Source organism: Larus michahellis, chromosome 1 (genome assembly GCF_964199755.1).
Source record: "Larus michahellis chromosome 1, bLarMic1.1, whole genome shotgun sequence".
Classification (NCBI taxonomy): Eukaryota; Metazoa; Chordata; class Aves; order Charadriiformes; family Laridae; genus Larus; species Larus michahellis.
In genome coordinates this window covers 56,134,599-56,359,817 of record NC_133896.1, presented here as the reverse complement: position 1 = coordinate 56,359,817, position 225,219 = coordinate 56,134,599, and the positions used below count along the sequence as shown (strand labels likewise).

General features: G+C 48.1%; 1 protein-coding gene and 1 long non-coding RNA gene across 5 annotated transcripts; both read left to right on the top strand.

The window, feature by feature from the left end:
* Nucleotides 1–34,497: 34,497 nt before the first annotated feature.
* CACNA1I (calcium voltage-gated channel subunit alpha1 I) lies at nt 34,498–221,733 on the top strand. Of its 4 annotated transcripts, XM_074578472.1 has the most exons (38): nt 34,498–34,968; nt 35,151–35,169; nt 47,952–48,253; nt 121,996–122,107; nt 123,079–123,212; nt 140,334–140,431; nt 160,413–160,572; nt 162,803–163,118; nt 163,800–163,892; nt 169,908–170,214; nt 171,618–172,024; nt 179,912–180,063; nt 180,689–180,874; nt 181,556–181,673; nt 182,147–182,302; nt 182,748–182,838; nt 184,740–184,942; nt 186,123–186,539; nt 187,477–187,577; nt 188,621–188,744; nt 189,699–189,767; nt 190,728–190,912; nt 191,246–191,372; nt 192,470–192,595; nt 193,060–193,149; nt 194,940–195,132; nt 196,238–196,389; nt 197,981–198,090; nt 198,698–198,831; nt 199,585–199,655; nt 203,433–203,511; nt 204,090–204,211; nt 204,961–205,299; nt 205,923–206,069; nt 210,309–210,425; nt 210,811–210,979; nt 211,857–212,053; nt 213,941–221,733. In XM_074578472.1, exons 3-38 carry the CDS (start codon nt 47,973–47,975, stop codon nt 214,640–214,642), a joined length of 6,585 nt encoding a protein of 2,194 aa, XP_074434573.1. In that variant the 5' UTR covers nt 34,498–34,968; nt 35,151–35,169; nt 47,952–47,972; the 3' UTR covers nt 214,643–221,733. The 4 variants fall into 4 exon arrangements, with proteins under 4 accessions (XP_074434573.1, XP_074434582.1, XP_074434593.1 ...); XM_074578481.1 differs by lacking the exon at nt 34,498–34,968 and having other exon boundaries at nt 35,046–35,169; nt 210,814–210,979; XM_074578492.1 differs by lacking the exons at nt 34,498–34,968; nt 205,923–206,069 and having other exon boundaries at nt 35,046–35,169.
* On the top strand, nt 49,100–102,976 carry LOC141740216 (uncharacterized). The gene is made up of 3 exons (XR_012585917.1): nt 49,100–49,147; nt 100,645–100,805; nt 102,013–102,976. It is a non-coding gene; the product is annotated as an uncharacterized LOC141740216 (long non-coding RNA).
* Nucleotides 221,734–225,219: the final 3,486 nt, after the last annotated feature.

Sequence of the window (225,219 nt, the reverse complement as noted above, 5' to 3'; positions counted from 1 at the left end):
ACTCGTATACTCAGATTATCTTTATCTTGGTCAGAGTGAGATAAATGATAGCTGCCAGTGATCTTACCATGGGGGAAGCATTTCCAAAAATACCTCATCAGTCAAATGCTTTCTTTTAGCCCCTAAAATACAATTTACAGGTTCTTTGTAAGCTATTCATGATTACATATTGCATAGTATACTCTAGATAGCTTATTCTAGTGGTTAAACACTACATTTGCATCATTTAACTCTATTAGGATCACCTAATACATTGTTACACACGCTTAGTGTCAAATTGGTGTCACCTCATAAATGTCTTATGAAGGCATCTGATGCAAAAACATCTCTGTTACCAAGACCGCAAAACATGTTTAACAAATTAGTGTGGTGCGAGCTGCACTGATTTATTATCCTGTTGATGGAAAATAAATGCCCTTTTCTACCTCAAAAGTAAACCGTTACCAATACCATCCTATTTCTATTTCTGTTGTGCCAATTAATAAAGCTCTCAATTATGTAGGTCTCTCAGAAAATCTGACTCCCTTCTTATTAAACACCTTCAGTAGCAAGAAACGGTAATACAGGCAACACCTCCTTTGACCAGCAAGGTTGAGTGCAGACTCGCTCTGATTTTAGTCAGCAATTACCTGCAGAATAAAATTTAACGAGCGCATAGGGGTCACTTTCCTGAAGAGGGAAGGCAAGGTGCTTTCTTTAACTGCATTCACAGTCTCCTGCCTCAGAGCCCGGTCAGGCTGGTGGAGCTAGTTAGTGCACCAAGGGGTTAAATGGATAGTGGTGTGACGCATTCCCTGGGTTTGGATCTGTTACCAAAGATCACGGTCCAACATGGGCCGTGGATTTTTTAAGACTGTGTGAAATCATGTGCCTGTTATTAGTACGTTATATTTCTTCATCTCCTTTTAACAGGATCTGGCAGCTTTTCTCAGGGCACGATCATTAATGTTTCTCCTAACTGCGTTCCGACTTCAGCTGTTCTTGGTCTTGCCAGACACGGTGATAATAGCGTCTGCCATGTCTCTCTCTGGGTGACTTTGGTACAACTAATACCTGTCATACTGCTGCAGACACAGGTGTGGAGTCTTCCTTTGCTCTTTCACTTTAATAGAGAATTATGCTTACATCTTTTCCCTGCAGTGCTAAACAAGATCAGTTTATTGACATACTAGGAATGTATGATCATCTCTTAACATGAACTGGATTTTGCCTGTGTATTATATCACAGAATCACAGAATGGCAGGGGTTGGAAGGGACCTTCAGAGAACATCTAGTCCAACCCCCCTGCCAAAGTAGGTTCACCTAGAGCAGGTTGCACAGGAATGCGTCCAGGCAGGTTTTGAATATCTCCAGAGAAAGAGACTCCACCACCTCTCTGGGCAGCCTGTTCCAGTGCTCTGCCACCCTCAAAGTAAAGAAGTTTTTCCTTATGTTCACATGGAACTTCCAGTCTTCCAGTGTGTGTCCATTGCCCCATGTCCTGTCACTGGGCACCACTGAAAAGAGTTTGGCCCCATCCTGTTGACACCCACCCTTTAGATATTTATAAGCATTGATGACATCCCCTCTCAGTCTTCTCCAGGTAAACAGACCCAGGTCTCTCAGCCTTTCCTCATAAGAGAGGTGCCCCAGTCCCTTGCTCATCTTTGTAGCCCTCCGCTGGACTCTCTCCAGTAGTTCCCTGTCCTTCTTGAACTGGGGGGGCCCAGAACTGGACAAGGTGCTCCAGATGTGGCCTCACCAGGGCAGAGTAGAGGGGAAGGATGACCTCCCTCGACCTGCTGGCCATGCTGTTTTTAGTGCACCCCAGGATACCATTGGCCTTCTTGGCTACAAGGGCACATTGGTGGCTCATGGTCAACTTGTGGTCCATCAGAGCTGCCAGGTCCCTCTCTGCAGAGCTGCTTTACAGCAGGTCAAGCCTACACTTGCCCTTGTTGAACTTCGTTAGGTTCCTCTCCGCCCAACTCTCCAGCCTGCCCAGGTCTCGCTGAATGGTGGCACAGCCTTCTGGTGTGTCAGCCACTCCTCCCAGTTTTGTGTCATCATCAAACTTGCTGGGGGTACACTCTGTCCCCTCATCCAGGTCGTTGATGAATATGTTTAACAAGACCAGACCCAGTACTGACCACTGGAGAATGCCGCTAGCTACAGGCCTCCAACTGGACTCTGTGCCGCTGATGACAACCGTCTGAGCTCCACCATTCAGCCAGTTCTCCATCCGCCTCACTGTCCACTCATCCAACCCACACTTCCTAGGCTTACCTATGAGGAGGTTGTGGGAGACCGTGTCAAAACCCTTCCTGAAGGTGAGGTAGACAACGTCCACTGCACTCCCCTCATCTACCAGCCAGTCATGCCATCATAGAAGGCTATCAGATTGGTCAAGCATGATTTCCCCTTGGTGAATCCATACTGACCACTTCCGATAACCTTCTTTTCCACTACATGTACATATGTTACTTTAAACCTTTATATATGTAGAATTTAGGCATTTGGATCACATAATCTCTTCTCTTACATATCATAAACCATAAAACATCCTCTGCCGACCTTAGATTAAGTCAACTAACCTGTCTTTGATAAATCTGCCTTATGCTGAGCACGGCATATAAAATGCTGTATTTCTCTTTGCAGGAGCTTGCATGGATTTATCACTCTCACAGTGATGATATATTATATTTATATATTTCATCATGATATATACATTTAACTATCACTTTCTTTTACCTGAGTCACTGTTGAAAGCAGTTGAGCAGACCCTACAAATAGCTTTTTCCAGACTAGTATGTACTATTAAAAATTTAATGTTAGGAGACTTTGTGTCTATGTCAGTAAAAAAAATATATCAGTATTTCATTGTACTGTTTTAAGGCCTCTGCTCAAATTAAAATTTCATCCAAGAAAACTTCATCACTTTGTAATCCCTCAAAAATCAGTGCAGTTAGCTCTCTGAAGCGCTTTGGGGACAGAATGAATGTCAAATGGTGTTCATTTAAATGTATAACATCCAAATAAATTGCTATCTTAGAGCCTGAACAGTCTAACTTTGGATGGCAAAAACCACAGGCGCTGCATTTCAGATTGAGAATGTCTTTGTTTCTGAGAGTTAAGCTGTCTTTGAAAGCTTTCTGACGCTAATGTTCATATTTTATAGCTTGCTTTAAATCTCATGCCTCAGTGGGTACCCACGCGCTAGCTGGCTTTTCAATTACAAATAACGCAGCATACAGATCAGTTTAAGTTTTAAGTAACTTCCATATGTGAATATTATCAGTTCACTTTCTGCTTGCTTTCTTATGACATTGAAAAATGGAAATTTTCACTGTTTGAATACGTTGATAAAGTTTCTGGTTCATCTTGGAGTGACTATTCTTCTAGAATTATTCTCCTAGAATAACAATTCTAGGCTTTGGAAGATGTCTGAGGTTATTGTACATTTGGCCAGTATTCTGTACTACATGCTAACAAAGATGTTATTGATATTCATGGTTAATCATTGCTGTCTGGCAGTTCATAATAGCTGTTTGTTTAATAGCTCTTACTTTATGTTCCAGCTTCTGGATTCAGGGGGTTACGTGGGAGTCTTGGTCTGAGGAACGTTGTGAAGAATGTTAGAAAACAGAAGCTGAGGGCAGCATTAGAAGTAAAATGCAACAATCACAAGCATTTATTTAGTTTAGGGCTTTTTTTAAAAACAGTCTTATGATTTTGGGAAATGGGATACTGATGTTTGAGTACTTTGGCATTGTCCGCACCGACATTGTCTCTCCCAAAATAAATCAAACCAAATTTTCAAACTGATTTATAACATATTTTCACCTCGGCATGTTTATTCACGTGTGGCTTATGGAACTTGCTTTGCTTTAGACAGGTCCCGTATTCTGTATTTTCCCTCGATCAGCAGTATGCAAAGCTGCTGTCATTGATATTTAGCCGTGTTTGCCAACTCGAAGCTGTTTGTGTTGTGGTCACTGTTCCTACAAAGAACTGTGGATCACTGCCTGCCCTGTACCTCAAGTACAAGGCCATACCTTTGTCCTTTAACTGTGTGACATGCCTTTGAAAAGCGATTTGACTTTCTGGCCTACTGAATTTGAACAAGGGCTGGACAATTCTGTGATTCATACGCTTGCATGGATAAGTGTCTAGTTACTTTAGACCGACAGAAAATCTTTTATTCTGATTTTTTTAATACATTTTATTTTAATCCAGTGCAGATGCCTACCTCTTCCATGCACTTTTCAGCCTGTTCCAGGTCACCAAGAAGCTGGCTCTGCCTTGCACAGCTTCTACAGATAATATAGGCACAGGTTAAGATTAAATCAGCTTCCCACCATACTAGATGCTGCAGTAAGAAATGAACTCTGCCCCTGAACGAGAGTTATTTTCCTCCTATATAGGTGAGTTAAGGAGGCACAAAGATTACACAACTCGCAAAGTAGCTGAGATGGGATGAAGGCTCAAACTGGATCTTCTGAATGACGATGTGGAGGTTCAGCTAAAAACATACTTATTCTCCACTTGCTGGTTTTTGGCTCCAAATGGAAAGACAGCACGCACCAGTATCTTTGCTGAAGCTGTAAGAGCCCATGTTGCAGGGAGAGGTAGTATTTTTAAAAACATAAATGTCATATTTGGAAAAAACCCCAAACAAGTCCTTCTTCAGGGCTTAGAATACCAGAAGAAAGCCTTTTGCTAGTGATATTTTGCACATAATACAGAGTTGGTGTCACAACCTTTTTCTCGTCATAAATAATGGGGTTTTGCATCCAGACTCACAAAAATGCCTGAACTTCCAGTACCCTCACACTTTCTGTCTTTGACCAAAGGGAAAAATCTCTTCAGAGGAGCATCTGCTGCTCTTGCGTGCCTCCTAGAGTGCAGCAGGCAAACAGGTCTGTGGCTGGAGGGCAACGATTTTCCTCTCCCTTCCCCACCGCTATCCTTAAATGTCAGGAGAGGGAGAAAGTAGTAGAAGGATCCCAGGGCTCAGAGTGACAGACTTGTCCCTATTCCTTCTGCGGGTCATGGAGATGGTTCCTGGGTCTTCCTCCTGCCCTCCCCAACCTATTTCATTCTCACAGCATCAACTCTGGGAGAAAGTGGCAGAGCTTACTGCTGCCGTTTCCCCCAGTCTAGAAGGCCAAAAGCTATCCCGCTGTAGTTGCTTTTCTTTTCCCTAAAAACCTGGGAAAAGAGAATAAAGATCCATTGGTGGAAGAGGGATGGTCCTGAGTGAACGAAATGTAGGGGAGCTGTGGACCACGAACAGCTAAATGCAGGAGAAGGGGTGTAACAGATGGTGGACACAGGAAGGAGGCAAAGGCAGGACTGATACGGGGATTGGAGCGAGTACCAGTTTGCTCTATAGATTGCCAGTCTGAATGAAACGCATTGTAGGAAGGTGAGTAAAGCATGGACAACACCTGCTGCCCCCACGCTGGGGGTTATTGAAAAACTTGAGAGCTTTGGGCCCGTATCTTGCTTTTTGGGGCTCCGACTTGTTAATTTTTGTGGGTTTGTGTCACTGGCAGTGCTGGATCAGCACAGCTTCCAGGGGTTAAGAGCTGTTTGGTGGAAGGCCTTGAAAAATTTTCCAGGACATCTTCACTCGTTACTTTGGAAGCTTACAGTTGATGAAACATGCACCTCAGTTACCAGCACCTGAGCCTCCAAGCTTACCAGGAGCTTTGTTTTCCTTTCAAATAAGCTTCAAGCAGCTGGACTGTTACCTATTGACTTTAGGTTTTTTATTTTCTTCCCTTTGGATTTCAGCCTATCTTTTCTTTTCCCTTTTGTGCTTCTAGAGTTGGTCTGTCCCTTTTCAACGACAGACTGGCCTCCCTGGCTTGACGCTTGACCTTCTTTTATTTCACCTTTGGCTTTCAACTTAACTCTTTATTCCTCCCTTACATTGTTTGATTTGCTCTTTGTAGCTTTCTTTTGTGTTTTAGTTAGAACTATAGATATCCCATGCCAGAGTCTGAGAAATTCACCCATAAACGTATTCCCCTGCCAAATACACAGAAAGTGGACAGAAATTGAAATGGGGGTTTTGAGACAAGGTTCTGAGCGTAACGTTTGTTAACTAGAGGGATTTGTAAAAAAGGCAGTTGTGGTTCTCAGTTCTGGAAATATTGTGGCCTTTGACGAAATAAAGCCTTGTTTCTTGCAGGAAGGATGTATTTTATCCTGATTACAGTGGAAATCGTGTTTTCTCATGTAAAGAGCTTGGAAATACCCAGAGAAGAGGCTGTATTAGAGCTGAGAGCTTAAACATCCTCATGCTGTGCAGATGTGAAATTGGGGAATGTCAGTCATTGAAAGTGGTTGCTTTCAAAGCAGTGACAAAGAAGTGGAAGGCTCTGTGTTTTGTTCCCAGCCTCTCTGCTCCAGGGCCTTAAAATGTTTACAAGCCCCAGAGCTGGCTCTGGATGCAGCAAAGTTTAGCGAGTTACGCTTGTCACCAACCGTTAAGGGTTTGGAGACAGACAGGAGATGGGCTGGGGCTGTCAGGGGCTTTTGCTGCCTTTAGGCAGGGTCTTGTCAGGGGATGTCTCTGCTGCTTGGTGCAGAGCAGAGCTGGTGGAGCTGGGGGCAGCATTGCCTGCTGCTGCAGCTCCTGCCTGCTCCATCCTCCGCTGGCACCGCTCCCATCTCCCCGTGGCTAAAGGTGTGTCGTGTGCTCTCCTGTTCCCCAGTCCCATCAAGCCTGGGAGAGAGCCATTTGGAGACAGTAGGAAAAACAGGGGGAAGCGGAGGAGGGAAGGGATCATGAGGGTGTTGCAGGGCAGGGGACAGCCAGGCCACCAGCATGCATTGAAAGGGAGCGGGTCAGATCAGTTGATCCCCTCCCGACTTGTTTCTGATGTGGGAATTGAGAGCAAGGCAGCATCGTGGATTTAGCTGCAAGCAGCAGGGGGGCTGGATGCTTATTGCCACAATGCACACTTTGTGGTTTCCTAATGTGCGTGATTTTTTTTTTCCGGAATAGCTCAGAAGCCCACAGAATAGCATGTGAGACTTGCCCAGATCGAGGAGATGTTCTGTCCTGGAGCTGGCATGCTGCATTTCTCAGCGTGGTGCCAGACCTCTCTCCCTGCACTCTGCTTTTGTCATTTTCCCCCCTCCCTTATTTTTAATCTTTTCTTCCTTTGCTCTTTCTCTCTAATAGCTATATTTTGTCTTTCCCTGTCTATTGCATTTCCTTGACTGCTGTCTCTCTTTGTAGCCCTTGCTTCTCCAACCAGGATCTGCGATTTCTGGGGCTGTGGGAGGGTGACAGTTCAACCTGACCTTTTACCATTTGTTCTTGACTCCCAGGGTTGCGTCCCTCTAAATGATACAGCTGGCTCTCTCCTCTCTTATCTTCCTTTCTCTCCCGTTCTATCCAGCTCTCCTCAGCAGAATGTAGAAAAAACTCTTTTGGAAAACACTGAAAATCCACTGGTGTGTGCGTGGTGAACCCCCACTCTCTAAGGGTGCAGGGGCAGCCCTGGAGGTGCTGAGTACCAGGCACCCATATGCTCGTCACGTAAGTCCCCCTGCGCCAGGCTGCCATCTTCAGGGCAACATGTCCTGCTCTGCCTGAGTCTTCTGAAGCCCGGGGAACGCCAGCGGGAGAGGAGGCCAGGCTGCCGTTTGTGCGTGGTGCCACAAGGACTCTCCTCACTAGATGTCACTGTGAGGCTGGGTTTCGCCTGCCACAAACACGGCAGCCAGGAGAGATGGGTGCTGAGATGGGTGCTGAGCTTTAGGAAGGCCTTACCAGGAGCAGGGGCAGGGCACAGAAGAAGTTTGCAGGACAAGCGTGGAGTTGCTGTAGGTTTTACCCAGCCCTGGCAAGATTTGGGCACAGAACCAGCAAGGTGCAAGAGGGTTTTGGGGTGCAACTCCATACCACCACCTTTGAACACCCCAGCCTGTATCTGGTAGACACCAGGGCCACCTGATGACCTGATGATCAATTGTCCACCATAACTTTTGACTGAGTTGTGCTCATCTCCTGCCGGTCATGATGCTGGTTTGGCATCAAGTCTCTTGATAATGCTCAGCCCTGGATCACTGTTCACTGTCGCCATCTGCCATCACCCCTATGTAGCCCTGGCCGCAGCACACCTCCGTATGCTAAGTGGCCATGTCACTGTCTCGCTGGCAGGGCTACGGGGACAAGGACACTTGGGGAGGCACCGTGGTAGCCCCCAAAGCCAAGGTGGGAGCTGGGGGGCTGCGGTGAGTGGTGTAGAGAGGCTTGACAAGGGCTGGCCATTGCTCTCTACCAAGGAAGCCAGGTGACAAGCCAGCCATGTGGTCCCTGTTACTGAAGATGTGGGGCATGTCTGCAGGGTGGGAGCTGGCAGACCCAAGCGTCCGTGAGGAGTGTGTCTCACGCAAGGCCTCCCTGTGCAGTGAGTGAGGAGATCTTCTGTCCCACAGTGGGCATGCACATTTCTCGGCATGGTGGCAGATGCTTTTGTCATTTCTTTTAATTGCTTCATTTTTTAGGGCTTTTCTTGTTTACCTTTTTCTTTCCTTCCTTCCTTCACTCCCTCTCTCTTTTGACAGCTATATTTGGACTTGCATTGGTTATTTACCTGTCTCCTTGTCCTCTCTTTCTCCTTCTAGCCCCTGTTTCTCCAACCAGGGTCAGGAATTTCGGGGAGGATGACAGTTCAGCCTGACCTTTTATCTCTTCATCTTGACTCCCAGCACTTGAGTCCCTCTAAATTATATGGCTAGCTCTTTTCTTCTTTCTTATCTTCCTCCACTGTTTGTTCCTTAAACTTTATATTGTGAACTGGACCTTGCAATCATGTCTCCATCCTCTGAGGGGTTCATACTGTGCAGAACCTGTAAGTTGTATCCTAAGGGAGAGGAACTGGCTAATAAATGCCTCGTGAATCACCATATCTGTGGCATAGATGGTCTTTTGGAGAATTATGTGGGTTTATTTTTAAATTAAATCAACTGCAAGCCAGAAATAAAGGATCAAGGGTTATGTGGAAAGCCATCAGCTCTGGGAAAGTGTTTTGGTTTGGTTGTGCATAGGGATACAACCTCGTGTCTTACTGGGTACACCATGATTTCCATTGGTGTAAGAGCAGACCCCATGTATGTGTTAGCATCCATATGAGTTTCTACCTGGGTATACTCACATGAACGGACACAGCGCCGTGGGATGTATGGTGTGCGAGCTCCTCAGCACGGAGCCGCGCTGATTTTGTACAGCCGATTCACTGCGTGGGGTTTGGATGGCTCTAGGTAAACGTGCACGTTTTTGTGCACCCTGGGTATGTGCATTTACAGGTGCATGTGCCTCCGTGATAAAGAGGATGTGAACAAGATGGGATGTGAAGCCCCAGGATGTGCAACCTTTGGGGCTGGCCAAAGCGGTGGGGAGCCCCAGAGTCTCCTCCTCTGTGCTCACCTTGCTGTGCTCTTCCAGCCACGTGCCGCACTGGAGGCTGAATCCAGCCCCCCTTCATCGCGTGCCAAGGCGTATTAACATTCGCTCCGTCACAGCACAGCCCAATTAATATTTGATTCTGGCAAATGAAGGAGGGCAGAGAGATTAAAGGGGGTTGCCAGCTGGGGTGGTGGGAATGGCAAGGGGGAGGCATGCTCTTTTTTTGTGCAACCCAGGGGAGTGGGACTAGACTTTCCTGGCGGAGGAATCAGGATCTCCCCTCTGCAAGCAGTAGCTCTGAACAGTCTGCCCCGGAGCCCGTTGGACGCGAAGCTGGGCTGAGACCGGGCAGCTCTAGGGTTGGAATATGGAGCTTTTCACTGCTGTGTTTCTACTGAACGCTGTGTGTGATGGTGGAGGAGGAGCAGGAGGTTGCCTGAACCCTCTGGGGCCTAATTGTGCGGATCTAATGGAGTGAGCATGGCCGGTTAGCCAGTGCTGATAGGAAGCTGCGGCGCTTGAAGGGGTTTGCTGACCCCTTGGAAAGCTCTCTGCAGGGAAACAGGCACAGATCCAGGCCACAGAGGTCCAATGAAGCAACTTCTGTGTCGTCTACTCAGTGCATTTGCAGACAGCAGATCAGTGTTGGTGGTGCCCTGTCAGCGCTGCTCGGCAGGAACCGTGGCTTTGCTTCCACATCCCAGGCAGGTGGGATGAGGCAGATGGACTGAGGTGAATCCCGTGCCCTCCTCTTCTTCTCAGAGCTGCCTGTGGTCCCCCGAGGGCTGGGAGGCCCAGGGGGATTCAGCAGGATGGCTGCTTTCAGCCTCTCACAGATGTGATTGCCCCCTCCCAAGTAGGCATCATGTCACTTCCCAATTGAAAAGCCAAATGAAATTTCCAGGCGGTTTGCAGCATTTATGATTCACTTGTTTGCTTTTCTCCCTTTTTCTCCTTTTTTATTTTTTAATTTATTTTTTTTTCTCCTTTCTCTCTTCTGTCTCTATTCACTCCTGCCAGCTGCCTGCTTTGAATTTAGTTTGTATCAAGGGCAGGAGAAATTCATTTTCTGCTTTCCTACTTGGTGCAGAATGGGTTCTCCCCCCGCTCCATTCCCCTTCCCTGCCTGTTGCTGAAGTAGAGAGAGATGTCTTGGAAACATTTGCTGTTTAAAATCTCCTCCTGCCCTCTCATAACTACTTGGCCTCCCTGCTGACGGTGTGGGGACAGGTGCTAACACAGTACTCCTTTCCTGATCCAAGAGCTGGAGAATAAACTCTTGGGCATATTGCAGATAACCAAGCGAGAGCCCATCTCACTACAAACCTAGTTACAGGGGAAAAAAAAAAAAAGGAAAATAAATATTAGGACAGTTGGAGAGGGTTTTTCGTCGTCTCTGGGAAATGATCCCTGTTGCTGAGCCCCTGAGAGACGGCAGCATACAGAGCATTTCTGGGCCCAGTGTTGGGACACCAGATATGGCCTGACCCCGATTGGACCTGGGAAGGGAAGCGTGGCGTGGCAGGAGAGCAGTCAGGAGGTGATATGGTAATTTTTCAGTGGACATCTGTGAAATCTGTTGTTTCAATCTGGAAATCATGGTTTTGTGCTGTGGATGTAAAACTTCCCAGTCAGGCATTAAAGGCACTGAAAGCAACTTCCCAGCTCCCGCAGCCCAGCGATGTATAGGCTCTGCCCGTGTGCGTGTATGCGCAGCACTTGCTGGTAGAGCATATTTGTGAGATGTGGCGTTTATGTTACCTTTTAGCGAGGGAGAATCGTTTATCTCAGCATTCTAATTATGTCCCATTAAAATGCAAATTTGGGTTTATGCATTGAAATTGTCAGTACCATTGCCATGGCAACTGGAGCTTGAGGGTGGGGAATTGGAATAGGTGGGACCTGTGCATCTCTCTCTGAATCCCTCTCAAATACCTCCAGGTAATTGTAATCACAGTGCTCTTTCCCAGGAATCGTGGCATTTTCCCACTAGTGAATTTGGAGCACCACTGAAGTTCTTGGAGCTGTTACAACAGGGCGAGCTGTCGTGTGTGTATGTCACAGGGTAACTCCCAACAAAGTGGAAGAGCTAGTGCACAGGTCTTTCAGAAGGAGGTGAATCCTTCCCATTTTAGCCCCCCATGTCGTGCTTCTTTTGAGGCGCCTGGCTAGGATGGAGGAAGAGGAGGTCCCTAACGACTTCACAGACTTCTACCTGGAAGCTCTTAGATGCTGCCACACTTACTGGAAGATCTAAGTGACATCTGTGCTTTTAAAACCACTCACCTCCAGATAAACACCCAGTCAAGCTGTCTGCATTGGTGATGTCCTGCAGCAGTGAGTTCCCCTGGTCAATCATCCTTGGCACAGAGTGAGTAGAGTCTTCTCCATACCACCTTCCTGGGGTCCTGCTCCTTTCTCTGTTTGTTTTGCATGGCAAGATGGTGTGACTCTGTGTCTTCCTTTACCAAGGAAGTGTCTGTCCTTTACCAAGTACAGCTGGGACTCATGGAGCTTGTCTCCCTCCTGTTCAAGAATCATTTGGAGGGGTTTTAGGATGCTGGGTCCAAGCCAATGCTGAGAGAGACTGGGATATGCCTGAGTACTTTTTACAGGGGGAAAAATGTGCCTCTCTGTTTTGGCTGAAAATTTTGATGATAAATAAAGCGTGATGAGTTAATTCCCAAACCACACTGACACACTAGGCAGAGAAGATAGGACTAAGTCTGTTTTCTGGCTTCCCAGCCCTGTTCCGAGGTTCACAAAAGCATCTGATTCCTCATCCTGGTGTTGCCTGGGGGTTGTTTTTTCCTTGGGAATGTGATTTGCTAATAATAAAATCTAGATGCAGTCTTTTGAACCTGGTGGTCCAAACTGTGGTTTCTGTTGAATGTCATTGACTTGGATAGCCTAGAGGCTTTTTACCATCCATTTAACAGTGAAATAAAGAACAGAGGAGACATTCAGAGCAGGCTTCAGTTCGGCCTAGGGAGGTCCCAAGCAAGGAGAGCTAGAGTCAGTCATTGCTACCCCCGCCCCCAGTACAAGAGAGAGATTGGCAAACTGGAGTGAGTTTAGTGGAGGGCCATGGAAGATGATCAGGGGGCTGGAGCACATAACGTGAGGAAATGCTGGGAACGCTGGCTTTGTCTAGCTTGGAGGAGAGAAATTTAAGGGGGACCCGTTTTCCACTAAGAAGTAATGTGTGTGTGTGGGTGGGTGGGTGTTGTAGAGAAAATGGAGCTGGACTCTTCTCAGTGGTTTGCACCAAGGACAATAGGCAGCAGAGACGAGATGCAATGGGGGAATTCCAACTCTATACAAAGAAAAAAAAATAATCATGAGGGTAGTTCAGATGTGAGATGGTAGCTCAAGGATATTTTGGAGTCTGCATCCTTTGAGATACTCAAAACTCAAGCAGACGAGGCCCGGAGCAACCTGCTATGGCTTTGAAGTTAGCCCTGCTTTGAAGAAGGATTTGGACTGGAGGCCCCCAGAGATACCTTTCAACACCAGTTATTCTGTGGGCTCCCACTGGGGGCAGGTTCTGTGACGCACTGCGAGATGGGGAGCCCACACTGTTCTTTCCACCGGGATGAATCACAGCACAAGTGATCTGTGGGCTTCCTTTGCTGGAAAATGCGGGACCTTACTGTGGACCCTCAGTTTCTGCTTCGGGGGAGTTACATCTGTGCAGCAAGCACAAAAGTGGTGAGGATGGAGGCTGGGTAGAGATCTAGATCCCACGAAGACAAGGAATGTATCGCTTGCTACTTGCACACTAGGCAAGCAACTAACTTGAGGAGACTGGGTTCCCCAAGGGTGACATCTGACTGGGAATGAAGGATAGGACTAAAATAGGCCATTTTACATCTCAGGCTTTCTGAAAGAGCAGATTAAAAATATATGATAGAGAATGTCCTTCTCTTCCAAGTAGAGAAGACAGTGGAGGAAAAAAAAAAAGTGATATTTGAGTTTCTGGGTCTTATGTGACAAGGAAAGGCATGGAATTGGCTGGTACGTGAAAGAAGAGCAACGAAGAACTGGCTTTGGTGGGAAAGAAGCCATTTCACCATGTTCAATATTATCATCATTAAGCTGATCAGCTTCACCAGCAAGGAAGATACCGAGAATGAGAGAGCAAATATTGTAAGGGAAGGAGAGGAACACACATTCAAAATAGCCGTGTTCTGGAGAAAACTTGCCAATAAGTGCTTGCAGAGGGAGAGACAGAAGGTGAGACAGAGACCAGAAGAGAAAGCGGAGAAGAGAAAATGACAGGGTGGAGGAGAGTGGGAGAAAAGAAAATTTCTAGCATTTCTGTAGATCTCTCCGTCCTGCTCCCTCGCATACGCAGGCACCCTCTCGTCCCTTGGCTGCGCTGTGAGACTCTTAATTCCCCTTGCACCATTCTGGTGGCACTCTGTTTCCTCTGGGGATGAGCTGAGGGGCTTCAGCCCAGAACCTCTGCCCCACATCCCTGCCTATGATTCCCGGCTCCTGCCCTCCCCTCCACCTTCCCGTCCGAGTCTTCTTCTTTGGGACAGAGAGCTTGTGCCGCATCTTCTGTACGGCACATGAGGGTGCAAGAGGTTTCCTCTCACCGGGCTGAAGTTTTACTGACTGTGAAGATTTAACCCTGTGTCTGCTGATATGAAGGGACTTTCCAAGCTAAGGAGTAATGACCTGATTTCTGTTTCTCCTTCAGTTTGTCCTGTGTTCATCTTCAAATGGGTGAGACCGGAATAGAGCTAAAAAGGGCTCCAGGAGCTGAAATTGGGTACAGTTTTTGCCTCAAGGCTGTTGGTTCAATGTGATTAGGTACCATGGGCTGCAAGAGGTGCCTGAAAAGGCTGGAGTTGCTTACTCAAGACAAGACCAAGAAGAGGGAAGAGGATGGAATTCAGACAAGCAGGAGAAGATTGTGGAGAGAGAGATGATGTTTTCCTTGTGTCCACAATGGGGAAAAAGCGATAGGTTTAGGCTGCAGTGAGGGGTGTTTAGAGGAGACATCAGAAAAAGCTATGGGTGGTGAAGCACAAGTCTGGATTGTCTGGATGTGAGTGTGAGGTCTGAGTTGTTAGCCGTCACTGAGGCTTTGCTAACATCAGCGAAAGGTGGCTTCTGTCTCACTGATTTGGGGGAAGAGCAGGCAGACCAGCTGACCCAGTGTGGTCCCTTGTCACCACATACTTCTGTGGTGATGCGCTTGATGCTGTGTGAAAACAGCTACTAACCCTCATCCTTGCCTGATGGGTTGGCATTGCAAAATCTCCTATTGGAGCCTGCCTTTCTCAAATGAGGTCCTCTGGTGGCAACAACAGCGGAGGTGCTGAGACCTCTAGCATCTAGAGGCGTCAGAGCCAGGTGATGCTCTCCCCCAGCGTGGCATGTGCTGCATCCCTTCACCTGCAAGCCCAGGCTGCCTGTGCACCCCCACCCATTCAGACTGGTGGGGATGGCAACACACGCACCCTCCCGCAGACGTTCCCTTGTCCTCCCTTCCCCCAGCCTGCCAGAAACAAATCCCCACAGGCTGCTTTCCTCTCACACCCTTGGCTGTTTTAACATATCCTCGGGGAAGGTGTAAGACCGTCTGTGGCGATGAGATTGTGATCTTTCTCTTTCTTTTTTTATTTATTTTTTTTTTTTAATTGACAGTGGAGTTTCCCTTGCCATTTTCAGCAAATCTAAAAAAAAACCCCACAAACGCCTTCATCGAATATTCAGCATCTTCCCGGAGCGCGGCGGTAGCCAGCGGGGGCCGTGGGTACGCGCTTGCAGAGGGGATGACTCACGAGCCCCGTCTTGTTCTCAGGCCCCCAGGACTCCTCTGCTTCTCTCGCTTTCTCTCTGCCAGCAGCTTGTGCTGATGGGCCCGTGGCTGCCGACTCTTGACGGGGCTCTGGTCACAGCGGCACAGGTGGCCAGCGGGAGAGGGGAGGAAGAGGGCAGGAAAGAGGTGCCCTGCTCCTTGCAGGCTGCAGGGACGGGATGGGAGGGAAGGTTTTCACTGGAGTATGTGGATAATCAAAGAAGGATGCCTGGAGGCTTTACACATAACGCTGGGGATGGGCTAGGGGAGAAATCTGGCCGGGAGGTGTGTTGATTTGGGAGCCCCCGATTCAAAACCTCCTGTACGGATCCCCCCCAGCTGCCCCGGGCGTCCCCACAGTCCCCTCTTGGTTCAAGCTCTTTCCTGCTGGAACCTGAGCCAACGCCAGCTCATTTTCACACACCCTCCCCTGTCGCTCGATCATTGACTAAATTAAATTTCAATCACTTTTTTCGTATTAAAAAAACAGTGAAAACAGCGGTGTTTAATTGGCAGCAGTTACTTGGCTGGTTGCAGGAGGGAAGGGTGCGTGTGGGTGGTTTGGTGAGGAGGAGGGGGAGGAGGAGGCAGGGAAGGTGGCGAGTCCTAAGTAGCACGTTTGCGTGGCCACACGGGAGGGCACAGGAGCAGGTTGCTGGCTGGGTGCCTCACTGGGAGATGCGGGGTGGCATGCTCTGCTCCTTCCCAAAAAGAGAGGCTAAAAATACCGGCTGGTGGCCCCTCACCTTCAGGGTTTCCCACCAGCTGTCAGTCCTGGGGAGGAGGGCCATGCTGAAGGGTGAAAGTCATCTTGTTCAAGCGATCCACTATGGGTCCCTTTTGGTTGGACGTGAGCAGCTGGTTTTGATACCCTCATTCTGATGGGCTGCTGAGGGGTGCAGCTTGCTTGGTAGGAGACCTGGCACAGCCTGACCTTACCTCTCCAGGAGTGAGCTGGCAAGCTGAGGAAAGACAGTGAATATCTTCACTTGTGTGTCTGTTGGGCCTTTGGGGAGAAGAAGCATGTCTCCCTGAAGGTACACACCGTTTGGTTGCTGCCCTGCCCCTCAGAAGAGCAGGACGGGAGCTGTGCAGGCAGCAAAGCTGTCCTGCGTCCCCTGGGAACACCAGGAGCCCTGGCAAGAGCATCGCCTCTGCTCTCTGGTTTCTGCTGTTGCTCAATTTTGCTTTTTTCCCCCTCTATGCTCCTCACCGCTCATCTCCAGGAAATGCCACCTGTGACCTCAGCCATCATACCTGTGTCAGCCGTGCGGACCGGGAGCACCTGGGGCCCCTTTTCTGCTGGTGACATCTCCTGGGTGCACGCTGACAGGTAGTCAGGACTCATTGTCTCTCGAAGAAACCAGGAAAATAAGCTTGTGTTTGAATCCCAGGTGCAGAGAGGGTCTGCCTGTCACAGCCAATTCAGCTGCCTCTCTGCCTGGCAGTGTTATTTTCTATTCTACGGGCTCCTATTCACCTTGCTCTCTTTCCCTTTTGCTTGCTTTCGCCTTCGCTCCTCTCTTTCTCTCTCCCTCTCCTCCCTAAGCTGCCTCCCAGCAGAGATAGGCTATTAAGCCAACTGTGCTGAGGCTGCGAGATGTGCACGGGCATTAGGAACAAATGACATTGTTTGGGCACTTGCCTCCGTTGCAGCAGTAGGGTGGCACGAATCTCCACGAGCAGCATCATGCCAGAGAGCGCGTGTGTGCCGGGAGGGTGTGGGAACAACGCACATACAAGAGGTGTGATTACTCTTAACTCTTTCATGAGCTGTCCCTGTAATTTGCATCCTGCGAGCCAAGGTGGGAGTCTGTACTGCTTGAGCTGTCAACGTATGGACATACGAGTTTCTTACGTGGTCCGTGGGGCAAACAGCCACTCCACGTCGGTGTAAGTTACGTACAGACTGGTGGGAATGGAGTTGTGCAACAGGCAGTTGTATAAGAGTGAGGGCAGGTCCGTCCACAGCACAAATACTGTGCAAGCAGCTCTGGGCTCCCCCCACCTGCGGCTGAAATGTAAATGCAGATGCACTTGTGGAATCTTCTGGCATTATGGGAGCAGCGGTTGGAAGGGCTGGGAGCAGTGGTGCAGAGGCAGTGCTGTGGGTATGGCTGTGTCTGTCACAATGGTGAGGGCATGGGTGATTAGGGGACAGGGATATCTCTCTTATGAAGAAAGGCTGAGGGATTTGGGTGTCTTCAGTCTGGAAAAAAGATGACTGAGGGGGGACCTTATCAACGCTTATAAATACTTCAAGGGTGGGTGTCAGGAGGATGGGGCCAGGCTCTTTTCAGTGGTGCCCAGCGACAGCACAACAGGTAATGGGCACAAACTTGAGCATAGGAAGTTCCACCTAAACATGAGAAGGAACTTCTTTACTTTGAGGGTGGCAGAGCACTGGAACAGGCTGCCCAGAGAGGTGGTGGAGTCTCCATCTCTGGAGACATTCAAAATCTGCCTGGACGCGTTCCTGTGCAACCTGCTCTAGGTGAACCTGCTCTGGCAGGGGGGGTTGGACTGGATGATCTCCAGAGGTCCCTTCCAACCCTACCATTCTGTGATTCTGTGATGGGAAGTTTAGAAATGCTGGAATTCAGACAGCTTAGAGCAATCCCCTTTGAAGGGGGGGAAGGATGAGAGCGAGGTCTCGGTGTAGTCTTTTCCCCTTGAGAAGATTATTTTACTTTCATGGTGGCATTTTCTCAGGTGTCTGGGTTATGAAGAGTGTGCGGTGGCATCCTTCTGTGCAGTGGTTATAGTGGGGGCAATACATGAGAGGGGTGAAAGTCTGGACGTTGAGCAAACAAAACCTGGGCATCATCCTGGAGGAGGAAAATTGAGGAGAGAAACAGGTTATCAGAGGAGCAAACTCAAATGGATTTTATGAGTTCATTTTTATCTGAAGGAAATTAAATGTCTTTCCCAGATAGGCACTGATGACTTGGTCATGGCTGTGTTTAGAAACCATGTTGAGGTGGCCGTGGCTGTGTTGGCTTCTCATCACAGCGGTGCAGGGTGCTTGATACTGGGAGAGCTGGGGGGAGTGACATGGCTAGTGCTCAGCAACCTGTGCTGGTGGCAGGTAGGGCACCCACGGGCCTTAGCAGGGGGCAGGATCAGCTGAGGGGGAGTCATTCTTCATGCCCCGAAGGGTCAGTGCCTGCTTGGAGTCTGTCTCACTTTATGATGGTTTCCCTTACAGACTGGTTCCCCCTCACCGTGACTTGCCTGACTTTCAGGGATTTGCCCAGGAGTGGGTTAAATTTCCTCATTAATAACCAGACAGATAAAAATCACTGGAAAAGATAAATGAAATGCTGCTCTGACACATCTGATGCAGAGGGGGAGGCAAATCCTCCAGACTGGAAAGCCATCGTCTCCCAGGGGTTTTCAGATATCACATCCTCGATGGAAGCGAATAGGACATGCCCAGCTCCACGAGAGCATCTGGTGATGTAGCATGGAGGGAAGGTACAGGGACAGATTGGGGCCAGCAAGGTTTTTCTAGTTTTTATTTTGGGAGAGAGCTTCGTGAGAGGGAGGCGCTGTTTTAATCCTTGGGCTGAAGAATAAAGGGCAAGGGGCAGAGACAAGACCCACCAGCTGCACGCCTTCTAGGAGGGAGACTCGTTGAGTGACGAGCAGTGCAAGGGAAGAGTGAATCAGCCCTGCACGAAGGGGTGACGGACCCAGGCTTTGGAGAGATGAGCAGTGCCCACTGCCTGGATGCTCTGACTCTTCTTTAGTGTGGGCAGCACCTCTGGGGACATGGTTCCCCGTGATATAGCCTACAGTATCAAAAAAAAAAAAAAAAAAAAAAAGAGAAGGCGGCTAAGGAAGTATTTCAGATACCTCTTGCTGTTGTCAAGGCAGCTTTGTAGCAGGCAGCGGTGAGGAGAGGGAGCAGAGGCTGGGTGGCTGCTGCTGGGCAGAACATCCCAGCAGGAGATCACACGGAAAGGAGCAGCAGGCCGACATTTGGAGCAGGGGCTGCTGCTACAAGCTCCCGAATCTTCATTCTAACGCTCACCTTCTTTGCCAGTGGCAACTGGGCAGTCTGCGGCAGATCCCTCCTTTTTTTCCTGTGCCTCTACTCCAAACTTGTTCAGAAAAAAAAAAAAAAAGGAAGGAAGAAAAAGGTGTTGAGGGAGGGAGGATGTGGGAAAACTGCCTCGGAAAAATAACTTTGCCTTACTATGGGAAAAACTGTATGTTATTTTGTTGGAACAGATGCAGTTTAGAAGGAGGACTGTTAAGGAACACTTTGGGGAAATCTTTAATCCAGTAGCAGCATCCAAGAGAAATAGTGTAGGAGAAAAAGACCTGAGGGAGATGAAGATACGGTGATGCATTAGCAGATAAATAGCATGTAGCAGGCTCTGGGCACTTCCCCATAACTGTGCCCCGGGAATCATAGAATCATAGGGTTGGAAGGGACCTCTGGAGATCATCTAGTCCAACCCCCCCTGCCAGAGCAGGTTCACCTAGAGCAGGTTGCACAGGAACGCGTCCAGGCGGGTTTTGAATGTCTCCAGAGATGGAGACTCCACCACCTCTCTGGGCAGCCTATTCCAGTGCTCTCCCACCCTCAAAGTGAAGAAGTTCCTCCTCATGTTTAGGTGGAACTTCCTATGCTCAAGTCTGTGCCCATTACCTGTTGTGCTGTCGCTGGGCACCACTGAAAAGAGCCTGGCCCCATCCTCCTGACACCCACCCTTTAAGTATTGATAAGTGTTGATAAGATCTCCCCTCAGACGTCGTTTTTCCAGACTGAAGAGACCCAAATCCTTCAGCCTTTTTTCATGAGAGGTGTTCCAGTCCCCTAATCATCTTTGTAGCCCTTTGCTGCACCCTCTCCAGCAGTTCCCTGTCCTTCTTGAACCGGGGAGCCCAGAACTGGACACAGTACTCCAGATGCAGCCGCACCAGGGCAGAGTAGAAGGGGAGGATGACTTCCCTCGACATGCTTCCCTTGACTTGGGAAGGTCAGCTGGGTCTTCCCTTCGCCAGCTCCAGCTCTCCAGCAGAGGAAGAGAGGGATGCGCGGCTTGTCTCTCCCTGTCCTCTGCTCAGCAGAGGCTTTCCCTCAACCTGGCATACAGTTCTAATATCCAGAGCTTGTTCCTTTAAGCATTTACACCTCCAATAAGGCCACCAGTCCCACTGCCATGTGGAGCCATAAACAGGGATAAACAGTAATTAGTATGGTAAATAGCTTGGCCTTGTGTTTTCTGGTTACAGTATCATGGTAATTATTTCCGGCTCCCTGCCTGTGTACTCCTGCTGCCTGATTTTGTGCTCTGTACATCTTTGCCAGCCTGATTATCCCTGGATGCATTAAAATTGGCAATTGCTCTTTCCCGTCTCCCATCCACTCCTCCGGGGGGCAGGGGGACACAACTGGCCTAAGCCCATTACGCTGAGGTGATCGGGGATGTTTGAGGGGTGATGGGCAACATCAGGCAGGTCTCCGTCTTCTGGGGCTGGACCTTAGTGGGCAGGACGTGGGTCCGTGCTGAGTTAACATAGGACGGTGTTTTCAGGGAACCCGCCGCTGGTCACCGGAGCTTTGTAAAGTATGGCAAGAGAAATGGCTGGATGAAACAACTGGGCAGCTCCTACCCGTGTGTCCCACTGCTGAGGCTTTTTTTTCCACTCTCCCTTTTGGCTGCCTTGCTGCAGCAAACAAAACGAAGGGTCTGATTTCCATCTGGGGTTTGGCCCAGCAGGGACGGATGTGCACATGCACACGAGCAGACAAGGTCCTGCTCGCTGGGGAAGGACAGATCAAACATGCCTCATCTTGGTCTCCTGGCCAGCATCCCAAGCTCGGCTTTTCTTAAATGCAGTGTGGTTGCTTTGGCATCCGTGTACGCAGGCTGAATGGAGTTGAGAGCTTATTGGATTTGGGGTCCTGAGACCTTCCTACCAGCTGTGGAACCTGCTCCAACTTGTGAGCCAGGGCTCTCCTTTCTTTCTAAAGTTCCCCCAGTTAAAGGAGTCTCTGTTTTGCACAATGCTGTGCTTGCGTCTTGTCTCTGCTCTTCCCCAGAGCTCTGCACTTACTTTTTCCTTCTGAATGTCCCTCCTCAGTCACCCTCCTGCAGACTACAGCAGGTGAGTATGTCTCTCTTGCTTTATTTGCATCCAGCCCTTTCTGATACGTATGCACGCGGATTGGAGGCACTGGAGGCGGCTTCTGGAGCTGGGGTAATTCACTCCCCCCCTCCCAGTGGCCAGGATATTAGTGTGAGCAATTTGTCAGAACCCTCTCTCAGGTCCTGTTTTATTCACGGTTCCACCTATGAAATGTCACCCAAATGGTTGTGTTTTCCCAGTTATGTCTGAACTCTCCCCTCTTCTCCCCGTGGAGATACAGTGCCTTATAACCCCCTGTGTGCCTGGTGGGTTGGATTTTGCAGCACCGTAGGGTTCATTGGCAGATGCATTGGCTGCTCCTGATGTACACAGGCGTGTGCCTTGGCTGACCCAGTTTTTTATTTTGCTGGAGATATATGAGTGTTATTATTCACAGAGTGTTGCAAACACACGCTGGGCTCTGTGAGACTCTCAGGAAGACAAAATAAATGGGCATTGCTGGGGAAGGAATGGCCAGGGGAGAGACAGCTGCTGTTTCTCCCCGAAAAGCACCACAATAGCAACACTTGATTGTGGTTGTGGCCACAGGCATTTGGGATTAGACACCCAGAGAAAACAGGCCTTGGGATGTCACTGACTTCATATCCATCTCAGGATGGTCAATGCATGCATTTTTCCCAAGAGGTTTTTGCTGGCCTGGTTTTGAAGGCCTGAAGTGCAGGACATTCCCCTGCATCCTCAAGCAGTTTGTGATTGTATGCCTTGATCTCCTTATCAGTATATGTCCTGTACTGCAGTGTAAGCCTGTTATTACTTCTTCTGTCCACTGTGGACGCTAAGAATTGAGAACGCTTCTCCTTTTGTAGCAAACTTGTATGTATTTGAAGACTGTTATCATGCCCCTTCTGTAGTCTAAACAGCTTCATTTTGCTCAGTACCTTCCTGGTAGGTCATGCTTTCTGCATCTCTGATCATGGCGGCATCGTTCTCCTAACTATTTGGAGGAGTGCTGTGCTCTCCTCCCCCATCACTCTCAGACTGACGGAAGAAAACCTCTCCATCACCCCTGGAATCATAAGTCCTTACGGAGACGCACGCTATCCTTCACTCCTCAAATATGACTTTGACTACATGTCATTTTTCCAGACAACTGAAGTCATTCATCAGGTTTTCCTCGCAAGACTTAGATTGGAGTGCATTGCTGTTCGCTAAGGCAATTAATTCTAGCTGAATCTTGGCTTAGATGTGAGCCAAAAAGGTGTCTAAAGGAAAACTGATTTTTTGTGTGTCTCCTTTAGAAAGTCTCTGTAGTGTTGATCTAAGGGGCGGAGAACCTTTCAATTCGTTCCGCATAGCACCCATGCTGCTTGGAAAGCTATCTCTGCAGTGGAAACCAGCTCCACTGCTTGGGGAATTTTGCAGTCGGCAAGCAGATGAGATTTCCCTGGGCAGCTGCCTTTGAGACCAGCCTTCAGTTCCCCTCAGCCAGCACACCTGATTTTGTTTCCTCTATCCCAGGGTGCAAACAGTGCATGAAAGTGATTTACCAAGATTCTGCCAATCTCACCCTTCTCCAGTTTGTATACCCTGCATCTAGAGGATCAGGAAGTCTGTCTGTCATATGGGCTAGCAGAAGCTCATTCTCCTCTGGTTTCTCATTTGCTTGCAGCACCTGCGACCTCGTCTTTACCTTTAACCTTCGGATCCTCTTGCTGCCCTCTTAGAGAAACACAGAATCATAGAATGGTTTGGGTTGGAAGGGACCTTAAAGATCATCTAGTTCCAACCCCCCTGCCATGACCAGGTTGCTCAAAGCCCCATCCAGCCTGGTCTTGAACAATTCCAGGGATGGGGCCTCCACAACCTCTCTGGGCAACCTGTTCCAGTGTCTCATCACCCTCACAGTGAAGAATTTCTTCCTAATATCTAATCTAAATCTCCCCTCTTTCAGTTTAAAATCGTTGTCCCTTGTCCTATTGCTAGACGCCCTGATAAAGAGTCCCTCCCCAGCTTTCTTGTAGGCCCCCTTCAGGTACTGGAAGGCTGCTGTAAGGTCTCCCCGGAGCCTTCTCTTCTCCAGGCTGAACAACCCCAACTCTCAGCCTGTCCTCATGGGAGAGGTGTTCCAGCCCTCTGATCATCTTCGTAGCCTTCCTCTGGACCCATCTTTCTTATGCTGGGGGCTCCAGAGCTGAGCACAGTACTCCAGTACTTATGGCTGCAGGCTCTGCCTATCTGCCTTCTGCAACAGCTAAGAAGCTGCTTTGGTGTACCCCTGCCTCACCTCCGCCCCGAAAGAAGTCTTCTCCCCAGCCTTGGTCTCCTCTCCTCCTGGCTGCTGTAGCTGCCATTCACACTCTCTGCTTTCAAAATGTTTCCTTCCCTGCTTGCTTTTCCTTCTTCTGCTTTGCTTCCTTGCGGTCTCACCGCAGTGGCGGCGAGAGCCCTCGCTGGCACCCACATTTTGGGAGCTGCCTGCCCGCACCTCTTCACCTCTCCCGCTCCTGCTGAGCACAGCTGAAATGGCACCTGCCTTCTCCCCGCTTCCTCCCATCCCCTCCCTCCCTCCTTTCCCTCTTTGCCAAAAGTTCAACTCGCATGCAATGACACATGCCAGAAACACTAAGCACGTGCTTAAGACATATAATAAGCACTCGGCTCCTACAGGCTGCTCTTCAGCCTTGGGCTCCAACACGCTTCAGCAAAAAGGTGGAGATACTACCCGCTCTGCACGGAGGTGACCCACACAGGGCTGCCCAGCCTGCCTGCGCCTGGGCTGGCAGGAAAATAGAGGCAGCCTGATCCCTGCTTGATGCTCCTCCTCGAGTAGACAGTCCTGCCTGTCTCTGGATGCGTTTTCCTGAGAGACATCCCGCTGCCGGTGATGTACGTGCGTGTGGAAATGCGATGTGTGGGCACAGGCTGTCCATGTTTTGGGTGTTAATGCCTGCGCACGCGTGTAAGGCAGATGCGCAAGCACTGGAGGGCATTTGTAGACACGCACAGGCCTCCTGGCCCCGGTGTCTTTCACAGCAGCTGGGCTTTCTGCCTGGCTAGTTTTTCACACTCCTGTGACAGCCAAGGGAGGGGATGCGGAGAGTCACCAGGGGCTGGTGCCACCAGGGAGGCTGGGAGGGAGCAGGAGGTGGAGGCTGTGCCTGCTGTGCCGCAGCAGCTCGCCAGCTGATGGTGGCTCTATCCCAGCTCAGCGCCAGCCCCCGATGGCTCTGCCTTGGGCTTGGAGGATCCCGGTTTACTTGGAAGCCACACGTCTTAGACTCCTCCCAGGAGTTTGGTGTGGCAACCTTTTTGCCGGGGAGGATGGTGTTGTGCTGGCCTGATATGCAGATGCGAGGGACCACTTCTGAAATGCCCGTGGCCAACCTGGGGCAGCTGCCCAGCCGACATCGAGGCAGCTCCTCTTTGAAACGATGGTGACAAGGAGCCACGTGTCTTTTCTGCCCTCACACGGGCAGAGTATTTCGTGGGTCTCTTCTTGGTGTACGGTTGTGGGGACCTGTTTCACGTGGGTCTCTTCCTCCTCTTCATCTCCCAGTTGTAAATGCCTCCACCCAACCCACTAGCAGCTGCCTGCCCTGCACATTGCTGGGGCTGGCCCCACGTGTCCCAGCGGGCTGCATGCGGCGTAGGAACAGGAGACGGCTTTTCCCCTCAAAGCCTGTGCAACAGAGAGGGTAGGATGGGGTGACACAGAGCCTGCTCATGCTACAAGCTGGGGATGACCCACTGCTCTCCTTGCCCAGGCCTCCTGAGCAGCCCTCGTGCAGATACCATCTGGGTACCAGCAATGGTGTAGTTCTATCAGCAGGACAAACTGGTCCGGCCGAGCTCCATGTGTCCCTTTCAGCTCTGTCTGTCCGGTGTGGCTCCAGGTGCTCGGGCAGACCCTTCTCCTTGCTCCATCATCAACAAATGTAGAACTCTTCCCCTGCAGGTGTGGCGTGTGCCCAGCACCCCTTTCCCACCCTTCATTGGTGGTGGTGGGGGGGCTGGCAGGGGGTAGTTGTGCCCGCCCTGACGGCCGGGTCAGTGGTGTGGAGCCGTGGGAAGAGGCAGGCGCCTGGCATCAAATTCCCAGCCTGATGCGAAGTGATGGAGCAGAAAGAGTGAGCGACAGGGAGGGCGGGAGGCAGGATGGGAGTGATGGAAGAGCTGGGGGAGGGGAGAGGGAGACTGGTCTGTAGCCTGGGAACAGAACAGCAAACTGGCTTATTATTAGCCATAACCCCCGTCCCTTCCTAACCTTGCATCTGATAAACTGTTCTCTGATTCTTTTTTTTGTTGTTTCTTTTTTCTTTAATTCTCCCTCAGGCGCTGCTGTGGCTCAAATTTAGTCTCCAATATTTATATCTTTCTGTCTCTTCTGTTTTCTTTCTTATTTGGAAAATACACCCAAGAGGACTGTGGGACATGGGATGAGTTAGAAGCACAGGGGATGCCACATTGGATCAGCGGATCTAATCCGAGATCTTCCTTTCTGCCCATACTCCGCCTCCGCGGAAAATGAAACCGTCCATCCCAGTGAAAAATACAGCAGTGCGATGGGAGGTTTGGTGAGAAACCCCTTCCTCACCGCCCCGCCCCCCCCCCCAGTAATGCACGTCTTGATGTGTCAGATTTGGTTTCCCTTTGATGAGATTTGGTATCCAGGGGATCCCAGCTGGGTGCTGGTACAGGATGACCCACTGTGTCAGTGTTGAGCCGGGGTTAGGCAGACCTGGCTTCCCACCCCATCTGGGGGGTGATCTTGGATGAATCATCTCCCTTCTCTGGGCCTCAGTTTCCTCGCCTCTAAGATGAGAGCTAATTAGATCTGTTCCCTTCATCAAGTGCTTACATAACATCTCTACAGCTGAAAAATGCTGGAGGAGATGCCTTGTTTTCTACCTCAACAACTGAAGAGAAAAGTACATCAGCTGCCTCTAGACGTAGAAAAATCCTCACTGGTAGCATCAAGTACATGAAAAGGCACATTCCCCCTGATGAGGGGGAAATCAGTATGCACCGTGCTTCAGATAGAGCTGAAAGGAGACAAAGTTGGGGAGATAATCACCCCAAAGGCAAATGTTCCTCTCAGCTTATATCCTGGGGATTTGATCTTGTTTCGTCTTGCTCTGGGGCCCAGCATAAGAATCATTGGATGAAATCAATTTTCAGTTATGTACGAGGGCAGGTGAATCTCATGCCTTTCATGTTGTGCCAGTTTTTGCTTTTAATTCTGGAAAAAGGCATCATCTCAGCCACCCCATTACTGCAGTGGTGAGTCCCACAATAAAAAGCACGTTCTCCTTTTCATTCCTGTATTGTTTTTTGCCTTTACTCCACAAGCTTCTCTGCCACAGGGCTCAGTATGATGGGAAATGGTTGGATCCATCAGCATTTTAGGTGTCCTCTGTCATTTGCGCTGGGAGTTACCTACTGCCTTCCCCGGGCCTGTGCTGCTCTCAGCAAAAGCAGTGTCTGAGCCAAGGTTATGTCTTTCCTGAGCCATAGTAAATGTGAATGGGTCTCATTTTTTTGTCGATATTACTGCATATGGACTCCTGTCTCAGTCCTTTTCACTTCTGCTTTTGCTCCCTGGAAGCGAGACCTTGGACCCAGGACTTCTTGGCCCAGGCTACGTTGTGCAAACCCATCACGAGGTGGCACCACAAGATTGCCTTTGTTGTATTGTTTTTGTAAATCTCTCTCCATTTTTCTTAGTAGCCCCAGCCGTCCTCTTGCTTTTCAGCCCATTGCTGCTCTCTGGCACTCAGCTGACTGCAGACGCTTGTCTGGTTTTCCTCGGAGGCTCCCCTGGGTCCAAAGCCAGGCCAGACCATGGGTCAGGGCCAGCTGGGATGAAGCAGCTGTGCAGAACATGGCCCAGAGCCTCAAAGAGTTAAGGCCAAAGTGATGGATGGATGATGAGAGAGACTGTCCGTTATTTGCGATGCAGGTTTGCTCTCTTCTCTTTTTTAAGGTGCAATGAACATGCCTGAGAGGACACCCCAGTCCAGCCTGGGGTGCTCTTTAGCCCTTGCTGCCCTTTTCTTCGCTCCCTGGCATAGCTGCTGATCGGAGGATCCGTCTTGCCTGCCCTGCCTCTGCTCTGGGCTTCCTCCGGCTGTGTGAGTGCAGGCAGGGGCTGCCAGACAGAGCCAGGGAGCACAGCAGTGCCAAGAGGGTAATGGACCTCTTGGGGGCTGTTGACCTCAGCTTAGACAGAGCCTGTCCTTCTGCAACAGGCATTCTGCAAACACTCACACACTTGAGTTTAGCTTGCTTAGGCTCTTTCCAAACGAAGTGCTGGTCCTTCTTGCATGATCATAGAACCATAGAATGTATTTGGTTGGAGGGGATCTTTAAAGGTCATCTAGTCCAACCCCCCCTGCAGTAAGCAGGGTCATCTTCAACTAGATCAGATTGCTCAGAGCCTCATCAAGCCTGGCCTTGAATGTCTCCAGGGATGGGGCCTCCACCACCTCTCTGGGCAACCTGTTCCAGTGTCTCACCACCCTCATTGTAAAGATGACCTGTTCCGGTGTCTCACCACCCTCATGGTGATCAAGCTGCTGTATGCAGGCTCTCCATGGTTGTCCTTTGGCTGATCAGTGGAGTGAAGCAGGTCAGGGTGGCTTAGCTTTGGTGCTTGCCCACCAGCTGGGAAACCAACTTTCTGATACTTTGAGCGGAGATGAGAAGGCTTTGAGCAAGGTGACAAATAGGTACTGTATGAGACAGTCCCTTAGAGACAGGCATACCTCAATCTGCGTCTGAACCCAAGGGACACCTTGGGGAAGCGCAGATCCAGGTTTCACTGTTGGATCCTGCAGGCTCATACCTAGAGACAATTCATCCAGGGCATTTGAAGACAGTGCTCCTCTCCCCAGCAGACTGCTCAGCAAACTGCAATGGTGATCTTCCTTTCCTAGACTGAGCTGTAGGGTTAAATTGAATTCCATCTCATAGAGACCTCTCCCCCAAATACACTCCCCTTCATCACACTTTTCTCTCCACTCTTGTTTTTCATAACAAACCACCTTGTCCTAAATGGTCTTTGTCTCCCATCTAGAAGCCTGTCTGCCACCCTAGCTTGGAGCTGCCCTTTGCGGGCAGATTCCTTTTTCTCTTGCATTCTCTTTGTTTCTCTCCTGTGCTGGAGGGATTAATTTATATTTTCCCTTTTGACTCTTTCTGAGCTGTTCTCTTTTACTTGTCTTCTCCACTTGTCTCGACCTGTTCCGCATGAGGAGGGGTGAGGTGAGGGGGTATCACAGCTTGCAGTTGTTACAGATCCACGATAGCATTCGATGCAACCAGAAATGGTCTTTGTGTGCTCAACCATCTATTTCAGCTCTGCTACACCACTCTGGCCCTGCAAATAAGAAGCCCAGGCAGGTTTGTGCACGTGGATGTTGCTTCCCTGCAGCACTGTGTGCTGCTGCACTCCCTGTCTCAGCCCTTCTCCAGTGTTACACCTCTTGAGGGGCTTCTTTTCCAACGTGTAAGACGATGCTGTATTTATCAGGTGGTGGGGAGGGATGGCAGCACCCCGTGGAGAGGAGGAGGGGATATGTGGGCCGGGCCACCACTCTGTGGGCTCCCGGCCCGATGGGGCCCCAGCTGATGGGCAGGTTGTAGCCTGCATCTGGTACGTGATGGTTGTGGAAGGGGAGAGCGCCCGTGGCACCACCATGCCATAAATGTACAAGGTATGGGCGCAGGTGTGAGGGAGGGTGCTGTGGGGTGGCAGCTGTGTGAGTCCCCCTGCTCTGGCAGATCACAGGTGAAAAGAATTGTGGAGGTTTCATCCGGATGCCTTTTGCCGATGACAGAGTCCTCTTTCTGGCCACAGAAGTGGAGAATAGCCGGCGGTGACTGTCAGCTCTTCTGCAGGAGGCCCCTGATGCCCGGGTGCCACAGCTGGGGCCAGAGGCGTGTTGGCAGAGCGGCATCGTGCCCTGGGATGCTGGGCTGGATGAGGCAGGGATGCATCCTGCCAGCCCTGGGACACACGGGTGGGTGCCAGAGCAGAGCTCCGCACTGGAGCGATGGGACAAGGGACCCCTGGGAGGGAGCCGACATCCATCCCAAGAGCCACTGGGATCAGGAGGTGGCATAGATGTGATTGCCGGCACCGTGACTGGGAGTGCCAGGCCAGCTCTGAAATGCATCGGCAGATCCGTGTGAGGAGCTGTGCTTAAGAGCCACAACACTGAATCATTTCCCAGAAATCCCCTCTCAGTCTCACCATAAACACTGGGGAGAGTGGAAGGTGGGGAGACATGTGTTTCTTCAATTTCCTACAACAAAGCAAGCGTAAAGGGGATTAGGAAGGCAACGCTGGGGGAAAAGAGGGAGAGATTTAGAAGGGAAGGGAACATTAAGATTGAGAGGGATAAAATGCAGATTGAAGTTGTTGGGCTAGAACATAAGAAGTTCTCAGTCTATATATTTAGCTCAGTGAGGTATATAAACAGAAACCTACAGCCAGCTCAGCCACTTCTCCCCCAGTGGAGTGAGTCATCAGCCCTTGGATCTAAAGTTAGGTTCACGTCAGAGCTTACACTCTCTCTCTCTCTCTCATTTTATTTTTCTCTTTCTATTTTGAAGGGTGTGGGAAAAGCTGAGCACCGTCTCCTGGAAGCAGCAAACATAAACCTACAATGGCAACAGATGCCGGACCTGATCATGGCATCACAGAATTGTAGGGATTGGAAGGGACCTTCGGACATCATCTACTCCAACCCCAATGCCCTACCTGGGAGCGCTGTGAAAAAGCCTGCTTTGTGCCTGGCTGCTCCTCTTCCTTGCCGAGTGCCTGGGGATGAGCTCAGCCGACAGGCGGCCGTGGACCCAGCTCCGAGGCGTCTGTGCGCTGTGCAGACGAGCCGGAGGGCGGGCTGGGCTGCACGGCCGTTCCTGGGGGGCAACAGCAACAGGATTCGCAGCGGCGGTCAGTGTTTGGCTCGTGTGCCGCGCAGGATCTGCCGTCAGGGCTGGCAAGAGGGAGCGGGGCTGGGTCAGCCTGGCAGGAGGCAGGGTGATGCCCGTGAGACTTGGCTAGAGGATGCCTTTAAATCCAGCGTAGGTTGCTGCCTAGTGGGCTCAGCCCACAGCCGCCTGCAAACCTGCAGAGGAGAGGGCTGCATCTCCCAGAGCTACCCCTGCAGCCCCTCTGCTTTGATACCGCTCCCCCTTCCCTGCTTGTTCCCTCTCCCCCGGTCCCCTCTCTGAAGCAGTTCCAGTGAATCACATACTTTCCCCACCGCCCCTGCCCCCAGCCAGTGCTGCTGGCTCAGGTGGTGACAGGGATGATGTGGACTTTCCTATTCCTCTCAAAAATCACAGAGGGGACAAGGAGGGACCCTTGGAAATGGATGCATCTGTAGGACCAGCACATGCTATGCTCACATCTGGTGTGACCCACCCCCAGGTCACTCCCAAGAGAGCCCACACGTATCATTCAGGGCATGTGACAAAACTCTTTGAAAGCGCCTTGGGGGTTGAAGATGGAGCCCTGTGACTGTTGTGAGCTGCAAGAGGAGCAGCTGTTCATCTTCAGACCCTTCCCTTGAGGCTGGTGGAGAGGAGGGTCTGCTCGGGGAGGGCAGTGACTTCCCAGACCAAGGCTTGGTGATAACACTAGGACTGCCCCTGCGGGGGATGCCCATTGCGTACATACCAGCAAGCCCACAGAAATCATAGAATCATAGAATCTTCATGGTTGGAAAGAACCTTTGAGATCATTGAGTCCAACCAAACAACCTGCAATCTCAGCCACTAGAGCATGCCCTGAAGTGCCACATCTAGATGTTTCTTAAACACCTCTAGGGATGGTGACTCAACCACCCCGCTGGGCAGGCTGTTCCAGTGCCTGACCACTCTTTCAGTAAAGTAATTCCTCCTAATATCTAATCTAAACCTCCCCTGCCGCAGCTTCAGACCATTTCCTCTGGTCCTGTCATTATTCACTTGGGAGAAGAGGCCAACACCCACCTCTCTCCAACCTCCTTTCAGGTAGTTGTAGAGGGCAATGAGGTCTCCCCTCAGCCTCCTCTTCTCCAAGCTAAACATGCCCAGCTCCCTCAGCCTCTCCTCATATGCCCTGGTCTCCAGACCCCTCGCCAGCCTGGTAGCTCTCCTCTGGACATGCTCCAGCGCTTCAATGTCCCTCTTGTACAGCGGGGCCCAGAACTGAACACAGCACTCGAGGTGAGGCCTCACCAGTGCCGAGTACAGAGGCAATTGTTTTTATCAATTTGGAGGGTTTGTCTGAGTGAGAGTTCAAATGTCTCTGTATCCCCATGCTGTGGGTAGGCTGGAAGGCAAACAGACATGATCCTGGGATGTGGACATCAGTGATGACCCACGGATTATCCTGTGTGTGTATTTGTGAGCATCTTTCCTCCTGAGCCCCTCTGTGTGTACCCTTCATCTTCCTTTACCATTTCATTTCTTTCACCTCTCCTTGCTGCCCTGTTTCTCCCTCCTGTGTCACCCTCTCCCTCTCTCCCCTGCCCTCCTCCTCATTCTCTTTTTCTCATTTGATATTCATGCATGAATAAATTCAATTGCATTTTTTCCCTGTTCCCCCTGAAGGGGCTTGTTGGTGAATTGCAGGCATCTGAAATAATATAATACTCAGATTCATCATTTCGGGGACAGAATTGAAGCCGTCCTTCTCAGGAAGGAACAGCGGATGCTTTTTGTGAGGGGAGGGAGCGGTGAATGTCTTGTGGCTGGTGAAGAGGAAGCCAAGGGGATTAACCGTGGCAGCCCAGGGTGGACTTGCTGGCACAAGGGCACCAGAAGGTCAGCCAGCCTCTCCGGGGTGTGCAGGAATGGGGAAGGCATACCGAGGTGTGTGTGTAGGCGAGTGCCTATGGTCACTTGCATATTTGTATGTGTGGTCCTTGTGGTGTGCTTAGGGAAGAGTAACAACTCGTTACTTGGGGCTGCTGGGGTTTGGTTGAGGCAGAAGCTGTCTCAACGGGTTGCCGGCAGCCCAGCACCCAAGGGTTCACAGCAGTCGTCTAGAGATCTGCCCAGGCATCCTCCTCAGCTGACATCTGGGATGTTTATGTGGCTCTGGTATCACCCCAAACTCCGCTGTGGGTCTGGGGATGTGCCCAGAGCCATATCCCCATTGCACTAGGAAGTTGTGTGTCACAAAATCACATCCATCCTGTGCTTCAAGGGGCTTCCTGATGTGGGAGGGCACTTGCTGTTCTCCCTGTGCCTACACGGGAGCCCTCCAGCCCATGCAGGACAGTGGGACGCAGGGTAAGGACAACCTTCTTCGGTACCAAAGGTGACTGGAGGTAGTGTCCTGCACAGCTTCGGTACAAACAGGCTCTGACCACTGACAGGGAGAGGTATGGCCAGAACAAATATTTACCCTGGAATAAAATATCTTTCCAGCTTGAGTTTACCATGCGACCTCAGCCCTGGTCAGAAGCTATGAAAAAAGAAAGTCTGGACTTGCCAAGGAAGGGCTGGTTTTCATGAGGGTTGTTAATCAGGTAACTTTTGATGCTCACAACATTCCCGTCATTTATAACTCTGCTCCCTTTTCTATTTTTTTCAAAGCACTCCTGGTGCACCCTGAGGATCCTCTGAGGGCTGAGTTTGTCTTTCAGGAGAGGAAACAAGATTACACACTTTATAAAACACAACAGTGTTACACTAAAAGCGGGCAGTGGCCGTCGTCTTTGCTCCAAAGACTTTTAAGGGCCTCACGAGAGACCGCAGTGACACCAACTACCTCTCTCAGGCTCCGGGGAGCGTGGCTTACATGATGGAAATGGCTGGGGGCTCCGTGGCTTCTGCCCGATGCCCCTGGCACGGTGAATCCAAGCCACGCGGAGATGGACAGCAGAGGAAAGGCTTGGTAACGGGTGTTTTTCACCCTAGATGGTGAACACATGTGAGTTACCTTGAGGTCAAACCAGAGATGCTCTGGCTTTACTGGAAGGTGGGCTTGTGCCATTGCCTTCCCGCGGAGAGTTAACGACTGCGGGCCTGTTTCACAGTATGATTAAAGTGCTAGGTTTCCCAGCCATTTTTAGGTCAGATGTGTTAATTACCCTGACCCAGCTATTCTAGGCGTGAACGCAAATTCTGTGACAGGCGGCGCAGACTTCGTCTTGGTGGGGAAGGGCTGGAGAAGGCTTTGTGTAACCCTGTGAGGAAGTGGAGGAGCTTCTGGGCTGCTGCGTACGATGTCCCACACCCCAGCTGGGAGCTGTGTGTTTCTTAGCTGCTTATTTACAATGTGTGCCCATGGCAGATGTAAGAATATCTCTGTCTCTCCTAACATCCAGGGTTTTATTGGTCTGAACAGGCAAAACCCATGAAGAGCCTTGAGGACTGTGATGGCTTCACATAGCCTCTCTTTCCCAGACTGGGCTTGGGGATCCTCAGCAGGAAAATTGAAAGTTGATGCTCCAAGAATGAGGGGCCTGTGCTGGTGTGGGGCCAGGCTGCTTGGCCATGGGATGGGACCAGCGGGGGAGATGGCTGGGCTCTCCATCAGGGAGAGCTCGGGGTGGCCATACTCTGTTCTAGCACCCGGATGGTGGGATCCCTGTGTGTTATCCATCCCTTTCATTTCCCTCTGCTTCATGAAACGCAGTAGGAGACTAATTTGCACTGAGCTCTTACCCCACCCTGAGTTCCTGTAGCAGATCTGGGAGTAGGATGGGGAGAGAGGAGAGACTGGTTTTGAGGGAGGGACTGGTTTTGAGAGAGGGACTTCTAGGGGGTCTTGTTGGGTTGTTTTTTTCTCTTCCCAAAGGATAATTCTCTAACCTGCTTGGTCTGTGACCTGTGGAGGGACACAGGCTCACAAGTTCAGGGCAAGGCAGGCATGCCGAAGCCTGTGTCCATCAGAAAAGGGAGGGGAAAATAGTCCTGAGAGCCCGCCGTGGATGTGAGCATGCAACGGTGTGCAAGGAGATTTCTTCCTTTCCTCTGGTGTTGCTAAAACTCCTGCCTTATGTGCCTCTAATTGTAGGTTTCCCCTAAAGACATTTGGTGTCACTGTAAGGACGGCGTTTCTCTCTCTGCCTGTACAGTTATTCTCTCTCTCTCGCTGTGCCGTTCGCTCCATAAGCCGGTGGTGAACATACCATAAGACACAGATAGAGAGAGAGAGACAGACAGAAACCACACACCAGCCCTTTCTCCTCGCTTTTCCCCCCATGGAATAGCTAAACTTGCCCCCACCCACACCTCCATCACCTCCCAGCACCCCATGATTATTTTGACCCTCTGGTCTTTTTGGAAGGAAGCTTCTGTCACTTCTTAACACCACCCGCCTGGAAAAACACACACACACGGACAAAGCCCCCGAAACCCTCCCGCGAAGGAAGAGGTCCTTTTCTTTTTTTTTTTTTTTTTTGCTTCTTTTCTTTTGCTCTGGCTCCAGAGCTTGAGACTCCAGCCTGAGCAGCCACAATTTCTTACCATGTATTCTCCTTTTAAACCATCTCCTTCCTGCACACGCTCAGTCCTTGCAGCCACGGATCTAACACAACTCCCCGCTTCTCGCCTGCAGGTTCTTTGCTCCCCGTCACTCAGCTGATCCTCATCTTTTTTTCTCCTATTTTTCCCCCCACCCCAGGCGCTGAGGTGTGTGTGTCTGTGTGTGAGTGTGCCTGTGTGCAAGGGGGGGAGGTGGTGGTGGTGGGGGGGGCTCTTTTTTTTTCTTCTTCTTTTTTTTTTTTTTTTTTCTCTTGGTGGGGGAATTTTTTCAAAGCGTCTTCATTATTATTTTATTTTGCTTCTCTGACTTGGACACTTCTCCCTTGGAGATTTCTTTTCCATGCAAAGGTAGGTGAGACGCATGCACACCTGGCTAACCTTATGTCTGTCTCGTTTCGCTTGTTTTTGCTGTCCTTTGAATAGAAAACTTGCACCCACCCGCGTACCTGCATCATTCCTGTTTTGTTTCGTACCTGTTTCCTCTCCGGCAGAAGTAAAGGCTGAGGGTAGACATGTCTGTAGTGTTAATAATTCTGTCTTTCCAGAGAGGAAAGTTGTTTCTCTGTGCATGTCCAGCTGTGTGTGTATGTCCATGTGCGTTGCCCATGTATGTGAGACTGCCTCTGTTTACCCAACAAGTAGCAAGAATTGATTTTGGTGTGTGTTTTGGGCAGGGGTGGTGGTGGAAAGGGAGCGACTGTGTGTCCAGCAGTTCACATCCATGAGTGACTGCAGCAGAGAAATGTGTTTCTCACACATATCCAGCAGCTCTTTATACACGACTGTAAATGAGTCGAGGAGTGTGAATAATCCCAGGATTTTCAAATTTAGCCCTGGTTAGTTTGTTACTGTTATGATGGGGAAGGATGGTGGGAAAGAGGAAGGGTTACAAAATCTCCTCCCTGGAGAGGTAACTGCCTGAGACTTGTATATATATAACTTTTCTTTAAACCATCTCGCTGTTTAGGGGCTTCTTGGGTTTGGGGTATTTTTTTTTCTTTGCAAAGCAAGAGTTGGGTCCTGGATTTAGGTTTCATAAATTGTCTTGTTTTGTTTATGATTATTATTGCATTTCAATTGCGTGTGCAACATCCGAAGTGTCTGAAAAGGGACAGGGAATAGGATGTACTTTAATATAGCAAATGCATCATCTTCTGTACATCACTGGAAGCTGTTGGCTGGAGTCAGGGGGAGAGAAATAGAAGAATTAAAAAAGAAGAGAACCAGAAATAATGTTAGACATCGTTGACTGGCAATTATCTGGCATATTTTCTGCCAGTACTGGTTTTCGTAACACTCTCGATGGATACCTTTTGCTTCTTGGTAACAGCAGCTGTGCGAAAAGTACCAGGGGCTTTAAAAAGAGGAAAAAAAAAAAACAGAAAGAAAAAAACAACATGCATAATTTCCCTGCAAATTATTACAAAGGAAAATGGTAAACATCAAAAAGCAGAACTTGCTCTGCATTTTCTCTGTGCTAATAGGAAGCGTTTTTCTCATTGATCTGGGGGTTGCTAGTGGTTCTGTATCTCCGTCGCTTAGAAGACTGTTATCTTAATTGTCAGTTGTTTCTGTGTGCTATTGCAGAGCTCTTGGTCTTAAATTTGGGCTGGTGACCGAGGATTTATTATCTCGGAAGAAAGAAGGGGTCTGCTGACCCTCCACCCTCCTCACCCCTCGATGTTTTCACTCCAACACGTAAACTTCTGTATCGGTGGAAGGAAATCCGCAAGCTCATTATCTCCTCAACACCCTACCTGCAAAGAAACTTTTAATTCAAAACACCGGGAAGGGAATTCAAGAGCCCTGTTTCTAACGCCTTTCCTCTTTATATTTTAAGGACACCTTGGGAGCATCTCTCCCCCAGCCAGCACTGCCCCATCCCTCGGGTCTGGGCAGGAGCACAGCCTTGGGCAGGAGGCAGCTGCCCGCTGCCTGCAAGGGCTTGTGCTGCCGGACTGAGAGCGTTTCTCTCTCTCTCTCTCCATTAAATAACATAATAGTTTCGTGGCATTGGCATCCAATGCGAGCTTCCTCAGAACGGCAGCAGTGCACGCCTGTTGGTGAAGGTCTAGTGCCACGATCCTCTCCCCAGGGGAGCCGGGAGGCAGGCAGGGATCGAATCCGGGCATCGTGCTGGATTCCCTGCCCGCTGGCAGGGCGTTTGCACCGGGCTGCCTGGGAGAGGGTGCAGCACCTGTCCGGGAAAGCCTTGGCCCTGGCTGTAGCAGGAAGGTGGGGAAAAGCAATTTTCCTTCAGATCTTACTGGAAAGCATGTGTCTGAGCACTGGCCACCTCGATGCACCAGCAGATGCGCACGTGCCTTGCCAGGAGATCTGGTGGTGATTATGTCAGAGGAGAATCAGGGGGACAAGGAAGGAGCTTTGATCTGCCACATCTAAGGGGTTTGCCTTGTGAAGCCTGGATCAATCTGACAGTGCCTATCATAAAGGGCGGGGTTATGCCAACCCGTCTCATGTTTTCTCACACAAAATCTGCCCTTGTTGCTGCCTCAGGAGCGTTTTCAGGCAGTGGACCTCGCTGGAGCAGGGCCAGCGTAGGCCCAGCCATCGAGGGAGCGAGGGGAAGCGTCAGAGGAGGGGGATGCTGATTCAGGAGGAGCTCGCGGCTTGCTGGGGGTGTTTCTGGGTAGGCGCGGTGGCCTCGGTTGGGATACAAGGAGACCGGTTGGGCTGCTTGGGGTCTATCAGAGTGCACCTGTGATGCTGTGTCCCCACCCTTGTCCCCACCAAGAGAAGCGCCTGCCCTGCTGGTCCAGCCCTAGGCATCCTTGAAGTGCTGGTAATGCACCTCTGCCCCGGGCTGCAGCTCTGGCTTCTCCTCTGGTCCTGGGCTCCCTTCCTTCCTTCCTTCCTTCCTTCCTTCCTTCCTTCCTTCCTTCCTTCCTTCCTTCCTTCCTTCCTTCCTTCCTTCCTTCCTTCCTTCCTTCCTTCCTTCCTTCCTTCCTTCCTTCCTTCCTTCCTTCCTTCCTTCCTTCCCATCCTTCTTTCCTTCCACCAGCCACTTCACACCTGGCTGCGTTACTGCTGCCTGATCTGGTTTCGGAGAATCCATGCGTCCACGCGACGTGGTTGCAGCCCCCAGCCCTACTCAGTGTTACAGCCCTGGCCTGTCCCAGCCCCAGCAAGGTACACCAGAAGGATATCCCAGACCAGGGTGGCTTAAGGCTGAGCCCCAGCCACTTTTGGTTTTGGGAAAAGCCTGCCATTCGGGGCTCTGCTGCAAAGAAGCCATACGCTTGGTCAGCTTTTTTTTTTCCTGAGGGAAAAAAAAAATGTTGAAACCAATTTTTATTAATTTTTTCTCAACGAGAACAAGTATCTACAGCTGGAAACTCATGAAATGCACACGCGGTGTTAGGAGGCTTTAAAAGAGCTGGCCACTGATTTAAAATAAATTTCATCTTTTATTAAATCCAAGTCCTAATCCTGCAAATTCAAGCAAGCAGGTGAACGGGTGCGCTTGCACAGAGCCTCGCTAAAACTGCTGGGTCCATGGGTGGGCTCAGAAATCGAGTGGCACAGGTGGCTCTGCAAGCTCAGGTAGCACCATTTCTTAGCTGTATTTTTTAAAATCTGTAAGATGGGATAACGTAGGGCTGATTTTAAGAGTGTTCGAGATCTACAAAACCCCAGCCTGTTATTGGAAAGTAAAGGTTTCTTCCCAGTTATGCAGAGGTGCGTAGTTGTTTATAATGACCTAATATAGTCAGCTTATTTAGTTTATTCAGCTGTGTCTGAAATGCATACCTTGAAGCTCTTAGAAATCACGTCGTCGTTTGAAAAATGTCTTATACTGATACAAAATTTATTTAAGCCCTCTAATCATAACTCTGCCTGCATAAATCAACCCACTAACTTGGTAATAAACTCCTCGCTTTCCCAATACTCGTCAGGCCACCGTGCTTGAAGCACTGCGGTGTGCCCTGAAGAGCAATCAGCCCAGTGTATCAGGGACTAATTGCAATGAGGAGATCTCAGAAAATGCCTTGTCGCTTGCCTTGGGCCGGAGGTGCGCGCCGCTGTGGTGGCACAGCAGGAAGGGAGTCTCTTGGCTAAGCCGGTCTCGGCCGTCAGGGGGCTTTGGAGGTTGATACCAGTCCTTGCAGCCCGTGGGCGAGTGGACATGCTGCGGGCTCTTGGTGTGAAATGCTGCTTGTTGGTGTTTTCTGCAGTAGCTTGTGTTTCCTAGCACCCGCAGAGCGCAGTACAGCAGCCCCATCGCCGGGTGACCGGGGCAGGACCAGAGGGGTGCCTCCGAAAGGAAAGGTTGGTCCCCTCTTATCAAACATGAGTGTGTATTAAAGAAAAAAAAAAAAAAGGTAAAAGGCAGCTTCTCGCTGCTTCTGACATAACCATCGCCTGCAGGGCAGCCACCACATCCTGCTCCATCGTGCCTCCATCTAAAGCTTGACGGGAGCGTCCTGGGGAGGGCCAGGAGGGGCATTTCCATGCGAAACCACTGGAGCCCGGGGTTATGGCTGCGTGGTTGAACGGGATGGAGAGGAGCTGCTGACCTGCACTCTTGGGAGCTGGTGAAGTGGCGCGTGTCGGGGATTTTGCGGCTGTGGTTGTGGATGATGCTGGAAGTATTTGTGCGGTGTGATCATTAAGGGGGGAAAGGCTTGTTTTTCCTTTCTCTGAAGTGTCAGAGTTTGGCCGTGGCTAGAACACAGCGCTGCCTAGAGAGCACAGGTGGGGTTAGAGGTATGAAACATTTCTCAGGTGTTGGGTTAGTGTGTCTTGCTGACAGGCTCGATTAAGTTGCTTTCCAGGACGGAGGTTAGGAATGGATTTTCCTACAGGTCAGACTGGCAGGGATGGATGGGATCCCGTTTCTGCTGCTGCAGTGTGTGTGTGTGTGTGCAGCGTGCCCGGCATCGTCTCGCATCTCCTCCCAGAGCAGGGACTTTCGGCAGTGGTGATGCCCTCAATTGCTCGTCTTCCTTGGGATTCTTTTTTTTCTGATTTTGCCTTTAGAGTTACTCTAAGTTTGCCAGTGGGGGTGGTGGGAGATGGGGGTATGATAACTGTTTAGGGACTCTTCTGGGCTGAGTTTCTTGCGAGGCTGTCTGCTGTGGGGAGGGATTGGGCTTGGACTACAGGGGTCCATTTCAGGTCTGTGGTCAGATACATTTTCGTTGGTGTCTTTGCTGCTTTTCAGTGATTTCTATTCAAGCAACCATGCAAGCTTTGATTTGGTTTTTGGTTGGGTTTTTTTTGTTCGTTTGTGTGTGTGTTTGTTTTTCTTTTTTTTTTTCCTAGTGACAGCAGGGAGAGAAGGGGACTTTTCAGGCTTATATAAACGAGTATCAGTGTCAGTAGTCAAATCATGTGGGATGCAGGGAGCCATCCCAAGGTCCTGGTCTATCTACTGACCTGAGATTGAACAGCCCGTAGGCCTTTGCAGAAGAACTACCAGCGTAGTCTCCTCTCTGCTTCTAGATCATTCCCATCTTCATAGCTACGTTTCTCTCCCATATCCCCTCACCTTTCTAGAGGCAGAGCCTGGGGCATCATCGCACTCCACATAGCTTCAGCTCCCTTCCTGGTTTTGTTTTTGCCAGTTAGTTTGTTCCAAATGTGCATCTGGGTTTATGCAGATTATCTCCTTTGGAGGCAGGGCACTGCGGGGTGCAGGGGGGGCAGCAGTAATTTTTAGGGAGGGGAGAAGCGTAACATATAACTCTTGTTGCTTCCCAAATGCCTTAGCATCGCGTTGCCTTTAGGTGTGGTCCTTCCTCTCTCACTTCTCCCCACCTCCCTTTCCAACCCGGGGAATCTCCTCTCTAGGCGTGAGCGCTGGTGGGGGTCGGGACAAAGTCTGGAGGTGGGGCGGGGGATGCTTGTGCAGGGATGGGAGGTGGCATCCAGTGCTGTGCTGTGACGGGGAGCAGGGGGTCTCCTGGGGTCTCCCCGCTCCTTGTATGCTGCTGTTTTCCTACACCTGCTCGCTGCAACAGGTCCTGAAGGGACACTGGGTCGGGCTGGGCACTGAGACCAGGACAAAAGGGGCAGAGAGGCTGGTCCAGGAAGGATGGCGTGAAAGAGCAGAGCTCCTCGCTGCCGGCTTAGCCTGGGTCGGGGCGACCAGCCTGGCCACAGCCCTGGGCTGCTCTTTTCCATCCACTCTCAGTGCAGGTGCAAGGCTGGCAGCCCTCATGGTGGGCAGGAGCTGCAGCTCCGTTCCCCCAGTGTGGGCTTCTCCAGGAGGCAAAAATCAAGGTATTTGCATGTTTTTGCCTCTCCTGCAAGCGCTTCGTATTCTGGCTCAAGGGCTGAGAGTGCGAGAGCAGCCCCAAAGCCGTTGTTGCTGGGAGCCTGTGGGACCACTATCTTCATCATCCTCATCAGACCCATCTTAGTTGACATCATCATTGCTGATCTGGAGGAGAGAGTAAACAGCATGTTAATGACTTTCCCGGATGATGATAAAACTGTTTTTTTGCCTGCTGGTGGGGACGTAGAAAAATAACAGAACGGAAGCTAGTGAGGTCAGAAAGACGGGCAGAAAATAACATAATGAGATTCATCTTAGGAAAAATGCAAGCTAATGCGTCTGGGGGCAATGTAATGTGAAATACGCGGTCTGAGGACCTGGTGAGGGGCGGGGAGGGGCCGGCACACGCCAGGAGACCGAGGTGTGACGGTAGATGGCATATCAGACATGGGCTTGCAGCGTGACGGGGCCAGCAACAGAGACATCAGGATGGCAGCCCGCCTCTGCAGCCGGCCCAGGCGCCAGCCCTGCGGGAAAGCGGCGCTTGGCACATCATTATCGGCAGAACATTGGTAGGCGAGAGGCGGGTTTCAGCGCGGAGCTGCACGGAATGACCACGGGGCTAGGGAGATTAATTTATGAGCAAGGATTAAGCGCTAAAGATGTGTAGCTTGGCTAAGCGGTGGTTTTAAGCGAGAGGACATGACAGGAATCCATGCACTGAAAGGTGCCCGAGGAGGAGGCATCCCTGCAAGTCGTGCAGACCAAAGGGGGTCACAGGGAACGAGGGGAGCAAGTTGGAAAGGGGAAACCCTGGCTCTGGGGCAGAACCTCCCCATAGACGGGTCTGTTAGAATGCGGAGTCAGCTCCCAAAGGAGATTTTTGGGTGCCTGTTTATTTGCAACACCAAAATTTAAAATGTTTTGTTGAAAGTAAGCGTGAGTATTCTCTGGGGAGCAATGGGGTAAGGGTGAGGTCTTCAGTAGCCCCAACCTCTGGGTCCCAAACAACCCACATAGTCAAGGCCAGGTGATGATTTTCCATGGGGAAAATTCCTTCACCTCCATATCTCCTCAACCCAAAGTGACCATGTTGCTCCTGTGCCTTTTCTTCTCTCATCCTTTACCTTTTCCCCATCTGTCCAGCAACTTCTTTACTGGTCTTTACATCATCTCCTTCAGGCCTGGCCAAAGGCTTTTTAGCAGCATAAGCAGATCCCTACTTTGCTGTGCCAGGGATGGGGACCGGAGGCACGGCCAGGACGGGGCTGTCCCGGCCATGTGAGGGGGCAGCAATGTGGTAGACATCAGCTGTGATGATAAGGGTGGGAGAGTCCAGGAGATCTGGGCTTGCTCTTCCTACAGCTGCGAGGTGCCACCTGCGGTACGGGTTGAAGGCAGGGTATTGCCGAGGCTTCAGGACAGATAGTTTGCTTATCTTTATTTCGTCCTGTGCTGACCACACTGCTCCTTCCCCTGCTTGGCAGGATGGGGGAATTTCTTCTGCTTCCTGTCCTGAGCAGGAGGAGGGGTCCAAAATCGCCAGGGTGGAAAGGGGGAGGCTGTCAAGCTCCTGAGCAAGTCTGGCAGAGGTTAATAATGTGTGCAGAGATAAGGCAGAGCAATCATCCAGCGTGTGGATGAAAGGCAATGGTTCGTGGGCATTTGACAAGGTGGGGCGGCCGGGAGACCCTGGCCCTGGTGCAGGCCACCGATGGCATGTTTCAGGGGTCGGTGGCCACACCGGCACCTGCGAGAGATGGATTTGGGCACCGTTTGAAATGCGCTCTGTGGGGTTCTGCCACGTCCCCTTGCATTAGGAGGCGCTGAGATGATGGAGATGTAAAAGCTCCGCTTTCAAATTAGTTGCTAATAAAAGTGACCCTGTTCCTTACCCGATACCCGTACACCTCCACGCACACACAGGCAGAGGAGAACAGGCGCTGCCTCACATGAACAGGCAGAGAAACATGCCGATGCCAGATGAACATAAACACAGAGGGAGCCGCGTACCGCTAATTATATTGTAGCACTGCAAACGCTCAAAATGTGAAACCTGCATGACTAACACATCCCCACAGCCAGACGCGTGCATCAAAGATAACACACAACCGGCGCTTGCCGTTTATAGCAACAAACAAACGCGGGTTCACAACCGTGTGCAACAGGCCACCCCGGGAGGCACACGCGCACAGGCAGCTACCGAATGGGGTCACCCGCACGCATCCATAAATATGCCACGCAGCCAGAGACATCCTTAAATAAGTCCGAGTTTGTGTGAAGCCGGCCGGGAGAGCCATGCCCCAAGATGCTTGTCAACTTTCTGACGGACCTCTGGAGGTGATACCTAAATACGTGTGCCGCAGGTGCTGCTCCGGTTGACAGGGCCGTGTCGCCCTGCCCTGTGATGCCAGCTGGAGGTTGTCATTTTTGTCCCTCTTCTGCGAGGGTGTCGCAGGGGCGTTGGCGGGATGGAGTGGCTGCCACGCTTCTGAGTAACAGGTGGAGGGTCGCGATGGATGATCTGTAAAGGACTTGCGTCCCCTCAGGATGAGAGATGCTGTGTACACGTAAGGCTGCTCTTAAAGGTGATATACTCTGTGCTTTCATCTTGGCTGCGGGCCCCTGGCATTGCCCGTGCGAGCAGTGTGCAGGGAGCAAGGGATGGCCCGGGGGCAGCGTGCGCTGGTGAGGAACATGGCATAAAGGATGGTGGTGGGGAAGGTGAACTCCTCAAATGCTCCTGCGGGAGGGAAGACGTCCCACTGGGCTCTGGGTGGATTTCCTCCAGCACTGGGGTGGTGCTCTGGGGACCTCTCTCTGGTATTTCCCTCTCTTGTCTGGCTGTAAAAGGCTCTTTCACCGGCAAGATGTAATAGTCTCTCCTATCTTGTCTGCACCCTAGAGGTTTTCAGGAAAGGTCTGCATGAGCATTGCACAGGTCCCATCAGCCCTCTCCCTCACCCACAGTCCCTGAGGGCCCCTCTCTGGGGTGGGAAAAGGGGTGGCGAGGAGCCAGGAGGCTGCTTCAGATGAGGAGTGATGCCTACGGGACACCTTGGGCTGGCTCGCTCATGGCACTTTGGTCAGCTGTGGCGTGCCTGGCAGGTTGTGGCATTAACAGCCCCAGGGTGCCAGCGCAGCCCTGGAGGGCAACGTGTCTCAGCAGAGACCCCTCTGAGCTGGTCAGTGACGTTGGCCTTTGAGGACAGACGGCCCCAGTCTGAAGTGCTTCCTCTGAATCGTGACATCTCCTCTTTTTTCTCCCGAGCAATCTCCCCTGCTCATTACGTCCACTGCCATTTCAGAACATCCTTCCCTCTCCTTCCCCAGCGGAGTGATGAGACCCGCCGTCCGGCAGGACCAGGTGCTTTCTCCTAAGTGGGGAAAGGCTGAGCCAGAGGCTGGCAGCTTGTCCCCTGCCTGCCAAGTCAGTGAACTCCCTGCCAGCACACGTGTCCGGGGTAGGTGTGTGTGCCAGATGCAGGACCGGCAGGGGCTCGGCTTGGGATGGCGGTGCTTTTAAATGGCCCTTGGGGATGGATGGTGAATGAAAGAGACATGCAGGCTTGAGAGCTGGCTCCAGGGAAGGCTTTGGTGCAGGCTGTGCAGGGCGAGGAGCAGGATCAGCTGCCAGCCCACAAATATCTCCCGTTCCCCTGGGAGGGAAGTGCCGCAGGTGTAGCATCGCTCCTCCAGCGGTATGCGACTTGTGCAGGGAGATGTTTTCATGCATTTGGGGGACGTTTGGCCCAAAAAGGAAAGTCAGGGGCGGGGAGGATTTGATTTTTATTGATGGGTCTGACCTGCCACCACCAGTTGTGAAGAGACTTGCCTGAGCAAAAGGCTGAGTGGGAAAAACGTGCATCTGGCCACCCTGTGACCATCTAATTGTCCTCTTGTATTGCCCTGGTCACAGTAAGCAGCGCTTGCACAAAGAGGAGGGAGGTTAGAGGCATCCCAAAGGCAAGTTCTGAGGCCTGATAATCCTGTCTGGTCTTATTGGTATTTTAGCTGGGTATGAACCCTCTCTTTTGATGCACGGTTTTCCATGCGTGCATATGTGTGCGTGTGCCAAACTCATTCCACTTTGTCATTTTGATTTAAATAGGATCTCTCCTGGGTTGAAATATTATAGCAAGCTCACTCCAACCAAGTTACACAGCAATACTGCAGCGTGGGAAGGCCAATAATTGCAATCGCGGAGAAAATATCAGCATTCCATAAGTTGCATCCTGGCCAGAATAGTGGAAATATCTGATTCCAACCTCCCCATCTGAGCCAGTAGTGGTAAGGACCTTGGATCTGTCTCCAGCAGGAAAACTACTCCCTTCGCCTTTGAAGTTGAGACAGTAGGACTGGCTCTGCATAGAGAGCTCCAAAGTGCCCCACTGCTTGGGTTTTTCCTCTCCGTCTTTCAACGTGATATATTAATCCTGCTTGATGTAGGAAATACACTGTGATCACAGCCTCGGGGACGGTTCGGGTGGCAGAATGGGATTTAATCTCAAGAAGGAAAGGGGTATTAGTCACATCTCCAGTGGGGCAGCTGTCGTTCAAGGGCTGTATTTAGCCTCAGGACTCCCAAAGGAGTTCACCTGTCTCTGTGTCCATATGATCTTTAATGAGTCACTGTGGGCTGCACAAATTGGAGCGATAAACAGCCCGTGATGCAGCCACTGCCTGATTTGTGCACGTGCGTTTGACATGGGCAGGGCTGCATCCCAGAGTCCCAGGTGCATCTGGCAGTGGTGGGATGGAGAAGAGGCCCTGCACGTTTGCTTGGAGGGAAAGCAGGGAAATGCTGATGAGTTTGTTTCTCACATTCCTTTGCTCTGTTGCATTGTTAATTATGAAGCTTTCTACGTTGCAGTTTGGAATTGTCATGCCCTCGTCGGCGTGGATGCTCTGAGCACTGTAATAAGTCATTCCTCCTGGCTCTCCCTGCTAACCTTTTTCCTCCGTGTTGTTAATGGGAAAGAAGCTGGGCTCAGCCACTGCATGTTAATGGCCTGCAAGGGAGCCAGATCAGAGCAGGCGACGGGGAGCTGGTGGGAATAGGGAACGGAAAAGGTGGTACAAGGAGTCGCATGAGTGCTCAGAGTGAAAAACCTGGTGAAAGTGAAAACAGAGGTGCTGGATGGTGGGAAGGATGTGCTGACATTTTTGTCACAGGGGTTAACAAATTATGAACAGCATCCCAAAGCCAGTCAGGAGACACAGTACCTGTTTCTTTCCAATAGCTGCAGGCCTTTGGGGTAATGAATTCAAAGAGTCTCCGTGCTATTCCCCTGAGGGACGCTATGTCTGCTTTCTAAACCTCTGAGCTTGCTGCTCTTTGTTCTGACAAATACCAAGCCTCCAAGAACAAGCAACGCTTTGGATCAAAGTGCCAGTTGGAAGCAGGCAGCTGAAAGAACAGAGTGGATAGGCAGAGCTTGCCGGCTCTTAATCGGCGATAACGGGGGACAGCAGCTCAAGGTGGAAAGGTTGGCCAGACCTGGCAGATGAGTGTTGCGGAGAGCACTGGGGATGATGGATCCAGCAGTGTGGGCATCAAAGGGGTCTTGGGCTGAAACATCAAGGATGCAGCATGCCAAGGCAGAGCAGCATCAGCAGCGATGTGCGTGGGCTGTGTGATCCTGAAGTGAAGGGGATTGGGAGGATAACCTAAGGCCAGGATGTGAGGAGACATGGTCTATGCCGTGGATGTTGGTGACAGACACATCCTTTCCTGCTGCTGATCGGCCCCTTCTGTGTTGTGGTGTGTCTGAGGGCTCTTGTGTGGCTTTTAAACCTGTACTGCTAGCACCGGCACTCCAGACACTTGAGCATGCCAACAAGGTGAAGGGAGGAAAGCTCCCATCAGGCTACCATCAGGCAGTCCTTGGGCAAGCTCTTTTTCCTAAGAGGATCACTCTGATATTTAATGGATGCTATTTGGCTTTGCATTTTCTCAGAACAAGGACACCGTTACCTGCACCCAGCCAGCAAAGTGATGCTCTTTAGCAAAAACACGTTGCTCTGCAGTACTTGGGTGCCACCGAGCGTGAGATCTGTTCTTCTGTTCTTCCTGCACCCACCTACACTCTCTGACCATTCTGCTTAGCGGAATAACTTTTGCAACCTGTCTTCATGGTACTTCCACTCCCCACGGCAAAGGAGAGCTCCGCAAGCTCCAGTAAAGGGTGCTTAACATTTAATCCCACTTCTAGTTTGCGTTACAGCTCCCCGTTTGAATGAGCGACTGTTCTGTATGGGTTTGACATGCATTTGCCAGCGTCGGTCTGAAGGAGCCTGCCCAACGAGCGGGGTGGCAGGAGGCCAGCCCAGCGTGTCCCTGGGTGGGAGAGGGGATGCCTGGGGGCAGCAGAGCTGAACCTGGGGTCGGCGCGACTGCCTGAGGGGCTGCGAGGGCAGGGTGGCTGTGTCGTGTCAGGATGGGTCCGCACCGCTCCAAAGCGCAGCGCTCCGTTAGGGTGCTCAGGCTGTCTCCAGAAGGCTTGGCACCATCACCTGAGATGCTGCAGCAGCGCGCCGGGGGGGTCTCAGGGGCTACAGGGATGATTTAAATAGTTGGTGATGGAGAGGATTATCCAGAAGAGTCTTGGTGGAGAAAGGGACTGGCAGAAAAGAGAAATATTGGCCGAAGCTGTCCCTCTCCCACTGCTGGCATAGAGAAACAGCCATGCTGCACCGCTGGGGCTAAAACGGAGAGTTTTGCTTAAAATTGCTCCAGCACAAAGTGCGACTGCAGTTTATCAGTGTTAGTGCCATCAGTGCTGCGGCTCTCCCCTGCTCCAGACTCCCCGGGAGAGCATGGGCGTGCTGTGCTCCTGCTGCTGATTCCTCACGTGGGTTTCATTTCTCTTTCTCCTCTCCTCTCCAGGGGTTCTCGCTTGCAGCTGGCATGGCAGAGTACCTCCCCCAGCCTCCCTCCACCTGGCCCGCGGGCCCGCAGCCCCCTCACGCCTCCACCGTCTGCCCGCTGGAGCCCATGGATCTGGGGGTCTCGGAGCAGCAAATGCCACCGGAGCAGCCGCCGTCCTCCCCGGAGCTGGGTGAGGATGAGGAAGTCACCTCCCCACCGGATCCTGATGTCCCTTACCCCGACCTGGCCCCGGTTGTCTTCTTCTGCTTGAAGCAGACCACCAGCCCGCGGAGCTGGTGCATCAAAATGGTGTGCAACCCATATCCTTTCCGAGCTGCCCCTTCGCCCTCCCCGGCCCTCGCTCCCTCCTGCCTCATCCCTCCCCTCTCCCTGCCCTCCCGGGGCACCTGGCAGGTAAGGAATGAAGTTTCCTACATATTTAACGAACTGCTTTGTCCCTCACTCGCCTTTAAACAGAACCTGGGCTGCTTTAGTGCATGATCAAAAGAAGCTGATTATGAAAGAGGGGACTTCAGAGAGGGCTGCTGACACAGGGGGGTGGGTGAGGGGAGAGGGGAGGGGTGAGGAGGGGTATTTTAGAAAGGCCCGTTCTTCCCCTTCCCGGCTCCCTTTTCGCCTCTGGCCTGGGACAGAGCGGGGTTAGTACCCCAGGAGCTTGTTGGCAGGCTGCCACAAATGGCAGAGGTGTCTCCTTCCTCTGAGTGTACAGGCTTTAGTGAGAGCTCGTCTTGCTCTTGGTGGGGGAACCACTACTCCTGGACCTTGACTGCAAGGACACCTAGGTGACCCCTTGCCTTTCCAGCAGGCACATGTCCTACCGATGCCTTGCCGTGATGCCTATGCAGGAATGAATGGGAAAATCTGTTCTGAGTTTGATGCCGAGCCTCATACACCCTGGGGGAGACCTCTGGGATGTGAACGTGTCCTTCCTTTGTTTGGGGTGTCAGCGATCACATGTGTGTGTCACTGTTCTCTCTCAGTGCCTTGTTTGTAAGGTGGCCCCTGCAACCCATGAGTGCAAACGGTGACCACCTGCACAACTCATTAGCACGGGGGCTGGTAGGAAGCAATGGCCTCTGTGGCTCTTGAGCCTGACGCGCTACAAAAAACAGGTGGAAGGCACTTGCTGCTCTGTGGACTGTGGGGCCCTTCAGAGGGGGAGGAAGTGGAGGAGATGATGAATCATCAGCAAGGTTGGTCTACAGTTTTACTTGAACCTTTTTCTGTCCAGAAATCTCAAGTGATGGCTCTTTCTCCCTGGAAGTTTCCTAGTTCCTATTTTGGTGGATAGTATCTATAAGGATGCTTGTTATGGTTTTGATGCATTGGCTTCTAGATTAAATCTGAGTGTCCAGGCACACAGCAGAGACTTGCAAAATGTTTCTAAGAGCCTTTTCATTTACAAGAGGTGAAGTCTTGAGGTTCTGTAAGCAGTAACAGATGACCTTAGATGGCTGATGGATCTACAGATTTGTTTCCATTTCAAATGTAGGAAAAGGTTTGGGTTTCAGCTCTGAGCTCATGTCTTAAAGTTCAGAAGCTCTTAAAAAGGTGCTGCGGTCTCAAGCACAGGTTATGACTGAGACCTTGTTGGAGGTTTAGATTTTCTGCTTTCCTTTCTACTGGCTGCTCCTTAAAATTTTAAAACTTCATATTGAATTATGCATGGCTTTTCAATCACTGTGTGTCTGCACTAGTTATTATGTCCTGGGAATCTTGTCCCAGCATGCGGTGGCCTCAGAGTAAAGCATGAAAGATTCGTGTCTCAATGCAAAGGCTGGACTCAGAAAATTAGAGAAGGGAAATAGCCTGGATTTGGAATGAAGATTTGCTCTTGAATGGGGGAAGGAGGTTGTGGGGAAAGAAGAGAAGTGCCTGTTTTTATTTCTGGCTAAAATGTCAGTCAAAACAGTCCTTCCAGTTTGGCGTATAGCAAGGAGCTTGTCTTAAGGTGTTGGAGCTGTGTTGTTCAAGGAGTTTGGCACTATATGCCCATTTCAGTGTTTAAATGTTACTTTTCTTTTAACCTTCAGACACGCATGGTATTTGACTCTGGAAAGGATTTTTTCATAGCAGAAGCTGTAGAAGGAAGGAAAAAGCTTCGTGCAATCACCTGTTGATGCCATTACACCTGGCTACATATGATGGGTGTGAAGAACAATGGTGGGGCTGCTGGGAAACTTTTGAAAGGGTTATTTCAGACCTGTGATTTCAGCTCAGCTGTGTGAAGTTAAGAGACTATTTGAAAAGCAGAGACTGAGTGGAGAAGATTCATCCCCTCCTTTGATTTTTTCCCCCCCACCCCTGTGGTCCTCATTTTGAATGGATCGTGCAGTAAGTAGTTCCCATAATTTTTTTTCAAGTGAGGAATTGTTTCTGCACCCTGACGGTTTCTTGCAGGCAATCATATGTTCTTGGCATCGCACTTTTTTTTTTTGATAGCGCCATAGAAATAGTACGATTCCATGGCCGGGTGGCAGATCGCGCATTGTGATCTCATCCCTGGCTGGGAACGAGCCCCTTTGTCAGGGATGCTTCTGTGAAAGTCAAATTGTGTCTTCTAAGAATTTATATGCTTGCCTGCTTTTCCTGCTCTTTCCCTGTCTGAAACTTTTCATCCGTTATGTTGGGCTATTGGGTCTCCAGCGCTCTTGTGCCCAGCAGGGACGGGCTGAGTCACTGTCACAGGGTGACACCTGGCCTTTCCTGAAGATTCAGCGAAAAAGATGGGGCATTAATTAAAAGTCTGTTAATCTTCTAATTGACTTTCTACTAGGCCAAAGCTTCACGGTTGTTGTTACGGAAGTACTGTCAATGAGACTTAAAATGGAAGTTCTGATCGTTAAGGACGATGTAGCAATTTTTGAAAGCGCAAGGTCATTAACCACCAAACTTCAATTTAGGTAATTGCATTCTACCTACTTAAATCCCCCTCCCCTGAAGATTATTTTTCTTCCCACGAGCAGTCCTGCAATTTTGTTATGTGCTATTAAACAACTGCCATATTCCTTTGCTGCAGTGCAGTAAGAGGAGGAAGAATCACATCCCTGCTTTAAAATCACTTCTGGATGCATATTAGTGTATAAATGTGTAATGCTGCTATTGCAAAAATTGTAGACCCTAACTCCTTTTTAAGATAGGGACTACATTCCATGTGAAACTGTGGTGTTTGTCCCCAAAGGGAGTATTTACTGTGCTTTTTGTCATTGTGCTGTATGGTGAAAAGGAGCCTGATGCTTTGGAGTTAGGTGATTACACGTTTCTGGGGTGGCTTTACATACGGTGCGAATGAATGCTAGAATTGCCTTAGTTTATTGGTGAGCAGATAATTTTTTTTTTTTTAAATCCTGATTAGCCCTGTTAGATACAGGTAACCGCTGTGTGATCAGCTGGGGACGCAATGCAATGCACACCTGGGAAGTGTTTTGGGAAGGAATCTGGCGTGCGCGATGCAGCACGTGAGCAACCCGCCAAATGCTTTGTTCAGGTCGAATTCTGTTTTGATGAACAGGCAGAAGGCTGGGTGCAGACCATGGGGCTGTTGCAGCTACGATGTTAATGCAGTCAATATTTGAGATATGGTTATGCGAGAGGCTGTAAGACTTTTTATTTTTTTTCCCTTTTATAAAACCTAAAGTCCATGTCAAATAGGATTTCAGTTCGAGCTCAGAGGGGAAATAGGGTGAAAAGTGTGAAAACATGTTTCCAAAACAACGGTGTAGCATCCACCTTATGAATTTATAAAATGTTTGGGACTAAATAAAGGGCATGCCACATGGCGCCTTACAAATGGATCCTGATGCACTTTGCAAATTATGAGAAGATTATGAGAGAGATGCCTGGATGTCTGCATCGCTGTGGGACTTCTTGGGGTTCCATAAAGACCTCACACTTCATCCATCCCTGGGGTCAAGCGCAATAGATTTGGTTTGTCCTTTGAGCCTTTCTATAAAAGAGAAACTCTTTCCAGGAGGCCCAGACCTCCCTTTGCTGTTAAATCTATAATATTGACTTGACAGGGAGAGAAAGAGTGAGGGGTGCCATTAAAAAAATCAATTCTGAAACTGTAGCAGTAACGAGAGAGGCTCTGCAGTTCACCACTCCGTCATTTTCTTGCTTTTTTGGTATATACCAGCCCCTTCCCTCATTTGTGAAGTGTGTTGGCCATTTGGGCTTCCGTTTTACTCTCGGGCAGTTAAATGTTGCACTTCCAGTTGATTTCAGTGGTGTAGGAGCAGCGAGTCAGGTCCCAGTTGTGCAAAGGCTTATATACTCACTTAATATTTAGTACCGGGAGGTGTGTTTTATAGGGTATAGAGCAGGGTGGCTTCTCGAAGCTAGTATGACTGCTCGTGTATACTGAGGAGCTGCCTTGTAGCTCATTAGCTTTAAAGATCCTACAAGAATGGGCTTTGCCATTGTACTTGTCCCTGAAAGTCCTACCACACTTCTGAGGGTACCTTTCCTGTAACTTGTACTGACGATTGTATTGGCTTGGGCTGTGTGCTTGGTGCACAAGGAAACAGGACTGGCCTTGGGCGTATTGATGGGGAACTGGGAAAACCTATGGGTTTATTCCCTGCCTCCTCCCTGCCTGGTGCCACAGGTGTACTCAGTTGGCTCGTACATGAGTGATAGGATGGTTGTCGATGACAATAGTGGTGTTCCGTGCTGGCACTGCGCTATGGGAGTGGAGTGGAGAGTCAAATGCTGGAGGAGCAAAGAAAATGATTTGTGTGTGGATTGGTTATTGGTAACTTCTCTTGGTGACACTGAGCAGGTGATGCCACGGTGCATGGGGACCCTGTGCTGCCAAAACCAAAGCTTTTCAGGTGACACACATGGTCAAGAGGCCAACAAATCTTTTGCTCATTAATAAGTTTTGGGTGAGTAGGTGTGTTATATATTACACCCTGGTCAAATACCTGTTTGGGCAATTTGGTTTTGTGTGAGTGAAGTATTATGTGCCGATTCCGTAGTATGTTGTACTTGTTTCTGCCTTAAGCTGTTGCCTTGTGTACCGTTAAACCCTGGATGCAATCTTCATAACAACTGGATGTAGTTAATGAATAAGAAAACACCAGCTGCATATTTATTGTGAGTCTTGTAATAGTTGATGTCTGTCTTAAGTCCTGAGCTCCTGTAATCCTCTGATGAGGTTTACTTTTCTTTATACATGTGTACATTTACTTATGTGTGTATGTACATACATAAATTAAAAAAAGAAAGGTTCTTGCCTCTAGTAGGTAGAGAAAACTTGGAAATGTCACCAGAAGGTATAATAATACATCAAAAATTGAGTGGCTTATGAATTTTAAGCAGCATTCATCATTCTTGAGTGCCTAGGGATCATGGCTTTCCACTCTTGGGGTCAGCAGTAGCAGCTTTTATGTGCGTACCTGGAAAACACTAAAATGCATATATTACTCCTGCTTCTTGGTTTTAAAGACAGATCTCTCCTGTCTCTCTTTGCAAATCTAGCTCGGAAGACAAGGGAAGAGTCTGACACTTATTTGAGGACTTGTGATAGCTTTGTATCATTCTAGGTAATCAGGCAGATGTTGCCGCTGTGCCCTTAGGAACGGACTGATTTCTGTTGATTACACAGCTCTGTAGACCTCCTTCCAGCCAACAAATATAACTGTATACCCAAGATCCAACAAATGCAAGACGATTTTTTGTGCGTGTGTAAGAGGTTATCTAACCTCTCTGTAGTCCACGCCGTACTCAATCAACTTTACAGTTCCTCCTGTTGCATGGGAAACTGAGCTGATCCAGAGCTCTCCAGTGGACACAAGGTGTTGGTGGCGTTGGTGTTCCCCTGGGCAAGTGCCAAATGCTTTTCAAGTTTCAAAAGGGGGCAAGCCTGTATTAGATCCTGCTGGGTTTTCCACCACTCTGCCAAGCTCCCTACCAGTGGAATGACATTTGCTATTAGCAAATAAGGGTGACTCTTAATAAGCCAATTGTCCATAAGCTTGATTAATATTTGAAGGCAATGCATGCACCAGGTCAACATGGCCATCTCCCCAGGACCAATCTATCCTCTACTACTCTCCTTCCCTTTTGTGTTAACAACATGAGCTTTAAAAGCAGTCCTTTCCGATGCTTGTGAACTGACCCTTCATTTCCTTGTTAATTCTTCTCTTGGGAAGATGGCCGGGCTTCACCCCATCTAACTCTACCTGTCTGAAAACCAGCCATCCAGGCTCTTTCCACAGATATTTGACAGACTGCCATCTGTAGCAGGAAATTTGGCGTGCTTAACTTAACTCCTCCCTTCAGAGGGCAAAGTCGCTCTCTGGAGGTGCCTATTTTTTCTTCTTTACTAAAAAGGGAGTTTCTGGATAGCGGGCTGCAGGGATTGCTGGTTAGCATCCTGGGCTGCCTTTAGGGTTGCTGTGCTGTTTGGGTCCCCAGATGCTATGGAGGGAGGCAAAGGGGAATGCAGTCTGAACACTTTAATGCTTCCATAATGAAAAACTGCAGTTTTCTGGGGGGAGGGAAAGGCATGCCGTCTGCCCGGACCCTGGATTGGGGAAAAAGTAGTTCTGTAAATTCCAGCTTCTTTCCTGGGATAGAAATCCTCTTTCCTGCTTGTGGCTGGTAGGCAGAGGCGGGCGGCAGGAGCAGCAGGATAGCGCTCAGGACCTGCGCAAGTAGTTGGGAAGGAAGCTGTCTCTGCAAAACTAGAGATGAGGGAATGTCATTAGTGTGGGTCGCTTGATGTGTGAGTTTGCGATGGGAAGTTTAGCAGGATCATTTGCACAGTCAGACGTGGTGTAAATGGAATTTAAACTCGCACATTGTCATTAGCGGCACACAAGGGATGGATATGTTTGAAGGGGATTTGCATGCTTGCGATCTGGAAGAAATTGGCTGGGTTGGGTGTACGCGAGATGTACGCAATTCCAGGCAAGTGGGCAGATGTAAAGCGATGAGGTCTAAATTTGGCTGGCTTGCAAGCTGGCCCTGTATATCTAAGCGCAAATGCTGAGGCAGGATATCTCACTGTCTCCCATCCCTTTTGCTTATTCTCTGGAGGGTTTTTTTTTTTTTATAATGAGAATCAAAGACCACAGTTTAGAAATGAAGCAGGCACAAACAAAACCAGAGCTCTGACTGTCTGAAGCTTTAATGTCCATAGGGTCTGACAAAATCAGACATAAGGCTAAAAAACTTCTTAGAGCATCCCTGCTGACTTTATGTGAAGCTCTGAGCATTTTCCCTGTTACTGAAGGATAGATGCCTACTGCCGGAGGACGGGCTAACTGCAAAATATCGAGAGGAGACTGTGGTTTAGGAGAGCGGTAATTTTTTTTTTTTTCTTCCTGTGTGTACGTCGTACTACCCAGTTTCACCAGTACATGCCAAGAGTAATAAAAGACCTGCTAATGCTCCATGCCCTGGGGCTTCAGGAAAGTGGGCCTAGGAATCTTACTGCAACAGCTTTTTACTAGGTATCCTGGTATGTTCCCTGGATTTCTGGTCAATGAATGTGGAAGGTGTGGGGAAGCAGGTGGGAAGTGAGTAGAAGATGAAAGTCACATCCTTGTCTGCTCTAAATCAGTGTTGTTCTGCTACACCTAGTGAAAACAGACCTATTGGCACCAGCTGTTGCCCTTCAGGCTGTGTTGGGAAGATGGGTCTGGTCTTGTCGTATAGTACAGTGTTATCCAGTGCCGACAGCGCGGTTTGTGCCGGCCCGGGGGGAGCCTGGTAGTGTCAGGCCAGAGGAGAGGGAGGATGCGCTGTGCCCACTGTGGGGATGGCAGCAGTGCCTGTTGTGGGGGACCTCCCCGTCCCCCCGCAAAGTGCATTGCTGAAAGCAAACAAATGCTGAAAAACCCTTCTGGAGCATATTGTGTTTATTCACTGGAATATATTTTGCCTTGGAGATGAGAACCATTTGCTCTCTGAAAAATGGTCATTTTGCCTTTTTTTCAGCCTTCATGAACACTGGAGCAGGGCGTGTGAGGGAGCCAGAGGGGGTTCTTGGAGAAATAGAGAGGGCACTAAAAATACTCATTTTGAGTTTAAGACCTATAAAATACTCTGACCAGACCTCTAATTGCATGTTCTGTCATAACAATGTGAATTAAATAATGCAATTAAACACTAACAAATTGACCAGCTGCTTATTTGAGGACTTGACACTCTTCCCACCCCGGAGCATGGGGAAGGGCCTGCAGCCAGCTGAATTTGCTGTGTGTTGTGAGTGTAATACCTGACAGGAGCTTCTTCAGGTGGGGAATTGTTAACAGAGTTGCAGCTCTCTTGCAGCAAATGGCCTGCAGCTGGCCCCAGGGTGGTTAAGAGGAAAGACTGTGTGGAAAAACTTGGCCTGTTTCAGACCTATGGAGAGAACAGGAGCAAAGAGTCTGCCAAGCCGTCAGCCTCTAAGCTGGGAAGATCTTTATAGTCCTGGAGAGATGCTGTCTTTGGAATATGAAGGTGTAGGAAGGCCGCAGCCCAGTGTGAGGTGGACCAGGCTCAACTTGCGCCCACTTCTGTCTGTGCTCACTTTGCCCACTGGTTCTGGTTGGCCCAGCACACCTTGGCCAGACCCTTCCCCGAGTTCTTCACACATCTCCATGCCGCTGCTTCTCCTGTGCTTCACTGCCTGCCGTGGGGCAGGGGTGAAGGAGGTCCCGTTTGAAGCGTGCTCGTCTGAAATGGGGTTTGCAGCCTTTCGCTGGTGGCGGCAGAGGGAGGAGGGCTGAGCAGTGGTGGGAAGCGCCACCAGGCTGTTAAAAGGGATGGATCTGGTTGGCGGGTTGGACTTGCCCTGCTCCGGGTTGCTGCTGCTCCCTGGGCCATGGGTTTACACTGTGCTGCCTCATGTCAGCTGTGCTCCTCCATCAGGGAGGTAATGGAGTACCTAGACGGCTGCTCTGGGCTCTGCTGCTGAAACAAGCAGGGATCTTTTCAGGAAAAGCTTTGGAGGAGAGGACAGGCTAGCCAAGGGGGATATTTTTTATTCTGGCAGGAGAGGACAGCAGAGTTGAGACCAGCAGCTAGGGAAGGAGGCTGAGACAGTGGGGCTGAGGTGAACAAGGAAGGCAGATGAGAATGTGGTTGGACTTGTAAAAGAAGAGATGAAGTGTGATTACAAAGATGTAAGACAAACTGATGGGGAGTGATAAGTGGAGGTTATCTAGGTTGGGAACAGCGACTCTGGCACCAAGCTGAAAACCCCTGCTGAGTTTTGCAGGCATCTCAACTAATCCTTGTAATCAATGGTATCAAAGGTAGCCGATAGATCTGAGAGAATCAGCATGAGCGCTTGATCTTTATTGACTGCCATCAAGGACCAGTGAAGTGAGTAAGGAGGTGGTGTGATGGTGGTGTAACCCTCCTGCTGGAAAGCCTGCATAGCTGTTTGGAAGGGTTGGTGGGGCTAGAGCTTGAGTGCAGTGCTGTGGTTGTAATAGCTTTCGCTTGCCCAGCCCTGACCGCAAAGTCAGCGGATGGGGGTGGAGATGGAGAGCTTAGTCTGATGTTCCTGCCTGAAGGTTGCCCATGCCTGCCTCCCTTTTCTCCAGCTTTCTCCCTGCCTGTTGCATCAGGGGAGGGGAGCAACTCCCTCAGGCGGGACGGGGGATGCACAGAGCTGTGATGTGGGTGACCATCTGTCCCCCGAGACAATGGTGCCATTTGCACTTACGTACTGCAACTCATCCCGGAGGAAAGAGAAATCTGTCCTCGCTAATGATACAAAACCCCACTCTTTGCTTATCCTTTCTTCCTTTAGTTTTCTCTCCCCCGGTCTCCCCTCATCATCGCCTACCGTGCTCAAGTCTATAAAAGCTGCTGTCGCTCCCCCTCCTCGAGTGTGACTTGGAGCTGTCGAGTCCCCGCAACTCCTCCAGCAGCCCCTCCTGTGACTAGCCACCCTGTCTCTCCCCTCTCCTTTCTCCATCTGTGGCAGTCTGTCATTTTTCCCTCTCCTTTTCTTTTTTTTTTTTTTTTCTTCCCTCACTGTCATTCCTGGGTTTTCCTGCTAGCTGCCTGTCTCCGTTGATTGCTGCCGCCCTTGAATTGGCTCTTTCTGTAGAGTGCCCTTAGTCAGTATTGCGGACACAGGCTTCCTGGGGAAAATGGTCAGGAGCTAAAGGGAAGGTCTGAAGGTAGGATTTAAGCAGCGGACGTAATCATTGGCTTAGAAGCAGGGAAAAGGCCAGGGCTCTGCAGAGATGTGTAGAGCTTACTTGGGAAAAGAGTGGGTTTCCCCTGTCTGTGGGTACCCACAGCCGAGGGACAGTACAGGGCTACGGGAGGGCAGGAAAGGGGGACAGAGTGAGGAATCAAGGTGAGGAGTGAGGGTGATGGGAAATTAGGTGGTCTTGATGAGAGGCAAGGCTGGGTGGATGGAAGGGTGGTGATATCTGAAGTGGTGACCCAAGCTTCGTGGCTGCGGCAGGGTGGGATTGTTGCCTCTTCACCCTCCTCATCCTCACAGGATGCTTCCGTCCCCATCTAGAGCGTTATTCCCTGCCTAGGTAAGCACCTGTCTCCCTGTGCCCTCCAATGTGCAAGTGGCATCCCTGACATCCTCATCCTGAGCTGTCAGCGTGCCTGAGTGCTGTGCTGATTCCAGTAGGACTGTGACGGATGGTAGAGTAGAAGGGGTGTGCCCACCCTGGGAGCAGGAACAAGGTCCTGTTCTGTGGGACAGGGTGCTAGCAGGTGGGCATCCCCTGGACCACCTCAGGTGGGATTTGCAGCTGGCCCCGGTTCCCTCTGGGAGGTACCCAGCTCCCTGCTGATCCTTGCTCACCAGAGCTGGCTCTTGCAGGCAGATACAGACAGATGTGAGCTCAGCATGCTGGCTGGGAGCTGTGCAGCCGTGGTCTCCTGGCTCTGTGCCCCAGCTTGGAAGCTGGGCAAGGTTCTCAAGGGTTCGCTTACAGAAGTTGAACCAAGCCTGCTGCCTCGGCCTTGTTCCTGACCCCCAAACCTTTGCCAGAGTTGTTCCATCTTTACTTTAATAACTTGGTTTTGTTTATCGCTGCCTCTCCAGAGCAGCATAAATGCTGAAATACCACAAGGGCTTTCAGGTTGCTTGTAGCTTAAAGTAACTGGATGTCTTGAGAGGCAGAGTGAACCAAATGTGCCTCTTGTGGGATTTCAGTTCTAAAGAGTCACGGATGAAAAGGGCTAACATCAGTACGAATTCATCCAGGAGAAAGCTGCTGAATCCAGTGCTTGTAATGCTAGCTATGAGACTTGCCTCAACAGGCAAGAAGGAGGGAAGGAATGGAAAGAAAACACATGGTAAAATATTAACCTCCCTGTGGAAACAGGCAGTTTGTAGCAAACAGCAGCTGTTCTGTTTCATGGCGTGGAAGAGGCAGGAGCTCAATATTTGAGGGTGGAGAAATATTTTCTTCCATGCAGAGATTGGTAGTCTTTCAAGTCAGACATCCAAAATCTCTGCTTGCCTTCCAAGCCCTGCTTGTTATTTGGGAGCACACTAAAACACCGTGAAGGTGTACTTGGCAAATCTGCCTTGCCCCATCATTTACACACCCCAAAAGGATGCTTCCTACATTACCTGTACCCTGTACCTTGCTTCTCAGCCAAGAAGCACTCTAGTGCGGCAATAAGTCCCCCTATGAATACAATGTCCTTATTTTCTACAAAATACGTTACAGATCACTTACCAGCCAGCCTGCAGGCATTGTTGACAAGCATTGTTATCAATAATTAAGCTAAAACATAATCGAGAAAAATATGCTTTGTGATGTATAACAATTTTTATGTCACTGTCTTTGTTCGCATATTTACCAACTCGTGATGTAATTTTTGCTTTGAGTAAGTCTTCTGGTTTTATGGGTGAATCTGGCAGGCTCTGCTTTGTCCACGTGCGAGATCCAGGCCAGGCCTTGAAAGTGTTTGTGTCCTAAGTGAGTTATATTAAAAAAGACATGCTCATAGAAGTGCAACAGTAATGATATATTGCCTTTGTGGTACCGCCTGATGTTCAGTGCTGCTGGCCAACTGTGATATTTCTTAATGAGGGATGTTATTTTTTTCCTCAAGGCAATTGTTTTTTGCTTGCTTTTTTTCTTTCCCTGTGGCTCCTTCCTGATTCATTTCCTTGATGGAGTAGGATCCTTCCCTGCTTTGGAGTTTACTCCTCTCTTCTCCATGCTTGTTGACCCCCTGTATAGAAGGCTCTGTGCTGGCAACTGCTCTTGTCTTGCTATCTAGAGCCCTCTTTGGAAATGGGATTTTAGTGACTGGAGGGGGCCCTAGATGGTAGCCCACTTGTTTTATACAGGAAAAGCCTTTGGAGGCAGCAGTCTTCTCACTGTTTCCTTGTAGCATTTTTTTCTCCCATACTACAGCTTCCAGTTTCTATTTCTTACAGGTTGACCCTGTTGTCTTTCCCTACAGGGATGACCTCCTGATAATGCATGTTTTCTTCCTTGCTGGGCATGGAGTAATGTTTTTTCCTTCGTCTCCTGTGCAGCTGGACCTCTGAATTCACACAGCTCATATGAGGGCCATGCACACTGACTGACTTTTCATTATTACATAAGGTGGTAACATGGTTTTCTAAAGCTGACCAACTTTTTCCCATTGTAACACTTTTTTTTTTTTTTTTTTATCTCTTAATGAAATTCTAATTTGAGGTCTGGGAGACAGAGACCAGGCAAAAAGCCTGGGAGGAAAACAGGTCTAGAGGGTCAGGGAGCTAACAAGCAGCTGAGGTGGAAGACTTGTCCACCAGAGAGGAGGGACTGGGTAGCAATGGCATGAGCAAGCAACCTGGAGAGGGCACGGGGTGGACTGTGGAAGGCTAACGGAGGGGCAGGTAACTGGGGTGGGAGGGGAGAGGATCTGGATGGGAAGAAGCTGTCTGAGAAGGCACAGGCTGGGGCAGTGAGCCTGAGGGGAGGTGGCTGGCGGGGCTGGAGGACTCAGGCTACAGTGAGGAGGGGTGAGATGGGAGCATCACATGTAGGGCTGGTGGGGTGAAGTGATCTCCCTGCCCCGGAGCCTGCATGCTGCAGTTCTGCTTATTTCTGTTGCCCTGCTGTCAGCAAACGTCTGTAAGACCCATTGGCTAAATAGGCGTCACATCACTGTCTTCACAGAATGCTATCTCGTCCCGTGGATGCAGGAGTCCTATGGAAAAAAGAAAGTGTAAGTATGCAGTGAAAGATTGTGTTGTAAAGACAGTGTGGAGAGGGAGAAACTGAGGTTCTGCATTCATCCTTAATTCTGTCTTAATTTCTTGGATTGAGTCATATCAAAACAAACTCTCCTGAGTATATTCAAAGCATGTGGTTGTTCCCCCTATCCCCCTCCCAATGGCAGCTGCTAATTAATCTCTGGTTGGATGGGTTGTTACAGGATGAGCAAAAGAGGTCTCAGAGGCTACCCTGCTGCCCACTGCGACAGCAGTGTTTCAGAGCATCCAGCAACAAGTGCTAGTCAAAACACCCTCTTGAATGCTTCTGTACAGACCAAACAATTTTTTTGTGTGTTTTTGCAACTCTTGACGTTCAACTTAGTTTTCCACCATAAAAAATTAATAATGTAGTCATACCTGCTATGGAAGTTTCAACTCAAGCTGCCAGTCAGATAAACTCTAAGCAAATGAGGCTGAGTGTTGAGAGGGAGAAGAGTTTGGGGTAGGATTAATTAAAATTAGTGTTATCAGTGTAGCTGCATACAGCCTTCAACCATGTAGTTCAGCTCTCACTGAAGCCTCAAGTTTCCCCTACAATACAATAATTAACGATTAAAGTAGGTACTTTAAAAAAAAAAAAACAAACAAAAAAACCAAAAAAACCCAACAAAAACCTTCCTCCATAACCTGGGATTTTTTTCAAAGCACAGAATTAATTGCATCCTTCCACAGTATCTTTGAGGTGCTGTTATTTCTTTAAAATGCATTTCCAGCATATTGTGATATGTCACACATCCTTTAAATATCCAATAGCTTTTTAACTTTTAAAAATCTATTTCACACTTAGTGGCATGCCTGTAATGCATTTTTCTGGAATGTGTGGCAGATGTCTGGGGAAACTGTGTTTTCTCCCATATGGGGGTTATTTTACTGAAAAACGAAATAGGATTGGCACTTCATTTGATTTCCCTGAGCTGTCACATCAGGGATTCTCTGGCTGGGTGCGAGACATGAATCCAGATCATAGGTAGACTGCAGAAAGCAAAATGCTCTTCCTTCCCTGCTTGAAGGGGAACTTCCCATGGAAGAACATCCTTCAAGGGCTGCAAGTTGGGGGAGAACAGGCTGGGGAGGTCTGCGATAGGATGTCATGCTCTGGGAGTTTTCAGCATGCTCTGGAGATACAGCAGTAGCATTAAGGGTGTACTTAGACCCTCCTCTATGAGGAGGAGGAACATGGCGGCTTTGAGGTTACTCAAACCTTCATGGAACTCCTGACACTTGTGACCCAGGTTCCTGGGTCCTATGACTTCAGTGTTGGATGTTACTGAGTTTGACTCCTAGCAGAAGTCATAAATGCCAGGGCTGTGGTCATTTTGGGTGTTTCAGGCCACGATTGCATGGCTGTGGTTTAGGGACAGAAGGGAATCTGTCATTGCTCTGTTGGCCAAGGATACCTGTGTTCACAGGGGCCTGATCTGTGTTTCTGTTTTGACTCCTCTTCCTCTCTAGCCTGTTTGAATCTGGCCTTCTGTCCCTTTGTCCCTGTGCTACGGTGAATCATGTCCCTGTATTTTCTCTCTCTTCTGTTCCTCATAGACAGGGAGACAGGCTGAGCACCGTGCTTGGGGCAAGCCCCCTCTGTCCTTTCCCCTGCCACATCAGAGGGAGAGGCAGGGGAAGGAGGTAGAGCAGAGGAACTGCTGCAAGCCCCTGAAGCTAGTGCCCATGCCAACATCTCCCCTTTGCTGAGACAAACATAGTGGAGATAAATACCAGGTGTCTCTGGAAGAGTAGTTAAATGCACTGACAGTTCCTGTTTTGTCATGTTGGGATAGCTGAGTCTTTCTTCCAGCTTTATGTTTCAAAAGATTGCCTGTGGCACTTGGCCCACCCCTTTTCTTGCACTCAGCCCGGGAGATACGTTCCTAAGTTTCTGGGCGATTAAAAATGCCCAATGCTTATTTGGCTGTGGTAGCAGCCAGCGTGTCCTCCCTGCTGGTATGTGTGGGCACGGGCATGCTGCTGTCGAGGCATTTCTGGGCAGAGTTTCCAAGCGATGGAAGAGCATAGCCCCCGGGGAAGATGACACCAAGGACATTGCAGCTGGGAAAGCAGGGAGGTGCTGGATATCACTTGAAATAGAGATGTGAGCTGCTGCATGGAGGTGAGGGGATGGGTGGCTGAATGACCGGGATGTTCCCCACCGGACAGAGGACGTCTGTGGTCCCATCAGTTGGAAGCAAAGGTGTCACGTTAGACAGCTCTATCAGGAGAGCACGGAAGTGATTATTTCCTTCCCTGGCTGCTTGACTTCTCTGGGCATTTCTTGAGTGCGATTTAAGCAGATTAGTGTCATGCACTTGAGACTTTGTCTTGTACCTATGGCATTTCCCATTCTTGTGTGCGTGTGTGGAGGATTTCCTCATCCATTGCTGTGACACCTCACCCCACCAGACACAGGGTTATTCTTTTCTGATGATTAACGTTTTCATGGGTCTTGGGCAGCTTTTCAGGAACACAAAGAGAAATTCCCAATAGAGAATCTGATGAAAAGCCTTTACTGTCTGGATTTAACAGTTACACCTGGGATTACTTTGTCTCGCTGAATGACCCCTTCTGAGACCCTGCTGCTTCCCCCAAACAGCAGTGAAGCTTTGTATTTGTAGGCTTATCTCTGCACCCCTTCCCCACCAACTGTGCTGCTTATGCTTGGTGCCCTCAGGCACTCAGCTACGTGCTTGTGTTTGGAAGTTCCGTGGAGGCCTCAGATGCACTGTCACAAGACTGTTATGTCTCAATCTTCTCTCCCTCGTGGCCCCCTCCCCGCCCCAACATATGCACACTGAGATGTGGTCTGGGAGATAACTCTCATGGAGCCAGTGTGGCTCTCAGCGAAAACATGTGTGCAAGCAGCAGTCAGACCATCAACATGCACTGAGAATTGGGCAGAAGAAAGTATTGTAAAAAAGCATAGGAACTGTTACTGCAATGTATATATCGCTTTTCATATTATTAACTCTCTATATTGATGATACATACACAATAAATACATTTGACTAATAGCAATACGACATAATAAATTGATACAAATACGACATAATAAATCACCTAAATGAGTTCTTTATTACTCTGATTTATATGCGTCTGTATAAATCAGAGGTGTACTTGCCATTCTCTTACTGTCCCTGAATGATACAGCAGGATTAGAAGATATTTGCATTGATGAGGCTTAGGTAAATATTTGACCTGCTGCAATTATCCCTAGGAGATACTTGCTGTACCTTCCCCTGTGCATCTGTCTGGGTGATGCCAGAGGGATACAGGAAAAAGGGAGGCCCTTCCACTGGTGTTTAAAATCCTGAGGGGACCAAAAAGCTTTTGACTGGAAGGTGAAGATTTAAACTTGGTGTTCCTGTTCAAGGTGTAGGGGGAAGACTGTGGAGCTATGGGAGAATAGATCGTGGTGGAGAAAATTTAGTGGGCTGCTGTATTTTGGGCCAGCTGGTGGCCACTGATGGGGGAGGGTAGTGACTGAAGTGCATCAGGCAGTGAAAATCATCAGGCTCCCAAATGTGGCTCAGGTGTTTTGGGATCCCGGTGTAAACCACCAGTGCAAGGAACTGTGTGTTGATGGTGGGAGTGGAGCCCTCCCAACCCTTCCTGAGCACCACGCTGTGGTCTGGCATATTGGAGCAGTCAGTGAGGGATGCGAGTGGCGATTTGGTTGAAAAGTGAGATGTGCTACAGGGACTGGAGTTTGTAGCCAGGAAATGGTCTTGTGGGCTGGTGGTGGGAAGGCCCTGTTTTGGCAGAGGTGGGCATGGGGCTGCCCTTGCCTGCTGGCTGCATGCAAGGTGGGCTGAGCCTCCAAAGATGCTGGGCTTAGTGCAGGTCAAGGCTCAAGTGCTTGAGCCATATCTGCTGTGGCTAATAAATTGGCACTGCTCCATTGACTTCCAGAGCTCTGCTTGTTAACCCTGGTTCAGGGCCTCTTGGGTTTCTCAAACTGAGGTATAAATCTTAGAAGAGGGGACAAGCTCTTTCTTGCAAGACTTTGGCCACCTTTCTTGTTTTGGTCAGGCTGAATATACCATAACAGACGGCCTTTGTCTGTGCTGTTTTCATGCTTCTGTTCGAACCAGGCACTTACTAAAACAACATGAAATCTGAGCTGGCAAGTTGGGTTTGTGTTTCAGCTTCACTTGGTTTGTGCTTTTTTCAGATTTATTCTCCTTTCCCCAAAATGCTCGTACCTCCCACCCCGTCCCCCAGACAGGGAGGCAGCTGTTGAGTTGTCACTTCTCTGCGTTCAGGAAGGCCCAGTGGGAAGAAGAGACAAAGCAGAACATCTTCTGCCTTCTCCTCTGACTGCAGGTGGGGAGCTGAGCTCCCGGAGGAGCCTATGCTCAGCTGCTGCCTGTAAATTGGTGGGACACTGCTCTGGGGATGTTCATGCGGTGGGTGTTGCTGGAGAGAAAGAGGGGGAAGGTTCGAGAGAAGAGGTGACAGCAAGCCTGAGCGTTGTGGAGTTTCACAGTTCAGATGCTTCACTGGTCCTCTGTGTACCTGTCCATCTGAGGCAGAACCACTAGGCAGGACCTCCTGGCGTGGCTGGGCAGGCTGGAGCATGGAGAAGGTGTGGGAAAGAGGACCTGGGGAATAAGATGAGGCAGTGCATTACTGCTCCTAGGAGCTAGTATGTCTCTAAAGCTGATGTGTTGCCATGGAGTGTGCCTGGCAGTGAAGCTCCCTTGTTGCTTCTGTAATCCCATTCAGGCAAAGAAGAATGGCAAGGAGATTAAAAACAATGCAGAGCGAAGGCAATCCATCTCCTGCTGTAGCGCACTCTCCTTGGCCCCTGCACCCTCCACCGCCTGGGCGTCTCTACAACTTACTCCCCCACGTGGGTTGGGTAAAACAGCCTCCCTGGTACCTGTTGCTTTCCTGCATCGTGGGAGCCTGGGAGAGCACCTGCCACAGCTTCTGCACAAACAACAAAGCAGGGGGGGAGAAGGGACACTTCTGGGAAGCCAGGAGTTGTGGGTGCAGGACTGGAGACAGCAGAACTAATGGCAATATTCCCACCAAGGTAAAGAGGAGCAGAACTGGGTTGTTGGAGGTCTGATGTTATTTAACATACTCAATAATGACTGAAGAGGAAGCTAATGGTCCCATAATGGAAGTGTCAAAAGATCCTTGACTACAAGTTGTTATAGGTAACGTGACCTAGAGAGATTGGTAGCATGGAGAGGACACAAGATGAAAATTTAATCCTGTTGGTCTTGTTTGGTTCTGTGGCTCATCTATAAACTCTTCTCACCATCGCCCACCTCCTGCTGCCTTGTGACCCACCCATCTCTGGATGTCCTACCTGCTGGTGCCTTTGCTGGCCCTGACTCAGCCCCTCAGTTAGGTAAGCCACACTCTCCCCCTTTGCAGGGTGATGGGGACCAGCCCTGTCAGATCTCACCTCCTACCTTCAACGTCTTGCCCCTCACCTTGCACACAACACCTTGCCTCCTCGCCTCTTTCCCCTCAACATCTTGCTCACCCCAGTCCTCTGGTTGTGGCACAGTGTCTTTTCCTGCTGTGGTCTTTTTTGTCTGTAACAACTGCTGTGGTACAGGAGTCCCTGCACCGCCAGAAAGCTAGTCCTTACTCATCTGTGCCTACAATTGTCCTCCATCTCCATTTGCAAAATCACTTCCTTTGTTTGCTCCCCTTGTCTGATGGGGAAGCAGTTGAGCCACTGTTCCCCCAGCATCTAATAGGGGAATAATAGGAAGGAGTGAAGGGGGGACAGTGGAGATAATGTGAGAGGGAGAAGCTCTTTCTGTTTGTCTCTGTAGGGTTGACCATCCTGTGGGTCATGAGCAGTTCAGGTGAGGTGGGGTCCTTTCAGTGGGATGGAGCTGCCACAGGGGCTCCTGAGTGAGCCGAACCCCTGCTCCAGGAGGGAGCAGCTCCAAAGTGGTGAAGAAACAACCCTGTTTCTCAGAGTGCAACGTGCTGAGTGTCTCCTTGCTTTAATAAGTTGTTGCTTCTCCATTGAGAACTTCCCTGTCCCATGCCATGTTCCCTTTCCATGACAGCCAGAAATGCTCCTGTTTTAGCCAGAGGCACTTTCAGTGAAAAGAAACCTTTCCCTCTTGCGCTTGCAAGGGCTTGGTGCAAAAAACCCTCACTGAGGAAAACCAGGGCTCAAGCCTGGCTACAGGTGACTTGTCCCAGTGGAGCCCTCCTTGGAGAGCCCTGCCACCCTCCTGCCCCAGACTGGTCCCCCCACTTTGATCACCGTGTTCCCCCACAGGTCCCCAGGCCCCTGTGCAGCTTTGCCAACGGGTCTCCTCCCTGCATGGTGGGCTGCTAGGTTCCTCATGCCCATACTTGATTATTGATGGATTAATGGGTCTCTGAAGCGTGGGTTATTAATCCTGACCTCAGGCAATATCTCATTAAGAATGAAAATAAAACAGAAAATGAATAGAAGAGGAAATGAAGAGGCTGAAGAAAAGGGAATCGTGAGGAAGAAGCATGGAAATAGGGATGAAGAAATTCAGTTTGGGACTTGATTTCTCTGGAGGCACACTGGAGAGAAGGAAAAATGGGAGGCTTAATAGGGTAGGAGAGGAGAAGATAAAGAGGTGGATTGAGAAGAAGGAGGGTCAAAGGAGCCCTTGCCTAGGCAGTCTGCCAAGGGCCATGGGCCTGCTGAGATTTCGGCAGGGCCAGGCTGAAGCAGATGGGAAGAGAAGGATTGTGAGCCTGAAGGCTGCATGAAATATTTAAGGTGTTCCATCAAACTAGCATCTTGGTGGTGGTGAGATGCTGGGCAGGGGGAAGACAAGAAGAATTTGACTGATAATGAGAATCTAAAAAAAATATATGTATTCTGACAACACGCAGCTCTCTTCTTTACATCTCTCTTACCTTCTTATCTGTAGAGGTGACATGTTGTCTAATTGTGCTGGACATAAGGATAGGTTTCTTAATCCTCTGAGTATTTACTTTTTTTTTGCTTTAGTCTTCCTCATTTTCTTTCTCTTTCCCATTCCCCAAACTGGCAGTGTTCATCAGGCAATAATCAACTTCAGGCCAGCTGGGTCTTGCTCCTCTCTTCTTCCTGGTGGGGTAGGATATAGCTCTGTCCCCTTTGGGCACAAATATGCCTTCTCCCTCACCCCCTGTTTGCTGCAGCTGGGGACACCAGGGGGGGCCGTCAAGCGCTTTCCTTCCCCCCACATGGTGCCTGGACCCTTTGACCGTCTACTCTTGGGAGTGGGATGGCTTGAACCATGTCCAGTACAGCGAAGCCTGGAGGTCAGTTGAGGTGATGCAGGAGCAGAATCTCGTAAAAGTATCCACAAGGATTTTTCTAACTTTATCCCACTTTGGCTGGCAGAGGCAAAGCTCTTGAAGCAATGAATGTCACCGCGTGCCTGGGGATCCAGACAATGGCAGAGCCCAGGAGAAACCAGAAAGCCCAACTTTCTCTCCTCGTGAGGTTTTGAACCAATGTGTACTGCACTCTGCCTAGATACAAATACTGCACTTGTGTGATACCATCGCCCTTTGCTTCTCCCTCTTCCCTCCATGCAAGCAGCAGAGAGGTGTTGCCTTCAGACTGTATGTGTGTAATCACCATGACCTAGTTTGAGACCTAAATCTAGAAAGGGGGAGAAACCATGTCCATTGAGTTAACAAATACAATAAATGACTGTGCTCCCCCCCAAAACCCACTGCTGAATTCACTTAGTAATTTAGATCATGCTTTGGTTAGGTTAAAAAAAAAAGTAAATTCAACACCTGTAGCAGTCACTGTTTTTAAATGTAGAAAACAATCCAGACTTAATTCTGAATCTTTCAGCTCTGGAGACCTCATTTAGAGGTGACAGGTGACATCTTACTTTTGTGATCTTCCTGTGCATGGTGTGTGTCCTGCCCACTGTTCACTGCCTCCCCTTCCCCGTGAACCGCACTTGATCTTTTCTAGGAGGGTGGAATTGTCTGTTCTTCTCGCTGATTCAACTGAGATCTGCAGGTCACAGGTCAGCAAGTGCATGTTGGGGTTTTTTTTGGGTTTTTTTTTTTGGAGGGGGGGATGGGAAGGAAGGAAGGATACGAAGTACATTTGGCATGGTTCACAAAGCAAGTGAGCCTGGGTCATTGGTCTCCAGCTTTTCTTGTTTGCTCTCTGTCTGTCTGGCATCAGAAAACATCACAAGACACAGTTCAGTAGACAAATATTACTGTCTTTAGGGCAAAATGTGCTACAGGACTATACCGGCATGAGTTAATAAAAGTGAAGGAGTGAACAAAAAGTAAATGTTATCTCAGATGACAAAATAACAGGCTTTCATAATGAACTAGCATCCTTCCCTGGGATTGATGGCTTCCAATAAGCCTGAGCTGTTTTTTTCCACCCTTTGGTAATCACAGCCAGAAAATGTTCAGAAAATCTTTTGGGTTTTTCCCCCCGTTGTTTTTTGTAATAAGATCCCAGGTACTGAAATGTCTGGTTAAGGCTATTGATAAAACATCCGCAGTACAAGACAGCAGCATATCATCCAATTTCTTCCAAAGATATGAGACATGCATCTGCATTTGTAAGAGCAGTATGGCAGTTCATATCTGAGTAGATTATGTATGGGAAGCCTACATGTTGATGCTGTCTCTCTATTATCCTATATCAAGATTGATATCAAGTATTACCTTAGCTTTCCTCAAGTGTTGTTATTCTCTCTGGCTGTTCCCATTCCTCCCTCATTAGGAGGAATCCACGAAGGGGGAGTGAAAAACACAGAAACCTGATTTAGCTCAGGAAGCCCATGAGCTGAAAGCTGTTGGCAGCTGGAAGAGTGCCTAAGGGAAGTATTGTCTGCTCATCCCATTTTTACACACTTCCCTGGGCAGCTGTGTTGCAGCCCAGGCTGGACAGATATTTGGTCCAACTCAAGATGCTCATTTACTTGTTTTTGTTATATTCTTCTGACTGCTCCCTGACTTGTGTAGGCTTTCTGAGAGTCTGTAAACACTTCAGGTCACTTGCTTTAGTAAACAACCTTTCTGCTTAATTCTTATTACCATTTTCCCCCCTCTTTGTTTTCAGATTACTTGCCCTTTTGATGGGTGTTCCCAGTCAAGGGGACACCAGCTTTGGAGGGAACAGGAGCTGCTCTAGGCTACTCAACACCTCTTAGTGGGGATTTCTTGCTCATGATCAATAGCTGTGGGGTGGGCCAGGGTAGGTTTAGATTAGACATTAGGAAGAAGCTCTTTACAATGAGGGTGGTGAGACACTGGAATGGGTTGCCCAGAGAGGTGGTGGAGGCCCCATCCCTGGAGACATTCAAGGCCAGGCTTGATGAGGCTCTGAGCAACCTGATCTAGTTAAAGATGTCCCTGCTGACTGCAGGAGGGTTGGACTAGATGACCTTTACAGGTCCCTTCCAACCCAACACATTCTATGATCTCAGCACCTGGTGGTGCCCACCCCATTGTTACCTGCTGACTAGAGCACTGAAAGAGCATGTCAAGCTGAATGTGCTGGGTAAGTGTCCCTGCCCGGGCTCTGTGGTGTCCCATCCTTTGTCCCTCCTGCTGAAAACAGATCCAGAAGTAAGACCTTCCCGCCAGAGAAGACAGGTAAATATGGGCTCTGAGTTTCCTTTGCTGGATAAACACATGCAACATGGAGATGAGCTGCTTGCAAGGGGCAGGTTACCTCTCTCTTGGTTGGACAGGTCAGCCTGTCTGTGACTAATCTGGCCACACTGGATTCTACTTCATGGTTTGCTTTATGTTCACCTTCCTTCTCTTCTTGAGCATATATGAGCCTCTAATCTGAAAATGTAATTACAGTGACCTTTTCCTTCTAGGCTGTGATACAGTCCCTGGTTACAAAGAAAGAACTTGACCAACTTACTGACTAGTTGGAGGCTTAGCCATGTCTTGAAGTTCATTTGAGGACAAACCTGTAGCACAGCAATCGAGTGCACAGGCAATTTGGCAGCCTGAGGCTGCTGTAGGAAAGTACTGGCTGGGCAGAAGTCTTTCTTTCATTGCACAAAGGCTCAGACCTGTTGCATTACCCTTGCATGTCCCGCCTGTGGCTTTACACCAGATCTGCAGTGTTTTCTGTACCCTCACAACAGCTCAAGCTCCCACAGACTGAGAAGTGCTGATTTAGTCATAACACCAGTATTTGTCAGCGAGAGATGCAGGTGATTCAAAGGGAACTGGTTTTGTTTCCGCTGTTTGCTGGGTGTCTGAGTGAGAGAAACAATTCTTAGTTCTTCTGGTTTTTCTTGTCAAATCATACTAGGAATTAGTGAAGTGTTATTTTTTACGAAGTGCTCCTCCTACCCTCCCAACCCAAGGTCTCTTTGTTTTATAATGGGGTTAGCTTTGGGTGCTGTTCTCGTGCCCTTTTCTTTAGACCCAGCACAGTTTGTGGTTTTAAGACCTACTAATCAATCTTCTAGAGCCATGCTTTTAATTTCCAGGACTACACTTAACGAGATACTGCAAGAATGAAGTAGTCTGAAGGTTGGTGACCTCGGAGGGAGGGGTAGGGGCAAATGAACACAGGCTTCAATGAGTGTCCAAGAAACAACCTTGTAAAGGATGGGGGTCATGCAGGAGTGGTTGGTAACTTCTTAATGAAAGGGATGAGAAAATGCTGCTTTCTGTTTGCCTGGGTAAAGTCTGCTTTCAACCCTTGGGGCCTGGTGCTTGCTTACAGGTGTTACAATGGCAGTAACTCAGCCTAATGCTAATGGAGACAAAGGTGACCAAGGCTTTGGAGGAGTGGCTCATCAATGAACCTGTTCCACCTTCTTAATGGAAGCCTGTGTGCCTAAGTAGGTAGAAAGGGAAAATGGGAAAGCATATGGATACAGCCGATGTTAACAATCTTTGGTGGGAATTTATGGTGGGGGGCAGGACAGATGTTGAAGGGAGAGATTTATTCAAATTGGCTCAAGTGTCTAATTTGACTAAAAGGTTGCTTAAAGAAAATGACAACTTGCAAAAATTATTGTCTCTGGCGCTGGGCTAAATTTCAGAGGGTGAAAATGACTGTTCAGTAGGGCAGAGGATGATAGGAAACCAGAGGGAGTTTGGGAGATGGTTCACTTGCCAGTGGGTGGCGCAACACTGATTATCTTTTTTTCAGCATCTGTCTGAGCTCTCCCTTGTGGGTTATCCCTGTCTGGGCAGAAGGCAGGATGAGACAGTGTGAAAGAGTCCTGATTAGAAGAGGAAGAAGGATGAATATCATGTTCCTCGGAGAGGGAGGCTTGTAGGTAGAGCTCTCAGGTGTACGTGCAATGTTGCCTTGAAGTGTCTCTATTGTAGTAGTATATAAATATATTTGCCCTCTCCCCAAATCACTTTCTCCATCTGTTTTATGTTGTAGGCACCTTGGTCTTTATCTAATGTTTTATCACCTTGATAGCTCTTACCTTATTAAGTATGTCTGTTTCTATCTCTCTAATCTCTTCACATCACCTCCCCAGGGTGCTCTCTCCTTTGTCTCTTACTGTTCTCAGTGACTCCTTTACCTGTTGTGGTTTTTTTTCCGCCCCTCACTGATGCATTGCAACCTCAGTTGACTTTTCTGCTTTTCCTTGGAGCAGTGGTGAGGAAACACTGTGTGGTGGATATGGGAAAGGGATGTAATGTATAGAGAGTGTGGCTATGGTGCCCTGGAGATCTGGTGTCCCCTGGGTTGGGAATTGACCTCTCCAAGCTCCCTGTGTAACTTCAGTCAGCTCTGACCTTTGGTGGCATAGACAAACCAGCTGTGAAAGCCTTTGGCCTACATTCATGTGAGGAGAGAATTTATGGGGGTCATCAGCTGCCCACAATGTGGCAGGTGATGCCCAGAGATTGCAAGTGGGCAACCTCTTGCTCCTGCAGTGGCTCTCCCCAGGCATCTCCTCTCATTCTGGTGCACAAGGACAGTTTGAGTGGTAGCCAAGGGACAGGGAAAACACTGTGTCAAATGGAGAGAGTGCTTGATGATGAGAGCAGAAGTTAAGGCAGCTTGCCATAAGCAGAGGTTAAAGCTGGCCAGAGTCCCAGGGTAACTGGCCAGAAGAATGTGGAGCTGTCAGGAGGGTGGCTGATGGTGCAGCTCTGCAGGATGGTTTTCCATCCACCTTCATCAGTGTTGGCCTGTCTGAGCAGTCAGCCTCACCTGAGAGGCAGAGAGCAGTCAGAGCACCCCAGATGCCCACAGCCTGTGCGGAGCTGTGCGGGGGGGTCCCCTCTGCATGGGCACTACCAGGAGAACTGCTAGTGAGACCTGCTTGTGTAGAAAAGGTGTTGTGGCCAGGTGTAACCTCATTGTGGAGAACCTGCAAGCTGGATAGTGTGGGTGACCTCAGCACCTTGGTATGGCGGTGGCTCTTGAGTTGAGATGAGACTTCACAAGAAGACTGTGGCACCCATGAGCTCCACAACCACCAGGTCTGATGCAGCCTCTCAGAAAGAGCTCCTGTGGGAACATGCTACCGCACAGACATCAGGCTGCAGGGTGTGCCCTGCTCTTATGACGGTGTGGGATGGCAGTGATGGGCACGCCTGTGGGAGATGTGCCCAGGTAGAGGATCTACTCCAATTAGTGACGGAGCTCAGGGAGGTGGTAAGTAGGTTGAGGAGCATCAGGGAATGCGAGAGGGAGATAGATACTTGGGATAGAATCCTGCATCCCATGACAGAAATCCAGCAGGCAGACAGAACTCCTGCAACAGAGAAGTCCCTATCCTCTATTGCCTCAACTGAAGGTGGTAACCTGGAGGACAGGGGGCAATGGCAGGAAGCTCCTGCACAGCGCAACAGGCGCCACACTCGAGACTGCCTGGCGACGACCCCATCTTCCTGGATGCCATTATGTCAACAGGTACAGTGCTCTGCAAAGGAACCTGGATGATGACAAGCACAATAGTCCTCCTACCTTGGAGGTGTCGGCAAGGTCTAGTCAGACCTCCCCCAGCATCAAAACCTCTGTGGTAAAGAAGAAAAGACGTGTCCTTGTCATAGGTGACCCCCTACTGAAGAGAGCGGATGGCCCAATGTGCAGGCCGGACCCAGTACGTACGGAGGTCTGGTGCCTCCCTGGGGCCTGGGTCAAGGATGTGAAGTGGAAGCTTCCTTCCCTGGTATGGCCCTCAGACCTATTACCTGCTTTTGACCTTTCAGGTAGGCAGCGACAAGGTAACAAAAAGAAGTCCAAGGGCAATGAAGAAAGATTTCAAGACCCTGGGACCGGCTGGTCAAGGGATTGGGAGTGCAAGTTGTGCACTCATCTATCCACCCAGTTGCAGGGAATGATGAGGGGGTAAATAGGAGGAGCCAGCAGATCAATGCCTGGTTTTGAGCCTGGTGCTGCCGGCAGGACTTTGGGTTCTTTGATCATGGCCTGATCTACAAAACACCAGGCCTGCTGGTAACAGGTGGGAATACCTTGACTTCCAGGGGGAAAAGGGTTCTAGGACAAGACTTATCAGGTCTCATTGACAGGGTTTTAAACTAGATTTGAAGGGGGGTGGGGACAGTACTGGGCTTGCTGGTGAGGTGCCAGGGCGTAGTTGCTCAGTGCTCATGGGCCAGTGTGCTGGTATTTCTGAGAGCCAGAAGGCATATCACATCTCAAGGGTCAAAACTACACACATGACTCCCTCTCTGAAATACTTATACACCAATGCATGCAGCATGGGGAATAAGCAGGAAGAGCTGGAGATCTGTGTGTGGTTGCAGGGCCACGATCTCATTGCAGTTACTGAGATGTGGTGGGACAGCTCACATGACTGGAATGCCGTCATGGATGGTTATGCCCTTTTCAGGAAAGACAGACCAGCGAGGTGTGGTGGTGGAGTTGCACTCTATGCGAGAGAGCAACTGGAATGCATCAAGCTCTCACTCAGGGCAGATGAAGAGAGTGTTGAGAGTTTATGGGTAAGGATTAAGGGGCAGGCAAATATGAGGGACACTGCTGTGGGTGTTTATTACAGGCCACCTGATCAGGATGGGGAAGCTGATGAGGCTTTCTACAGACAGCTGAAGGTAGCCTCGCACTTGCAGGCCTTGGTTCCATGGGGGACTTCAATCACCCTGATATCTGCTGGGAAGATCACACAGCCAGGCACGCACAGTCCAGGAGGCTCCTCCAGTGCATTGATGATAACTTTTTTGACACAGGTGGTACAGGAGCCAACAAGGAGAGGAGCACTCCTGGACCCGGTACTGACAAACACAGAGGGACTCGTGGAGGATATTAAGGTTGGGGGCACCCCAGGTTGTAGTGATCATGAAACGATAGAGTTCAGAATCATGGGTAATATGCACAAAACAACAAGAAGTAAAATTACAACCTTGGATTTCAGGAGGGCTAACTTTGACCTCTTCAAGAAACTGCTTGGAGAGATCCCGTGGGCTAGGGCTCTGGAAGGCAAAGGGGCTCAAGAGAGCTGGTTGGTATTCAAAGACCACTTCCTCCAAGCTCAGGATTGGTGCATCCCTAAGAGCAAGAAATCGGCCAAGGGGCGCAGGAGACCTGCATGGTTGAGCAGGGAGCTTCTGAAAAAGCTCAAGTGGAAGAAGGAAGTTTACAGTAAGTGGAAGAATGGACTGACACCTTGGGAGGATTAGAAGAATGCCGCCAGAGTGTGCAGGGATGAAACAAGGAAAGCCAAGGCCGCCTTGGAACTAAACCTGGCTAGGGATGTCAAGCTCAACAGGAAGGGTTTCTACAAGTATATTGGAAGCAAAAGGAAGACCAGAGAAGTTGTGGGCCTGCTGTTGAATGAGACAGGAGTCATGGTGATGGAGGATGCTGAGAAGGTGGAGTTACTGAATGCCTTCTTTGCTTCCGTCTTTACTGCTCGCCCCAGCCCTCAGGAGTCCCAGGCTTTGGGGAAAGTAACAGGGAAAGAAGACGACTTCCCCTGGGTTGAGGAAGATCAAGTTGAGGGATCAATTAGATATTCACAAGTCCATGGGCCCCGATGGGATGGACCTGAGAGTGCTGAGGGAGCTGGCAGAAGTCATTGCTGGGCCTCTCTCCATCATCTGTGAAAGGTCCTGGAGAACAGGCGAGGTGCCTGAGGACTGGAGGAAAGCCAATGTCACTCCAGCCTTCAAAAAAGGCAAGAAGGAGGAGCTGGGGAACTACAGGCCGGTCAGCCTCACCTCCATCCCTGGAAAGATGATGGAACAGCTCTTTCTGGGAGTCATCTCAAGGCATGTGGAGGAAAAGAAAGCTATCAGAAGTACTCAACATGGATTCACCAAGGGGAAATCATGTCTGACTAATCTGATAGCCTTCTGTGATGGCATGACTGGATGCATAGATGAGGGGAGGGCGGTAGATGTGGTCTACCTTGACTTGAGCAAGGTGTTTGGCATGGTCTCCCACAGCATCCTCCTAGGGAAGCTTAGGAAGAGTGGGTTAGATGAATGGACAGTGGGATGGATAGATAACTGGTTGAAAGGCAGAGCTCAGAGGGTCGTCATCAGGGACACAGTCTAGTTGGAGGTCAGTGACAACTGGTGTTCCCCAGGGGTCAGTGCTGGGTCCAGTCCTCTTCAATATATTCATCAATGACCTGGATGAGGGGATAGAGTGCACCCTCAGCAAGTTCGCCGATGACACAAAGCTGTGGGGGGTGGCTGACACACTGGAAGGCTTTGCTGCCATACAGAGAGACCTGGACAGGTTGGAGATTTGGGCAGAGAGGAACCTTATGAAATTCAACAAGGGCAAGTGTAGGGTGCTGCACCTGGGGAGGAATAACCCCATGCACCAGTACAGGTTGGGGGCTGACCTGCTGGAAAGCAGCTCGGTGCAAAGAGACCTGGGAGTCCTGGTGGACAACAGGATGACCATGGGCCAGCAATGTGCCCCTGTGTCCAAGGCATAGGAAGCATAGGAACATAACATAGGAAACCTAAACATGAGGAGGAACTTCATTACTTGGAGGGTGGCAGAGCACTGGAACAGGCTGCCCAAAGAGGTGGTGGAGTCTCCTTCTCTGGAGATATTCAAAACCCACCTGGATGTGTTCCTGTGCAACCTGCTCTAGGTGACCCTGCTCTGGCAGGGGGGTTGGACTAGATGATCTCCAGAGGTCCCTTCCAACCCTGTGAATCTATGAGCACTGTGCTGGTAGACCTAAGTCACTTGAGAGGGTGCCTGCTCCCCAGGGAGGAGGGTTGTTTGGCTGAGAATTGATTTCTGGAATTCAGACAGGCCTGTCACAAGGGAGGGGTGGGGTGTGAGATGGGGACAGGCGCTGTCTAGGAAACAAGTCTTTTCTCTAAGCAAGCTGTCTAGTTGCTGATGTCTAAGGCAGGTGGGCTGGATGGCCTGTGGAGGTGCCTGTCCCCCATCAATGACCAGAAAAGGGAGCCTGATTTACTAGCTTAAACTGCATCCCTACCTTCCCATGCGCTCCCTGCCTGCTGGCTGAAGTGACGTGAGGGGAACCTGAATCAGGGTGTGCGTGCGGGAGGTATCTGCCATTACCCGTACTGAACGTGTATCGTTTGGTCGTCCTCCTCCTGCTTCGCAGCAGGCAGCTCTGCTCTTAGGGGCTGCTAATAGCCATATTGCACAGCTCTCTGAGCACATCGGTAATGGCACCCTCTCCTCTTACGGCGCTCTCATCAGCAACGAGACCGGTGTTTTGAGTGCCGGCAGTCGGGTGCTTTGTTCCCTGGTGCTGGTTCCCAGCAGGTGACGGGGCTGTCAGTGGAGCAACGTGTGTGTGTGTGAACATGCAGCTCCTCCTCAGGCAGAGGGACGTGAGGAACTCTCTCTGACTCCTGAGCTCTTCCTGCCGCTGCCTTTTCTCTGCCTTCGCTCCCCAGATCCTCTCTATTCTTTGCCTTGGCAGGAAGAGGTGTCCCAGTGTGCTCAAGGCTTGAAAAAATGAGAGCAAAATTGGAAACGTTTCAGCTTTTTTGTACATGTTTCAATTTTTCCTTGCAGTTTACAGTGCTAGACGCGCTGGATCTTATTACATAAAGATGTTGTTTCTTGTCATTAATCCAAGGCACGGTGGCTGTTCTTGGCACTTTCTAATTTGCTGTTCTCCTTGGTGAATAGCTATCTCATAGCACACACAGACTGGGTCTGCTTTAGTCCTATCGATAGCATTTGCTCCTTAACCCTAGGGTCAAGGGAAGCATCCTCTCCTGTGGCTTGGTTTTTTCTTTTTTCCCCCTAATTTTATTAATGATATAAAAAAAAAATTGTGACTGAAATAATGGCAACCCAGCAAGACCTGGGTGCCTGTTTCTGGGGAGCGAGGCTTTCCAGGTTTGCCCGTCCAGCTCAGACGAGAGTCACAGTGCTAAATTCTGGGTCTACTGGAATCGGGAATGGGACTTATGGACTTGGTTTTGTCTGCAAATGCCACTTAAAAATGTGTGAGGATGGGTTTCCACAGCAAGAAAATAATTTTCAGTGCTCAGCTGTTCACTCTTACAAATATTACTAGAATATGTCAGTATGAACGTTTCAGCATTTTTCCCTTTTTGCCTAAATCAGGATGCAGAAAGCATCGTTGTTACAGCTTTTCTATCCACAAGGATGGTCTTTCAGTCATGGGCCTGGTTCGCGGATGAGCTGTCCTGCAGTGAAAGTTTAAGGCTGAAGTCATTCAAGTTCTCCCCTTACTTCCCTCTGAGGTTAACTGTAGGCATGTCGCTGGACTCCTCAGTGCTTCTTGCTCACCTGAAAACAAGGGCAGTCACTCTCTGCTACCCGCTGTGATGGTTAATTAAGGCCTCATTGAGTAATGGAAGAAGCTGGGACAAAGGGGAGGATGGAGACACAAGGAACTGTTGCAAGACCAAGTGCCCCACTGTTCAAAAGGGCAGAATTAACTTGGTCAGCGCTTTTCCTTATGTGTTCACAGACCATATTGTTTCCTATCGCTCTCCTACCTCTGTCAGGTGCTCAAAGGATGGTGCTCACTTAATGAGCAGCCAGATTACACTTTGTTTCCCTGTGTTTGTTCAATGCGTGCCTCTAGGCCTTATTGACAACACGCTGTTTAAGTCCTGCTCTGAAGACGGGATTATTGATTTCCTCATAGCCTTTTTTTTTTATCACGCTAGTATCTGAGTGCTCATCACTATAGAACCCAAGTGCTTCACAAACATTAATTTATCTTTACAATACCCCTGGGAGGAAAGGGCTGCTTTTGGCTCCCTGCTTATACAGAGGGGATGGCAGTGGGCACAGATTGAAATCAGAAGCATCCAGTGATTTTTGAAATCCTAATTAGACATACCTGGCGCTAGTATTTTGCAGAGCCTGCAGAGTGTAGCAATATCTGTGTTCAAAATGTGGAGCCTTCAGCTGCAGAAGTGAGCTGTCAGTCATCCCTCAAGCTGAACTTGGGATTTCTGGTCTGTAGTGTGTAATGAAAATAACAGAATTAGTGACCGCCTGTTTAAAGTGACTTATTTTGCCTGGAGTTTAGAGCTTCTGGACACATGCTTCCTGTGCTCCTCTCTCTTCTGACCCCATGGTGACAGCAACAGCCCCTGGAAGAAAGTCCTCTTGGGCCATCATTGCAATGGGTTACCAGATGGTGCCATTGCACTGTGCTGTCAGGAGAGAATAGGATGTGCTGGGTGGGCTAGTCCATGTGTGCTGGCACAGGAGAGTGACCATATGGGAAACTTCCTAATTGGATTTATTTTTCCACCAAAGCTGTAGAGTAGAACAGGGAAATCCAAATACCTTTGGTTCAGGCTTCTGGCGCTACAGTCAAAGTTGGAAGAAGGTCTTCCCAAGATGCCATTCCCAGGGGAGCAAGGACTGGGGGTGGCGTGGGGGTCAGGACGCAGGTCCTGATGCTTCACACCATGTTGAGATCATGCTAATGATTTGCTCCAGGTGATGCCACAGTGGCTCTTCTCTCATCTTGTAGTGGAGCGAGATCCTTGGCTTGTGTAGCTCTCGCTGGGTTTCAATGGGACTGGGAGCTGCAGCCCCCGCAGGGACAGCTGATGGGTAGGATCTTGCCTTGGCACCTAGTGGGAGCATCCATCAATTATTTGTTTTGGAGCCAAACACCTGTCTTAAACTCTTGCCAGTTTTTGCAAGCAGGGAAATATGGGCCCTGCTCTTCCCATATGGGGAATATTTGGGAAATATGAGAATGTTCCCATATGGGAAACTTCCCATGTGGGAAATATGGTTCCTCTGAGGGAACTCCCTTTTGATCTGTCTTCCTCCTTGAACTTCTGCCTGCTTTGTCTTGGGTATTTCAAATAAATATTAGTTATTTACTCTTTTGTACCTTTGTATTTTGATTTCCTCCAGAGAGCTTCTCACCACAACCGCCTTTCAATAGAAAGTTGTTTTTTCAATTTCATGGAAGCTTTGCCATGGAAAACATCTCACTTTCACAGAAAAGGATTATTTGGGGCAACAAGCGTAATGCCGCAGGGCCCGCGATGCTTGCTCTAAGCCCCGAGTGTTCAGGTTCTGCAGTGTGTTCCGGCTCATTATAACAGAGCCGGTCAGCTGCAGGGTATGACATCAGCCAGACACCTTTTCTTACGATGTATTATAGCTGCCTGGCTGCCGAGGTTTGCTGCTCCTGGTTGCCAAAATAGCTGCCCTGCTTTACAAACTGGGTAGGAACCCAACGCAGAGAGAAAAGTTTGCTGAGCGAGTGCCTAAGAGCCCCACGGAGCAGCATTTTTGAAATCCAAACAGTTCATCTTTTTTTGCTGTAATAAATATTTTGATTTAGTGCCAAGAAGTACAGATTTTTCTCTGGGGAGGTGAGGAAACATTTTTCTGACCTGCTGCACTCTGCAGTACGTAATTGCATCGCTGTTGCAGGGCTAGCAGCTTTACTTTTTGACTTCCAGCTGTCATTGTTTGATCTCAGCCATACTAGTTGATTGTCTAAATGATGGTTTTATATGTCATAGTAAAATTTTGGTTTATTTTGCCTCTCTTCCAGCTGTATTTGCAAGTCTGGTGTTTGCTTAGATTTGGATAACTGGTGTCTTGTGTGGGGGGGGAAAAAAGTCCTTGTTTGTCTACTTGTTGGCATCTGTGACAGGAAATCTCATCCTTCCATTGGTGTGTTACTAAGATCCAGCAGGGATGGATAGATGTAGCTTTTTATTGTTAATTTTAGCTTCTTTTTAGACATACATATTTGCTGCCCGATGGGACGTCTAGTTCTCTGTGTGCATCTTGATGAGGAGGTAAAAGGATGAAATTAGTGTGTTTCAGTGAAATTCTAAAACTTCTCAGCTGAGAATTGGATTCCTGTGTTTCTATTTGCAGCAACTATCTAGTCTGCTGTTTGAACTTTTCTCCTCAAGGAGAAAACTCAGGTAACTTTACCCAAGCTCTTCCCAGACGAGAGCGACTGCTATGCATTTGACAAGTGTTGGGTTTTGTGTGTTTTTTTTTTTTTTTTTTTTCTTTCTAGGTGTTGCTAGAGCAATCTGTCTTGCTCCATTTAACAGAACATTCCTCTCACTGATTTCTTCCCTCAATGGCCAATGCCATCCCAATTTGCTCCTGCTGCAAGCCATCTTTGGGAAACTGCTAATTGCAGCTTATGCAAAATTAGGTGTCTCTGTCGTTCAACTTGAAGTGCTGCGTGTTTGGATGTGGAGAGACAGCTGCTTTGCTAAAGCTGTTCTGTACTATTGTTCGGAGGTAGGCACAAATTCTGCGCGCTTGCACTCTGAATTGGCCCGGTGTGAGCAGAGCCAAAGCCGTGCAGTTTCTTGTGACACTGAAACAAAGCAATAAATCCTGTTGAGGGCACGGTGTGTTGCGCTGGGCTCAACGCTGTGCTGATGCGGCCAGCACCGGTGGGAAGCTGTGACCACCACAAGTGGAGTGTGTGCATTGCGTGCCAGACACTGCGTGGACATGGCTTTTGTGTGCAACTTCTGAGAGCTGAGCGAGAACAAGGCCGGGGCAGGCTTTGGTCCTCCCAAAGCTGTGAAAACGTGCTTATGCAAGCACTAAGAAGAGTGTGATGCACTCGCATCGCTCCACACAAGGGAGTCTGCCTTAAAAACCACCGTATGCTTGGTGCAGTTCTTGTTCCTTTGCTACAAGGGCGCCGGTTTTCAAGACCTCTCACTGAAATTGCACAGGGGGGAGAGTTGCTTTTGGATGGCAAGTTTTCTAATGGAAGCTGAGATTGCCAGTTGCAAACCCTTCCATGAGAACTGCAAGTCCAAGTATCGCTGTGAAAGTGCAGGGAGAGGCTTCCCAAATAACCTCTGTGTTCTCCTTCTGCTCGTGGGAGAAGCTGATCCCGGTGACCTGTGTATTCAGGGACGTCGCTGTGAAGCAATGCTGGTGTGGCCATGGGTGTGCTCGGTTCTCTTTTCAGTTTGTATTCCACCTGGAAATAAAGGGCAATTTTTGCTGCCCCCCTCGCACCACAGCGTAGTCACTTTTAGAAGTGCAAAGTGGATTTATTGAGCTGCAGGTGAAACAAGCTCCATTATCTTTTCAGCTTTGGTGTTATATATTGTAGCCTAGGTACTGCTCCAAAGCTCGCTCTTAAGAGGAGCCTGCAGGCATCTGTTTGATATTTATGAGATTGTAATTTTATATCAGGAAATTTATTATTCTGTATTAAAAGTTAGGCATAAAATAAACCAAGCTAAAGGGCATACAACCTTTTAAAAGGTTTTCAGCCAGTTAAGTCTTTCTCTCTCTCCTATATAATACTGTGTTTGAAAGCAAGATAACAAAACACCTGGACGTGGTTTCTGTTAGCTCTGTGTAGAGATTGCAATCCAAATGCAACTGACTTCTGCTCTTGAGGGGGGCAAAACTTCTTCTGTACCTTTTTTTTTGGGTGGGGTGGAATTGCTGACACTGCAGCTGATGTGTTTAAATGACAGTATGAAGTCGGCCTGTTGATCAGTGTGTTCAACTGTTTCCAGTACCTTTTTACACCCCTCAAACCAGCTGCTGGAGGCAAGCCATGTTCCAGCACTTTCCTGAAGTGGTTTTACTGCCTAATAGTAGATTTGCAAAGCTTTTTGTTCAAGCTTTATCACCCTCACAAATCCTTGTAGTTCCACTTAGGTTCTGGTTTGGCTATTTCCTCCATAGCTTTTATTTTGTTCTTTTTTTTTTTTTTTAAACCACCTTCAAACAAGTCAAATTCCCCATAAAAAGGGGATGACCCAGAGCTTGGCTGCTGCTTGGCTTCTAGGTGGACACAGGTGAGGAATCCTTCTCTGTGGTATCTTTCTGGATTTCATCAGGAGCTTATGCGTGTGAGGTTGTCCATAGCTGTGCTCCGAAACAAAGATTAATTGTGTTTTCTGTGCAGATGAACTGTTTGCCCTGCAGAGAACAACACTAGCAAATGTTCCATGTCATTTTCTGAACTAAGGTACTGCTGGATCATAGAATCATAGAATTGCCTAAGTTGGAAGGGACCTTTCAGATCATCTAGTCCAACTATCAATCTAACCCAGACAAAAAACATCACTAACCATATTGCTAAGCGCTATGTCTACCTGTTTTAGAAACCTCCAGGGATGACCATTCCACCACTTCCCTGGGCAGCCTGTTCCAATGCTTGATAACTCTTTCAGTGTAAAATTTTTTCCTTATATCCAATCTAAACCTCCCCTGGTGCAACTTGAGGCCACTTCCTCTTGTCCTATTGCCTGTTACTTGGGAGAAGAGACGGACCCCCACCTCGCTACAGCCTCCTTCCAGGTAGCTCTGGAGAGTGATAAGGTCTCCCCTGAGCTTCCTTTTCTCCAGGCTGAACAACCCCAGTTTCCTCAGCTGCTCCTCATAAACTTGTTCTCCAGACCCATCACCAGCTTCCTTGCCCTTCTCTGAATACACTCTGGCACCTCAATATCTTTCTAGTAGTAAGGGGCCCAGATTTACTCTCTGTGAAATGTATGGTGTAAACCTTTGCATATAAACATATGTCTGCTTGTATCAGTTTTCTGTGCACGTCTGACCATGAAATATGATTGCTTTCATGTATGCGTGCATACGCTGTACACAAGTTTATGTGGAAGATGCATTTCTTCCCTTTGTTTTTTGGGTGTATGAACACAGTTGTGATCACCCCATAGCTTATGGATTTCATATATGGCTTGCTTCAGTTGAACGCAGCGCAAGACTTAAATGTCTGTGTGTGAATATTACAGTACAAAAGCACACACCCCAGCATGCCGAGGTTCCCTGCATTTAATGAGACACGTGAATGTTGATTCAATTTTTCCCAAAAATCCTTTTCCCTGCAAGCAAAGGTCCAAAACCTCTTGGGACCAGAGAATTTCGCCACCCTGTAGTTTGAAGATAAATGGATAAATGAAGTATGATAAGCCAAAGCCAGTGAGATTTCTTACCACGGCAGAATACTTTAAAGTCTCTGACTCTTATCTCAAAAGGTGGGGTTGATGGATCTTAAAAATCAGCAGGAAACTTGTCTTGGGAAACCTGTATTATGGTTCTGAGTTGTGATGTTGCGTGGTTTGCTGAAATCTGCTTCATCTCAGGAATCTCAACTGTGGAGCACGGATGCTTTTCTCTACTATAATCATGCTTTTAATAAATTTACTAGCTAATGCACGTATATTCACAGCAAAGCTTGTCTGTAGGATGCTCTTCACCACCTGTTATGTCACTGTATTCATGGCAGAACCTTGCAAAAATGGAATAACACAGGGGAGAATTAGGCCCTGTTCTCTAATTGTTCCTTTAATGGCTTACCCTAATTAGAAATGCATTATTTAATAATTAAAATGCACTGTTTTGTAATTCCGTAATGATCTAAGTTGTTAGTCTTTGCAAGACCTGAAAAGATGACTTAAAACCAGGTACAGAGCTCTTAAATGATATCTGAACAATGTGCTTGCTGTCACTAACTTAAGCTTAACCCTTGCTTTTTTTTTTTTTTCCCCAAAATGCTTGTATGTACATACATATATAATCTCCTGTGTCTTTTGGGAACTTGGCTTTGTCTTCAGCAGTGGGCTTTCTCAGACATTGTTCATATGGCTTTATGTAAATCCCATGTATCACTGGATAGACAAACTTAACATGGCCTTTCAATAACAGTCACAGACACTGACTTTATAGAAATCTTCACTTTTTATACAACTGTCCAGGCTTTTACCCTATTATGGTTTTTGCATATTAGGAGAAACTGAATTTTTAGCTCTGTTTCCTTAAGGAAAGAACGTAAGTGACTGCACTATCCATCTCTTGAACCCCTTGGTCCTACTTCAGTTCCTTTTGACAGAGGAGCGGAGGTCTCAAAGGAAAGCTGTTGTGGGAGGCCGCGTAGACTTCAAAGACCATACAAAGGCCTCTGCAGCAGAAATCCTGCTGTGTGACCTCACTCTTTATGAGACATCAGGGGCTCCACATGGCTCTTCAGCCTTGTGACACATGCATGCAAGGGAGAGCCCCTACCTGTGCCTTGGGAGCCTGCCACTTGTCTGCATTAATGTTAAGTCCTGCCAACAGAGGGAAATCCTCACCTCTCGGCAGCCCGTGCGTCTTGGAAGATGAACAATGGAGATGAGATTTTGTTTTTGGAAGTTATTTTTAAAAAACTTCTTTTCTGTGTGCTCTGCCCCTGAAATGCATCCGATAGCCGAACTCCAGCCCGAAGGTTGCTTCCACCTCCTCTTCCTCCTGCTTGGAGGTTATTTTCCTGTCCCATCCGAATGACTCAGCAGTGATTACCATCCGTCTTAATGCAGCTCACGATGGGAGGGCGACTCAACGGAGGAGCCCTGTGTTTCTCTGCAGGGCCCTGGGGACAGCCATGCTGTACCAGAAGACACTTGCAGCTGCTCTCCTCGTGTCTGGCATTGCAGTGAGGCAGGCTTTCAGCTACGATACATTAATCTGCATGCACCGTATGGAAAGTTGTCAATAAGTGCTACTATTTTTTATTTTTTTTCTTTTTAAGCGGGGTGGAAATAGTTATTTGCCCTTGCACTTCAAGTCCTGAATAAGCAGCATGCCTCACCTTAGATTTCTGTGCATTTTCCTTAGCTATGCTATTTATTTTCTAGGATTAATGCTGCCCGGAGCAGCAGTACCTGGCATAAAAAGATAGAGCTCTGCCTCTGTTCAGCGGTAGCTGCAAACCTGAAGCAGTTTGTACTGTGGTCAGTGCGGTTACCAAAATACATGTATCATTGCCCCGGTGCTGCCCAAGCATGCAAGAGGCTGCGATATAACTCTGAAAAAGCATTTCTTGCGTGTAAGCACTTATGACATGATTGACCAAATGCTGAGTGTTTTCTGGCTCTTATTTTCCTGTTTGTGTAAGGCTTGGTACGGCTGCAGTGGAGGCACCAGAGGATTTTTCTTGGCTGTGTCGGGGTGTGGAGTTGGTCTTTTGTACTTCTGGTCTGAAGATCTGTGGTTGTTGCTTTAGTTTTTGGCATCTTTCAGCTCTTGGGATTTCTTTTTTTGAACGACATCACCTGGAATAGCTGCTTCTGCTGTCTCAAGTCTAAATTTGCATTTCATAGAATTTGAAAAATCTCTGTGGCTTGGGTTAAGGTTAAATCAGCTTCCCACATGAGTCTGTGACTTGCTCGGTCCTTTTGTATTCCGTGTATGAGCTTCATCTTTTCACTAAAGACCCATATTTCCTCAGACTGACTTATTTGAGCTTTAAGTCTGACATATACATCTACTGATTCATCTTTCCATTGACGGAGAGTAAAGAAGGAAGGTCCCATGTTGGTAACTCTTGGCATGGAAGAGGCTCATTGCCTCGGCATCCATCTCTGCCCCGTGCCTTGTTTTCCATCATCCTCCCCTTCATCTGAAAACCCTTCGTGTCTGCTGTGCTGGAAGCTCGCTGCAAGGAGGAATTGCGTTGCCTGCCCCGAAGGGCTGTAGAGGAAGAGCCTCCCCCTGGCTGATTTCATATTGCTGCCTTACAGCCATCACTGTGGTGGAGGGAAAAAATTGTCTTGCTGCCTTTTCGCTTTGTCTGTGCAGCACCTGGCATATGGGTCCTGACCAAACCAGGGCACGTAAGCACTGCAATTGCGCAAACAATTAGTAGTGCTAATTGCATGCTCTCAGGCAGCAGAGGAACACTTCAGAGCTGGCTGGCTGGGCAGAGGAGGGCTTTGCTTTGTGAAGAGAAGTGTCTAGTAACAGTGAGTCTATCCTGGGTACCACCAGCACAGTTTTTTGTGGTGGTGGCACCTTCCTTTAACCTTTTGGGGGCTCCTGGCACTTGTCACCTGTGGCCTAGGAGGAGCTGTTTTGTTTTAGCCTGCACATAGTCTTCATTGCACGGTGTCCCCAAAACTGGTGCTCTCCCTTCCTTGGGTCAGGGTGTCCCCTAATAGGGTCTGTGCCTGTTGCAGGGGCTCCCTTGAGAGCGGGGTGGCAGACCTGGCTGCAGTGAGGGCAATGGTTTCTTGATGCTGGATGGTCTCCATATGGGACAGTGGCTCCTCCAGCCCCATGTCACCTCTGCCCAGTCCTTGCTGCTGGTCTGTCACTGGCTGCAGGTCTCTCCCCGCTGTCACCTCCCACCTTAGTGGCCAAGGCTGTGCACCAGACCTGGCACTACCTTGCCAGACTACCTGATCTTGCCAGGTGCCATACAGTGGTATTTAGGGGAAACCTGCCCAAAGGGGTCAGAGCAGTGGAAATAGTTTCCTGTATCTGGGTGATCTCATTCGCTTTCTTACAGAAAAAAATACATCCTCTCCCCCTTCCTCTCTTTCTGCCCCCCGTATTTTACTTTACAGTTGTTTGCATTTTTCCCCTTTCAGGCTATCTCCTTCTTTTGAAAGGAGGAAAAAAAAAAAAAATGGCCCCGTAAAACCTTTGCTCATAATTGACAGGCACCAGGGCACAAAGAATGAGCCCGATTGAAGGAGGGTGGGGGGAAAACAAATGGTGTTCCTGTTCCTCTGAGAAAGAAAAGAATAATTTTTCTCTTTTTCTTCTTCTTTTAATAAGTCTGTGTGTGAAATAAAAGCGGGGAAAAGGCAAAACAGAAGAGTTTAAATTCTGCACCGGGGAAGATCTTGGTGTGTTCCAGTCCCTGTGCACAGTGTATAATTAAACCTGAAATAGAGCAGTGAACCGAGGCAGGGAGGTGGGTTACAGGACCAAGCAGGAGGGGGCAGGGTTACTCACTTCAAAAGCACTGTCCAAAAATAAGTCCCTATTTCTTTTTCCTGCTTTGTTTGACAAATGGGTTTGGTCTCATTTAATCCCATTTCTGGTCTTCTCTGTTTCCATCTTCCTCTGCTCCCGTTCTCTCTGCAATGTCACCATAACTATTTATTGGAAGTACACTGGGCCATGATGTCCCCACCTGAGGCTGGACCTGCTGTGGTGGAGTTGCGTGTACAGTGGAGGAGACTGGTGGCTCTGCCCAGGGAGCGGTGGGCTGCAGGAACTCAGTCTGTGTTGGCTCTGGCTTTATCTCTTCTAATTAGCTCTGTGTTGTTTGGGGTTTTTTGGGGGTGGTTTTTTTTTTTCTTCCCTGGACTGGAGCCTTTTTGTTTTGATCCAAATATATTTCAATACAACTCTTCTTAAACCTACTGCACCCCCCGACACCTTTCACCAGCCCTACATAACACTCTTTATTCCTTCTGTGTCTTATTTAGCTTTAACTTATCTTCTTTTTTTTTTTTTGTTCTCCTCTTTCTCTTTTGTTCTATTTGCACATCATCCTGCTGCTTCTAACTCTTTTTCCTCTTTTCCCCTTTCTGTGCGATAGGAGGTGCTTTCCTGATGTGTCAAAAGGTGAAGTACTTGTCCCATCACTGAGTTTACAGGCAGACAGAGGGGAGGCACGAAACAAATAAATGGTCGTTTTAGCAAAACTATATCAAGTAAGAAAATAATACCCCTGATAACTTCCTGCTCCCTTGTCTTTTTCTTATACTGCTTGTTTTCTTCCATACCCTTGCTTTCCTCTCCTGTTCAATCTTTCTGGGGCATCGCACTTATAATATAGCCACAAGGTAGAGGCCAGCGGGCTTGCGAAGGGAACTGCTTTGCAAGAAAGTGAGAAATTCAGGTTAATTGGATGCAATGAGGTCAAAATTTAGTTAATCTTTGAGTGGGTGGGTGTGTTAGCACAAGGCTGTGTATGCATGCCCGGTCTGGGGGCTGATCCAGGCATGTTTGTTTCCAACTTTGTGTGAATATGCACATTCCCTTGGAGACTGGGAGAGAGATGTGCATCTGGGGAAAACGACAGGAACACAAAAGTGACATCTCTTCATGTCACAGCAGAGAAACTTCTTCCTTCTCTGTCAAGAGAACAAGGCTGCCAAATCCTAGAGTTAAGGGCAGTGGTAGAGCTGTAACCTAATAAATGAGTGAAAGAGCAAAAGGAGCATCCGTCCTCAGGAAAGGATGTTCTGTGTGGAGGGCAGAGGGACATTGCCTGCATGAAGGATAAAGGGAGGGAAGATTCCCTCGGATATCTGTATTGATTTTTTTTTTTCATGTGTGTGATTCAGGAACAGGTTTAATTTTTCAAAGCCATCCTATTGTATTCAGTTACTTGAGATGTCCACTGTACTTGAATGGCTGGATGGGATTGGAAGTTGAGGAAATAGGTGCTGTAGTTTTGAAGTTGTGGGGCGGAGGGGATCGTTGAATCCTTCAGACTGGAAGGGTCCACAGGAGGTCTCTCAGGAGTCCAACCTCCTGCTCAAAGCAAGGTCAGCACTGAACTCAGGGCAGGCTGCTCAGGGCTTTGTCCAGTTGGGCTTTGAAAACCTCAAAGACTGGAGTCTGCACCACTCCTCTGGGCAATGTCTGCTATAGCTTCGCTATTTAGGTAGGGAAAACTGTTTTGCTCCCCTATTTCATTTAAAGACTGTTTTTTTTGTTGTTTCTTTTTTTTCTTACTGTCCTGCCATGTACTGCAGTAACAAGCCTGGCTCCATCTTCTTTTATGTACTGGTTGGAGGGCTATTAGGTCCCTCAAATCTCTCCAGGCTGAACAAGCCCCAGTCCCTCGGCGTCTCCTTGCAGGGCAAGCGCTTCAGCCCCCTGAGCATCTTGGTAGCCCTTCACTGAACCTGATCCAGATTATCAACATCTTTCTTATACTGACAGATCCAAAGCTGAGCCGAGTATCCATCTATGATCTAGCAAATACTGTATGAAGGGAAGTAATCACTTTCCTTAACCTACTGGTTACAGTCCTGTGAATACAGCCCTATATGTTCTTAGCTGCCCATGCTGCTGGGGCAGAGCACAAACTCCTGAATGTTTCTTTGATTTAATGCACACTGTCTGATTTGGCCAGTTGTGGCATCTGAGCGGGGATCACCCTGGTTGACAGTTAACAGTTCCCCATCTTGGCCTTGAATGGAAGGGGCATGGCTCAGCATCTCTGCCCTGAATTTGGCACGAGGGAGAGGCAGTCTCCTGCGGGGTGGTAAGGGCTCTGAAGGTACAGTGGAGCTGCTGACCTTGTCGTCAGCGGAACAGGAGGATTTGGTAACGAGTAGAAGTTATTGCAAAGGGATCTGCTGCTTGGAGAAAGACAAGCTTGCCTCTTTCAGGGAAAATCCAACAAAAATAACTTATAATAATTCTGTTGGAAATAGTGAAGTTTTTCCATCTATCATTGAGTAACATTAAATCGGGCCCAAGTACCACTAAAACACTGGAATCTCCTTTAGGTCTGCAAGGTAACTGTCATGTTGTCCGACTGTCACACAGGGAGGTCAGTTTAAATAATTTCAGTCCTTCAGCAGTCCTAGGCCTCTCTGAGTGTGATCAAGGGCAGAAAAAATGCCTGCAGAAGTGCTGCTGGAGCAATCTGTTTGGACTCTCCTGTGGACTTTAAATTCTGACTCCCAGAGTAGCGTGACAGACCTTTGCAGTTCACACAATGAAGCTTGTCTTCACGCAAGCCGATGTCCTCACCTGCGTGGCCCGGCATGACTGCTGAGCTATGGGTTCACAGAAATATAACCTGTAGTAGATGTTCAAAAGCTGTTTTACTTCCAGTGCTGGTTTTATATGACCATGTGATTATGGGCTAGAATTATGTACTTAGACATCTTTGTGTCTAAGTAGCTGAAGTATTAATTGAAGGATTAATGAATTACAAGGCATTTCCGAAGCAGTTTGACTATTCAGAAATACAATAGAAAGTCAGCAAGAGGAGTAACAGACAACTCATAGGGAGATAGGGAGAAGCCATTCAGAATTGCAAGCCGAGTCCCCTTTCTTTTGAATTTGGTTATAAATCATTCATGATTAGGGTCTGTAGGAGGATACTAGAAAATGGAGACGCAGGAAATTCCTAGGAAGCTGGAAAGAGTGCAACTATCCTGATGTAACCCAAAATGAATAAAAACCTTGCTTCAAAGCTTGGAGACTGGACTTGCTGAAGCTGTATTCTGTCCGCATTTGGGGGAATCTCCAATGGAGCTGAGGACTTAATGTTGTAACAGATTAAAAGGAAAGGCCCCATTAATGAATTAGTGAGGCCAACTGGTGGCCCATGAACTAATGAGTGTTTGTGTGCTTCAAGAGATTTCCCATTTTGGGTCTGTGTCAGAGAGGAGGGTCTGGTTGACGGGAGAACTGCTGGGTAAGTTGGGGCTTCAGGCTGGGGTAGGAGGTAGATTGGGGTGAGCTCACCACCCTCCCTCGGCAACATGAGGTACGTGGTGGCTCTTGGCGGTGTGGTGGCTGTCTGGTGTGGTTGGTTGGCTTAGGAGCTTGGAGTTTGTCCATCCCCACGCTGCAAAGCAGACACCCACCAGATGCTTCAGGGCTGTGATGGACTTCACTTTGCAGAGTCTTTTAAGGTTGGTGAGCAAGTGATGGATTGCTGTTGTTGGAGGCATTTTGGTAGCACCTTCCAGACCAGAGAGCCTTAGTGCACCACTACCAAGTATAAAGAGAGGAAGATCTCGGAGGCAGAGCCGTGACTGCGGGGAGTAAAGAGCTGCAGCAGGAGGCAGAGAGAAGGGGATGGGTGCTGTGATCCCTTCTGTGTTTCGGTGTCTCCTGCTCCTTGGCCTGTTGATGCATAGTCTGGAGAGACCCCCTTCATCTAGGAGCCAGGTGACTTTGTGTCAAGGTGGGAGCTGGGCTTTGCTGCTTGAGGAGTGGTCTCTGTCCCCTCCTGACAGGGCTCTGAAGCCCCCAAGGAGGGTGGCAGAGCATACAGATTTACGTGGTGCTGCATCAGCGAGGGACTCTGTGTACCTTTTTTCCTGTAGCTATGTAACGGCAGCCCACAGGCCCCTGGCAGAAAGACTTTCAAACATCTTTATCTGTGGCGTGCTAAATGCTCGTGATTAGTTTTAATTCCAGCTATTTTCAGTGATTAAAGCACTGCTTTCCTTGCATGGCCTCGTGCTTTTAATTAGCCAAAGCAAACCCATGTGCTACAAAATCCTTTCCTCCGTCCAAGTGGAGGAGAGTTTTATCATTTCTGCCACAGCTTCTCTTTCAGAAACACAAATCAGGAGCCAGTAGCTGGCAACCCCGAGAGCTGCCAGGAGCCTGCGCTGCTGCAGGCTGTTGCCCTTGGCGTAGGAAGGGAATGGAGGCGGGACAGAGGGAGCCCTCTTGCTGCTGCGTGTGTCTGCTCTGCTCCTCGGTGAGCATCACCTGGGACAGTGGGGACCGAGGACCTGCGATACACATGTGCCACCTCCCCTGGGCTGTCTGCTGTCCAGTGGCACACGCAGTGCCCACCTCGCTGCTTTAGTCCTTTAGTCCCAGGCACCTTCACAGACCCCCACCACCTGCTGTTTCTGCAGGCGCGCTCTCTCCTCCTTTCTCCTCTGCTGTAAGCACAGATTTTCGGATAAGTGATCCAATATCATCTTATTTTGTGTGCTATCTGCTGCGCTAGCCGTATTCTCCGAACACAATAGCACAAATTACTTTACATAACAGAAGTAGGGAATTCAATAATAGCAACAGCGGAGGGAAGGGGGGAAATCAACCACTGAAAAAACGAGAGAGATGTTTCCAGCTACAGGCTTTTAATATTCACAGGAGTTAAATTCGATGCAAGATTGATTCTTGCGGGCAAGTCCTCAAACAACTGAAGCACCTTGGTAGGGAGTGGTATGTGAGAAAATCCAGGTGGCTGTTTTGCCTGAAATGCAGTAGAGAAGGTAGGGACATTGGGAATGGCCTTAGGCTGGATGGATGCTCTGTCAACAAGAGCTGTCAGTGTATCTCCTCCTAAATTGTGTAGTGTGATCATGGTCATGGCTGTGTTTTACCCACCCTCCTTATTTCTGTGGTTTTTGGTTTTTGGGGTTTTTTTGTTTTGTTTTGTTTTTTCTTTGAGCTGGTGACCAGCACTGCATATAATAATCTGCGTGTGATCCCACCCCTGAATTATAGAGGGCTCAGCACAGTCTTTGTATCACTTCATCCTGTTCCTCCTGCGTTCTCACATCATGGTTGGGGTTTTTTTGCCACAGCTGCACAGTAAGCTGAGCTCAGCATTCAGCTGTTCCTATTACCATCTCGATTCTTTTCTTTGGTAAAACAGTTATTTCATAAATCTGAAAGATGTGTGAATAATGTACGGTTTCCCCCTCTTTAGAGGTATTATTTGCATTTACCAACATTGAATATAACTTATTATCACACTGTCTATTTGCTTAGGTCTCACTCAGATTCTTCCCTGTTCCTTCTGGTCTCGGCTACTTCAAATAACTAGGTGTTGTCTGCAATTTTGTCACTCACTGAGTGTTCTCATTTCCAGATAAGTGTGTTTAAGTAACACGTGACACAGCCTAGAAATGAATCTCTATCCATCATAAAATTAATTCACTGCTATAGTAAGGATTTTAATACTGCTGGCGTATAAACATTGACCAATTTAATTCATTCTCTAGCTTGTCATGTTTAAAATATTTGGGGGGTGGTAAAATGTGATTTTCTTTAGTGTGTATATAAAAAAAAAAGCGTGGAGTTTGTCACAGCATGTTCTTCCAGACGTTTAGATACTCTGCTTTTACAGATTATTTAATCCCATTTCCTGGGATTAACTCGAAAACTTCCTTGTCTAGAAGTCCGTGTTGGCTCCTGAATTGCTTTCCAAATGCAGTGTGTGGCCTGTTAATTCTCCGATTTGGCCAGTGTTACTGAATCCTTAAGTGATGGAGCTGCCTCATATTGCAAGTCATTTAGGGATCATTGATGTAACATTTGGGAGTAGCAGCTTCTTGGTTTTTTAGCATATTGGTTTGTTCCTGAGTCGCTTCTCCTCCTGGCCTCTTAATCTTCAGCAGTATTGTTTCACTTTTAGTGCAGAAAAGGACGGAAAAGAGGCCAGAGCAGAAATTTTAAAAAGTGGAAATGTTAAACTAGTTTCTTTTAAATGAATTGGAGATTAATGAAGCTATTCAAGTGCAAGAAAGATGATAGCTTTTCCTTGTACGACATGAACAGTAAGAGTGTGATATTGGGGGCACGTTCAAGTGAAGTGGGACTTAAGGCAAAATAGGGAAATGGGTCAGGATAAGAGGAAATGAAAACGTGGATGAAGGTTGCAGTGGAGGAGAGGCTTAGGGAAACTGTAACAATGATTAATAACGCTCCTCTACTAAATAACACTTCCCATCTGTACATCTGAAAGCTGCTCATGTGCTGCACGCATTTGGAGAGTCCTACAGGTAATAAAGGTAAATAAATGAGACATGAAGTTACAAATCGATGTATCAGAAGAAAAGTTCAGTGCAGTCTTGGGCTGCACTGTTAATGCTATTACTATTGTTATTTTCAGCTTCGTTTCCTAAGGAAATGAAGTGGAGGTGATCGATGCCCCCTGAAAGAACCTGTTGGATGGTTTCAATCTCATAACCTGAGGTGGGTGAATGGAGGACAGTGGTCCTACTGGTGCCCTCACTAAAGGAAGGATGGGCAGAGCAGTGTCCCCACCTGTTCTGCTTGGTCCATCAGCCACTGAAAGGCTGTGACTGCCTGGCCAGTCATCCCGCCATGCTAGGTGGCCAGCAAGCACTTGTGCAGTACAGGAGCAGCCACAGTCGCTGCCGTTGCTTGCCAAGCTGGTAGGGCACATCGTGCTGAGTAGGTTGCACTGGTGGGAACAAGGAATGGACCTAGGCTGGGGATGGGGTAAACTGTTGAGAAGATGTTGGGGCCATAGGGAGGAGGCAAAACATTGTGGTGGGGTGCAGAGCACATAGAACTGCAGAAAAGGTTGACCTGAAGTGTGTTGCAAGGTTTAAGGAAGTTGGGCAAACCTGGAGAGGATGGAGAGAGTAATTTTATGAGCAGCAGAACTGATGGTGCCTCTTGTTTGTGTCTCATCCCATGCAACCCTCTCTCTGAAGTGGGAAGGAGGACCTTCAGGAGCACCGGGGCAGAGACCTGCTGCTGAAAAGGGGGATTTTGGAGGGATGAAACACAAATCATAAAAGCTTCATAAGTTCTGCGGGTGAGAGCACCTCGTTCTCACCGTTTTGTTAGGAGGGCCCGGAACCGATTGTGGTAGACCCTGTATAAACACAGGAAGAGAAGATGGTCCCCTGCTTGAAAGAGTTTGGTGTCTAGGTATACAGCAAGACATCATACTATAGACCTGGCATGTAGTACTCCTCCTTCCTATGGGATTGGGGTCATCACACATTGAGTAATCTGAGCTCTGGGGAGATTCTAGGAAGAAGAAAACAAGGGAAATGCTGAAGGGTTTGAAAGGGTTATTATTTTTTTTTTTCAGCAGGAAAGATTAAAAGTGCCAATTATGTGTTGTTTGACTTAGCAACAAGTCAAGGGGGAGCCTGGAAGGAATTTACAACAATAGGAAAAGTTTGTCCCGGGGATGGAGAGGATTTGGTTTAAGACTGTAGAAATGCTGGTGGCTTATGGAGGAGGAAAGGTACAAAATATTTTGAATATTCAAAAGATCTTTGTGCCTGTGAAGTTGTTAAGCTGATGAATGCCCCATGGCTTGTGACACTTGCAACCCAGCTGAAATGCAGGAGAAACTGTGTTGCTAGGATCCCGCTAGTCAGAGCCTAGAGAAAATGCCTGACTGCTGCCTGTGCCTTTGTCGCTACTGACCCTCATATTTCTAGGGAGAGAAACATCAGCTCAAGCACAAAATTAAGGAATATGGCAATTACTAGTCAGCCAGACTGGAAGCCTTACCATGTTTCCTTAGCTGTAGGTTTTTAAAACCCACAAGTCTTAAGAGTGTCCTAGACTTTACTGGGTGCCATCATCAGGAGCGACAAAGGCTTGGAGCCCCCATCCACAATAGCAGCAGTTTCCAGGTACCGCTGCAGTCCAGGAGGGACCACTTACAATTCCATTTTAAAAAAGGGGATCAGAAGGCCACGGTGGGCAAAAGTATGTGTGGAGAGAGCACCACAGAAAAGGAGTTACCTCCAGAAGGAGGGAGAGCAGCTGTATCACAAACAAGAAGCTGTGCAGGAGCAAGAGATGTCAATGCTGAATTCCAGGAGGATGCAGCAGCTCAATATTTAAGGCTGTGTTAAGGTCAAAGAGAATGAGCCAAGAGAAAAGCTCATGGTTTGCAGAAGATGAGATCATTAGCTATCCTAGGCAGCTCCAGTGCTCTGGCTCTGCCAGACCCTCATCTAAGAACAGTCTGGGTTTCTGCTGTATATAAAAATGAGAGGTGGCATTTCCCCCCTCCCTGCTTTCCTGAGAAGAGGGAGGGCTGCAAAGTGAGAATGTGTCAGGGCAAAGGTGGGAATGTGCAGGGGGTATAAGTAGTGACATCGAGCAAGGTGGCGCGAGGGTAATGGAGGAGAAGCAATTTGGACTTGTGACAGTGGGGCAGGGGAGCTGGGAGGGAGGTGGAAGGAATGGAAAGTGGTGCAAAAGGAACAAGAGATGAGGAATGCCCCGAGGGATGTGAGAAGGAATAAACAGTATCCTGGGAGCAGTGAAAAGCAGCAGCAGGCAGGGAGCGACATTATTGAGATTTAGACCAATCTTACATCGAAAGGAAGTGACAAGTGCTCTAGCTGCTCCTAATACACGTGTGTAAGCTGCAATCCTGCATGCCTACACTTTTTCCATGATAAGGAAAGGAGTAGCAAATTAATTAGGAATTGGGAGCACTGTTCAGATTGGCTGGCAATCTGTAAAGAAAAGATGGTCAAGTGCCATGATTGAAAAGGAGCTTGGATCTCAGAGAAGGCTTGGCATTTGGCACTCGGGCTAACTGAGCTAGATGAAACATTGAAGAAAAAAAAAAAAATTGGCTGGCAAGGAAATCTACTTATCCTGCAACTGGCTTGTGTCACTGCAGCATCCCAGTGCAATACAATCTTGTAGCTGCGTTTTCCCTGGACACTGAGCTAAGCAAACATTCCTCTGCCTGTTTATATCACAGAAGAAACTGATGTGAAGAGAATAAGGATGTTGGGCACTTCTAGTGCCGGGCTAAGTCTGAATTGTTGGTCTGGCCTTTCTCTGATAATGACTGGTGTGGAAGGTGACAGCTGTCTGAAAGGTGTCTCTACCTTCTGGGGTATTAACTAGCATGAATCACAGCAGCTGTACTGATACAAATGATTATTTTTATAAATTGAAAATGGGATGTTAAGCAGGGTTTGCTTGGCCTGATCTGTGAAGGTCTGACTCAAAATGATGAGAGCAAACTGATCCTCGAAGGAGGGGGGAAAAAAAAAACAAAACACAAATGAGCGTCAGAAAAGTTAATGCTGATGCCCGCTTCATCTGCTGCAACTCACAGCCGCCCTCACATGGTGCCTTACTTGGTCCGTGCTCCAGCTCAGAGACCTGTTGCTTGTCTGCCTATGGCCCCCGCATGCTTAGGCACTTAAAAAAATCAAGCAGTAAATGTGATTGCCTTGATTATAAATATCATCCAGCTCAGATGAAAGAGGAATGACTGAGCTGGGGCTGGTACATAACTGCTGGTGATTAACCACAGCAGGGAGCACCTCACAAGGTGTCCAGACCTTGCTGCAGGCAGGTGTGGCTTAATCCCATGTGTATGGGTTAGACATTTGTGTAAGTGCTGGGGCTTTGAGTCTGCAGTGATGATAACTCTGGTTTTATTTTCCGATGGATTGCTTGGTCCTGTATTGAATGATGTGAGGATCCTGGTCTTACTACCTTCCTGTAGCAGTGAGTTCTGCTGTCTAATCATACATTTCTACTCCACCCTGGTGAAACTTCACCTGGAGTACTGTGTCCACCTATGGGGTCCCCAAGATAAGAAGGACGTGAACATGTTGGAGTGAGTCCAGAGGAGGGCTACGAAGATGATCAGGGGGCTGGAGCACCTCTCCTGTGAAGGCAGGCTGAGAGAGTTGGGGTTGTTCAGCCTGGAGAAAAGTCTCTGGGGAGACCTTATAGCGGCCTTCCAGTACCTAAAGGGGGCCTACAGGGGAGGAACGCTTTGTCAGGGAGTGTAGCAATAGCACCAGAGGTAATGGTTTTAAACTGAAAGATAGGAGATTTAGATTAGGTATTAGGAAGAAATTCTTTACTGTGAGGGTGGTGAGACACTGGAACAGCTTTCCCAGAGAAGCCAGGGATGTCCCATCCCTGGAGGTGTTCAAGGCCAGGCTGGATGGGGCTTTGAGTAACCTGGTCCAGTGGGAGGTGTCCCTGCCCATGGCAGGGGGGCTGGAACTAGATGATCTTTAAGATCCCTTCCAACTCTAACCATTCTATGATACTGAAATGGGGTGCAGCAGGGAAGCAGTATTTCCCATCTGCCAGGTTTGGATTTGCTGTCTTCTGATGCCCCTGTGTATCCTCTTCACCCTGTGCTGGGAACACAGAAGTTCCCCAGTTGCTGTTCTTGTTATTTGATCCATTTCTATAATTTTTTCTTTTCAGAAGAACTTCTGACCAAAATGGTTAGCTGGATTTGCCTTCTCTAGCACCCTGCAATTATGAGCCACTGTGCTGTTAGGTCCAGAATGAGCTGCCAAAAATGTGCTCTTGCACATCAGAGGTCATGAAATATTTCTGTGTGCTCTACAGCAGATGTAGGAAATATGCAATAGCAGATCAAAAATCTCAAACTGTAATATACAGTGATTACAGTCCTGGGAGGAATCAAGGGTATTGCTAATGTAACTGGCATTTGTAGTGTGGAAGAAGATTTCCTTGGTAAAAGGCACCAGAAACCAGCCCAAAGTTTTCCCTCTCCTTGCAGAGGACAGTGTTCCCAGGTTGCCCGTCACTTCTGTCACCTTTCTCTGAACCTCCTCAGGTTCTGCAAAATCCATCACAACCTGAGGTGACGAGTCCTGCCTAGTATCTGTGGCTTTCCTCCTCCCAGCCCTTTTTCAGCTGGATACCTTGCCTGATGGCAGTGTGCTTGGCTGAGGAGCGCTGAGCTGGGTTTGGGGACCCCAGCTCCCTTGCACAGGCTGTTGCTGCTTGAAATCCTGCAAGGTGACCTGGTGCAGCTTTAATGCAGGTTTTCTAAGATGATTACTTTGTTTTTATTGACACGGTGTCACTTATCATTGTGTCAGCCATCTGCCTCACTTGGTTAAGTCTCACTCCAGTACCCAAGGGTCCTCTCTGGTCTTGAGAGGCTGTTTTGACCTACCCAAAATGACCTGTATTCTCAGCAGATTCTGTGACCCCACCAAGAGCTCCCTTCCCACATCATTTATATATTATTCAAACCATCTGTACAGCACTTGCTTCCTTTACTCTGAACTAATGTCCTTCTGAATGACTCTCGTTGTGCTCTAAACACTTTCCTAAAATCTAGTGTCACTCGTATATCTCTTCATTTGCTCCCTCCTCCTATGACACCGTACTTAATTACGTTGTGAACCCTATTACTTAAGGGCTTGGATATTGTCACTTCTTGAATTAGTTCCTGCGTGTTACTGAAAATGAAGTCAGGAATAGCTGCTTTTGCTTGTGGGTGCTGGAATTATCTGTTCTAAAAAAGCAATTGCTTAAAGCACTGAGGAGCTGTTGTGCTCTTTGTGCCAGCTCACAGGTGAATTCCCTCATCTTTATTTTCTTTAAATTGTGCCACTGTTTCTTTCAAAACTGCGCACCCGGTTGTCTCTATCTACAGCCTTAATGATAAATGTGCAGCATGGGATTATAAATTTATTACAACTCCTGGGCTTGTGAATTCATGCAGAGTTGATGGTATGATCTGTATTTAGAGGTTTCCCCCTTAAGAGTTTTAAGGTTTCTGAGTTAACTCTGCGGAGGTATTTAAAAGACTGCATTACTCCTCCAACCCTTTGGCTTGCAAACACTTTTCTATATAACTTGCAGCCAGGTATTATAATATCCCATTTGCTTTTTAGCGTTCCACCAAGTTTCTGTCATTCATAGTGTATTAGTCATCATCCATTGCCAGGATTTCTAGTTCACCTTAAAATCAGCCCATTTTGAGATGTTTAAAGCTAGGCTTGAAGGGGGGCGGGGGGGGGAGGGGGAGTAAAAGAAAAGGAAGAAAAAAAAAAAAAGAGGCAGTGGTAGAAATGCTAATGTCGAACCTTCCTCCCTTATTTAAGAGTCTGTGCAAGATGTGACTTGGATCGGTCTTTCCTGCTCCCGTCTCCTCTGAAACTGCGTGAGTTGCCGAGGGAATATGATTTCTGGGCTAGGATTTGCCAACTAACTGCTTTATGCTTTTATCTGCTGTAATGAAAGCAAGCAAGTTGGAGCCAAGCAGGTGAGAAAAGGACCTTCAGTAATTCCCCCTTACTCCACCCTGCTGCGTAAAGCTGCTCGGTTTAAGGGGCGGAGGGCTATGGGGCTCTGCTCTGTGTCCCTGCTGGCACGGTACGCTGTGCTGGGAGCAGGGCTGCCAGCTCCAGCGTGTGGAAAATGAAGGTGCAGTCTCCTGCCCCGCAACCCCTCGGGTCCCTTCAGGCTGGCCCTTCCCTGAAGGAGGATGGTAGGGACTGCAAAGGGGCCAAGTCGAGGGAGGAAAACAGGATTAGGCATCCTGGGGAATGGGATAGCTTCCTCCTGGAGGGGCCAGACACTATAGGCTGTGAGATTATGCCAGTCCTTCGCTGTAGGGCTCTGCAGGGAAGAGGCTGATGGGATCTCCCACAGATTAATCTGGTTAAACCGTTCTTCACGGGGCAGATAATCTCTGTGTCAGCATTCCCAAGTTCAGACCCACTGACGAAAGCTCCTCTGCAGCCAGCTGGGAGCTGGATAAATAGGGCAAATACTGCCTAACATAATGGCTTCCAGCACTCTGTACAAACCTCTGAAAACCAAAAAAGAGGAGGTCAGTGGAGAAAAAGTTGGGTGTTTGTCTATGCATGCATAGTGTCTCAGGTGCGAACCGGGAACAGCATGTGAGTTCCTGCTGGTGCTTCTGGAGAACTTCGCCCTGGAACTGGTTTCAGTGGGAAATTGCTGATTCGGTGAAATCAGCATAAATTAATTGTCACCCCTCCACCCCCTGGAAATGATGTGAATGTTTTAATCAGCTCAGCATGTTTCCTTTTGGCTTTGTATGATAATGTAAAAGTCAACATGGTAATGGGCGATAGTCAAAACCCTTAGGTCAAAACAGCGTACTTCAAACAAGTTAAAGAAAAATGTATTTTTTGAATATATTGTTTCGGGCCACTGCAAATTAAGAAGATGCAGGCTTATGGCACATGGCACGACATTTGACTTCCAACAACCTATTAGGAATCCATGGCCGTAACGTCCAAACAAACACTCAATAAGGTTCAGTTTGTTTCTCTTTTTCTAACAGAGTTTAGTTTCGATAACGGCTGCGGGGCTGACAGCTCTGAAGAACGAGCCTTAATGCATTTCTGCGACTCACATCTTTAAAGCTTGATGTGTCCTGGCAACTCCTCCTCCGTTTCTGAAGCTATCTTTTTCTCTTTATTTTTTTTTTTTCTTTCAAGGCTTGTAACATTTCATAGGTAGACAAGAACTACATCCATCAAAGCACAAGTTTACTGCAAGGTGGATGGCGAGGTTCTGCAATGCAGCCCATGTGGTTGCCCACACGTTGCCAGGTCGAAGCCCACCCCTCCTGCAGGCTCAGATGGTTTATAGTGTGCTCAGGATGCCTGTGACAGCCCGTCCAGACTGCACAAACGAGAAGAGGCAGTGCGTGGCTGGGAGTGCAGAGCCTGGGCTGACACAGGAACTTGTTGTGACCACTGGGGCTTGCAGGAGAGGTAAAGATGAAGTCTAGTAAGGAGAGTAGCTTTCAGACCCATGTTCAACCCACCTGTCCAAGACACTTGCTAAGCTTGGCTGATTTTTGGATAGAAGTCTGCTTGCAAGCTCATGTTGCCAGAACACGGACAACCCTGCAGGAAACAAGGAGTGAATGGCGAAGGCAGGGCTTCCTGCTCGTTGTCCTGCCACCCCTGCAGGAATGGAGAAGGCAGGGGGGTGATCACCTGCAGGGAGAAGCCTGAGTATATCCAAGTCCTTCTTGCTCTTTTGTTGGCTGCTGTTTCTCAGAGAATGGGTGAGCAAGCGTGGGACCAGGCAGGGCAGTGGGCTGCTGTCTTCCCCCTCCATCACGGCATGGAGGAAGGGGTGAGAAACAGGACCAAACATGTTAAGGGTCCTCCTTGGGCAGAAGCAAGTAAATATCTCACCAGAGATCTGGGCAGCGTGAGCTTGTTCCCACAGAGCAAGTGCGTGTACAACCCCTACTCCCGCATCCTCCCCGATGCTGGTGCAATGTGGGGCAGTTGTGGGGTGGAAGCAGAGCTCGAGCTCCCTTCCAGGGCTGGAGCGCTGCGGGGAGAGGAACAAGTAATGGAAATTGAAATGCAAATTCTTCTTCAGAGTGGAGAAAAGGCCCCCATAAATCAGGAGTGACAGGAACACAAAGACACCATCAGGATGCATTTGCACAATCAAGGGATGTTTCATATATCAGAGAGAACCAAGGCACAGCCTCCGCTCCTGAAATAAACCAAATCCATTTTTTTCTCATCAGTGAAGCAGTCTCTGAAATTCCCTGTTTGAAGAGCAACAGAAAACAGAGAGGAGATTTGAGTTAAATCTTACTCAGACATGGCATGTTTTCTAATCCAGACAGGAAAACATTTGTTTTAAAGGGTCAGTGCAAAACAAACAGTTCCTCCCTCCCTACACATCCAGCAACACGATAGGGATCTGTGGTTTTGTTTTTTTTTAATCTAGATTTGATAATCTTCAAATAAATGGTACTGCTGCTGAGAACCTTCATAAATGACCCTTCACAGTATAATTGTGTAGTCTAGAAACAGAGTAACCTCATGGCAAAGCAAGAGAGCAGAAATGTTTGAACAGAGATCCTGTCCACAGGACACCAGCGCAAGGAGCCTGAGAGCCTAGAGAGCTTTTTCCTAGGCTTGAACCTATAACCAAAACTACACTTTTCACCAGCTTGTGGTGGGTAGGTAGGGCTGGGCAAGCTGGAGGTGTTGCTATAGAAAGAAGTGGAAGTTTTCATCTGAAATCAGAAGTGGCAGAGCTGAGTGGTTGAATTTGGGCTTGCAAGCCCTGCCCTGGATTTTAGTGTCTCTCTTCGTCATGCTGTCACAAGTACCAAATCCCTCCAGCTTTTTCTGTGGTAACTGATAAACCCCCTGTGTCTTGCTATCTTCCGTGTTAGAGTTGAGAAAGGTCTTTCAGGCCTACCAGCTGGCTTCCCTATGAGACAGTGTGTGCTGGGTGTTTCTCTACTTCCATTTATACGTTACGAAGGAGCCCAGCTCCCATGGATGTGCGATCTTTATCCCAGACCTGCTACGAGGCAGTTTTTTTGTGCGGTTTTCAGTGTGTGTCTCAAAACCAGGTCGAGGATGTCCAACGCTATCTCTGCCTTGCAGAAAATGCGATTATGGGCAAGTGGTCTAATAAATCAGCCATAACAAATCTGAGCTCCGCTTTTGACTGCAGCTGTGTGGTCTTGTCCCACGTGTAGTGTTGGGTTACAGTGGCAAGACTGAATGAAGCAGTTGCTGCCTTCTGTTCTCTGCCCTATCCCTCCATTGGAGGTTCTCCCCCAGCAAGAAGCGCTGAGCAGGATGCATCGGCCCCTGTGCCGCACAACTGTGCGTTGAGATAGGTAGACAGGTGGAGAGCTCTGCTGACTGATGGAGTTATGGGCTGTTCCTGCCCAGGTACAAAAGTACGACCCTTTTGGAAAGCCTGAAAAAAGTGGTAAGCACTGGAGTTGTCCCGGTTTATATTTCCTCAAGCTGAGCCACCATCCTCTGCTCTTCCAGCTGTAGAACGGGGATTGGGCAGACGGGCTTCATTGACATGATTTGGAATGGATTAAAACTTACAATTGGGTTATGCAGGTTCTGTGTTAATAAAACCTTTCCATCATACCACCACATGCTCTAAAGCACATTACAAAGCGGCTGCATTATGAAGGGCTTGGGGAATTCAGATTTGTTTTCCTGCAGCTGTTTTTCTGTCCCTGCCAGGGTCAGGTGCGTAATTTGCCATCAGCCTCACTCTATTGGGGCTGGAGAGAACCATCTCTGTTTCTAAAAGATGACCTATGATAACTTCTCCAATGCTAAACTGCTTTTCTGACTTCACTGTTTTGAGCCATTGCATAAGTAGAAGGGAAGCAGAAGTACTGCTAGAAAGTGAGAGGCTCCTTCCTATGAAAGGGTGATTCCTCTTGGGTTGCATACAAAACTAGCAGTTTCCCTGGGAATGACATCCATTTCATGGGTTCCTGCTCTTCTCTGCCCTAATTGCTTTCTCCCAGTCTTATGGTGTGTCTCACCAGCCTGTCTGAGGGGACAGAGCTCTGGGATGAGAAACAAGAAGCAAAAACACTGACCCAGAGTGGTCACAGTGTCTGGATGAAAAGGGAGTCATTTAGTTCCGCCCTTCCCCTAAACAAGCAGACAAACACATACACGCGTGTTCACGGTTTATGTATTATGTGTCACTGCTTATGTATTATGCCACAAATTAAATATGGATCCCCAGATTTATGTGCTGTTGAGATTCGAGGCGTGGTGGCCAAGATTTGATGGCGTCTGGAAAGGGGGGTTGGAAATGGTTGTCTAGCCATCCCACCTCAAATTATCAGGGTCTTCTCTGCGTTTGGACGAGTTCACTGTCACTGTGCTGTGGGCTGAAAGGTGGTTGCTTTACTTGGGACCTTGTCTGTGCAGCCTGTGGGGGTTTGCTGAATTCGGTGGGTTTGTTTTGGATCTCTCTGGTGGTAGTTATAGGGAAGACGCTAAAGGATCCCAGCAGTTCCTTCTGCAGAGCACCAGGTTTCAATGCAATGAGGATAGGGAATAATGATCTCTCTTATTGCTCTGCTTCTTTTAAATTGGGGTTAATTGGAAAAAGTAGAGGAATTCTCAAACATGTGAAGAAAAGGCATTCTCAAGAGAAAGATTAAGTTTCCAAATAGGTATGACTGGCTTAAAATAGAGGACTTTGACCATTTAAAAATAACACGCACATCAAATGTGTCATCAAAAAACCTGGGCGTGCTAGGTGAAGAAATAAAGCACTAGACAAACCGTCAAAACACCTGAACATATGTGCCTTCCCAAGGAAAGACCTATATCACCTGCTGATTGTCCTGTGGATGTGGCCTATCTTCTTGTATATGTTACACATGCATAGGCATGCTTCCTTCGAAAAGCTGTCATGCAGCAGCCTCTAACAGGGCCAACATAAGTCTATCGTTTCTTTTTCATACACCTTCAAACGAAACCCTGTAAGGCAGCATCCAGGAAGCTGGAAGGAGGAGTGTGAGAGAGAAGTGTGACCGCCAATGGGGGAGGAAAGGATCAGGCCTGTGTATGTGTGTAGGCTTCGGGGAAATGGTCTTAAAGCGTGGAGAGATAGACAGGACCAGCAAAGAGCATCGTACGTGACAGTGCAGCACAGCATGATGATTGTCACTTGGAAATTTATGGCTCTGTGAGGCTGAAAAGTATATTTGAAGGGCTGCTAGAACTAATTACCCTGGAGAAATGAAGCTGGACTTAAACAAAAAAAAAATTAGAATAGGGGTCACCATTCACAAAATATTGGTGCAAAGTTATGATTTTCTTCCATGCTCTCCTCCCCAGTCTTAATGGCAGGTGGGTGGGAAGGGTGCAGAGCGAGGGAGGGCGGGAGGGGGAAAAATTGCTTTATCAGCCCGGCGCAGCATGCAGGGGTTCGAGCGTGGGGCTGACTCCAGACCTGGCACAGAGCGGCTGCCCTGGCCCCTGGCCACCGCCTGGCAAGGGTCCCTCACCCCATGGGGCTGCAGGACTTTGGCCACCTGGCTGTTGGCTGGTGATTTGTCATCTTCCCTGATGGCGGAGGGGCTGGGAGCAGAGCTGGATTTAGGGACAGGCTGTTCTTTCCGGGAAAGTGATGGGAGCTCTTTTGCACTCATTTTTCTGAGATTTATTGCAGATCCTCAGTGGCTGGCTCCTCCAGGCATGCCAAGTCTGTCTTTACTACCCTGACCTAAGCTCTGGTTTTTCTTTTCCTTCCGCTTGCTGTTGTAAATAACGTGAAAGCTCTTTAAATGCAGTGAAGCTAAGTGGGTGCTCAAAGCATGCCTAAGAGGAGGCTGTGCTTTACACGCTGTGGAGCTGTAGACACATCCTGCTTCAGCCTCCTGCTGTAGGAACAGGTATGGCAACTTCTCTTCTAGAAAACCAATGGTGAAGAGGGGTTTTCTCCTCTTCTAAAGAGGTGCTATGGCAGGACTGTCCCTTCTTTTCTTCAGTGATAAATGGTGACTGCAGCTACCTGAGGGAAAATATTTTGGTCCCTTACCCTGACTCAGGCCAAAATAGACACCCTTCCTGCACAGCACAATGTCCCACGGGAAGGGACGTGTGAAGCAATGCGCATCCTGGCAGCAAAATTGGGTGGATGACTGAGGCATGGGTCACAGCAATGACTTTTCACCCCTCAGGTCTCTTTGCCTCCTGTCTCTCCAGGAAAACTCTTCTTTTCTGCGTTTTTCTCATGTTCCTTTTCAAGTGCTGTCATTGCTGAGTTGCCACAGGTAAGCTGAAGTGGGACAGGCTAAGGGCTGTGCTCTACTTCTGCTTGGAGAAGCACATGTATGTGGTCAGCAGAGCATTAGAGATGTGACTAGAGGAAGGAACTCTTTCCTTGTAACTCCCAACTTTCCTCTCTGGAGTTCCCATCGAGCTCAGTGGCACTGTGATGATGAGGACGCACTTGGTACTGTCAGTTTGCATCTGCGATGCTTTCCCAGCCAGGTGGCTTTCTGGGTTTGAGAGATGTCAGCTTGTGCAGGAGCACAGATAGCTTCTGGTTTGGGTTTGATAGTTGCTACATTGGCTGTATAAACTGAGTGGATGTGATGTGCAAACAGGTTATGGGGAGAGGAGATGATTCTGTTGTCTGCCATTCAGACAGCTGAATGTGTGATGGCCATGAGATGTGTAAGCTAATTTGCCTACTGGATACAAGAGTGCCAAATCCCACAAAGTATGTGAGTACATTAGAGACAGCTCTGAAGGAGCCTGTGGTCGTGGTGCATTTTTGTATTGGTGATAAAAGAATCTGTAGGAAAGAAGTCTTGAAATACAAGGGTAGATTATTAGCAAGAAAGCCTAAAGCTAAAGCTTCTGTGGTAGTCTCTTCTAGGACGCTGCTGGCTCCATGTCTGTTTGTATCTGGCCAGGAAGAATCATTCTTACATGAAAGAAAAGGTTGTGTAGAGAAGATGTGAGCTGTGTTAAGTTACTGCTAAATCTATTCGGAAAGGGATACACTGCACGTAAGGGGTAGGAGAATAAATTTGCAGAAGGTGATGGATCTGCCAACTGCAAGTATCTTGAGTCTAGTAGTAGCCAGTATGTTATCTTGGAGAACAGCATATGAAGCTATTGCTCCTGATGGGCCCTTGGAAGGGCAGCACTGGGCATGAAGCAGCTGTCCTAATCCATGAAGAATGAATTTATCACACATATCTGGACACTGGTGCCCACCATTGCCAATGTCCCATCTTGCTGAGCTGGGCAGGTTATTGATAACTTGGTGTCTCTCTTTGGCTTGCTGATCTACTACTGGTCTAGGGGGTTTCAGAGGTGAAATGTCTGTGTCACGATACAGCCTTCCCTGTGGTGGACCTTTGCAGGCTGCTGTGACCCCACCTGAGCCCTGTCCTCTGGGGTCAGGGAAGATGGATGGGTTTTGTACTCCGCTCACCAACACTTTGTACTAGCCATGTCCTAGCTAAACAATCATCTTCAGTCCATCTTTATGGTAAAGTCACTTCATTGCTGTGAGCAAAAGGGAAGTAGGCTGCTGGAAATGAGGTAGTTAAGTGGGCAGTATTTAAACAGCATATGTACTGTGGAGGCGGGGGAGGAACCTGAAGGTAGCTGACTAGTGGAGAAAGCAATGAAACCTGCACTGGGACAATGGAAATGCAAGTGATCCTTTGGTGCTCAGTAATTAACATGATGGAAGATGGACAGCTTTGAGACAGCGAAGAGTAATCTAATAAAGGAGCAGCTCCTGCAGAGTCACACAGAATTGGGGATGGTTGTTAAAAATTAAAACAGAACGAAACCAATAGGATCATAAGATAGATTCTGAAAAGAGAAAGGGCAACATTTGGCATGGCTGGAAAAGATGGGGCAATGAGGTAGGCCGTAACTGATATGTCCAAAATGAAACAAGATTAATGCGCATCCGTAGTTTCTGACTGGAAACTGTATAGTGAAAAATAAGTTAGGCTGTAAATAAGAGGAAGAGGCATATATTTCCAGAGGCTGTCAAAAACTCCAGAATAAATAGAGTGTGAAGTTGAATCTATATGAAAGCAAATAGGTCACAGGAATATGAATGCGGTAATAGCAATGTACTACTAGTCCTAAATCTGAAGAGAGGTGATGAATACAACAGGCAGAAAGACATCAAAGAGGTAGCCGAACTATGCTGTACTGATGATGGAGACTTTAGCTGGCCTGTGCTATTAGCAACTTGCTGTGTAGGAACTACCTTCTTTGGAGCTGGTTGTTCTGCAGTCAAATGTGTTGATAATTTGCACTTTACATAGCACGCTTTTATCGAAGGAGCCTGGAGCGCCCTTGGAAGATAGCAAATTCTTTGACAGGTTGGAAAAAAGACAGACACGTGGGTATTAGACTGCACTTAGCGTTACGCTATCATAACTATCAACAGAATTTTATCTTGAGATCCCAATGAAGGTATCAGTGAAAGATGGAGGTAGGGAGCATAGGTCTCCCGGCTCCGGCTTGTCTGTGCGCTGTGTACCTGAGCAGCCAGAGAGCTCTCGGAATGGGTGCAGGGAGCCCTACATTTACGGTAACCCATATGCAGTACACGACTTGCCTCTATAAAGTGGAACTTGGAGACATTTTTCCATTGTTCTCAGGAAAGATTTATGGGAGAACCATTCTCCCTGTGGGCACTGTCCTCATCAAATGCAGTTGCAGCTGAGGTGGAGAACGATCTCAGGTCAAAGAGACGCTGCAGAACAAATTGGGAGACTCTTGATCAGTTCCCAGCTGTGCCCCATGTGTTCTATCTGCCCTTGGGTAAATCCACTCATCTCTCTGTGCTCTGGCTTCTTGTGTGCAAAGCAGAGATCGTAATGCATCGTTAGCCTGTCCTGTTCGGTTAGATTAAAAACTCTTTGGGAGCAGGCAGCATGTTTTACCGCATGTTTATGTAACATTTTGCATAATTTGAATTTGATCTCGGCTAGTGTCATCTAGGACACGTGGAGATACCTCATAAATAATACTAATAATATTTTAATATTGATAATGCTTAGCACATTCACAGCATTTAACCCCCCCTAAAACAGCACTCAATACTGTCAGCATCGAGGGATTGAGCATGAGTCATGTTGGCTCCTTTCCCTGGCACGGTGCAATCTGTCAGCTAGCCAGAAAGCTGAGGGGCTTAGTGAATATGTACTGGGTGTCAGGAACACCTGAATTTTAATGCAGTCCCAGGCAGTGACTTACCGTGTGATCTCTGGGTAATATTTTTCCTAAAGGGGGACTCTGATCTTTGGCCATCCGACTTGAGGTGACGGGAGCCAGATGCTCGGAGGCTTGGAGCTTCACAATTCTTGTTGGCTGTCTTAGAAATGACAAGGATTACACAGTCCTGAAAACTAGGCGCTAAGAAGCTCGTGCATTGGAGAACCCAAATCAGCAGCCACCTTGGAAAAACCTGCTCCTCTCCTGCTTGCTTTCTTATCGGTAAAAAAAGGGAATTACTTGTGTACCCTAGAGGTAGTTGTGGAAATTAGTGATGTGGAAATATGTAGTGTTTTGAAGGAAGCACAAGATGGTTTGAATAATCTCGTTTTTACTGAGTGCTCTTTGTTGCAGGATGTAAGAGGAGGGAAGGAAGAGAAAGAGAGCAGATGTACCAGGAGAGCACTGGCACTTCTGCGCATCCGCCACAGGGTCCCTTTCTTCTCCTCAGATGAGAAGCTTAAATAATAAGCGTGTCTCCCGCCCCTCGCAGGTACCTCTGTCACGCGTACCTGTCAGGAGTTTCCTTTTCAGGAGGCCACCCATAGCCCATTTGTGTCCTCGATGAGATTCCAGCAGCTGCTGCAAGCCTGCGTGCTGGCTGGAGCTCCTAGCCTGCAGTTATCTGCTGAGACAGATTGGCTCAGTCATTTGCAATCAGCCCTTCCTTCAGGCATGTGTCCTGCAGGCCATCGGTGCCAGTTCTTCCAGCATACCCTCAGGGAAACAGGGCAAAAGGGCCTGGGAAGCAGCCAGCTACAAGCCTTCAAAAAAATTAAAAACAGTGAGGGGAAAAATGTGCATTCAAGGTAAGGGGTGGCGGCATCTTGAAACTCTGAAAATAATGAGTTTTATTTAATTACAGCCAATAATGAAACAAACAACAGGAGCTCATACCCAGCTCATTTTGTTATAGCCCTGCATTTTGCTTAGACTGTATGCAATTTCTTCTGAGTGACCTTACCGAGCACTCCCTACACTTCTGAATTAATCTTTATTTACTTTGCTGCAAAGCTTCGTCACTGCATGACTTTCTTTTCTGTACTGAAACACTCGTCAGCAAAGCCTGCTAAGCTAAGCACCAAGCACATGATTTAGTGATGTTGTATCCACCGAAAGCACCGCCTAGCTGGGGGACGGGAGGAAGGCAAAGCGGCTTTATCCCATCTTTCCGCCTCTCTAATTCAGAACTGCTGCTGGAGTCCGAGTACCGTCTAAGATCAGTTAGCCTTGGAAACTGGCTGTCTGGAGGAGCAAGGGTGCTCACTTCCACATCCGTCACTAAGTGATGTGCTGGAGTACAGGATACTGCCCTGGCATCTGCAGGGAGCAGAGCCCCTGCACAGAAGGACAGTGCTCCTTTTAAGCTGTGAGAAGGTCCGTAATCCATCCTTTGTGCTTTCATTGTCATCTCCGCATTCCTGCAAGGCGAGATGGCCTTTTATCAAAGTTGCCCTGAACTCCTTTCAGACATACGAGTCGTGCATCCCTGTGAGCTCAGATTGGACTCGTGTGACCTTTGCCAGAGATGGGTGGGAAGTTGCAAAGAGTGGAAAAAGCCATCTGTAACATCTGAAAACTAAGATGGATTACAAAGACAACAGTGATGAACAGAGAGACCAGTGTAAGAAAAAAGGAGGAGGAACAGGAAGACAGTGAGTATCTGGTGGGTTTTAGATCTTCAGTGCTGGTGAGGTTTCTTCTACCTGTTTTCCTCTCCAGGGAGACGGCTGTTTATTTAAAGGCAGATGTTTTCACAATCTCTTTGTATTTGCTGCATAGTAGTAGGGGAGAAAAAACAACCCTCAAAAGCAACACCCAGAACCCACGTCTGTCTGTCCTCCACATGTCTGTGCTGTAGTTCTAGGGAAGTGTCCCCCAGCCCTCCAAGCCTGAGCAGTGACAGGTGGCTGCATAGCCGCACCCATTTCAGGAGGTTCATTGAAATATCTGCTTTGCGCCCCACAGATCATTTCCCAAGGCTCACTGAGCCTAAAACCCCCAATAAGAGGACAAACCACACACCTATAAAGCACCGGAAAGGAAGATGAGAAGACATTCCTTTACTGGGAAGGTGAAAGTTGTGCTGGAGATGGAAGGAGTCAACTACACCTGCCTTTGCTTTAGACCCTGCTTGGCAATTTGCAGCCAACTTTCCCCCTTCACGTGCACCTTCCTTTTGCCTGTTTGCTTTTGTGACCTACCAGAGAGCTTATCTGGTAGGCTTGAGGGGCAGAATGTGGTCTCGCCAAAATCAATGGGAGGCAGAAATCTGTGTGCTGTAAAAGGTCCCACAAAATGTTCTTGTGCATCCTTAGGGCCTATATGTTTTCCAAAACCTGGCCCTTTGTTCATGGTTCCTGAAGAAACATTTATTCCCCCCACTTCATGCTGTTTTATTCCAAACATTTAATCATTACTTCCATTAATTAGGGTAGAAGGAGGGTTCTGGAGAGCAAAAGAGAGAGACCAAGGCATAATAAAAAGACAAACCAGAAAACATTAGGTGCAAGAGGGAGGCAGGAAAAAGCAATGCCTTCCATATATATATATTCTTTTTTATTTTATTTTTTTTTTACTTCTCTTGCTTTCCCTCCTCTCACAAATTCATCATCACTACTTCTTTCCTTCTCCCCTTCTTGAAGTTTAGTCACACACACACCCCCCGGCTACTGTAGTGCTATATTTATCTGGTAGATATGTCTAGTGCATCCACCCAAGAAAAGGACCCCATTCAAACCTATCATGACATGAAGGCCAAAGAAGGAAGTGTGTACTGCCAAACATGGCAAGACTGTTACATCAGTTTGAAAGGTACTGGGGAAAATTTAGATGACTTTGTCTCTGGAAGGCAGGGCAAAGAAGCACAGAAGCAAAAAGGGAGGAGTGGGACAGGTTTTGATTTTTCCTGCAAAGCACTGTTTTTACACTTTGGAAGGAAATTTCCACTAAGTAAGCTTGACAACGTCCAGATTAAATCAGATTAAAACCCAGCAAGAAAAACCTACTGTGGATCATGCTCTGGTTTGAGAATGGCGACTCCACCAGCCTCTCTGACTGGTCTTCTTGCTTCCTGGGTCATCTTGTGTGATGGGAGCCCTGTATCAGAGCATTCAACTGCTAGGTTCAAATTCAGATTTTGTTACTCTGGAGCACATCACCAATCCAAATCACTCCTGGGCTGCAAATGCCTTCCTGCCTCGGCCTGCCAAGGTTTAGGTCCTCTCTAGAGCACAAGTACAACTGAGTGCAAAAACAAAGACTAACTCTTCTAAGATCCTTACTTTGCCATGATGTCAGTAGGAAATTGCCTTCATAAAGTGAAACCTCAATAAGCAGCAAGAGCTTTACAGTTTGGATCCCAGTTTTGTCGTTCAGGGGATTTCCTCTGGTGGTCCTTCCCTGATGTCTGTTACCCCTACAGCTGCAGCAGGAAACAGCTGCTGAACCTGCCACTTTGACTGGGAGATTTTAGAGCAAAATTTTCAACTGTCTTATAGCATAATAACATTCCAAGCTGCAGTCCTATCGCCTCATGCTGTGACCTTGTTGAAGCTCCTAATGTGAAGCCAGGTCAGGTTTTGGATGGCGATCTCCAAGGCAGAGCCAGAATGCTGCGGGAGGCACCATTTGGGAGTCAGCAGGAGGTGCGATTCCTCAAGTCAGTCCTGAACTGATCCCACAGCATGGTGGAGTATTGCTTTGCTGGCAAGTAAGACATGCAGCCACAGTCCCAGCCATCTGAGGATATTAAAAAGCTCTTTCTCCAGGAACAGTCATTACCTCTAATACCCTGCTCAAGTTTAAATTTGGATAATTACTTCTGACCTAAAAAAAGATTCTCTGTGTTGTTTTTTTCTAGATACTATATTTTTTTCACGCTTCCTATAGTAAACAGCTTGGTAGGAATGTTATACACTGTTAAACAGATGCTCTGTTGCACCCTGAAAGCTAGATGCAATTTGGTGGTGGGTCATTATCAGTAGAGAAGCTCTGGGGCCCAGCTGCTACAGGCAGGAGGTAATCATTAACAGTAGGGCTGTGTAGCAGCATTGATGAAGATGCATGGCATTTGTGAGATATTTGAATAATTAGCAGTGGGATCTGCACACCTTTTCTGGAGAAAACACCAGGTTGCCTTAGGAGACCAATGTATATCCATCCAGGTGGCGTGACGGCCAGCCAGAATTCTGGGCATAACTTGCTCTGGCGTCAGGACTGACAGGCTCTCCCACGGTCACTGTTGTGAAAAGCATCATAAAAGAAGCCTTGCTTTCTCTCTGCAGCCTCCCATTTGATTAGAGGCCCGCTGCGGCTTGTGGAGGCCCTACATTAGGTCAGAGCACTCTTGTTGGCTTCCTGTTTCTGGAATATCTGAAGACTTGTCTCATTGCGTTAATACCTCTGTCTATTTGCTCTTCAGATTCCTTCTCAGCCTCTTAATCTCCATTGTACGTTTTTCCTGCCAGAGGTTAAGTTTCTTTCTACTAGTTTTGGTGCTGCTGGACTTGAGAGTTTAATGGACACGCTTAGCAGGCCTGAATAAATCATTATGGAAGGAGTTTTAAGAAATGAGATATTTGCTTTGTTTTGTTTCTGTAATGAAGGAAAAAAACCCAAACAAACAACAAACACACACACACCCAAAAACCCCAACTTTCCAAATACAGTCTTCAATTTTCGCCTAACTCTGCAGGGGGATATGATATGGTGCATGAGATACAATTGACTTAGTTCTCATTAGTCTCTAAGCTACATCAGGATTTGAGCCATGCAGCCAAGAGCCTGTGTGGCCTGGTACAAGACCTGTTTTCTGAGCAGTCCTGGGAAGTGAGACCAATCAGAAAGGCTGACCTATGGGTGCTTTCTGTTGGTATTTTATCTGCTTTAATATGAATACAACTGAGTGTTTTTCTTTTCTAATAAATATGTTCTTGATGGAATGCCCTTTCAAAAGGGCTGAAACCTGGAAGTATTGCCAAGCATTTAAAATCTCTCTACTGCCTCCCTCTTCTGTAGTTTGTTGTCCTGCCTCCCAGTAGCACCAACACAAGTCATGTAAGTCTTCCCTAGTGCCTCTGAAATCAAGGTAACAGTCCTGCCATGTTTGGCAGTACTGCATTCCTTTCCTTGGCATCAATATTGTGAAAGTCTTGAAGACCTTAGTGGTGCATGCATCACCTGTCTAAAGTTCAGGTGCTCCTTTTTTGCAGAAAGAGTGTGTAAATGATGACGTGATGAAAGCAAATACGTACGAGAGCTTATATGACATGGGAAGACCTAGAGCATGTCGACCTTGAGGGCTTGTAAAAAGGCTTTATAACTTGTCCTCTATGGCTTGGCCACTAGAAAATCCCAGTATTGCAATGCTGGGTATTGGTATTTAATTTCTAGTTGACTTGGAACTCAAAAAAAGAGTTCTAAGGTTAAAAAAACACCTTTTTCTGTAATGTTGAAACATTTCTTTGCACTAGAAGAGACAGAGAAGAAATGTTTCAGCCTTTCCAAAACAGGATTTTTAAAGCTTTTTGTTCTGAGAAATGTTTTGATTGTTTTGATCTATTTGAACACAAATACATTCTGAGATGTATTTTCCTTTGAGTGAACATCAGGCGTTACTTTCAACTTCTAGTGGGTTAGCTTAGCAGATTGAGGCTGGAGGAATAACCCTGTTGCTTCTGTCAGCTTGTTTTGTAGAAAAAGACCATGAAACTCCTATGCATCAGCATAGGAGAAGGGGAAAAAAAAAAAAGTGGTGAAAAGAAAAAAGTGGGGGGGGGAAAAATGAGACTCACCTGTGAGGGCATTTGCAAAAGCCAACAGCAGTGAGGGAGAGAAAATAAGCACTTCTTTCCTTGGAGCTGCTTGTTTCTCTGACCTTAGCAACACAAATCACTCCTTCCATTATAAATGAAATATTAACTGTCCTACTGCAGTTACAGCATCCTACCGGCTTCTTGCAGGAGGGTCACAAAGCAGGGGAGGAAAGTAAGGAAGGAATACAGCACTGTCCTTAGCTTGTTTCAAAAGGAGAGAAAGAAAATGTAATCACTGCAAACTGGAATCACAGGGTGCAGCCATTTAGCTGGTGGGAAGCATGGTGGGATGAGAGGGAGGTGGAGAGGAGCCCAAAGGGGAGGCAGAGAGAAGTGATCATGCAAATGTGATGTCTCAGCTGCAGGGTGCCCACAGCTGTGTCTGCCTGGCACTGGCTCAGAGGTGGGAGGCCACAAGGAATCGTGTGTGGGGGTGACTGGTGTTTGGGTTTCATTGCATGGGGCTCCATGATTCCAGTTCCACCACTGAACTGCTCTACCACAGCAGGCTCTTTTCTCTGTTTTGGGGCAGGAACAGGTGCTGCCATGACCAGCCACCCAACAGGGTTGGCTTTTTCCCCTTGCTCTAAGTACTTTGTAGCCAAGGCATTTCTATTGCAGGTTAAACAGGTCTGCGATATTCAGGACCTGAATTGGTAGAAGACTTACTCTAGGAGTGGTTTGGAGATATCAACAGGAAAGACTGAGGGATTCTCAAACTTGTAACGCTTATATGTTTTTGGTGCTATTAGGGGCCCCAGTCACTGGGGTGTGCCCGGTGTACTCTTACGCTTCAGCTGATGATGAAGGAGGAAGAGAAGAGAGCACCCCAAAGTATTGTTTTGTTTGGTTCTCTTGTATTTTTGTCACTGACAAAAAGCAGAGACGTAGGCCACTCCCAAGAATATTAAGTGGTACCCAGTTTTCCAGGTGCTATATACAGCTCCAGTACAGCATACTTTGCCTCTGCTATTTGTCATTCAGGAATTGAGCCCAAAAGCTTTGCCTATATCAAAATGCCCATTTCTACCATCATCTCGCATTATGCATAGTCACGTTATCAAGCACTACTACAACATGTCCAGCTCTCAGGAACACCCACACATCTCCTTAACTGTCCTGTAACTTGTGGCTTTCAACACTGACTCCATCCCAAATGGTTTGAAGTGGATGATGGTTCTCTCCTGGTGTGTGTCAGTGGTGCGTGTGCCCTTTGAGTCTCTCCCTATCCCTGAATTGCCCTGTCCATTGGAAGACATGATGGACGGTCAACGGATATGTGGTGGCAGCAGCTGGATTGGCCCTGCTTTGGGGTGTGGAGGGACAAGGAAGTGACACATCAGCAAAGCAAAGTGTTGCTGCCACAGGCAGGCACCAGCTATAGAACCAGTACAAGGAAATGTGTTTTAGGCAAAATATAATTAACCTAGATATGGATCTCGATGCTACAAGACATTGCTAAAGCCAAGAACTTAACAGTACTTATACAAGGAGGAGACAGTTATGTGGATAATGAGAGTAACCCATGGTTAAAGGAGTCAGGAAACTTTTCTCCTTTGCTTTTCTTCCTTTTTCAAATAAATGCCATGACCCCTTTATCCTTGAGGACTTGAATCATCTGCAAACTATCACTGTTAGGGAAAAACCTGCCTTTAAGGGCAAGCTATTACATAGTGGATTGCTATGGGTTTTCTGGTACCTTTCTCTGAAGCATCTTGTGGTGGCCAAAAGAGAGGAGCTGACCCTGGTCAGAAATGCCTGTCTGCCCTTTTAGCTTCCAAAACCTGTCGGAGGTCCCAGACCTTGCTGGGAAAATTGTTGGGAGTGGGGCCGTGGGAATGGGAGAGCAGCAGTGAGGAAGGGATGAGGCAGGGGAGGAGAGCAAAAGTGCTGGTTTGTTTGTAATTAGGATATTTGAACTTGGAAAGAAGTTAATTAGTAATGAAACTTCTGACTGAATGATGCAGATTGTGAAGACTGGCTTTGTCAGCAGCTGAAATTAATTACAGGCTCAGGCTCAGGGAAAAGGAGGGGGTGAAGGATGCTGGGAGGGGGAGGCATCACCGAAAGAAAGATGATAAACCTGGCTGCAGGCTGTTGCCGTGGTGACGGGAGGCAGTCGCTGTGGTTGACAGTGGTGACACATTGAAGGCAGCAGGTACTTCTAATTACCCCCTCCACCGACCCAAGCAGGGAGCAACCCCTCCTGTCTCAGGGCAGGAGATGCTCTGGTTCTCTCCTCGCACTTTCTTCCTCTCTGCTGCAGGTTGGATGTGCCTTTTCAGGGTCCCTGCCTGCTCTGAAAGGAAAACCATGGGGCGGCAGAAGGAAAGCTTTTCCTAATGCCACTTTAATCGCCCAGGAGCGGCCAGCAATTCAGCAGCGTCCTCGGGAAGCCTGGACAACGCTGGCAAACTTTCAGAGAGCTGGTATCCAAAAAGCAGGGGAGGAGAAATTGAGTGCAGCCGGCCACAGCTTTTTGAGCAAGAAAACGAGGGCCTTGTGCATCTGTCCCAAATCGCAACATTTTTGGGAGCGCCTGCTGCAGCTGGCTAAGTTTTGTGCTTTGGGGTCTGACCAGCTTCCTAAAGGCACCCTGCCACAGTTTGCGTGGTCTGGGGGGGCCCACTGCGAGGGGAGTGAGAGGAGCAAAGGGAGCACAGGAGCATCCTACACCACCCACAAGTTGCCGCTGCTGAAGCCTGTGCACAAAAGTATAGAAATATATGAAATAAACCCCTGGCTTTGAGTCCCTTTCCCCAAATTCCCTGAGTTTGGCTGTAGTTGGAGAGTACTCTGGGTCTCTTGTGTTGTGTTTTGTGGATGTTTGCTGAAGAAAAAAACCTGTCTTTTAAAACAATTTCTGCTTTTCATTTTCATAGAATCATTGAATAGGCTTGGGTTGGAGGGATCTAGTCCAACCCCACCTGCAACAGGCAGGGACATCTTCAATTGGATCAGGTTTTCCACATCCCCGACCAACCTGACCTCTAATGTTTCCAGGAATGGGGCATCTTCCACCTCTCTGAGCAACCTGTTCCAGTCTTTCACCACCTTCATTGTAAAAAATTTCTTCCTTATATCTAGTCTAACTCTACCCTCTTTTAGCTTAAAACCATTACCCCTTGTCCTATCACAACAGGCTCTCTAAGTACTGAAAGGCCGCAATAAGGTCTCCCCAGAGCCTTCTCTTCTCCAGGCTGAACAACCCCAACCGTCTCAGCCTGTTGTCTCAGGAGAGGTGTTCCATCCATCTGATCATTTTTGTCACCCTCTGGACCCACTCCAAGAGGTCCATGCCTTTCCTGTGCTGAGGACTCCAGAGTTGGATGCAGTACTCCAGGCTGTGTCTCACCAGGGTAGAGGGGCAGAAGCACCTCCCTTGACCTGCTGGCTGTGCTGCTTTTGATGCATCCCAGGGTACAGTTGGCTTTCTGGGCTGTGAGCACACATTGCCAGCTCATGTCCGGCTTCTCATCCACCACTACCCCCAAGTCTTTCTCGGCAGGGCTGCTCTCAATCCCTTCATCCCCCAGCTTGTATTGATACCAGGGGTTGCCCCGACCCCAGTCCAGGACCATGCACTTGGCCTTGTTGAACCTCGTGAGTTTTTTTATGTATTAATTTCATACAGGGCTGTTTTAAGCACTGGCTCTTTCTGTACCTCTCCTGACTGCCTTATGTCCAGGGAGAGAAACTTTTGCAGCCATTGGCTTAGCCCACACCAAAACTCTTTCGGCCCCTCAAAGAGTGTCCTTAGTGATCCCTCTGTCAGGGCTTCGTTGTCACTGCCTTTCCAGTAGCTGTCAAAGCACCTGCTGCAAAATGGAGAGGCAGAGAGTGCTGGGACTGCTCAGCCTTGAGAAGAGAAGGCCCAGGAGAATCTTATCTGTGTGTATAAGTACCTGATGGGGGGAGTAAAAGAGACAGATAGACTCTGCACAGTGGTGTCCAGTGACAGGACAAGAAGCAATGGGCACGGCCCGAAACATGAGATATCCCCTTTGAACATAACAAAACACTTTTTCACTGTGTGGAAAGACAAACACTGGAGTGGGTAACCCAGAGAGGTTCCTGTGCCTCCAACCTTGGAGATATTCAACACCCAGCTGGATGCAACCCTGAGCAATCTGCTGTAGCTGATGCTACTTTGAGCAGGGGGGGTGGACAAGATGACCTTTAGAGGCCCCTGTCAACCTCAACCATTCTGTGATTCTGTAATTCTGTGAAAGGTGATGCTGAACAGATTTTGAAAAGTCTGGAAGAGAATTGTGGTCTTACCTGAAAAGCCTGTGGGAGCTAATGGAAACCTCTCCAGTTGCTTTCCCGGGCTTTGGATCAGGTTGTTAAAGAAACATTTAAAAGAGAGAAAGGTGGGAAGTTGAAGTTGTGTTGTGTATCCCTCTGAGGGCAAACATTTTATTCATGCCCTTTTGGTGTATTCCTCTCACAAAAGGCTTCCAGTTTTGAAGCCTACGTCGAGGGTGGGCTCCTTGTGCATTACTTTGCACAGCATTTGGGATTAACTTAGTGAGGGGTAGCGATAACGAGTTCTTGAAATCACCTCATAGCATGATTGGCACAACAGAGCCCTGCTCTTGTCTGATTTTGTAACTGAAGGTAGCTCACTGAAAACCAGGTGGGGGAGAAGAGGATTAATAATCTTCTAGATCAGATTGTGCAGGTTAGTCATGAATCAATGTCAGAGAACAAGCATGGAAGAATTGCTCAGAACAAACCATAGATGTTGAGTGTCTTTCAGAAGTGACCAGAGATACGGGCCACCGTTTTGGATTCAGTTCTGCAAGGAATGAAAATGGGTGCACTTCGCGGGTTGTATTTTACATAGATAATTTCTTGGCGCTCTTAAATAAATAAATAAATAATACTTTGTCTGAAAATGGAAACTGAGCAGATATGTTTGTGAGGTGTGTTAAAATACCTAAGAAGGATTGTTCTGCCAGAGGTTGGAAGTCCAGTCTTACTAGATCTACATCACTGCTTTGCAACGCGAATACTGGAAAGATATCACAGATACGTGCCTGCTTTTAGAGCTAAAATACTGTAAATGAGTTCTTGGATAAGTGTGTATCAGGTCTTTGGGAGGAGAGGGATGGTGAAAAGGAGGCAGGTAGAGGGTGTGGCGAGCACAGAGAAGGTCACACAGATACACCGGTTTTCCTCTCTTCTGTAATATACAAATGAAGGAGCACTTGATGAAATTAAAAGGCAACAAATTAAAAATAAATAGGAGGAAACAATTTTTAATGTAAAGTATAATTAGCCAATGTAGCTCACGGCTGCCAACTATTATTGAAGCAGATATTTTAGTAAGATTATCAACAAAGGATTCAAATGAATAAGCAAAGCATCTGCAGGGACACCAGTGTAGCTGAGAAAACAATTATAAGGGCTATCAATCCTCATGCTTTAGGGCATAAACAGATCACCAGCTGGGGTCAGGGACACAATTTCCCCCCATGGTTACTGAATAACTTAATTAGGCATATTGTGGAGTTCTATCCAGGGTGGGTCACTGCTGGAAGCAGGAAAACAGATTAGATGGACCATTGACCTGTTCCAATATGGCAACTCTTTATCTCCTCAGAAGGGAGGGGGGACACTTTTAGCCTCGTGTTGTATCCCCTTCCCAGAAGGGTAGTAATCACTAGTGTCACATAGAGATCTGTCTGTCCATTTCAATTTAGATCCCTAGATCATAGAGATGTCTGCTACATCTGAGTATAGGCCACCATGAAAAGTCTCTTCCATGTACTTGGAAGATTCAGTAAACCAACGGGGGAAGGGACTCAGCAAACCAACAAAGAGGAGCGAGCGTGTGGCTCACTATGGCAAAGATTTGACTTAGGCCTTTGTGCTACTTCTAGTTTCCTCTTTTCAAAAGAGTTTTGGCTTAATCAAGGAGCAACTGAGGGGGAAAAGCATAAGAAGGTAATAAATCAGCCTATCAGCAGTCATTACTTCCCTTAATCTTCCTGTTTTGTCACCCCAAGCCTAGAGCAAGCTTATCTCAGCCATGATGCTTTTACAGAAGTTTTCCTTGACTCTTTTCCACCTGGTTTGAGTGTGTCAGCATGATGGTGATTCTGCTAAACTGCGTTACCCTGGGGATGTACCAGCCGTGTGAGGATATGGACTGCCTCTCTGACAGGTGTAAAATCTTGCAGGTAAACAGACTTCCTTCTTGTTGTGATGGTGTCTCAGTCCGAGTCCTTCAGTGTGTGGGCAGCACCTTCCCAGACAGGTTGGCAAGAATGTCCCTGGCACTAAACTGTCCTGTTGTAAAACGGCAAGAGCTTGCTTTGAGGAGGGGAATGGGATGAGAGAGAGATAATGAATGAAGTCTACTTGTGACCATGCGATACAGAACAGTTGCTACCCTTTCTCATCGTGTGCATAAGCCGGTGTTTTCTGACAGAGACACCTACAAGCTCAGAGGTAAGCCAGGGAGAAATAACTAAGGTTATAGCACCCGGGCAGGAGAGAATAGCAGCCCCGAATGTATTTGCTACTCTGCTGAGGAGCAAGGGTACTCCTGAGTCCTCAGGTACTGTGGCAATCAGGATGCCTAAAGGGAGAAGAAACCAGAGGCATGCCAAGAAGGGCCATGGGTACACCCAGCTTAGGTATGCACTAGCTGTGCTTGCTGCTGCCCCAAAGAGAAGGCGACAGCAAAGGTTGTCATCTGTAGCGTTGCTGAGGCTGCAACGTTCAGATATCTGAAGCCTCCATCTGTGATTGGTGTGTGCTGCCCAAGCTGTGAATGAAGATGCACTATGGCCTCAGCTGAGCCATTTGCAATAGGGTGATGAGGAATCCATCCTGGGAGACCTTGGAAGGGATGATGTTTCTTTCCCAGGCCAGGTTTGAACCTGCTGGTGCTGAGCCAACACCTCCTTTCAAATCCATATAAGGAGTCTCTAAGTTTACATCAATTACTTCACCCATGGGACTAAAAACACATAAAAGCCCCTTTTTGCTTCCTTGAGCGTCAAGGAGCTGTGATGCCAGGGCTGGATGGAAGAAGCTGTTCCAGCCCTACCTCTAGCTAATTTTCAGAAGTACTGAAATTTGTATTTATCTCACATTCAAGGCTGAGAATGCTTATCAGACGTGCTCTTGGGTTTTTGTTTGGCAGGTATTTGATGATTTCATCTTCATCTTCTTTGCCATGGAAATGGTCTTAAAGATGGTGGCCCTGGGGATCTTTGGCAAGAAGTGTTACCTTGGAGATACCTGGAACCGCCTGGATTTCTTCATTGTCATGGCTGGGTAGGTCAACAGTTTCTGGTCTTATTTGTTCTGTGTTTGTTAGAGGCTTGCGTGGAACAGGAAAACACTCCCTATCTGAAGAGCACACGAAGATTAATGGTAACTACAAAGGTTTTTCCTTAAACATACCAAGCATGGTTAAGCCCCTCTTATACTGATGGGAGGTGAAAGGAAATCCTTACAAAGCTAATGATGCTACTCTTGATTTACCGTGATGTAACCGAGGGGGAAGTTTCCACTCTGGTGCTACTCCAGACATCTACAGAGCTGGAATCAGATGTGGTGGGGTTAGCAGTCCATGGAAGAAACAGCAGGCAAGATAGCTTAGCTTCCCAGCAGATGTGCAGCCATCGATCTCGCACAACTTCAGTAGAGGGTGTTAATTTGTACCAGCTGGAGAGCCAGCCCAGAAACTTTTTTTTTGTTCTTAAAATGTCTGAGTGGAAGAGGTGTAACCTTAACCAGAACCAGCTAGCTTCTCTGTTTCCAGCAGCATTGTTTCAAAGGTAGGAATGTCATTTTTGTTACTCTGGGCTTTTTGTCTTTATATTGCACTGGCCTTACCCACGGTACTACTGGGACAAGTTGACATTTGATTGTTTTTTACAACAAAGTTGCTATGGTGAAGCTCTGATTTCTCTTCTGCATGTATGAAGCGGAAAGCCTACCAGGATTTGCCTATTGAATCACAGCAAAATGTCCGTCTCTGATACCAGTGGGCATGTGCTTTTTTGATTTTGTCCATTTTCAACTAGATTGCCTTTTGGTATAGTAAAAAACCCTCAAAAAACCAACAAACCAAAGTGGGAAAAAAGAAATAATATTGCTGTTTTCAGAGCAAAAAAGTGAATTTTTTTTTTCAGTGAGAAACCCCCATTTTCCTCTTCCTTCTCACAGCAAGAAATTACCCGCATTCCGGTACCTGTATTACTGATTGAGCCAGCGGTGAGTTCAAGCTCACTTTGCAGAGTTTTCTCCTGTGGTGTGGAGGAGCACTGTCTTTATATTTGCTTTTCACACAGTTCTTCTACAGCAAGACTTGGAAGTCATTCCCTCTGGAGGGGTGTATAATTGTTTGCTTCTGGAGGGGGGGCAGAGATTTTTCACTTAGTTGAGCTGTAAGAGTTTGAAGGCTGATTCTTGGCCAGTTTCGGCATGAAAGGAGGACAGACAGATGAAAGCTGTAGCTTTTTCTGAATTAAAGCAACATGCATGAGGTGGCAAGACCTTTCTTGTGGCTGAGCCTGCTGTGATTAGCATCTAATTTAAAATGGCCCAGTATTATAGGGACTGCAAGTTCATCAGGAAAGGCTAAGTGGGTCGTGAGAAAAGACAGATCATTGCGTCTTCTAGCCTGAGCTCCTGGTGGCACAACGTGCTGATGAGTGGATGCAGGGAAGACGAGCCCCTGCCACAGCAGCCTTTGAGGAGGAAAAGCAGGAATAGGTGTGTTTGAAAGGGGGACCTTGGAGCCTATGGTGCTCCTCTGTGTGGGTGATGCGTTGCAATACGCTGGGAGGAAGGCTCTGCTCCAGGTGGACACAGGATCTCCAGTGTATGGGGTAAAAGTCTTGGGAACTGGGGGTCTTGCTCTGCCTGGTGTCCCAGCAAGCATGGTGTGCCAGTGGTGCTATCTGGAGACAGGAAGAACTCATCAGGGCAATGCTAAATGAAAGAGTGTGAGCTTAACTGCTTTCTTCATGCAGGAAACAAGTGAAATCCATGCTACCTAGATAAGAAGGGAGCAAACCCCATTTACATGTTTCCCTCTGTCACCATTGCTGGCAGAAATTTGAGAAGAGAGTCTTTTGTGCATCTGATAGCAGTACTAGGAAAAAAGCTCATATCTGAACTCCTTTCAATACCGCAGAGACTTAGAATCAACTCCTTAGATATAAAATAATCAGTGCGGAGGATTTTTCATTTCAGGTCCAAAACTGAAAGAAATTTGTTTCCTGATTTCTATACAGTTGTCCTCATGAGGTGTCAGGCTGAAATGATAGTAATCTCATTATAATATCTGATCTCAAAAGACTTCTGCTAAAGAAAGACTTTTCCATTTAGTTATATAGAACTAATGACTATATAATGTATTTCAAGTTATAAAAGCTTGTGCTTATTAATTCATTATTCTTTGAAATTCATTAAAATTGTCTGCACTGTTTAAATCAAATCCAAGGCTCAAACTTGCCCTTACATACAGACTATAGGCTTTTATTTAACCTCGAATTTAAGCCCCAAGCTTTATCCTGGTTAGTCCCACACCTGGATCATGGCTTCAGCTTACTCTGGGTCCAGATGCTGCCTTACGTTTCTGACTAAGAGCAGACATCCTGCATTAGTTCTTGCGTGTTTTCTCTACGCCAGTGAGTTAGATCCTGATCAGAGGCTAATCAGTCTTCTCTAAGGGCCTTCTCCTTTTCATGGCCCTGGACTCTCATTGCCTGCAAGGGAGGTCATAAATTTGGCTTCCAAGAAAACGTCTGCGATGTTAGGAAGTAAGGCACTGCCTAGATGATGTGCAGCTTCTCTCAATTTCAAGAATAAGGACTGTACTTTCCAGCCCCCTCTCTTCCCTTCTCCCTTTCCAAATAAACACCAATGAGGCAGCAAAGGTTGGAAGAATAAACTGTAGCATAGAAAAGCAAAGTGCAGGCAAGGGACCGTTCTGTTGGGTGTTCCTGGGCAGCTGAGATACCTCCATCTGGCTAGCTGCATGACAGCATGTTTTATCAAAGAGCATAACGATTATTTGCTGCTATTGCCTCAGACGGTGTTTTGGTTACATAAACCATGTATTCAGGCATTCATTTGTAGTTTCCTCCTCACTTCCTTGGAAAGCCAGAAGCTATAGTTTTAGTTAGCTGAATTCCCTCGTGTGCCCCTGCCCTGCTTGCCCCTGCTCCCCACGCAACCCAGCAGCTCAAGGAGGAAGACTCCATTGTCACTAAAAATGTTCAGTTTCCATGGCGATAGGAGCTGACATCACCAGAACTTTCTCCCCTCTCGCGCACTCCCTCCCCCAACCACCTTCAACACGTTTTTTTCAGAAATGATTAGAAAAAAAACCACAAAACAACAGTCCTAAGTCAACACTCTCCTTCATTGTTCATTGCTTAGGAGCTTCAGAGCTCCTAAAACCAAGCTAGGTAATTTGGGTTGAAGAATGCTGATGCCCTTACGCGCACAAGCAGCCAGGGCTGCAAATTCAGCTTGCCAATGCTCCAGTTCCCAACTGCTCACTGGCGACAGGAGGTTGCAGGTTCCCAGACGTTGCAAGCAGACTGTGCTTCTCACCAGCTGTCCTGGTGGGAGTCCCTCTTCCCCTGCGTTTGTGATTAGGTCTTGTCTGTCGTCATTTGTTTCCCACAGCGATGGGTGAGTTTGGAGAGCTCGATCTGAGGCAACTTCAAAGGGCAGCTTCCTAAAGTTGAGAGCCTGCTAAGTTTTGAAAGCTGAGATAATGCAAACTAATCACATTGGAAATGCAGGCCAGTGTCTCTCTGTGCATGAATTTAGGAGAAAAGTCACTTATTTCTGGGCTAGCGCTCATCAGCTTTTTACGTCAGGCAGTTCTCTAGCAAAAAAAGAGCGAGCAATTTCTCCTGCTCGCTCTACTCTGTGAAGCAATTGTGTTCACGTGTGGATGGACATGATGCCACTGTCCCTCTGGGAGGGGAGATGTCCCTTTGCATGACTCTGTCCTAAGGGTCTCTGTGCAAGGAGAGAATTCATGCAACCTGCCTGGCCTTGGGGGCATTAATTCTGCTGATTGTGTGTTTGTTCTGCTTCTCTTGAGCCAAGCGCTGTAATTAGCAATCTGTGGTGGGAATTATGTCTGTCTGCTCACTTCTGCAGCATCTCCACAACGTGTTCTGGTATGCAGTTTACTTGTGTAAATAGGTAGGTAGGTTAAGAGGAAGAGGGCTTCACTATGTGGCCAGGGGGATGACTGTGATGACAAGTGTGTGCCCAGAATATATTCAAAATCTTTCCTTAATTACTTGCTACTTGGAGTCCAACAGATGAGGAGAGGCTGGTGTATCTTTCAGAGAATGCTCTGTTTTTTCCTTTCTCCACTATCATACTGGAGCTTGCCTTGTAGATCTCATAAACTGTGGTCAAATCCCATCCCAACCTTGCCTTTGATGAGAGGAATGGCATAACTTTGTGTATTGTGGCATTTTAGGATGCACTTGCAGTGTTTTTTAACAGCTTTTTAAAGTGGTGGACATCAGAACAGGACACAGTACTCTGTGTAGCCACTTCAGTGGTAATACAGTCTCTCTGCTCCATCCTGAAATTTCCCTGTTCCTACAGCCAAGGATTGCAGTAGCCCACCTAATCAACCACTGCATCTCCCTATCAATTCATTCAGCTGCTTTCTCCATTGGCTCCAAGCTTGGTTGGTTGGGGTTTTTCCCCTCTCAGTATGCTCTTCTGAAGAGAGAAAAATCCCTTCCTATTAGTAAGAACAGCAAACTTTTTTCCCAAATGGATGCTGTTATGTTTGTTCACACTGGAAAACGCATTATTTGCATTTCCAAAGCAACTCATACTGTTCTATATTGCTGACTTGTCCTCTTCATTTCTTTTTCTGTTCTCCCCAAAATATGCTTCAACTGCAAAATCTATCCGTGATTTTTTTTTTTTTTTTAAATTTTCTGCCCGGTTGTGATAAATAAAGAACAGCGTGGCAAGAATTGTGCATATTACAGAAGTACATCTGCTCACGACTGAGTCCCCATTTACTATTGCATGTGAGGTTTATTACTTAGCCAGTTTTTCTCCAGCTAATGTATGTCATGATGATTTCATATCATTCCAGCCATATCAACATAATTACTTGTGTGAACCAGACTTGTAATCTCATAAGAAATTATAGCACATTAGTTTGATGATGTCTATTTTTCCTTAAACCCGTGTTGATTATGGTTAATTTTATTATCCACCTTTAATCCGTAATCTATCAAAGCCCTATATTGACGATTTCATTACTGTACTGTGATCAGCATCAGTCCAGTCAGCCTACTGAGATCACTGTGTTTCCAAAGTACTGGCACAACATCAGAATTTCTCTGACCCTTGGATGCTTTCCCGGTTTTCTGAGACTAATCAAAAATCATCAGTACTGGTCCAGCTCGTTTCTGGACATCTCTTTTAAAACTCTTGGATATAAATTGTCCAGGCTGGCTTATCTTAGAATATCCCTATTTTGATAGGCACAACCTAAAATACTTGATCACAGCTGGAGCTGAAACTAGCTCATTATCATCTATGGTACACATACATCATCTGACTTCCCCCGTAGAACTTTTTCTTAATTGAAGTTTTCTGCCTTTTTACACTGTTTGTGACAATTCTGTTTTCTTGTTCCAGTGATTAACTTGTACCATTTTATGTGCTCGTTCAATCCTCTTACAAATTTTCTACAATTTCCATCTCCTAATTTATATTCATTGGTATCAGCTTCTCCCCTCTTGCTATTACATTGCTGCTTTTGCTTTTACTTATGTTGTATTATTTTTTTTAGCCTGTTCAGCTTTCTTGTCTCTATTGAAGCTTCTTGGATACCTGATAAATATTCCTAAATGCCACTTGATTGCCATCCACAGTTCATGAATTAAAGTCTATCCTGACCGGTTTGATGCATGGCTGTTTCTGCGTGTTTTCAACTTCATGAATATGGCCTCTTTAATCCACCAAGTGTATACAGTACTGTTGATGACCATACTTGATTTGTACATCACTTGATTTGTAATCAAGTAGTCTATCTTTAAGTTCTATAATAAAAAAAAAAAGCACTTCATAGGCAATTTCTGTATCACCCATCCTTAAATGCAATTTTGTTTGAGTTGTAAGGCACATCATTGTAAATGATGGGAAATTGCAAGGAGATTTAGGTGTCCTCAACGTGTTGCCCAAATTTAACTTTTGCAGATGAATAAGGGGAGGGGTTTTCTATGAATTACAGATCAATACCAAGAGAGCTAGCTAGCCCGTTTTCCAGTGGGATCTGGACGTACCTAATCACATTCATAGGATCATAGGATAATTCAGGTTAGAAAGGAATTTTGCAAGGTCTCCAGTCCAATCCTTTCACTCAAGCTCAAGTTGGGTTGCTCAGAGTTGTCCAGTCAGGTCTTGAAAACCGCTGCAGATGGAGACTGCACCACCTCTCTGGACCACAGCCCCACTGTAGCTAGTCTGAGCCTCCTTTCCCTGCTTGGGTTTATGCCCATTGTGTCTTGTTCTCCTGCCATGCACCACTGTGAAGAGCTTGGGTCCACCTCATTACTGACCTCCTCATAGGTACCAAGGAGCTGCTGTTAGGTGCCAAAATTAATCTCCTCTCCAGGTTGAACAAGCCCCTATCCCTCAGATGTTCCTTACAGGGCAAGTGTTCCAGCTCCCTGAGCATCTTGGTGGCTCACCACTGAACTTACTCCAATTTCTCAAGACCTTTCTTGTATTGGGGGGCCCCAAACTGAATGTGCTATTTTGGATGTGTTCTACTAATGCAAACTGAAGGGGATAATCCCTTTCCTCATCTACCGGCTGTTTGCCTGTTGGTGTAACTTGTTATGCCATCGGCCTTTCTCGCATGGACCATATGTGGCCTGCTGTCCACCAGGACCCACAGGTTCTTTTCATCAGAGCCATTACCCAACCAGTACTGAGATAGCGGGTCAGTCCAGCCCAGGTGCAGGACCTTATATTTGTCTGTTGAATTTCTTGAGGGTCCTGTCAGCCCATTCCTTTAGCCAGGAGGAATTCTCTACTTTATATGGCAGAAAAATTAATCTGTAAGTGTTCATTTCCAAATTGTCACTGATTCCATGCTAGAAAATGCCATTTTTGACAGAGTGTGCTACTTCCCCTCCCTTTCTGTCCACTTGAGTCTCCCTAGCTAGGTTAAGATCATTGATTTTAATACTCCTTTCATGCAGATCTTCCCACCAGGCTTTCTTAATGCCATTTAGGCTGTTTATGCTCATAAAATGAACAATTCCTATTCTTTTTATTACTCGGGCCCCTGGCACTGGTGTATAGACAATACCATTTTTCTCCTCTTTACATCTTTTAGTGCCTTGATTAGTTTTGTTCTTGACATGGAGGCTCTGTAAGAATTAACTTTTTTCCTAATTTCATTGCTTTCCCCGTTGATTTTTCATTTAACAATTTCATGACTGGTCCCTTGGTACCCTAAAAGCTAATTCTTCTTCTAGTGAAACGCTGGTTAATGTTTCTGCTTCTCCAGGGGTAGACTAGTGGTCTTCAAGTCCCCTGCCCTATGTGGCTGGCCAAGCTAGCAGTTCATTACCAGATTCATCCGTCATCTCCTTTGACTGTTGGTCAGGATGAGCCACCAAGGAGCTCAACTGAATATTTCTTGTCCATCTTCTTCAGAAATTGCCTATAATCTGTGGCATATCATGATAAGAAAAACAATTTATTTCAAAAACATCATCATAGGTAAATATTGTCCTGGAACTTTGAAAACCTTCCTAAGTTTGCCTTTTTATCTCATTTCACTTACAGTATGGCAGCACAGCTGTCCTGATATCTTAATTTATTTTCCAAAACATCCTTTCCTTTCAGAGTAGTTATGCAGCCTTTGGAGAGGGTTTTCTGGCATCTTTTTACAGCTGGAGGTCCCTTCTCAGGCATGCCTGATAGCCCCTTAGATTGAGCAGAACATTTCTTCGTGCTCCCTGTGCCTTTTGGCTAGCGGCTTCTTCAGGAGTGTTTTAGGCAGCTTCCACATTGGGAGCCTGCGAAATATTACTCTCTATTAACTGAGATTATTATTAGTAGTAGTAGTGTTTGTACCTTGGCTCGCTGTTAGTTAACTACCGTCCATGATTTCTGCTTCCCCTAATTCCTCAGCTATTGCTTCCTTTCTTCCATAAACTTGTGGTGATGCTGATTCCCGAGTCCGTCTGCCCAAGCTCTTTTCAGCCCTGTTCTTGCCTGTGCTGTGCATCATCAGTGGGTGTATCTCTGGACACCTACTCTCTCCTTACTGGCAAGTCTACAGTTTACACTTGCAGCCCCGAATTTATCCCCCTGCGTTTCAGCCCAGGAAAAGGGGCTGGCAGCTCCCTGAATGATGAGGGGTACCACCCCCTGCCTCAAATGTCCGCCCATTCCCAGAAAACAAAATTGGCACCATGTGGTGCCCTTCCATGGCGAGAAGATGCCGCTTAGCCGGAAACACACCAGTTGGCCTGAATCTCACAAGATGGGGAACTGTGTTGCCAATCTTCTGCTTTCTCTTTGCTTTTAATTAACTATGGTCCTTCGGGGACCTGGCCAGAATTTGCATAGTTATGACTTCAAAATCACAGACCATTAAATACTTATTAGCAGCAGTGTAAACAGCAGAATGCTCAGAAAATCCTAGTTAGCTACTCTTCAATGCCGAATGAAAGTTTCTATAAAATTATGGCAAGTTAGGGAAAACTGTAATAAATACAGCAATTAGGTGTTTCAAGCAGTGATCAGAAAAAGATGGAAACCAGCAAGTGGCAGGCTAAATGGCATCTTAACCAAAGGCAGAAATATCAGAATCGCAGCCCTCCCCCCCAACACACACTCACTTTTTCCTCCTTAATGATACTAATTATTTCATTTGCTTTCTCCTAGTAAAACTATCCATAGATGTGCAACATATTGAAATGAAAGGAGTCATCAAAATGAAATGAATCACACCAGAGAAGAATCAAAACAAGGAGGCAGTGGTACCCTGCACATGTTATGTGTAGTTCTCAATTATTGCTTCTGATTTTTTGCCTCCCTAAAAGCTAGTCCCCTACCATGTGAATCTTTAGCAGTATTTAAAAAAAAAAAAAGGAAACACCAGCAGAGTTGTAGGACCAAAATGCAGACACCCTTTTTGTCTTTCTATTTTTTTTCCCCTAAACAAGGAAATACGGAGCTCAGAGCTTGTATTCAGACTCCTGGTTTTAAAAAATGAGGCCCTGTCACTCGTCTTCAGTCATCTGAGCTTGGAGAGTCCCTCTGGTTTTCTTATCACAGTGTGAAAACCTGCTTATGTCTTTTCATATCATGTCTCCAAAACTATTGAAAAACTCTGACGTTTTCTCTTAGTACACAGTTAGGAGAGAAATCTTGAGTGTTCAGGGGTGTGAAATAATCACATTCTAGGCAGCAAGGGACCAGTCTCACACGCTCTGGAAGCTTTCAGCAGCTTTTTGCTTGCAGAGCAATTAAAAAAAAAAAAAAAAAAAAAATATGTTTTGTACTGGCAAGGGGGGGACAGTTACAGGTTATTTTTTTAAGTATACTAAGCATCATAGCTCTGGAGCTGACTGTGTAATTAGTAATTGATCTGTCACTCCCTGAAGAAATGTCTTACTTTTTACTAACAGAATTATAGTCTCTTTGATTATTTTTTTTTTATAAAGGGGGGAAAAAAGGATGTACTTTTTGCAGTCCTTGTTTTACTAGCAAAGGATTTTTTTTTTTCTTCTATCTTTCAGCTTGTATGTACACAGAGAGTTGTCTTTTTGCAGCATGACGGGCTCGAACTCTAAAACAGATAAGCGGGACTACTTAGCTGAGTACACTCCCAGAGCAATTTAGAGGCCTACTGTGTAATGTCTGGCCACATCCCACATGATGTTATTCCATCATTTCCGTGGTAGGTGTTGAAAGGAGTTCGGCTCATCTACGTAGCATGTATTTTGAAGCCTGGCCCCACAAGCACCAAACTGTGCAAAATGTGTGCAAATGCCCGCACGGCTCGCTCTTCAAGGGTGTATGTCAAGCGAGCTGATGGCAGGTTCGGTGCTTGGGGGCTGCCCGGCAGCCCTGTGCCTGCCACACCACAGAGCAACCTGTGTCCACGTAGCAAAAGATCAGGTCCAAATAACCGGTCAGCTGGGAGCCAGAGCATCCGTGAAGGCAATGTTTTTAAAGAGGGGTCCATAGGTGACTGCAGCCCTGACGTGCCTGAGGGTCGTGTGTGCTTAACGCACCCCACGAGGGTTGTCTGGAGCCCGTGCCCATTCCCAAGGCATCAGTAAAGTCTGTGCCTTCTTGGATCTGTGACCAAGCGAAGGAAACAGGGGCGGGGGCCACCACACAACTCTCTGAGCAGGGAAATGGGAGTACCTAGAGAGAGTCTTTAATTTCTGCCATAGACCGCCCCCCCCCCAGGACCTTTGGTGGGAAGTAAGGATGTGGCTCCAGCTGTAGAGCAAAAGGGCTGGCAGAGTGCAGACATCTTAAAAAATAGGTGCCGCCCGGGAGCCCTGCAGTCCTGGGGCTGGCGAGAAGCCTGTTTGCATGTAGTGTGTGGGTTTTTTTTCTCTCCACTGGTATGTGTGTGTCCTGTAGCTGCAGACTTGGGGTGGAAGCAGTAGCCCTCCTCTCTTGCCTAGCAGACCTAGTCCAAATCTCCTGGCTCCACTTCTGATGACTCCAGATGGGTTTGCGAGAGATTAGATTTGTTCCTCACCCAGTGCCTGCCTGCTTACAGCTCGCCTTGTGTACAAGCTAGGGCACATCCAGCCTTAGAAGGGCTGACAGGAGGTGTCTTGAACGTCCCGTGTGCCCCACACTTCAGCTGTTCAGGTGTGTGCTCGTCCTCCTGCATCCTTGCCTTTGCTCCAGCACTGATGGGTCCCGCTATCCAGGCAGTTGTGGGCACCAGTAAGTGGATTTTGCTGCTTGCCCTCCCTTTTTGGTACACCATAGGTTCAGCTAATAGAGCCCTTGAGGAAGCCTGGTCAGCCCCATTCCCCATGTCCCCTGCCCACTGCTACATCTCTGGCCACAGAGGACTGTGTGGATGTAGTAATGCACATGCTTTTTAGTTGCCTTTCATCAAAATGGCTCATTAATATAAGAGGGAGTACTTTGTCCAGTAAGAGGACTAGCTTTGCATCTTCTTTGCATTGTAGCTGCAGTCTTTGAAGCCAGAGCAGAAGCAGTGAGACCTTCCTCTCAACCTGGTGTGTGCTACAGAGGTGGGAAGATTTAAGGGTAAATCAGTCTCCCACCACCACCCCACAAACCGCAGGTGGGAGATTTGGGCTGTGGGATCCCCCACCTCCACACAGCTCATGTATCAGGGAGACACCTTGGTAAACAGAGACACATCAGCTCCAACTTTTACTGACAATATCTGAATTAAAAATTCCGATGGGAAAAACAATTTTTCCCTGTGATTCCTATGTTCTGGATCTTCAAAGTGGTAGAAATATCAGTTTGTGGAATTTGATGGCCATATCAAGGAGCTGAGGACAGAAAGACATGTTCTGGTACACAGAAGACATTGGTTTAAATCACATCTAGTCATAGTATAGGTACATGTCAGGTTTAGACCTCTGACATAGCTGGGAAGCTGAAGGAGTGCAGAGCAAAAAGCAACCAAATAATCTTCTGCTTCAGTCACTTCAGGTGCTCATAGATGCAAGGACCAAATAAAAGTCCACAGGCAGGAAAACCTTCATTTTGCACAGACTCATAGTAAGGCCAGGAAGTCACAACCAAGAAGTTTCTGCCTTCTGTGCCAAACCCAAATTTATTTGACAAAGAAATATGAATTGATTAGACTGCAGTTAATTAGATTTCAATTGAAAACTCCTATCAGAGAAGGGGAATTAGGCAGCTTTTGAATTTGACAAAAACATATTGGCTTTGTGTCATAAGAAAAATACCGCCCCGGTATTTTTCATGAATGCTTCCAGAATATATTTAAATATTATTTTTTGGCTGCTAGTTTTCAGCAAATAGAAGTTCAGGAGCTAAGATTAGGAGAGTTAATAAGTATTTAATACAGGTATAAGAAGATGTAAATATGGAGAGGTAAATGGTAATGTTTGAACTGGTTTAATCATGGATTTCATCGAATGTAATTGCAAAGAAGCTGCTAGCCAGGCACTACATAAGTACATTATCCTGGGTTATACGTACAGCAAGAGAAAGTCTGAATTTTCCGAACTCCTTACATGGTTTTCATATTCTCTACGTCTATTTTAAAATAATCTTAACTTTTTTTTCTCCATCCTGCTGGTCAGTCTGCTCTCCCATGCCTGGCAGAGAGCCACGCTGGCCGTGCATTTCTGCTGTTGTTGGGCAATCAGCGTCGCTCTTCTCTCCCGAGTTTCATTGCTGCTGGAGAAGTGGAGAGTGCCAAGACAGATCCAAGCCCACTCTCGAGCTCACGGGTGCAGAGGAGCAAAAGAAGTGCCAAGCTGGAGCTGATGAAGCTCTTCTGCTGTTTTTGAAACCTCATGAGCAATGAAGGTTTACAATGGTGGTGGCTTTTGTGCCCCCGTGTCTCCATGTGCTCGCTGTCCACGCCAGTGGCTGGGCATGGGATGGAGGGGCACCAGACCAGGCGCTTTCTGGACAGGGTCAATGTGCTGGCAAATTGCTTACTTGTTCCCTGCGCTAGCTTGGCCTCGTCACTGTTAAACTCGGTCTCTTGTGTGTGCAGCTGAGCAGACTTACCTGGGCACAGGCTAATGTTTATCACCAAGGCAGAGACTGAGGGGAAGGAGGCAGCAGAAAGATCAGTAAGGAAAGGGACAAAAGGAATCAAGAGGAAGATGGAAGAGGAAAGAAAGGATTGGGAAGGGAATTGAGGGATGTGAGGCAAAACGGAAAAAGATGAAGGAAAGACAAGGGGTGAACAGAAAAACTGGAAGTTAAGGAGGAAAATTAAAATGAGAGGTGGCAACGTTGCAGGCAGGTATGAGTCAGAAGGATGCAGAGAGAGGGGGTGGGGAGGAGGTGGGATACCGGGAGAGTGGGGAGGGAGGCAGCACTCAAGCAGACTGGCTTTCCCTGCCAGACAACTCCCCTGCTTCTGCAGGATGAACCCCATGGTGGTGAACCCAGGTGCCTCTCCCATTTCCCACCCTGTCACCATTCCCACCATGCATCAACCTTGAGCCGTACGGTTCAGGGACGGTGCATGCGTCAATCCCCTCTCCTTCCAGAAGAGTTTAATGCAGAAAGTTTTGAAGAAGAAAATCTCTAGTGAGGGAAGAAGAACTACTGTATAAATTCAATTATCTTGACAGCTCAGTGCTCAAATTCCATCACAGATCAGGAGTTTCTCTCTGATGTAGCGTAGTTCCAGCTTCCTAACCTGCCCCTGCACTCGCCCACCCGCGCCAGAGGCCACAAAATACTTTAGCAGTGCCTGAAATGAGCTGCTGTTTCCCTCGGGAGGGATGTGTTCCCCTTGCCCCGTCACGATAAGGGGAAAGGACAGCTTATAACTAGCACAGGCTTTTTTTTCCCCACATCCTCAGCTTTGTCTGACTGCCCCTGGACCTTAAAGAAACTAAGGCTTTTACAAACAAAACATGCTTCAAGCAGCCAAGAAAGGGGGGAGAGCTAGATCATGAGAGGTTGGGCTATGGGGGCTACCCTTGCTCATGGCACTGAGCTGCTACAAAGCAAGGACAAGGAGCCTGGAAAACTCCTGGAGTTTAATAAGGAGGCAACCATTTTGTATTAGCTTTAATGTTGCCGTGCTCTTGGTTTATGAACACCCAGCAAACACGCATTTCCCTGCGTTGCTGATGCTATAAGGATGCAAGCAACGAAGGTCGGGTGCCTGCCCAAGAGTCCAAATAAGCCCCGTGCACCTAATCCACCATCACAAGATCCTGGGACACAGACACGGGAAAATGTGAACCTCCTGACATAAATCTGCTGCCAGTTTCCGGCTGATAACATTTTGTGACGTGCCCTTTTGACTCTCTGTCAACCTGTCACCACCTCCACGTGTGGCAGTAGGAGATCGGGTACAGCCCAACCCTGGAGGTGCTGCGTGTACAGGGTTTCCAGGCAGTGGGGAGCAGGGCTGGCTGGAGAAAGATAAGAGCAGAAATAGCTGGGCTGGCAATCCCTGAAATGCTGCAGATGCCCAGAAACTCCCGCAGAGTTGCTTAGAGATCCCCATTTCATTAGGGGAAGGAGGCAACATTTGGATTCATCAGTTTTACCTACACGGAAAATGTTCTTTTGGTTGATCAACAGAATTTCATTTCATCCCATTCACTCACAGTCCGTCATTGTATGGGTGTGCTACCCTTGTGCAGAGAGAAGCATGAACGTACGCCAATGTTAAAGCCATCACCGGGAATAAAAAGGCGAGAACGAGTATCTCTAATGCAAAATTGCACTGGAATTTCGTTAGAGTTGTTTTGGATGTGATTTACGTGACTACAATGGGCATAACTCATCTGAAGGGATTTAAGCATCCCGGACGCGTCTCTGCTATTGCAGCCAAGACCAGGAGGCCTCCGGAAGAACCGTAGGCAGAAGGGTTCTGCTAAGCGAGCCAAAGCCCTGGGGCCTGCTAGGGCTGAGCTCGTTTTTGTTAGAAGTTGCTCTCTGAAAAATTTAACAGTTGCCCTTCTCTGACCCATCCTTGGGAACAGCCTGCTGTTTTCGTTGACAGAGTGATTGACTGTTCAGCGTTTTTTTTCCTAGCTAAACTGGAACGTAATCGCAGCAAATCTGCAGCCACTGAGGGCCGCAGGAGGCTGGCTGTAGGAACTGTACGGTTGCAGCTAGGGCAGCATTCGTCTTGTCCCCAAAGGACCCATACTCACTATTTTGATGATTATTACTTTTCTAGTGATGCGTGGACTGCACCATATAGGTGGAAAGCTCATTCCACCTAGGAGAGGGCAGCAACGTGCACCTGGGTAAGGTGACTCCAATTGTAATACCGGCAACGTGGTTGTAGCTGCAAGAGGACAAAACTCGAATGGTTTGTGAATGGAGGTTCTATTTTTAAACGAATTTTGCATGGTTGAGTCTAAGAAAAGATGTCACCTCTGCCCACTGATTTAATCTCAGCCCTAGCTCTGTGCTGTTCCTCTGTGCTCAGTTTCTGTGGGGGTCATGGTGTCCTTCAGGACTTCTCATTTGGTTGGTTGCAGTTCAGAAAAGACCACCTTTTGAAATTAGATGTGTTTTGGGGCTGTTTGCTTATTTGGTATCTGACTGAGTGTGTTTAAGGTTGTTCTGCTACTGCTCAAAAATAATTTTTTTTGCCTTCAGAGGTCTTTGCCCATACTGTAGTTCCAAAGTTTCAGCAGGTCTGTCTAATTCTGGAGCAACAACACGCTGATGAGGCAATCTTGCTTTATGCCTTTGGAGAAACGTTGATCAGTGCTTTCTCAAGGCCCTTTGCACTGTGTTTATCTGCACCATGTTTATGTCCGTTGTGTGATGCCCTGTAGTCATGTCTGTGCATTTATATCAGTGCGCATTCTTCCTCCTTTCGTGCCCTCTTCCCAGTTTCAGCTGACCAGATCCCAAGCCTCTGTCTATCACTAATGCTTTCTGCAGGATAAGTATTGCTGCTTGGTTTGGGGTGGGGTTTTTTGGTGTTGCATTTTTTAAGGGGGGTGAATATTTTGATTATCTGCACGAAATCCCTCCTCTCTCTTTCTGCACTCAGTGTATGTGGAACTGACAGCTCCAGGGAGGTAAATGAATGCCACTGCATTTCAGAGGAAGAATTATTTCATGCAATTACCCTCAAAGTGCATGAGAGAACAGAGTGAAAGGAATGAGGGAGAGAAAGAAAGAGAGCACGAGAGAGAACAATCACAACACTTCGACAGGTTTACCCTATTGTGTTTGAAAATCTATCACTCTGACAAGTCCCCTTTGTGAAAGGTGTAGACATAACTAGACATTTGCTCTTCAACGTCCTTTTGAGCAAAGAGGGTGATGGATAGAAGGTTCAGTCCGTTTCACTCAAGTCTTCTCCCTGATGTTTCTTACAGACTGGCTGTACCCCATTTCCCTCTCAATGTCTCACTTAAGCTCTCTGATTTATTCTTCAGCGGTTTCTGGGCAGAGGGATTTGGATGCATGTTAGGTTACTGGACTATTGGGTCTTTCTACATAAATTATAATGCTTTTGGTTTGAGAAGTGTTGCAGTAACAAAAGGCTGTGTCCCCAGTTCCCTCCCTGTCTCTTGAGCGTGTGGAAAGGCCAAGGAAAAGGGAGCTTTTTGTGGGTTCGTTATCCAGGAGAAGCCATTCCTGTCCTGACTCTGCTCCTGTTTCACCTGCCAACTTTGTCACACTCTTGATCCCGTCTGCACATCAGGGTCACCCCAGGGGAGCTGGTGACCACAGCCCATGTCTTCCTGGAGGCTTCATGTACCTGTGTTCACTGAAACATGCAAAAAGCTTTGAGATCCTCAGGTAGAAATTGCTGGCCCGGGTAAATGATTGTTATAATCCAGTTTCTTGCCGTGCTTTCCAAGAGGCAGGCAAGTTACTGGGCGTTTGCCATACTGGGCAAGGAGGGCAGCACTGGCCTGTGAGGGATGCTGGGCCAGGTCACAATTTTTTCACCTGCACCTGCTGCTCTTGCAGCAAAGCCAATGCGTTAGTCATAGCTATTTGCACTTTGAGGTTATTTAGGGAGTATGTTGTTGGGTTAGGAAAGCTAAGGTCTAGCATACGTCCTAAAATTAGGCTTTTCTCCTTTTGGTTGGTGTCAGAAAGGAGTGATTCACAGCTATGGGAGAAGCCTTCCCACCTAGCTGGAGCAGTTACCGCTTTAAGTAGAGAGTTTGCTTCGATGTGAGGTAAAACAGGTTAGCTGAAGCTGCCTCCAGGGACCTCATCCCCCACTGTGAAATGAGGGGAGCACCCTGCTGTGCTCAGCAGAACCGGCTGTGCAGCCTCCCTCCTCCCTGGCCTTGTGGGAAATGGCCAGCCCACGTGTTTGCCCTCACCAGGACCACACGCTCCTCATCGGGGCATCTTCTTCCAGCTCCTTTCCCTCCTGATGGTTGCAGCAGGTAAGTGTTACCACAGCTCCTGGCCTGCATCCTCACGGCATGCTCTCACCGCTTGCTGTCTTCTGCCTTCCCAAGTTCCATGGAAGGGCTGTGTTTTCTGCCAGGGGAGCTGTGAGCTCCTGTCCTGCTCCCAGAGGGCTTCCAGAGGCTTCAGCTTTGCTCCTAAAGGCTCAGTCTTCATCCCCACAACTTGGAGAAACCCTTCAATAAAGAAACGATGGCTCTGTGACTCAAGCCAAGATTTTTGGATTCTTTTAAACGTATTTTTTCTCTCTCTCTCTTTCCTCTTCTCCAGGATGGTGGAGTACTCCCTGGATCTCCAAAACATTAACTTGTCTGCAATCCGTACTGTCCGCGTCCTGAGACCCCTGAAAGCTATCAACCGTGTGCCTAGTAAGTCATGCTTCCCTCTCACGCCTGCTCAGCTTGGGTTGCGGGGAATCCGTGATCAGGCAGGCTGTGTGTAGTGGTGTTTTCCAGGCTGGGTTCAGGTGCAAACTGAGTGGAGGCTGCTGCACAGTGTGTGCAGGCTTTTCCCCACCCTGGGGCCAAGAGGTTTTGTTGGATGCTCAGGAAAACTACAGTCTTGCAGCATATCAGCCCTGGTCATCCTTCATGCAGGACCATGCTGATGGCTCAGGAGCTGAAGCTGAACAATACACAGTAAAGCGTTTTTTCTCACTCTTACTGAAGGACATTGCAGGTTTGATAATGTCTGCAGGCTCAAAATGGGATGTGTGTGAGGTCCGGAGAGGGGTGAGCTGGTGGAAGCAGGGAGAATTGGTTTGCTCAGGCTTTCACATGCTCTTCCAGATCCTCTCATCTGAAAAATTTTCATGCCGTTACAGCTTAGGGGTGTGTAGCACGGGCTATTTTTTCTCTCCTCTTCACCCTGTGCTTTGTACTCCTTCTTTTGTGCTGACTGTCCCCCCTGTGAGCTGGCGCCTGTGTATGAGCGGAGCTGAGCGCCGCTGGGCACGGGGCTGTGTGTGAGCTGGGATGTGTCAGCAGCCGAACGGCTGCTTGCCGGCACCGTTCAGGTCTCAGACACAGCCCCCAGCTCGGGTCTGCATGCAAACCAGGTGAGGTGCTGCGGCCCCGGGATGTGAGCCCGCAGCCCTGGGGCACGTGCCATGCACATGTGCTTCTCCCGTGGTGGAGGTGGCATCTCCATAACCCTCACTTCCTCCCTTCCCAGAGGATGAGGATAAGACCAGCCTTTTTGCCATGCTTTGCGGTTTTTATTGGTGCTGAACTCTTTCTTCCCTCTTCTTCCCTTCCTTTGCTTCTCCTTCCCCCCCCCCCAAGGCAGTGTTGTTCTCCCTGCAACCCTAGAGCGAGTAAGCAGGTGCTGTAATTGTTATTTAACTGCAAGAAACATTGATGGAGGTGGCTGAGGCTTCACAGTAGTTGTATCCAGGTGGATGGAAGTGAACCGAGCGCTGAACTCGGTTTGGTGTGTCACTTCGATGTTTCTGGCTATTCCCCGTGCTAAGGCAGCAGCCGACACATGCAGCCCCGTGAGACTTTAGGCGTTTCTTCCACAAGTTTCTCTGTCTTGTAGAGTGGCAGGAAGTCTCTGCTCCTCCCCATAATCTTCCTAATCAGGTTTTCTGCAGTGGTTAAGACCTTGCCAGAGCTCTCTTAATCCTTCTCTTGAGCTCAGATTCTCCTTTCTCTTTTACAGATCTGAGGAATTTTGCACAACCTCCTGATCTGTATATTATGTTTTCCCTTGTGCTAAAGTCACTTCCACGATGCCACCCATTTCTTGAACATGCTGTGGAGATGGATTTCAGGGTCTCTGGCTCCATGAAAAGCCCTGCTAGAATGTTTATCTCTGCACAATAGCCAGGGATAGAAGGTGCTGGAAGGTGTCCTGGCAGAACTGAGGCTCAGTCCTGTGTGCCCAACATGGCAGGAGGGCACCCGGCAGAGAAGCAGCTGGTTTGGGCACTGAGTGCACACCCAGGCAATTAACAGGTCTGTCATGGGGTGATCAAGATATGAGCCAAGAAACCACCTTTTTGCTATAGCTGATCAGCAAAACAACTCCACCAGCCTGTCTGCTGCTCTCTGCTCCTTTTCCAGAGAGGAGAGGGCTGGGAGCCAGCCCCAGTCCTGGCTGTGGGCACACACTGTGGTGAGGGGGCCATTTTTTCTGCGAGGGTGTGGCCCAGAGGTTGTGCATGGCAGGCTCACCCCTTCCATGAAGCATACGCCTGGCTGTGTGAGGGCAGCACCGTCCTCATGTTATGCAGCCCTGTTTCCTCCTTGCTTCATTAGGAGTCCCGTGAGTCCGTGCTCAAAGGCCCCTTTAGGGCTGATCCCTGTTATGAGTGTAGACTTAACCTTGGTGTCAAGTGAGAGCATCTTGAACGATATCCAATTGACTCCTGTAGACATCTGCTATGTTAATTGCTGGCGGTCAGGAGCAAAGCTTGAGTGACAAAAAATCGAGGCCTTGTTTTATTCCTGTTTATCGGCTGGCACAGCTGGAGTTGTCCCCATCGCTGGCAGCAGCTGCCCCAGGAGGAGCAGTGTGAGCGGCATCAGAACTGGTCCACCAGGGGCCCGCTCTGTCCATGTGGAGACACCAGGGACGCTTTCAATCATCTCATCTGACCTTTGCAGAGCACAGGCTGTTGAATTTTCCCTGACTGTCCCAGCCGTGACACATTCTGTGTGCTCCTTTTATCAGTATAAAACTCTACCTGTATGAAATTGATGCTGTTCTAATTTCCAGTCTGTGGTTAAATCTTTATGTATCTTTCTCGCTACATAAATCTGTGGTTATACGCAAAAAACATTTTGGAAGAAAGACATCCTGCCATTAATTAAAAGGAAAAAAAAAAAAGAAATCGGGTTCCCTAGGAGAGGAAGCACTGACTTGAGGGTTGAAAACTGGCTAAGAGGCTGTAAACAAAGGCTTGTGATAAATGGGAATGAGCTGCATTGGAAGAAGGTGCCTAGTGGGGTACAGCAAACATAATTAATGGGACCTTTGGCCACAAATCTTTTTTTAATGTCTTTTTAAAGTTCTTCATTACTGATCTGAAGCAAGAGGAAAGTCTATTAGTGAGATGTACTGATGATACCAAGCTGGAGGTGCTGCAGGTGCTAGCAAAGAAAGTGAGAAATAAGACAGCAAGAGGTAGAGAGAGATTGAGGTCTTGGTGGGAGTATGAGATATTTGGGGAACGGCAGGGAGTTAATCCCAAAGGCAGATATTTGGCCGTGTTCAGAAGGCTGTGGTGGGACAAGGTGGTGTAGGGTTCACTGGTGGCCGTTTCAAAGGCTTCCACGTGGGCACGCAGGTAGGGACCGATTTTTACAGGAGTCCGGCTGTGTGGACTGAATAATGGCAGATTATTATCAGGAGAGTGGACAAAGTGATTAGGAACCTGAATGATTTCTGCACGAGGGGAAGAGTGCTGAAGTGGTCTATCTGGGCAGATTATTTGGTGCCCAAAGAACAGTAATGCTCTAGTAATCAGCAAGTTTTTGAAAAGTCCACATACTAAAGTGAGAAATTTCTGGAGAAATTTGAGGGAAATTTCATACTACATGAAGTTAAAAAAGAAGTGATGCCAGAAAATTAGGAGGGAGGAAATTCAGAATGACTCTAAGGAAACAGTAGCAACATGGTTGAGGGAAAAGCATCACCTGTTAGATAAGTGAAATAAGCTAATTTCATATTCCTGACAGGTGGGCAAGGTGTCTTGGTTTAACCCCAGACAGCAGCAAAGAACCACGCGGTCTTTTTGCTCACACCTCGGGGGCCGTAGCTGGAATGAGAGGGGAAGCGAAGAAAAAGGCAAAACTCCTGGGTTGAGATAAAGGCAGTTTAACAGAACAGCAAAGAAAGGAAAACAAAAATAATATTGATAAAGGAATATGCAAAACACAGTTAATGTACCACTACTCACCAACCAAATCCGGGAAGACCCCATCCAAGCAGCAGTTCCTGCCCCTTGCCCCAGCCAGCTCACCAGCAAAATACTGACTGTTTTGCTAGTTTGGGTTAGCTGACCTGGCTGTATCCTGTCTCATCTCCTTGTGAAAATTAACCCTATCCCTGCCAGAACCAGGACATTATCCACCCCTTATTCTATACCACTCATGTCATGCCCAGATCTTACACTTTCCAATTAATTACCACCACTTTTCCCTCTTGTTGGTATATATATATACATATAGATACATACAGATATCATTCCCTTAGTCTATAGGCCACCACTCTAAAATACCTGTTGAGTTCATTTAATCCATCACTTGGGGCTCCATCTGTTAGAACAGTCTCTCAGGGCAGGTGAGATGGTGTGTGGTGCTGGACTGTTCCATGCTGCATTCAGAGCTCGTGGCTGGTGTATCTGATGTGGCCCGTGTCCACGGTCTGTGGGTTGAAGATGTTGATCTCGAGAAAGTCGCTGGGTGCCAGTTGCTGAGGTCAGTTCTGATCCCATCACCGCTGCTCTTTACTCAGTCTCATCAAAGTCCATCTGTCATTAGTTTGGGTGATTCTTACTGTAGTACCATTGATATGGCATATAGCAATTATAGTAATGATGACATGCAGTGGCTGGGTTCTTAGCAATTAACATAATACAATTTGATTTATTGGCTATTCTCACTCAAAATCAGATACCCATGAGGCACACATTGGACCTCCCTATCCTTCCACATCACCCACCAAGTGCACCCAGATCCTTGAGCAAAAGCAATCCCACGGATGGGTTTGCCTTTGCTTGAGGCAGGACTAACCCAAACTGTCTTCCCTAATGTATTCTTCATGTGCACTATGGAGACTTTTTCCCCTGCTACAGTACGTGGAAGTTTTGATTGGGCAGGGCCAGCTCAATTGCTAGATCCGTGGTGTTAACTAACCAGGTAGCTTTTGCTAAATGTGTATCCCGATGTTTTAAGGTCCCACCACCCATTGCTCTCAGTGTAGTTTTTAGCAGTTCATTGTATGGTTCTATCTTCCCAGAGGCTGGTGCGTGATAGGGGATGTGATATACCCACTCAATGCCATGCTGTTTGGCCCAGGTGTCTATGAGGCTGCTTCGGAAATGAGTCCCGTTGTCCAACTCAGTTCTCTCTGGGGTGCCATGTCGCCACAGGACTTGTTTTTCAAGGCCCAGGATAGTGTTCCGGGCGGTGGCATGGGGCACAGGGTATGTTTCCAGCCATCCAGTGGTTGCTCCCACCATTGTGAGCGCATGGCTCTTGCCTCAGAGGGTTTGTGGCAGTCTGATATCATCAATCTGCCAGGCCTCCCCATATTTATGTTTCAGCCATCGTCCTCCATACCAAAGAGGCTTTAACCACTTGGCTTGCTTGATTGCGGCACACGTCTCACACTCGTGGATAACCTGTGCAGTAGTGTCCATGGTCAAGTCCACCCTTTGGTCACACGCCCATCTATACGTTGCATCTCTTCCTTGATGGCCTGAGGTGTCATAAGCCCATAGACCTATGAATAATTCACCCTCGTTGCCAGTCCAGATCCAGCTAAGCCATGCCAATCTTAGCAGCCTGATACACCTGCTCGTTGTTTTGATGTTTCTCAGTGGCCCGACTCTTGGGTACATGGGCATCTATGTGACGTACTTTCACAACCAGATTCTCTCTGGGCAGCAATATCTTGGCACAATTCAGCAGCCCAGAGGGGTTTGCCTCTGTGCTGCCAGTTGCTCTGCTTCTGCTGCTGCAACCACCCCCACAGAGCATTTGTGACCATCCATGAGTCAGTGTAGAGATAAAGTACTGGCCATTTTTCTTGTTCAGCAATGTCTAAAGCTGTCTGGATGGCTTTCACCTCTGCAAACCGGCTCAATTCGTCTTGTCCTTCAGCGTTTTTTGCAACTTGTCGTGTAGGACTCCACACAGCAGCCTTCCACTTCTGATGCTTTCCTACAATCCAGCAGGACCCATCAGTGAACGGGGCATATTTCTTCTCATTTTCTGGTAGTTTATTATACAGTGAGGCCTCTTCTGCACATGTCACCTCCTCCTCTGGTGATATTCCAAAATCTTTGTCTTCTGGCCGATGCATGATCGCTCCAGAATTCCTGGGTGACTTGAGTTTCCCATTCGAGCTCGCTGTGTGGTCAATGCAACCCACTTACCCCATGTAGCATCAGGTGCATCATGTGTGGTGGGGACCCTTTCTCTGACCATCCAGCCCAGCACCGGCAGTCGAGGTGCTAAGAGGAGCTGTGCTTCTGTACCAACCACTTCCGAAGCAGCTCGAACCCCTTCATATGCTGCCGATATCTCTTCTTCTGTTGGAGCATAGCGGACTTTGGTTCCTCTGTATCCCCAGCTCCCAAACCCTAGGGGTCAACCTTGAGTCTCTGCTGGTGCTTTCTGCTGGAAGCTCTGGATAGGGCCGTTCTCCCCGGCTGCGGTGTAGAGCATATTTTTAACATCTTGTCCCACCCAGACTGGCCCCAGGGCTACTGCGTGAACTATTTACTGTTTAATTTGTTCAAAGGCTTGTTGTTGCTTGGGGCCCCACTTAGAATCATTCTTCTGGGTCACTTGATATAGAGGGCTTACAACCAGGCTGTAATCTGGGATGTGCATCCTCCAAAAACCCACAACGCCTAAGGAAGCTTGTGTTTCCTTTTCACTAGTCGGTGAAGATGTAGCTGCTACTTTGTTGATCACATCCATTGGGATCTGACGGCATCCATCTTGCCATTTTTTTTCCTAAAAACTGGATCTCCTGTGCAGGGCCCTTGACCTTACTTTGTTTTATGGCACAAAGAGCTTTCAGAAGGATTTGAACTATTTTATTCCCTTTTTCAAAAACTTTTGTTGTGTTGCCCCATACAATGATGTTGTCAATGTATTGCAGGTGTTCTGGAGCTTCACCCTGTCCCAATGCAGTCTGGATCATTCCATGGAAAATGGAAGGGTTGTGCTTCCACCTCTGGGGCAGTCAATTCCAAGTGTACTGGACTCCCCTCTACGTGAAAGGAACGGTAGTTCCTGCCAGATTCCTGCCAGCTCCCCGTCTAAATACTGAGCATGGCTCACATAATACCCATTTGGTTAGTTTGAGTCAGACCGGGCTGTGTCCCATCCCAGCTCCCTGTGAAAATTATAACCTATCCCTGCCAGAACCGGGACACAAGGCTAAAGATTAAATGCCCAAACTGGATATGTCTAAATTCTGCTTACCTGTGTTCATTCTCAACATGAGCCCTTTCTTACAGTGATAGTTGTGAGGCTTTGAAATAACATCCCACAAGGAGCTGACAAATGCTATTTGTGTGTGCTGCACTCATTATGGATGGTGTAAAGGATGCATAGACTCTTCTATCTGAACCCTGATAGAAGAAAAGGACATCCAGTGCAACCAGGTGGAGGCAAATGCAAAGTCCATTAAGGAAGTTCTCCACCCGGTGTGTAATTAGACTGTAAAACCTGCTGCGGTGGGAGGTCCTTCCAGCCCAAAATCAAGTTTGGACACTGTAAATGAAGTAAAGTAAAATGGGATGTCCAAGGGATCAGAGCTCGCGTGGGCACACCTCTAGATTTCAAACCTTTGTTCTTCAGGGTTAGAGCTGATCTTTAGCTACTGATTACCAGCAATTGGTTGGATTTCTCGCAATTCTCAGCAGGATGCGCTACTGACCATTTAGGATTTCACTTCTGGATGAAGAAGTCTGTGGCTCTGCCCCACCCGATCATTCCTCCATCTGCATGTAATCTTTGAAGTGTACTACAGAAAACACGAGGGGACCTAGTTTTGTCATATGTATCACACCTTCATTAGTATTCCTGCTTATCTCTTGCATTCCTGACTACAGCCCCAGAAATGCTGCCTTTTGGGGTTTTATCTAAAAATGCATGAAACAAAAAATTATAGATTGTTCTGGTCCTATTACCATGTGATTTAATTCCACGGAGATGAGCTGGTGCGACAAGCCCCGCGAGTCAGCAAACAAGTGTAAGGAGGAAAAAAAAACCCTCCAGGTCTCTGTTAGAAGACTCGCTTCCTGAACTGGGCATGCCTGTGTCCTGGATTTGGGGTGAAATTCCACATCTATTTGTTGTTATTGTCCTTTCGCAATTGCGTGGCAGGTTGCTAGGTGAAACGTTGCTGTTTCTGCTAGCTCTTTCATCCCTTCTTCTCATGGCAGGGCATAAGGTTTAGGGGGGAGGCTGGTTTTGTTTTATTTTTGCCTGCTTTTGAGCAGGGATTCTGTACTATTTTCTGATGGTTTGAATTTCTTTTGCTTCTGTTACTATGGGTTTTTTTGACATTGGAGCAGAAAATGTTTCTTCGGTTTACTCTTTCTTGTCGCATCGGTGTTATGCAAAGAAGAGTCCCTTGCATTGTGTTTGATGTCTTCGAGTTTCCACTTACAATTTAGTAACTGATTCATCATTTGGAAGCAGATTACTTCAGCTGAGCACACTGTGCGGAAGTGAAGGAGTCTGTTGCAGAGTGTTGCATAGCAACTTTATTGAATAGAAAGTGTATACATGTGCGAATACTTGGTGTGAAAGTGCAGGAATACTTACGTGGAGGTATAGGCGTTAGAAATATAATGTTATATTCTTATTACTGGCTGTGCGGGAAATAGAATTTCAGATTTGTGGGAAGTTCTGCTCTTTCTAGATGTGTCTTTCCTCAGTCAGAACAAGAGCGAGCATTTCCCATCCATTTTAATATGGTTTTATTCTGCCTAATTTTAGGTGGTTTGTTTGGCTTTTTGATTTTTTCCTATGCTTTTTCATGACACAGAAGTTTAAAAATCAGAAAACCTCAACCACACCATTCTAGAAGTGTTGAAATAGAACATTTCAACTTTATAAAAATGCTTTCTCCTGTTGTCTTCCTTTTCTTTTTGATAAACAATGTTTCAATAACTATCACAACACTGGAGTGTTTCCGTTTCAATGAAATAGCATTATTTTTTTTTCTGGTAAAAGCACTGTGTAGGAAAATCTTGGTATAGCTCCATTTTTCTTTATTAATTGTTGTTACTGTAGTAGCTCCGTGGGTCCAAATAGACCAGATTTCTCTGCTTTTCTTCTACAGATCTCAGGGATATAAACCAAGGCTTGTTAGTTTAATCTTCCTCATGTTTCAGACCAGGTGGGTGAGACCCAGTGAGTGTCACCAGCAGACTCGGGAATACAACTTGACATCTCCTAACTCTTAGCCCTGCGTTCAGCTCAGTAGATCAAAGCAGCAATATAAAAATCGTTATTGAAACAGACGAACCTTGGAATGGGAAAAGTAGATGTTTTGCATTTATATTTTCTGCCATAAATCTGTATTATACACCAAGCTACCTGTGTTTGGTACTGTAGCAGTGCCTAAGACAGAGTGGTCTGGCTATGAACCCCGCGCTTGGCACTGGGGAAAAGTGATGACATTTACTTCTCTAAATGTGTTTTTGAAGAACTAATTTCACTGATGAGCGTGTGTGAAATTAGCTTCTGACTGAGATATATTAGGCTGTAAAACAGTCTCATTTACTGCTAGATCAGACAAAAAAGCAAGCGCGTTTGACGGGCACAGTACTGCCCTAGCAGTTGGAAATTATGGGATTATGAGACTCCTCTTCTAAGACCTCTCCCCCCACCCAGGGTCTTTGCTTCAGATGCCTCAGTCTTTTTGAAAGAGGACTGTCATTTGCTTGTCCTCTTCCAATGTTGATTTACTTTCAAAAATGTACTCTTCCATTTGACTATTTGGAAGTACGAGTTTTCCCCTCACAGGTTTATTTGTGAAGAGATAACTGAAACTCAGATGTTGCTATTTTCCAAGTATTTAAACTTACCTCATCCACAGTTCTTCGTATAATCCTCTCTGTAAATATTTATTATCACATCTCAGTGACACGCAAACCATACTTACAACCACGTGCAAATGTGTACACACGCAGATTTATCCACACGCAGCCACAGTCCTGCGCAGGTTGGTACAGGGACAAGAGCGATGTTCTCTTGCAGCATCCATACACAAAAGTTAAGAGGTCAAAAAGCCCTATTCGTTCCCTAGTCAGGCTATTGAGGCTCAGATGCATTCAAAGATGAAGCTGCCAGCTTTCTGTAGGCTCTGTCCCAGGCAGGCAGGCAGTAAAAGGATGGAGAAAAGCCGACAAGGGATGGACTTGACCGACAGGGTTGAGTTCAGTCTATATCCTCCCTCCCCCAACCCAGTCTCCTAGCCAAGTGGAGCAGAGCACTGAACACACCAATGTGATTTATGCCCGGAGCAGGCCTTTAAAGGATGCCTTTCCTCAGAGAGGGGTGCAGATCGGAGATGGAAATGTAACTCAGAGCTGCGCTTTCCTGTATGTGCTGTTCCTTGGGCAGCGCAGTTCTTTATCAAGTCAGTGGAGCCCTAACTCAGGCAGGCGTGTTCAGGATACAGGGAAGCAGTGTGAGGGGGAGGAGAGCAGCGTGAGGATCAATAGAGAGGAGAGCAGAGAAGGAACGAGGTTTGAAGGAGAAATGCGCAAGAGGCAAGCGGCAGGGTTTGCCGGGTACGGCACGCCAAGGCGTGATGCTCCTCTGTGTGTAGGATAATGCAGAGAAAGTAGGAGTTGAGGGAGGGAGAGAAGGGGAGGAAAGCAAAACCGAAACAAGGGCAAGGACTAGTGTAAAGAAAAATCTATTGACCCTCAAATATGCTGTATGGGTTTGCAAATCAGCGCTTCTCTGGGGCTTTTTAACAAACTGAGCGGGCTGTAACAGACCCACACCGTGTAGTGCTGGAGGAAGTCTTCGTCCGCTGAAGACGGGCTGCCGTTTTATTTACTTGTCTGATCTCAGTGCTGTTTTTCAGGCACATTCCACGGTGTGCAATAAATTGCAAAGTGTTTAAACAGGTAATCAAAGTAAATTTGGGAAACAAAACGAAAATTTTATCCCTGTGCTAGCGTAACATCATGGCAGGGACCTGGGGAACACTGAAGTGCAGGAAACGTAGACCTGATAATTCCTCATTTTGTACCATACGTTGCTTAGTCCCTCTTTTTGTAGTCACAGATCATGGGATAAAGTCATCTTTCCCTCTCTGAACCAGTCTGTTCGATTTTACTGTTAGTGTAACCAAGTATTCAAAAGTCACAAATTGTGTGCTTTTAAGTTGTCAGATGGGTTTAAAATAATGAGATTTGGAAAAAGAAAAGGAAAAAAATCACAGGTTATTTTTATTTTTCCCATGGCTTTCAGACCTTTAGACCCGTGACTCAGATCTTGTAGTCCTCTTTTACCCTCCCCATAGTAGTGAGGAATAGAAAGTTCTTCTCTTCTTTTTTTTCTTTACTGTGATCCGAGATTGTCAAGTCATAGCAAGATTTCACGCCTCAAGGTTTATGTCGTGCATCCCAAGGCTCCTGATAAAAATCACAAGAGTTAGCAACAGCACTTCAGAGTTTGTGTTATTGGAAGTAAAGCAAGCCTGGAAAAAAAAAAAAAAAAGAAACCACACAACCCCAAAACCAGTCATAAAGAGACCTTCGCTGGAATCTTTATTTCTCCTTTCTCCTCTAGGGGAACCTGCACAGCCGGAATTGTAAAAATGCTCAGCTCCTTGTTGCTCCCATTGTGGCAATTCTGCTGCCTGTTTAAACAAGCTCAGTCTCCAGTGTACACAGCGCTCTCGAAAGCCCAGCCACGTAGTTTTGCTGCCTAAATGGGAGCTGAGCTGTTTTGCAAAATCTGTCCCATGGGACCTATCAAGCAATGGATACCATGGAAATGTGAGCAATAATGACAGTGTATTATGGGGTGAAAGATAATGTCATATTACACTAATGCAAATTACGCTTCGTGTGTGTGGGCAGGGCAATTTACAACCATAACCTTAAATTTCTCAATCTGTGCGTATCTCAGGCCCGGTTCTCCTGTTCACACACATTTTGCCCAACGTCACATCACTGCCTGCAGTAGAAAGAAACATGATTCATGCTAGTGACAGCAAGAGGAAATTAGCTCCCTTAAAATCTTAACCAGAAGTTACATTAACACTGTTTTACATAATATTTTGCATTATTCTGTCCTACTTACACAGCACTAGAGATGCATAAAGAACTTAAGGGTATTTATAGAACGGAGGCAAGTAGCTTACAGCCACGGCACTGGAGTTACCTTTTGTCCCCTGTGCTAGGTGACCCCTGCAATTCTGAAAGAAAAGCTGGCACTGTATGTTTTTAATAGAGTTTTCACTTGAAAGCAAATGCAGTCATCATTGCAGTGATAAATGGGGAAAAAATGAGATGATCAGTGAATGAACAACAGTAGCAGGTGGTAGTAGGTGTTGCTTATTAGATGTTCAGTATTAGGAAAAAGAACAGAATGACAGCAATCCCCCAGAGAGACACCTCTCTAAGAAATAAGCTGACACCCGGCATCACTCTCCAAGACAAAGTTGCTTAACAGCCCAAAACTTGCAAGGGTTAATGGGGCAAGAGAGTGAAGAAGGGGGCTCCTGGATGAGACCTTTCCCCGTGTCCATTTCTGCTCATGCCACAGATTATGTGGCTACCAGCTGTGCTACGGTGGCACATACTGAATATGAGTGCCTGTGGTGGATAAGTTTTCTGTTGCTGTCCATGGACCTCAGCTGGGCTCACAGCGTCGCTAATAGGGTGCAGCCTGCTGCAGAGCTGAGGTGTGTCCTTCTGTTTGGGTCACAGCAAAGCTTGGACCGAGGTCCCTCCTTTTCCAGAAGGGTCAGCATTTAGGTGTCAAGGTACATGCTCTGGATTTTGCCCTGATTCTTGAGGCCACTGTCACCCTGGGGTCAGGTCTGCAATTAGGAGGCCTCATCTCTAGGCTTGCTTCTTCCAAGCATCTGGCAGCTCCACCTGGCATGGCTCTGTTTTCTAGTCCCTCTGTAGGGCTGGTGAGGCTCCAGCCCATCAGGGAGGAACTATTTTGTGTGCTGGGTCTTCTACACCTTAGGCAAAGCTGAAAAATAGGAGAGCTTGGGACTGAGCTGGCTCCACAGGGTCTGTTTAGACCATTTGCCTTCTGCAAAAGGATTGGAAGGCAAGACTAGAGCCTGAGTCTTCAGGCCATAGCTCATTTATGGCATTATTTATGATCTGGTGAGAAGATAATTTTCCTTCACCTTGGTGTGTACTTCTCTTAGCATTATGCAAGAGGGTTTGGGGGGTTTTGGGTTTTTTTTTTTCTTCTGATATCTTGATATTCTCTTAAAAAAAAATCCTTTGTAAAGAGATCTTTTCTGCTCTGTGATGGAAGCTGTTTCTCTGTAGTATTTACTGCAGGTTTCCAGCAAAGAAATTAGGTGATAACCACTTGTGGTCTAAGCCAGGCCAGGGCTCCATTGGACTTGCTGCTATATACCACGCGAAAGGGAATTATAACTCTCAAGGTTGCTGATGCTTCAGTATGCTAAGTCTCACTAGGAGGCACCTGTTTCCTTGATGTGCACATGGCATTTGATGGGCAGGTAGGAAGGAAAGGTCTGAGAGGTTCCGAATATTGAGATTCAGCCCTGGCTCTTGCACCTGAGCCTCCTTCGGCAGTGTGCTGAGCATCGTGGCCAGCAGCACCCATGCGTTTGTATTCTCATCTTCCCCCCCCCCCCAAGGAAAATAGCATGTCTCAGGTTTCATTTGCCGCTCTCTTTTTGGTGGTTGTTTTAGCAAAGTGTGTGGAGGGACTGTTGTTAAGTGGTGTATTTTTTGCTTCTTCTTCCCTTTCTTTTTGACGCTTGTGTTGTCCTGACCTGATCCATGTAAGGTAAGCATCTTGCTCTTGAAGTGGAACGCAGTGAGGTCTGTGCTAGTCCCTGGCTCCCAAGGGAATTGTTCCTACAGCTTTGGAACAAGCTTGAGAGAGCTCTTGCTCTTACATCAATACACTTTAAACCTATTCTGGAGAGCTCTGTTGTCCCAGCAGGGTGAAGCTCTGACCAAGAGGTTTTTCCTGGAGCTTTAGTCTCTCTTTTGGCTACCTTGGGCTTAAGCTAAGGAGCACTTTGAAGGTAAGGACTGAGGATACTTAATGCTTGAACTTGATTCAGTATCCTAAGGGAAGTCACTGCACTGAGGTGAGGCTTAGTGTGCTCGTGCTACTGAGGAAATGAGCAGCAGCAGCTTTTTGTACTGGCTAAAGCTTTAGAAGTGCTGGAAATGTCATGCTTTGATATTTTCTGTGTCTGTGGTCAAGCTGAGGAGTGACAAAGATTTGGATAATTGGAGGTTAGGTCATCAACAGGCTGAGCTGGATGAGGTGTCTGAGCCAGTCAGAGGTGCCTGAAAGCTTCACTTGTTGGCGAGTGGTGTGGTGGTGAGGAACCGAGTGGTGCCCCTAAACTGTGGATCATGCTGACAACTGGCAAGTGCAAAACCCCCAACCCTAAACATAACCTACAAATGCTCTGGGAACCTGATGGAGATATCAGTAAAAAGACTTTGATTACCTCTGAATGAGGCCAGTGTTTCACGTTTGTGTCTGGGGCAGGTTTTCCTTAGCCCTAGAGCTGGTTTAAGTGCTCTCGCTACCCAGTACTGTCAGCTGGACCTGTTTTTCCATAGGGTTCATTTAACCTGTGTCAGGCCAGCCATCTGGACGTGCTCTCTCTTGCGTTGGTGCAAAGCAAAGGGTAATGGTCTGATAATGGTGATGGTAATGGTGAGTGAGGCTGGCTTTGCAGCTTGAGAAGAAGGCATCTGGAGCTGCACGCTGGCTGTTCCAGCCGAGCTCCTCTCATTTACACGTGCGTTTGCAGGAGAGGCCTCAGCTGGGAGGAATGCAGCAAAGAGAAAAAGCTCTGGGTGGTGAGGGAAGCTGTGGGTTATGATAACGATGAATCTACTGTTGCAGACACAGCTGATTGGTTTCTTTTTGCAGTAGTTTGGCCCCACATTTTAGCTAGTGTAAATGAACACAATGTGTGAAATGACAGCTGAGCCTTGGATCAGCAAGGGATCAGTGACGAGGACCACGGGTGGGACCACCAGCTTGCGCTGTGCACACAAATGAAGATTAGTTATCTACAGGGTTTGACCACACACACACAAAAAAGGTGCAGCTCTCCCTGTGTGCTCTCTGCGAATCACCATCTATCTGCTGGAATGGTTCCTCAGTTCTGAAAATTCCCATAAAGAAACATGCACAGGAAAATCGTGCCAACCCCGCGCTAGCTGGGTGGACTGCCATGTGTCCTGGGGCAGGGGAGGAAGGAAAGAAGGCAAGCTTGGACAAGTGGCCTGGCTGAGGGACAGAACAATGCTTCGGTCTTTGCACTCTGCAAAATGTCCTGCCAGCTACAGTCACAAATGCTGATGGGGGAGATGGGGAGAGATTTGCTTTTGCTCCAATTAAAATGACAATTGGTGGCTTGGCCCATGATGCAGAAAAGATGGGTGCTGAGAATTATGTTATTTTCCATCTGCTTTACTCTAAGCAAGGGAACGATTGCCTCAAACCGCTATCCACTTTTGACTCTGCACACATTAGCTTTGTCCCTCACTGTAGAACTGGGGAGAACTCAAAAGCCTCAGAGGTGGGTGAGACAGAAGAAACCAGAAAGAACAGGGTTTCTCATCCTCCCCTGAGCTAGTCCCTTGTTCAGATCACAGGGTCATTAGCGCTAGGGAGTGAATCAGCTCAGCTGTTGGTCCTCACTCTTGGAAAGAGGCAGGCGGAGAGAAGGCAAAGTGGCAGAACGATGCTGAGCAGGAGCAGGGGCGGTAAAGCCGCCGGGCACACCTGCACTGCGCGGCTGGCTCTGGCTGCCCAGAGCTCGCCTCTGCCCTAGCCCTGCCCCGGCTGCTCACTGCCATGCTTTCCCCAGGGCTGGGACATGCTGGGCGAGTCCACTTAGCTGTGACAGCCCGGTTAATCAGGGTTGATGGCAAGTGTCTGGAGGGAGCTGCAGTCACTATAGCATCTGCAGAGTTTGTCAGGAAGGGCCTCTGGATGCTGCCAGGGCGAGGCAGAGGATTTTCTCTGGCGGAACCCAGGAAGGAGTTCGATGACTTTGCTTCATCTTTTGGCTTTGCTCAGCCCTGTGCGTCCCTCTGACAGCTCACTCCCCGGCAATCCTCCCTCCCGCCCGCTGCCTCTCATCCCTGTGATGTACTTTCCCCCCAACATCCACTGCTGTGTTGGAGCGGTGAATGCATCTCTGTTGTGCTCGTGGCTTTGCTCCCACAGGATATCCTGCCAGGAGTAGCCCTGCCAGCAAGGTTTCATCAAGCACCCTTCCCCCCACCCCTTGCCCAAGGGCATGGGTGAGCAGCAGAGAAGCATTATCTGAGCATCCATTGCTTCGTGAGGACCCTTCCTTGGATGCCCACAGCCGATGCCATTTCATTTCCTCCTTTCCACTGGTCTCCTCGTGAGGATGAGTGGGGAAGAGAAAAGGCCTTTCAGAGCCCACACCTGGCACTCATGAATATTTCATGTTTCTAGCTTTTCTTCCCCTTGAAGAGCAAAACCTTTTCATATTTGATGCCCTGGGAGCCTGTTTGGTTGCTGAATGTTGCTTCATCAATGCTCTCCCTCCTTACTTTTCCTCCAGACTGCCCGTCCCCTCTTCCTTTCTCTTCTCAGGGAACGTCTCCTTTTTTCAAAGGCTGCTTCGGAAAAGGTCATTGTCTCTTTTATATTCCCTCCTTGCTGTGAGCCAGCGTGGCTTCTGCTCTGCCAATGGTAAAGGACAAACGGGGATGTGGGGAAAGGCAGCAGTGGGGAGGGAGGCTGGGAGACGAGCGCATGTACGCTGTGGAGCGATGCAGAGGCAGAGAGGACATGTAGGCACAGTGAGATAAAAGTAAAGGGGCAGAGAGGCAGGCAGAGGCAGCGGAAGGTAGGAAGAAGGCAGCAGCAGGACTTTGCTGAAGAACCTAGCTTTCCAGAACCTTCCAGAAATTGTCATGCAAGATTTCAAGGCCAGGCTGGATGGGGATTTGAGCAGCTTGGTCTAGTAGGTGGTGTTCCTGCCCATGGCAGGGGGTTTGGAACCAGATGATCTTTAAGGTCCCTTCCAACCCAAACCATTCTATGATTCTGTACGCTGGTGTTGCTGTGGATGGGGGCTTGTCCGGGAAAGGCACCTTGGAAAAGAGAGGTATTCTAGTTCTTTAGGGCAGGATGCTCCCAAAGCTGCACTGACAAATATGCCTTCTGGCCATTTCCATTGCCCTGCAAGCTGCTTATTATCTCAACCACCAAGGTCTGCAGTAGATCATCACCCTCCACCCTTAGGCTTTTCAGCATTTCTCCTTCTTTCCCCCACGCCTCGTGAACGCTTGAGTAACTGGGGACTGTTTGCAATCTGCTCCCAGTCAGGCTGTGCAGACCCTGAAACACACTGCACTGTGGGTCCTGCCTGAGTGGGGCTCATCCCCTCCTACCCACAAAAGCGTTCACACATCTGGCAGTGAGGGTCCTTCCCTGGACATGCCCTAGTGTGGCTGCTGGACCGGACCATCCCCTCCTGGGTCCGGGGGACTGCAAAGCCCCAGCCATGGACAGACCCATGCAGGGCTGCTGGCTCAGGAGGGGATGGGGAGGCTGCGAGGGCTTCCCCCCAGAGTACCCATAGGGACTGGCACAGGTGCAGGAGGGGCACTGACAAAATGCTGTAGCAGAGGACGGGGCTCAGGGACTCTGGCATGAGTATTGCAGGCATCAGGGGAGGCTAACAATGAAGAGAACCAATGGTACTGAGCTTGTATTTACACTGTGCCTTTCCTCCATATGGAAGCGGTAGTTGAAATACGTGCACTAACTAGGTGAACTCATCAGAGGAGGTCCATTTGATGGAAAACTGATGCCTCTGGCAAAAAATGGGTTCCCAGAGCAATTGCTTTGTGGTTTAGGGCCGGAAGCAAAAGAGGCTTTGCACAAAGTGAAGTGATGGATTTGTTTTAGGGGTGGTTGGCCCATAGGAGAATTGCAGTTGATGTTTGGATGGGTGTAGCTTCAGCATTCCTCCTTTTAGGAGAGGCAATCTCATATCCACAGTCAGCATCAATGGTCAGAGAAGGATGACTCTGTTCAACTAGGAGATTTTTAAAAAATAAAAATTGGGTTTCATTTGGACTTAGAAATGGAACCCACCAATGCTGAATTTCTTTGTGATGTGGAAAAGATGCCAAGTGCTGGGGCCACCTGCTGGTTCTTGGGTTATGGGCCCAGGTACCCCAGAGGGCCTAGCATGAGGGCAATTGCTATGATCTTGGAGCTGTGGATCCAAGTCCTTGTACCATCAGTAGCCCCTCTGAGAGTCAGGATGGAGAACGTATGGCTAAGCAGGATGTTTCCAAGGAAAAGACAGGCAAGTTTTGCAAGTCACTTGTCTTCTCTTGGAACATGGACGAAACCAATTTTTGCAAATTCTGATCCAACAAGTGTGTTGTCTGTAAGATTCTGTTGGGGATGTCTGTTCTATCTGTTGGGTGTTTTAGCATAAGGGCAGTCTCATTCTTCCCATTACCTCTGCTCTGAGATGGAGCTAGCATCAATTGATCTGAAAAACATCACCCCCTTCTTGCGGCGCTGCTGGCACAGCTTCCTGTGTCACTTGGCTCTCCCTAATGTACTGACCAGGACAGTTTATGGGAACTACCAAGCTCGTGCTGTGAAGCAGTGTTAATGCTGGGAACACGCCGCACTGCAGTGAGGGTGTGTGGCCTTAAAGCCGACGTGTTGTGCCGAGCGTTGCTCCAGAGCCTGGCAGGTCACAGTGACAGGCAGCAGGGCACTGTGGCTACGCTGTTGGGCTTTGTGCGGTGACAGATCAGAAAGCTATCAGTGACTCATGGCATGTCCGCCATCCCCAGCCAGCAGCTGGAGCTGCGCCCCTGCACTGCTGAGTTTACTGATGTACTGTCTAGAAACTGCCTTAACTGGTGACTAGTGATACAGCTGGGCAGTCAGGCAAGCAGAGCTTAGCTGCTGCTCCACAGCCTGGCCTTAGAGCTAATGCCATCCTTCCTTGTCTTTCATGATCCCGTGTAGCCATCCTTAGGCATCTTCTCTTTCCTACACACTGCCTACCTGCAAATACCGCTCCTGTCTCTCCCACCCTCATCCACCCCCAAAGCATTCCCTCCTGAGTTAAACTACTCTGGTGCCCCACACCAGGTGCCTTTCTCCCTCTTCTTCACTGTGCCTACATGTCCCCCCGCAGGTACCACTTCCCTCCCCTCTCCGCAGCATGAGCAGCCTGGGGGATAGAGATAGAGCGTAGTGCACAGCATCGTGTGGCTAATTACTTGACGCTGGGCACACAAGGGGGATTAACTTGTGCCTCAAAGGGCTGTCAGAGAATCCTAATCTCATCTTCCCCTCCTCGTTCCTCTTCCACTGCCATCTGAAGTAATGAACTGGTTATAAATACCTAATTAGCTAATTATTTGCTGGCCTACATGGAACATCTTCAGTGAAGGAACTCCCTGAGCCCCTGGGGGAGGGACCTCCATGGAGGCAAGGAGAGACGACCCCACGAGGTGTGTGCAGGGGTAAAGGCGGTGCGGTGTTGCTCAGAGGGATTTCTAGACTTTCAACATCCCTGGAGGGCAGAGGAAAAGTCACTAGCTCCATGGAGAAACAAGCCTATCCTTACCCCTACTTGTGGCTACGTGAGCTGAAGAGTCAGGGAGAAATAAAACCACTGAAAGAATTCATTAGGTAATCAGAAAAAAAAGAAGAAGAAAAATAAGGGGCCAGAAGTGCTGTGCCGAGAGCATTTCAGGCTGTGCTTGCTACCTGTGTGCTGCAGCCCTGTTGGGGATGGAGGACTAGACAAGAGAGAGGAGTGTGGTCTCCATGACTGTCCCCTGATGAGACTGTCACTGAGAAGACTAATTTATGCCAGTTGTTTGAGTGTGCTGGAAAGATTCATCCTGCCAGGCAGGCTGGCCTTGGGCCGTCGATGAAGTTCTCATGGTTTGCAGCATGCAGACATTGAACTGGGATGACTTTCAGCCTCAGCCCTCTGAGGATGGGGCTGTTGAGCTGCTGTGCACCTTTGGGGCAGAGTTTTCACTCCATTGCCCTTCTGCAGGGAAGGGGGAGGGAGGGCTATCAGATAGCTGATGGTTACAGAAGTCTCATTCCCTTTTCTTCTCGCTGCTGCAGACAAAGGCCTAGGGTTAAGAGATCACGGCATCACAGCAGCTCTGCGGGCTGCCTGTCAGTAGAGGTTAGGACAAGAAGGGGCAATGATCATAAATCTAGCCTGGTTTGGGCAGTAATTAATTTCCGACAGTCTGCTTTTATCTCCACGTGGCTTTTTTTTTTTTTACGTCTCCTAAATTTATCTTTCTTTTCCCTCTCCTTTCCTTCCTTTTCTCCCTTTCTGTTCCTCTATCCCACACTTGCTCCTTCTGGCTCTCTTCTCCCCCTGCAGGCATGCGCATCCTTGTGAACTTGCTCCTGGACACCTTGCCCATGCTGGGGAACGTCCTTCTTCTCTGCTTCTTTGTCTTCTTCATCTTCGGCATCATCGGGGTGCAGCTGTGGGCTGGGCTGCTCCGCAACCGCTGCTTCATGGAGGAGAACTTCACAATGTGAGTGCTTGGGAGATGATGTCCCCTTCCTTTCTTCCAGGGGCATTTCTCTTTCCCCTTCCCTGCTCTCTTGTCTTCTGCTGCCTGGCTCTTTCTGTATCGCTTACTCCAAATGGCTGTATGTTGGTACCAAGCAGAGTGTTGGCCATGTCTTGTAGTGACTGGAAAGGGAGGGAGGGCAAAGGCAGCTGGTTTTAGTCTGTCTTCACAGTCCACAGATGCCTAGGCTCATTTGAATTTGGCCAAGGCACAGGTTAGCATAGCTGCCTCCTCCAGCCATGCCCAGGGATTCAAGGTGCTGCTCCTACTCCCAGAAATAGTTGACGCTCTGAAACACCAGCCACGGCATCTTTCTCCTGGCCTTGCTCCCTCTTCAAAAAACCAAGATGACGAGTCTTATGGAAAAACATAGTGATGCCTGATGCTTCCAGGGACAATGTTGGCACGTCCAAGGTGGAACCAAGATCACTGTTTGGACAGTAGTGCATTGCTTCCAGAAGCTTTGGAGGGACATGGAAAATATCAGGAGCAGAACTGCCTGTGGGAGGTCCCATGGCGAGGGGACGGAGGCTGTTGGGAGAGGTGTCCTGCAGCTGGGTTAGTAGAAGTGAGAGTATCTGAAAGCGAAAAATGGCTGCTTGGATGGGACAAAAAAACCCATGGGGAAACGTGGGCACAGTTCTGGCAAAGAGCCTGGAGCCACACAAGGGTCAATTACAGGTATCTGAGGTTTATTCTGGGGGGGGGGGTCTGCAGATCACGCCTCTCCTCCTCCCCAGAGACCCCAAGGTGGGGTGGAAAAGCTCCTGCCTGCCGCGAATTCTCCAGTTACCCTCCTGGGGAGCAGAGCACCAGTTCCAGGGCACAGCTCCTCCTGTCAACTTTCTGGCTTTAGCAGATCTCAGGCTTCAAAATGTCTTCTTAAAACCGTATGCTAATCCCAGGCATCCTATCAGTTTAGACTGCTTTAAAAAAACTAAAGCTGTATATCAGTTTAGACTGAGTAAACAATTCTGAAGCTTTAGATCATCTCAAATTGGAAAAAAAAATAAGTGCGAAAATAGAATCTGCAGAACAGCAGTGGGGTTGGAGAGTAGAAGCTGCTTAAAGTAGCCGTTTACTGTGTTTATGTATTCCTTGGGGAAAAACAAACGTTTAGGATGATTGTCCTTTATGCAAATCAGGAGTAGTACTACTTTAATGAGTGTGATTACATCCACGCAGAGTTGATGTAACTGTAGGCTGTGGCCCCGATTCACTTCTCAAAGTGACATATGTTAGAAAATCTTTGGCTGACCATTACTAGAGAAACGAAGTCTGCAAGCACCCAGTTCACCAATGATGTGGATGTGTAACGACAGATCTTTGTGGTTCAGACCCACTTAGTTTAGAATCAGAGACTTTCTTTTCTTTATCATCAACACCTGTCCTCTTCCAATGACACTGAGTGAAAAAGTCTGCATTCATGCAATGGTGAAAGCTGTGTATGGTAGCACTGTAAGGAATGCACCAAATAAAGTTTAATGGAAAATTTTAAATCTCCACCTTTCACTTTCCTCATCATTAGCTCATCTCCAGCTAGGCAAGCATAGATGATTTTAATTATTCATGCGTTTGGAAGGTGCTTGCGTTATTTGGAAAAAAGCATGTGAACTTGTCATGAAACATTGCACCCATAATGCCAACTGTCAAGGAGGAGTCAAAGTTAAGGTTAAGTCAATTTTAACTTTGCATTTCCTGATTTTAAGGCTTAGCTGTGCAACCTTAATTATGCATGAACTGGATTTTTTTTTTTTAAGAAGTACAGAAGGTTCACTGCCAAATGTTATCAAACATGTCCATCAACGGTTACATACATGAGCACATCACAGTAAAGCCTGATGAACTTCCTTAATAACACTGCATCTGATTTAACTTTGATGCTAATGGGGAGAGTGATCAGAATGCAAATATCTGCATTCCGGCTTTCCTTCATCTCCGTGAAAGCAGATTGTGTAATTTGGCTTGGGGTGATCTGATGGCACGCAAAGCTCTGAAAACTGGGGACTTGCCTTGGAAATTTCCTGATTTTTAGGAGCTCTGTCTTCCCTTCCCTTCTCCTGAGGCAATAAACCTGGAAATTCCTTACCCTGTACAGTCCCTATGTCAGGACGGGAGCTCCTAGTTCCACCAGTGTCATTGATGGGAAACTGTTAAGGAACTTTATAACTGTGGTTTTTTATCCTTACAGACAAGGTGACATTGTTCTGCCCCCTTATTACCAACCTGAGGAAGATGATGAGATGCCCTTTATCTGCTCACTGTCAGGAGACAATGGAATTATGGGCTGTCATGAGATACCCCCACTGAAGGAGCGGGGCCATGAATGTTGTTTGGACAAGGACGATTATTATTACTACAACTCAGTCCGTCAAGAGTTCAACATCAGTGGCATGTGTGTCAACTGGAACCAGTACTACAACGTGTGCCGTACAGGCAATGCCAACCCACACAAGGGTGCCATCAACTTTGACAACATTGGGTATGCCTGGATTGTGATATTTCAGGTAAGACTGAGTTAGCCTCCTAACAAGGCTCCATCTGTTTTTCTTTTTTCCAACTCAGTCTCTTTCTTTACTCCCATGATGGTTTCTGCAGGGCGTGATACAGCTGCAGAGAGAAAAGGGCCTTGTCACTACTCTAACAAGAGAGACCAAGCACACTACAAACAGTGTTCCTGAAGGTGGGGAGGGACATAGACATGTCCCAGGCCTTTGCTGTAATGAGCTACATACTTCAGGCTGACTTGTACCGGTTCTCCCTTCAATCCAGATCCCTGTAGCAAATGAGTCTATTTATTTATTTTTAATTCCCAGCACGTGTTGCAGATAGGAGCTAAAATCCATCCCTTTTTAATTTTCCGCCGGCTGTACGCAGTGTCCAGTCCAAGGGGCACAGAAACGTGCTGCAGGTTTTCCCCCGCTGCGATCCAGGGAAATGAACTATTTTAATGAAATATTCCTGCTGTGGACTAGTATGATCTCACAGGCTTTGACATTATGCCAGTGTCACCAAGCAGTACCACACTGATTTCCTGGAATGGAAACTTGGCCTCCTTAAAATGAATTGTTGTTTCTCACCTTCCTTGGGTTGCAACAGCTCTGCCAGTATCTGCCTGTATACGCTGAGGAGTGAACTCTGGGAACCCACTTCCCTCCTGTTTCTCTTGTTGTTGTTTGTCTTTGCAGGTGATCACACTGGAAGGGTGGGTGGAGATCATGTACTACGTGATGGATGCCCATTCCTTCTACAATTTTATCTACTTTATCTTGCTGATAATTGTAAGTATAAGACTTGATGACTGTCAGCATTGCAAACTAAGATCCTACAAAAGGACAGGTGTTAGGTCAGCACAGATACCGGGTAGCAGCTACTTTACCTGGATTTCTTCTAGGAATCCCAGGAACCCAACTAGTTGATTGCCACTGAGTGTCGGTGGCAGGATCGTGTAGTTGTCAGCCAGGTTATTCTCTTTCACTCAAAAAATATGCTCAGGATTGATTCCTAGAGTTATTCATACCCAGTGTAGGATAATGTTCTCATCCACAGATCTTCTCTCAAAGTAAATTCCCCAAACCGGTAGGCCCAAAAGCACAGAAAACCATTTCAGCACCTGCCCTCCTACTTCATACATTTTAAGCTCTTGGGTCATTCTTGAGACGTGTTTTATGGCTTTTGGCAGCACCTGGACTTCTCAGATTCAGGGTTTCAGATTCGGATTTTGTCAGGTTCAGGGTCTGTCACACTGAATTACTTCTTCACCATGAACAAAAAGAAGCTGTTGTTCGGAAAGTGTCAGCAGTCCAACATAAACTGGCTGTGTGAGATCACTTGTGCCTGGTGGGGACTGAAATAGAGAAGTGTGTCCATGATGAGAACTTAATAAACAGTGTATAAGCCCCATGGATTTATACAAGTGAAGGTTCAAGGTTGCTTTGCTGTAAGGACATTTGTTGTTGGTGCCTGGAGAGAGAGGTGAGAAACATGATTCCATTGTCTCTTCCATTCCTCAAGCTTCCCACGTGCAAGTGCATTTTCTTGGAGGGAATATACTATTTCTAACAAGGAAGGATTCTGTTTTTATGAAGACTCTTGCACTTTTCCCACAAGGAGACCAAAGTCAAGACTAGAGGGGAAAGACCTAGGGTGGATTATATGAAGTATAAAATCTGTACACCATAAGTGCAATTTAGTTCTAGGTCACTCAGCCTGAGGTGACCTCAGTATGTATCTCCAAATGGTGAGAGATCCGAACAAACTTTATGGGAAATACTTGTTTTCTGAACTCACAAAAAGCAGTGGATGTTCAGTTTGCCTTTGGGAATAGGACCTCAGTATGTATCTCCAAAGCCTACATGCATTTGGATGGGCTGTTGAAAGGACCTGCCTAAGGCTCTACTTTGCACCTCCTATTTGTTCCATGTGGTCATGCCCTCCTAGAAATAGGATCTTTAGAAGCAGACTCACCTGGCACAGGATCTAGTATAAATTCAAATTGACATGCAATGATTTGAGAGCAAACATACTTTAATCCAGTTTCTGGGAGAAATTCTGCAGCCTGTACATATGGGGAGTGGCACCAAAAAAAAATCTGCTGGTCTATTCAGGTCAGAGAACTTGCAAAAAAGCTAAAATCTTCATGGTATCCTTGATTTCTTCCTGCCTTCTGGCCTTCTACCATCAGAAGGGAAAGACAAGGAGAGAAAAAGAAAAAGTTGACCTACTGCCTGTGGGCTGCAACATGAGCCAGGACAGCAGAGGTGAAATGCACCTTGAGGAATGCTGCTTTTACTTTGAGGCTGGAGAGTCCCAAGGAGAGACAATGCCGAGGTACGATTGCACAGGATGGGAGGGGAGTTCCCCCCAGCTCTATTCCCAAAGGCAAACTGAACATCCACTGCTTTTTGTGAGTTCAGAAAGCAAGTATTTCCCATAAAGTTTGTTTGTATCTCTCACCACGCAGTAGATATTTAGCACCTACTTGTGTTTTCATTTTGAGCAGCGTGGCCAGGATGCACAGATTTGTACCATGTGCAGTTCGGCACAGATTTTACTCCTGGCCTCAGACACAATCTCTGCCAGAGCCAGAAAGGACTGTGCAGAGTCCGTGTTTAACCTTTGGGGTGGGCATGCCCATTTCCCGCAGGCCAGTTCCAAAATCTGCCCCTCACCTTCTGCTCCAAACTACATAAATTCTGTCAGCACGTTTTTGGTTTCTAAACAGGAGCATCCTTCTAGTGCTGGCTCACCTCATGTGGATTCCCAGTGATTCAAACTTTGTCTCTGACTTAGCAGGCGGCTGAAAACCCTCAATTAAACACTCCACCTGAGATTTTATTGCGGAGTGTCATTGACATTTCTAGACACTCCCTCCTCATTTGCAGAAGCCATGTAGGTTTATTTCCATCAAACACAGGAGCACAAGAACCTCAACTTACTCTGGGGACTGCTCAGAACAAAGGAGCTATATGCTAGATGGAGTATTTCTTTTGCCTTTGGTGGAGTTACACCGAGAAAGTATTTAGCCTTTTATGGCTTTTGGCAGCACCTGGACTTCACCTGGACCTGAAGCCTATTACCTTCTTTGCACGTGTAATGCATCTTTTGCAGCACACAGCAACACCATCGTGTGAACTTGTGATCGCTTGGTTTCATTTTCCCTCTGAGTCTTCTTATAGAAATGACAACCCCTCTTCAAGCCTTGGGAAGCACAGTCCTTCTAGCCTTTATCCCTCCCTTTTTCTCCATGGTTGAAAGGCCTGGGTTTCTAAGCAGGATTGCTCTCACAGTTGTACTTCAAGCCCTGACCCTTTGCTTTCCCACATACATCCTAACCTTGGCTCAAACTTACTCTTCTGGTGCTGGATCTCTGCAGCCTCTTTTTTAGAGCTATGCTTTCATCCATGGCTTTTTCTTCCCTCACAGAGATATGTTCAAACACCTACACAAGGGCATTACCTGCTGCTGCTCATCTGGCAGGAAGAAGGCTCCACCACTTGGATATATTCCCAGCACGGTTAGAACTCCTGCACAGACGTGCTCCCCCGAGGGGAAGAGTGCTGGCTGACACTTGCACTTAGGGTGGCCTTGCAGAGCAACCTGGTAAAAGCATTTTACATATTAAGCAAAGTGTAAATAGCTTCTCCCTCTGCCAGACATCAGAGAGGGGACACAAAGAAAGGACTGCTTTCACCTCTCGGGTCAGTGTTTCCTTTGGGTTTCACTGCTTGAGGTCCAGCTGTCTCTTTGTCACCTCTCCAGCTACTTGGCCTCTGGTGTGGCTCCTGGGCTAGGGAAAGCTCTTCTGACTTCTCAGGCTGGTCTCCATATTGCAGCAGGTAGTGGCCTTCTTGAAGTCCTCTGTGCTTACACGTGTGGGCTTCAGAAGATAAGCTAGATATCCAGGCATAAGCAATAAAAATAATGGGCAAGTAAGTCAGAATCTCCAGCACCAGTCAGATTTTATTAGCCGTTGCAGAAACAGGGATCGTGCCTTGGGTTAAACAAGGCCAGGTTCCGCTTAATCAAAGAACAGCTCAGTCTCAGGGATGAATGGGACTCCCGTGTTGGGGCTTTGAATCAATGGTCTCCTTCTGCCTCTGTCAGATGCTTTGTCTGACTCCACGTCAGACATTTTCGGTCTCACCGCGCAGCTAGCTGAGATGGATTGCTCAATTACAAGCCATCTGGGACCCTTCCTGTCCTTCTGCTAGCTGGGAGGCAGCATGAAGCTCAACAGAACCTTAGAGTTTACGGACTTGCCTGTCATCTTAAGGATTAAACAAGCTCATCTGTTTTGTGTTTGATGTTCCTAGCTAAGAGGCTTAAGGATTGGTGGGTTAGTTGCCATATCCAGTCTTCCCACTCCTCCCCTTTTTGGTCATCTGGTGGGAGATCCCAGCAAATGGTGCCTGTGAGGACAGGGCTTGGTGATGTGAAACCTGAACTCCCCTCTGGATTCAACCAGAGGCTTACGGCATGACCCTGCTGAGGGCATCTTGCTGCTTTCAGCTCCTGTGCTTTGTAGCCTAGAGAGAAGGTGTTGCAAGTCTTAATCGCTTGTTGTCTGTGGAGTTGTTGGAAGCTGCAAAGTCCCGGACAGGGTCACAATTACCATTCCAGAAATGCGTGCACAGCTGATGTCCAGCTCCCAACCCTGCCTCGCTCAGGGCAAGCAGAGGGAGATAACTGAATGGGCAAGCCCATGTGGGTGTCGTGTAGTCCTGAGGGGGAAGAGGGCAGGAGAGTGCATCAGGAAAGAATTTGGATTCCCAGTCATACTCTTATGAGTTAAAACAGGCAAAACATCATGGACTAGAGAAAATCTTGGGGGAAGGCAAAGGAATCTGAACGAGGCATCATTTTAATTTTCAAGGCCACATACAGAAGCTGAAGGGAAAATAGGCTGAAATATGGGCTGGAGAACAGGGAAGAGAAGGGTTCAGTGATGAAGGGAAACAGAATTAGAACAGCTTTGAAGGGTGCTGAGAGGAGGAGGAAAAAAAAAAAGGCCTTTGTTTTGAGGTAGTTTATTGTCCTGATGCTGAATCTGGTTGGGAAGGGCTTCATGTTTCAAAGGCTTATTCAGATGCTAGCACGGACTGTGAAATACTGAGAGCCACTGTACTGAGCCTCTGGGCAGGGCTGCTGGACATCTGTGTGCAAGAGAAGGGGGCAACCAAGGGGGCAAGCTGATGGGGGAGTGGCAAGGTCTGTGTACTACGGGGAAGGCTACTTGGATAGATAAAATAAGCTGGGGTACTTGCTGAAAAAGACACCGCCTTTTCCACGCATGAGGATTGGGGTCAGGTTATCGCCACCTTTGCTTGCCCTCTCCCTTTGCTGGAAGGGTTATATGGGGGAGGACACACGTGTGGAGATAAGGGCAGGACTAGATCCAGCTCTGTGTCAGAGCTCTTTGCTTGGAAAGGAGAGACAGGGAGGTGAGACTGGCTCCTGCGTGGGTTTGTACAGGAGGAACACGGTGTGAGGATGTCCCTTAGATGGGATGCTCCCTGATCCAGGGGAAGCAGAAATCTTGAGCTGGTGCTTTCTCTCCTCCCAGGGGCTGCCCCGCAGAGTCTGTTTCAGAGCAGCGCAAACGTGTGGTCCTTGTTCAGAGATCAGACTCTATGTTTTAGCAATACCATATCACCACTTACAGCTCCGTGGGGAGTAGGCACCAATCAAGGCATCATAGCTTTTGAAAATGATTTTCAGCATGGTTACCAGCCCTTTCATGTATGAAATTCTCATCATATTGAAGCCCAGGTTTTATCCTAATTGTAATGGATAGATCTCCTAGTGGAGACTCATCTGTAATTTCATAATATGTAACACTGAGAGTGAGATTTTTACTTCCAGATCTCTCAGCACCAAGAAATATTTGCTCCATTTTACAGATAGGAAAGCTGAGGCAAAGGAAGCTTAACGGGAACATGGAAAGGTGTAAAATAAGCCTGATCGACATTTTGGCTTCTGTATGGGGAATAGGAAGAACTTGAGTGTTTTGTTTTGTTTCTAAGAAATTGGGGGAGTGGGTTGTGACTGTTTTTGTGTTTGAAATGGAAATCCTACCTAGGCTGGAGGACAAGTAAAATAAGAGCTAATATAACATGTCCCGTATCAGAAGAATCAGAAGAATCAAAAATGAGCAAGGAAGCACTGTTTTACCAGACTATTTAGTGTCCTTCTCAAAGTCATTAGTTTTTGTAAACTCCTCTTTGATTTCAAGAGCTGATTCATTTCTGCAAACTGCCATCTCCCTGTATGGTGAATTAAGGTGTAAACGGTAGAAATAAATAAAATGCCGTGAGAATACTGACATGTCCTCTAGGAGTTGAGGACCATAAATGACAGTGCGTGATTTTTCCAGTAGTAAAAGAGCAAGCAGAGGACAAAGCAACCAAACTACCAAACTAGTCCTCTGTCTCCCACCTTCTGTTTAACACAAAGAAGAGGGAAAGAAAAAGTCCAGTTTTCATCAAACCGTTTGCAGGTAACTTCTAAGTGACATGCTAAGGGCCACAAAGCCTGACAAAGAGCCAAAAGTAGGGGTTGTGTTTCCTGAATTACAGTTCAGAGCTCTAAATTCTGCATGAAAATGATGTTGAGTGAGTTCGCAAAAACAAGCTTAGCCAGCCCTGGCTTTCTCTGAAATCCCATCTCCATATTCAGACTGGTTCTCGTTCCTCTGTCTGCCTGCTCCGGTCACTTTCACCTCCTCTCTCCTCTTTCCCTCTCCTGCATGTTCTTCCTCAGTCTGACATTGATGGTCTCTTCTCTTTTGCTACTAGGTGGGCTCCTTCTTCATGATTAACCTGTGCCTGGTGGTCATTGCCACACAGTTCTCAGAGACCAAGCAGCGGGAACACCAGCTGATGCAGGAGCAGCGGGCCCGGTACCTCTCGTCCAGCACTGTTGCAAGCTATATGGAGCCGGGAGACTGCTATGAGGAGATCTTTCAATACGTCTGCCACATCGTGCGCAAAGCCAAACGCCGCACCCTTGGGCTGTACAACAACATACAGAGCTGGCGCCAGGGCCATGTGGAGCCAAGTGATGCCAAGCCACGCATGAACCGGAAAAGCCAGAGGCACTACAGTAAGGATTTCATGGGTAAAGGTGGAAATGCCAATAGTGGAAATGTGAGAGTAACTGGGAGCATCCCCATGTGCCAGCTTGCTGTAGGACCTGTGCCTACAAAGCACAGAATTAGAATTGACATTGGCCATTTGAGCACGGGGCCATGGCCGGTACACCAGAGCAGCAAAGCGGGGATGACCAGCAAGAATAGGAATGAAACAGGGATGACCAGCAGGGAACATGGGAAACCCAGGACTGAAACCCAGAGATCATAATGGGATAACACTAAAGGCATTGACTGAAGCTTGTAAAGGGCTCCAGGTCGGTCTAGCAAGGGTTGGTAGCAATCTGGGAGAGCTAAGTATTAAGGAGATATGAGAGAGTGGGACTAAAGATTGGATTGGGTGACATAACAGGTTCCCCAGAGGTCTCCTCCCAAACTGAGTTGCTGTGGGACCTCAAGAGAGAGGCACAGGGGGTAGAATTGCCATAGGGTGTCTCCTGAACCAAGGGAGCAATACTGAAGAAGTCGGTTTGATATGCAAGGGCAACGAAGACAATTTGTCTTGATGGGAGCACATGCTGTTGTGTAAAATTAGACACAAAATACCATTTAAATTGGATTCCTGGCCTGAAAAGTGACTGTAAAAATAGTTTTATAGAGTTAGTATTAACTGCCTTCCGATGCCTTTCGTAAGTAATGCTCCCATTAACAAGCAAAAAACCAGATTTTTCAGTTGATCTTGCATACTCAGTCTTTCATTTTCTTTACTTGCTGGAAGGAAAGTTTCTGCAGGCCTCATGCATTGTGTTAATGAATTAATTAATTCATTCCCCCATTTGATCTTCCAGGCACAACTGGAAGATGGAGGAAACATAAACAGTTTTCTCACTGAAGTGAGAAGATCTGTTCTAATTCAGAGCACACGGGTTACCAGGAGGAAGTGTTCTTGTGCTACCTTTTTTGGCTTCTTGAGATGCTTTGCTAATGTAGCTTCCCTAATTTAGAGAGTTCAGCTCAGCATGTGGGTTCTTGGACCCCACTTGTAGCTGTTCAGGCCAAAAGCAGCCCTCGTGATCGTTTTTCCTTCAGTTCCCACTTCACACAAGCTACTGAGTCTCAAGCTGTGATTCCTGCATCAGACAAAACAGTTCTTCCTCTGATGGACGTGAACCCCCATTGAGCCTCATCACTGGCAGCTGAACAGTACTGTGCCTTTTGGTGACACAGCCAGTCAGTGTAAAGCCCTCAGCAGCAATGGCTTTTATTGCTGCCCTTGAGATGATGTGCCAGTGTTTAACCATCCTTACAGCTAAAAGGCCGAGTTACCCTGTCTAAACACCCAAAAGCCAAACAGGTCCCCAGTTTGGATGTCTTTTTCAAAGCCTTCTCCATTAAGCACGATCATTTCTCTTGCCAGGACTTTGCCAGCAGCACAACTCTCTTGACTGCCCTCCTCAGGGCTTGGTCCAGCCCATTGCTGTGACAGCATCCTCTGATCCCACCAACTGCCCCCGATGCCACAGCGGGGAGCACGAAGCATCCCGAAGGCTCTCTGTCCTGGATAGCGCTGACTCGGACCAGGAGGATGGAGGAGCCAGTGAAGAGGAGGGAGAGGGCAGGAGAGAGGACCAAGGTGCCTCGGCGCTGGAGAAGGAGGAGGAGGAGGAGGTGGAAGAAGGCGGACGGCTGAAGCTTTGCAGTGACATGTGGCGAGAAGTGAGGGTCAAACTTCGAGGGATTGTGGACAGCAAGTACTTCAACCGTGGGATCATGATCGCAATCCTAGTGAACACAATCAGCATGGGCATCGAGCACCACGAGCAGGTAAGGCACGTCGGGGCACAGGGTGGGCAGCGGGAACTGGTGAGTCCTGCTCGGGGTTATGGCCTTGCTAAGCAGCTGATGCAACCTGGAGGCAGCGATTGAGCAATTTGGACTCCAGGCTGCAGCACAGATGGTCCCAGCATGGGTTTGGAAAAAGCCTCAGGATCTTGCAGGGTCTTTTCTTCTTTATCCCTGCACATAATCACTTTCACTGTCTCCATGTATTTTCCTCTCACCTCATTTTAATCCCTCTCTTTTCCTCTCCCTGCTCACTTTTATCCCTCTGTCTTTCTTTTTTACCCTATCTTTCCTTTCCATCTGCTTCTATCTCTTTCACCCTCATCTCTTCCATCTTTCTCATCTCTCTCTCTCTCTCATTTCTCTCTTCATTAGCTTACTGAATCTTTAGTCTATTTGGTTAATTTAATGTGCCCTCTGGGGATGTCACAGGCACTTCACCAGCATCTCAATTCAAATCCATCAGCCCGCTAGCCTTTCCAGCTTAATTAAGAGATGCCTGAGCACAGTCTATCTATACAAGAAGGCTAGGAAAGACACTACCTTCCATCTCCAGTCATTTTGGGGGCTCAGGTGGCTTGAGCCTTTCCTTTGCCTTGACAGCAAGAAGTGATAGATAGGTCAGACACAGACAGCAGGTGTGGGCACAGGTTTGACTTTCATGCCAATAGTTTGCAGGCAGCTCTGAGTCAGCAGTGCACTTTATTCTAATGACAGACTTGTGAGATGGAGAAGGATTGTGTGCCCTCGTTTTGTAGCTGGGAAACAGAGGCTGTGTCTTCTTTGTGATGTGCAGAGACAGCTTCAGGGGGTGTTAAGCATGCCCATGACCTTGCATCTGCATTGCTGGCTGGTAGCTCTGCTGCACTTTGCGTTGAAGGAGCATGGACTGGTTCAACGCCAGGTTGGATGGGGCTTTGAGCAACCTGGTCTAGTGGGAGGTGTCCCTGGCCATGGCAGGGGGCTGGAACTAGATGATCTTTAAGGTCCCTTCCAACCCAAACCATTCTATGATTCTATGCTGTACATCCATGTCTCAGATCTACACTGCCAGACTGAATGTGACCATGATTTCCTCCATGTGTCTGCCCAGGTCACTACTGAAATGCTGACTGCATTGAAGCTTTGGAGCCAAGTTGAAGTCTAGTCCTGAACACAGTCTCAGGCAGCAGACAGGCAGGCAGTCTGCTTCAAGCAAGGCACTTAGATTTATCCTGTGCTGTATCAGGATGGAGATATCTTGAGACCCAGAGTATCTTAAATTCCCTTTCTGAGGCAACACAGTGCCTGAGCCAGTATTTGAAGCCCCAGATGTCTGGATCCCACCCACGTACCAAGCTTTAGACCACTTTTCAAAGCCCAGCTAGTTTCTGATACAAGGATGGGAAACCTTAATTTGATCCCAGAATGCAAAACTGCACTGGATGCTTCAGTACCAGAAAAATACTGGCAGGAGCTCAGAGGAGAGGAGAATGAAGAAGAAGCTGGAGGGGTTGACTCATGAAAATAGATAAAAAAGAGCGATGTATTTATCACGTAGCAGAGAGATGACTAAGGGTTGAAGCCCAGGACAATACGAAAACTGCCCACTGATGTTTTAAAGATGTGAGCACCAAGCAGGGAGAGCCATTGTTCATTTTGGTTTATTGGAGACAGCGTGAATTAAGAGTTTAGCAGAAGAATATCTGAGCTGGAGGTAGAGAATTCACTCTCATGTTCTGGCTATTGTGTGTGCAGATTTAAGCCCTTCTAGGCCGCCTCTGCTGTGTTTGTACAGCCTGCAGCAGAGTGGGAGCTGCCTGAAGCTTTGGGGTTTCTATTAACAGTTTATTAATGACATGTCCTTAAAGTTATGCTATCACTTTTTATCCATAAGTAGCTAGGAAAAGCTTATGACCCTGCATGCTGTTTCTACTGGAAAGAGATGTCAGCCGAATTGATCATAACTGAAAGATGTGGTGCAGCCTGTTTATTTAAAATGTGTATACTGAATTCTGTTTCCCTGGCATAAGAAGATTAAAAAAAAAATATGTTCAGACCATACCATGAATTCCAGGACTTTTTGAGTCAGCAGTTTACTTAAAAGCTGATAGGCCTTTGTACATCCCTTTGCTCTCTTTCAGTTTTCCTCAAGCCATACTATCAGTAGATCTCAGACTGGTGCTTCATCGCCGCATTTTCTGGCCTTTCTTTCTTTTTTTTCCTGTTGTTTTTCCTCCCAGAAACACAAATTTTCACAGAATGATATCCAGTAACACCCCTCTGCCCACAGAGATCTGTGATTTGCAGGGCGACGCCATTGTATGACTGAAGTAGCTTCTGTTACTTCAGCTACTTCATCATATGAATCTCCCCTGGCCCAGAGCTAATGCCTACAGAGACCTCTCGAGCTTTTATTTTCTAGTGCATGGGAGATCACAAACCCAGCCGCTCTCCGGGGACATATCTGGCTGGGCGAGAGGACGTGTGAAGGTGTCACAGGTTTCAGTGGTCCTGGGAGCAGCCTGTGGCACGTCCGTCAGCTCCTTGCTGCTCTGCTTGCTCATGGACTCTATATCCGGGTGAGCTGACCCACTGACCCAGGCACCTACCAACCATCAGGTTAAGGGGTGAGAGACTGCGGGAGCCAGGCACAAGGTTCAGGCTCAGAAACACAGGAACCTGGGGGACAGAGCCCATGTGCAAGTCCTGCCTTCGATTCCTGAGCTTTGACCAACAGAAAGAAAAACAGGAATTAAAATTATCTGTTACAGTTCAGGGCTTTAATATTCACAGTGTTTTTCTGCCAGGAGACTTAGCTTCAGCAACTCAAACCGCTTTACTCGGATCCAAATCACCTTGGAATTTGCTTTGTTTAGCTTATCCATCCAGTCCCTTGTCCTGTCCTATTTGTGTGGCCAAGGCAGCTCGCCATGTCCTTATACATTTCTTGTGAGGGAAATCAACTCATTTTGGGACAAACTGCACTGCTATGAGTCGTTTTTAATCCTTAAGTTTATCACAATTATCACTTGCAAATAGATAAGTTTATTCAAATCCATTGGTGTGTATTATACCATGTAATATCCTCAGTATTAGGCCTTCAGATATTGCTGGGATATTGCACAAGCCAAAATCTGTCATTTCAAGCTTTGTCCTGCTTGAAATAGTTTTCGCAGTTCTTCAGATCTGCTTCTCTTGGAAGTGCCTATTTTTAAAATCCAGTGTAGAAAATCAAGATACTAGCTACTTGTGGCTGTCCAGAAGGATCCTTTAAAGAGGATTACTTTTTTAAATATTCACAGAGGATCTGGTGTTGCTGGCTCTTCTCCCTTATTCAGCATAAGGATGAAAGGCTGGTCCCAGCTGAATGTCCCTAGCTGCCTTTTTCATATATTTCTTGAATGGCCTGTTGGACTCAAGTTTCTTTGCCGTTAGTAGCCAATGAGAAAATTGCTGAGTAACTTGGTTTATCTTCTCCAGTATTTACTTACATTATTCCTTTGTACATCAGATCAATACTTAATGAGATCTGTCTTGCGTGGATCAGGAGACTATCCCTTGTTTCCTAACTAGACCAGCCCTGTGGATCAGTACCTTCATATCCTTTAGCCTGCATGATTTCCCTTTATACCAGCATTTATTGCATCCACAAGTTCATATTTTACAGTTATTGCTTCTCTTTTTACTATTTGCTGCTTGTCAGAAACGTTCAGCAAATGTCCAAGCCAGCTTATCATCCTGACATTTAGTAAATGATGGAACAGTCTCCCTGGGGTGGTAGATGAAACCACATCACTTCACTCTTGTAAAACTAGGGTATAACAAAACATCATGAAATCCTGCATCGGTTGTGGGGTGGTGATTAGAGTAAGTAAAAGGTGGTAGGTATGTTCCATGGCCGATTTCTATGACTCTTCTGATTATTGTCAAGTGACTTTGAAATGGTGAGTAAAAATGGACAGGCCGGAGAGACCTCTGTGTGGAATATTTCTCTCTCATGTTCTTAGAGGCAGTGATGTGCAGGTACGGTTTGGTAGGCTGGTGTGCATAGATCACATCCATTACTCTTCAGTTTCTAGACAGTTGCCAATTTACTCCTGATTAGGAGAAGCCTCTCCTGCAGAGGCTTCATAGTGGTCTGCATATTCTTAAGCTTTCCTATACTGTAGGAGTTTCTGGCTGCTGTCAGATAATGGACTAATTACGTTTCAGTCCAATGCTAGTGAATAAGAAACTGAAAAGGAGAAAGGATGAAGGACTTAGTGCCATGAAGATCTGAATTACGTAGTTTCATGGATTTGGAAGGGGATCCGTATTCAGAGTAGGTGAACCAGTCTGGTTAAGACGTGGGCATGCACTTCTCCCTGGGATCTCCCCTTCAAGACACTCTCCTCACCCCAATACTCAGCTCCCACAGTTTTATTCAAGTTTCTCTCCTGGTGTGATGGGTAAATGAATCTATCCTGGCTTGGCAATATGAACAGACTTTTCTTGTGGGGAGATTTCTGGTGTTCGCTGGTTTTGCTTGGGCTAAAATAGCATTGAGTTCAGGTCTTCCCTTGTGGGCACTTCAATTTACAGTTTCTAGGTAAACCTGGGGGTCCTGGGAGGAGGAAGCCTTGCTAACGTTTTTGATGATAAATGCCAGAGTGCTGTCTGTGGGAGCCTGGGGAGCTGGGAGATCCCTTGTTATGTTGGGGATCCTGTGCGTTGGTAGGAAGAAAAGGAGAGAACCACTTTTTCCCTGTTTGCTTTGCCCCCTTCATCAAGTTCACTCTTCCCTGGCCAGACGGAGTCTCCAGCATCAACCATGTCCCAGCCACCAGCCATGTCCACTGCTATTCATGGCCACACTGCCCCAGATGTGAGGGCATCCCCGCACAGGACACAGCCGCCGGTGGCCCCCACCCTGCAGCCCTGGCTGATGGCTCTTTGTACTCCGCTGAATTATCTCTTTCTCCAGAAACAGCTGCCAGGCAGGATCTGCCTTTAGCTGATGAACATGCTTGGGCCTCTCCAGCTGGATCCATTCTTTTTCTCCTCTGTTTCCCCAAGTTCATTCCTTTTGTGTTGCTCTTCCTTCCCCAGCCTTTACGTCTTCCTGCTCCATTTTTAAAAATCTCTCCTTCTCTCCTTCTTGTGGGTGCCAGTGAGTTTACTTTACTATTTTTTTTTAGTTTTGTTTTTTAATTCCTCTTCTACTGCCTTCCTTTTTGCCCATCTCTCCTTCCTGTCCCTGCCCAGGCTTTCCTGCCCCTCTCTCTAGGAAGGATGCTTTTCTGGTGCTGATTGATGGCCCATTAGAAGAAGATTAACAGGTGGAGGCTTGACTAGAGAAACAGATGTCAGGGAGGGAAGGAGAGACGGGGGAACGGGTGACCTTTTCCACAAGCGAGATGCAAGCATGGCTTTTCAAACATCAATTGCTCCCTATGACAGCACAAGAGAGAACGTGTGGACAGCAGAGAGGAGGATAATCCACCATCGTAGCCTGTTGCTTTTTTACATTGCTCATTCTCACTGACATAATCATTTGATTCAAGCTGAAATTGGCATCTCTGTTTAGCATATGGACCTCATGTTCCCAGCAAGCATCATTACTGCCTGGCTCTCCGTGAAGTGATCTTCATCTCTCCCTTCCCGTGTGCACTTGCTCGTTCTTTCTCTCTCTTCACTCTTATCTCCTCTCCTCTCACCCTCATTTTCAGGATGGTTTTGTTATTCAAATGTAATTATGGATGGAAATTGAGCCATCTCCCCTTTTTTGATTTTAAAGAAATGGACTGTTTCAATAAAAATCTGCAAAGAGAAGTGCAAGAAATTAGCAAAGGGCATGGGAAGCCACAGATGTGAGGAGCAGTTGCCAGTCCATTTGCTCACCTGGGAGGATCTGGGCCCCTGGGGGTCCCAGAGCAGGAGTCAAAGCACCCCCCGCTTCAGGGGGAGGGTCAGGCCCAGACTGCGTTCCTCCCTCGCTTCACTTTCCACTAGATGAATAAGTAACAGGCACAGCCAACCCAAAGGCTTCAGAAAAACAGCAATTTTGCAGTCTTCAGGGAAAGACTGTGACTCTCCATCCTATAGTGCACACTAATAGTGAGTTCACGGTAAAAATATTGGCTCTGACGTGCAGGGACTCACTTTTTTGCTTCCGCAGTGCCAGGGGTGTCTGTCCTCTCTTGCCCCGAACAACAGGCTTTTGCAGTTTTCTTGTTCCCTGCCATTTTACGTGATACTTAAAAGAGTGGCCTGGTGGCCAGGCATAGCCCAGAGAAACGTGCAGGAAGAGGGGAGTCTTCAGCTGCCTTTTCAGCACAGGTATCCAAATAGTGAGAGCAGTGGTGTCTGCTAGCACAGAGCCTGGGTCAGACTCACCTCAGAGGCTTGGAGCTGGGGCTTAGTGGTGCAGTAGGTTAAACATCAAATGCGTAACCTTGTCTGAGCTGTGACGTACCTGGCCCAAGGTAAACATGGAAATTTGGGACCATGGTAGTCACCCTGGGCTATGTATGTGTGTGTCTGAGTACATGCAAACATGGGCAGGTTTGCGCATGTGTTGCCCCTCATGCTTCTGACTTTGTTTGAGACCTTGCTGTTTGGCCTGGTCCACTCCCAGTCCCTGCATGAGAGGTGCTTTGAGCAGATGAGTCCATCCTAAATTCAGTGCGGGAAATGCCTGCATTTCACAGGGGATGGCAAGATCCTGGCATCCCTCATCAATGACATCAGCGCAACCTCTGTCTCCTTCTGAAGCAACGTTTCATCATTCCTGAGGAAACGGTCTAGACCCTTTCCTGACCTTGTCAGAGAAGTTTCCAAGGCTGCACACACTGAAGAAAAAGTCATTAATTCAGAAAACAAAAGGAGGAGTAATTTAATTTGCTCAGACTTGTTCCACTGATGGAGTCATTAAAACACTTTCTCTCATACGCACAAACACATCAGTCTCTGCTGGAGAAAGCTGTACCAAGGGCCTGAAAGATGTGCCAGAGATTCAACAGACAAAAATGCCTGGGACAGGGTCAGATTGCCTTTTTTTTTTCTTTTTTTTTTTTTTTTTGTTTCCTTATTGTCTTTCAACACAGTCATCTTGTGTCATCCCTGGGGTGTTTCACCTTGTGCATCTGCTTTTCTCTTCTTGCTGTCCATTTCTCACTTTTCCTCACCCTGTCCTGCTCTTCCTGTCCCTTACAGGTAGGTGTTAACAGCATGCCCCTCCTCACTGTTGTCCTATCCATCCAGTCTGATATTCACTCAGGTAATTATTGAGACCACTCTGAGGACAGAGGCATGAGAAAAGATTGCTGGAGCAAGACGGAAAACTAATGCATACCAAGGATTTGGTGGAGAATGGGGGACAGAAAAATGGGGAAGGGAAAAAATAGAGGGGAAAGGGGCAGAGAAGTGCAGTGAGGTTTAGAGGAAGATGGGGAACTGTTTTCATATCATTCAAATGTTTTCAAAATTTCAGCAAAAAATGGTGGCAGCTACATGTGGAATTCTCAGAGGAAGAAACCCTTGAAGAAAGAGGTTCACCACAGATCATCCACTTTTGTACTGCTTCAAAAAATACCCAAATTCTTTGCACAAAATGAAGCATCCTTTAGCTGGGGGACCACGGTATGGAGCGGGATGTGGGAGACACTCGGTCAGCCTTGGCTGTGCAAATAGCTGTGGGGCTCCTGATCACATCTAGTAAGAGAATTTGTTAGGGACATAATTTGTGATGAAGGTAGTAAATGTGTAAAGGAATTGGAGTGCAAGTGGCTCTATCCAGCTCCACTCTAATCACTCTACAAAGCCTGTCCCCTGTGAATGGTGGCACCTTATTTCCCATAATTTCAGGACTCTCTCAGTTCTGACTCTCTGAATTTGCCTTTTCTCCAGCCAGAGGAATTGACCAACATCTTGGAGATCAGCAACGTTGTCTTTACAAGCATGTTTGCCTTGGAGATGATCCTGAAACTTGCTGCTTTTGGTCTCTTTGATTACCTCCGCAACCCCTACAATATCTTTGACAGTATCATCGTCATCATCAGGTGACAAGGGCCTTGGGGATCAACTGAAATGCACATAGAAAAGAGTACCACAGAGCTTGCATGTTTTCATGTGCCTTTTCAAAAACAATTTAGCAGCTATACTAGGAGAAGCTGAGCTGATGCACAAGGCCAAAGACTGGGAGACCAAGATGTCTTTTCCCAACAGTTGGCAACCCTAGGCAAGCTGCATAGCATTTCTGCCCCTCTGTCCTCTCCTCTGTAGAATGGAGGCAATTGCGATTGCCTTGTAAGTCAACAACAAATATTAGCTGTGAAATATTTTAAAAATGCACAAATTAAGGATGCTACAAAGGTTTAACGTGTGATAGAATAACTTCCCTTGCTGGAATTTAATGCTGCAATCCTTTCCGCATTCCTACAACATGCAGTGCCGTGTTCATGTTCTTAAGGGAGAAATGCAGCTTTCTACACATAAGTATAAGCCTATAGTATATACTTCTAATTATATCTTACTCAAACAGATTTTCTCTCTGACGCCTTTATACTTGCTGCCAATGCAGAGGTGAAAATTTGGATTAGCATTGTTGTTCCTCTCTCTCTCTTCGGTTTGTTCACTTGTCTTTCATTTTGTCCCTTGTACTCCCCGTGCCTCTCTGGGCCACAGCATCTGGGAGATCATCGGCCAGTCGGACGGGGGCCTCTCTGTACTGAGGACTTTCCGTCTCCTGCGGGTGCTGAAGCTGGTGCGTTTCATGCCTGCTCTGCGCCGCCAGCTTGTGGTGCTGATGAAGACTATGGATAATGTAGCCACCTTCTGCATGCTTCTCATGCTCTTCATCTTTATATTCAGGTGAGGAGGCAGTTAGTAGCCTCGCATTGTTTTGGAGAGGCGTTGCATGGCTCATGTGGACAAGCACTTCAGAGCATGATTGCATGACTCGTCTTGCCCATTGTCCTAGGCTCGGGCAGCACTGAGAAACGTTTATTTGTTCATAAGGGCTGAGGTTACTGCTGCCCTGAATTGGGTTCAGCAGCTGAAGATGTGTCCTGGATGGGGTGGAGAAATACTGCCACCAAATGCACATGTTGAGCAAAATGTCCCATCGCAGGACAGGTGAAGTCTCTTGGTAACCAACATTGGCTGCAGCAGCAGTTCAGCCTGGAGGCTGACTGACAGAAGGGTGGCAAGAAACAACCAAGAAAGTCTGTCGGTGCATGCCACGGATGCAGTAGTATGGAGATGAAGAAAAATGAGAGCAAACAAGAACTGTGGAGAGAGCAGATGTGAAAGACAGGTTGGAGGGAATGCGTGAGCTCTGAGGCAGTACAAATGGAAAGCGGGTTTTTTTGGTGAGCTATAGGGGTGCAATACACAGCTCCTTCTTCACAGATAGGTCCCAGTTATCTGGCTGTGGTGTTCTATCCCTCGATCCCGTGGTGGATTAATAATCCATTAGATTGTTGGGAGGAAAAGAGAACGACTCTGATGAGCTCGTTGTGGTGGCACCATCTCCACTTCTTGTCCCAACAGCATCCTGGGAATGCACATCTTTGGTTGCAAGTTCAGCCTCAGGACAGACACAGGAGATACAGTTCCCGACCGGAAGAATTTTGACTCCCTGCTGTGGGCCATCGTCACCGTCTTCCAGGTGAGCCCACTTTACTCTCTACGGGTGGACCAGGGCAAAGTGGAGGGGATCAGGAGATGCTTTTTCTCATTGCGGAGCATTTCGCTCACTCCTGACGGCACAAAAGGCTCTGGTGTGTGATGTTTGGAGGAAGAACAATTGCATGTTGTGACCAAATGACTGGTGTATCTCTCGGTGCTCCTTCCTTCCTAGGAAACAGTTTGCAAAGGTCACTCCTGTTGTGGCAACTCCCGTGTTTAACACTATCACCTCAGTACATGACTGCCCTCATGGTCGTTCTTGTTTCTTCTTGCTCAGCTAACGTTATCAGGGCAGCACCACAGCTGGACAGTGACAGTGGGCAGTGGGGGTGTGGTTATGGGGAAGTTAAGAGGCCTGATGTGGTCCTGATGTGTATCCTTTCCCTGTCCTTTTCTGAGAATCCCCTTCTTGTCCTTCCTTCCTGTTTATGTGGCATCTGCTCCTGGTTGCAGATCCTAACCCAGGAGGACTGGAATGTTGTGCTCTATAATGGCATGGCCTCCACGTCACCATGGGCATCCCTCTACTTTGTGGCTCTCATGACGTTTGGCAATTATGTACTCTTCAACCTGCTGGTGGCCATTCTCGTGGAGGGGTTCCAGGCTGAGGTGAGTTGCCACCTAGGCTTCATCAGGAGGAGGGATAGAGGTGCTTAAAAGGGGACCTTTGAGACACTTTGAGGGTACTGGAGTGGAGGACTCCCAAAGTATCACACCTCTGTCATTTCCCTTGTTAAGTTCAGGGTGGGCTTCATTTAAAAAAAAAAAAAAAAAAAAAGACAGTGTTAATCCTTGCGAGGAAAGAAACAAGGCCACTGGAAGGGGGTTCACAATTTCCATCCTATGCAACAGACCCTACTCTGCTAGGGTGAGTCCTTTGCCCCTCCAAAAGCAAGAATACAGTACATGAGTCATCCCAGGTCACACGAGACTCTTTCCAGTGAGTAAATCCTGGCTGCCAAGGAGGATTTTACAGTTATTCCAGCAATGAAAGACAAGAACAAATGGTCTTTTCTGTTTATGAGTTCCCAACTTCTAAATTTGTGTGTTCCAGGGTGATGCCAACCGGTCATACTCAGATGAAGATCAGAGTTCATCAAACATGGAGGAGTTAGATCAGTTCCAAGAGGTCCAGGAAGGCTCGGGTACAGTAGCTCAAACAGCCTCATTTGCTTATCTCCCATTGCTGTTTAGTGAGAAATCTGAAAGCAGATTCTGCAGAAAATTCAATCCCATCTCCAAGAACTTAACGGTTTTCATTTTGAACTTTATGCTAGTTTGTGGTATTATCTGTGGAAAAACGGAGCCACGTTGGCATCCTGAGGAAAGCGATAGCTAAGGGGAGCAGTTCTTGAATGACCTACAGAATGGCAACTAGGACTGAGAAGTGAGACTGTCTCTGCCTAGCTCAGGGGCACCAACCCTTTCAGGAACGCTGTGTCCAAATCTTGGACCCACATTTGGATAGGGAATACCAACACATTAAAAAGAACTTGGACAAATCTGGAAGTCTTGCCTCGTAGTGAGAGGCTAATGAAGCTTAGAGAAACCAGAAAAGTGGCTTGATCACACAGTCTGTAAGTGCCAACCATAAGGAGACATTTCTGATGGTAGATGGCTCTTTAATTGAGCAGAAAAAAGCATAATGAGATTGTAAAGGTTGGAAGCTGAAGCTAGACAAATTCAGACTGAAAAAAAAGCCACATACTTTTAAGGAAAGATAATTAACTGTTGGAACAGTCTGCCTACAAACTACCGGGTAAGGTCTCCACGCGTCGAAGTCTTTCCTTGAAGACTGCAAGTCTTTCTACAAGAGGTATTATACTTCAGACAGGACTTGGTGGCAGGGAGCAGCAAGAGTAGCTTGTTCTGCAATGGGTGGTGAGCCAAGAGCTGAGGGGAAGGGACAGCCAGGTAGGAGGGCAGGGACCACACCGACAAAGGCACTGTGCTTGCACAAGGTGAGCAGAGCAGGTCCACTGACACTCACCAAGGTCAGCAAATGGTTCGGCAATGGCCCGGCAAGTCCACAGTGGTGAGGAAGGTCTGAGGTCAAGCCAAGAAGACCAGTCAGCAAGATAAGATCAGGATCAGCAAGCTGCAAGGACAAGCACAAGCACACTCACAGCATAACCCAGACAAGGACCACAGGCATAGGTGTCTGAGCTTATATGCAGCTCCCACAGCAAGGAGCAGTGGCTCCGGTATTGGCTTGTCAGAGCTTACTTTGAATGTAGGCAGCCAAACCCCTAGGAGGGCAGATGGCAAAGAGGTTACGGAGCCTGTTGGTACGCTCACGGCTGTGACACTGTGTGCAGGTGAGGACATGTGGCCTTCATTATGCAATAGGTCAAACAAAAATGATTGTTCCAGTCCTTTCAGGCATTGAAATCCAGTACCTTATCCCCTCCATCCATCCTGACAAATGCTGATGGTTGTCCACAGTAACATAACCCTCAAAGGTGTCCTGGATCTTCAAGGTCAACAATCAGTCATTGGAAGAGGCCAAGTGTAGTAGGATAGATTGGGATGAAGAGTGTGATTGCAGGAATGTAAAGGTGACCCCAGTATCTGGATGGCAGTGGGTCTCCCCACATCTTAGTCTCTTCCTCAGTGTCTCAGCCTGACTGCTTTAAATAGCCAGCCTGATGGTCGGCGGTATTTGTTCAGACCTGAAGATGCAGGTGTCTGTTCTTCACATGCAGAAGCCCACTCTCCTCCCCTTTGCTGCCAGGGGCCAGCTTCTTGCTCTGCCTGTCAGCCTGAGTCTGCCTGACCAGCTCCCTGCTCGTCTGTCTGGCCCCAAGGCGAGCTGCCATCAGTTTTGGGGACTGCGGAGAGTACATCAGAGTCTTCCCAGCTTGCACTGCTTTTGCCACAACACACTAAATCAGAAGAAATTGATGTTGATTAATGCTTAACAGCTAGTACTCTTTTAACTGCTGCTAACATGCTAAACAGCTTAGACACTGAAACAGTCACTGGATAGTGAGGAACCCACTTTCTTCTTTTGTCTTTTTTCCTCTTTCTGAATCTTCCCACCCAGATCCCAAGCTCTGTGCAATTCCTGTGACACCTAATGGGCACTTGGACCCATCCTTGCCTTCTTCCAACCCACCAGTGGCTGCTGGGGGGGTCACAAACTCTTCACGCAACTCCCTGCAGCCTGACCAGATCCGTGTTGCTGTTGGCTCCCGGAAGAGCAGCGTGATGTCCCTGGGAAGAATGACCTATGACCAGCGGTCCCTGGTGAGTGAATGAGTAGAAATGTGTGTCGTACCCTTCTTTTGAAGTCCAAGCAGTCTGTTGTCTTTCTGCCATCATCTGTGGATTGCTGTGGAGGATTGCACTGCTGCTGTAGGCTTCTAACACAAGCACATTGCCTGTCTTTAGGAAGCCAGGTCAGTTCACGCTATTTATCTAAATTTCCAGGTTATTGATGACTGTTTCCAGGGTATTGCTCTATATTCCATTGAGCGTGAGATTCAGCTCTTTTACATTCTTCTGGTATGACAGAGGGAATACCAAGGAGACAGTCTCCCTCTTAGAGTGAAACATGTTTTGTCCTATTGCCCTTTTCTTGTTTTCCTAGGGCACAGGACACAAAATGATGCTCTGAGTGAATTAAGAGCATAGGAATATCTGGCTGATGCCACAGCTGCCAAGTCCCATAACAGATGGGTTTTCTGGAAGCTTTTGTAACAATGAAGGGAGAAACCTTGACTTGGAGCTCCCCACAGCAGGTCCTGCTGCCCCTTAGCACTTCCCCAAGCGCTGCTGGCTGTCCAGCCAATGCATCTCAGATCTGTCCACCTTGTAACATCATCTTCTGGGCTTTCTACCCGCTGACACACACAGCTTTGGAGGCGTGCATCGGTGCTAAAAGGGTTCATGCCCCTGTTATTTCTAAACAGGGAGAGCTGGCAGTCACATACTACATGATAAGTTGCTGATGTAGTTGGACTAGACTGTAACCTTTTTCTCTCATTTCTTCCTTTTACTAAGGCTGTACTCAAAGGTGGTATGTCAGATTATCCATCACCCTGTACCTTGTGTTATCCTTTACCCCAGGGCAGCATAAAAAGCTGCCAATCAGATTTTTTGAGAGCTTTATTCTTCCTTTGTGCTGGTGTAAGTAACAACATCAGGCATCTGGCCTTTGGCTTTATCATTTACCTTCCCCGTAAGTGCTTTGCACACAGATGGTGCTATAAAGTAATCACAGCCAACACCGTTTCTAACTCATTATCAACTTATTGTCAGATTTACAGAGATAGCTGCTAAATTCCCACCATGCAACTTCCTCAACGGCTGAAAAATGGCAACCTCCTGCCTTAGGGGCCCAGGGAGAAGTCTGTGATCTGAAATAGGATCACATGCTCCCTCCTTGTGCCCGGAGTCACTGAGTCCCCATCCCGCTCTCTTACAGTCCAGTTCCCGCAGTTCCCACTATGGAGCCTGGGGCCGCAGCGGGGCCTGGGGGAGCCGTCGCTCCAGCTGGAACAGCCTGGCCCGGGGACACAGCCTGAAGCACAAACCTCCCTCTGCCGAGCACGAATCCCTCCTGTCTGGAGAGAGGCACAGGGCGGCGGATGGGGAGTCGGACGGGACAGGAAGGGTGTTTCATCACCGCCGGACACTTTCCCTGGACAACAAAGGCTCCTGTGACCTGCTGGAGTTGGCCTCGGTGCCATCCGGCCACAGAGTGACCCGTAAACTGGGAGCAGCATCTGGGGCCAGTGAGCATCAAGACTGCAATGGCAAAATGCCCAGTATTGCCAAGGAGATCTTCCCAAAGATGAACAACCGCAAGGAACGGGGAGAGGATGATGAGGAGATAGATTACGTGAGTACTTGGTGCAGGGAACCTGGGGTTACACACCACAGTGCTGTGGGAAACCCCAAATCCATCCTCAAATTGCAGTCTCCCTGTCATGTGGATGGGAGGGCTTGCAAAGGTGCTTAAAGTACAGCTGGGGGACAACATTGAACGCAGATGGGACCTTCTAGGTCCAGACAAGCTCAAACCACATTGTTAGGCTGCCTGCAAGGCAGTCGTACAGGCAGATGGTGGGAGGAAGGTGGATGGGAGGCAGGTGCATGGTCATTCAGGGGCTGTTATTTCGGAGGAGTGCAGCCAGTGGTTTCTGTGGGTTAGGAAAGGTCAGGCTGTGCGAGCAGCGAGAGCTTTGCATGGGGAACATCCGCAGATCAGAGCAGGAAGCACGGGCACAAGAGACAAGGCAAGGGAACTTTGCGGTGCCAGCCTGGGAGACCGCAATGCCCGATCTGTGAGAGGATCAAAGGGTGGAAAAAGTGGAGGGAGGGTCAGTAGAAATTTGAACAGACGTATATGCTGTATGAAATTAAATCACTTCCAAGCCCAAGTGCCAACAGAAGGCCTTCTGTCCTGGCCTCTCATTTAGCTGAGGTAGCGAGGAAACACTGTCCTCATGTAACAGAGCCACTCCAACAGCTCTGAGAAGGCATCATGGACAACATCCTGCTCTAGAAAAGCGCCAGCAGTTTTACTGGTAATGATCTGGGGAGGAAACCAGATGCCAAGAGGTAAGCCAGCCCTGGCAAAGCAGCTCCTACGTCCTCTTCAGTGGCTTGTTGCTCTTTGAGTCCATTTCCTTGTTCAGGGGCTTAAATAAAGGCAGGTAGTGCACCTGGGGAACTGCAGCTAGTGGTGTTTTGGGGTCAGATGTAAAAGGAAGAGTGACTCTCTCAGGCAAGTGGGAAGGTAACCAGCGGCACTTGCTTCTGCTGCGTCCCTCCAGAGCCTGTGCTTTCGCATCCGGAAGATGATGGAAGTCTATAAGCCAGACTGGTGTGAGTTACGGGAAGACTGGTCCATATATCTCTTCTCTCCACAAAACAGGTTTGTGCAGTTTTTGACGTGAGAGGGGTCAGATTTTGTTGCCGTGCTGGCCACTTTCCCTGAGCTGCATGTTGGGTTGTGACTTTAAACTTAGCAGCTGGGAATGTATTTTGTCTCCTCCATCTCCCCTTCTACTGCCAAACAAAATTGCTCTTCCTTGATTCTGGAGATGAAAGGAAGGATGAGAAACCTAAATAACTATTGTGATTTTTCCCCCCTTTGGAGCATCCTATTTTCTTTTGTGTAATCATAAATATTTATAGCAAAGCAAGGCGGGGAATACTAACATTAACCCAAAAAGGAGAAGGAATATATTATTAACGACTCCATACTACTGATAGTTCCTCCCCTGGTACCAGAACAGTCTCTCCATTTAATTTTCAGTCCCAGTATCAACTTATCATTAGTCATATCACACCTTTTAGGACAAAGTTAGAATTCGTCTTCCCTGAAAAAAAAGACATTTGGGATAAATTCTTCCTGCTAAAGGGATCTTCCCACCAGTAGAAAATCTCCATTTACCCCAGCCAACAGTATTCTCACCCATGTGCGTTGCCCCTTGAAAAGAAGGGGGTTTCAATACGACTCATGAGGGACAGCTCTTTGCTCTGTGTGACATTTATGCTAATGGACACAGTGTCTTTCAGAGCAGACAGAAGTGTGGTCCCCATGACTGCCAACCTACCTGCCTCTCCCAATTGCCCTAGGGTGGTACTAAGTATGAGTTTGGGAGGAAAACAGAAACTCAGCCTCTTCTCTACAGGGCAAGAGAGGAGCATAGAGCTATAATGGTTAGGAAACCACTCTGGCACTGGTGTAATGGATGAAGATTCATCTCCTTGTTCTGCACTTGCTCTGCTCCAGGTTCCCTGTGTGACCATGGGGCACCCTGGGATATTGCCATGGCAAGTGACATTAGTATCAGTGGAAGGAAAGCTGCTATGTCAGAGCTCAGTTTTGGCCAGATTTCTCAATTCTCTGTCCTCACAGCTCCTAATCTTGCTCTGTCCAAGGCACGGATGCTTACTGGAACTCTCTTGCAGGTTTCGTCTCCTCTGCCAAACCATCATTGCTCACAAGCTCTTTGACTACGTTGTGCTGGCCTTCATCTTCCTGAACTGCATCACCATTGCCCTGGAGAGACCACAGATTGAACACAGAAGCACGGTGAGCACCATTTCCTCCCACCTGCTTTTTAGCAAAACCTCTGTGACAGAGGTTTGTAAGCATTCCTGACACTGGTATGACCTCTGGAAAGGACTTCAGCATTAAACACCAACTCCCACTCATCCATTCAAATGCACAAGTATTCACATGGTGTGCTTCCCCTTCAGGGTCTTATAATGGGGCAATCCACTTTATAATGCCGTAATCCTAGTTTCCTCCCTCTTGGAAAGTAAGAGACTCCCCCCAGGCACCTGCAGTTAAGAGATGATAGGCAAAAGGGACAGGGACTGGGGACTAAAAGGTAGAAGTAACTTCTATTCTGTAGGAATGGCATGTCATCATAGCATCATAGAATGGTTGGCGTTGGAAGGGACCTTAAAGATCATCTAGTTCCAACCCCAGTGTCACGGGCAGGGACACCTCCCACTAGACCAGGTTGCTCAAAGCCCCGTCCAGCCTGGTTTTACATCATTCACGTGTGCTGCTTTTTAGCTGCCTTGGAGATGGCTCAAGCTGGCAAGTGAAATGGCTTTTTCTGCATGTCTGCCTTAGCTGACCCCCAGACTCTACTGCACTTACACACAATCCAGTGGTCAGTGCTCAGCAGCCCTTCGTGAAGGAGTCTCAGGTCAGCGCAGCAGGTCAGAACAGAGCAACACTGGCAGAACAGGGCAGAGAGTGCCTTGAAACTAGATTTGCAGGATGCATTGCAAATCCCATCCACTGTGCTCTTGTGGAGTTGCGTAGGGTCCTGTCCCAGCTGTGGCATAGGGCTGATTCAAGGTGTATGAGCTAAAAGCTGCCCACCACTGACCTTTGCGAAGGGCACCTCTCTTATTTCCCCAACTTTCAGGCCCTTCACAGGAAATCAAAAGATATTAAGTTCAGCAGAAGGGCCTGATGGGCGTAACAAGAAGTCAAGATACATTTAAGGCCTTTCTCTGTTTTTTCTAGGAGAGAATCTTTCTCACTGTGTCCAACTACATTTTCACAGCAATTTTTGTAGCTGAGATGACACTGAAGGTAAGTTACTGGAGATGAACAGCTCAGAGCCTTTTTCTGGTGTCAGGAACAACATGGTTCATGTTTGCTCAGCACCCTTCTAAAATCTCTCCATCTTTCCAGTGTGACAGTCCCTCCCTATACCTTGGTAAAGGCAGATACTGCCTGGGCTTGAGTCCCCTCTTGTCAGGCATGGAGGGGATGCTTATCCAAGGCTTTAAATCCAAAGGGATCTTAGTATCCCGGAGGAATAGCTGGCCTTCAGGTATGGATTTTGTAATGATGTCAAATGTCCATTCCCTTTCTCTTAGCGCAAGAATGGGGAAATAACAACAATATTAATAACATGCTCTTAGTTGAGATAATTATTCAGTAAGTGTCTAAGTACTTGGCACCAATAGGGAAATCTTGGTTTTCCCCTCTTGTGATTGGGAAAAAGTCCCAAACTGGGTACAGACAGTCTCAAAACTGAACTGAAACCTTCTTGAATTCATACCTAAATTATGGCCATGATTTGCAGGGTGTTCAGCTCTCCTCAAGACCAGCAATGTCTGTAGCACCTGCTGGTGTTGAGAACTGCTCAGAATCAAACCACTCCCTCAGGAGGCAAAGTATGGGTTTTCGTGCCCGATTTTACCTCCCAGGTGATCTCTGGACTGGGAGACTTGCCTCAGATCTGTGATATGGCAGGGAAAGGTTTCCTGCATGTTCCCTGCAGTGTCCTGTTGCTCAGGGAGGCAGCGGAAAGGTGAGAAGTCACCATGGCCTTGTGACTACTTTCTGGAGTTGTGTGCCAGCCCTTTCCCCAAAGACATTTTCCTTCGTAGCCTTCCAGGTGAAAGGAAAAGATGACGAGATGACACTTCAGTGTCACATGGAGTTGATAACTGTTCCCCATCCTCCCCCTCTCCCACAGCTGCCCTTTGCCAGGCAACATGGTGGGGAGACATTTAACCCCCTCTCCTCTCCCCTCTCTTGCAGGTGGTCTCTCTAGGCCTGTATTTTGGGGATCAGGCTTATCTCCGCAGCAGCTGGAATATCTTGGATGGCTTCTTGGTCTTCGTGTCTCTCATTGACATCGTGGTCTCGGTGGCCTCTGCTGGTGGCGCCAAGATCCTGGGGGTGCTGCGGGTTCTCCGGCTGCTGCGCACCTTACGTCCCCTCCGGTCAGAGCCCCACCGAGCCTTGCTCGGCCCCCTCTTCCCACTGGGTCCCCCAAGGAAGGGTCCCAGAGTCAGATACCACTGTGCCAGCCAAAGCATGGTCTTTGATAAGCCATAAGCCACAGGGAGGTTCCCCTTAGCCATGTGGCTCTGGAGGTACCTCATCAGACAACCAATCCATGGGATGGAAGAGGCTTTTTGATCACAGGAGAGTGATCCCCACTGATGGGTCATTGCACAGGGAGACCAGGGGTCTGCTGCTGCTGAAAATGCTTAGCTTAGGCCAAAAATCCCTGCCCTGTCCCTCTGTCAGCCCTCCCCTTCCTTCCCTTCCAGAGTCATCAGCCGAGCCCCTGGCCTGAAGTTGGTGGTGGAGACACTCATTTCTTCCCTCAAGCCCATAGGAAACATTGTCCTCATCTGCTGCGCTTTCTTCATCATCTTTGGCATCCTGGGGGTGCAGGTAAGTTGTTACTGCCCATAAAACAGCCCTGGTGCCCCCACCCCTAACACAGGCACCCATACCCCCAGGTGCTACAACAGGCACAGGGAATCAAGCAGAGCAGGAGGGACAAGCAAGCCAGGAAATTTTCTGCACCTGCCCTCCTCCATGAGCTGTCTCCCACCACAATGTCCCTACAGCCCTTGGCAAGGACAGCCAGGTGCTCGGCGAGTGCAGGCATTGCTGGATGTGCGAGACAGGAGGCAACGCTCACACCTGGCAAGAGTTGGATCAGGGTTTGGGTCAGCGTCACAGGGAGAGCCCAGGGCTGGCGTAGCGCAGGGCTCGCTGGGCACATCCATGTCACACCACAAGGGCAAGCAGCTTAGCACCTGAACCCTGCCTCCAGTCAGCTGTGTTTCTCCCCCTCACTCTGAGCCCTTAAATCCACCCACAACCTTCTTTTATTTTTTTATTTAATCCTCTTTATTTTTGGCTGTTGCATTGCAGAGGAGCAAGGGCGTGGGCGTTACTTCCATCTCAGGGAATGTGCTATACTTAGTCTGCTCTCACGCATCTGTACAAATGCACAACCCAGTACCTTCCATATGGGGAAAGGAGCCCTGGGCAGAAGAGCCACAGCAGTGCAGTGCAGCTTTGTGAAAAAAGCATCAAAGAAGCAGGGGATGCTTTTTCTGGTTCTTTACCCTCAGACGAGATCTTTTCCCATCAGCTCTCTCAGTAACTGGGAAGCAGGGAGGGGAGATTACTCCTGGGGACGGAGTAGAAGATTTTTTGTCCTTTTGGGACAGTGGCTCTAATTGCATGCAAAAAGGCTGCCCTAAAGGCTGTCAGATGGTAAGGGCCTACAGTCACTGCTGGCCTGGGACAATGGAAGAGGCTGAAAAGCCACGTGTGGGTTTACAAGGGTGGCCCTGACTCCTTATCAGTGTTTGAGCCTGTGCTCCACGTCGTGTTGGTGGTCCTCCCAACCTGTCATGCTCCACCTGGCTTGCAGTCCTGCAGCCCACCCAACGTCTCGGGAGCTTCTGCGCATCCCAGGGAGTGTGGGGAGCCCTGTGGGGAAAGGGGCTGATGGGGTCACTCCCCTCCTGCAGCTCTTCAAGGGCAAGTTCTACCACTGCCTGGGAGTTGACATCAGGAACATCACCAACCGGTCTGACTGCGTGGCCGCCAACTACAAGTGGGTGCACCACAAGTATAACTTCGACAACCTGGGACAGGTGAGTGTGTCCACAGCCCCTTTCTGTGATGGGAATCCAGCACGGGGTTTGTCTCCTCCTATAAGTAGCCCTCCCTGTGGCACAGATGCGGTGCCTGGAAATCTGGTCCCTGGGCCAAGGGGCGGTTATTTGGCATGGGTATCCATGCAGAAGCTGTGTCACTAGTGGGTCGGTATCGGGATGCAGGTGAAAGAAAAGCGGTGGCAGCAGAGAGCTTGATTTTTTTCCTGCCACAAAGCAGATGTTCTTCACAACCTCTTTCCTGTGGTGGGTCTGGCTGCACATGGCTTCCTGTCCCCTCCTCCCTCTCCTCCACGGGGGAAGGACACGGTTTTGATGTGTGCAGAAACACAGGCAGGAAGAGTGTTTCAGTGCTGTGTGTGTTAGAGCATAAACCCACAATTTTTTTTCCCAGCCTGCCAGATGCACCTGCTCCACATCTGCCTTTGCTTTGTATGTTGCAGGCTCTGATGTCCCTCTTTGTTCTGGCTTCCAAGGATGGCTGGGTCAATATTATGTATAATGGACTAGATGCTGTGGCTGTTGACCAGCAGGTATGAAGAATTCCTTGTGAAAGGACCTTTTTGACTTTCCTCGGGCTAGTAAGGCAGAAACATGCTTTAACATTCTGCTTCAGATACCTCCCTCAAACTAAGAGTTCCTTCCAGGGCCCTTCTGAATCCTTGCTCACCTATTTCAAGGGGGCAGGGGCATGCCTGGTCCATTCAGGGAGGTGCAGCTGTGGCTGTGCAGTGTGCATCTGTATTAATTCTCACCCCCTACTCAGTTTGGATCTCACAGCAAGCCTTTATCTATTTGCAATGACAGAGGAACAATGCCATGTGCCTTTCTGGGCATGCTGGCTCCCTCCTGGCCCACAGATGGCTATTTTAATACCCTGTAAAGCAGGTACTGTTGGGCTGCTGCCCACTGCATCCATATTCTTCTACTGCTAAGGCAATGACCTTGATAGTGTCCATTGTAGGCACCTGCCATGGGATGCAGTACCACCGCCTTGAACCTCAGGGATGATGCTCCATTTACCTCTGCAGCTCTGCACAAGGTGCACCGCTGTTGGATTTGTATGCTTTTTGTCAGGAGCCCCAGTCAAAGTCAGGGCCTCCTTTCTCTCTGAGCCTGAATGACAATTCTCTTCTGCTCTCATTGCCCTTTTGGTGGTGTGTGGATGTGGTCTGTACTCGCCCTCGAGCCAAAGGTGTTCCTGGTGCCTGGACCACTCATTTTACCACATACTGGTGTTGTACATAGGCTAGAGAGTTGGGTGAAGAGGAACTTAATGAAGTTCAACAAAGGCAACTGTAGGGTCCTGCTCTTGGGGAGGAGGCCCATGCACCAGTACAGGGTAGGGCTTGACCTGCTGTAAAGCAGCTTTGTAGAGAGGGACCTGGGAGTCCTGGTGGACAACAAGTTGACCATGAGCCAGCAATGTGCCCTTGTGTCCAAGAAGGACAATGGTATCTTGGGGTGCATTAAATACAGCATGGCCAGCAGGTCGAGGGAGGTCATCCTTCCCCTCTACTCTGCCCTGGTGAGGCCACATCTGGAGCGTCTTGTCCAATTCTGGGCTCCCCAGTTCAAGAAAAACAAGGAACTACTGGAGAGAGTCCAGCGGAGGGCTATGAAGATCATCAGGGGACTGGAGCATCTCTCTTATGAGGAGAAGCTGAGAGACCTGGGTCTATTTATCCTGGAGAAGAGAAGACTGAGAGGGGATGTCATCAATGCTTATAAATATCTAAACGGTGGGTGTCAAGAGGACAGGGCCAGACTCTTTTCAGTGGTGCCCAGCGACAGGACAAGGGGCAACGGGCACAAACTGGAACACAGGAAATTCCATATGAAGATAAGGAAAAACTTCCTTACTTTGAGGGTGGGAGAGCACTGGAACAGGCTGCCCAGAGAGGTTGTGGAGTCTCCTCTGGAGATATTCAAAACCCGCCTGGATGCGTTCCTGTGCAACCTGCTCTAGGTGACCCTGCTCTGGCAGGGGGGTTGGACTAGATGATCTCTGAAGGTCCCTTCCAACCCCTGCCATTCTGTGATTCTGTATTTGACCTGCGGCTGGGGTTTGCCTGAATTGTGGATGATGCTGTGTCCTTGACTCCCAACCACTCCACCAACCGCCAGCTGATGCTGAAATCCAGTTAGGCAATTACAAACTGCCTTGCCTGTAGCCCCAGCTCTTCCCAGCCCACTCCCCTAATTTCCATAACCCCTCCCCATCTCCCCAGCAGCCAGTCACCATGGCAGGTCCCACCCCCTTCATTTCCATACCAGTACACATCCATCCAATTGACTGCCTCTGTTCTCCCTCCTCCTCCAGCCAGTGACCAACAACAACCCCTGGATGCTCCTCTACTTCATCTCCTTCCTCCTCATTGTCAGCTTCTTTGTGCTCAACATGTTCGTGGGGGTGGTGGTGGAGAACTTTCACAAGTGCCGGCAGCACCAGGAGGCTGAGGAGGCACGCCGGCGGGAGGAGAAGCGCCTGCGCCGCCTGGAGAAGAAGCGAAGGAGTAAGGCACAGCCTAAGTGTTTGGTCGGTTCGTAGGCCAAGGTTTTCTGAGAAAAACCTTCTCCTCTTCTTTTTCTTTCCCAACGGACTGGTCTCCAAAATGCATTGCTTGTGGCTGCGCTCTCAGCCTTCCTCCCCGCGCCACTGCCGTGTCACTACACACATCACCAGGGCGGTCTGGGGAAGAGGGGTGGCTGATGAGGTCTGTTGGGACTCCAGAGAAGCCACTGGGGTTTTAGCACCCTGCCTCTCAGGAGATTACCTGTATCAAAAGTACCCCTGTGCACGTGCTGGCGTGCACTGTTGACACAGGATGTGCACGCATTGGTACACCTCCTGGGCTTGGGATAGTCCCACCTGGGCTTCCCGCAACCCAGATGGTGTTTGGGGAAGATGTGGACAGACCACAAAACATCCTTTGTGTTTAAACCCAAATTTAAAGAAGAGGGAGGGGAAAAAAAAAAAAGAGGAAGACCCCTGTGTTTGGTTCCTGGCGCTTTCCATCAATGTTGTGGTGTCACTCCTTGGGGTCCCAGACCCTCTGGGGTGAAGCAAGCCCTCTTCCCGGTGTTTCTGTCCTCTTCTGTATTACCTTTAGACAAAAATTGCAAAAGCATACCTGCCCCTGGAAATCATCCCTACTACCCCAGACTGATGGTTTTCTTCCATTCACAGCCTGTGGGCATGCTTTCCCTTCCTCTGCTCCAGTTTTTCCCTCTCTTCTGTGACACCCCGGGGCCTCTCCTGGAACCATCTGCTCCCTTTTATCATTTGCGATCTTAATTTGTCGAGGCATGAAATGCTGATTTAGCACCATTCCACAAACATAGACTAACAGATTTTCTTTCTAGCATTCCTTTCCTTCTCTTTTTTCTACTTATTTTTCCCCACTTCTACTTTCCTCTTTTTTGCTTTTTTTCCCCTCCTTCCTATGTCCCCTATCTTTTATCTGTCCTTTTCGGTTCTTTCTCTCTCCCACGTCATTCCCTTTTCTTTCAACACCTATCACCACTTTTATGCCTGCTCCCTCCTCAGTGTTTCTTACCCATTTCTCTCTTTCTTCCAATTTCTTCCTAATTCTGCCCATCTCCCTCTTTCCACTGAAGAGGCGCAGCGTTTGCCGTACTATGCTACCTACTGCCCCATACGCCTCCTTATTCATTCGGTCTGCACCAGCCACTACCTGGACATCTTCATCACTTTCATCATCTGCCTCAACGTGGTCACTATGTCCTTGGAGCACTACAACCAACCTGTGGTGAGTGAGATCACGGAGATAAGCCCTGCCTCTAGTCATTATGTTATCTTTCTACAGCTTTTTGATGACCACTGCCCACCAGAATAGGTAGGATACTTGAATGCCTCTAAAAAGTATCATTAAAGTGTTGCAAGAGTTAATGTAGTAGGCAAAGTTATGTGAAGAGTTTCGTATATATCCAGAAAGGTAGCCCCTACTCAGACACTTGTTATCCATTAAAATCAATAGAGATAAAGTATTTCGGTAAGAGTCGGGCCTCTAGAAAGCACAGTGCGATTAAGTCTGTGTGCTTTATATTATTAAATGGGTATGTGGGTCACCCAAATTTAGCTACCTGGTCTGATTATATGTTCCCCTGGATCCTAACAGGAGGAGTGATGGAAACAGCATTTTCCTGTGAGCTTCAGGCTTTGCATCAGTTTTCCAAATGTCAGTTCAATTCTCCTGCCATAAGGCCTAAGCTGAGAGGACTAGAGTAGCTGGTTGTTTGTCATGGGATGGGATGTCTACCAAACCACCTTTTTTGCATAAGAGAAGCTGCAGAGCCAAAGCACTGAGCAGAGCCTCTCAGCTGCAGGGGCTGATTCCCAGCAAAGGGCCTTGAAGGCAAAATAAGGTCTATACTTTGGTTGGGGAAGACCAGGTACCTCTTAGTATTCCTGGCAAAGCTCTAGATGCCTCTGATGGAAAAAAAGTATGCTGCACATATCAAAGGAGCTTTCTGCCTCCATATGTAGACAAAGCATTCATCATGACACCTGCCTGGTGGCATTTCATTTTTCTCTTCAGGAGACCCTTGGTTGAGGTGATGGCCCGTGTGCCTATGCAGATGCCATCCAAGGTAGCTCATGCTTTGATCAGGAACTGAATCTGTCTGTCCTCATTCAAATCCACTGCCAGTCTCCTCTGTTTCTTGCCCATCTTGCCCTTGAGATGGTGCCTAGTTTTACTCTGCAGGAACTCTCAACCTTTATCTGTTGTCATCCTCGTGTCAGGCCTTTGTTCCTGAAGAAGTCATTTGTCTTCCTCACTCCTCAGCTCCTTCCCCGGGAATGCAGGTCCAGCCATGCCAGCCTGCTGTCAGGCTCTGCTAAAGAATCTTGCCAAAGCTCTTCAAACCCTTCCAGTACAAAGTGCTACCATTTGCCTGCCCCAGACCATGGCACAGAGGGGTTCTCTCCCATTAGGGATAACACATGTCCACAAATGGAATAACCTTCGTGCCTCACTTCTGATTGATAGCTGTGCCAGTGCCATTAACATGGTGGCATCTAGGTGGCATGGGCTACTGGCAGAGGAGCAGGCTGGTGGTACTTGGTGGATTATTCCTGCAACAGCTGCCTCCCTGTTTTGCTGAGCAGTACAGGAGAAAGGAGCAATAAGTGATCCCGAGAACAGCATGGGGCAGAGCGGCCAGCTCATGGTTGCCCTTAGTAGGTAGCCTCCACATTCAAGTAGGTAGGAGGCATGGGACAGCTCCCCTACCTCCTAATGAACTCCCGGCACTCAGGAGAGTCCGTCGTCCCCCCCGCCAGGTTATGTGCTTGATGTTGCTTTCCCTCAGTTCTTTACCCTCTCTTTCTGCTGGCAGTCTTTGGAGACCGCCCTCAAGTACTGCAACTACCTGTTCACCACTGTCTTTGTGTTGGAGGCAGTCCTCAAGCTGGTGGCATTTGGTCTGCGGCGATTCTTCAAAGACAGGTGAGCAGAGAATTATGCCAACCATGGCTGTGGGACAACTGGGTTTGGGGTGGAGGTTTTGAGGATGGGTCCCTATCTGGAGCATGAGGTGGTAGCAGAGTGCCCTGACTGCCTCCCAGTTCTGCACAGCATGGACTTAGCCTCAGCCTGTGTGAGCCACGGTGCCTAGGCAATAGTAAGAGTTGTCCAAAAACTGCCTCTTGGTTGGCATCTGCTGGTTAGGCTAGAAAGCAAAGCAGGTGGGGTTAGAAAAAGCCATTTTTTCCTGCCCTTGGGGCAAACTGGGAGCATGCTGAAGCAGAACATATATAGCGAAGCTGATTCGAGGTAGTAAGGCCATAAAAAGCAGAGCCCATTAGTCAAAGCATAGCACCATAGTAACAGAGCTCCATGCTTTCAGATCAGGCTGGCTTGCCTCTGGCTGCTCAGGGTGTGTGCAAAGTGTATCTCTGTTTGTCTGCAAAAGCCCACATAGGCTGGCTCAGAGTGGGGCCTTGAATTCATACATAAAGAAATATTTAAGTTAAAGTGGGGACAATTCACTTTCTTTTTCAGGGAAATGGAAAAACTCCATCTTCTTTTATTCTCTTCAATTTTTCTTCTTAAGGTGGAACCAGCTAGATCTGGCCATTGTGCTGCTGTCTGTCATGGGCATCACGTTGGAAGAGATTGAAATCAATGCTGCTCTCCCAATTAATCCCACTATCATCCGGATCATGAGGGTGCTGCGCATCGCCCGGGGTGAGAGAAACACTGGCCGGAGGCAGGGGTGTAGGTGGCCATGGAGTGGGAGTTGGTGCCATGACCCACTGAGCAGTGGCTGTAGAGTCATGGGATCCCCCTTGTCTCTAGCCCTGGGAGGGAGGCAGGGGATGTGACGGAGGACAGCCTGGAGGTTAAGGCTTTCTGGCTTCCTTAAGCCAGGCATTTATATGCAGTGGATTTAACAGGAGGTGAGCAGATCATGTGAGAGATGAACTTTCCCTGTTACTCTTTTATGGGGCAAGTATGGCAGTGGTGTTTGGAGAAGGGGCCACCAAGCAGGTTGAAGTTTGAAGGGAGGGGACTGAATACTGAATATTCCTGGTGGTAGCCAAGATGCGCTAAGCTGCCTTAGCAGATGGTGGCCAGAGGAAAAGAAAGTGATGGAATGAAAAATCAGAGCAGAGGGAGAATTGTGATATGCAGTGCTGGGAGAAAGAGAGCTCTTGGCCAGACTGTCTGGGTGGAGCAGAAGAAGCCCAATAGGCATGGGTACCAGAAACAGAGTATTTAGTAAGAAGGAAATGCACTGGAAGAGAAGGAACCACTGGGGTCGTGCAGTCAAAAGAAGTGGGCAAAGAGAGAAGAGGGTGTCAAGGGGAAAAACAGAGTTTTTCTAGGGCAAGGGGAGACAGGACATCTGTCTTGTGCTACTGCCATTAGTGAGTCACACAAAGGATGGACCTTCTGAGCTCAGTCTGAGAGATCCTTCTCTTGTGCTTGTTGTGGCAGTTCTGAAGCTACTGAAGATGGCCACAGGAATGCGAGCACTGCTGGATACAGTTGTTCAAGCCCTGCCACAGGTAAAAGAGAGCAACTGCCCCAAAGACTCTCCTTTTACCATAGAATAGTTTGCACTGGAAGGGACCTTTAAAGGTCATCTAGTCCAGCCCTACTGCCATGTGTCCTTTTTCCAAAGGGCTGATTCTTGTGGAGTATCAGAGGTGGTGTCTACTGTGCTGTGCAGGCAACTGCCTGAAGGTGATGTCCAAGTTTTCATGTCAGTCATGGGGGTACAGCTCTCCTCAGATAGATGTTGTCCAGGTTATCATGTCAGTCACGAGGGTACAGCTCACCTCATGTCTCTGTTTTCCAGTGGGTGAATGAAATAAGGCTTGGCCCCTGGATAAAGGCAGATTTCTTCCCATCACATCTAGCTAGTGTATAACTCCTTGCAGCTAGTCCCCAGCTTCTCTCCCCCCTCTCCATAAGGAGGGAAGAGTGACTGGCAGCCATTTCAGCAGCAAAGGAGGTCTTTGCGTCCCTGCCCCTCTCACCCTTCCCCACATGTGCTCCTCTTTTCCCCCTCTCTTTCATTCGCACTCCGATCACTCCTTTTCTTAGTCAGTGCCTCCCCCTTCCTACTTTCTTTTCTTCCTTTCTCCTCCTGGATCCCTTTGTGTTTCTGAGCCTCTCATGTATGAGAAGCAGTGACGCGCTCTGTTGTGGCTCACACAGCCGGCAGTTAAGTGTCTACTGCAAGACAGCTAGACAGAAGGATTTCATGAGCTGTGAGCGGCAGCTGTTCCCGAATGAGATGCTGACACGGTGCTTTACACAGGCTTCAAGCCCACTGTGAGGATCCTCCGTGATGGATGAGCAGCCAGGGAGACTGCTCCCTTTCCTTTTGGATCCTCGAGAGAGAACGGTTAAGCAAGACGTAATGGCACCAAGTGGCTCTGCTGATCATACATCAGACCATTCCCCTGGCAGGCCCCGAGCAGGCAGCTATCTTGCATGATATCAAAATGCACGGGCATTTGTCAGTTGATTTATCAGCTAATGTGCCAGTCTCGGTGAGTGATGCAGAGCTGAGAATCAATCTGAAAACAGCAGGAGTAGTTACCCAAGGAGTTTGCTTCTGATGTTGGTGACAATAAATGTCAATCTGCATGAGAGGAATTGCGTGGCACAAAAGAGAGGGGGAAACACTGTGATCTTTTACGGATCCTGAGCTCTGTCTGCTCTCCCGTGCTTTTTATTAAACAGTAATAATTTGTGGGTTTGTCTAATGATAATAATTATATAATTCATATGTAGGGTATATAATAATATCGTCATCTCGGAGATTTGAGGGCTGAGATACATTGGGCAATGGAAGGAACAGGAGATTAAGGGTGTTCTTATAGCAGGCAGCATTGGGCCAGTAACTTTTTTTAGTTCTGTCTCTGCTGCCCCAGGCTGGCTCAGTGCAGCTTCTTTGCCCCTTGCTCTTTTCCGTTCCAGGAGCCACAACAGCTGATTTTTCTCAGACGAGGATCGGAAATGGAGTAGGTCTCCAGATCCAGCATCCACATGTCCGTGGCATGTTTATTCTGCAACCCAGATAAATGCAGCACACAGATATTAAGAACTGGCTGAAGCAGTATCCAGAAGCCCTCAGTAAGAGGACTCTGCAGTATATTTGCACTTAAATGGTGACACTCAACTTTGTCCTGGTTTGAGGACCCCCAAAATATAAAGAATAAATAGGAGAGGAGGAAACGTTCATATTGCTGTCATGTAGATGGAGAAACTGAGTCATCAGGCAGTGACGTGTTTTGCTCAGTATAGCAAAGTCAAGCCTCTGAGCCCTGCTGTCTGGTCCTAGCCACAAACCACATGTGTATTCTTCCATACTTTATAAATTCTGGCTTTTCTCTCTCACATTCACCTACAGCTCCTTTGCTAACCAAGATGATAGGTCAGGTCTTTTGGAGGTCATTAATATCCGCCACAAAACCCTCACAAGCAGATGGCTAAAGGTCTGGCCTCCAGGTATTCCCTGGAAGGTAATACCAAGCGGTGCTCAACCCTTGCAGCATCAAAGCCTATCATCATTCCACTTTCTATTGATTGGCTTTTGCTTCCAGGTTGTCTTAATTTAATAAAGTTATAGAACAGTGGGATCAAAAATCACTTCATAGTTAAAGTTGTGTAAAAATCTGCCCTTAAAGCAGGGCTAAAATCCCTCCGTTTCACTGTTAAAAGATTGAATTCAGTCTCCATATTTTATACACTGAGTCTTCAGGGGACAATTGAATTATCTGTAATATTATTCTCCAAGATTTATTGGCTTTGCCAAAAGAAGCCATTTAAAATAAGCTGTCCTTTCCCTTGCGCTTTTTCCTCCTCTCGACCTTTCTCTTTGTGTTCCTAGAGCACAGACTCACAACAGGGATTTTGGCTTGCTAACGGCATATAAGGCGTCTCCAGTTGTCCTGTTTCAATTCCCTTCCTGTCTTTGTTATACTGCAACAATTCTTAATAGTGAATAGAGCTTTAATTTTAAAGAGCCCTTTGGAAATTTAGCCCTTATCTAAGTTTTATTAACTTATTTTTCTTAACACCCTGTAGACACAGACCCAGAGGTGTGTGTTCAGAGCATTTACTATGGTGTCCAATTTAGTCATCAGAAATAATTCCTTCCACTGAGTATGTAAGGAGCCAGGATCTGGCAGCCCAGGGAAGTGGGTGGGCTGAATCATTCATTTTTCTCCTGAATTTGGATGGCGCAGCAATTGCAATGACTAAATTAGACTCCCGAAGTGGATGATCCTAACAAAGGCCCAGTGACCACATGCGTTCAGACCAGACACTGTTCACTTTTTCCAAAATACCCATATACCAGTTAGGTCCTTAACTTTTTACCCACCTTCTCTTGTTCCACCAACAGTGTGCTAACCATTACTAGCATTTTCTGCTACTGTTCAGCCTACCTCTTCCAAATCCCCCTCCTGCTCCTCACATATAACCCATCTGCCCCACATGTTGGGAGACAGAAGATTCAGAGGCAAGCAGTGATTTGTGAGAGTGAGGACTTGGGGGCAGTGCCCATGTTGCTGATGGCACTGCTGCCTTTGTGCACCACGAAGCAGCAATCCTCGCATTATGTGGTTTCCAAACAGCAGCTGCTGGAGGCCCAGAAATCAGACTTTGACATCATGAGATGCAAAGGAAGCTCTCCTTCCCCTCTTGGCTCCTTCATAGTCTCCTCTTCTCTCTTCTCCTCCTCTCCACACATTTGAAGAGGGCCTCTTTTACCCTTCTTCCTTCCCACCTGCCTACTCCCTCCACAAGCCCTGCTGTAGCCTCCACATATGGCTGGTGCTTTGCCCCACCATGCTCTGCCTGGTTCATGCAGGAGCTGGTGTACCTGTGTCTCTCTCTTTCTGGAGCACTGCTATTGCACTGTCCACATGAGCTTCAAGGGACTTGGGCAGTTTGGCGGGGCATGTAGCACAGCAGGACATGTCTCTCTGCTGTAATCCATAGCTTGTCCTTCACCCAGCCAAAATGGCTTCACCTTTGGTGGCCCCTGCTCCCATGTGCTTGTCTTCACCTGGCCCAGAAACTGCGCACTTCAGTCAGCCCAGGCCAGAGCTTGTGCTGGAGTGGAGGCAACTGGGAACAGAGCATCCTTCAAGTCCAGTTGCAACTGGTGCTGTCACTGGTGATTTCCCAAGTGCTGAGCAATTGTTTGGTTGCATTTGTACAATGGGAATTTGCTGCTGTTCTCTTCAGGCTTTGAAAGAAAGAAACATTTGCCTGTACAGGTGAAATAGGCTTTGGGACAGGCTGACCATGCCATTTGCTTTCAGGTGGGAAACCTTGGACTGCTTTTCATGCTCCTCTTTTTCATCTACGCTGCTTTAGGAGTGGAGCTCTTTGGAAAACTGGGTAAGTCTCAAACAGACCATGCTCCAGTGTGAGCTACAGACCTGCTGGGAAGCTGAAGTTTCTGAAAATCAGTACTTACTCAATAAAGGGACTGAATTACGTGGTGGCCTTTATTCTCCCTTATGCGTAATCGATAAAAGAGGAATTTACCTCTAAATTGTTATTGTCCTAACAGACTAACAAAATAAAAGCAGTGTCCGGTTTCTCTTTCGCTCTTAAACTTTTACTTTTTGTGCACTGCCTACCTTGGTATTGCCTTCAAGATTAGAGGAAAAACTCCAGGAAGGCTTGTTTATGTCTCTTGCCATGGAATCTTGATCAAGAAGAAAGGCAGCACAACATCACATTGGGGAGGATCCCCCAGGGCAACTGTTTACACTGCCTGATCTCCCAGGGCTGGGCCATCAGGGATTTTTCTGTATTCCTGGACAACAGCCAACTGTTGGGCAGGGTGCTGAGGCCATTACTTCAGGTCTCCAGGCTGTGAGAAGCCTGAAGTCCCCTTCCCCAGTTGCTGCTGTTGATCTCAGGACCGGCAGCGCGTCCTCCACTGATAGCTGCAATCCCCTTCCTTTCAGTATGCAATGATGAGAACCCCTGTGAGGGCATGAGCCGCCATGCCACCTTTGAGAACTTCGGAATGGCCTTCCTCACACTCTTCCAGGTGTCTACAGGCGACAACTGGAATGGGATCATGAAGGTAACAGGGCTTCCGGGGCATGGATGTCCTTATTGTGGGGAAGGAGAAATTCTGATGTGTGTTCTGTTCAGCAGTGCTTGGGCTAGAAAAGGGGAGGAGCACAGGAGCTGAATTGCTAGATAAGGTTCCTGCTTGGGCCAAAATCTCCCTCCCCACCACAGTAACTCAGACCTTGGGCTCATCTAGTCCTGCAGATATATGGCTGAGAAAAGTGAAAATTGTCCTTAAGAGGAACAAGAAGACTGTCCAGGCTAAGAGGGAGTATCCACTGTCATAAGGCCTGTTATCAAAGCTGAATATAGGTGCATTGGACATGGCACCCATCTTCAGAGCTACCACGACAATCAAAAATAAATACTTACCTCCTTCAGGACAGAGAGAGAGGAAAGTTCTTTGAACACATGTGGTGCTTTTGAGTCTGAATGGGAGAAGGCAGTACCAGACTGCTCAGTTTTGTTCTTGCTCACGTGTGTGTGGCTACAGTGGCAGCAACATGTGATGGTCTGGAAGTAGTTTGCTCTGTACACCTTTGCACATATTTGCTCTGAAGCAGAGAGTATATGATCAGACAGTGTCCTTGATTTTTTGAGGACCTCATAATCCCAGAGGGTGTGGGGTGATAGAAACATTTGCTCTGTTCTTTCTATTGGCATCAGTGTTTTTTGACAGAAAGAGCAGCCAAGCTTGTATTCTTACTTTAGTCCTTCCTTCCTTCCATCATTCCCTCTCAAACCCAACTTACCCTCAAGGATACCTTGCGTGACTGCAGCCACGATGACCGGAGCTGCCTCAGCAACCTGCAGTTCATCTCCCCACTGTACTTTGTCAGCTTTGTGCTCACAGCCCAGTTTGTCCTCATCAATGTGGTGGTAGCTGTGCTCATGAAGCATCTCGACGACAGCAACAAGGAGGCCCAGGAGGATGCGGAGATGGATGCTGAGATTGAGCTGGAAATTGCACATGGGCTGTGCTCCCGCAAGTCAGGCTCCCCGAATTCAGGGCAGGGAAAAGGAGCAGGAACAGGAGGAGGTGGTGGGAGAACAGATCCTGAAGGACGTCTGTGCATGAGATGTTACTCTCCAGCACAGGTGAGTACACCTTTGAGCTTACCAACCAGACTGCAGCAAGTAGCTGTGGGGAGAAGCTGGGGAGCCTAGAAGAGCTTAGCAGTAGCAGATAGACTCTTCCACCTCAGGGTGAGAGGTTTGCTTTCAGCAGTAGACTTTTGAGTTGGTAGCATCGTGTGGGGACAAGGATGCGACAGCAGTGGGTCCTGTTCATTCTCATCATGGTGTAGGAACCTGAGGACCAGCAGAAGAGGGATGGAGCAAATCAGCTAAAAGTGTGTTAGGAGCAAACTTGAGAGGGGAGCTCAGGAGAAGAGAGAAGGTGAAATGGCAGATCAAAAGTGAGGCACTCCAGCAGAGCTGGAAGGGAGGCGTGAGCCGTGCCGTGGCGCACTGACAGTGAGTGAAGACAGTCCCTCCTTCAATTTTTATATTTTTTTTTGCATTGAACTCTGGCACCTTTACACACCCCAAGGAGCAAATGCTCTCCCAGTGACCCTGTGCAGGTACCTGCAGAACAAGGTGCTGCTCCAGATGAGTCAGGGTGGAGAACCCAGCCCCAAATTCACATGAAACTTTGAAGCAAAAAAACTCGGCGTTCTTAAAATGATCTCTCCCATCCTCCCCCCTTTCTTGTCCCCTAGGAGAACTTATGGCTGGACAGTGTCTCTTTAATTATTAAGGACTCCTTCGACGGGGAGTTAATGATCATCGATAACCTATCGGGCTCCGTCTTCCATCATTACTCCTCGCCGGCCATGTGCGAGAAGTGTAACCATGACAAGCAAGAGGTAACCTGCGTACGAGGATGCGTGAGGGGACTCTCCCCCCAAGACCTGCACACCCACACCCACGTGCCCTCAGGTTGTCCGATGTGTGCTCCTGGCTGTAGATTGTGTAGACAGAGAGCTCGTTGACCTGTGTTTGACATCTGTCATGAATTGCTGATACTGCCTCTAGTACAGGCCTGCCCTCCTTAGCCACAGGGGGATGTTTAAGGTGGTGGAAAGGTGAGATGTGCCAGGACACAGCTCAGGAGGGACTGAATGAGCTGTAGAGAAATGACTATGGAGGTGTCCTGGCAGGTCTTGTTGTGTTCAATTCTGCAAGAAAAGCAGAGGTTCAAGCTCATGTTGCACAGAGGACTCAAAGGATCTCGCCTCAATGACGGCACTCAGGGGCAATTCAGTGGTAGATTTAAGCATGTGTTTTGTCTTCATTTTAAGGATGTGCTTGCTTATTCCCTGTTGAGGTCGATGAATTAAGCACATGCTTAAATGCCTTGTTGAATAGAGTCACCGTCTGTGAGCAAGGATTGGTTTGTGGTGAAAACCAGTTAGTTAGTTTGAGCAAAAACTAAATAAAAATGGGGTCACTGAGAAAGTTTGAGAGTCTCTTTTCTGATGTAGAACCTGTTGACTTGACAAATGGGTTGTTGCGAAGAGCAGGACACCAAATGGCTCAGACTTGTGCTTCTAAAGTTAGAATCTTTAGAAAACTACTTCCTAAGCAATTAGTCTTTTCAGGTTGTGAAACTTCAGGAGCAAAGTAGTCTGGGAGAAGTTAGGCGAGTAGCAGAATTAATTTTGTTTCTGAAATAATTTTACTGTATTTAAGTGCTATAGTCACAGTCAGACTTGCAACAGTAGCGTGGCTCATCTGACAGTAAATCAGTACATCAGTGGCAATCTTCACCATCTCCTTCTCCATAACTAACTTGATATGTTGCTATTGCTTATAAAGAAACCAGGAAACTTGGGAAGGGGGCTTTCATTGGCAGATTACTCCATCATGTTTGAAGAAAACAATATTTCATTTGGCTTCACATGCCTAGTTCTGATGCTCAAATCATTTTCAGTCTCAGCTGTCTGCCTGTCCCCATAGCTTCCCTTTGAAAGTATCAAAATGCACACATTGCTGTAGTTTATCAGTATTGCAACACTTCACAAATGGATGCTGCGTTAATGCAGCCAAATAAGTAGTTTTCAATTAACTGCAATTTCCATTGCTTTATGTAAGTCCGTATATTCAGTAGTTGGTGCTCAGCCTTCTCAGAAAATCAGGTCTTCTAAGACATTCCAGAATGATTTCCCCCCAATTAAGTCATTTGCAGCTACTTTGCTGCATTTGAAAACCTTCCAGATAGATAGTCTTCAGTATCCTGCCTAGGAGTAAAGACAACAACAAATTTTCTTACCTTGCCAGCAAGGAAACTAGACAGCAAAATCTTCAAGTGCAACTCACAACCACAGCAAAGAGTTTAACAGAATAATCAAAACCAAAGAGTTATTCTTAGATCATATTTTCTAACGGCTGCTACAGAGCCATAAATTATTTTTCAAAATTGATATTTCAATACATCTAAAACGCGGAATTGAAAAGAAATGATCTATATCTGCGGGAATAACTTTAGTAGTGAAATGTAGATATTTTATTTCTGATCCTATGAATCAAAACTACAGCTCAGGATTTTAAGTCACGGTTGATCATGACCTTCTCTTCATATTTCATAGTATAAAGAACATTGAGGTAATTCCAACAGGAAATTACTACATGGAGTCACAGCTAGGCTTGTCCCAGCACTAACACCAGCAGTGCACATAGTCATTAAATTATAGTGTGCTCTGGTACATCGACGTATACGAACGTGCATTGTACGCGCAGACAGAATTGTACTGTCTCAGAAGCAATTGACAGCAAGTTATATAGGCAAAACAGCTTTTATCTAGTCCTATTCAATACGTGTGTGTTTGAAAAAAATAGCATGCTTGCTGCCTGCCGAATCACCCTTAACTCTGCCCCTGTGACAAAAATCACATATTAGCCAAAAATGTTCACTCCCATTTCATCTGTAGTTTAATCCATCAAGATGCTGAGCATAGTGGACGGACACAACACTTAAACATATGCTCAAAGTTATTAATATGTGCTAAGCTTTTCGTTGCATTGAGTAGAAGTGCTCAGGGTCTTTCCCAGTTACGCTGCTGGCATCTTATTTTCAAACCAAATATTTGTACAAATCAGGATTTTTGTAATCGTGGCTCTTTTAAAGTTGTGTTATATCTGCAACTAGTTATTTTCCAAGGGCGATGTGTGCACGGTTCAGAAGCCCCTGGCAGTTTTCATGGATTGTGCTCCTAGTGAACATCCCCTTCTGCCCCCACTGCAATTTTTTTAATTTTTTGTTCCTCATCTTTAGTCAGAAGATTTTTAAATATTCTGCAGTACAGGAAGCTTTAAGGACAAAACATCTTTTTTTCATACTGCTAGTGTCTTCTTTTGTCATCAGTATCCTTTCCCTCTTGGGCTGGTTGACAGTTAGACATCTGTGTATTGGTGATGGATAGCGTGTTTAGCCAGTGGCAGGAGTTTGCCAGTGAGCAGGGGTGAACTGTTTCCGCACATGCAGTTTAGCTGTTCATGACTTTGTTGATTATGTATTTTTGCGTAGATCCCAGGGTGGCCAGAATTTGTGAGCAAGCAGTTCAGTGAAGAACAGACTATTCTGGCTTTTGTTGAAACCCTTTTTTATGGATGGAGAAGGCAGTCGCAGATGTTATCACATTTCACGCTCGCGTCTCTCCAAGCACAGCTGTAAGGCTGTTCTGGTGTACTAAGCACTTAGGCGAGTAATGGATGAGTACACGCATTAAGTGGGACTGAATGAAGACTGTGTTTCTCTACGCAAGTAGTTGCTGACTGGTGCCTGTGTAGCGTGCTTGACGTAACTTCATTGTGGGTTCTCCGGTGCGTCCGTGCTCTGAGCAGTAGTTGTTGGTTCTGGGGTCTCTTCATGGTTGAATGGCACCATAATATAATAATGTCCCAAATAAGGATGTCATTTGTGCCCTTCATTTAAATCCAGCTCTGGTTTTCCGTACTGTTTATTCAAAGTGCATTATCCCTTGGATGGAGACTTCTTCCAGTCTCTGGCACTGGCACAAACCACCAACCCCCCAGCTCGAAGGAGTCATCTCTCCAAATGTTCCACCTGCTCTTATAGCACAAAAGCTGTACCCACCTCTTGCAAACACAAACACAGGGGAGGACAAAATAATTGGCCAGGAAGCAAGCTGTCCTGACTGAGACAACCCAGAATATAGCTCTCAGGAGTCAGGTACTGGTGGTGGGAACTGGTGGGACTCTAGAGACCAGCCAAGCACAGGAGGGCTGCTTAGGCTACTAGAAAAAGGAGATTCTTTTCAGGCATTGTGGGAAAGAGATGTCAGGCAGAGGGGAATCGAAAGCTTGGAGGAAAGAGGATGGGGAGGGGCACACGTGGTATGAAACAGGCCAAAAGATGAGACAAGGTCAGGCATGGGACTGGAGCGGAGCTGAGGCTCAGGGATGAGAAAGATGCAGTGGTCAGACCTGGCTTCAGAAAGCAAGAGAGCACAAGCATGAATAGGTGGGAAGGGTGAGTTTAGGGATGGGGAGCAGGATGGGAGACGGTGTTAGCTGAGGTCTTGGGTCAGTTAGAGGTGAGGGGAGAGAGAAGACGCAGGGAAGCTGAAGGGAAACAGGGTTTCAGTGATGAAGGTAAGAGAATATGAAAAGCATGATACTGGCATGGACTGCAAGAGGCATGGCTATCCCTGGAATGAAAGCACCTTCATGTTTAAGCAGGGCTGTCTGTGGCGCCTTCAGAGAGAGGGGTCCACTCCTCACCCCTCAGCAGAGCAGACTGCCTTGTTACCGGCCTGAGCCAGCCTCCCTGCCTGGCTTTACTTGCAGGGCCTTGTGCCAGCTGTATCGCTGGGACAGATTCAGGACTCCTTCCTCCAATTCTGGCACTAGAGGAGCATGGACTGGCGGTGGGTTGCTTGCAGATCATATATTCAACCTTCATTAAAAAGTGGATTCTCCTGCCCAACCCAGGTCTGGGTTAGGCAGCACCTGATGTATCCAAGAAATATAACCTAAAATTGATCTCAGGTCTACAGGCTCTCACTTATCCATTATAAACAGTGTGACTGCTTTAAATGTGGGGGCCAGACATGACCTGTGACAGCTCCTTTCCCTTCCTGCAGGTCCAGCTGGCTGAAATGGAAGCATTATCCCTCAACTCAGACAAGTCCTCTTCCATCCTTCTAGGAGATGAGTCAGACAATCGCAGCACCTCTCAGCTCAGTCCTAAGGAGATCAAGGTTAGCCCCAGGTGGTCATGGGCACATTGCAACATGCGCTGTATTTCTGCCCCTGCTCATTTCAAGTGCTCTGTATTCATGCAAGTGTCCCTGCTGAGGAATATAAATTCTGGCCACTTTTCAAGAGCTTCTTCATAGAGACATACAGTGGAGAAGGATTTGAGGAGGAAAAAAAAGGGATGTATGTGTTTGAAAGTTCTCTTCACTACTGTCAGTAACTTCCTCTGAATGAGCCTAAATTTACAGGATTTGGGCTGGAAACCTGAGCATCTCTTAGCTAGCCTGAAGGTATCTTCAGAAGCAGCCCTTCTTGAGGCTTTGACAAGTCTGCTCTGTCATCTGCCATTAAATTTCACAAGGCTTTATCCTTGTTAATTTTTTTCAGCAGGATGGCCAGGACAGCCCTGACTCCAATGGGGCAGGCGATCTGGGGGAATGCCTGCTCCCAATATCCACTGCAGATGGCTCTACAAACCCGGACAGTTACCTGTGTGAAATGGAGAAAACACCTTTCAACTCAGTCCAGTCTTGGCTAAAGCATGAAAGTACCAAAGGTGAGCACGGCTCTCATCATTCTCCAGGTCTGCTGAAAGTGTCGGTTGGTTCAGCTCATCTGCCTTTCTCCTGCAGCCCTCCTGCCTGGAATGGAGCTAATGTGACGTGGGGTTTCACTAACCAAGAATTAGCTTTCAGTTTGCCAGTCTTCAAGAATGAGTTGAGGAATGTTTTCTTCTTTTGCTGCTAGATCTTATATCCCCCCTTAGACTTGCCTATATGAAGTATCATGAAAGAGCTGATTCCCACTCACAGTAGTGCACCCACGTGCAGTCAGAGAAGAGTGGGGACGGATTCTCCTGACGTGCCAGCTGGATGAACTGTGCTCACTTGGCATGGTAAAACATTGCTGCCCCCTCAGGTACAGGTTCAGGGAACACATAATACATGTCTGCCCTTGGTGGAAGCGCTCCAGTTCTACTCTTGAGCACACTTTGGCCTCTTGCGGTCCCCAGGTTTCCCAAACCACCAGTTTATTTATCTCCCTTCATCCCTTGCCTTGCAGGGTATAGGATGAAAGTCCTCTGGCAGTGATACGTAGTTGAATCCAGGCTTTACAGCTCGGCGTTTCTCTGTAAGAGCAGCAATGGGAGAGGCAAGCCGGGCTGGTGCTTCATGGCTCTGAGCCATGTTAGATCTTCCAGGTCAGGTGCAGGTTTTGGTCCTTGTGTGGAAAGTGGGACCCATAGTGTGAACACTAGACTGAGGCTTCTTGGCTAGGATTGTGTGTTAGTAAATACTCTCCGTACCACTGCACTTGCAGGACTCTCGGTGTAACAGCAGCAAAGGCACCAAATCAAATCAGAGGACTCTTCAACTTTTTTTTCTTTTTTTCTGTTTCTGTTCTCCTCCCCATTTCTTTTGGTGCTTTGTCAGCCCCTCCCAGCCCCTTCTCTCCAGGTGCGTCTTGCCCTCTGTTACCTGTACCAGCAGAATTTTTCCACCCAGCCATCTCTGCCACCCAGGCAGGGCCTGAGAAAGTCTCATGTCCACGCAACCTTCCTAAGATCTCTCTGCAAGGCTCGTGGGCATCACTGAGATCTCCGAGTGTGAACTGTTCTCTTCTTCATCAGGTGAGGACCCCCACTTCCCTCTGCTAGGAAAGCTTGGTCTTCACATCACGTCCAAACAGAGGCGGCTGAATGGGGAGGAGGGCAGAGGAAGGAGAGAGGCAGCTGTGGTCATGGGCTGGGTCCCCTGGATCTAACCTGCTGGAGGAGCACGGTGGACTGCAGAGTACAGGAGGGTTGGAGAGGATAGGGGGTTGTATAGCAAAGGGGTGTTGTACAGCTCTCACCCCCTGAAATCCTATGTTCTTCTGCTTTGGATCAAAAAATAGTTTGACAGCTGCAGCTAGTCCCCAATGAAGATGAAATCACATCACCTTTTATCTCACCCCGGGTCCCTGGCGCTAAGTGCGCTGCAGGAACCCTCATGCACAGCAGCCGCAGCGTGAGCCAGGGGGATGGCAGCCACGCAGCCACCTCGGCTCCTCTGAGAGCCATGACTCTGGATCACGCACCTGCTTGGTGGGAACAGGCTTCTTCCCACCTACCTCCTCCACAGCCCTTCGCGCCACATCCACACACTGCATCCCTGAGCTCACTGTTTTCCCCTGCCCACTTAGCTCTTACATCCCAGAAAGGTGCTCTCTCTTTCTGAAAAGGCAGCTATTTCTCACTAATGGAAGTGTGAGGGAAGATCAAGTGTCCCTGAAGAGCAGAGGAGGCAGAGATGAAAGTCCAGTAGAGATCCCTGTTATTGTTCTTGGAAGATACTCCATGAACAATTCCTGTTTGAGGAGTACAGGGACACTCTTTTCCAGACAAACTGAAAAATAAAAATAAAATCATATATTATCCAGTTCCATGTGACGGACACTGTTGGCACAATACAAATGTGTATAAAATCACCAGGGAGAAATTTAGCCTTGAGCTGAGGCCACTGAATTGTTGCAGGTTGAAACTTCTGGTATAAGTTTAGACACAAAGAGAAAGAGCTCTGGAGCTGGCGTACCACTGGGGCAAAAGTACTGAACTGCTGTAAAGGAGGAATTAGTAGACTTCTGATTATGTGATACAGAATGTATTGAACAGTTATGGTTCAGGAGACCGCTTCCAGTCCTACATGCATCATTCCCAGTGCTGGGTCCCAGTGATGATCTCACAGTTCAGACCAGTTTCCTAGGAACAACTGAAATGCAGCTTAACTAACCGAGTCCTTATACAAGGAAATTAAGGTTGTTTCCCCTTCCTGCTGGAAGGGGACCCCACCTTTCTGCTGTAAATACCTTCATTGCCACTAGTACTGCTCAGAAGAACCACGAGTCCTCTTTTCTCTCCCCAAACATTGCTGATTTTTTAATGAGAGGAGGTCTATGTACAGAGCCTGAGGTCTATGTACAGAAGTCCCCTGACTTCTGGCCAGCCGATGGTTTTGATGTGTCTGCAGCCTGTGTGGCAGCTTCACAGGGAAGCCAAGAGTGGGGACCCACGGGAGAACCTTGGCTCCGGTGCCTCCTGGACCACCCGTGGGCAGGGACAGCCCAGTAGCAGGGGCTGCAGGGTTCACAGACCCAGCACCCCTTCCCTTTGGTGGAGCCTTTCACATGGGAGGGGAAGATTTATCGTGGAGCAGAATGAAATCACAGCTCAAAATATTGAAACCTTTCCTCCACCCCTCGCAAAGGGAATCCCCTGGGCAAGCTGCGTGGCTGGTGCTTTGTAGCATTGCTCAGGTGGTTTATAGCTGCCCTCCCCAGCAGAGGAGAGTGAGAGAGGAACTGGAGTTTTTCCCCTTTTTCTGTAATTGTGGTTTATTTTCACACCCCAAAGTACTAAAAAAAACCCCTAACAAACCAACCAAAAAAACCCCACAAAACAACCCAAAAAACCCCAGAGTCTCTTGCCCCCTGCCCGTCTCCTTCCTGAGAACTGTGGTTTCACTCTCCTGCTCCCCAGGCCCCCGAGAGCGATACCTCGCTGGACAGCCGGAGCAGCAGCTCGGTGGGCAGCCTGCAGACCACGCTGGAGGACAGCCTCAACCTCAGCGACTCTCCCCAGTGCACCCTGGACCTCCCGGTGGCTCTGTGCCCCGTACCAGCTGCCGACAGCCAAAGACCCCTGGCAGCCCCCCTCTCTCCTGCCTCCCGCCGCCGGAGCCTGCGGGGTCGGGGGCTCTTCAGCCTACGAAGCATCCGTCGGCACCAGCGCAGCCACAGCAGCGGCGGCAGCACCAGCCCCGGCTGCACCCACCACGACTCCATGGACCCCTCGGACGAGGAAGGGGCGGGCAGCAGCCTGCGGGGGGGTGGCAACAACAGCGAGCCCTCGGAGACCCTCAGCAGCCTCTCGCTGACCTCCCTCTTCTCACCCCCGCCACCGGGGCTGACGCTGGTGAAGAAGTGCAGCAGCACCAGCAGCCTCCACGCCAGCCCCTCGCCCCGCCGCCCCACCGCCCACCACGCCAAGCCCTTCTACACCGTTGACCCCCGGGGCTTCCTCTCGATGCCCTCCTGGGTGACGGACTTCTGCAAGGACACCCCCTCGCCCAGGGAAGGAGAGGAGCCGGATGGCCCCAGCAGACTGGGGACGGGGGACCGTGGCTCCCCGCTCCCATCCGAGCTGGAGCTGGGCGATGGAGTCAGCAAGAGGAACAGATGAGGGTCCCTGGGGCGCAGGGAGGGAGCGTTCGGCCGCCGGCATGGGGAGAGTGTTTCACTAGCTTCTCCTCAGCAGCAATTCCAAAGGATTTGCAAGAAAAAGAACCAGGCAAACAAAAATTTATAAATATATATATATACATAAATATATATATATATACATACAATAAATACTCTGGTACCGTACCTCAGAGGCATGGGAGAGTGCAAGCAATACGGGAACAGTCCTGCCCGAGGGCAAGACCTGGACCATCACCGCAGAGACTATAGTGACAAGGAAAGGCCATGGGGCTGGGACCCTCCAGCCAGGCGACTGCCGTGCGGCAGCTGTTTAGTTATATACATATACATATATAGAGAGATCGATTTATTTATTTTTTTTACTGAGAGATTATGAATTTCAGAAAGTGCTAAGGAGGAACAAAGAAACGGGGGCTGACGGAGGTGCTATGCCAAACATGGAGGGTGGAGGCAAAGGGAGGGGAAGCGAAGTCAGCAGCAAGGGAAGGACGTGCGGGGTTTGCCTTGCCTGTTTCTGGGAACTTCCGTATTGTCCATGCTTCCATTTCAAACATTAAAAATTGTGGGCCAGATCTTCAGGTCGAGCGTAAATTGGCAAAACGCGATTGTGCGCTTCTGTTGGTGTAAAGCAGCAGAGCTCTGGCTTGTGGTGGATTCACGCTGATTTACAGCAGGTGGAAATCTGGCCCCGGCAGCAGGGAAAAGCAAACAGCCATGGAGCACGGGAAACGTTTTGAGGTGAAAAGCCTTGCTTTGAAGGGAATGTGTGAACACAGCGGGCATGCTCATGGGAGGAGGGGATGGAGGCTACATGGCATATTTTTGCTGTTGTTTTGTTGGTTTTGTCTTTTTCATTTTCCAAAGAAAGAAAACTGCTAAGGGAAAAAAAAATAATTACAAGATATGTGGGGAAATTTGGAGTGGGAGAAGCAGGTGGAAGGGGAGCAGGAGATAAAAAGGGGAGAGGAAATTGAACTTTTCCCACTTTCATTTGCAGTAATTGTGATATTTTATTTTAGAAGCCCAAAGGTGCAAAAATCATCTCTAGAGAAACCTATCTGTTATTTTTGTATCTATAGCTATATATATTAAAAGAAGACAAAAACTAGAATTTTAAAAAAGACAAATAAAAGCAAAGGGGGCTTCAGCGACACAAAACGTAGTCAGTCCCCTGGCCGAGGGCTAACCCTGCTCCAAGTCCCAACGGGAAGACCCTACAAGAACATCCTCAGCTTGGTGGTGGCTGCGCCTCTTCTCCGACATCTCCTTCATCCTCTGGCGTTTTCCTGATTTGCATCAGTGTAGCTGGGACCAGAGTCCTGCTCAGCACCAACCGCGGACACGGAGAGCAGGGAATATTGTCGTGTGTGTATGTGTGTGTGTGCACGCAAATGTAAGGATGTTTACTGTGTGTTGTGTCCAGGCGAACTGGCTCACCAGCTGGAGAGACGGGGGAGAGGGAGAAGGAGAACTGCAGCTCTCCTTGCCTCCGCCTTGCAGGGGAGCGTGAGTGGGGAGGGCTGCACTGCAGAGGGCGAGGGCAGAACAACTCCTCGAAGCACGACCTGCCTCAGGATCCAGGATTTGATCCGGCAGATGTGGTCCTTTCCCAGCATGGTTGCAGCAAGGTCTCCAGAGGCTGCATCCCTCCTTGCCTTTCCAGCAGCATGACTGCACGTGTCTCCTTCCTGGCCACGGCCAGCCTGGATCTCCTTCTGCAGCAACTCCAAGGTTTCGTACCCTTCCCAGGTTCGCAGGTGGGTAGGAAAACCAGCCACCCGGGGGGTACAAAGAATTTTGGATGTCACCTACCACCCCAGGGAAGCTCCGCTAAGGTCTGTCAGAGAAGACAGAGAAGGGCGGTGGGAAGAAGATGGGAAGAAGGTAGGAAGAAGATAGCAGCCCAACGGAGACAGGGAGGTTTGGAGGCTGGTTCACTGCTCACAGAAGGAGTAGGGCTCCCTCGGGCATTCCTGTCCCATTTTTTCCATCAGATCAAGAGGGCCCCTGCAGCCCTCCCGGAGCTCTCCCAGCTGGCACATGAAGCGTTGTGAAGTGGGCAGTAAAAAACAGATGTTCTGGTTTTATTGTGACCTGTCTGATTTTTAAGCAGCTGCTGCATCTTACGAGCCGGGGCTGTAAACAGCGAGCGCGTCAAATGGGACCAACAGCCAGGAAAAGGATAATTACTGCGTGGACTTGATTTATTTGCTGGAAGGAGTGTTTGCTGTGTTGCAAGCGTGCACGCTGACAGCAGGGAGGTCAGGCCTGGGGGGAGAGGACAGGAGAGCCCGGGTCCTTGTCCTTGCAGAAAGGATGCTGATCCAGATTTATTAAAGCAATAATAAGGGTCTTTAAATGCTTTTTTTGCACTGGTGGTTCTTTGGGTCAGTTGCCCCTGCCTGTTCTCCTGTGGGCAGAGAGGAGAGACAAGACACGTGGTTTCATTTCCTCGGGGAAGGAGGGCAGTTAGCCCCCAAACGGCCGAACAATGAATTTGGGCTGCACAAGGCTTAGATGCAAACCCAGAGCTGCTTTGAAACCAGAGGTAGGGCTTACCAAAAAACCCCAACCAGTTAAAACCCATCCAAATCCCAGACAGCTCAATGCAAAATGTTTCCTTGAAGGTGTCCATAAAGGGACTTGGAGGTGGGACTCTGAGCTGTCCTGTCAGTCATGTGGGCTGTGAAACATTTTGGCTGAGGAATGGGAGAAAGGTCAGTGATTGGTGCAATGCTAGAAGCTACCCCGATATTTGATCATGATAGAAGTATGGCCTGAACTTGGGAGAGTTGGGAGGGGAGAAGAGTCAAAAGATGGTGGGAAAGATGGTGGTGGTGACCTCGTGGGGTGACTTACAGCCCCTAGGATGGATGCTCTCAGCTTATGCTCGGTTGTCCCTGGAAGTGACTTGCAAGGAAAAATTTGTTTCCCTCATGGTTTGGGATTCATGACAGCCCTTTTGCTCTGCACAATGTCTCCCCTTTGCCTCCCAGCGGGGTCATGCCACCACTCCTGCCTCCCCGCAAAAGGGCTTTCACTCTCCACCGTATGACTTGAGAAAAGGCTTCTGGCTTAGGAAGGAGGTTGCCATGGAAACAGAAGACCGGGTTATCTTTAGAGAATATTTTGTCTCTCTCTTTTAATTATTTACTAACTGTTTGAAGAAGAAGGAGGAAACATACATCCTTCCGGAAGAGGAAGCAGAATACTAAAACCCAGCAAACGCCTTGTGTTTTCGCTGGGGATTTCGGCGTCGGGGCCAGTTCTGCCGTTACTCCTGGCAAAAGCTGCCTTTCCCAGCTACGCCTGGCTGTTGGTTGGCACCAGGAAAAACCTCTGTCATCACCCACCCACCTCCCAGACAACACCTGAGGGCAGCCAGGATTTGCCCAGGCATCTTTTCAGCCTCCCGTACTCCCCACTTCCCACGGGGGACTATATCACAGGCAGCTCCTGCCAGGAGGCTCTTTGCTGTCGTCAACCCGAGATCACTCTGTTTTGTCCCACTGCCATGTTACCCTTGTGCCCGGCTCTCCCCCGCGTCTGCCACCGAAAGCAGTCCCTTTCCCTGCTCGATGCTGAGCTCCTCCATGTGCTCGCATCGTGTCTTGCTCTGGCTGCTGCTCCGCCAGGCTAGGCCTACTTAGCACTTTTCATCTTCGCTTGCCAGCCGGTTCCTTCACCTCTTTTCAACGTTTTTTTGGTGTTCATTTTTCTAAGTTCTGCCTGTATATCTTCCCCTCTCGCCTTGGCCTCTGGGCCCGCCCGGCCTGGTTTATTGCAGGTGCAGAGAAGAGCCTGTCCTGAGCGCTTCCTTTGCGTAGAAAATCCTCACCCGCTCCAACCCGCCGGTGAAAAATGCACCCATATTTAGTATTCCTCTTGCGCGCAGACACCCTGTCTCAGCACTGCCAAATGAACAAAGTGTGCTGCTGGGTTTACTTCTCCTTGCGGCTTCTCCACCTTCATCTGTCTTCCTTACTACTACCAAAAGTTTCCTTCTGAAATAAGACATATGGGAAATAATTGCCAGCATGACCACTGTTTTCTTTCACGGGGAAGTCATCAGTGTTGTGCATTTGGGGTGGGGTTTTTTTTGCGTTTTTGGGGTTTTTTGTGAGGCCAGGTTCTGTCAAGGACTGAACACCACTGGCTTTCTGTGAAATTAATACAAGTTGAGCAGTCCTGGGGGGGAAAACTGAAGGTGTCATTGAGCAGGAAAATAATTTTTCAGACAAAATAAACTCAAAGCAGAAACCTTAGATGTCTTCAAGGAATTTTCTACTTTTCCTTTTGGCTAACAACGAAATGATTCCTGCGAAAATGGCTCTCTTGTATCCAGAATGCCCCCACAGGGCATCACAGCGGTGGTGTGCCCTGGGTGACCCCTGGTGACTGTCTCCTCAAGACACCAGACCCCTTGGCTCCCCACAGGGCGCTGAAGATGGGTCCCCAGGCGGTGAGGTGCCTGCAAGGTGCCGCAGGAGATGTGCTCTGAACACCTGCCATGCAATGAGAGCAAAAGGTGTCATAGCAGCGGCTCAGGAGTGGAGATTTGATTTTAGCCAACGTAACTAAAAACTCAAAATTTGTTATGGAAGATGTGGAGGTAAGTGGCTTTGGTTTGCTTGTTCTCATCACAAGAATTTCACGGAGAGGAGGAAAATTAAACCCTACTGGTTTTCTGACCAACTGTGATACAAAACACACAGTGCACCTTGTAGGAAGTGCTCGGTACTTTGCAAAGTCAAGCCCCTGGATGTATGCCATGAAGTTCAGTTTATCTGCATGTGATCTGACTTTCCAAATATTCCCTTCCCTGGTTTTCATGAATACTTTATTTTATGAGGTCTGCCTTACTTCTCAGTTTTTTCCATGTTATTTTTGTTCCTTGCTGGGGACCACCTTCCAGTAGGAACTCAGTATCTTTGAACTATCATTCATTTTTTCCACCTCATTTAGACATATATGTTTCTTCTCTAGTGCTTTTTCCTTCTCCTGTACGTTTCCAAGCCCCCTGTTTATTTCTCCTAAGATCCTGTCACACTTTGAGCAGGAGCTGGCAATGTGATATTGAATATTTATGCCTCCCGACCACTTCCAGAGCAGACGTGCTCAATTTACAAGTAGAGAGCTCTCACCCCCACCAAAACCGGCATCCCAGCCTCCACTTTGCAGCGTGCCTCTGCTTTTGCTCCAACAGCGGCCGCACTAATAAGGGCTCTGCCCTTTGCCTTGTGCCGACGATGGGATTGCACAGATGGATCTTATGGCTGGGTATGTCCTCAGCGTCGCTTTGCATATCAGCAGAGCTGCCGAGCATCTTTCATGTTCATATTAGTAGGAGCAGGGAGGATTCGGCACCTCACAAAATCGCTTCCATTAGCAGTTGGGCTGTTGCCACGTAAGCCACAGCAGGCTCCAGCTCACACTTCCCCTTTGCTGCCTAGTGCTGCTGGGCACAGAGGAATACAAATCTTTTTCCTTAGTTTTGTCTGTAATCACCCAAGTCAACAGATACAGTTCTCTCTTTGTCTCATGGTCCACGGAGCAGAATGATAGAGTGGGAAAGGCACTGTTTTTCCAAGGACATTTTCCTGGAGACCAGAGTACTTTAACCCCTTTGGCTAATGTCGTTTTAGCCGTCCGTATTATTTGCGAAAACTTCAAAAGATGCTGTGGCTCGGGGGGGTTTATTTTCTGTTTGCTGTGGCAGGGTCGGTGCACACAGTGCACCGTGCAAAACAACAGCAGCTCCTCCGGCAGCTCTTCCCCTCCCTTTCCTCCAGCTCGTTCATCCTGGATGAAATTTTTGCTCTGTAAGTTACCTGTTTGTGCTGACCACGGTGCGGTGGGATTTGCTGCCTGTCATTGCCCTGCTGCCACCTTTTTCTTTCTCTTCTTATCTTTCTTATGACTGCTGCTAAGGGAATAGCACTGTCCCTTCACAGAGCCTGGCAGAGCATCTCCAGAAAGGGGGCTGGCAACCACCCAGCACAAGCAGGCAGGGCAGCTGCCCCGTCCTCGGTCAGAAACACCCATATGGGCTAAGATGCCGCTTCAAAACAAACCATCAGCGATACCACAGGCTGCGCGGACAGCAATCCAAAGAGAAAATATTTTTCAGTGAAACATCTTTAATCCAAGCTTTTGCTCTTCAATTGCAAAGTGCCTTCTTAGGAGAGAGCTACCTGCCCACACACGAGGAGGAGAAGCGTCATGCAAACACCCAAGGTATATGGTCCACGCACAGGAAGGCATTTTTATTACCCTGCAAGTCCTTGGTATACACCTTGCTTTCGAGCTATCACAGCTTTGGACATGAAGTACCAGGTGGGCTTTCCTCTAAAACTGCCACTATCACCTACAGCTGCATCTAATAATTGCTGGGATGATAACAACGAAAGCAGATGACCCCATTTCTCTTTTCAATTACAACTTCACAAACACAGTTAATTTATGTTCCCATTTATGCTCTTCTCCCACCTCCTTATCTGAGCCATAAGAAGGGTTTGTTTCAAGATATGATCTACACACAGAAATACTACAAACATCCTAGTTAATAGATATTTCTAAGAAAGAGTCGAGTGCAATGTGGATGGGGTGGCATGGATAAAATATCTGCTTTTTTGTGTATATTCCCCTCTACGTACACACAACTGCCCCCCTCCGTACACTTGTATTTCTTGCCATAGTCTTTAAAAATGACCTTCTGTTGAATGTAGAGTTAATAACATGGGAGACACTGTTAATCATCATTGGCCACTGATTAGTTTTTGCTGTTACAGTAAGCCCAGGCATAGGAAATAAATCAGAAAGAAAAAAAAAGAAAACCCACACCACAAAAAAAACAACAACACACAACACGGTACTGAATAAAAAAAAAACAGAGAGACTATTCTGAAAAATCCCTTGGTGTCTGCTCAATATTTATTCTTATGCTTCTGTAGTCACTGCCGCTTTGTGTGCGTGAGTGTGTGTCTGTGGGCGTAGGCATGTACTTGTTTCAGGGTGGCTGTCGTTTATAGCCAGATCTCCCACTGGTCTTGTTTTTCAAGTGAATATTAAAGCAATAAACAGCCCAAACTGCTGACACAGGACAATGCTCACCAGTAGTCCCCGCAGCACTGATCAGGCGATGCCCAGGCAGCACTTCCATCACTGGCTGCCACGAGTTGCAGAGGTCTCTGCTCGCCCCGGGGCAGAGAGCCCCAGCTCCCAGCCACGCACTGTGGGCCTGGAACAAGGGGCAACCTCAAAGCGTCACAGCCTGAGGAGCCAGGCATGGCTCTGCTGCAACCCACATCACCCATTGCAGCGTGCCCATGGCTGCTGCTTGCGGGACCAGTGTCCATGGGGTGGGAAATGGGCTGGCAGGGACGGTCGGAAGTGCAGGGACCTGGGGCCACTGGAGCCACCACGTGTGTGTGTGCATGTGTGTGTACTTGCACTGTGGGGGACCACCAGGACCCTCCTCACACTGTGTCAATCGCTGGTCCGTCTGCAGTGCAGGACTCCAGCTGTGGCACAGGTTGGGTGGCCGCTTCAGCATCAATGATTCCCTCAGGAAGCCGAAGAGGTCACAGGTCTATGCCAAAACATGTTGAAATACTCTGCCTTTTGGGCATGGACGTGCAGGTACTCACACAAGGGAGGCCAGGGAAACGTCAGCTCTCTGGTGGCAGAAACCACCAGCATGCAGAGCTCTGGCTGGGGCAGGCAAGTGTGGTGGGCACCCCTGTGCTGCTCAGGAATTCAGAGGGTTATTTATCATCCACCTGAACATTGTTCCTACATGGGTTTGCACATGAAACGGAGACAGTGCTGATGGCCAGCAGGAACCACAAGCCTCTGTCCCAGGCCCCGATATCCTGGATGAAGTCTGACCTGTAACTTGGATTTTGCCTTCTGTCCTGGTCACCTCTATCTGGGACACAGCTGAGCAGCCCAAAATCTCACAAGAAAGCAGGAGTGCCAGTTCTGTGACTGGGGTCAAGCCCGGGGCTCTGGATCCTGCTCCAGAGTGATCCCTCCATGGCTCATCCATACTCCTGCCCGGTGACCACCACAGATGCAGAGCCATCGCCTCCATCCCATTGAACTCCGACACCTTTATCTGGTGGGACCCACTGGCAGGCTAAGCCCTGGGGCTGGGGGTGCTGGCTCCATCTCAGCCTGGCTGGTAAGCAGCTTTTCCGTTTGTGCTTGGATGGACACAGCATTTTAATGTTTATTTGTGTCCAACCAGGCAAAAATACAGCCTAGGTAACAAAGAGGTAAAAAGGCCTGAGGGGAATTTGCACTAACGATGGAGAAAGATAGTTAAGGGTCTGGAGGAGGTGAAGATCTGACTCCTGGACTTGAGACACAGATGATTCACCCAGAGGGACACCCCAAGGGTGCGGATTTCTTCCCTCCAGCCACGTGCTCGCTGCCTCTGCATTTTTCTGCTCTGTAAATACTGCAGGAATCAATGCAGCGGCTAATGTGGCACTTTTGACATTTGAGGGAGGATTATCTCAGAAGCCAGTGTATAAATCTGCTTCATCAAAAGTCCAGAGGCAGAAAACAGATGCCGGCCTGCAGTCCCCTGCCTGCCAGGGGTCCCTGCTGGCAGCCCCGCGGGGGCAGAACCCACGGGTGCGGGAAGCTATGGGGCTGTTGCAGCACCCAGTGGGTCCCAGCACGCAGGTAGGGAGGGAAAGAGGCAGCCTGGCAGGTCGCGTTGTTTGCTTTGCACTGGTGATGATGCAGTGGTATCATTTTCACGCTAAATGCTAATTTTCTGCTTTGCTGGCCTCAGAATCGCCTACATTCGTATCCTTCATTGCAGCAATTAAAGGGCTGGGTGCTCGAGTTAAGGCGCTCGCGATGAGTGCAATTTTAATCGGCGTGCGTGGCAGAGGAGGAGGAACGTGATTGCCTCGCTGTTGCTGTGGGAACACGTGAGACCAGATCCATGCCCATGAGGGGCAGGAGAGCCCCTACCCCGGCACGCGTCTGCATCGGCTCCAGCCCAGCGCTTGACTTCTCCGTCTGGCCAGGAATTGCCGTACAACTTCAGCAAAACACTGAAACAAATCACCCGCTCCCTGCCTCGTGTTCCTGCCCCTCGATACCACCCTCCAAGGTGCCATGTGCCGCGCAGAGGTCCCCAGCACGTTGCAGGACAGGCTGAGCGTCACTGGCCTGTCCCCTCCGATGGGGAGGCAGGGCAGGGGCAGAGGAGCCGGTGCCATACTGCACAGAGATGATTTCCAGGTGTGCCTGTAGGCAGAAGGAGGCAATTATAGAGGTCCCTGCTATGAGACTGCAGCGGAGGTTGCTCTGCACAGGTGGGCAGGAGAGTCCATTTGTGAAAGCGCTAGAAAAGACATTAGCGCGTAAGTACATAAGCATTTACACTGTTTGCCTAAATCATAAAGCTTCTGCTGCTGGATACGCTCACAGATCCCCTCTGCCTCTCCAGCAGGCTTAATTGTCCCTCCAAAGGGGAACAGAGGCTGTGTCTCTTCAATCCTTGCCGCTTCTCTTTCCCTTGCTGCAGCTCAATGCCGTGTTTGCAGGGAGGGGACCATCCTGCTGGGGTCCCTAGCAGAGCCATAGTTCTCCCTGCCACTGCCCCAGCACTGTGGAAGCCACAGCAAGTGACGCGGACAACCCCACCCCGCCTAAAAGATGGAGTGGGGAGGGGGTCCAGGGCTCCCCCACCATCTGCCCCATGTCGAGGGATGTCTGCGTGCAGTGGGGTCTTCAGGAGAGGAAGAGCAAGGTGGAGACTGAGCCTTTACCAAAACTGCAGGAGCCAGTGGGAGGGAAGGTGGGGGTGATGACGTTTCTGGGGCAGAGACAAGCTTTCTCAGTCATCATTTCAGCTCCTCCTTGAGTTTATCCACATTCCTTCCTACACAGCCCTCTCCTCCTTTGTCCATTTCTCTTCTGAGCTCATTTATTTGCTCCTTGAATGACATGGGGGAGGGGAGGGGTCAGTCACAAGCCCCTTTTGTCTGACATGGGGGCTGCTTGTGCAGGCCTCCTTACACACCTTGAGCCATTCAGCTCCCTCAGAGGGGGGGACTCGCTATTTTTAAGCCATTACTGTGTGAACACCCCTCACCTGAGAGGAATGCCTATGCTGAGCCAGCTTCCCCAGTCCCACCCCCAGCTTTCGGCATCATTCTGCTACATCCTCTGTCACAGAGACCGATGTATGCCCCCTTCAGGGACCTCCCTGCTCATTTCAGGGTCTCACCCCCATCTCGCTCCCAGGAAAAGTCCCATGTCCCCTCACAACCCATCCTACATCACAGATACTAGAAGGCTGGGGGCGGGGGGGGAGGGTGGGAAAACGCACGCTCCTTTTCCAGCTATTCCCAGTAGGTCCGAGCATTCCCTGCAAATGTCCTGAGAAGGAAACCCTCTGTCCACGCTGTCCCTGGGGAGTAGGAAGGGAAAAGGAGGCGTTAGCTGGCCGGTGCTGGCTGTGTGTGGCCTGTGTCCAGGAACCAGGCTCAGGGCACAGCAACATCCAGGGTGACGGGTACCGGTGAGGGG

Coding starts and splice junctions, on each gene's coding strand:
- CACNA1I (XM_074578472.1), top strand. CDS start 47,973: ATGGCAGAGTACCTCCCCCAGCCTCCCTCCACCTGGCCCGCGGGCCCG. Junction 180,064..180,688: donor AGTATCATCGTCATCATCAG/GTGACAAGGGCC, acceptor TCTGGGCCACAG/CATCTGGGAGATCATCGGCC. Junction 210,426..210,810: donor TCAGTCCTAAGGAGATCAAG/GTTAGCCCCAGG, acceptor AATTTTTTTCAG/CAGGATGGCCAGGACAGCCC.